The sequence below is a fragment of the Rhinoraja longicauda genome, chromosome 7 (genome assembly GCF_053455715.1).
Source record: "Rhinoraja longicauda isolate Sanriku21f chromosome 7, sRhiLon1.1, whole genome shotgun sequence".
Classification (NCBI taxonomy): Eukaryota; Metazoa; Chordata; class Chondrichthyes; order Rajiformes; family Arhynchobatidae; genus Rhinoraja; species Rhinoraja longicauda.
In genome coordinates this window covers 3232142-3520499 of record NC_135959.1, presented here as the reverse complement: position 1 = coordinate 3520499, position 288358 = coordinate 3232142, and the positions used below count along the sequence as shown (strand labels likewise).

General features: G+C 48.7%; 3 protein-coding genes and 1 non-coding gene across 11 annotated transcripts in view; 1 reads left to right on the top strand and 3 right to left on the bottom strand.

Moving 5' to 3' along the window:
* The window catches only part of uvrag (UV radiation resistance associated gene), a 292355-nt gene extending 250994 nt beyond the window's left edge, over positions 1–41361 (bottom strand). For both annotated transcript variants that reach the window (XM_078401991.1, XM_078401992.1), the window contains exons 1-3: positions 41116–41361; positions 4678–4795; positions 2336–2370 (exon numbers count right to left, since the gene is read on the bottom strand). In XM_078401991.1, coding sequence (XP_078258117.1) covers positions 2336–2370; positions 4678–4795; positions 41116–41175 — 213 coding nt within the window. In that variant the 5' untranslated portion in view covers positions 41176–41361. The remainder of the gene's footprint in view (positions 1–2335; positions 2371–4677; positions 4796–41115) is intronic.
* An 11326-nt stretch (positions 41362–52687) lies between these two features.
* On the bottom strand, positions 52688–52759 carry trnap-agg (transfer RNA proline (anticodon AGG)). Its single transcript has one exon. It is a non-coding gene; the product is annotated as a tRNA-Pro (tRNA).
* A 16151-nt stretch (positions 52760–68910) lies between these two features.
* serpinh1b (serpin peptidase inhibitor, clade H (heat shock protein 47), member 1b) lies at positions 68911–85714 on the bottom strand. Of its 4 annotated transcripts, XM_078401987.1 has the most exons (7): positions 85594–85703; positions 83339–83382; positions 81052–81263; positions 76570–77180; positions 74497–74595; positions 73641–73873; positions 68911–72717 (listed from the first exon to the last, which is right to left on the bottom strand). In XM_078401987.1, the coding sequence occupies exons 4-7, from the start codon at positions 77150–77152 to the stop codon at positions 72415–72417; spliced, it is 1218 nt and encodes a 405-aa protein (XP_078258113.1). In that variant the 5' UTR covers positions 77153–77180; positions 81052–81263; positions 83339–83382; positions 85594–85703; the 3' UTR covers positions 68911–72414. The 4 variants fall into 4 exon arrangements, with proteins under 4 accessions (XP_078258113.1, XP_078258114.1, XP_078258115.1 ...); XM_078401986.1 differs by lacking the exon at positions 81052–81263 and having other exon boundaries at positions 68912–72717; XM_078401988.1 differs by lacking the exons at positions 81052–81263; positions 83339–83382 and having other exon boundaries at positions 85594–85714.
* A 24687-nt stretch (positions 85715–110401) lies between these two features.
* gdpd5b (glycerophosphodiester phosphodiesterase domain containing 5b) lies at positions 110402–268522 on the top strand. Of its 4 annotated transcripts, none has more exons than XM_078401981.1 (17): positions 110406–111178; positions 179905–180082; positions 213464–213567; positions 221138–221231; positions 222677–222736; positions 224014–224112; positions 225479–225572; positions 226960–227105; positions 237138–237220; positions 238651–238801; positions 239721–239942; positions 243332–243489; positions 246098–246245; positions 247856–247938; positions 251989–252003; positions 260619–260731; positions 267449–268521. In XM_078401981.1, exons 2-17 carry the CDS (start codon positions 179966–179968, stop codon positions 267571–267573), a joined length of 1812 nt encoding a protein of 603 aa, XP_078258107.1. In that variant the 5' UTR covers positions 110406–111178; positions 179905–179965; the 3' UTR covers positions 267574–268521. The 4 variants fall into 4 exon arrangements, with proteins under 4 accessions (XP_078258111.1, XP_078258107.1, XP_078258109.1 ...); XM_078401983.1 differs by lacking the exon at positions 110406–111178 and adding an exon at positions 111304–111323 and having other exon boundaries at positions 267449–268522; XM_078401984.1 differs by lacking the exon at positions 110406–111178 and adding an exon at positions 152305–152324 and having other exon boundaries at positions 267449–268522.
* Positions 268523–288358: the final 19836 nt, after the last annotated feature.

The following is a 288358-nucleotide window of genomic DNA, read 5'->3' as shown; positions in this document are numbered from 1 at the left end:
TTTTAACCCATATTATGTTTCAAAACAACACAAAAGATGGGGAAACTTATGTCCATCAGCATCTGCAATGAGAAAACAGTGATGATTCAGTTTGAATCTTCCATCACTGTTCATCCACTTCTCCAATTATTCACAGATAAACAAATCAAGTTTACTTTAAAGAATTAGGTGTTGTAACAGAATGGAACGCATCTCCAAGATATTCATCACTATTCATCATTATCTATTGTTAATTTGACCTAATTATTATTTCATCTAGAATCTAGCAGTGGTTACTTAGCTTTCATATTTCATACCATAGAAACCACTGCAACACATTTGTTTGTCTGCTGAAGATGTGAATGAACTGAGCAGGCACATGGATACGCAGGGAATGGTGAGAGATATAAATTATATGCAGACATACGAGTTGGCCTTGGCATCATGTAAGAGTACAGACATTGCAGGCTGAATGGCCTGTTCCTGTGCTGCACTGTTCTGGTGTGGCAATCTAAAGTTGGGGGAAAAGGGAAAGGAGGGGAGGAAACAATGGAGGAGGTGGTAGTTGAGACAGGTACTATAACAGCATTTAAAAGACACTTGGACAGGTATATGGATAGGAAAGGTTGAGGGATATGAGCCAACCTGGGCAAATGGGACTAGCTCAGATGGAGCATCTTGGTCAACATGGACAAGTTGGGCCCAAAGCCCAGTTTCCATGCTGTATGACTATGACTCAATCACAGGTACTGACCTCCACATCATCAAAGGAATCTACAGGAGATGCTGCCTCCAAAAGACATCCAGCATCATCAAGGAGACACTATCCTGACATGCTTTCATTTCACTCCTACCATCAGGATGGAATACGAGTCTGAAAACCGTGAGCTCCAAATTCAAGAACAGTTTCTTCCCATTAAACTTCAGGCCCCTGAACACTACAAACACAAAACTATGAAATAAGAACATTCTTGATTTCACTTAGGATTTTGGACCTTTTGCATTCATATCAGGGATTTTAATTTATGAATTTTATTAGCTTATCAATGAATACTGTGTTTACAGACCTGCACTGTTGCTGCAAGTAAAAATGTAATTGTTCCATAATTATTACCTGTGACAATGAAATACTCTTGACAAAGGGCAAGAAAGGACGGACACAAAAGAAAAAGAAATAACAAACATGCTGGAACTGTGCAATGGGGCACAATAATTGCTGGAAATGTGAAAGAATGTGCTTGGAAATACCGAGCAAATCAGGCAGCATCATTGCAGAACGCAAACGGAGTTAATAGTACAGATGGATAACCTTACATCAAACCTATCCAATCTGATAGAAGCAGGAAGTTGGAGACTAAAAATTTAATAGGAAATTGAGGGGCAATGTTTCCACACAGAGCGGTTACAATATGGAACAAAGTGCCAGTGAAGGCAGTTGAGACCCTGGGACACGTACATCAAGAGGAAAGGTTTAGAGGTATTTGTGTCAAATGCAGGCAACGGGACTAGCAAAGATGGGGCATCTTGGTCGGCATGGATGAGTTGGGCAGAAGGGTCCAAATGTAAGGGAAAAATCTAAGAACATGCAGGTTAATGCAGAAAGGTGGTGCAGAGGTAATAAAAGAATCAGCCACATTTTTATCAAATAGCAAATTGGGCATGCAGAGTCAAACGGCTACTCTTTATACTTTAGAGATAGCACAGAAACAGACACCTCGACCCACCGAGTCCGCACCGACGAGCGATCACCCTGTACACTAGCACTATCCAACATGCCAGTGACAATTTACAATTTTACTGAAGCCAATTAACCTCCAAACGTGAATGCCTTCGGAATGTGGGAGGAAACCAGAGCACCCGGAGAAAACCGACGCAGTCTCAGGGAGAATGTAGAAACTCTGTTCAGACAGCACCCATAGTCAGGATCAAGCCTGGGTCTCTGGCACCATAAGGCAGCAACTCTACCACTACACCCTCTGCCATATTCCTGCTCCTATTGTGATCATTACTGATAAGAGATAAGAGTGTCATTTATCCTTCTGTGTAAAGGTAGTTTTTCCTGCAAGTTTGGCAGGATCAACAAAACAGCTGGCCTCAAACTCCTGGGCTGACAAAAACAGCAAGAGATCCTAACAACTGCTCAGCTCCCTACAAGTCTTAAAGCTTTGGTGTTTATCTCCTCATTTTGACGACTCCCCCATCCCTCCTTTGCTTGTTTTCTAAAATGGCTGCTGAACTGGATTGTTACAAATGAGGTTGTAAATTTAAGTTAATTCAAAACTGCCAACAAACCAAAGAACACAAAGAATCTCATTTAAAAACACATCCAAACCCAGTTCAACTGAAGATCACTTACCAAAGAATCCTTTATGACTTCACTGGTGTAAAACGCTGAGAGGAAAAAGGAACAAAGTCAGTCATGCATCCATTAAAAATATATACTTTGGAAACCAGCATATTCAAGTTACAAAAGATAGCTAAGCAATAGCTACTCTTCCTGCATCATCTCCAATAGAGCTGTGCCAACAATGCACAGGCTTATGAAGTCAACATCTGGTTTGTGGGACTGCCAGGGTTCCTCAGGACCATCAATAGGTTGGTTTATCGGCAAGCATTGCAATCCAAGTGCAATATTTTGGACGAAAATACTTGCCTGTTAAATTTATTCAAGCACACAATTAACTCATCACTATAACTTCAATTCAACAGCAATCACAAGATACTCTTATTAGATCGAGTCAGAGTCATACAAACAGAAATAGACCCTTTGACCTAATTTGCCCATGCCAGCCATCTCATCTTAAACGCATATCCTCTGGTTCTTCAAAGATCAGTTTATTGTCACGTGTCCCAATTAAGGTACAGTGAAACTCAAATTACCATACAGCCATACTTGATTCCCTTTCCCTGGATAACGGACTGTGCATTCATTATTAATCTATCTATATCAAATTCACCCATCAGTTCCGTTAGATGTGCAAGCACGCCATAATTTCAGGAAGAGTTTGACTAGTTTGCATGTTAGTGCTGTTGGAAAGTGGTTGAACATTTGTTCAAAAATCTTTCTAAAATTATAGCTTATCGTACAATCAGAAAAATGCAAAGCTACTGCAAGACACACTATAGCACCATCTCAAGCTGAACCTTTTGCCCCAAGCTGTGTTGTACATGGGGTTTATCAAGCATAAGATTAATCAAGCATAAAGTTATTCAAGCTTCTTAGTTCAACTGACCAGGTAATATCAACTCATGAAGAGAAGATTCCAAAATTCTTAACTTCGAACCTTTACAGGAAATCTCCTATACTCCTAACATCTCCAATGTTTCTATACTGCATGAGGTTGGAGGAAGAGCAAGTGAACCTCTGCCTCACCTGAAAAGACTGTTGGAAAAGACCTCCCCCCGACTCCATCCAATACCTCCCCCCTCAACTCCATCTAAGGATCCCAACAGTCTTTTCAGGTGAGGCAGAGGTTCACTTGCACCTCCGCTAACCTTATCTACTGTATCTGCTGTTCCAGGTGTCAACTTCTACATATCGGCGAGAACAAGCGCAGGCTCGGCGATCGATTCGCTGAACACCTCCGATCAGTCCGTCTTAACCTACCTGATCTCCCGGTGGCTCAGCACTTTAACTCCCTCTCACATTCCCAATCTGACCATTCTGTCCTGGGCCTCCTCCATTGTCAGAGTGAGGCCCAGCGCAAATTGGAGGAACAGCACCTCATACTTCGCTTGGGTAGCTTACACCCCAGCTGAAAGCCCTTGCTTTCCCTCTCTCTCCATCCCCTCCCCCTTCCCAGTTCTCCCAGCAGTCTTAGTGTCTCCGTCTACATTCTATCTCTGTCCCGCCCACTCCCAACATGAAGGGTCTCGACCCAAAACATCACCCATTCCTTCTCTCTAGAGATGCTGCCTGTCCCGCTGAGTTTCTCAGCATTTTGTGTCTACCAAAGTGAACATTTTGTTCAGTGAAGGGTCTTGATTCGAGTACCTCCATCTCTACAAGGGAAATTTCATTCAGTTTTCTTCACTAGAATTTAGTAACTCCAAAGTCAATTCACTACTATTTAAAGAGTCCCCTGGCCACTGCCAAATTAAGATTAAGTTCAGTCGATACCGCGGAGTGTTTTTCTTCGTCACATTTACTACTTCAAACATAACACAGAACACAATTCAGTATCCTACACATATCAGGGACAATTTACAAAGTTTACCAAGCCAACAAACCTGCACGTCTTTGGAGTGTGTGTCAGAGGTTATGGGGAGAAGGCAGGAGATTGGGGTGAGGAGGGAGAGATAGATCGGCCATGATTGAATGGCAGAGTAGACTTGATGGGCCGAATGACCTAATCCGACTCCTATCACTTATGATCTAAACTGGACCATCTGGAGATAACCCATGCAGGTTGTGAGGAGAGCATACAAACTCGGTACAGGCAGCACCCATAGTCAGGATCGAACCTATGTCTCCGACTCTGTGAGGCAGCAACCCTACTGTTGTGCCACCATGCCGCCTTAACTATATTGCTATATTGTATCTGCATCCACTACCACACACAGCAATGCATTCCAGACATTCAACATACTTTGTGTAAAAATAAACGTACACCGCACATCTCCTTTAAACATTGAATTTCAGCAAAAATGGCATGTTCACACCTTGTATATATAAAGTGCATTTAATGAATGGATTACCTTTAAAGATCTTTTTATCATCGCACAGATGTAGACTAAAGTATGTGTCCAGAAGATGGGAACCATTCTTGTTAACTATATTTCTCGCTGCAATGCTTCGTAGATGCCGAAGTCGCCGCTGAAACAATAAATGTTGAGAGAAACGTGTAATATTTGGTTATATTGGTTGACATAAAATATTTTGCATTTATATCTTTTGTTTTCTTCAGATGGTAAACTGGGTCATTCAACAGATCAGACGATTCTTGTCAAAGAAAATAAAAAGTACTGGAGTAACTCAACGTCAGCATCTCAGTTGGACTTGGATAGGTGACGTTTAAGGTCCGGGCCCTTCTTCAGACCGATGTAGTACCTAAGTACGTCCTCCAGAGATGCTGCCTGACCCACTGAGTTACTCCAGCACTGCGTTTCTTTCGTAAATCAGCGTCTGCAATTCTTTGTGCCTAATTCTTGTCAAAGACTGGCTGAACTCCATCTCCAATTGCATTTCACCAAACAACTTTTTTTTATTGTACTATGCTTCGTCGAAACTGTCTCGAGCAAAGGGGGAACTTAAGAAAACAACTGCGTAAACATTTTAAAAAAATTAGCTGTAAAGCTCTTTGGAATATTCCAAAGTCAAAAAGAATCCTGACTGCTTCTTCTACACCCAGCATAATGGGTCATGTACACTGGGAGATGAGGCTGAACCCAGTGAATGGGCTGAAAAGTTCCAAACTAACTGGTGCTTCTTCAGCAAAAACTATTTCACATTGCAGAAACATGCTTGGCTTTCAACTTTAAATCAATGCAAGGAACTTGGGAGGGGGAAGAAATGGAGCAAAGGGGTATCAAATGATACATCTCCAAGTTTACTATTCTGTTCCTCACAGTCATTTGGAGTTTATCAGGCAGCATCTGTGGAAAGTAAAATAGTTAATGTTTCAAGTCTGACACCTTTCTTTGACAATAGACAACAGGTGCAAGAGGAGGCCATTCGGCCCTTCGAGCCAGCACCACCATTCAATGTGATCATGGCTGATCATTCTCAATCAGTACCCCGTCCTTGCCTTCTCCCCGTACCCCCTGACTCCGCTATCCTTAAGAGCTATATCTAGCTCTCTCTTGAATGCATTCAGAGAATTGGCCTCCACTGCCTTCTGAGGCAGAGAATTCCACAGATTCACAACTCTCTGACTGAAAAAGTTTTTCCTCATCTCAGTTCTAAATGGCCTACCCCTTATTCTTAAACTGTGGCCCCTTGTTCTGGACTCCCCCAACATTGGGAACATGTTTCCTGCCTCTAACGTGTCCAACCCCTTAATAATCTTATACGTTTCGATAAGATCTCCTCTCATCCTTCTAAATTTCAGTGTATGCAAGCCTAGTCGCTCCAGTCTTTCAACATATGACAGTCCCGCCATTCCGGGAATTAACCTAGTAAACCTACGCTGCATGCCCTCAATAGCAAGAATATCCTTCCTCAAATTTGGAGACCAAAACTGCACACAGTACTCCAGGTGCGGTCTCACTAGGGCCCTGTACAACTGCAGAAGGACCTCTTTGCTCCTATACTCAACTCCTCTTGCCTAACGGCAGCGGCTGACTAGCAGTCTGTCCGTCTTTTTTTTGTTGAGTGTCGGTGTTGGGATGATTTTTATATATATTTTTTTGGTTGTGTATGTGTGGGAGGGGGTGGTGGTGTGTGGGGGGTGGGTGTGGGTGGGTGGGTGTGGGGAACTTTTCTCTTCCTCACGGCGCGGGGTGCGGCTCGGCTGCGGGGCCTAACATCCCCCGGTGCGGCTCGGCCGCTGGACTTTACATCCCGGTGCGGCTTGGCCGCTGGACTTACATCGCCCGGTGCAGCTCGGCTGCGGGGCTTAACACCGCCCGGTGCAACTCGGCTGCGGGACTTTACATCGCCCGGTGCAGCTCGGCTGCGGGGCTTAACACCGCCCGGTGCAGCTCGGCTGCGGGGCTTAACACCGCCCGGTGCAACTCGGCTGCGGGACTTAACACCGCCCGGTGCGGCTCGGCTGCGGGACTTTTCACCGCTGGTGCGGCTCGGCTGCGGGACTTTTCACCGCTGGTGCGGCTCGGCTGCGGGACTTAGCTGCGCAAGGCTTGGTCGCGGGCCTTTCATCGCCCGGTTTGGCCGCGAGACGTTTCAGCGCCCGGTGCGGGGACTGTGCGGGTCGGTCGGGGACGAGCTGTCTGTCCGTGGGCGAGGGGAAGAGAGGGGAAGTTTTGTTGCCTCCATCACAGTGAGGGGGTGTTTGGAGTCACTGTGATGGACGTTTGTGTTGGGGTTATGTGTCTTGTGTTCTTTTTTTTCTTTTTTTTTTTCTATGACTGCTATGTAGTTTCGTTCGGTACTTCGGTACCGAACGACAAATAAAGCTCTGTTATACTGTTATACTGTTATGAAGGCCAACATTCCATTGGCTTTCTTCACTGCCTGCTGTACCTGCATGCTTCCTTTCAGTGACTGATGCACTAGTACACCCAGATCTCGTTGTACGTCCCCTGTTCCTAACTTGACACCATTCAGATAATACTCTGCCTTCCTATTCTTCCCACCAAAGTGGACCCTTTGGGTCCAGGACCTCTGATATTAACTGCTTCTTTTTCCGCAAATGCTGCATGACCTACTGGGGTTTTTTATCAGTAGTTTTCTTTATTTTTGTGATCTGCAGCTTAATGTTCTAACATAGCATTTTAAAAGAATGGAAATTGAATATATGGCTGCCATCTTACACTCTCAAATATAGCCACCAAGAAGGAAAATAATTAGGAATAGAGGGGTATGGATGACATGCAGGCAGATGAGATTAGGTTACCTTGGCATTATGTTTGGCACAGGCACTGTGGGCCAAAGACCCTGCTGCTGTGCTGTAATGTTCTATGCTAGATGGAAAGGGGACCTTGATCCCTCTAATTTGTCCTTGACCATTTCCACAACTTGCATGCTCTGTAACAACTGAGCTGTTAACTAATCTTAACATTCAATATTAATTGATTAGTCGCCAGCTCCAAGCATGAACCAGGGAATATATCAGTCATGGATAAACCTTACCAACAAACTCTTTGCTTCGTGAGCATGCTTCACTCGCCATATCTCAAATTATTCCTGCATATTTATCCCAAAATGTTGCTTTCATGAAGGGATTTGCAATTGAACGAATCAATACTGTTTCCCCCAACTTCAGGTGATATCAATACCAATTACTTGTCATTTGTGCACAACAGTGTCTGCAGTTTACAAGGCAGATGAGATTAGTTAACACAAGTTATAGGAGTAGAATTAGGCCATTTGGCCAATCTAATCTACTCCGCCATTCAATCATGGCTGATCTCTGCCTAATCCCTTTTTCCTGCCTTCTCCCCGTAACCCTGAACACCGGTTCTAATCAAGAATTTGTCAATCTCTGCCTTAAAAACATCCAGTTACTTGGCCTCTGCGGCAATGAGTTCCACAGATTAACGACCCTCTGACTAAAGAAGTTCCTCCTCACCTCCTTTCTAAAAGAGCGCCCTTTAATTCCGAGGCTAAGACCTCTAGTCCAAAACTCTCCCACCAGTCCTTTCCTCATCCACTCTATCTATGCCTTTCATTATTCTGTAAATTTCAATGAGGTCCCCCCTCAACCTTCTAAACTCCAGCGAATAGAGCCCACAGTGCTTTCAAACGCTCATCATATGCTAACCCACTCATTCCTGGAATCATTCTTGTAAACCTCCTCTGGACTCCCCGCAGAGCCAGCACATCCTTACTCAGATATGGGGCCCAAATTTGCTCACAGTCCTGCAAATGCAGCCTGGCCAGCACCTTACAGAGCCCGAGCATTACACCTCTGTTTTTGTATTCCAATCCTCTTGATATAAATGCCAGCATTGAATTTGCCTTCCTTAAGGTTTAGTTCTGGAATTATTTATTCAACCCACCAAAAAACCAAGAACATGCCTCAAATGTGCTTTGATCAGGACATAATAATGCACACTGTTATGATCTATTTTGTCTCGCACATTTACAATATGTTGAACAGTTTCTCATTTGCCCTGTGGGCAATTTCTACTCTAGCAAGAAGAATGCAGGCAGTTACTTGCACATTTGCTTCAAGAAAATTTGCAACAAACATCAGAGCAATGATCCAGGCTTACAGGACAATGATCTTCAGAGAATAGCTCTGCTGCGGAGCTAATGCATAGACTTGTTGCCTAAATAGTAGAATTAATTGTCTTTGAGCGATCACTTTTGAGAAAGGTGCTCCATAGTCCCTAGCTATTGAGGGAATCAAAGGCTTTATGGAGGTCGAATAGAAAGCCCATATTGGTGCTTTTGCTCTCGTGTCTCAACAGAAACATAGAAATATAGAAAATAGGTGCAGGAGGAGGCCATTCGGCCCTTTGAGCCAGCACCGCCATTCATTGAGATCATGGCTGATCATCCACAATCAGTAACCTGTGCCCAACTTCACCCCACATCCCTCGATTCCACTAGCCCCCAATGTAAAGGAGAAAGGGGATTTAAGGGTTAAGGTGTATGTGACCAAATGCTACATGAAGATGAACTGTCACTAAATTAGATTGCATACCTCAGACGCCTGCAAGTCTATCTCTGTGTAGATGCCGGCTTGAGATTACAAAAGGGGTGTTGTAAAACTACAAAGGACAGTAAACGGATACAAAGGAAGAGCACAGAGTAGAATGAGCCTCTTTACAATCACCATAAAGTTGAGCACCAGGAAGATGTGTTTATGTTAATAGACTAAATTAATGAAGTGCTTCCAGCGGCTAGTCAAAACTCACATCTGCTCCTCTCTCCCTGACACCTTGGACCCTCTTCAATTTGCATATAGACCAAACAGGGCACTGGACCATCGCCATGGCAATACATACTGCGCTCACCCACCTGGACAAACGAAATACATATGTGAGAATGCTCTTTATTGACTACAGCTCGGCATTCAACACCATTATTCCCTCAAAACCCGTCCCCAAGCTCCTTGATTGGAGACCTCCATCTGCGGATGGATATTCGATTTCCTGACGGGCAGGCCCCAGGTGGTGAGAATTGGCAGCCACACCTCTTCCTCGCTGATCCTCAACATAGGCACACCACAGGGCTGTGTGCTCAGTCCTCCCCTGTACTCCCTGCTCACGCACGACTGTACTGCTAAGCACAGCTAAAACAGCATCCTAAAGTTTGCTGACGACACGACCATCTTGGGCCTCATCACAGACAACAATGAGACTGCCTACAGAGAGGAGGTAAAGGCACTAAACAGCTAGTGCCAGGAAAATAACCTTTCTCTCTCTCTCTCAATGTCAGCAAAACTAAAGAGATGATCGTGGACTACAGGAGACAGCGGGGGAGAGCACACCTCCCCATCCACATCGGTGATGCTGAGGTTGAAAGGGTCAGCAGCTTTAGGTTCCTCGGTGTGCACATCACTGAGGACCTTTCCTGGACACTGCACACGGACATAATAACAAAGAAGGCCCGCCAGCGGTTCTTTTTCTTGAGAAGACTGAGGAAGTTTGGCATGAACGTCAGCATCCTCACAAATGTCTACAGATGCACCATCGAGAGCCTGCTGACGGGCTGCATTACAGTCTGGTATGGGAACTGTTCTGCCCACAGCCACAAATCACTAGAGAGTGGTGAAGGCGGCACAGCACATCACTGGCAACTGTCTCCCATTCAGGACATTTTCTACCGGTGGTGCCTGCGGAAGGCACGCAGCATCATCAAGGACCACAGCCACCCAGCACGCAGGCTGTTCTCCTTGTTACCGTCAGGCAGACGATACAGGAGTATGGCTGCGCATACCACCAGACTTAAGAACAGTTTCTACCATCAGGCCATCAGGCTTCTGAACTCATAAACACATTTCAAATCATAAATGATGATTATTTTTAATAGTCTTTTTACCTATTTTTAATATTGTCTTTTTACCTTCCCAATGTCATTTAAAAAAAAAAATTATCCTTGGAATATTACTGCTGAGGTGACCCGTTGTCTTATCAAATACATTTCATTGTACCGTTGACCCTGTGCCAACCTACATATGACAAATAAAATTTATTATTATTATTAATGACCTCGGACAATGGTCAGTGATAGTGGATGATGATTCATTGAACTATTCTCTTGCAAGACCACCCGTGTGGGGTGTCTGGGTCTGCTATCACTTCTAAAACCTATTGTATTTGGTGTATAAAAATGCTGCTGAAACACTCTGTAGGTGAGTGGGGTCCTGGAGTGACTGCTAGTATGCAAGCATACTAGTTGCAGCTCTCCCACTCCCGCTGGCGTGATAAAGACTTTAATGTTTTACCACTTTTGTTGTCTGTCTATAGAATCGAACTTTAACATCAATGTTCAACAGTTGGCCATTGGTAATGTGTAGAACATAAAGTGCTGGAGTACCTCAGTGGGTCAGACAGTATCTCCGGAGGACATGAATAGGCAATGTTTTGGAACTCCTCCGATTAATTACTCTAGCATTGAGCACTGCACAGATTCCAGCACCCACAGTTCCTTGTGTGGCTATTAGTGATGGTAGAGAAAGATATCTAGAGGACTAGGTTAATGATAGAAATATCCAGGTGATGAGGCCTGGTCAGACCAATGTGGAACATTGAATCCTTTAATAAACTGTCAAGAACTATCAATTCCCCACTCTTCTGTACCAATATTAAAAATGCCACACAACTGGTGAAATGGAAAGTGAAGGGCCTGTCCCACTTAGGCGATTTTAAGGCGAGTGCCGGCGACTAGGCTGTCGCCGACAGTTCGCCGGGGTGTCGCGGGCATGATCGTGAAGAGTCTTCCAAAGATTGTGGTGGTTCGTAGTGGATCTCGGCACGTCGCTGAGAAATCAAATGGGTTGAAATTTCTCAGCGACCGCTGGCTTGTCGCCAGGCATCGTAGCTTATTGCGGTCGTTGTCGCATGCTGTCCCCAGGTTTGATAGGTTCTCTTAAGATGCATTTAGAAGCACATAATATTAAAATAAGTAAAGTCATTTCAAAACACCATCAAAAGCTAGTGTTTAACAAATTTATTTACCATCAAGCCATTTGACAGGTAGATTGGAGGCGACAGTTTGATGGTCAGGTAAGTGTGAGAATTTTCGAGATGTTTTTGGCCTCAGCCATTACATTTAAAGTGGTCTCCAAACCCAGATATTCAACCCAGAAACAGGATATGCATCTTCCTTACATTTTCAAAGAATGCCCACACACTTTTCACAAAAATCCACTGAATCACTTTTTAAAAAAATACAGCTATTAGTAAACTGGAAGTAAATCCGGTTTATTCCTTGTTACAGTGAAGCTTGGTTTTTAAGTAACCCATACAAGGTGTTATAGTTCAAAACTCTCAAATACTTACCGACTTGTTAGTGATTTCAGCGAAAACCAGGACGTCGGAGAAGCATTGACAGTGTGGGAATTTTCGCGATGTTTCAGAAGACGCTGTAATCTCGACCTGACTCGGCATTGTCGTGTTCATTGTCGTCGGGTAAAAGAAAAGTTTGGCGATCTGCTACGACTTTGACAGTCGCCGGCAGTCACCAAAAAAATCGCCCAAGTGGGACAGGCCCTTGAAGGTGATACAGTGGCAACCATTAGTCCAGCTGTAATATAGCCAAAAAGGCTTGGATCAGATGACTGATGTGGTAATGTCTCATTGGAGAGTGGAAGGAAAGGAAAGCAGTTAGATGTTGGAAACAGGATTCAACTTCTTAACATGTTCTGGACCAAGGCAAGAACCCAGCTTCATAGAGGAAACTTTGGACCAACATCCAGGAGAGACCATGGCGAGGACTCAAAGAATAAAAGGACATTACAAGACTGATCTCCTCGTGTCTTGACAGGTTGTATACTGCTCACGGTTTGAGTGCTTTTATGTCATGTTCACAATTAAGAGTTGAAGTAAAGCCAAGTATACCTTTACCAGTTGTCACAAATGCAGCTGCAAATTTGGCACACCAGTGAGAATGTGCAAGTTTCCACAACGGATCAACACGATGCAATTTTTTCCCCTTGCAACACATCTTCATTAACTGGGCATCACCTGTAATTTAGCCATTGTGCCTACAACTCTATACCAGTTTACTTGAGACAAATATATGATTGTACCCCATGCTATATTACAGAACTATAGGCTAGAACTAATCAATCATCAGGCAGCACGAGTTCAAATGCATGACAGCAGTTAGTGAACTTAAATTCAGTTACCTAAAAGAAAGTATAAAGGATGCATATGTGTTACCCGAGTAGTTTTAATAAGGAAATCTACCATCCAGCTTTTACATAAAGCCATGCCACATACAGGCAGATTTGCAGAAAATATTTTGAATGGTGCTTATGTAAAATATTGACAGCTACATGTATCTCAAGAATGATAACGACAATTGACTTTTGATGAGTTGTTTACAGTACAGTATTTGTACTGTACAGTACAAATATCTGCACTTTGCTCTCAGCCTACATGATTTGACAAGTGTGTAAAAGCTCAGTACAGTCTGAGGGCCAGTGTACAGAAAGTCTATCATAACGAGATGGTTGCATTAGAAACCCCGTGTTACAGAAAATCATGTTATAAAAACAATTGTGTCAATGGGGGGGAAAGGGGTTAAAGTGCTAGAAAATTACAGGTTTGGGCCATTTATCCTGAAAGATTTTTAAAAATAAAGATGTTTTGAATAGTTATTTATTTATTTTTGTTATCACGAGCTGAAAATATTTAAGATTGTGTTACATTGTTTACCAGAGAATCATTACTTATGTATCAATAGAAATGATAGTTTGCCAATTTCCAATGGCCTCTGTTAAACTCGTATTCTTGAGTCATGTAGAAATGAACTGCAGATGCTTGTTCATACCAAAGATAGACACAAAGTGCTGGAGTAACTCAGCGGGTCAGTCAGCATCTCTTGTGAAAAACAATGGGCGACGTTTTGGGTCAGGACTCTTCTTGTTGAGATAATGGCAGCAGCAGAGTGGTTACATGGAAAAGGGTTTCTTCCCCTGTCGCTAGGTCAGTACTGTGAAGTTCCCAAATGCACAAGTAGGTTGCCTGACCATTTTATATGATAAAACATAACAATTTATTCACAAAAAGCTGGAGTAACTCAGCAGGTCAGGCAGCATCTCGGGAGAGAAGGAATGGGTGACGTTTCGGGTCGAGACCCTTCTTCAGACTGATGTCGGGGGTGGGACAAAGGAAGGATATAGGTGGAGACAGGAAGATAGAGGGAGATCTGGGAAGGAGGAGGGGAAGGGAGGGACAGAGGAGCTATCTGAAGTTGGAGAAGTCGATGTTCATACCACCGGGCTGCAAACTGCCCAGGCGAAATATGAGGTGCTGCTCCTCCAATTTCCGGCGCGCCTCACTATGGCACTGGAGGAGGCCCATGACAGAGAGGTCAGACTGGGAATGGGAGGGGGAGTTAAAGTGCTGGGCCACCGGGAGATCAGTTTTGTTAATGCGGACCGAGCGCAGGTGTTCAGCGAAGCGATCGCCGAGCCTGCGCTTGGTTTCGCCGATATAAATAAGTTGACATCTAGAGCAGCGGATGCAATAGATGAGGTTGGAGGAGGTGCAGGTGAACCTCTGTCTCACCTGGAAAGACCTTTTGGGTCCTTTGATGGAGTTGAGGGGGGAGGTAAAGGGACAGGTGTTGCATCTCGTGCGGTTGCAAGGGAAACTGCCCAGGGTTGGGGTGGTTTGGGTAGGAAGGGACGAGTGGACCAGGGAGTTACGGAGGGAACGGTCTCTGCGGAACGCAGAGAGGGGAGGGGATGGAAAGATATGGCCAGTGGTGGGGTCCCGTTGTAGGTGACGGAAATGTTGGTGGATAATATGTTGGATCCGCTGGCTGGTGGGGTGGAAGGTGAGAACGAGGGGGATCCTGTCCTTGTTGCGAGTGGGGGGAGGGGGAGCAAAAGCGGAGCTGCGGGATGTAGAAGAGACCCTAGTGAGAGCCTCATCTATAATGGAGGAGGGGAAGCCCCGTTTTCTGAAGAACGAGGACATCTCGGAAGCCCTAGTCTGAAACACCTCATCCCGGGCGCAGATGCGGCGTAGACGGAGGAATTGGGAGTAGGGGATAGACTTTTTGCAGGGGACCGGGTGGGAAGAAGTGTAGTCCAGATAGCTGTGCGAGTCGGTGGGCTTGTAGTAAATGTCCGTCACTAGTCTGTCTCCTGTGATGGAGATGGTGAGGTCCAGAAACGGGAGGGAGATGTCAGAGATAGTCCAGGTATATTTAAGGGCAGGATGGAAATTGGAGGTGAAGTGTATGAAGTCAGTGAGTTCTGCATGGGTGCAAGAGGTAGCACCAATGCAGTCGTCGATGTAGCGGAGGTAGAGTTCGGGGATGGGGCCAGTGTACGTCTGGAACAGGGATTGTTCGACGCACCCGACAAAGTGGCAGGCGTAGCTAGGGCCCATGCGAGTGCCCATAGCTACGCCTCTGGTTTGGAGGAAGTAGGAGGAGTCAAAGGAGAAGTTGTTGAGGGTAAGAACCAGCTCTGCTAGGCGGAGGAGAGTGTTGGTCGATGGGGATTGGCTGGTTCTACGGTCGAGGAAGAAACGGAGGGCTTCGAGACCATCCTTGTGGGGGATGGAAGTGTAGAGTGACTGGGCATCCATGGTGAAAATGAGGGAGTGGGGGCCTGGGAACCGGAAGTTATCCAGGAGATGGAGAGCGTGTGAGGTGTCTTGGACGTAGGTGGGGAGGGATTTAACCAGGGGGGATAGGATGGAGTCGAGGTAGGTAGAGATAAGTTCGGTGGGGCATGAGCAGGCAGAGACAATGGGTCTGCTGGGACAGTTGTGTTTGTGGATTTTGGGTAGGAGGTAGAATCGGGCCGTGCGGGGCTGGTGAACTATGAGATTGGAGGCACTGGGGGGTAGATCGCCGGAGGTGATGAGGTCGGTGATGGTGCTGCTGATAAATTTCAGCACCAGATGGTGCTGCAGATAACAATTTCAGTTGACGATTGCAAAAAGCTGTAGATGCCGTCCAGTCCATCACTGTGACCAGACTCCATTAACTGACACGCCATTATCTGAATTGTGACAGATTAGGAAAAGAGGAGATGCAACGAGACCTGGGCGTCCTCGTACATCAGTCACTGAAAGTAAGCATGCAGGTACAGCAGACAATGAAGAAAGCAAATGGCATGGTGGCCTTCATGGCAAGAGGATTTTAGTATAGGAGCAAGGAGGTCCTACTGCAGTTGTACAGGGCCCTGGCGAGATCACACCAAGAGTATTGTGTGCAGTTTTGGTCTAATTTGAGGAAGGACATTCTTGTTATTGAGGGAGTGCAGCATAGGTTCAGCAGGTTAATTCCTGGGATGGCAGGACTGACATATGATGAATGGATCGACTGGGCTTATATTCACTGGAATTTAGAAGGATGAGAGGGAATCTTCTAGTAGAAACATAAAATTCAAGGGATTGGACAGGTTGGACACAGGAAAATGGCCCCCATGTTGGGGGAGTCCAGGGGTCACAGTTTAAGAATAAGGGTTAGGTCATTTAGGACTGAGATGAGGAAAAACTTTCTCACCCAGAGAGTTGTGAATCTGTATTCCCTGCACACAGGAGGCCAATTCATTGGATGTTTTCAAGAGAAGAGTTAGATTTTGCTTTTGAGGCTAACAGAATCAAGGGATATGGGGAGAAAGCAGGAATGGGGTACTGATTTTGGATGATCAGCCATGATCATATTGAATGGCGGTACTGGCTCAAAGGGCCGAATGGCCTACTCCTGCACCTATTTTCTATGTTTCCATGTTTCTTGACTCCATCTACACTTCACTCTGCTTTGGAAAAGCAGCAAAAAAAGTAGACTTGTTCCACCCTGGTCATTTCTTCTTCTCCCTGCTCCCATCCAGCAGAAGGTAATGTAGCTCGAAAGAGTGCTTCACCAGATTCGGGAACAACTTCTTCCCCTCTGTTATCAGGCTCTGAATGATCATCCCATACGCTAGGTTATTGTTCCATTCACCTCTACCCCATTGCAGACATTGGACACTGTCTATTGAACTGATGTGCTAATATAGGACTATATTTTGCACTCTGTATCTTCCCCCTTGTTATACAAATTGTAATGGAGTCTGATTCGATTGTGTTTACATATAGTATTATATCAAAAATAAACCCAAACCTAAATCACTGAGAATCAACCAAATGATGGTTAAGGAGGTAAAACATTTTTGCATAAAAAAATCCTTTCCTGAAGGACCAACATAATAAATTTAAGTAGACACAAAAAGCTGGAGTAACTCAACAGGATCCTCTCAACCCAAAACATCACCTGTTCCTTTTTTTCCCAGAGATGCTGTCTGACCCCCTTGCTAAACATAATAAATTAGATGGATTAATACAGTCACCTCGCAATTTGCGGAAGGGTTACGTATTTCAAAAGCAGCACGTAAGGCAAACATATGCCAGGCACCTCACGACTGCACTGCCATACGGTGCCAGGTATAGGTTTGAGTGCATTATTCCAAAATTAGCTACACATAAATTAAACTTTGGCAGTAATTAGACAAGCGCATTATTCTAAAAACGTGTCAATCAAGCACGTGTAAAATGCAAGGTGCCTGAACTGTAATCTGGTACTTTCAAGGTCATTATTATCAATATTAACTTTATATTCCAGATTTCATTAACTGAAAATAGACACAAAATGCTGTAGTAACTCAGCGGGACAGGCAGTATCTCTGGAGAGAAGGAATGGGAGACGGTTACATTTCCTATCTGCAGTGGAAAGATTGAATTTGGGTTACCAGTTCCAGTCAAGCCTCTGGCTTCTGATCCCATGTTATAACTGCTGATAATTCCAGGAAGACCAATGACTTAGACAACTCGTTATACCAGCCCATCATGTGAAACACTGGAATAATTCAAACCACATCCATCTCCATTTGAAATAATTGCACCAGTTTCTCTTAAATTTATTCAGAAGAACTCTGGCAAATCATTCTATTCGCCAACAGTCCTCTGTTTAAATAAACCTCCACCGTCTCTCCCCCTGACATTCAGCAAATGATTTTGAAATTGACGACTATCCTGAATGCTTTCAAGATAATTATTAACAAGAAATGCTTTGTTTTATTACCCAGGCTTCCACCTTGAATCGACCGCAAACTGAGGCCATTTTTCTCCAAGGAGGACCCAAATAGTCCACAGCACTACCACACGAGGGGAGAAGACACAGCATCCAAGTTAATACCTCTCTTAACTACCACAACCAAAGGTTCTGATTATTCCCTCATTATAGAGTCATGGAGTGATAGTGTAGAAACAGGCCCTTCGGCCCAACTTGCCCACACCGGCCAACATGTCCCAGCTAAACTAGTCCCATCTGCCTACATTTGGTCCATATACCCTCCAAACCTGTCCGATCAATGTACAGTGCCCTCCATAATGTTTGGGACAAAGACCCATCATTTATTTATTTGCCTCTGTACTCTACAATTTGAGATTTGTGAAAGAAAAAAATCACATGGTTAAAGTGCACATTGTCAGATTTTATTAAGGGTATTTTTATACATTTTGGTTTTTCCATGTGGAAATTACAGCTGTGTTTACACATAGTCCCCCCCTTTCAGGGCACCATAATGTTTGGGACACATGGTTTCACAGGTCTTTGTAATTGCTCAGGTGTGTTTAAATGCCTCCTTAATGCTGGTATAAGAGAGCTCTTCTCTGTACCCTTTCCAGCTTGACATCTTTCCCATAACATGGTGCCCAGAACTGAACACAATACTCTGAAGACTGTCTCACCAACATCTTATACAACTGCAACATGACCTCCCAACTTCCTTGCTCAATACTCTGACTGAAGGCCAATGTATCAAAAGCCTTTTTGACCACCTTATCTAGCTGCGACTCTACCTTCAAGGAACCATGCACCTGCACTCCTTGATCCCACTGCTCTTCCCCACTACAGAAGGGGGAGGGATTAGACAGTTTGATAGCCACAGGGAAGAAGGATGTCCTGTGGCGTTCTGTACTGCATCTTAGATATTGCCTCTTTAGTTTCCCACAATGTCCTCGGATATATCTGATCAGGCCCTGGCTATTTGCCCACCTTCACACACTATAGTATCTTCAGCACCTCTTCGACCGTAACACTGACTGCTCTCAAGACACTTCCAATGACTGCCCCAAGTTCCTCGGTAAATACAGAGGAGAAATACTCGGAGGACCTTGCCCATCTCCTGTGGCTCCACGCAGAGGTGACTGCTTTAATTCAGGGTGTTCAAATCAATTGCAGTATCTGCCCATATTAAAAGTAGTCATTGGCTCTCAAATGTTCCAGCACATGAAATATGCAAAATAATTTGCATTTACAAAGCTCCTATCATAGATATTAGGATCTATTTTTTTTAAATAGCGGATCAGACCCAGTTGAGTTTTTGTTGTCTGAACAACAGTCCTCATGACTGAACATGTGACCTCAATTCCAATACTGTTCCAGAATGCAAAAGCTGTGGTATGGATATTTACCCACTTTCATTTAAAAAAAAATGGAACAACTCTGCATAAAATATAATCTATGCTATTTTAAGTAGGATAAAGTTCCTCCAACAGGTAACGTGATTATTTTGAAGCCTACTGCCCAGATTAACAAATTTGGATTGGAATGTAATATTAAAAATAAAGCTTTAAATTTGTTTGTTTAATTTGAATATTTCAAACCACTATCTACATTTTTCTTAGCAGCTGTGATTATTTCTTTCACTGCCCTTCCTCATGGATTACTTGGGCACTATTCAAGCACAGACCCATGTACTCAAAGTTAATGGATGAGCTCATCAAAACAAAGCCAAACTTAACTGAGAACCAACTTGAGAAGATGCACACGCTTTTCATAAATGCATTTGAACTGTCAGAGCGTTTCTAATGACTCGAGTTAGAATTCCACTCAAACCCACAGTTCGAGATACAATTTAACACAGTTCCTTTAAAACTGAATGAATCAGATGTAGTTCAACAAACACAAAAGCAAGGGTCACAGAGTACAAACATGTTCCAGCAAAACGAACTCAGAAGCAGGAATGATTTTACACCCAGTAACAGCAGCAATGCTTCAGAACTGTCAGAATGATCCAGATATTAAATTACCCTTACTTATCCTTGAATAGAATGTACACATATGTTTTTGGCGACCTAGAACTTCTCAGGGAATCCATATAATAAATTAGTTGCACATCCTGCCTTCACCTTATTTGTACATCATTGTGTATTGCAAGCATGACTGCAGCCACACATTTTTTGAATATATCAAAAAATACTTTATTCCAGTAATAAATATTTGCAAAACATTTTCTTTTCAAAAAATCCATCCGACATTCCCGGAGGTTATACATTCAATACAGATATTCATTGCCAGATTTACAGAATCCCTTCCCTTATTTGGAGGGGCGTCCCCACCACACCCTGCCCCCATGTCCAGCAGCGGAAGGATCCTAGACTGTGGTCCTCCCCCACAGAGCCTTGGCGTTGGCTGCACCAAGCTTCAGTGCGTCCCTCAGCACGTACTCCTGCAGTCTGCAGCGGGCCAGTCGGCAACATTCCGCGACGGACAGCTCGCTCCGCTGGGAGGTCAACAAAGCTCGGGCAGACCAAAGAGCGTCTTTCACCGAGTTGATGACCTTCCAGCAGCACTCGATGTCAGTTTCTGAACGTGTCCCTGGGAACAGTCCGTAGATCAGAGTCCTCTGTGACGGAGCTGCTCGGAATAAATCGTGACAGGGACCCCTGCAAACCTCTCTAGACTCTTGGCAAATCCACACTATGTGAAGAGGTGGCCCTCCATAGCAGCTGTCCCGAGGGCAGCGTGCGCCGGTAGTGAGGCTCCGGCAGTGCAGGAAGGATCTGACTGGGAGGGCTCCCCTCACCGCCAGTCAAGCCAGGCCTTGGTGCTTGTTGGTGAGTTCTGGCGATGGGGCATTTTGCCAGACAAGCTCTTCTGCCTTAAGGTATAACTGCAAATTCTAATCCTATCCCACGAATATCCTAAGTACAGCAAAAGCAAGCACATGGAAGACTCACTTCTGGTTTATAAAGTTTGGAACTTTAGACTTTTGAGATACAACACGAAAGAAGCCCTTCAGCGTGAGCCCTCGTCGACCAGCGATCACCCCGTATATGAACACTATCCCACACACCAGAGATAATTTACAATTTTTAACAAAGCCAATTAACCTTCAAACCTGAACGTCATTGGATTGTGGGAGGAAAGCAGAACACACGGAGAAAATCCACGCAGTCAAAGGGAGAACATAGAAACTCCGTACAGTCAGCACCTGAGGTCAGGATCGAACCCAGGTTTCTGGCATTGTAAGCCAGCAACTCTACCGCTGTGCCACTGAGCTGCACACACGCTACTGAGCCGCCCTCTAGTCCCGAGTTCCCTGCAAGTGACAATAATTCCGTTCTGGTCGCCCCATTACAGGAAAGATGTGGTGCCTTTGGAGAGGGTGCAGAAAGGTTTACCAGGATGCTACAGGATAAGAGCTATAATGTTGAACAAACTTGGATTATTTTCCCTGGAGCATCGGAGGTTGAGGGAAGACCTAATAAAAGTATATGAAGTTATACGAGGCATAGATAGGGAGTCAGAACCTTTTTCTCCAGGGCGAAAATGTCAAAGACGATAGGTCATAAGTTAAGGTGAGAGGGGCAAATTTTGGAGATGCAGGGCAATTTTTGTTTTAATGCAGAGAGCAGTGGATGTCTGGAAATCACTTGCCATGGGCGATGGCAAAGTCAGATAAGATAGTGGCAGTTAAGGGGCTTTTAGATGGGGACGTGGCAATGTAGGGGAATGGAGCGATATGGATCATGTACAGGCAGATAAGATTGATTGTTCAATACGGACATTGCGGGTCGAAGAGCTTGTGCTGTAGTTCTATGTTCTCTGCTCCTCCAGCATGCTCGAGACTCAGGTGATGCTGGATTTGCAGATTGGATCTGCACTATTGGATGTCATTGCTATTAATAGAACACTTAATTTACTTAAGGTATTACACAGAGTAATAACATTTCCAGTGGGCTGGTGCAGGAAAAGGAGCTTGGGAAATGGGTGTGAAAGGGTGTGTAGGAAACAACTACTTAGTCAGAGGGTCGTGAATCTGTGGAATTCATTGCCACAGAATGCTGTAGAGGCCGTTAATGGATATTTTTAAGGCATAGATTCTTGATTAGTACAGGTGTCGCGAGTTATGGGGAGAAGGCAGGAGAATGGGGTTAGGAGGGAGAGATAGATCAGCCATGATTGAATGGTGAACTTGATGGGCTGAATGGCCTAATTCTGCTCCTATCACTTATGAACTCTCAATGAGCCAGATGCCAATCAGAATTTCCGAATAGTAGAATTTTACTGATATTAGAGACAATGTTTCACAGGGTCTCGCATTTACTAGACTGTTCTCATCCTGAAACTTTATTGGTCAAGAACATGCAGTATGACCTACGGGAAAAGTTCTACTGCAGTTGCTTATCATTGCAGCTAGCAGTTTATTACAATCGTTTCCGCACCTTCAATTCCTTTCGCTTACGCAAATCCTTGTGATCCACAATGAGACATGGCGATAATATTTTTAAAAACTAAGCGACTTGAATGGAACAAGTACACCACCTTTTATGCTTCAATTTTGTGATTCAATTGCGAAGGAGTGGCAAGCGTGTAGAAACTTGGATTTTTATGTTATCTTTCTTTGCAGGCAAAGAATCAGTTTTTTTATTAAAAGGAATGTGGGTTTCATAAGGTTGAGCCAGCAATAAACTGTCTATCCCAAATTGCTCTGGAGAAGATGGTGGTGAGCTGAAATTCTGGGAAAATGCGCCCTGCACTTCTCCTTTAAACATTCTTCCTCTCACTTCAAAACCATGCCTTTTAAGATTTGATAGTTCCATCCTGGGAAAAAGACTATTTGCACTGTCAATGCCTCTCAATTTTATAAACTTCTATCAGGTCTCCCCTCTGAATCTGACGCTCGGGAGAAAATAATTTGTTTGTCACAACTCTCCTTCGAGCTAATATTCTCTAATCTAGGCAACATCCTGGTGAACTTTTGCACCCTCTCCAAAGTCTTCACATCCTTCCTATCATGCAGCAACCAGAATTGCACATAATCTTGCTGCATTCGCACATGAACTGCTTTATTATCCGAGGATCGAATGGCATCGCACCCAATGGTGCAACACGCAAGGAAAAGTTATTATTGAATAGCATCTGACCTCACTTCATTGCTCCAGGATATTGTAACCATGAAAGACCTTTGGACACACTTTATCAAAAATTGTGCTTTGGTCACCACTATTCAGTAAATCTAAAGATTTAGCACACTCAGAATATACAGATTCTTCCTCATTAGTTTAGAGATACAGCATGGAAACAGACCATTCAGCCCATCAAATCCATGACAACCATTAATCAACAGCATTCTAGTTCCATGTTATCTCACTTTTCACAATTTAGAGACGAATCAACCAACAACCCCAGGTAGACACAAAATGCTGGAGTAACTCAGCGGGACAGGCAGCAACTCTGGAGAGAAGGAATGGGTGACTCCAGCATTTTGTGTCTACCTTCGATTTAAACCAGCATCTGCAGTTCTTTCCGACACAACCTACAACCCCACGTCTTTGGGATGTGGGAAGAAAGCGGAGCACCCGTTAGAAACCCAAATGGGTTAAATGTGTTAAATTAAACCTCAAGCCTCCATTGGCAATGTAATTCTTCCATTAATGCTCAGTCAGTTATTAGCCTGGAACCAAACCCCATATCATGCCTCCAGATTCTTAACTCCAAAATGCAGAAGTGAAAACAATAACACAGGACGCCTTATCAGCAGAGTTCAGTGCAACGCATAATAAAATCATTAGGACTTTGGTTAGCCCGCACCTGGAGCATTGCATGCAGTTCTGGTCGCTCATTACAGGAAGGATGTGAAGGCTTCGGATAGGGTGCAGAGGAGGTTTATCAGAATAGTGGCTGTCTTGGGGGGGTATTAGCTACAAGCAGAGGTGGGACAGACTTGGATTGTTTACTCTGGAATGTCAGAGGTGGAGGTGAAACCTGATAGAATTATATAAAAGTATAAGAGGCGTAGATAGGATAGATAGTCAGAAATCTCCCCCCCCCCCCCCATTCAGGAAGGAAATATTAAATACTAGAGGGCATAGCTTCAAGGTGAGAGGGGCAAAGTTTAAAGGAAATGTGTGGGGCATTTTTTTTTTACAAAAGGTGGCGAGTGCCTGGAGAGCAATGCCAGGGGTGATGTTTGGAGGCAAATACGATAGTGGCATTTAAGAGACATTTGCATAGGCACGTGGAGATGCAGGGAATGGAGGGATATGGATTATGTGCAGGCATATACTAGTTGGTCTTGGCATCATGTCTGGCACAGAAATTATGGGCCAAAGGGCCTTTTCCTGTGCCGTTCTATATAAAATGAATTTGTAAATGAAGCAGCATCCATGGAAAGAGAAAAAATGTTGATGTCATCTTGAAGAAACTCAAGCAAACTGCAGTTGAGAGGGAAAGATAGATCAGCCATCATTGAATGGCAAAGTAGACTCGATGAGCCAAATTACCTAATTCTGTTCTTATGACTAATGAACTCAAACTGGGAAGGCGAGGAAACTGGTATCAAGCTACAGGAAGGGTAGGCGATGGATATGGTAAATAATGCTTCTGATAAGGTGAGGCAGGGATGCTCTGGGGATAAGCTGTAAACAAAGACATCTGATTGATGAGTTAATGGGGACAGTTGAGGGGGGACTTGATAGAGGTTTTTAAAATTTTAAGAGGGACGGACAGAGTTGACGTGGGTAGGCTTTTCCCTTTGAGAGTGGGGAAGATTCCAACAAGGGGACATAACTTCAGAATTAAGGGACAAAAGTTTAGGGGTAACATGAGGGGTAAATTCTTTACTCAGGGGGTGGTGGCTGTGGGAATGAGCTTCCGGTGGAAGTGGTGGAGGCAGGCTCGATTTTATTATTTAAGAGTAAATTTGATAGGTATATGGATAGGAGCGGATTGGAGGGTTATGGTCTGAGAGCAGGTAGATGAGACCAGGTCAGAGAAAGTGGTCGGCGTGGACTGGTAGGGCCGAACGGGCCTGTTTCCGTGCTGTAATTGTTATATACAGAATACAGAGCAGAATACAGCTTTATTTGTCATTCGGTACCGAGGTACCGAACGAAATTACATTTCCAGCAGTCACACAAAAAAAAAACACAAGACACATAACCCCAACACAAACATCCATCACAGTGACTCCAAACACCCCCTCACTGTGATGGAGGCAACAAAACTTCCTCTATCTTCCCCGCGCCCACACAGCTCGTCCCCGACCGACCCGCACAGTTCCCGCAAGGGGATGGAAGTCCCCGCGGCCGAGCCGCACCGGGCACTGAAACATCCCGCGGCCGAGCCGGGCGATGGAAGGCCCCGCGGCCGTACCGTGCGCAGCTAAGTCCCGCGGCCGAGCCGCGCGATGGAAGGCACCGCGGCCGAGCCGCCCCAGCGATGTAAAGTCCCGTGGCCGAGCCGCACCAGCGATGTAAAGTCCCGCGGCCGAGCCGCGCCGGGCGATGGAAGGCCCCGCGGCCGAGCCGCACCAGCGATGTAAAGTCCCGCGGCCGAGCCGTGCGATGGAAGGCCCCGCGGCCGAGCCGCACCTGGCGCTGAACCGTCCCGCGGCCGTACCGGGCGATGGAAGGCCCCGCGGCCGAGCCGCGAGGAAGAGACCTAAAAAGAAAGGCTTCCCCCACCCCACCCCCCACACATACACAGCCAAAAAACAAAAACAAAAACCATCCCAACACCGACACACAACAACAAAAAAGGGGGAAAAAAGACGAACAGACTGCCAGCGAGCCGTAGCCGTTAGGCACCGCCACATATGGTTATATGTTATATGGTTAGTGAGGGCACGGTCAATGGCATTATTCCAGCGCTGACGCTGCACATGGCAGCCGCGCCAACAGCCTGTCTAGTCGTTTGCTGTTTTGGTCCATGTTGACTGTGTTTACTTGCATGTTTTTAGCATGCCTTTAGTTTTTGTATTATGTGGGGGTGGGAGAAACCTTTATCTCTTTCCTCGATGGAAATGCGACTTTGTCATCGTATCTCCGTCTGCACTGCGGCTTTAACACCGTGGAGCATGTGGTCCCTTGGCAGGGAATCGATTGCGGGAGCCCCGACCGCCCCGATGGCGGGAGCCCCGACGGCGGGAGGAGGAAAGAAAGAAAAAGTTATTTGCCTTCCATCACAGTGGGGAACGTGAGGTCGCCAAAAAAACAGGATGGACGTGCTGCCTGCACTGGTGAGGACTTGGAGGGAGTGCCACGAGTGCAGTGATCTCGGTGTTTTGTGGGGACATGGCTCCGTGAGGACATCCCAGAGTCTACTCCGAGTGTGGACGGCTTTCTGACTGTTCGGGTGGACAGGGACTGCAGAGAGTGGCAGCGGTCGGTACAACTCTGGTCACATCACAGTGAAAGAGCATGTGTGTGGCCCGACATTGAACTGATGGCCGTGTGTGCCCTGGGGATTCTCACAGGCCATTGTGTGACTGTTTAAGTCTATGTTTAATTTTTATGTGGGTTACAATTACAATTAACAATGGAAAGAAAGCCACAGAGCAGAAGAATACATTTCAGATGCACCCATGAAGATAGTTTCATCATCAGAACTGAGTGCAAGAGACAGGACGGTGACATGGGTGAAAATGGGAAGGAACTGGACAAGGGAGAAACAACAAAATAAAGGAGGGGAGAAAAAAATCTTAACGGCTTCAAGTACCAATACAACATGGCCTCTTCAACATCAGAGAATAGTTTAGTTAGTTTAGTTTACAAAGGGTATATTGAGTGACCACTTTGGAGAACATCTGCACTCAGTATACAGGAGTTGGCAATCTGAGATTGAAGTATCTAAGAGTTAGAAATGGATTGTAGATGGAGAGAATACAGGGTATTACGCTGCTCTTGAGCAAATGCAAAGTTGTGTGAGGTGCATCCAGTCTAGCTTCAGCTTGTAGAAGTAGGAGGGATGCTTTCAATACGCCAGGGAATGAGTTGTTGATAGGGACCAAAGATTATAGTTTTGATTTGCGCAATTTTTTAGTGGATTTTGTTCACAAGACGAGCATTGTGACAAACTGGATGCCGTGGAGAGATTGAGAGACTCCAAGGTAGGTTACCACAACACATGGATAAGGTTCAGCAGCTTGGACTTTCGCTTAAAAAGTGGTAATCTAAGATTTAAGCAAAGACATCATACTTTATTGAACGAGTCAATATCACATTTAAGTCAATGAGCCAACAATTAAAGGCTTGTAACATAATTACGTTTTGCTGGTAAAAAGGAGTACTTGGTAAATTTATGCCATTTCATTACTCAATTTCTACGCGTGCCAAGGATATGTTGGTGTTAATTTTCATAACTGAATCTCATCCCATTAAAATCAACAGTGGGCATGCACTAAAGCTGCTGGAAGCACAACTATTAACTCTGCCGCTAAAATATGACACCGATCGGCCTTAAACATTTATCATTACTTCAGCTCCACTATTTTCACTAGACTGCACAGATCAGTTCTTTGGAAACGAAGGCAAATGATAAACAAATAAGAAGGGTCCCAATCCAAAAAGTCACCACCCATTTCCTCTGGTGATGCTGTGTGAGTTCCTCCAGCACTTGTGTTTTGCTACCAAGATTCTCCAGCACTTTAGCTCAATCTGTTCATGTATTTACTTCCTTTCATCAAAAGGAATTACTTCATGAGAATAATTTTAAAATAGGCAAGCTTGCCTATGTGCAATAGTTGAGATAGACTTCTAGGACATGGGCTCTATAAGACAAAGAAAAGCTTGGAAGTCAATCCAGGGCAAGACTTGTCCAGGGCAAAAATAATGCCTTGATGAAAACATGGTGCAGTGCAGTACCACTTGCCGAGAAAATACACCGTGAATGGATGCCCCTCATAAGTATGAGCCACAATACAAAGTCGTCAAAAGTTCTGAGAACTGCAGTAGTAACTATTATTCCTCCCACCCAGTAAAAATGTTGATGTTTCTATCCACGCTACATTTGCCAACAAAATAAATGGCTTAAATCGCTGGGCATACACTGTGTCCTGCAACGTTGCAGCAGCAGTTGAATAAACAACTGCAAGCCTTTTCAACACCTGATTTGAAAGCAGCTATTCACTCTGCAGTGTCTGGAGGAAACATTAACTTTCATCTTTCAAGAACGGGATGGCAGGTTTAGTTAAAAAGTTATTTCTACTTTCTCCAAAGACGTACAGGTATGTAGGTTAATTGGCTGGGTAAATGTAAAAATTGTCCCTAGTGGGTGTAGGATAGTGTTAATGTACGGGGATCGCTGGGCGGCACGGACTTGGTGGGCCGAAAAGGCCTGTTTCCGGCTGTATATATATGATATGATATGATATGATTTAGCTGTCCAGACTTAAATTAGGGTCAAGGGAAAATCAGTTAATGTAATATGCTCCTAGAAAAAAGACAAAGTGCTGGAGTAACTCAGCGGCTCAAGTAGTATCCATGGAGAACATGGATAGGCTACATTTTTGGGTCCCGAACCAGAAGATTACATTGATTACATAGAAAATAGGTGCAGGAGGAGGCCATTCGGCCCTTCGAGCCAGCACCGCTATTCATTGTGATCATGGCTGATCGTCCACAATCACTAAACCATGCCTGCTTTCTCCCCATATCCCTTGATTCCACTTGCCCCTAGAGCTCTATCTAACTCTCTCTTAAATCCATCCAGTGATTTGGTTTCCACTGCACTCTCTGGCAGAGAATTCCACAAATTCATAACTCTCTTGGTGAAAAAGTTCCTTCTCACCTCAGTTTTAAATGGCCTCCCCTTTATTCTAAGATAATGGCCCCTGGTTCTGGACTCCCACAACATTGGGAACATTTTTCCTGCATCTAGCTTGTCCAGTCCTTTTATAATTTTATATGTTTCTCTAAGATCCACTCTCATCCTTCTAAACTCTAGTGAATACAAGCCTAGTCTTTTCAATCTTTCCTCATATGACAGTCCCGCCAACCCAGGGATCAATCTCGTCAACCTACGCTGCACTGCCTCAATTACAAGGATGGCCTTTCTCAAATTAGGAGACCAAAACTGTACACAATACTCCAGATGTGGTCTTACCAGGGCCCTATACAACTCCTATACTGAAATCCTCTCGTTATTAAGATCACCTATTCATGTTCTCCAAAGATGAGTTACTCCAGCACTTTTTCTGTGCCACAGTTCCTTGTGTACAACGTGCACCTAACACGTGTTTGTGTTAACTTTTAAAACATCTAAAACCTTTTTTTCTTCATGTTATTTTTAGCATGTGTACCAAGGAACAGTGAAAAGCTATGTTTTGCACACTATCCAAAGACATCACATACCATCCATAGATACAATTACGCCAAACTCAAGAACAATAGATAGACCAATGGGGAAGATATAGAGTGCAGAATAGAGTTCAATGTCCGCAATAAGGTAGGTTAGAGAATCTGGTCTGTACCCTAGCTTATTGAAGGACCGTTCAGAAGCCTGATAACAGAAAATTGGAGGCCTGCAACATGATAATTACGTTTTGTTATTCAAAAGGAGCACTTGGTTAATTTATGCCATCTCATTACTCCACTTCTGCATTTGCCAAGGAAATGTGGCTGTTAATTTTCATAGCTGAATCACATCTCATTAAAATTAAAAGTGGCCATGCACTAAAGCTGCTGGAAGAACAACGACTAACTCTGCCGCTAAAATATGGCACTGATGGGCCTTAAACATTTATCATTACTTCATCTCCACTATTTTCATTTGACTGCATAGATCAGTTGCTTGGAAACAAAGGCAAATGATAAACAAAGAAGAAGGGCCCCAACCCAAAAAGTCACCACCCATTTCGTCTGGTGATGCTGCACGAGTTCCTCCCACACTTGTGTTTAGCTACCAAGATTATCCAGCACTCGTGTTGGAAGGAGCCATTCCTGAATCTGGTGGTGCGCACTTTCAAGCTTCCGTGCCTTTGCTGACGGGAGCAGGGAGAAGGGGGAATGACCGGGGTGGAATGTCCTATTATGTTGGCAGCTTTTCCGTGATAGCGTATAGTGTAGATGGAGTCAACAGTGGTAAACTTGGCTACATCTACAACTCTGCAGTTTCCTGAGGTCTTGGGCAGTGCTGTTCACAAACGAAGCTGTAATGCCACCTGACAGTATGCTTTTTATGCTGCCTTTGTAGAAGTTTATAAGACTCACTGGAGACATGCCAAATTTCCTCCGTCTCACTCAACCATTTCCACTCCCTCACCATTGATGCTGAATGGGGAATGTACACCATCGTGCTTCCTGAAGTCAGTAATTGTCTCCTTTGTATTGCTACCATAGAGCAAGAGGTTCTTGTCCTGGCACAATGTCACTAAATGCTATGCTGCAGTGACTACTTAAGAAAATTTTAAGTTACTGAGTATATAGTGTAACCAACTGGGCAGGAGTACAAGAGATTCAACCCTATTAAGCCAGTTCCTCTACTGACTCTATTGTCTGAAGGGTCTCGACCCGAAACATCACCCATTCCTTCTCCCCAGAGATGCTGCCTGTCCCACTGAGTTACTCCAGCATTTTGTCTCCACATCCTCAATTGACATGATCTATACTTGCTGGTTAAAAACAGGAAATCACACAAGTTGCATTTATGTGCAAAACATAAAGGCACTTTGGAGCAGAGACGCAGATGCTGGTATCAGGGCAAATAATTAAATGATTTGTAAACAGAGTTTTTAAAGTGCTTCACATGAGAAAAGTTTATGGTTCCTCTCTGTAAGATCAACCTTTTAGCTTCCTGCTCTCAATGAGAACAATCCCAGCCCAATCAATCACTCCTCCTAACAAGAGCCCTCCATTCCAGGCAACATCCAGGTGAATCTCTTCTGCGCTCTTTCTACTGCTACCATATCATTTCTAAAAGCGTGCTAAAAGTATGATGGCCAAAACAGGGCACAATATTTCACATATGGCCTAATCAAAGTCATGTGCAGCAGCCACATGTCCAAACCTTGTACTCAATACCCCTGGCTATGAAGCCAAACATCCTAAATGCTGCCTTCACCACACTGTCCACCTGTGTCACCATTTTCAAGAAGCTATGAACTTGTACCCCATCGGTCCCTCTGTGCATTAATATTTTTCAGATCCTTACCATTTGCTGTATAGGTCCGGCCAGTCTTAGCTGATCCAAAGTACATTTGCTCCCACGTGTCTGGATTAAATTCCATGTGCCACCACTCCACCCGACATTCCAGCTGAACTGCGTCCATTTATGTCTAAGGCAATGATCCTCACTATTTATAACCCTGTCAATCTTTGCATCATGAGAAATATACTTATCAGACCACAGATGAGCTATGGAACTAGCAATCAGAGACAGTGGTCATTGCAGATTCAATTCCATTTAAAAGGCTTTGGATAAGTACATGTATCGAAAAGGTTTAGGGGGATAATTGTCAAACGCAAATGGGATTACCACAAATGAGCATCTTGGTCAGAATGGACAAGTGGGGCTGAAGGGCCTGTTTCTATACTGTGTGACTATGACAAAGTCATTTATGTTTTGCTGATATCAATGCTCGTGATGTTCGTTTGGAATAAAAATAGCATTCGTCAATTAAATTGAGCAATTGGTCATTGCTAAAATCAATGCCAATATGGGACAGATGTAGCAACAGAACTTAATATAAGGGAGAAGCAATCTTAATATAAATGCATAGATTTATCCAAGGAATAACACGCAGCAAAATGATTGATAACATCCCCCAAAAAAATTTAAATTAGATGTCTACCCAAAAATAAATAAGACAAAACTTTACTGCAAAAATACATCCACTTTTTCGCTTTGAGTTCAAAACTGTTTTCTCGCTCATTGATGTTGCTGCTCCATTTACAAAAAAGCAAAGGTATATGACACAATTCTGGGTATCTATTTTAAGTCATCTTTCAAAATAACTGACCAAGAAACCCCAAAGGCAAGATTCACCATTAACAATTTATAACCAATTGGAATATTTTTTGGGAAAAGCAGTTAATAAGTAATGGAAATGAATGAAGCAAGATACAAAATGCAGCAATACTTATTTTTTAGAATAAACAAGAGGCCAAAGTTATATTGATGAAAAGCTATTTGAAGCAGAAATTACTTCGCATTTACAACATAGAGTAAACGAAAGCCAAGACTGAAAGAAAATTGTAATGCTGCAAAAGATTGAAAAGTCTAAGTGAAGGAAAGTTAAGATAAGAAAATTAGGGGAATAGAGCAACGGCAGGAGGAGTGAATGAAATTCTTTAAACAAAACAAAACATAAATGTTCACTTTGTGAAATCAGCACAGTTGCTTTTCACTTTATGGTTTCTTTGGCCTTCCATGTACAGTCTTTGGTTACACTGAGTACAGATATTTTTTACACTGGTATTGTGGTTAATAATTTATTCATTGCTTTTTGTTTATTATATGTTGTCTATGAGTATTCTGTTTACACCGATCTAATTTGTTCCATGTGGCCATTAACTGCCCCCAAATTTGACAACAAGCATAGAGTGAAGGTTATCCAAGATTACAAGAAGATCTCGATGAGACAAGGCAAATGGATCATGGAATAGCAGATCGAATTTCCTCAATTGCCGAGGCAGTCAGGAATCAACCATGTGTCACAGTTCTCAAAATATGAAGGCTGGTTTGGTAATAGGTTGCCAATTATAGTTTAAAAAAATTAAGAGCAAGATTTTCTGCAACGTTTCATGCCAATTATGATACTATTCAGTTTGCTGAATCCGTTTATAATGCAGAGGGGATTGATAATTGTCTGCACTCACCAAATTCTAAGGCAACAAACATGCTGGAGGCAATGTGGCCATACAGACGCAAATCATGCACATATCTTCTGGTGTTGCCCAAAAATAGAACCATTTTGTGACAGAGTGACTTCAGTATTAAAGGAGGTATTAGGACATATAGTCTCTAAGAAGTGTTCCATTTTATACCTGGGTAATATAACTACAGTGGTGTCGAAGGAAGATCATTACTTGGTTAAAATCCTACTTACAGCTGGCAGAAAGGCCATTACAAGAAACTGGCTTGTAGCGGACACACCCGGACTTAGGGAATGGTTAGACATAGTACAGGAAATATTTGTGATGGAGAAAATGACATATTCTCTAAGAGTGAAAGAAGACGAGTTTAACAGAAAGTGGGAAAAATTGATTAGGTATAGAAATAAAGACATAAACACTATAATTTATTTGACAATAATGTAAGTTATTGGAAAATCTTTTAATAAGAAAATAGTTCTGTATACTGCATCGTTGTTATATGTGTTTTATTTGTGTATGTATAAAAGCAATAAAGATTAAAGTGTGTAAAAAAAAAAGAACTGAACACAATATTCAAAATGTGAATGTTTAGCTACATCACCATTGTTTTGTTTGTTTTGATGCACATTTGCTATTTTCTTTTTTCTGTTCTAACAGTCTACTGAAGATTACACAAATGTTTGTCAACGCACGAGGTTTGTAAAAAATAATTAAATATTCCTCAGTTAAATAACCAGTTATACCTTCACATCGTCAAGTTCAAAGTTCACCCAAATATTCACTTGAAAAATCAACTTTCTATCAAAATAAGTAATTCACATCAGGGTGCTGATATGAATGTTGCAAGCTGAAAAGGACCAAAGAAAGTGCCTGGCCTCTAGCTGGAAACAGCCCTCAACTTACCAGTGCTCCTCTACTGTAATTTTCTTGCTCTGTATTACTAGAGAGAATATTAGCAACAAGACATACAATCTGACCGTGCATTTAACATCGGTAAAGCTCTTCCTTTCCATGCTGTGCTTGTCACTTCGAGGTAGGATCCAACTTCCTTCAACAGCATAATGGAACAAACAAGCAAACACAAAGGGTAACTCCTGCCAATATTAGATTGATCTGGCTCCTTTTGAAAGATGCCAACTGATCACAAATCCTTGAGTTTCCCTTTCTCCCATATTGATAAAATACTCTGGCGAACCTCTACATAACACTGTCTTCCATTCACATTCCATTAAATAGTTTAGAAAAAACTGCAGATGCTGGTTTATACCAAAGATAGACACAAAATGCTGGAGTAACTCAGCGGGTTAGGCAGTACCTCTGGAGGAAAAGGATAGATGATGTTTCGGTTCAGGACACTACTTCAGAAGAAGGGTCCCAAACCAAAACCACATCTATCCTTTTTCTCCACATTTGCTGCCTGAACCACCGAGTTACTCCAACACTTTGTGTCTGTACATTAAATAGCTTATTTATTTTGAGGAGGGAGAGAGCGTGCTAGTGCGCAACTACGCGAGAGGGAAGAAATGGGTACCAGGACGCATCGCAAAGAAGCTAGGTCCTGTCTCGTACCAGGTCGAGGTTCACGTCAACGGTGTAGAAATCTGGAAACGTCACGCAGACCAGATTCTGAAACGCGAAATCGACTCTCCCACAACCAACGAAACGGGAGATTCGATAGATTTCGACATGGGTATGCCCACAGTGCGCGATGAAGACGTCAACGAAAGAAGCGTTGCACATGAAAACTTCGACGAAAGCAACCACGATGACACCGTCGAGGACGTGACATCAGAGCGCAATGAAGAAAGCAATTCAGGTCGTAAGCAGTACCCAAAGCGAAATAGAAAGCGACCGGATTACTACGGATGCTGAAAACGGACGATTTTGACAATGGACTTGAATATACGGACTCGGTTATATGGACAATGTAAACGCAATGAAAAATTGGTTATCATTAGTGGAAAGGATTGTAGCATGAATACTCTTATTCGGCATTTTAGGTTGGTTAGGTTATTTGGTTGATAGAATTACATTGAAGATGATACATTCAAAATAAGAATTGGATATGTAAACTTTGATTTGGATTTACTTGGATACAAAATGATGCATATTTTTGGACTTAATTAAATTGGGTTTTGTTAGAAAAATGCTTTGGAAACATAATGGATATAAAGATCATTATGATATTGGATTGTTTTATACGTATTAGTATGCTTTAGATGGAAAAAAAGTATCACAATTCTAAGGGGGGAGATATGTGATGTATTGCATTGGATGGATACATGCAACAATATGGTAAAGCTGCGCCTGCGCATTGCGAAAATATACAGAGTGTTAAAATGGCGATCTTGTGTCCAGACGTGTCATGTTCTGGTCTCCAACTTAATGCGTGCTTTTGAGAATGATACTGAGTAGAACGTATCAAACTCCACACTCAACTCATGACCATAAAGAAACATGGCAAGGAAAACCCATACACCAATAATCCATCAGAAAAGTACACAGTAATGTACCTATTCCAGTTATCAAGCTAAGAATTAACCTATAAATGCATGCATAAATAAAAATTGAGAAAAACTATTTTTGCAGTGAAAATCATCGTTTTTTTTAAAAGTCAGCAAGACCTTAGGGCCCAGAGGTCAATAAACACTAAAAAAAAGTTTGCAGTGAAATACAACTATACAAGTGGAAAACCTACATGTTCCAAGCAATATCACCTGCCCTTTCAGATAACCAACTCATTCACACCAGCAATCAGTGCCTTGTGTAACATGACATCCATGTCAAACCACTGGTAACGATGATAGCAAATGAACAGTAATCTGTAATACATAGATATCATTATCTATCAACAGATTTGTAGTCATTTTTTTTTTAGAATCCTGCATAAGCAGCTGCACATTTTGGAATCCGTTATGTATTATCCAGATAAAGGCTGAAGTAGCAATTCTTGACAATATCGTGCAGTTTTCACACATGCCACGGGTAATATTAACCCGTTAAAAGATAATGCAATAACCTGTTTTGGGGGAATACCTGTAGAAAGCTAAAAAGATAATTTAATCAAAGTATATGAGGGCGGCACGGTGGCGGAGCGGTAGAGTTGCTGCCTTACAGCGAATGCAGCGCCGCAGACTCAGGTTCGATCCTGACTACAGGCGCCGTCTGTACGGAGTTTGTACGCTCTCCCCGTGACCTGCGTGGGTTTTCTCCGAGATCTTCGGTTTCCTCCCACACTCCAAAGACGTACAGGTATGTAGGTTAATTGACTGGGTAAATGTAAAAATTGTCCCTAGTGTGTGTAGGATAGTGTTAATGTGCGGGGACCGCTGGGCGGCGCGGACTCGGTGGGCCTGTTTCCGCGCTGTATCTCTAAAATCTCTCTAAATCTAAAATAAAATATATACAAATTCTGAAGGAATTAGATTGGGTGAACAGGACATACCAATTTTTCTAAATGGAAAGATCAATAATCAGGTGACAGATTTCAGATGAACAAGTAGGATTAGTTGGGGGGATTTTGCAATGAAGGGGTGAAGGGTCTGGAACTTGTAACCAAAAAAGTTATCCGATTGAGAAGTGTAGCTTCGTAACTCAAGACAGAATGAGTGAGACCCAGGAAGTGGGAATAAACTGAAGAGTTCTCCTTGGTAATTGCTGACATTGACAAATGGTACAATTAGCAGGCAATTAGAAAAATTAATTTCAGATGATTAAAGATGTAGAGGCAAAGAAGTAACAACTTCCTCTGTCTGGGAGCCCACTAAGGCAAAAGCAGAAATAGTCTGGATCTCTCTCTCGGTTCAAGCAAAGCAGAGAAGTTACTGGTCCACTTAAGGGGACATTAGGTAAACGACAGATAAGTCTTAAAGGTTATGCTGACAGAGATAGATAAGGCCTGCATAGAATTTAAACATGTTTCTACCATTGCGCTGCTGGAGACTGCAACCAGTGAACAAAGACTTTAGTTGAGTGGTGCATAAAAAGTCAGGACTGTCGTACACAAAGAGTGGGCTCCACACTCTACTGTTTGGAAGAGTGAGAGGTGACTGCATTAAGACATACAAAATACTTAAATGGCTGGTCAAGGTAAATGAAACGACATTTGCTCTGACCAAGAAATCTGGAACTGGGAGTCACAGTGTCAAGGCATTTAGGATCCAGTTGACAAGAAATTTCTTCACTTAGAATGGCAAATGTGGAATTTTCGGTAAAGGCTAGGCTAATTAAGGCACAGAAATGTGCTGGTCTGTTTTAGAGAAATCAAGGTGATATGGAGCAAGAGTAGGAAAATGCAGAGGCGTTAAATAATAAACAGAGATTATTGAATGGCAGAAGAGGTTTGAGGATCTGAATTACCTCCTATTTGCTCCTATTTCCCCAGGTTCTTATGCACAGTAGAGACAGCACTAAGAATACAACCTGCACAGCCAGTCATTAAGATCTGGAATACACCATTTGAAAGATTAGTGGAAGTAGGTTCATAATTAATTCTTCACAATTTATTTACAACGGGAAAGAAAATGGAAACATGGCAGAGCCCTCCAACCATCTTTAAATAGAATGTGGGAGGTACAGTGGAAGAGTCGTGACCTGCAGAGCTACAGATTAACTATAGTAAAGTGGGATTAGGCAGACAATAGGTGCAGGAGTAGGCCATTCGGCCCTTCGAGCCAGCACCACCATTCAATGTGATCATGGCTGATAATTCTCAATCAGTACCCCGTTCCTGCCTTCTCCCCATACCCCCTGACTCCACTATCCTTAAGAGCTCTATCTAGCTCTCTCTTGAAAGCATTCAGCGAATTGGCCTCCACTGCCTTCTTAATTCCACCGATAAGAGTACTGCCTTTACTAGCACAGATAAACAAGCTGAAGTCTTTCTATGTTGTACATTTGCAATGTTTCTAAATTCAGTGTATAAGGGCATCATGGTTTGCAAGATATCTTTGAGAGTTTTAATACAGTACAAGTATATGAAATTATATTGTAGCAGCACTGGATTTGCTCATGTGGGTTTGAAACAGAAATCTCGGCTCATACTAATGTGGCACGATGCAGAAATTCTGATGACATCTTGGTACAATTATATATGGAAGAATGTGTTTTTTTGGGGCAATTGTATGTGGGAGAATGAGAATATATGGCACTTTTGGTCTCCTTACCCACAAAAGGATGAACTTGCCAGGAACGGGAGATAAATGAAGGTTTACCAGACTTGATTTCCTGAGCTGGCAGAATTACTGCAAGACATTAAAATGACGAAGATTGTATTTTCTGGAGCTCTGAAGAGAGAATCCAATTGTAACTTACAAATCTCTGACAGGACTAGATAGAGTGATTGTGGGGACCATATTTCCCCAGGTCTAGTATCCAAACCCCTGCATTCCATCTCTCTCCATCCCTCCCCCACCCAAGTCGCACCAGGTTCTCATTCTCACCGAGCAAACAGCTAACAATAGCCTGTTTCCTTTATCATTGTTACTTGTTTCGATATCTTTCATTCATTTGTTCTACATCTTTCTACATCACCGTCTATATCTCTTGTTTCCCTTTCCCCTGACTAGTCTGAAGAAGATCCTCGACCCGAAACATCACCCATTCCTTCTCGCCAGAGATGCTGTCTGTCCCGCTGAGTTACTCCAGGCATTTTGTGTCTGACTTCGGTTTAAACCAGCATCAGCAGTTCCGTCCTACACATCTCAGATATAAGGGCAAGAACTGAAATGAGGAAAAATGCATTTTCACAGGATGGTAAATGTGTGAAGTTCACTGCCAGTACCATCCAGGTCAATATGATTAATACTTTTGAGATAATACTTTCCTTGATACAAAAGGTTTCAAGGGGAGAGAATATTACAATACACGATCAGCCATTATCACACTGACTAACATGCAGGCTCAATGGCCACATGGCCCACTTCTGTTTTCTATGTTTACAGTTTCTTACAAAATATTAAACCAAAAGTTATTGGATCTTTTTCAGGTGGATGCAAATAATCTCATGACTACTATTTCAAAGAGCATGGGCTGTCTTTGGTAATATTTATCCCCCAACATGCATTATATCTCATTTGAGCAAGTTTGCTGCCACAAACAAACAACAATGTCAGTGGAAGACACAAAATGCTGGAGTACTTTAGCAGGTCAGTCGGCATCTCTGGAGAAAATGGATAGGTGACGTTTCGGGTCGGGATCCTTCTTCAGTATGTTTCTACATTGTCAATTGCCTTGCTTCATAAAAGTACAGCAGTTGTAAAACACTTTGAGACATTGCAACAACAGCCGTAGTTCCTAAATTCTTCACTTCTTCCAATAAAAAGTTAATGCTGCAGCGGTTTGTGAATAATAGACAGAAGGTAGGGTCATTGCAACAGATAATCCAAAAACAGAAGCAAAGCATAGGTTGAGTTTTTAAACTCTAAGTGACTATATCTCTCAGTCATACAGAACAGAAATAGAACTTTCAGCAAATCAAGAAGCAAATCTCAATTTGTCTTATTCTCCTGTCTTTGACCCATATCCCTCTAATCCTCTCCATGGACTTGTCCAAGTGTCTTTTAAACGTTGTTATTGTACCTGCCTCAATCACTTCCTCGGGCAACTCATTCCATATACCCAGCACCTATTAAAAAAAGATGCCCCAATCATTAAGTGCTGGAGCCTGGAGACAAAGTCTGGCAAGTGATAGGTTGATACTGGTGAAGGGATTGAGTGGCAGATAGGTGGAGTGAGTGACAAAGGCTAGAGATGAAATGGAGGCAAAAGAGAGTCATACAGGAGAGAAAGGGAGGAGCAAAAAGAGAGACATAGATGAAAAGGGAGGGGAATCAAATACTTACTCTGGCAGCTTGTTGTATACACACACCACGCAGTGATAAAAATGCCCCTCAGGTTCCTATTAATTCTTTCCCCTCTCACAAACCTATGACCCCCAGTTCTTGAAAAAGACTGGATTCATCCTATCCATTCCCCTTGTGTTATACGATACCATAGAACTTTAATGATCCCAGGAGGGAAGTTGATCATGCACCTCAGTAAGATCACGCCTTAGCATGCTGCACTCCAAGGTTCTTGGTCCTCCAAAATATTCCAAATGGAATTTAAACTGGAGGTTTAGGAAAAATTGGAGGTTTAAGGAAAAAAAGTCCAAGCCTATTTAAACCTCTCCCAAAACTCAGACTCTCAAGTCAAGGCAACAATGTGGAAATTTTCTCTGCACTCTTTCCTCTGGGAACTTTCCTACAACAGAATGACCAAAACAGAGGTCCCTGGCCATATGTAGAAACAAAGAACCACAGATGCTGGCTTATACCAAAGATAGACATGAAGTGCTGGAGTAATTCAGCAGGGCAGGGAGCCCTGGAGAAAAAGGACCCTTCAGATCAGGACCCTTCTGAAGAACATCAGTCTGAAGAAGGGCCCCAACCTCAAACATCACCAGTCCTTTTTTCTCCAAAGACGCTGTCTGACCTACTAGGTTACTCCAACACTTTGTGTTTGCCCCTGACCATATGTTCTGTGTGAAATATATAATACACCTCAGTAAGATCACTCCTTCGCATACTGTGTTCCAGGGAATAAAGTCCCAGCCTTCCCAAGCTTGCCCCATAACTCAGACCCTCAAGTCCTGGCAACATTCTGGTAAAATTTCTTTGTACTGTTTCTAGTTTAATGGTGTCTTTCCGACGGCAGGGTGACAAAAACAGAGGTCCCTATCCACACACACTCCCCTCAATGCCCTCACAACACACTTCACACCCCTCCAACATAAAGCCCGCACACCTCCCCTCATTGCCCTCATAATTCATACCCACACTCGCCTCAATGCCCCCACAATCCACTCAATGCCCCCACTTCCCCCTCTCATACTCCCATCAATAATCTTGCTTTTCCTGCCCTCAAACCCCTCACACTCAATACCCTCACTCCCCTCCATGCCCTCACACCACCTCCTCTGATGCTCCCATCAATGCCCTAACACTTAATGCCCTCACATCTCCTCCCCTCAATACCCTCACCCCTCAAAACCCTCACCCCTCTCCCTCACACTCAACACCCTCACTCCTCAATACCCTCACCCCTCTTCCCTCACACTCAATACCCTCACACCTCCCCTCAATACACTCACCCCTCACACTCAATACCCTCACCCCCCTCCCTCACACTCAATACCCTCACCCCCCTCCCTCACACTCAATACCCTCACACTCAAGACCCTCACCCCTCCTCCCTCACTCCTCAATACCCTCACCCCTCTTCCCTCACACTCAATACCCTCACACCTCCCCTCAATACACTCACCCCTCACACTCAATACCCTCACCCCCTCCCTCACACTCAATACCCTCACACTCAAGACCCTCACCCCTCCTCCCTCACACTCAATACCCTCACACCTCCTCTCAATCTCTCAATACCCTCACCCCTCCTCCCTCACATTCATGCAGCCTGGTCAGGGTGCTGGGAAGTTGGTGAATAACGTATTGCACAAGCTGCCAGGTAACTCACCTGCTGCGAGGTTAACTCGACGTGCATCGCCCGGGATGAGCCGACATTCCTGGGGTTCATGGCCGTGCAGCCCGGACTCCGCCTGGCATGGGGCACAAGATAAACCGCCTGCCCCCTCTCTCACACACACTCAGGCCTGATGTGTGGGGCTGGCTGCCCGCTCGCCCACCCTGAGCCGACGACGACAACAACAACGCACGGGAGCCTCCCCCCTCCTCGAGCGCCGGCCAACGGCTCCGGCCCCTGGCGCCTGCGCACTGCTCGCGCCCGGGGCCCGCCCTCGCCCGCTGATTGGCTGCGGCGCCCGGGGAGGCGGGCAGCGGGGTCACGTGAGCGGCGCCTCAGGGAGGCGGGCAGCGGGATCACGTGGGCGGCACCCGGGTGACGGGCAGTGAGATCACGTGGGCTGAGCCCGTGGAGGCGGGCAGCGGGATCACGTGGGCGGCGCCTCAGGGAGGCGGGCAGCGGAGTCACGTGGGCGGCGCCGACGACGGGCGGCGGAGGAGGAGCAGGTCAGTGGGGGGAGGGATGGAGGCGTGAGGGAGGTCATGTGAGGAGTGTCAGGGTATTGCGTGCGAGGATATCGAGGGAAGGAGGTGTGAGAGCATTGAGGGGAAATTGAGTGTGAGGGCATTGAGTGTGAGGGCATTAAGTGTGAGGGCATTAAGCGTGAGGGCATTGGGGGGAGTGTGAGGGCATTGAGTGTGAGGGCATTGAGGGGAGTGTGAGGGCATTAAGTGTGAGGGCATTGAGGGAAGAGTGAGGGCATTACGTGTGGGGGCATTGTAAGGGCATTGGGGGGAGTGCGAGGGCATTGGGGGGAGTGTGAGGGCATTGAGGGGAGTGTGAGGGCATTAAGGGTGAGGGGAGTGTGAGGGCATTAAGTGTGAGGGCATTGAGGGGAGTGTGAGGGCATTAAGTGTGAGGGCATTGTGAAGGCATTGAGGGGAGTGAGGGCATTAAGTGTGAGGGGAGTGTGAGGGCATTTATGGGAGTGTGAGGGCATTAAGTGTGAGGGCATTAAGTGTGAGGGCATTGAGGGGAGTGTGAGGGCATTGTGTGAGGGCATTGAGGGGAGTGTGAGGGCATTGAGGGGAGTGTGAGGGCATTGAGGGGAGTGTGAGGGCATAAAGTATGAGGGTATTGAGTGGGAGGAGGTGTGGGGGGAGTGTGAGGGCATTGTGTCCGGCCTTTGAATGGAGGAGATGTGAGAGCAGTGAGTGTGGAAGCATTGAGGGGAGTGTGAGTATATTGAATATGAGGGTATCAAGTGTGAGGGTATTAAGGAGAGTGAGAGGGTATTGTGAAGGTATTAAGTTTGAGGGTATTGAGGGGGAGGAGGTGGGGGGAGTGTGAGGGCATTGCGGGGAGAAGGTGTGAGAGCAGTGTGGAGACATTGAATGGAATGTGAAGGTGTTGAGTGTGAGGGCATTGAGGGGAGTGTAAGGGCATTCAGTGTGAGGGTATTGAGAGGGAGGAGGTGTGGGGGGGGGGGGGGGGAGTGTGAGGGCGTTGTGTCCGGCCTTTGAGGGGAGATGTGAGAGTAGTGTGAGTATAATGAGTGTGAGGATATCAAGTGTGAGAGCATTGGGATGAGGAAGTGTGAGAGCAGTGTGGAGGCATTGAGGGGAGTGTGAGTATATTGAGTGTGAGTATATTGAGTGTGAGGGTATTAAGTATGAGGGTATTAAGGGGAGTTAGAGGGTATTGTGAAGGTATTGAGTTTGAGGGTATTGAGAGGAAGGAGGTGGGGGGAATGTGAGGGCATTGTGTGAGTGCATTGAGGGGAGAAGGTGTGAGAGCAGTGTGGAGACATTGAGGAGAGTGTGAAGGTATTGAGTATGAGGGTATTGTGGGGAGTGAGAGGGTATTGTGAAGGTATTAAGAATGAGGGCATTGAGTGGAGTGTGAGGGCCTTAAGTGTTAGGATATTGAGGGGAGGAGCTATGAGGGTATTGAGGGAAGGAGGTGTGAGAACAGTGTGAGTGTATTGAGCGAGTGAGGGTATTGAGGGAAGTGTGAGGGCCTTAAGTGTTAGGATATTGAGGGGAGGAGCGGTGAGAACATTGAGTGGAGTGCATTGAGGGGAATGTGAGGGTATTGAGGGAAGTGTGCGGGTATTGTTAACGTATTGAGTGAGGGTATAGAGTGTGAGGGCATTAAGTGGAGGAGGTGTGAGTATTGAGGGGAGTGAGGGCATTCAGGGGAGGAGGTGTAAGGGGAATGTGAGGGCATTGAGAGGAGGTGTGGGGGCATTGGGAAGAGGTATGAGCATTGAAGGGAGTGTGTGAATATTGAGGGGAGGTGTGAGGGCAGTATGGAGGCATTGAGGGCAGGAGGTGTGAGGGCAATGGGTGGGTATTGATAGCAGGAGCTGTGAGGATATTGAGGGGAGGAGGTGTGAGGTATTGTGGGGAGAGTGAGGGCATTGAAGGGAGGAGGTGTGAGGGTATTGAAGAGAGAAGGTGGGAGGGCATTGAGGGGAGGGTGTGCCCTCTGGACTGAGTGAGGCCTCAATGAGGGGGACGCAGGAGGAGAGGATTGCCATAATCCTTTGTGTGAGGCTTTGGGATACCATGGAGGTCCGAGCGCAGGTGGGATCCATGTGGGGTTGAGGGAGCATGAGGGGTGGATGCCGAGTGTGAGAGAGCATGGGGATAGCAGGGCAAGTGGGTCGAAGGAGGGTGAGCGTGCACAGCGCGAAGGAGGGGGGCATTTGTAGTGAGGGAGCACATGGTGAAGGGGGGGTTCAGGCTGAGGGAGCGAGTGGGAGTTTAATCGTGAGGGACTCCATAGTGGCTGTAAAGATGTGGCTGTGGATTTGTGGATGGCGTGGCTGTAATCCGCCAAAATTCCCTGGATAGACCAGCATCTGCAGTTTTTCCTGCACAATATTTTGCCTGGATTCTGGAGAAGTCCAGAACGTTGGAAAAATTACAATGTTATATCACTATTCAAGAAAAGGAGATAAAAAACAGGAAACTTTCAGCCAGTCTATTGGCAAAATGCCAAATCTGTTATCAAGGTAGTAATAGGGCATTTAGAAAATCTTAAACAATCAGACAGAGCCAACATTTTATTGTCTGAAAAGGAGATTGTGTTCAACGACTTTGCAAGGTAAGTAAGGAAGAACAAGTTCAAGCAGTGAAAATTTGCTCTAAAACTTCCCCTTAATACCCTCATCACTAATCACCACCTAAAGGTTTGGCATGCTGAATAAAATTCTCTCTTACAGAATTTATGTGAAAAACAAACAGACAAAAAATATAAATACATTTTCCACTTGCATTTCTTGAAATGTATACAGAGGATATAGGTTTGCATTGCAACACAGACTGTTTTCTGAGCATGCAAGGGTCATCCATATATAGAAACAGGAACTGTTAGTGCTGGTTGACACAAAAGGACACAAAGTGCTGGTGTAACTCAGCGTCTCTGGAGAGAATATGGCTAGGTGGCATTTTGGGTCAGAACACTTATTCAGATTGACTAGGGAGGAAATAAATCGAGGGAGAGGAGAGGCAGGATAAAGTGTTGCAGATAATCGTGTGAAAATGCATACCTCAAGATTCAGGGACAGTTTTTTCCTAGTTGCTATCAGTCAACTGAATCATCCTATCACTAACTCGAGAGTGGTCCTGGTCTACCTCATCGAAGACCCTTGGACTATCTTTAAATGGACTTTACCGAACTTTATCGTGCACTGCACATTATTCCTTTTATGCTGTATCTGTACACTGGATAACTTGATTGTAATCATGTATCGTCTTTTCACCAACTGGATAGCACGCAATAAAATAGCTTTTCACTGTCCCTCAGTAGACGTGACAATAATAAACTAAACTAAAACACAGGCGAGGCGTATTTTTAGTCGGCAAATGTTTGCAAAAAGGGTGCAGAAAATGTTTCTAAAAGATATTACTGGGACTGGCGGGTTTGTGTTACAAGGAAAGACTACGTTTTTTTTCCTGGAGTGTAGGAAATTATGGGAGTGATCTTATATATAGAAATGTATAAAATCATGAAGGGAATAGATAGCGTCAATGCACCATAGGTTTGTGAGAGGACTGGTTTAATAGGAGTCAGAGGGTCAACGTTTTCCACAAAGAGAGTGGTGAGCATATGGAACAAGCTGCCAGAGAACATTGTAGAAGCATGTACAATTATAATGTTTCAGACATTTGACAGATACATGAATAGAAAGAGCTAAAAGGGATATGAGTCAAATGCATAGGAAGGAACTGCAGATGCTGGTTTATACCGAAGATAGACACAAAATGCTGGAGTAACTCAGCGGGACGGGCAGCATCTCTGGGAGAGAAGGAATGGGCGACATTTAGGGTCGAGACACTTCTTATGACTGATGATCAGCCTGAAGAAAGGTCTCGACCCGAAACGTCACCCATTCGTTCTCTCCAGAGATGCTGCCTGTACCGTTGAGTTACTCCAGCATTTTGTGTCTTTCATGAGTCAAATGCAGGCAGATGTGACTAGCTCATTTTGGTCAGCATGGAGAAGTAGACCCAAAGGTCCTGTTTCTATGTTTCATAATAATTCTGACTCAAAAAAGACTTACTTTGTTAGATGGGATTCTCTGAAACGAATGGTGCACAGAACTAATGCCAAGTTAGTGGGTCCATTGTCACTCCAAGTACAATTTGAAATGCTAAAAGACGTAATTTTTAAATAAAACTACGAAATAATTTTTAAATAAAACTACCAGTGAATGTTTGTAAATGATTTAGATTGTCATTCATTCATACAGAGCAAACCCCCTGTACCCAGAAGATTGATAACTCACTATCACTAATCTCATGAGGTTTTAAACGGCTTCTTTATGCAAGCTCAAGTGATGCATCCATTAAACTAAATTTGCGTGTCTCAGTAAAAATTATCACAAAGACTTTGAGGGAAGTGAAGGAGATTTTCTTGACGGTGCCCTATTGTGATCAGGAAACCAAATTCAGTACTAACTTTCAAAGAGGAATTGGATGAATACTTGAAAAGGAAGTGGTTCCTGATCTGTGGGGAGAAAGCAGTGGTGTGGGAGTGGTTAGATTGTTTGTAAAACTGGTGTAGGTCAAACGCAGTAGTGGACATGGGCCATTCAGCCCTTCAAGCCTGCACCAGCATTCACTCAGATCAAGGAAGCAAAATTAGCATTTGATCGCCAGCATAAAGTATTCGGTGTAAATATGCTGAAATTTATGATTCGTAGCTGATAATCAAGTTCATTGTGCAAACAAACTCAACCTGCATATTCTTTTTTGCATACCTTTCATTCATTTGCCTATATCTTTCTACGTCACCGTCTACATCTCTTGTTTCCCTATTACCTGAATGGTGACCGATTGGGAGAAGGGGAGATGCAACGTGACCTGGGTGTCATGGTGCACCAGTCATTGAAAGCAAGCATGCAGGTGCAGCAGGCAGTGAAGAAAGCGAATGGTATGTTGGCATTCATAGCAAGAGGATTTGAGTTTAGGAGCAGGGAGGTTCTGCTGCAGTTGTACAGGGCCTTGGTGAGACCGCACCTGGAGTACTGTGTGCCGTTTTGGTCTCCTAACCTGAGGAAAGACGTTCTTGCCTTAGAGGGAGTACAGAGAAGGTTCACCAGATTGATCCCTGGGATGGCGGGACTTACATATGAGGAAAGACTAGATAGACTGGGCTTGTACTCGCTGGAATTTAGAAGACTGAGGGGGGATCTTATAGAAACATATAAAATTCTTAAGGGGTTGGAGAGGCTAGATGCGGGAAGATTGTTCCCGATGTTGGGGGAGTCCAGAACCAGGGGTCACAGCTTAAGGATAAGGGGGAAGTCTTTTAGGACCGAGATGAGAAAACATTTCTTCACACAGAGAGTGGTGAGTCTGTGGAATTCTCTGCCACAGAAGGTAGTTGAGGCCAGTTCATTGGCTATATTTAAGAGGGAGTTAGATGTGGCCCTTTTTGCTAAAGGGATCAGGGGGTATGGAGAGAAGGCAGGTACAGGCTACTGAGCTGAATGATCAGCCATGATCATATTGAATGGCGGTGCAGGCTCGAAGGGCCGAATGGCCTACTCCTGCACCTATTTCTATGTTTCTATGTTTCCCCTACTCTCAGTTTAAAGAACGGTCTCGATGCAAAACGTCACCTATTCCTTTTCTCCAGAGATGCTGTCTGACCTGCTGAGTTTACTCCAGTTTTTTGTGTCTATCTTGCATGTGTTCTTTTGTCCTATCTATTCCTCTGCAACTTAAAGCTAACATTTTCTCTCACTTCTTTTCGAGGGTCTTCAATATGAAACATCATTTGTTCCAAGCAAAAACACAAAGTGCTGGAGTAACTCAGCAGGTCAGGCAGTATTCCTGGAGAACATGGATATGTGATGTTTTGGGTTGGTTCCCTTCTTCAGACATTGTAGCAGTGGAGGTGAAAATCTGGCAAGTGATAAGTTAATAAAGGTGAGGGGGGTTGACTGGCAGAAGGATGGACAAAGGCCAGAGATGAAGAGACAAAAGGCTGTGAAATTGAAATAATGAAGGGTCCCTACCCAAAACGTCACCTATCCATGTTCTCCAGAGATGCTGCTTGACCCGCTGAGTTACACCAGCTCTGTCTTTTTTTTTTAGATGATGCTGTCCAATCTGCTAAGTTGTATTTTTATTTCAAATTCTCAGCTCTGCAAGCTTATGATTTTTTTATTTATATGCAAAATGTGGATATCAGTGACATACCAGCAGTTATTGTCCCATACTACCCATGAGAGGTTCGAGATGGGAAATGAATGCTGCTTTCTTTCACAAATCTTATTCCACTGGAATTCGATTGATAATTATACAACATGATAAAAGATCCTTTTGCCCAACTTGTCCATGTTGACAAAGATGCCTATCTAACGCAATCCCATTTGGCCGTGTTGGTGATTATCACTGCCCTCAGGCCATCCGCATGCTATTACTCTTCATACTTCCATATTGTTGCTCAGCAAAATCTTTTGATTGTAATTAAAGTTATTAATTGACATGGTATCTGTCACATTTTGATAGTAATCTGCGCAAATTTTAAAAAGTTTAAAAAAAAGACAATTTCACAAAGCTGACGATCCGCAAGTTCTTTGCAGCCAATGAAGAAGCTTTAAAATGCTCTGACATAAAAAAATGTGGCAGCAAATCAGTTCACAGCCAGCTCCTACGTATAGCAATGTGATAATAACAAACTCACTTGTTTTAGTGAGATTGCGCAATGCATAAATATTACTTGAGACACTGGGAATAACTCTCATGCTCTTTCTTGAAATAGCATTGTCAGAATTTTCCATCCATCTAAGAAGGCTGATAGTAGCTTAGTCAGGTTGGTTTTGATCCCATACTTACAATTGACTGCAATAATAATATGGCAGTCCTCCACTGGCTTGCATCAAGATAGTCAATTCCGTGTTGAATGGGGTAAGGGATGCTGTCTGACCTGCTGATTTACTCCAACCAAAACCACCGATAAAACTAGAGACCATGATGCAATTAACTACCGAAGAAGGGCCCGACTAATCTCATATTAGGCTACTTCCACTTGCCTGCATTTAGCTCACATTCCTCTAATCCCTATCCATACTGTCCAACTGTCTTTTAAAAGATGTAATTGGGTCTGTTTCTATAGCTTCCTTTGGCAGACACAGTCCTTGCGGGGACTGTGCGGGTCGGTCGGGGTCGAGCTGCCTGTCCGTGGGCGTGGGGAAGAGAGTGGAAGTTTTGTTGCCTCCATCACAGTGAGGGGGTGTTTGGAGTCACTGTGATGGATGTTTGTGTTGGGGTCATGTGTCTTGTGTTCTTTCTTTTTTTGTGTGTGACTGCAATGTAATTTTGTTCGGTACCTCGGTACCGAATGACAAATATAGCTCTGTATTCTGTATTCTGTATTCAGATCTTTCCAGATACCAATTATCCTCAGAATGAAACATTTCCTCTGAAGATTCCTCTTAAATGTCTCCTCTCTCACCTTATGCTCTCTAGTTTTAGAATCCTCTACCCTGGGGAAAATTATTGTGAGTGTTCATTTTATCTATGCCCCTCATGATCTTGAACACCTCAATAAGGCCTCTCTTTAGCCTCCTGCACTCCAAAGAAAAAAGTCCTAGCCTATCCAACCTCTCTATAACTCAAGCCAGCAAGCCCCCATAACATCCTGGTAAATCTCTTTTGCACTGTTTGGGACATAGGGACAAGTAAGAGTTAGGAGGGGAGAGAGAGAAAATGAAAAAAAACCTAACAAATGAAGGCAGTTAGGAGATGAGAATACTATTGAAATAATGTAAAATAAAATGCAAAGTGCAGAACTACTGGAAATTCCTGTCAGGCCAGGATGTGCATCCGGAAAGAATGAAAATAGACAGTACTCATGCGGGCAAAGAGTGAGTCAGGATTTAATACTGATTCTGGAAGATTGCAACGTGCTAAGCTGGATATGTTGTCCCTCAAGTTTATATTGGGCTTCATAATTACAGTCGCGGAGGTCACAGGCAGAAAAGTAGGAGCAGGAGGTGAGAAGCACTCCAGCACCGCCGAAGAATTATCTCCCAGGCATTACCATGCCCTTCTGCAGAAGTTGGAAAGACAGCCAGGCTCATATGCATTGCAGCAAAAGGCCATGAAGCAACTGTCATATTGATGTTGACCAATAAATTGTTGAATGTAGTCAAAGTTTAAATCCTCCTCTGTGATGATATCTCTTTCACGAAAGAGAAACTCCTTATGGTGGAGTAACTCAGCGGGTCGGGCAGCATCTCTGCAGGTCATGGATAGGTAACTTTTTGGGTCATATTCAGACCACAATGGCCCTAGGCAGTGCCATTAATCACAATATCGATAGATGGTGATTTGCAAGATGCAAATAGCACATTGGAGGTATGCTAAAGATCAGCCTGTGACTCAGAAAAGCAATGTGCAAATTGTGGGCCATTTGCCACTCAATCCAAAAGAAGACTCGAGACTCCTGTTAATAGGGGAAAGATATCAAGCTCTTGTCTGGTGAAGAGTGAGTTTCATGTGAGTGGGTGTAGCCGGCCAGTTGTCTCTACTGTCTTTGGGTGATAGCAGCCCTTGCTTATCAATGTCAATTTGTCTCACTTTTTACACACCCCACCCTGAACCCCAGCTTGGAGAAACTTGATAGGAGACCCCATTCAACTGGCTACCAAGATGCCTCTCTGCTTAATGATAGAATGTTCTACCATTTTTGAGGCCACAAGAATGTCCACATGAAACTATGACTGATACACATGCAGATTCTGGGAGATATAGTTACAGGGAGTAACACACTCCAAAGCTGCAGTTTTGTAGTTAGAAGTAGTTGCAAGTACTGACAAACTGTGTGAACAAAATAAACAAACTGACAGCAGTGAATATGGTATGGTCAAAAAGCTAAATCAAACATTGTTTTAACATGAATATTAAACTATTTGAAGATGGACTTTGGAATCAATTGATGGACTTTTAAAATCTCTCGACGAAGAAACACTTTTGATGTGATGTAGGGGATGTAACCAGTTTTGAGGATGTAAAATGGATAAAAAGAGCCAATGGATGTAGTATATCTGGACTTTGATAAGCCTTTTGATAAGGTCCCACACAGGAGATTAGTGGGCAAAATTAGAGCACATGGTATTGTGAGTAGGGTATTGACATGGATAGAAAATTGGTTGGCAGTCAGGAAACAAAGAGTAGAAATTAACAGGTCCCTTTCAGAATGGCAGGCAGTGACTAGTGGGGTGCCGCAAGGCTCGGTGCTGAGACCACAGCTATTTACAATATATATTAATGATTAGATGAAGGAATTAAAAGTAACATTGGCAAATTTGCAGATGACACAAAGCTGGGTGGCAGTGTGAACTGTGAAGAGGATGCTATGAGGATGCTATGAGGATGCAGGGTGACTTGGATAGGTTGGGTGAGTGGGGGGAGGCATGGCATAATGTGGATAAATGTGAGGTTATCCACTTTGGTGGCAAGAACAAAAAGACAGATTATTATCTGAATGGTGTCAGATTAGGAAAAGGGGAAGTGCAACGAGATCTGGGTGGCCTTGTACATCAGTCACTGAAAGTAAGCTTGCAGGTACAGCAGGCAGTGAAGAAAGCTAATGGCATGCTGGCCTTCATAATGAGAGGATTTCAGTATAGGAGCAAAGAGGTCCTTCTGCACTTGCACAGGGCCATGGTGAGACCACACCTGAAGTATTGTGTGCAGTTTTGGTCTCCTAATTTGAGGAAGGACATTCTTCCTCGAGGGAGTGCAGCGAGGTTCACGAGGTTAATTCCCGGGATGGCGGGACTGTCATATGATGAAAGAATGGAACGACTGGGCTTGTATTACCAGGAATTTAGAAGGATGAGAGGGGATCTTATAGAAACATATAAAATTATTAAGTGATTGGACAAGCTAGATGCAGGAAACATGTTCCCGATGTTGGTGGAGTCCAGAACCAGGGGCCACAGTTTAAGAATAAGGGGTGGGCCATTTAGAACTGAGATGAGGAAAAACTTTTTCACCCAGAGAGTTGTGAATTTGTGGAATTCTCTGCCTCAGAAGGCAGTGGAGGTCGATTCACTGGATGAATTAAAAAGAGAGTTAGATAGAGCTCTAGGGGCTAGCGGAATCAAGGGATATGGGGAGAAGGCAGGAACGGGATACTGATTGTGGATGATCATCCATGATCAGATTGAATGGCGGTGTTGGCTCAAAGGGCTGAATGGCGTACTCCTGCACTATTTTCTATGTTTCTAGATAAGACCGCACACCATTTGACCCAGCTGGCCTGAACTAAAATGAAGACACAGAGTGGACATAGAACATATAAGAGTGCGGCACATGAGACCATGAGATGGGACCTTCAGCACACAATGTTTGTGCAGAACATGATGCCTAGCGGAACTGATCTCATCTGCATGCAAGTGATCCATATCCTTCCATTCCCTGCCAATTTATGTGCCGATCAAAAAGCTTCATAAACGCCACTATCATATCTGCCTCCACAACCACCACTGGCAATGCGATCCCTCTGGTAATACGATCCATCACCCATTGTGTAAAAAGTTTGATCCGCACATTATATTTCCCCCCTCTCACCTTATAGCTATGCCCCCTGGTGTTGGGACATTTTCATTCTGGTAAAAGGCCCTGACAGACTATCATATCTAGGCCTCTCATAATTTTGTATACAATGCTGGAGTAACTCAGCAGGCCAGGCAGCACTCTTGGATGGACAACATGGACAAATGATGTTTCAGGTTGGGACCTTTCTTCATAAAATGGTTCTACATTGATTGCAAAAGGCCATTCAATCCACAGAGTTCATCTGTTCACACTAGTTCTATGTTATCCCACTTTCTAATCCACTCCTTACACACTAGGGGCAATTTACAGAGATAATTAACCTACAAACTCACACGGCTTTGGGATGTGGGAAATATCCGGAACACCCGGAAGAAACCAAGGCAATCAATGGGATAATGAATGTGCAAGCTTCATACAGACCGTATCCGAGGTCAGATCTCTGGCGCTGTCGGCTGTGCCACTGTGCTTTCCTAAAATGAGGGCTCGTCCGGGATTTGAACCCGGGACCTCTCGCACCCTAAGCGAGAATCATACCCCTAGACCAACGAGCCAGCTTTTAATTCAGTCAAAAACTGTCAAGCCTTAAAAGTTTTGTTTGAGCTAACTGCAAGTGAAAAATGTGAAACCATGCACCATTAATGACATGCAGATGTACAGTAAGAGTGGGACACACAAGGAAATCATTACCGCTGTCTGTACGTGCTATAGAAAATGAGAGTGCACTTACTAAGGAGCAGAACCTCAGGTCCTTGGTGCACACGTTCAAAATATATTAATGACATTTTTTTTCAAAGGATCTCCTAATTTGGCAAATAAATAAGAGGTCAATTTAGTGACAGCATGCAAAACTGGAAATTAATGAAGATTATATAGACGACATAGACTAGTATTGTTATTATTGCAGTATTATTGGTTGTTTTTTGTGTGTACGTATGTGTGCGTATAAAATATGTGTATTTGTGAGTATGTGTAATATACACATTGAACTTTTTTCTTTCTCGTTTATTATATTGTTTACAGTGTACTATGTTTACATATTCTGTTGTGGTGCTGCAAGTAAGAATTTCATTGTTCTATCTGGGACACATGACAATAAAACACTCTTGACTCTCTTGACTCTTGATTATGAAGTGAGTAAGCAGTCTAAAAGACAAAAAAGAGCAGAGTGCATGGATATTTGTGGAAAAGGAGAATGGGATTTGGAGGGAAGCAAATGAATCAGTTGTTAGCACCAAAAATGCAAACAATCACTGTAGAAGTTATGGACGTAAGGAACTGCAGATGCTGGAATCTTGCACAAAACACAAAGTGCTGCAGAAACTCAGCGGGTCAGGCAGCATCTGTGGAGGACATGGCTAGGTGACTTCAGGAACCTTCTTCAAAATGATGGAGTAGGGGGGAGAAAGCAAGGAAACAGTGGGACAGAGCCTGGCAAGTGACAGGTGGATACAGCTGAGAGGGGTGATTAGCAGATGGATGGAGTAAGTGACAAAAGCTAGAGATGAAACAAGACAAAATGGTGTCAGATAAGGATGGAGGAGGAGTAAAATGTAAAGCCAGAGGGAGGGAAAAAAGTAAAAGAAAGGGGTGGGGGAATTGGGATGATGGAAGAGGGCAGGATAATAGAATAAATGAATGTGTAAGTTGGGTATGAATGGGGGTGGGGGGACAGGAAAGGTTGGGGGGGGGGGGGGGGGGGGGGGAGTTGGGGTGGACGATATCCTGAATGTAAAGTTAGAGTCCATGTCACTGAAAATTGGTACATCATCCCTGAACCACTGACTCCCTTATTTAGCGAAATGAGTCAAATGACGACCTGCCAATAAGAATAAAGCTATAGCTAATGAATTTCCAGGTATGGGCGGATCAACAAACTGGTGGAACATTAACTATGGAATTTACTCCCTGGAATAGAATAATTCACACACTTTAATTATAACACAGATTGTAGTGCTAATATGCTTTTTGTTCTACACCTGCTACTCGAGGGAACTGATGTGCAAATGAGATCACGATTAAATCTGATTACAGCACTAACGTTCTGGGAGACGGGTGAATGGGGAAAGATAAAGTTTCATCAAGATGTAGTTTAAAGATTCTGCAGAAAATTGTCTTGCCCTGAAGGAGAAGTCTATAATCCCACTTCATGAATAGCGGCACGGTGGAACAGCGGTAAAGTTGCTGTCTTACAGCGCCAGTAGACACGGGTTCAATCCTGTCTGTGGGTGCTGTCTATACCGAGTTTGTTCGTTCTCCCTGTGACCGCGTGGGTTTCTCCAAGATCTTCTGTTTCCTCCTATATTCCAAAGACGTACAGGTTTGTAGGTTCATTGGCTTGGTATCAGTGTAAATTGTCCCTAGTGTGTGTGGGATAGTGTTAATGTGCGGGGATCGCTTGTCGGTGCGGACTTGTGGGCCAAAGGGCCTGTTTCCGTGCTGTATCTCTAAACTAAACTAAACTACTGTTTTAAATGCATAAACAAATAAAATATATAACTTAAAACATTACAGCCCAGGATCGGGCCCTTTAGCCCACAAGGTTGACACAAAAGGCTGGAGTAACTCAACGGGTCAGGCAGCATCTCTGGAGAGAAGGAATGGGTGACGTTTCGGGTCGAGATCCTTCTTCAGTCTGAAGAAGAATCTCTACCCGAAACGTCACCCATTCCTTCTCTCCAGAGATGCTGCCTGACCCGCTGAGTTACTCCAGCATTTTGTGTCTACCTTCGATTTAAACCAGCATGTGCAGTTTTCTTTCCTACATACCTTTAGCCCACAATATCTGTGCCGACCATTATGCCAAATTAAACGAGCCCTATCTGCTGCATATGGTCCATAATGCCGCCTGACTAAATTCCTCTTAAACATTGCTATCGGATTTTTAAATTCTTGATTGGTCCATTGCTATTGGATTTTTTACTCTTGTTTAGTACGGGTGTTAAGGGATATGGGGAGAAGGTAGGAGAATGGGGTTCAAAGGGAGAGTGAGATCAGCCATGATTGAATGGAGGAGTAGACTTGATGGGCTGAATGCCCTAATTCTGCTCCTATCACTTCTGATCTTTTGACCTTATTTGCTTCCACACTTGCCCTGGCAACACATTCTAGGCACCTGTCACTGTTGAAGAAAATACACATCTCCATGAAACTTTCAATCTGAAGAAGGGTCTCGACCCGAAACGTCACCCATTCCTTCTCTCCCGAGATGCTGCCTGACCTGCTGAGTTACTCCAGCATTTTGTGAATAAATCGCTTTGTACCAACATCTGCAGTTATTTTCTTATATATCTCCATGAAACTTTCACCTTCCCACCTTAAAACGATGTTCTCTGGTAGATGAGAATTTACACCCTGGGGAAAATAAAACTATCTACCTATCTAACTCAATCACAATCTTACAAACCTCTATCAGGTCAATAGACAATAGGTGCAGGAGTAGGCCATTCGGCCCTATGAGCCAGCACCACCATTCAATGTGATCATGGCTGATCATTCTCAATCAGTACCCCGTTCCTGCCTTCTCCCCATACCCCCTGACTCCGCTATCCTTAAGAGCTCTATCTAGCTCTTTCTTGAATGCATTCAGAGAATTGGCCTCCACTGCCTTCTGAGGCAGAGAATTCCACAGATTTACAAGTCTCTGACTGAAAAAGTTTTTCCTCATCTCCGTTCTAAATGGCCTACCCCTTATTCTTAAACTGTGGCCCCTGGTTCTGGACTCCCCCAACATCTGGAACATGTTTCCTGCCTCTAACGTGTCCAAACCCTTAATAATCTTATATGTTTCTCCACTCATGCTTACTGCCCTGCTGAATGTTTCCGTATTTTCTATTTTTAATTTAAGATTTTTAGCATCTGCAACTCTTTAATTTTCAATGATAGAAAAGTGTTAATTGCAAGCATCGAGATGCCTGGTGTGGTATACTGCCACAGAGAATCGCCACCAAGGAAAAGAAGCTGCAGTCAACAAGACACAGCAAGAAGCAAAAGGATCATCGATGGTGGGGAAGATGCTGGAGTCAATTATTAAACAGGTAATAACAGTGTATTTGGATAGCAGTAAAAGGATGTCCAAGTCAGTATGGATTTATGAAAGCGAAATCATGCTTGACTAATCTTCTGGAATTTTTTGAGGATGTGACAAGTAAAATGGATGAAGGGGAGCCAGTGGATGTAGTGTATCTAGACTTTCAGAAAGACTTTGATAAGGTCCCACACGGGAGATTGAAGAGCAAAATTAGAGCACATGGTATTGGGGGTAGAGTGTTGACATGGATAGAGAATTGGTTGGCAGACAGGAAGCAAAGAGTAGGAGTAAATGGGTTCTTTTCACAATGGCAGGCAGTGGCGAGTGGAATGCCGCAAGGCTCAGTGTTGGGGCCGCAACTATTTACCATATATATTAATGATTTGGATGAAGGAATTAGAAGTAACACTAGCAAGTTTGCAGATGACACAAAGCTGGGTGGCAGTGTGAACTGCAAAGAGGATGTTGGGAGGTTGCAGGGTGACCTGGACACGTTGAGTGAGTGGGCAGATGCAGTATAATGTGGATAAATGTGAGTTTATCAACTTTGGCAGCAAAAACAAGGAGGCAGATTATTATCTCAATGGTGTCAGGTTAGATAAGGGGGAAGTGCAGTGAGACCTGGGTGTCCTTGTACACCAGTCACTGAAAGTTGGCGTGCAGGTACAGCAGGCAGTGAAGAAAGCTAATGGCATGTTGGCCTTCATAACGAGAGGATTTCAGTATAGGAGTAAAGAGGTTCTTCTGGTAAGACCACATCTGGAGTATTGTGAACAGTTTTGGTCTCCTAATTTGAGGAAGGATATCCTTGTAATTGAGGCAGTACAGCGTAGGTTCACGAGATTGATCCCTGGGATGGCGGGACTGTCATATGAGGAAAGATTGAAAAGATTAGGCTTGTATTCACTGGAGTTTAGAAGGATGAGAGGGGATCTTGTAGAGACATATAAAATTATAAAAGGACTGGACAAGCCAGATGCAGGAAAAATGTTCCCAATGTTGGGGGAGTCCAGATCCAGGGACCACAGTCTTAGAATAAAGGGGAGGCCATTTAAAACTGAGGTGAGAAGGAACTTTTTCACCCAGAGAGTTGTGAATTTGTGAAATTCTCTGCCACAGAGGGCATTGGAGGCCAAATCACTGAATGAATTGAAGAGAAAGTTAGATTGAGCTCTGGGGGCTAGTGGAATCAAGGGATATGGGGAGAAGGCAGGCACGGGTTACTGATTGTGGATGATCCGCCATGATCACAATGAATGGCAGTGCTGGCTCAAAGGGCCAAATGACCTCCTCCGGCACCTGTTTTCTATGTTTCTACGTCTCTATGATCAATGCTGCATTCACTCAGAGGGCTATCAAAGCTTCCAAGAACTGCCTGTGACTATTATCTTTGTTGTAAGAAACTGAATAAATCTGTCGTGCTTGTAAGCAATGTCGCTGCAGTGGTTTGTGAGTTGTGAAGCTGTCCCTGTGTCTGATGGTGCTATACCTTTTGCCCCAACAGGAGTGAGGAGAAGAAGGAATGACCGAGGTGGGACAAGTTTTTGATTACGTAGAAACAAGCAACTGCAGATGCTGGTTTACAAAAAAAAGACCCAAAGTGGTGGAGTAACTAAGCGTTTCATGCTGCTTCCCTGGAGAACATGGATAGATGACTTTGCAGGTCGGGATCCTTTTTCACTCAGACTTCTTTAGTCTGAAGAAGGGTCCTGACCCTAAACATCACCTATCCGCGTTCTCCAGGAATGCTGCCTGACCCACTAAGATACTCCAGCACTTTATGTCTTTAATTGTGTGGGCTGCTTTTCCAAGGCAGTGTGAGGTGTAGATGGAGTTCAGAACCAGGGGCGATTCCAGAACCAGGGGCCACAGTCTTGGAATAAAGGGGAGGCCATTTAAAACTGAGGTGAGAAAAAACTTTTTCACCCAGAGAGTTCTGAATTTGTGGAATTCTCTGCCACAGAAGGCAGCGGAGGCCTAATCACTGGGTGGATTTAAGAGAGAGTTAGATAGTGCTCTAGGGGCTAGTGGAATCAAGGGAAGGGGGCGCTAGTGTGCATGTGATGTAATAGACGTGTTTTGCTAGAGCTCCCCTCCGATAAATCGAGATTAAGGAATAAAAGACTATTTATAGTACAACTCCCACTTTAAGTTGTGTCTACTGCTGTAATAACAGACCGACATAAAATGACAACGCAGAAGTCGTCCAGAAAGCAGCCAGCCGTCAGGAAATTTAATGAAAACCCAGCATCGTCACTGGATGAGGAGCGGCCTAGTGGTGGAGAGCCGGAGCTAATCACACTATCGGCAGAAGGAACTCCTGAAACAGCCATCATTCTTACAGCTATAAATGAAATGAGCAAGAAGATGGATGACCGATTTAATACCCTGGAGGTGTCCCTCCAAGTTACCCAAGCCACTCTGACTGAACATGGAGCACGGATATCTATGGTAGAAGATGCGAGCAGTGACCATGACACTCGACTAATTCAGTTGGAGCAGCAGTGGCTACGGCTAGAATATGCTAACAAGGCCCTCCAGGATAAAGTTATTGATCTGGAGGCGCGCTCCAGACGCCAGAACATAAAAGTGGTCGGACTACCAGAAAAGATTGAAGGCGGCCGCCCCATGGAGTTCATTGGTAACTTTATTCGGGACTTGTTGGGGGCAGAACATTTCTCGATGCCCATAGAAGTTGATAGGGCGTATAGGCTGGGAGGACAACCGGCTAACGATCTCGCACGCCCCAGAGTCATGATAGTTAAGATCCACAGCGGCCATCAGAAAGAGCGGATAATGCGACTGTCACAACAACAATACCCGCTGAACTACAATGGGAAGCAAATTCACATTTTTCCTGATCTCCCGGCAGAGATAATGAAACAACGTCGTCTTTTCGAGGTCACGAGGAAGAAGCTCAAAGAGGCAGGCCTGCGAACCGGATATATCTACCCTGCTCGCCTCCGGGTTACCCAGGGTATCGACACGTCGATATTTAGCACCCCGGAGGAAGCCAAACTATTCGTGGATAACCTGCCGCCCAGCCCGGTGACAACGGTGGGCTAAGGTCGGCTAACAGACTAACACTGACTAGCTGGTCTCCAGACCAGCTGTTTCAGCCAATCTCAACGTGGGGGCATGGTCACCCTCTTGTCGAGTAAGCTTAAATCCTGAGGATACAAGCTTTTGTCCAAGTGCACTGACTCTCCCATGTCTATCCATGTTTAAGCCGCTGGCCCGGAGTGGACGGCGGGCGTCGGCTAACATGCGTCGAGTTAACTCTGAGCCATGGACATGGTCATTCACACGAAAGGTAGACATTGGACTCAATAGATTTAACTTTAACTTTGTTTAATGTGCTTAATTCATTTCAGGAATAGGATGATTTTACAGGATGGGTTCCTGCTAATTTTTCAAAGGGAAACGTTTTTTTTGTTGAACAGATCCGTAATTTTGTTTGTTCATCGGAGGGGATGCCGACTGAATTTGTAGTTAACTAGCTAGCGGTTTCACAATTTAGCCTTTAGCTAGCCTTTGGGCTTAACAGGCTAGATAGTTGAAGTAACCCCCGTTTACAGTATGTTAGGATATTTTCTCTCACTTTGTTTGGGAGAGTGGGGATGGGGGGAGGGAAAGTCCGAGTTTTGTGTGTGTTTTTGTGTTGGTGGTCTTCCTGTTTTTTTGTTTGAGGCAAATTATTATGTCGCTGCTTATGTAATACAATTTACACCTTCTGATGGTACCTGGGGATGATGATGTGCGTGGGAGGGTTACCATGGTGAGCTGGAATGTCCGCGGCATGGGCCACCCAATTAAACGAGCTAAGGTGTTTTCACATCTTAGGTCTTTATCTGCCGACCTTGTGTTCCTCCAAGAAACTCACATTAGAACATTGGGGCAGAGACAGTTGCGCTGCAGATGGGCAGATCAGATATTTCAATCCACATTTTCTAGCAAAGCCCGCGGGGTGGCAATTATGGTTAAGAAAAACATAGATTTCAGACATATTTCTACAGTAAGTGACCCGAATGGTCGATTTCTCATAGTAACTGGGTACCTTTACTCTGTTTATGTAACACTGCTTAACATTTATGGTCCGAATATTGATGATGCAGCTTTCTTTCGCAAAATCTTTGATAAGCTACCTGACCTTTCTAATACGAATGTGATTGTTGCAGGGGACCATAACACAATCCTTGACTGGCACCTGGATAGGTCATCAAATAAAATGTGTAGCCCTTCGAATGCATCCACGGTTTTGAAAAATCTCATCTCCTCCACCAATTTAGTTGACATTTGGAGGATACAGCATCCCACAGACAGAGAATACTCTTTTTTTTCTAAAATGCACAATTCATACTCTCGTATCGATTATTTTTTATTAGACTCGAAACTCATACCTAACGTAATAAATACCAAATATCATAACATTTTGATCTCAGATCACGCTCCAACCTCAATTATCTTTGACTTTAAGCTGTCTAAACGATGTGCTAAATGGCGACTACGCCTTTCCTTGCTTAATGATGGAACTTTCTGTAAATACATGTCTGAAAAAATTACAGAATATTTGGAGACCAATGACACTTCTGATGTCTCGGACTCCACCTTGTGGGAAGCTTTCAAGGCAGTTATGAGGGGTCATATTATTTCGTATGAAGCGTCTTTAAAGAAATCCAGAGAGAGACGTCTACAAGAAATTGATTCGGAGCTTTCTCCAATGGAGACGTTGTATAGGAGCACAAACAACCCCCAAACGCTGCAAAATATGCTCAGTCTTAAATATGAGTATAACACGATTCTAACAAATCAAGTCAGTGACCAGCTACTGCGACTGAAACAGCGATATTTTGAATTAGGGGACAAACTGCATACATTGTTAGCCCGTCAAGCAAGTAGGGCCATACATATAATAAAATCAGGCAAGGGTGTTGCTTTAACCGATCCAAAATTAATAAATGAACGCTTTGAGGAGTATTATCAAGAGCTGTATAAATCCAAAGCTAACGGTGATATCAATGCATGGTTAAAAAAGTTGGACATACCAAAATTAGATAGTGCCTCTTGTGAGGCCTTAAACTCAGAACCCTCCTCTGTAGAAATCAAGGATGCAATTAGGTCGTTGCAAAACGGCAAGAGCCCTGGGCCAGACGGTTTTGGAGTCGAATTTTATAAGAAGTTTGCTGACCAGGTAACTCCGATTCTGCACAGGATGCTCTCCCACTCAATCGAGTTGAAAAAGCTCCCACCGTCATTGTACAATACTAATATTTCTCTCTTATTGAAACAAGACCGGGATGAAACCAATCCCTCCTCATACCGACCAATTTCTATGCTTAATTTGGATTTCAAGATTTTTACTAAAATAATGGCGACTAGACTAAATAAGTGTATAGAATCCATTATCCATACGGATCAGACCGGGTTCATCCCCAATAGGTTCTCTTTCTTTAATGTTAGAAGAGTAATGAACATTATGTATCACAAATTCGATAGTTCTTCCAAACAAGCCATTCTGTGTTTAGACCCAGAAAAAGTTTTCGATCAGGTTGAGTGGGGATATTTACTCAGAGTGCTGGAAGAGTTTGGTCTTGGGGCCTCTTTTATTTCCTGGGTACGTCTTATATATGCTCATCCCACCGCTTCCATACTCACAAACCAGGATAGGTCACCCCCTTTTGCCCTTCAGAGGGGTACGCGACAGGGCTGCCCCCTCTCGCCGCTCCTCTTTGCGTTAGCCATTGAGCCGCTGGCAATCGGCATAAGAGGGCATGCGCTTATAAAACCGATAATACTGGGTGGGGTGGAACATAAGATTTCGCTTTATGCGGATGATATTGCCATCTTTGTATCTGACCCTGAACATTCTGTTCCTTACCTATTCCAGCTTATTAATTCCTTTGGCGAGGTCTCAGGTTACACTATAAACTGGCAGAAGAGTGAACTTATATCGATGACAGCAGAATTAGACCCTGTATTCTTAGCCAACATGCAGTTTAAAACAAATCCGGATAGTATAAAATATCTGGGCATTAAAATATCTAAAAACCCCAAGACCCTTTTTAAAATTAACTTTACCGAAAGGTTGAACAAGCTAAAGGAGAACATAGAGAAATGGAGAACGTTGCCTATTTCCTTGATTGGCCGCGTGAACGCAGTAAAGATGGTCTCCCTGCCGAGATTTCTGTATTTATTTCAGAATGTCCCTGTTTTTATCCCCAAATCCTACTTTAAGTTAATCGATTCTATCATTATGCCATTTATTTGGGGATATAAAGCACACAGGATCTCAAAAGCTTATCTTCAAAAAACGAGGGAACATGGGGGACTGGGGTTACCGTGCTTTTTATATTACTATTGGGCGGCCAATGTTAGAGTCATGGTATACTGGCAGTATGCATATGAACGGGGAGTTGGATATGACCTGCCACCTTGGCTGGCGATTGAAAAAAGCTTAACCCCAAAAACTTCTCTCCCTGCTCTCCTTTTTTCATTACCCAGATCTCTCACCTCTCTTAGAGAGGATCACTTCACTCTGTCCAATGCTCAGAGAATATGGCACCAAATTAGGAAAGCTTGTGAGCTTCCGAATACGTCAATGCATGCCCCAATCTGGCATAACCACGCTTTCCCCCCATCATTTACAGACACAGCATTCAAAGAATGGAGCTGTAAAGGGATAGTTACAATAAAAGATCTTTACATAAATAGACACTTTGCATCATTTGATCAGCTACAATCCAAGTTCTCATTGCCCAAAACTCAATTCTTCAGGTACTTACAGCTGAGAAATTATGTTCGACAAAACAATTCGCTTTTTGAGTCCCTGCCCGAAGACGACTTGTTGTCCAAAATTTTGCTGGGTCCCCCGGAAGCAAAGAACCTAATCTCATCGTTTGTAGGTATCTTTTTAAACAAACTAGATAAATCTACTTTAAAAATAAAACAAACCTGGGAAGAAGACCTTAACATTGAAATTGATGACGATGTCTGGAAGGAAGTACTGAAAAGTATAAAATCCTGTTCTATTAATTCTAGGCTACAACTGATTCAATTCAAGGTTATACACAGATTACACTACTCTAAGGTTAAGCTGCATAAAATCTTTCCTGATCTCTCACCTTTGTGTAATAGATGCAAGACCGCTGAGGGTACACTCGCTCACCACTTTTGGACTTGTCCAAAACTTCACAACTTTTATTTCAATGGTACTCCACTGTTTTAAACGTCACTTTAACTCCGGACCCTGAAACTGCTCTATTCGGGTATTCCACAACGCTTGAGAAGCTAGACCATAATGCTCGCACAATCTTGGTTTATGGTATGGTAATTGCCAACAGATGTATTTTGAAACTATGGAAATCAGACTCTGCTCCTCAGTTTGAGACTTGGTTAAGAGAATTAATGGGCATATTACACGTAGAGAGGTTGAGATATGAATTGTCTGGCAACCCTCAAAAGTTCTTCAACATATGGAACCCAGTGCTGCAGCATATTAAGGACAAGTAAAACTATCCCCTCAATGCCACAGGCTTTTGTACCTTCTTTGAATCCAGCAGTGAAAATACTGAAATATTTGACTTGTGAAAATTACCTTGCCTCATGTTTTTGTGCTTTTGTCTTTTTTTGTTACATTGTAGTTATGTTTTTTTTTAATGTATTTTTATTTATTTATTTGTTTGTTTTTGTTTGTTTGTTTTCATGATTATGTAGGGAAGGGGAGGGATGGGGTTTACTGTTGTTGTTATATGCATTGTAATCAATTATAAAATAAAAAAATTAAGAAAGGAATCAAGGGATATGGGGAGAAGGCAGGCACGGGTTATTAATAGGGGACGATGAGCCATGATCACAATGAATGGCGGTGCTGGCTTGAAGGGCCGAATGGCCTTCTCCTGCACCTATTTTCTATGTCTATGTCTATGTCTATCTACGAGTCAATGGTGGGGAGTCCAGTCTTGTGTGATGGACTGGGCTACATATACAACAACATTGCTGTTGAGGGCTGCAGATAATATTGGCACAGCCTCTCTTGGTCATGCACACTGCCGGTTTGACTAACTCTGTCAAGACTGTAGCATTTCTGGGCTTCTTGCTTCAGGTTTGCAGAGTCACCACCATGTGGAGCTCCTGAGCTGCATAAACCCCAGATACGATCATCCAGATTAGAAGGGCACCTTGAAAGACAAGCTTCACAAAGCCTGAGAGAGCAGAAGCGGATTTACTGAATCTTCAGAAGGTCGGTTTTGGCTGGGATTTTGCGGAAAAGTAGATTCTGAGAAAACAGTCATACAGTTGAAAACTGGCCCTTCGGTCCAACTCATCCATGCAAACCAAGTTGCCTGACTGAGCTAGCCCAATTTGCTAGCACTTGAATGAATGAATGAATGAATGAATGAATGAATGAATGAATGAATGAATGAATGAATGAATGATATCCCTTGACGCATTTCATTGAGCCATATGCTGCTAAACCTTTTCTATCCAGGCACCTGTCCAAACGTCCTTTAAATAGTTACTGTATCTGGCTCAGTTTCCTCTGGCAGCTCGGTCCATATACCCATCACCATCATCCGCATTTGCCCCTCAGATTCCAGCTAAATCTTTCTCCTCTCACCTTAAACCTATGCCCTTTAGTTTTGATTCCCCTTCTTGACGCATTCAGACTGTACAGACGACTGGATGTTTATGACGAAGGTAGACACAAAATGCTGGAGTAACTCAGCGGGTTTGGCAGCATCTCAGGAGAGAAGGAATGAGTGATGTTTCGGGTCGAGACCCTTTCTCGGTCTGAAGAAGGGTCTCGACCCGAAACGTCACCCATTCCTTCTCGCCAGAGATGCTTCCTGACCCGCTGAGTTACTCCAGCATTTTGTGTCTACCTTCGGTTTAAACCAGCATCTGCAGTTTTCTTTCCTATACATGTATGTTTATGACATTGGTTGGGGAAGAAATATTGGCAGGATGCGTTTCGAGTCTTTCAAACTCTTTCTCAAATGGCGGAGATCTTTAAGGCATTTAAAAGGCATTTAAAAGGCATTTAAAAGAGAATTTTGATAAATGGGAGAGTCACAAACAAGTTAACACAACTACAAATTAAGGGGCCAGTCATTTAAAACTATGCATGGAATCTTCTTGTCCTCGAGGGCAGATTTACATAGATTGATCTCAGCCCCTGTGGCGTGGTGAAGGTTGTATCATCAGATATATTTAAGGTGGAGATAGGTAAATATTTGAAACAGCATGTAATTGAGGGTTCAGGAGAACTGGCACATGAGAAGTTGAGGCCAGCATAGATGAGCATGATCATATTGAATTTCTGGGACAGGCGAGAAGGTCTGAGTGGCCTACTCCTCCTATTTTCTAGTCATAGAGTATGTATGAAACAGTACTGAAACAAACCCTTCCGTCTAACTTGTCCATGCCGACAAAGATGCCCCATCTACGCTTGCCCCACTTGCCTGTGCCTGCCCATATTCCTTGAGACCTTTCCTGTCTATGTACTGGTCCAAATGTTTTTTTTAATGTTGTCATAGTACTTACTTCAACTACTTTCTCTCGCAGTTCATTCCATGTACCCATCACCCTCTGTGCGGAAAAATTGTCCTCTGGTTCCTATTAAATCTTTCCCCTCTGAACTTAAACCTCTCTTTCTTGACTCCCCTCATCAGGGTAAAGGACCCTGTCCATTCACTCTATCTATTATACTGATTGAGTACTGATTGAGAATGATCAGCCATGATCACATAGAATGGTGGTGCTGGCTCGAAGGGCCGAATGTCCGACTCTTGCATCTATTGTCTATTGTCTATTCCCCTCTTGATTTTCTACACCTCTTTCAGATCACCTCTCATGGCTTCAAGGAATAAAGTCCTAGCCTGCTAAACCTCTCCCTATAGCTCAGGCCGTCCAGTCCTGGCAACATCCTCAAAAGTCTTCTCTGCACCCTTTTCATCTTACTGACATCCTTCCCATAGCAGGGTGACCAGAACTGAATACAATGGGCTGAATGGCCTACTCCTGCTCCTAATTTATGAGCTGACCAACACAATCTTTCAATAATTGATTGCTGTGTTTCCCTACAACAGTGAGGACACTGCAAAGGTTCTTCAGCAGCTGTGGTTCAGAACATACTGTGAATTGCCATTTCAGCATGAGATTACAAAAAGTGCTCGACACCACTTGGTCCATCAGAGATACTGACCATTGAAGGGATCTGTACCATTCTTTCAGGCAACTGAACCATCCTATCACCAACTAGAGAGCGGTCACCTAGCATCTACCTCATTGGAGCCCCTCTGACTATCTTTTATCGAATGTTATCTTGCACTAAACGTTATTTCATTTATCCTGTATCTGTGCACTGTAAATGGTTTGATTATAATCATGTAAAGTCAATTCGCTGACTGGATAGCGTGCAACAAAGTTTTTCATTGTACCTCAGTACGCGTGACATAAAAACTCAATGATCAACAATAGGAGGTGCCAGCCCAAAAAGGCAGCCAGTGTCATCGAGGACCCTCACCACCCTCGTCACGCTCTCATTTCATTCCCACTATCGGCACGGTGGCGCAGCGGTAGAGTTGCTGCCTTACAGCGAGTGCAGCGCCGGAGACTCAGGTTCAATCCTGACTACGGGCGCCGTCTGTATGGAGTTTGCACGTTCTCTTCGTGACCTGCGTGGGTTTTCTCCGAGATCTTCGGTTTCCTCCCACACTCCAAAGACGTACAGGTATGTAGGTTAATGTGCTGGGCAAATGTTAAAAAAAAAAAAAAAATTGTCCCTAGGGTGTGTAGGATAGTGTTAATGTGCGGGGATCGCTGGGCGGCGCGGACCCGGTGGGCCGAAGGGCCTGTTTCAGCGCTGTATCTCTAAATCTAAAAAATCTAAATCTAAAACTTCAAACTACGAACTGCCTTTGTTCACTTGGGACTTTGGGCTTTTAGTTTGTTCTACGCTAACATTGTTTTTCCTTATTTATTGAACATTTTTTGTTTGTTTTTATTATATCTTTGTGTAATATGTTTACAGACCTGTTTATGCTGCCGCAAGTAAGAATTTCATTGTTCCATTTCGGTGGATATGACAAATGTTTGACTCTTGAGATCTGTCTCCTCTTGTTCCTGAAGACCATGAAAACAAGGAGCCGAACATGTTTTCAAGCCCCACCCTCCAAACCCGGCTCCTTAATCCCAGCAAAAATGCCAGAAGCAGTCCAAACCTCATCCTTATCTAGCTCCTCGATATCATCATGTCGACAAGAGTTCCACTGCAGAATTAAACGCTCTCTTGCTTGATCAAGTCCCCTGTGATTTCCTCGGCCTCTCCCAAGCCCCACAGTTCCCTTTTGTTGTTTTGCCAGCCTCACATCTGAGCCTGTTTGCAAGGAACGATTGTTTGTCTAATTTACAGAGTGTTGAAATTATTGCTCCTTTAATTGGGCAAGGACATCCTTGCTGCATTATTTCCCTTTTTGTAGAGATATCATCCACTTATTCAGTCTGAAGAAATTGGATGAAATTAGAGACGAGGAACTTTAGATGGCTGTTAGCTTTAACACATAAATAGAAATTTTATTTTGCTGCCCTACAGAACAAGTCAGGAGTAATGAGAGATGCAAAATGATATTTATAAAGCCAGTGTTTTTTTTGTAAAGAAAAAGGTGCCGGTGTGTACCTTTAATACATATATGTGTTACGTGACGAGAAAACAAAATAATTGTTTAAATTGTCAAAGGTGCTGGTGAGCAGTACAGGTGCATACCATCACAAAAAAATACATTGGACATTGGTGTTGGTTTATTATTGTCATGTCTACCAAGATTTCATGAAAAAGCTTTGTTTTGGCTGCTGTTCACATAAACAGCATGATGAAAGGACACAGAGTGCTGGAGTAACTCAGCGGGATAGGCAGCATCTCTGGAGAAGATGGAGAGTTGACATTTCAGGTCGAGACCCTTCTTCAGACCAATAGACAATAGGTGCAGGAGTAGGCCATTCGGCCCTTCGAGCCAGCACCGCCATTCAATGTGATCATGGCTGATCACTCTCAATCAGTACCCCGTTCTGAGTTTCAAAGATACTAGAGGAACAAGATGGACCACTCCGTTGAAATCGCCTATACTGAAGTGTAGTACGCAAAGGAGCGTAACGTCTGCCATTTTAGTAGGCAAAACCCGCCGTTCGTTATGCCTCTCGCAGTGTAACCAGTGTTTTGGGGGAACAGTATGTGTGATGATCCCATTAAAATGCAGAATATATCTCATCTATCAATTGACAGATGTTTGCTATTTTTCTTTTTAAATGTTTCTGCAAGTTTCTGCCTACTAAAATGGCGCCATGACGTACTACGGTTTTTAGGGTCGAGTGGTCTATCTTGTTCCTCTAGTATCTTTGCTTCAGACTGACTAGAATTTGTTGTCCAAAGTGATCTTTATACACCAATCAGCCAAAACATTTTGACCACTGACAGGTGAAGTGAATAACATTGATTATCTCGTTACAATGGCACCTGTCAAGGGGTGGAATATATTAGGCAGCAAGTGAACACTCAGTTCTTGAAGTTGATTTGTTGGATGCAGGAGAAATGGGCAGGAGTAAAGACCTGAACGACTTTGACAAGGGCCAAATTGTTATGGCCAGACGACTGGGTCAAAGCATCTCTGAAACGGCAAGGCTTGTGGGGTGCTCCCGGTCAGCAGCGGTGAGTACCTACCGACTGTGGTCCGAGGAGGGACAAACCACAAACCGGCGCTTGGGCGGTTCTTGAGCGCCCAAGGCTCATCGATGCGCGAGGGCAACAAAGGCTATCCCGTTTGGTCCGAACCGACAGAAGGTCAACTGTGGCACAAGTCACAGAAAATGTTAATGGGGGGAATGTGTCACAATACACAGTGCATCGCACCCTGCTGCGTATGGGGCTGCACATGGAGGACCAACAGCATATTAGGCAGGTGGTCATAATGTTTTGGCTGATCGGTGTATAAACAAAAGAAAAAAGGGCCTCAAAGGCTTCCTTTGTCTTCATCCAGCCCACCTCACAACTATCAATATTGAGCTGTATGCAATCTTTTCGATTCGGGATCCTCCTTCAGACTGATAACTTGGTATCATGTTCGGCACGGGCATTATGGGCAGTGCTGCTCAGTGCTGTTCTCTGACTCACTGCTGAATAATAAGACCAAATGCATCCACGTCTTTTCACTTTTTTTTAATTGGAGAACAAAAACCAAATGCGGTTTTCAGATACTGCAACAATGCATCTGCACAGATGACACGGTGTGGGCCAAGAAGGAGCACAATGTGAGAACATCTACTGTCGTTGAACAGAAACCCCAACAAAGGAACTGTCACAATGTCCCACCCAACACTCCACGCTAATATCAGCTACTCCCAGTACAAACACGTCCCTACTTTTGATTGTCCAAAAAAATGGAGGGGATGGCATTAAAAGCAGCTAATATACAACAGAATGCTTTTATTTTCCTGCCAAATGAAGGACAATTTGGAACCGAATCTTTAAATTTATCCAGCACAGACATGGGCCTTGATGTTCGAGAGATTACCAGGCTTTACAAAAACTTGAAACACCAGTCCAGGCCGTATCTGAAGAAGGAGACATGGTTAACATTTGGAGTTTGGGATCCTTCTTCCCGTACCCAAAACATCAACCGTTTCTCCTTCCGCTGATGCTGCCCGACCTGCTGAGTTACTTCCAGCATTCTCCGATTTAGTTCCAAATCTCCAGGAATTTCTCCAAGGATATTGCAGACAGTCAAGGATTAATGACCTAATCTAATAAGTAGACCTTTCCACCTTCATCCAAATAGAGAACATTTCCAGCGTTTTTGAACAAGGATTATTGAAGTACATCAATCAGTCATTTGTGGGCAGAAGCTGCCAGTAAAGGCAATAAAAATAATTCATTAGAAATCTCTTCAGTGAAGAGTAGAATGAACCACCAATTCGGAATAGCTGAGGTATCAATGAGAAGCCAGATATAAAAGGGAGATCACATGAAGCAGGACTGCAAACAAGCTCATTGTTTAGTTTAGTTTAGACATACAGCACGGAAACAGGCCCTGCGGCCCACCGAGTCCATGCCGACCATTGGTCAACCCATTCACACCAGTTCTATGTTATCCCACTTTCTCATCCACTCCCTACACACTAGGGGGTAATTTTATGGAAGCCAATTAATCTACAAACCCCATGTCTTTGGGATTGGGGAGGAAAACAGAGCAACTGGAGGAAACCCATGCAAAAAAAACAACCAGGGGGATCATGCAAAATCCACACTGTCGGCACCCGTGGTCTGGATCGAACCCGGGTCTCCGGTGCAGTGAGGCAGCACGTTCCACCAGCAGCCACAAGTGGTAAAGCTGATTCCCAAGTGATATGGATATGTCGATTTTGTGTGACTTTGCCACATCAGTTCAATCCCACCGAGCTGTAGACTGGTTGCTCATAATTCACCCAGTAGTTATACACTGGAATTTAGAAGGATGAGAGGATGCACTGGAATTTAGAAGGATGAGAGGAGATCTTATCGAAACGTATAAGATTATTAAGGGGTTGGACACATTAGAGGCAGGAAACATGTTCACAATGTTGGGGGAGTCCAGAACAAGGGGCCACAGTTTAAGAATAAGGGGTAGGCCATTTCGAACTGAGATGAGGAAAAACTTTTTCAGTCAGAGAGTTGTGAATCTGTGGAATTCTGCCTCAGAAGGCAGTGGAGGCCAATTCTCTGAATGCATTCAAGAGAGAGCTAGATAAAGCTCTTAAGGATAGCAGTCAGGGGGTATGGGGAGAAGGCAGGAACGGGGTACTGATTGAGAATGATCAGCCATGATCACATTGAATGGCAGTGCTGGCTCGAAGGGCCGAATGGCCTCCTCTTGCGTCTATTGTCTAGTTGTGAATTAAATGCTCCCTTCAGAGACACCAGTAGATGGCAATCCTCTCCTTTTTGAGCAATCCTCGCCATTCAAGCATGAAAATATTTCAAGGCTTTCCCCAAACCTTAGATGACTACTGCACTTGGAGCTCCCAACACTCCAGAAGAACTTCAAACTGTGTAGGATAGTGTGAGTGTACAGGGTGATCGTTGGTCAGCGAGGACACAGTGGGCCAAAGGACATGTTTCCGTGCTATATCTCTAAAGTCTAAACTCTTAAGTTCTGCCTTCCAGAAAAAAAGGTTGAGGTTTGGAATCAAACCTTACAAAAGATCATCCCAGGAACATTTTTTTTCAATGTAAAGAAAGTGGTAATTTGTGCACCCGTCAGGTGAATCTTGACCTTGCCAGACCAGGCAGTGGAGGCCAATTCTCTGAATGCAGTCAAGAGAGAGCTTGATAGAGCTCTTAAGGATAGCGGAGTCAGGGCGTATGGGGAGAAGGCGGGAACGGGGTACTGATTGAGAATAATCAGCCATGATCACATTGAATGGTGGTGCTGGCTCGAGGGGCCGAATGGCCGACTCCTGCACCTATTGTCTATTGTCAGGCGTGACTGAGATTTCAGGGAGAAAGGACGATGTGGTTGCGTTGATTGGGTGGGATGAAGGGGGATAGGGAGGAGGGGGAGTTTGAAGCATCAGCAACATTTGGTAGAGATAAATGCTTCAGTGCGATGCTCTGTAAGTGTCAGCCCCTGGTGTTGATGTTGTGTACAGGAACATGGAGGGGGCAGACCTTCCTAATCAGTCCATAGATTCCGCGGATTTGACCAGCATGGCACAAAGGAACAGAGCTGGAAGCACCTCGTTGAAATCCCACCCAATATTTTGAGGAGACTGATGTGGAGGCAGGAAAATAGGACGTTTTAATGGACTGGAGAGCTGGAGTCTTGCTCGTTGCCCAAAATGGTGGATGGATGGGACAAAGGAAATACTTCTGACAGGGCAAAACCAGGATTAGCAGGTCAGAGAATCGTGTCGCACGGAAACAGGCCCTTCAGCCCAACATGCCCATACCGAGCACGATGCCCCCATCTAAGCTAGTCCCAGTTGCCCACATCTGGCCCACGTTCTTAGATCAAACAGCATGTGGTGATCTTACATGTTTACTCCCAAGGCATGTTTACTTTCAAACCGCCCATTTAGAAGAACTGACATTTTTTTTCTCTTTTTAAAAAGAAAAGAAGGGCGTTGGGTTTTTGACCAAATCCGTAGAGACTACAGCTCATCGTGCATTTTCTGACCATCAGGTCTCACTACCCTGCCGATGAAGAGGATCGACCCGGTCTTCTTGTCCTTCACCAGGAAGATGAAGGGATGGTCGACGTAGAACACCTCCGGGCTCTTCAGCTCCTCCCGATTGTAGATGAAAGCATCGAACGGATCACCCTCTGGGCCCCATTCCAAGGCAGTGCCGTGGATGAGATTGGCCAGGTAGAGATCCTTCTTCCCTGAGATTTTGGACAAGTCGGCCTTGCTCTTGTCGACAGCCGTGGCCAAACCAACGCTACCCAGATGTTTCTGCAGTGAAGAAAAAAATGTCAACAGGTCATAACGTACCCAAGAACGATACCCTGAAAGGAAGCATGTAGGTACCAGTCACTGAAAGGAAGCATGCAGATACAGCAGTCAGTGAAGAAAGCCAATGGAATGTTGGCCTTCATACCAAGAGGAGTTGAGTATCGAAGCAAAGAGGTCCTTCTGCAGTTGTACAGGGCCCTAGTGAGACGGCACCTGGAGTACTGTGTGCTGTTTTGGTCTCCAAATTTGAGGAAGGATATTCTTGCTATTGAGGGCGTGCAGCGTAGGTTTACTAGGTTAATTCCCGGAATGGCGGGACTGTCATATGTTGAAAGACTGGAGCGACTAGGCTTGTATACACTGGAATTTAGAAGGATGAGAGGAGATCTTATCGAAACGTATAAGATTATTAAGGGGTTGGACACGTTAGAGGCAGGAAACATGTTCCCAATGTTGGGGGAGTCCAGAACAAGGGGCCACAGTTTAAGAATATGGGGTAGGCCATTTAGAACTGAGATGAGGAAAAACTTTTTCAGTCAGAGAGTTGTAAATCTGTGGAATTCTCTTCCTCAGAATGCAGTGGAGGCCAATTCTCTGAATGCATTCAAGAGAGAGCTAGATAGAGCTCTTAAGGTTAGCGGAGTCAGGGGGTATGGGGAGAAGGCAGGAACAGGGTGCTGATTGAGAATGATCAACCATGATCACATTGAATGGCGGTGCTGGCTCGAAGGGCCGAATGGCCTCCTCCTGCACCTATTGTCTATTGTCAAACACTCAGCTGGTTGGGCAGCATCTGTGGAGAGAGAAACAGGGTAAACGTTTCAGGTCAAAGACACCTGGACTAGAGTCTGCAACTCTACCATAATTCATTGACTGCAATGAGCATGGCAATGTCCAATTCAGATTTCTCCTTCAAGATTTACCTGGAGCTGATGGCTGACCCCAAATATACCCATTGGCAAGGAGACGGCCAGCGCTCGCATCTGCAGTTTGCTGACCCATGCGTCGATCTGCTCCTTGTTCAGCACCTTCTCGATCTTCCCTAGGGCCTGCAGTTCGAAGGGCATGATGAAGATCACACTGGAGAGCTCTCGAGACAGCTGCATCTCCACCACGTAAACCTGGTTGGAGTCGTCCTTGTAGAAGTTGTACAAGCCTAAAGTGCAGAGACCAAAAGAGACAAGTCTCAGTGGAAGCTTTCAATTGCCAGCGAGGATTTATTCCTTGGAGCGCAGGGGGCTGAGGGGTGATCTTATAGGGGTGTATAAAATCAATAGGGGGGATGGAGAAGGTGAATGCACTGAGTATAGAAGCTGGAATATTAAGTTACAGTTGGACTGTGGGTGACGAAATCTCATCCAAAAGACTTGTTTTTTGGATGACAAATAAAGGTAATTCTGATTCTGATTCTGAATTCTGATTCTGACAACACATTGGCTACCCTATTATAAGAAGGATGGAAGCTATAGAGGTGGTTACATTTATGTTTCCATACAATCATAAAGTCATAACAGCATGGAGCAGCAAGATGCCCCATCTGCACTGGACCCTCATGCATACATTCGGTCCACATCATGTCCATGTTCCTGTCCAAATTTCAAACGCTATTTGGGCAGATATATGGAAAAGAAGGGCGACGGGCCAAATGCGGGCAAATGCGACCAGTCAAGGATGCCAATTTGGCCGGCATGGAAGAGTTGGGCCGAAGGGCCTGTTTCCGCGATTGGTAACTCCACGGTAAGTGAATAGACTGTTGTAGAAATGAAAAGCGGAACCTACCGGTGCGGTGCATCATGTTGATGGCAATGGATTCAGAGCGGGAGACCGTGAAGCTCCGCTGGTCCACCATCTTGTGGTGGAACCTCTCATTCCAGTGAGCTGCAACCAAGAAGAGAATTCCATCAATCCTTCCCCACACACAGGACGTGGATGTGAATCAGCGGCAGACGAGGACGATCAGACAGAACGGTTCCCGGGAAGATTGGCTCAGGGAGACCAAACAAACCAGAATTGAAGACGGCAGCAAAGTTTTAGATTGGACACAAAGTGCTGGAGTAATTCAGCGGGTCAGGCAGCATCTCCGGAGGGAATGAACTGACGACGTTTCAGCATTCCCCCAATGGAAAGTTGAATAGACAATAGGTGCAGGAGGAGGCCATTCGGCCCTTCGAGCCAGCACTGCCATTCAATGTAATCATGGCTGATCATTCTCAATCAGTACCCCGTTCCTGCTTCTCCCCATACCCCCTGATTCCACTATCCTTAAGAGCTCTATCTAGCTCTCTCTTGAATGCATTCATAGAATTGGCCTCCACTGCCTTCTGAGGCAGAGAATTCCACAGATTCACAACTCTGACTGAAAAAGTTTTTCCTCATCTCAGTTCTAAATGGCCTACCCCTTATTCTTAAACTGTGGCCCCTTGTTCTGGACTCCCCCAACATTGGGAACATGTTTCCTGCCTCTAACGTGTCCAACCCCTTAATAATCTTATACATTTCAATAAGATCCCCTCTCATCTTTCTAAACTCCAGTGTATACGAGCCTAGTCGCTCCAGTCTTTCAACATTTGACAGTCACGCCATTCCGGGAATTAACCTAATAAACCTACGCTGCACGTCAGGGCATTGAAGGAACGTCAGGGCACTGAAGTCACACCACGTGAGAAAGAGAGAAGAACTAATAGGTTGAAGAGGATACAAGCGACTGAAGATTCTGGATTACAATTAGAGTAACTCAGCAGGTCAGGCAGCATTTCTGAAGGGAACGAACAGACGACATTTCGGGTCGGGACTCTTCTTCAGTCGGATCGTAGCAGTGGGGAGAAAGCTGGTAAAGAGATGTGGAGGCGGGACAAAGTCTGGCAAGTGATAGGTAGATGCAAGTGAGGGGTGTTTTCATTAGCAGATGGGTAGAGAAAGTGAAGGGCTGGAGGTGAAAAGGAGATGAAAGAAGACAAATTGGAGGCAAGGAGACAAAAACAAGGGAAGGTTAACAGGTGCCCAATATTACAAAGGGTTCTTTGGGTGAATAAAAGAAATGGCTAGCAGGAGCAGGGGGGCCAGTTTAGCCTTAGCTTTATATTATCACATGCACTGAGGTACACTGAAAAGCTTTGTTTGTATACTGCCAATACATGTTTATATACAAATTGTTTGGATACTGCCATAATATCTAGAACCAGGGGCCACAGTTTAAGAATAAGGTGTAGGCCATTTAGAACGGAGATGAGGAAAAACGTTTTCACTCAGATAGTTGTGAATCTGTGGAATTCGCTGCCTCAGAAGGCAGTGGACGCCAATTCTCTGGATGCTTTCAAGAGAGAGTTAGGTAGAGCTCTTAAAGATAGCGGAGTCAAGGAATATGGGGAGAAGGCAGGAACGGGGTACTGATTGTGGATGATCAGCCATGATCACATTGAATGGCAGTGCTGGCTTGTAGGGCCGAATGGCCTCCTCCTGCTCCTATTGTCTATTGTCTAATACTATACACAAATACGATTAAATGAAACTCATGTACAGTAGATTGAGCTGTACCTGAGACCTGAGTGTGATCCTGACTATGGTTGCTGTCAGTGTGGAGTTTGCATGTTCTCCCTGTGACCGTGTGGGTTTCCTCCGGGTGCTCTGGTTTCCTCCCACATGGCAAAGTCGTGCGGGTTTGTAGGTTAATTGGCCCTCTGTAAATTCCACCCAAGTATGTCGGGAATGGAGGTGAGAGTGAATGGATGAAGATTATGTCGGACTAGTGTGAAAGAGTGATTGATGGTTGGCGTGGACTTGGTGGGCGGGAGGGCCTGTTTGCATGGTGTGTCTGTAACACTAAAGAAGCCACATACCGCTGCAAGGACTTACGCTTGAAATAGATGGCGTTGATGATGATGGTCCCATCGGTTTTCTCCAGGTCCTTGGTGATCTCGGGAAGCTTGTTCTCTGTGGTCTTCGCTGCCCACTCATTAATGACCTTCAGCGCTCCCTTCTTGTCCCTGAAGTTGATCTTGGAGTGCTCAAGGCTGTAGTGCTTCTTGCTCTTCTGCACAAAGTCCTTGGCGAATTTCACCGAGGTGGGGCCGTAGATCTGGCTGCCGGTCTTCCAGGTCCCGTTGCGCACCGTGGCGTTGCCGACCTCCGCCAGGAGCTGGGACACCGAGAGGTGGAACGTGCCGTCTTCCACCGTGCCCATGCCAAGCAGAGACTTTGCCTCGGAGGCGGTGGGGCCCTGGGCTCCGAGCGCCACCGTCCCCAGCGAGGAGGCCAGCATCACAGGGGAGAGCAGGATGTTGCCGGTGCCTTTGTCCTTGGCCATGGTGTGGTAGAGCTTCAATCCCAACTCGAGGCTCCCGTCCGCCAACTTGGCCGCGTGCTCGCTCCGCTCCTCTGCGGCGGCCGAAACTATGGCGATCGCGATGCTAAGAGCCAAGGCCTTCATCAGCCACATGGTTCCAACGTGCAAGGATGGAGTAAGCCTGAAAAACAAACCGACCAGCCGCTCAAGAGACGGGGTTTGTTAATTGACACAATCCTCCGAGTAGGTTCAGGTGCTCCTCAACTTACAATGGGGTTACGTTCCGATAAGCCCATCGCAAACTGAAAATATCATACGTCGAAATGCATTTAGTACATAAAGAAGTGTGAAAAGGTGTGATGACAAGTACATGGACAGGACAGATTTGGCAGGATATGGACCAAGCGCGGGCAGGTGGGGCCAGTGCAGTTGGGATATGTTGGTCAGTGTGGGCACACTGTTTCCACACTGTATCACTCTATGACCTCCAGATTCAGGAACAGTTCCTTCCCAACTGTTATCAGGCAACTGAATGATCCTATCACAACCAGAGAGCGGTACTGAACTACTGTCTACCTCTTTGGTGATCCTCGGACTATTCTTGAATGGATTTTGCTGGCTTTACCTTGCACTAAACATTATTCCCCTGTCATCTATCTATACACTGTAAATGGCTCGATTGTAATTGTATTGTCTTTCTGAAGACTGGATAACGCGCAACGAAAGCTTTTCACTGTACCTCAGTACGCGTGACAACAAACTAAACTGTAGTGGTCTAATATAAGAAAATAACTGCAGATGTTGGTACAAATCGAAGGTATTTATTCACAAAATGCTGGAGTAACTCAGCAGGTCAGGCAGCATCTCGGGAGAGAAGGAATGGGCGACGTTTCGGGTCGAGACCCTTCTTCAGACTGTAGTGGTCTCTCACTCCAAGGTGGCAATTCCATCTCTGAGCTAACACTGAAACCCAACTTTCTACAAACAGTCTGAAGAAGGGCCGCGTTCCGAGGCAGCACCTATCCATGGTCTTCAGAGATGCTGCCTAACCCGCTGAGTACTTTGTGTCTTTTTTTAGTAAACTAGCATCTGCAGTTTCTTGTGAGTACACTGAAACCCAGAGTTTGGTTTGGTTTGTTAATGTTATCATGTGTACCAAGATACTTTGATATACTTTGAAGGGTTCTGACGTGAAACATCGCCCATAAATTCATGTTCACATGTTGTAGGAGCAGAATTAGGCCCTTTGGCCCATCAAGTCAACTTCGCCATTCAATCACGGCTGATCTATCTTTCCCTCTCAACCCCATTCTCCTGCCTTCTCCCCATAACCCCTAACACCCGTACTAATCAAGAATCTATCAATCTCCACCCTAAGAATATCCATTGACTGCCTTTGTGGCAATGAATTCCACAGATTCAACACCCTCTGACTAAAGAAATTCCTCCTCATCTCCTTTCTAAAGGTACGTCCTTTAATTCTCAGGCTATGGACTCTGGTCCTAGACTCTCCCACTTGTGGAAACATCCTCTCCCCATCCACTCTCTCCAAGTCTATCACTATTCGGAAAGTTTCAATGATGACCCCCATTCATTCAAGCGGGTATAGGCCCATATGTTAGCCCAATCATCCCTGGGATCATTCTCGTAAAGCTCCTGTGGAACCTCTCTAACGCCAGCACATCCTTCCTCAGGTTTGGGTCCCAAATACTGCTCACAATACTCCAAATGTGGTCTGACCAGTGCCTTATAACATCTCGGCATCCACATTTTCCAGGGATGCTGCCTGACCCACTGAGTTACTCCAGCACTTTGTGTCTATCTTTAGTATGAACCAGAATCAACAGTTCAAAAATGATTGGAAATGATCCAATCAAGTCGGATTTTTCACTTTGCTTGTCCATGTATTGTACTGATTGTACTGATGTCAAGTCAAGTCAAGTCAATTTATTTGTATAGCACATTTAAAAACAACCCACGTTGACCAAAGTGCTGCACATCTGACTAGGAAAAAAAAGAAACATACAGTGGCAGGCAGCCAAACACAACGGCGCGGCCATCTTGAACAAAATGTTAATTCAATCACCCACAGTCCAACAATAAAAGCACTAAACAGGCACCCAAATTACCCAACCCCAAAAACCCCCCAAAACACAGTCCAACAATAGAAGCATTAAATAGGCATTCAAATCACACACCCTAAAACCCCCCAAAAACACAGTCCAACAATAAAAACATCAAACAGGCACTCAAACCACCCAACCCCAAGATGTACCGTCTGATCTAACTGGAAAGCACGCAGACAAAAGCTTTTCACTGTATCTTGGTACACGTGACAATAATAAACCAATACTAATCCCGATGTCGTCAACTGCTGCAAGAGTTGGCAGGTGGGACTGAAAAGAACCAAATGCGGTCAGATTACTCTGTCCAAAGGTTCATAAGTTCATAAGAGCAGAATTAGGCCATTTGGCCCATTGAGTCTACTCCACCATTCAATCATGGCCGATCTATCTATCCTACCCAACCCCATTCTCCCCATAACCCCTGACACTTTTGTAACTTTGTCAGCGCCCTTCCAGGTGCCCTTTTATGCCCTTTGGTATGCAAGTAAAGAGTTTCACTGTGACTTGCCACATGTGACAATAAAACATTCATTCATTCATTCATTCATTCACGCACGTGGTGTAAGCCCTTAGCTCCGTGAATGTGGCCACACAAGTGAATAGGGTGGTGAAGGTGGCGTACAGTTGGTGAGTTTGCCTTAATCGCTCGGGATGTTGAGTATAAAAGTTGGGAAGTCATGTTACAGCTTTATAAAACTATGATTAGATGACATTTCGAGTGTTGCGCGCAGTTCTGGACAACTCATTACAGGAGGGAATTGGAGGCTTTGGAGAGGGTGCAGAAGAGGTTTACCAGGGCACTGCTTGGATTAGAGGACATGTTGGGCGGCACAGTGGCGCAGCAGTTGAGTTGCTGCCTCAGAGCTTGCAGCGCTAGAGACCCGGGTTCAACTTTTCTCAATCTCTTACCTTGCCGGAGATGCGATTGTTTTCTGGATCGTATCTCCGGTCGTCTACTTCCTTAGAAGGCTTAGGAAGTTTGGCATGCCCCCAACAACTCTCACCAACTTCTACAGATGCATCGTAGAAAGCACTTCACAGCCTGGATGAGAACATCCAAGACCGCAAGAAATTGCAGAGAGTTGTGGATGCAGACAAGACCATCGCACAAACCAACCTCCCTTCCATTGACTCCATCTACACACTTCACGCTGCCTCATCAAGGCGACCAGCATAATCAAGGACCAGTCTCACCCTAGTCACTCCCTCTTCTCCCCTCTCCCATCAGGCAGGAGGTAGAGCAATTAGAAAAACACATCCAGATTTTTGGCTAGTTTCTTCCCAGCTGTTATCATGCAATTGAAGTCCTCTCACCATCTAGAGAGCAGCCTGACATCCCACCTACCTCGATGGAGACCTTTGAACTATCAATAATCAGACTTTATTGGTATTTATCTTGCACTAAACGTTACTCCCCCTCATCCTGTATCTGTACACTTTGGACGGCTTGATTGTGATCATGTATAGTCTTTTTGCTGACTGGATAACACACAACAAAAAGCTTTTCGCTGTACCCCGGTACACATGACAATAACAATAATAATAATAATAAAAAATTAAACGGTAATCGAATAAATTAAACTCTCCAGTCTGTTCTGCCATTCATTTAGACCACGGCAGTTTAACTTGTAAAAACAGGGAGTGAGGAGGGCCGTCGAGAGCTGAGGGGGGGGGTCGTGAATGAAGGGGGGACCCAGGGGGGAGGGGTGCCTGCTACCACGTGAAATACAGCGGGGAAATAGACCCTTCGGCCCACCGAGGTCACACCTACCTGCAATCCCCGCACACTAGCACTATCCTACACACACTAGCGACAATATACAATTTTACCAAAGCCAATTAACCTACAAATCTGCACGTCTTTGGAGTGTGGGAGGAAACCGGAGCGCCCGGAGAAAGCCCACGCGGGTCACAGGGAGAACGTACAAAACACCGGACAGATGGACAGCACCCGCTGTCAGGATTGAACCCGAGTCTCTGGCGCTGTTCAGGCAGCAACTCTACCGCTGCACCACCGTGCCGCCCTTTTTGTAACTTTATCGGCACCAGGAACGTGGTGACTCTTTGTGTCCTAGCCTAGGTGTGGTCTGCTGTTGGATTTTACCGCGTTGTATGCAGAAACAAACCATTCACTGTACCTAGGTGTAAAGTGACAATAAAGTATAATTGAATCATTGATTCATTGAACTCCACATTGCCCCCCCCCCCCCCCCCCTCCCCCCTCAGCCAGTAACTTTACACTGCTGAGGCATAATGTAGAGACTGTTCCCAAACAGTTAAACCTCTGTCTCAGATTTGTGGCTTCATTGTCACAAGATGGGAGCTACTAACAAGTAGCAGATCTGCACTGTATAATTTCCTGTGCCAAACTTTGGCCTTTTGAATTTGACTCCAGACAGCTTTTACGTGGCCCCTTGCAGTCAGAATTCCTTTCCACGCAGCTGAGGGCTGGGAGAACATCCAATTGCCCCGAAACCTGCTTCCCGTTGCAAGTTTGCAGGTTCAGCATCTCGGCTGAGCTAAACTCATATCATTCCGCAGCCAGTCTGTCAGATCTCAGGCCAATGCACAGGCATTCGGGGAATTTAGCACATAGAACAGCACAGGGCAGCACGATGGCGCAGCGGTAGACTTGCTGCCTTACGACGCCAGAGACCCGGGTTCGATCCTGACGACGGGTGCTTGTCCGTACGGAGTCCGTACGTTCTCCCTGTCACCTGCCACATCCCCCCACACGCCACCAAAGACGTACAGGTTCGCAGGTCAATTGGCTTGGTATAAAATGTAAATTGTCCCGAGTGTGTGTGTACGAGGGGTGTTATTAGTGATATTATAGAGGTGTACAAAATCATGAGAGGAATGGATTGGATAAACGCACAGTCTTTTGCCCAGAGTAGGGGAATCGAGAACTAGAGGACATAGGTTTCAGGTGAGGGAGGAAAGATTTAATGGGAATCTCCGGGATTTTATTTACACAAAAGGCGGTGGGTGTGTGGAACAAGCAGCCGGAGGAGGTAGCTTTGGGATGTGGGAGGAAACCGAAGCACCAGGAGAAAATCCATGCCGTTGCAGGGAGAAGATACAAACTCCACACAGACAGGATCGAACCTGGGTCTCTGGCGCTGTAAGGCAGTGGCTCTACGCTACGGAAATGGTGGAACAAAGGAAGTGTGGAAAGAACTAGAGAGGCCACAGAAATCAATGAGTGTGTTTGAAGCTTGAAGTGTAGTTTATCGTCACGTGTACCGAAGTACAGTGAAACAGTCTGAAGAAGGGTCTCGACCCGAAACGTCACCCATTCCTTCTCTCCAGAGATGCTGCCTGACCTGCTGAGTTACTCCAGCATCTTGTGTCTACCTTCGATATTAAACCAGCATCGGCAGTTTTCTTTCCTACAGTGAAAAGCTTTTGTTGTGTGCTAATCAGTCAGCAGAAAGACTATGCATGATTACAATATGTATAAGAAAATAACTGCAGATGCTGGTACAAATCGAAGGTATTTATTCACAAAATGCTGGAGTAACTCAGCAGTTTTTTAAATGCTGGTTACAATGTGTCTGTGATTTTTATCTCCTCCTTATCTTTCTGGGAATGATAATCTGCAAAGTGCTTTATCAAAAATGTCTCCCTCCCCCCCCCCCCCCCCCACAACTGAATGTGTCCAGTCTGTGTAATGTCATAGATTGAAGTTACATTCAGTCTCTTACACAGGAGCAAGAACAGGTCCCAAATACAGAGAAACAGAAAGAAAAAATAGTGTTTGGAGTATCCAAGAATATTGGATTGAGTGGATGATGGGGAGAACGTCCTGGATAGAGTGGATGTGGAGAGGATGTTTCCACGAGTGAGAAAGTCTAGGACCAGAGGGCACAGCCTCAGTACAAAAGGACGTACCTTTAGAAAGGAGATGAGGAGGAATTTATTTCGTCAGAGGGTGGGGAATCTGTGGAATTCATTGGCACAGATGGCTGTGGAGGCCAAGTCAACGGATATGTACGGGTGTCAGGGGTTATGGGGAGAAGGCAGGAGAATGGGGTTAAGAGGGAAGAAAGATCAGCCATGATTGAATGGCGGAGTAGACTTGATGAGCCAAATTCTGCTCTTATAACTTCTGAACTTATTTCAGTCCCTGCAAGGAATGGGAAGAGATAAATTAACATTCTTCAAAAAAAAGAAAGAAGGTACACACATCATAAGAAATAGAAGGTCTAACCTTGAAACTGTTTCAAAGTGATGTCAACTTTTGTCTTTGTCATTCTGAAAGAAAATAAAGATATCAAGGATAGGATCACTTACCCGAGAGAAAAGGAGTGTGCAGTCAGAGAAATGGAAAAGTTGACAGGGCTGTGTTTTTTTTTTGTCTCTACCTAGTGCCTTTAACACACGTCATGTTTGAAAGCATTCAGAGAAGCCTTTCCCAATCAGTGCTGGAGTAGGAAGAGAAGGGGAGGGGGGCAAGGTATCAGCCAATGAAAGCTTCCAGAGTAGACATTCTTCCATACATCTGGAAGATTCCTTAACTATTTCCTCTCCCCATCCCAGCCTCCTGCCACGTAATCTGGAACTACCATTGTTTCCTGGGGCAAACTATTGAATAAAGAAAAGCAAGTCAAAAGATTTTTTTTTAAACTTCCAGGATTAAACAGGCCCAGAAGTTTAACTGGGAAAACTTTGTAGAAGTTTCACCAAACTTCTGCCAAGTTAAAGTTGCACAGACTGGATTCTTCCCGACATATCTTTCCTTCATTTGATCTATAATCTCTCTTATATCACCATCTATATGGTGATATAACCATCTATATCACCATCACCATTTATATCACCAGATGCTGCCTGACCTGCTGAGTTACTCCAGCATTTTGTGAATAATCACCATCTATGTCTCTCGTTTCTCTTTCCCCTGACTCTCAGTTTGAAGAAGGGCCTCGCTCGACCCAAAAAGTCACCTATTCCTTCTCTCCAGAGAAGCTGCCTGACCCGCTTAGTTACTCCAGCTTTTTGCGTCTATCTTTGGTTTCAACCAGCATCTGCAGTTTTTTTTCCTGCACTTTCTTCCTGACCCAGTTCCTTCTCTTCACTAACGGAGCATTTCTTTAATTGAACGTGTACTTATTCCCAGCTAGGCGGGGAAAGCTGGGAGTGGTGGTTTGGCCTGAGTATCTCGACAGACATAGAGGCTGAAGATAAGACACACAGTGCTGGAGTAACTCAGCAGGTCAGGCAGCATCTCTGGAGATAAATGATAGGCGACTGTATGTCTTCTGAAGAAAGGTCCTGACCCGAAAGGTCACCTAATCTTTTATCTCTAGAGATGCTGCCTGACCCGCTGAATTACTCCAGCAATTTGTGTCTATCTTTGGTATAAATCTGCATCTTTAGTCCTTTGTTTCCACAGACAAGGAGATTGAAACTGCTTTCCCTGAAATTCCCAGCTCACAGGCATGGGGGAGGGGGAGTGGTGAGAATTCCCTCAGATCTGCTGGGAACATGGCTCCTGTCTGCTGGGATGAGACTCTATAGCAGCTGGGGTTGAGATCGGGGCTCTGGCCAGCTTAATGGAGGGAGGGAGGGGGGGGGGGGAATGGGGAAATTATATGGTGCTGCAATCAGGAATTCTCAGTTGCTGGAATCATGAATTCCCAGTTGCTGATCAAGAATTCCTGGCTGCTGGGATCAGGAATTGCCAACTGCTGGAACCAGGAATTCCCAGTTGCTGGAATTGGGAATTGCTACCCTTTAGGCTGCTGGAATCAGGAGATTCTGACTTTTTGGAGTTAAGAAATCCTAGCTGCTGGGATCAGGAATTTGCGGCTATTGGGATCAGTAAATTCCTGGGTGCAAGGATCAGAAGATCCTGACTGCTAGGAATCACGAATTCCCGACATCTGGAATCAAGAATTCAAGGAGTTTCTGGTTGCTGGGATCAGGAATTTCTCACTGGTTGGAGTGAAGAATTCCAGGCTCAGGGATTCAGAATTCCCTGGCTGCTGGGATCAGGAATTCCCGGCTGCTGGGATCAGGAATTCCCGGCTGCTGGGTTCAGAAGTTCCTGGCTGCTGGAATCAGGAGAATCCTGACTGTTTGGAGTCAAGAACTCCCTGCTTCTGGTCAGAAATTCCTGGCTTCTGGAATCAGGAATTCCCAGCTGCCGGAGTCAGGAGTTTCTGACTGTTTGGAGTTAAGAATTTTTCCAGCTGTTGGGATCAGGAATTCCAGGAGTTTCTAGCTGCTGGGATCAGGAATTCCTGACTGTTTGGAGTCCAGAATTCCCAGTTTCTGCTGTCAAACATTCCAGGAGTTTCTGGCTGCTGGGTCAAGAATTCCCAGCTGCTGGGATCAGGAGGATTTCTGGCCACCGATCCAAAAACTCATGGCTACCGGGATCAGGAATTCCCAGCTGCTGGGATCAGAAGGAATGAGATCAAGGATTCCCGGTGCTGGGAATTGCTGCTGGGATAAGGGACTCACCTGCTGGTTGGTGTCCGTGCCCCTCGGCTCCAGGGTTGTGCTCTCCTGCTGCTCTGACGGGAGTTTTCCGGAGAATGGACCACGTCTTCTCAGTCCACAACCTCTCCCAGACTGCAGGCGGCCAGTCTCAGAGTGCAGGCTCCGTTTACACCCACTGCAACTCGTCCTGGCGCCCACAGGGTCCTAAAGCCCTCGCTTTTCCCATTCCAGGGATGCAGACCGATTCCAAACTGCACTGTGGATTCCAGCAGCCGGGAATTATTGTCATGGAAATAAGAACGGTTTCTGTCCCAAACGTCACTTATTCCTTTTCTTCAGAGATGTTGTCTAATCCGCGGAATTACTCCAGCTTTTTGTGCCTACTTCAGGCCCAACTTGCCCAAGATACCCCATCTACACCAGTTCCACCTGCCCGCATTTGGCCCATATCCCTCTGAACATTACCAATAGACAATAGGTGCAGGAGGAGGCCATTCGGCCCTTCGAGCCAGCACCACCATTCAATGTGATCATGGCTGATCATTCTCAATCAGTACCCCGTTCCTGCCTTCCCCCATACCCCCTGACTCCGCTATCCTTAAGAGCTCTATCAAGCTCTCTCTTGAATGCATTCAGAGAATTGGCCTCCATTGCCTTCAGAGGCGGAGAATTCCACAGATTTACAACTCTCTTCCTCATCTCCATTCTAAATGGCCTACCCCTTATTCTTAAACTGTGGCCCCTGGTTCTGGACTCCCCCAACATTGGGAACATTTTTCCTGCATCCAGCTTGTCTAGTCCTTTTATCATTTTAAATGTCTCTATAAGATCCCTTATATGTTTCGATAAGATTCCCTCTCATCCGTCTAAATTCCAGTGTATACAAGTCAAGCCGCTCCAGTCTTTCAAAATAGGACAGTCCTGCCATTCCGGGAATTAACCTTGTAAACCTATGCTGCACGCCCTCAATAGCAAGAATATCCTTCCTCAAATTTGGAGACCAAAACTGCACACAGTACTCCAGGTGCGGTCTCACCAGGGCCCTGTACAACTGCAGAAGGACCTCTTTGCTCCTGTACTCAACTCCTCTTGTTATGAAGGCCAACAATCCATTGGCTTTCTTCACTGCCTGCTGTACCTGCATGCTTCCTTTCAGTGACTGATGCACGAGGACACCCAGATAGGATTACCCATCCATGTATCTGTCCAAATGTCTTTAAAATTATTTTATTGTATCTTCCAAATGGAATGCTGCCTTTGCTGCCCAACATACCCCATCTACACTAGTTCTACCTGCCCGCATTTGGCCCATATCCCTCTAAACGTTACCTATCCATGTATCTGTCTAAATGTCTTTAAAATGATTTTATTGTATCTGCCTCAACAGCACGGAAACATGCCCTTCGGCCCAACTTGCCCATGCCTCCCAACATGCCCCATCTACACTAGTCTCACCTGCCTGCATTTGGCCCATGTCCCCCTTAACCTTTCCTATCGGTGTATCTGTCCGAATGACTTTTAGATGTTATTGTACCTGCCTCAACGACCTCCTCTGGCAGCTTGTTCCATATACCCACCACCTTCGGCGAGGAAAATGTTAAATCTTTCCCCCCTCACCTTAAACCTCACCATCGAAGGGATCTCATAGAGTCATACAGTGTGGAAACAAACCCTTTGGCCCAATTTGCCCATGCCACCCAACAACAAGCGACTGGGCTTGTATTCACTGGAATTTAGAAGGATGAGAGAGGATCTTATAGAAATATATTAAGGGATTGGACACACTAGATGCAGGAATCATGGTCCCGATGTTGTGGGAGTCCAGAACCAGGGGCCACACAGTTTAATAATAAGGGGGTAGGCCATTTAGAACCGAGATGAGGAAAAACCTTTTTCACCCAGAGAGTTGTGAATTTGTGGAATTTCACTGTGGAGTCTGTGATGACCTCTCCGTTGTTGGTGTTGGCATCTTTCAAGGATCTGCGCCACTCAGTCTCGGGGGTCAAAGTCTTCCAGGGATTTGGCTGAAGACCAGAAGGGTTTGCAGAAGGGACTTCTGGCGCATGTTGGGCAGATTGTTCAAGTCAGCATGGATGGGAAGGTCAGGGTTAGCCTCGATGGTGCACCAATCTTTCAACATCCACTCCCTTCTGCGTATGCTGGGAGAGGCAATGTGAGAGAGGGCAGGGAGCCACTGCAAAGGTGTTGACAAGCATCCCTGTGATGACCCGAGTTAAGGGCAGTGTCAACTCGTTTGGTGTGGCAGCTATTAGGTCAAGCTGTTGAGGAGAAGCTCGGCTGTTGAGTAGACTAGGGCTAAGCTTGCGGTACGGAGGATGTGTGCATTGGATCCCCAGCTGTTTTTTGTTTTTGTTTTTATTTATATCAAAAAATACTTTATTCAAGTAATAAATATTTACAAAACATCTTCTTTTTAACAACTCCATCCGACATTTCCGGAGGTTGCACATTCAATACAGTTATTCCCTTCCAAATTTACAGACATTTACATAGTATCCCTTATTCGGAGGGGAGTCTCCACCACACCCTGCCCCCCATGTCCAGCAGCGGAAGGACCCTAGACTGTGGTCCTCTCCCACAGGGCCTTGGCGTTGGCTGCACTGAGCTTCAGTGCGTCCCTCAGCACGTACTCCTGCAGTCTGCAGCGGGCCAGTCGGCAACATTCCCCCACGGACAGCTCGCTCCGCTGGGAGGTCAACAAGGATCGGGCAGACCAAAGAGCGTCTTTCACCGAGTTGATGACCCACTGCTGTTGCCTGATGATGTTGACCTCGTGCACAGCTAATCTCTCCTGTAACAGAGGGGCAATGTCACACGACAGGCTTTAAGACCCAGAGGGGACAAATACATGAACGATCCAGTAATACGATTTGATACAACTTCGCAAACGTTTATGACCTAACATATTTCTCTCCAATTTTTTTGCACGATAATTGAAGCAAGAGCCTGACAAATCACCCAAACCTAACAAAATTGAACGAGTTTTGAGCCAATTGGTCATTCATTCTATTTTTAACTGTGCTGCAGTTTAGGAATTTGTGCAGATTCGTACCACAAAGTGTGAAACTTTTTAATTGGTCGTAATTAAACAACTTTTTTGATCAGAGGGTCGTATGGTTACAGAGAGAAAGATATGATTTTTGTTTTGGGAGGGAGAGGGGGGTGACTCCCTCATCCAGGATAAATAAACACTATTCCTCCTCCCCCCTTTCCCCCTCCCCACCAGATCTCTCTCTCTCTCCCATCTTCCCCTCCACCCGTCTCCCTCCCCCATCCCCGGCAATGCCACGTAGCAGATTCTGCAGCTGGATGCAGTCAGATGAAACAGCAGACACACAAACAGCACAACTCAGAGCCTGGGCTACTCAACCATTTAAAGTTGTCCTCTCTGTCACAGAATCACAGTGACAGTGAATGAGTGAATGAATGAATGAATGAATGGATGAATGAATAGGTAGTCCATAGAGCTCAGAGGACCATCAGAACACAGCTACCAGCCTTGGAGGGCATCTACAACACACGATGCCTCAGAAAAGCCACCAGCATCCACAAAGACTCTTCACACCCCTGCAACAGTCTGTTCGAACTCCTCCCATCGGGCAGACGATACAAGGCCTTCTACCCCCCACCTCCAGACTCAGGAACAGCTTCATCCCCAGGGCCATAGCTGCCATGAACCGGTCCTGCTGAGCCGGATGGTCACATCGCACAGTGATCCGGCACAGATCTACTTGCACTTTATTCTGTTTTAAAACTGTTACAATTTGTTTCGTTGGGTTGTTTAAATTAATAATGAATACTGACTAGCTAATTAAATTATTGCATTGTATGGGAGGCGCATTCCCAATCTCGTTGTGCCCCTGTACAATGACAATAAAGATATATTGTATTGTATTGTATTGTATTGTATTGTATTGGCCAAGTATGTGCACATGGGTCAAGCATGTACAAATTACGTCTGACAGCCATCTATAAAGAAACACACGGATTTATTCCGAGCAACATCAAGAGACATCTTCAATCTGCTAATTCATCCAGTCAACCAAAGAGCAGGCAATCGGGGGGTTTTCAAACATAACGTCATCCCAACAAGTGAAGACGTTTATAGGTATTCACTGCACCCAAAGACAATTCGCGAATGGAATCATCTCCACCATGATATTCGCACTGCACCCGACGTTAAGACCTTCAAGACCAAGATGGAAACAATCGATATTAAGACGTTGACCTATAAGGCCCACTTGAATATTTAATTGCGACTTGGCACATGACCCTCCTAACGTACGCGACAACCTGCGATGGTGATGATACGCCCAGATACAGATACAGATACACATAAAAGGAATGTGCCCTGGTGCTCCGCTCGCAAGTAACAACATACGGTAAACAATTAAGAGTAAAGCATAAAACATTAAGAATATAACATTACAGTTTAAACGTGTGAGTGAAATAAACCAGAGCAAAAATAGACTACAGACTTTTGGTTGTTGAGTCGAGCTACTACTCGCGGAAAAAAAATATTTTTATGTCCGGCTGTGGCTGCTTTGACAGCCCGGAGTCTCCTTCCAGAGGGAAGTGCCTCAAAGAGTTTGTGGCCAGGGTGAGAGGGGTCAGAGATGATCTTGCCCCTCCTGGCCCTTGCAGTGTACAGTTCGTCAATGGTTGCAGCCAGCAACCTTCTCAGCTGATCGAACGATCCGTTGTAGCCTCCAGATGTCGTGCTTGGTGGCTGAGCCAAACCAGACCATGATGGAGAAGATGAGGACAGACTCAATGATAGCATTATAGAACTGGACCATCATTGCCTGTGGCAGATTGTGTTTTCTCAGTTGCCGCGGGAAGTACATCCTCTGTTTGGCCTTTCCCAGCTGTTATCAGGCAACTGAACCGTCCTATCACCAACTGGAGAGCGGTCTTGAGCTACCATCTACCTCGTTGGAGACCCTCGGACTATCTTTACTCAGACTTTACTGGACGTTATCTTGCACTAAACGTTATTCCCGTATCATGTAAGCGTACACTGTGGATGGCTTGATTGTAGTCATGTTGAATTGAATTGAATTGAATACTTTCTTGTCACAATGAAATTCTTTACAATACAATACAATATATCTTTATTATTGTCATTGTACAGGGGTACAACGAGATTGGGAATGCGCCTCCCATACAATGCAATAATTGAATTAGCTAGTCAGTATTAATTTAAACAACCCAATGAAACAAATTGTAACCGTTTTAAAACAGAATAAAGTGCAAGTAGATCTGTGCCGGTTCACTGTGCGATGTGACCATCCGGCTCAGCAGGACCGGTTCATAGCAGCTATGGCCCTGGGGATGAAGCTGTTCCCGAGTCTGGAGGTACGGGCATCGAAGGCCTTGTATCGTCTGCCCGATGGAAGGAGTTCGAACAGACTGTTGCAGGGGTGTGAAGAGTCTTTGTGGATGCTGGTGGCTTTTCTGAGGCATCGTGTGTTGTAGATGCCCTCCAAGGCTGGTAGCTGTGTTCCGATGGTCCTCTGAGCTCTATGGACTACCCGCTGAAGAGCTTTCCTCTCTGCCTCCGTGCAGCTGAGGTACCACATAGGGATGCCATGTGTTAGGATGCTCTCTATGGTGCAGCGGTAGAATGTCGTCAGCAGCTGTTGGGGTAGACCCAAGGTATGCAAATGGATTCCCATAAAGGGCGCTTACATGTATTGTCTTTCCGCTGAGTGGATAGCACGCAATAAAAGCTTTTCACTGTACCTCGTGACAATGAACTACTGTGCTGCCCAAAATAATTCATCATTTGCAGGAATGAACTCAACAAAACAATACTCTCAGATAATTTTCCCAGGCTTGGGAATTTGTCCCTCAAACAAAGAATTTTACATCGAACCTTTCACAAAGTCAAAGCATCCCAAAATATAGAAACATAGAAAATAGGTGCAGGAGAAGGCCATTCGGCCCTTCGAGCCAGCACCGCCATTCATTGTGATCATGGTTCACAATCATCGTTATACAAGGAACTCAATATTCAAATTGAAGACAGTAATCTCCAGTAAACACTATAAAACATATGATGAATGTTGTCAGCAACGCCATTCATTGTGATCATGCTTTACAATCATCGTTATGCAAGGAACTCAATATTCAAATTGAAGACAGTAATCTCCAGTAAACACTACAAAACATAAGATGAATGTTGTCAGTCTGTAAAAGGGTCTCAACTCGAAACGTCGCCCATTCCTTCTCTCCAGAGATGCTGACTGTCCCGCCCGCTGAGTTACTCCAGCAATTTGTGTCTATCTTCGGTGTAAACGATGGCGCAGCGGTAGAGTTGCTGCCTTACCGCGAATGCAGCGCCGGAGACTCAGGTTCAATCCTGACTACGGGCGCCGTCAGTACGGAGTTTGTACGTTCTCCCTTGACCTGTGTGGGTTTTCTCCGAGATCTTCAGTTTCCTCCCACACTCCAAAGACGTACAGGTATGTGTAGGTTAATTGGCTGGGCAAATGTAAAACTTGTCCCTAGTGTAGGATAGTGTTAATGTACGGGGATCGCTGGGCGGCGCGGACCCGATGGGCCGAAGGGCCTGTTTCCGCGCTGTATCTCTAAAATCTAAAAAAAATCTTTTAAAAAACCAGCATCTGCGGTTCCTTCCTGCAAATGTTGAATTATTTGGGAGGCACAATGGTGCAGCTGTTACAGCCGGAGACCCGGGATCGATCCTGACTTTGGGTGCTGTCTGTGTGGTGGAGTTTGCATGTTCTCCCTTGGCTTTCCTCCTGCTGCTCCAGTTACCTCACACATCCCAATAACGTGCGAGTTATAGGTTAGTTTGTCATGTGTACCGAGGAACAGTGAAATGCTTTTGTTGCTTAATTAACTTGCTTAATTGATTTATTGACCTCTGTAAATTACCCCCAGTGCGTAGGGAGTGGCGCTGAAAGTCGGATAACATAGAACAAATGTGAACGGGCGATCGATGGTTGGTATGAACTCGTTGGGCCGAAGGGTCTGTTTCCATGATGTATCTCCAAACGAGGGGCGCCAACTTTCTAACTCCCAAATACGGGACAAGGAGATGTCACCGCCCGCGCCCCACGTGACCTCACCCAGCCAGCGGTCACGTGCTCCCGCTCCACCAATAACGGCCGCCCGGGCCGGGAGGCGGGTTGCAACCTCCGTCAGGCGAACACACTCGTCCCCACTCCCCGAACGCACTCGTCCCCGCTCCCCGAACACACTCGGCCCCCCCGCTCCCCGAACACACTCGGCCCCCCCGCTCCCCGAAAACACTGAACCCTGCTCCCCGAACTCCGTTAACGTTAACGAGCTCCGTTAGCCAATACTGTCCAGGCCTACATTGTCGGGGCCTACAGCGGTCCGCGGGCCTAATACGGGACTAACGTTCCCAATGTTGGGGGAGTCCAGAACCAGGGGCCACAGTTTAAGAATAAGGGGTAGGCCATTTAGAACGGAGATGAGGAAGAGAGTTGTAAATCTGTGGAATTCTCTGCCTCAGAAGGCAGTGGAGGCCAATTCTCTGAATGCATTCAAGAAAGAGCTAGATAGAGCTCTTAAGGATAGCGGAGTCAGGGGGTATGGGGAGAAGGCAGGAACGGGGTACTGATTGAGAATGATCAGCCATGATCACATTGAATGGCGGTGCTGGCTCGAAGGGCCGAATGGCCTCCTCCTGCACCTATTGTCTATTGTCTACTGTCTATTGGGACAAAGGCGGTCCCGTACAGGACAAAATAAGGGACGTCCCGGCTAATAAGGGACAGTTGGCAAACCTACTCGAAACTAAACTAAAAATTAATCAGTTAATCAGTGATGTTGGTTGAAGGATAAATATTAACCCCTGCACTGCAGGAAAAATTAACACTGAACTGAAAATAGTACAGCACAGAAATAGTCCCTTCAACCCATAGTGTCTGTGGCAAAGATGTGGCCAAGTTAAACTAATCTCTCTGCCTGCATGTGATCTATATCGCTCCATTTCCCTCAAATCCATGTACTTATCCAAAAGTCTCTTAAACATCAGTATTCTCATAGAGTCATAGAGTCCTACAGCGTGGAAAAAGGCCCTTCGGCCCAACTTGCCCACAACGGCCATCATGTCCCAGCTACACTAGTCCAACCTGATTGCGTTTGGCCCATATACCCTCCAAACCTGTCCTATCCATGTACCTGTCTAAATGTTGGGATAGTCCATGCCTCAACGACCTCCTCCAGCAGCTTATTCTGTACACCCACCATCCTTTGTGTGAAAAGGTGACCCCCTCAGATTCCTATTAAATCTTTTCCCCTTCACCTTGAAGCCAAGTCCTGTGGTCCTCGATTCCCCTACTCTGGCATTTTATTTGCTTTCACCACCCACTCCTGATAATGCGTTCCAGGCAGCCACCCCTCTCTGGGTAGAAAACATGCCCACTCATCTCCTTTAAACTTTGCCCCTCTCACCTTAAAGATGTGTCATTGAGCCTTTGATATTTCCACCCTGAGAAAAAGGCCTAATTCTGCTCACGGGGCGGCACGGTGGCGCAGCGGTAGAGTTGCTGCCTTACAGCGACAAAGACCCGGGTTCGATCCTGGCCACGGGCGCTGTCTGTACGGAGTTTGCACGTTCTCCCCGTGAACTACGTCGGGTTTTCCTCAAGAACTTTTCACCCAGAGAGTTGTGAATTTATAGACAATATAGACAATAGGTGCAGGAGGAGGCCATTTGGCCCTTCGAGCCAGCACCGCCATTCACTGTGATCATGGCTGATCATTCTCAATCAGTACCCCGTTCCTGCCTTCTCCCCATACCCCCTGACTCCGCTATCCCTAAGAGCTCTATCTAGCTCTCTCTTGAATTTGTGGAATTCTCTGCCACAGAAGGCAGTGGAGGCCAAATCACTGGATGGATTTAAGAGAGAGTTAGATAGAGCTCTAGGGGCTAGTGGAATCAAGGGATATGGGGAGAAGGCAGGCACGGGTTACTGATTGTGGATGATCAGCCATGATCACAATGAATGGCGGTGCTGGCTCGAAGGGCCAAATGGCCTCCTCCTGCACCTATTTTCTATGTAACTATGGTTTCCTCTCACACTCCAAAGACGTATAGATTTGTAGGTTGTCCCTACTGTGAGTAGGATAGTGTTAGTGTGTGGGGTGATCGCTGGTCGGTGCAGACTCGGTGGGCCGAAGGTCCTGTTTCCGCGCTGTATCTCAAGTTAGGAAAAGGGGACGTACAACGAGATCTGGGTGTCCTAGTGCATCAGTCACTGAAAGGAAGCATGCAGGTACAGCAGACAGTGAAGACAACCAATGGAATGTTGGCCTTCATTACAAGAGGAGTTGAGTATAGGAGCAAAGAGGTCCTTCTGCAGTTGTACAGGGCCCTAGTGAGACCGCACCTGGAGTACTGTGTGCAGTTTTGGTCTCCAAATTTGAGGAAGGATATTCTTGCTATTGAGGGCGTGCAGTGTAGGTTCACGAGGTTAATTCCCGGAATGGCGGGACTGTCATATGTTGAAAGACTGGAGCGACTAGGCTTGTATACACTGGAATTTAGAAGGATGAGAGGGGATCTTATCGAAACGTATAAGATTATTAAGGGGTTGGACACATTCGAAGCAGGAAACATGTTCCCAATGTTGGGGGAGTCCCGAATCATGACTTGACTTGCCTTTTTTCCTTTGAGCCAAGTGACTGCCTTAGCAGCGGCAGGCTTTTAAAATACCTTAGCACGTTGAAACCCAGGGAAATTCCACGTGTGCAAGCTGCAAGCCTCAGCTCATCAGTAAGACAGCTGGAAAGAAATAATTATTTTTGCTGCCCGCTGCCAAGTCCTGAATATTTTATCAGCTGCTTTATCAACAGGAACAGTCAACGATGCGATGCATCGACCCTGGATCTCCCAACACTCCTTGCTGAGTCAGCTGGTCAGCACTCCGAGTCATAGAGTCACAGAAACATAGAAAATAGGTGCAGGAGGAGGCCATTTGGCCCTTCGAGCCAGCACCGCCATTCATTGTGATCATGGCTGATCATCCACAATCAGTAACCCGTGCCTGCCTTCTCCCCGTATCCATTGATTCCACTAGCCCCTAGAGCTCTATCTAACTCTCTTTTAAATTCATCCAGTGACTTGGCCTCCACCGCCCTCTGTGGCAGAGAATGCCACAAATTCACAACTCTCTGGGTGAAAAAGTTTTTTCTCACCTCAGTTTTAAATGGCCTCCCCTTTATTCTTAGACTGTGTGGCCCCTGGTTCTGGACTCCCCCGACATTGGGAACATTTTTCCTGCATCCAGCAGGAATAGAGTAATACAGCGTGGAAATAGGTCCTGCAGCCCAACTTGCCTACGCCGACCAGCATGTTCTATCTACACCAGTCCCATCTGTCTGTGTTTGACCCATATCCCTCTAAATCTATCCAATCTATGTACCTGTCCAAATGTCTCTTAAATGCTATGATAGTCCCTGCCTCAACTACCTCCTAGGGTAGCATGTTCCATACTCCCACCATTCTTTGTGCAAAAAAAGTTGCCCCTCAGGTTCCTATTATATTTTTCAACTTTCACCTCAAACGTATCTCCTCTGGTTCTCCATTTCGCTACTCTGGGCAAACGACACAGTGCACCCGATCTATTTCCTCTCATGATCTTGTACACCTTTGTCAAATCACCCCTTACCTTCCCAGCCTGCTCAACCTCCCCCTTATAGCTCAGGCCCTCGAGTCCTGGCAACATCCTCGTAAATCCTCTCTGCACCCTTTCCAGCTTGACAACACCTTTCCTATAACAGGGCGACCAAACTTGAGATACCTGAGTGCAGCATGGGTTCACTAGGTTAATTCCCAGAATGGCGGATCTGTCGTATGTTGAAAGATTGGAGCGACTAGGCTTGTATACACAGGAAATTAGAAGGATGAGAGGGGATCTTATTGAAGCATATAAGATTATTAAGGGATTGGAAACTTTAGAGGCAGGAAACATGTTCCCAATGTTGGGGGAGTCCAGAACCAGGGGCCACAGTTTAAGAATAAGGGGTAGGCCATTTAGAACGGAGATGAGGAAAAACTTTATCAGTCAGAGAATTGTAAATCTGTGGAATTCTCTGCCTCAGAAGGCAGTGGAGGCCAATTCTCTGGATGCTTTCAAGAGAGAGCTAAATAGAGCTCTTAATGATCAGGGGGTATGGGGGGAAGGCAGGAACGGAGTACTGATTGTGAATGATCAGCCATGATCACATTGAATGGCGGTGCTGGCTCAAAGGGCCGAATGGCCTACTCCTACACCTATTGTCTATTGTCTATAAACAGCATCTCATATTTCACTTGGGCAGCTCACACCCCAGCGGTATGAACATTGATTTCTCTAACTTCAGATAGTTCCTCTGTCCCTTTCTTTCCCCTCCCCATTCCCAGTTCTCCCACCGTCTTCCTGTCTCCTACTGCATCCTGTCTTTGTCCCGCCCCCCCGCCCCTGATATCAGTCTGAAGAAGGGTCTCGACCTGAAACGTCATCCATTCCTTCTCTCCTGAGATGCTGCCTGACCTGCTGAATTACTCCAGCATTTTTGTGATACCTGAGATAACCCTCAGTCCGCACAAAAAGCTCACTGCGTTCTCGGGCTGTTGGGACTGAGCACGAGACAAAGACCAACCTTATTCACGTAGCACCTCTCTCCTGACATTCCATTTGCTCGTCCCACCCCATTCATTCCTTCACCTCCCCGCTCCTGTCTGGCAAAAGGTACTGCAGCTTGAAAGCGCTGACCTCCAGACACAGGAACAGCTTCTACCCCTCTGCTATCAGGCTTCTGAACAGTCCTTCCATAAGCTAGGGCACTGCCCGATTCCCCTCTACCCCATTGTGATCATTGGACTTTGTCCCTGTAACTGGTGCGCTACAGTGCAGCACGGTGGCGCAGCGGTAGAGTTGCAGCCTCACAGCACCAGAGACCCGGGTTTGATCCTAACTGTGGGCGCTGTCTGTGTGGAGTTTGTACGTTCTCCCTTTGACTGTGAGTTTTCTCCGGGATCTCCGGTTTCCTCCCACATTCTCAAGATATTCAGCTTTGTACGTTAATTGGCTTTTGTAAATCGTCCCTAGTTTGTCGGATAGAGTTAGTGTGCGGGTGATCACTGGTCAGCATGGACTTGGTGGGCCGAAGAGCCTGTTTCCACGATGTATCTCTAAACTAAACTAACAATCTGAGAACTGTATTCTGCCGTCTGGCATCTTTCTCTCCTGTAGTATATCAACCTGTTACCTGCTAGGCTTTGTTCTGCCCCATCTCCCTTCCAGCATTCTCCCCCCCCCCCCCCCCCCCGTCCATCCACCACACAATCAGTCTGAAGAAGGGCCCCGACCTCCAACATCACCTGTCCATGTTCTCCAGAGATGCTGCCTGACCCGCTAAATTACTCCGGCACTTTGTGCAATGTCACCTATCCATGTTTTCCAGAGATGCTGCCTGGCCCGCTGAGTTACTCCAGCACTCTGTACTTTTTTGTAAACCAGCATCTGCAATTCCTTGTTTCTACTCTAAGCTTTGTCCTCTCTGCTATCAGGCTTCTGAACGATCCTTCCATAAGCTAGGGTACTGTCGGATTCACCTCTACCCCATTGCGGACATTGGACTTGCAGTGATTGTATTTATGTGTTTATGTGTGGTATTATCTGATCTGATTGGATAGCATGAAGAACAAAGCTTTTCACTGTACCTCCGTACACATAACAAAAATAAGACCAAACCCAAACCTGATTTTTTAACCCAATCTGACCTTTCTGTCCTGGGCCTCCATTGTCAGAGTGAGGCCCAGCGCAAATTGGAGGAACAGCACCTCATATTTCGCTTGGGTAGTTTACACCCCAGCGGTATGAAGATTGACTTCTCTAACTTTCAGATAGTCTCTGCTTTCCCTCTCTCTCCATCCCCTCCCCCTTCCCAGTTCTCCCACTAGTCTTCCTGTCTCCGTCTACATTCTATCTTTGTCCCGCCCCCTCCCCTGACATCAGTCTGAAGAAGGGTCTCGACCCGAAACGTCACCCATTCCTTCTCTCCAGAGATGCTGCCTGTCCCGCTGGGTTACTCTAGCATTTTGTGACTACCTGATTTTTAATCGGATTGTACTGGACTTTATCTTACACCAAATGTTATTCTCTTTATACTTTATCTGTACACTGTGGACCGCTTGATTGTGATCATGTGTTGTCTTTCCGCTGACAGGATAGCACGCTACAAAAATGCATTTTAATGTCCCTCGGTACACATGACAATAAACTAAACTGAACTGAACTGAACTGAGCCAAACTAAACAAATTTAAAATAAACTATACTATACTATATTATAGTTCTGGAATTTGCTCTGGTATATTATTTCATTCTTCACATGTTTAAACTATAATGTTTTATTTTTAATGTTTTAATGTTTTATGTTTTATTCTTAATTGTTTACTGTATGTTCGTGTTCTTACTTGCGAGTGGAGCACCAAGGCACATTCCTTGTATGTGTACATACTTGGCTAATAAAATTTATTCAATTCAATTCAATTCAATTCAATTCAATTCAATTCAATTCAATCCAATCCAATTCAATTCAATTCAATTCAAATCAATTCAAATCAATTCAATTCAATTCAATCCAATTCAATCCAATTCAATTCAATTCAATTCAATTATACTAAACTGAACTAAACTACACTTTACTATACTAAACTAAACTAGCACTATCCCTCGATACCAGGCATATCACACCTTCCTCTCGCCTTTTCCTATTCAACCGTTCCCACTTGGGAATTAAGTCATTTCCTTTCTCAGAAATGTTTTTTCCAAATGGTGATTTTGTTTTGGTACATCATTCACATGTTTAGCATTATTTCTATTCTGAGATCATTACAGCATTGCTGATGTCAGGGCATTGGAGAGAGCAGCCACACTATTTTTTCATTCAGTGCCTTGCCTTGCTGATTCCAGGGAACTCACTCTCCACTGAATAACTTATGATGAGCATTTGTCGGCACTGGGCCTGTACTCACTGGAGTTTAGGAGAATGAGGGGGGGACCTCGTTGAAATGTACCGAATAGTGAAAGGAGTGGATGCGGAGAGGATACTTCCACAAGTGGGAGAATCTAGGACCTCCACTGGAGGACCACAATCTAGGAAACTAGAATCTAGGACCACAACTCTACCACTGTGCCACTCCCCTCCCCAGTGGCACAGTGGTAGAGTTGCTGCCTCACAGCGCCAGAGACCCCGGTTCGATCCCAACTACGGGCGCTGTCTGTACGGAGTTTGTACGTTCTCCCCTTGACCTGCGTGGGTTTTCTCTGGGAGCTCCGGTTTCCTCCCGCAGTCCAAGGACGTGCAGGTTTGTCGGCTAATTGGCTCGGTTATAATTGTAAAAAAAAATTGTCCCTGGAGTGTGTAGGATAGTGTTAGTGTGCGGGGATCGCTGGGCGGCGCGGACTCGGTGGGTCGAAGGGCCTGTTTCCGCCCTGTATCTCTAAACTAAACTAAACTAAAGTAAATCACATTTGCTTGCACTGAATTCTGCTATTTACCATTTGGTGTCTATTAATATCTCTTTGTGATTTTAAGCATCTATTCAAACTGCTCACAATGACACTCTATTCATTCCATCAACAAACAGGCTATTTATCCGTTTGAGTCATGTATAAATGCAATGAGTTGCTAAAGCTCCAGCACAAATTATAGGGGACCTGGTATTCAATGAGGAGCGTAAGCAGATGATTAGCACTTCCCGACAATCAGCAACAAGGTTATGTATATTTGGAGAAACAAGAAACTGCAGATGCTGGTTGACACAAAAAAGTTTCAGTTCAGTGGGTAGTTTATTGTCCGAGCGAGGTACAGTGAAAAGCTTTTGTTGCCTGCTAACCAGTCAGGGGAAAGACAACACATGATTACAATCGAGCCATTCACAGTGTACAGTGTATTTACAGTGTACTACGGAACATTTTCAGTACAAGGGAATAATGTTCAGTTTCAAGGTAAAGCCAGCAAAGTCCGATCAAGGACGTGGGTCTGAAGAAGGGTCTCGACCCAAAACGTCACCCATTCCTTCTCTCCCGAGATGCTGCCTGACCCGCTGAGTTACTCCAGCATTTTGTATCTACCTTCGATTTAAACCAGCATCTGCAGATTTTCTTTCCTACATAGAAACATAGAAAATAGGTGCAGGAGGAGGCCATTTGGCCCTTCGAGCCAGCACCGCCATTCATTGTGATCATGGCTGATCGTCCACAATCAGTAACCCGTGCCTGCCTTCTCCCCATATCCCTTGATTCCACTAGCCCCATGAGCTCTATCTAACTCTCTCTTAAATTCATCCAGTGATTTGGCCTCCACTGCCCTCTGTGGCAGAGAATTCCACAAATTCACATCTCTCTGGGTGAAAAAGGTCTTTCTCACCTCTGTCCTGGGTTGCCCCCTCGACTCAGTGCAGGTGGTGGGAGAGAGGAGGATGAAGGCAAAGTTAATATCGCTGCTGGACAATGACTCCCACCTCATATAGGACACTGTCACTGCTCTGAGTAGCTTCTTCAGTGACAGACTCCTTCACCCCAAGTGCGTGAAGGAGAGATATAGGAGGTCATTCCTTCCCGCCGCTGTGAGACTGCACAACCAGCACTGCTCCCAGCGGAACAGTCAACAATAACAGCTAAGAACACACGGAAAACTGAGGACAACTTATGTATCTTTTATTTATAATGTGTGATCTCTTGCTATCCACTTTGCTGCTGTAACACTGTAAATTTCCCCGGTGTGGGACGAATAAAGGAATATATTATTAGTTTTAAATGGCCTCCCTTTTATTCTGCACAAGGAAAGTTTGAGGGTCACCAAAGAGGTAGATAGTAATTCAGCACTACTCTCTGGTTGTTGTAGGATGGTTCAGTTGCCTGATAACAGCTGGGAAGGTAGACACAAACTGCTGGAGTAACTCAGCGGGTCAGGCAGCATCTCTGGAGAGAAGGAATGGGTGACGTTTCGGGTCGAGACCCTTGTTCAGACGGATCAAGGACGAGTCGCACCCTCTCCCAGACAGGGACTTGGATAGGATAGGTTTAGAGTGATATGGGCCAAACGTCGGCAGGTAGGACTAGTGTAGATGGGGAGGAATTTCTTCAGTCAGAGGGTGGTGAATCTGTGGAATTCGTTGCCACAGAAGGCTGTGGAGGCCAAGCCAATGGATATTTTTAAGGCAGAGATAGATGGATTCTTGATTAGTACGGGTGTCAGAGGTTATGGGGAAAAGGCAGGAGAATGGGGTTAGGAGGGAGAGATAGATCAGCCATGATTGAATGGCGGAGTGGACTTGATGGGCCGAATGGCCTGATTCTGCTCCTATCACTTATGATCTTATGAACTCTACCCACTACAACTCCCCGATAATTCAAAATTATTGCATGTATTTTTTATTTATTACCTGTGTGTATTGTGTTCACAGGGCTGTTAAGTTGCTGCAAGTAAGAAAGTAATTCAGTCTGAAGAAGGGTCTCGACCCGAAACGTCACCCATTCCTTCTCTCCCGAGATGCTGCCTGACCTGCTGAGTAACTCCAGCATTTTGTGAATAAATCGATTTGTACCAGCATCTGCAGTTATTTTCTTATAGTAATGATTCTATTTCTGGAATGTATAACAATTAGTATTTACACTGATTTACACTGGAATTTAGAAGGATGAGAGGGGATCTTATTGAAACATATAAGATTATTAGGGGATTGGACACGCTAGAGTCAGGAAACATGTTCCCGATGTCGGGTCACGTGACCACTGCTTTTTTGACTAATCTCATCACCATGGGAGCAAGCTTTGAAAAGAAATAAAATATACAACGAGTGGTTGTGGTGTGCCACAGGAGAGAGTCTCACAGGGAGCACAGTCCCAGCGAGACACAGTCCCAGAGAGGGACAGTCCCAGAGAGGGACAGTCCCAGAGAGGGACAGTCCCAGAGAGACACAGTCCCAGAGAGGGACAGTCCCAGAGAGACACAGTCCCAGAGAGACACAGTCCCAGAGAGACACAGTCCCAGAGAGGGACAGTCCCAGAGAGACACAGTCCCAGAGAGACACAGTCCCAGAGAGACACAGTCCCAGAGAGGGACAGTCCCAGAGAGACACAGTCCCAGAGAGGGACAGTCCCAGAGAGACACAGTCCCAGAGAGGGACAGTCCCAGAGAGACACAGTCCCAGAGAGACACAGTCCCAGAGAGGGACAGTCCCAGAGAGGGACAGTCCCAGAGAGACACAGTCCCAGAGAGACACAGTCCCAGAGAGACACAGTCCCAGAGAGGGACAGTCCCAGAGAGGGACAGTCCCAGAGAGGGACAGTCCCAGCGAGACACAGTCCCAGAGAGACACAGTCCCAGAGAGGGACAGTCCCAGAGAGACACAGTCCCAGAGAGACACAGTCCCAGAGAGGGACAGTCCCAGAGAGACACAGTCCCAGAGAGGGACAGTCCCAGAGAGACACAGTCCCAGAGAGACACAGTCCCAGAGAGGGACAGTCCCAGAGAGACACAGTCCCAGAGAGACACAGTCCCAGAGAGGGACAGTCCCAGAGAGGGACAGTCCCAGAGAGGGACAGTCCCAGAGAGGGACAGTCCCAGAGAGGGACAGTCCCAGAGAGACACAGTCCCAGAGAGACACAGTCCCAGAGAGACACAGTCCCAGAGAGACACAGTCCCAGAGAGGGACAGTCCCAGAGAGGCACAGTCCCAGAGAGGGACAGTCCCAGAGAGGGACAGTCCCAGAGAGGGACAGTCCCAGAGAGACACAGTCCCAGAGAGACACAGTCCCAGAGAGACACAGTCCCAGAGAGGGACAGTCCCAGAGAGGCACAGTCCCAGAGAGACACAGTCCCAGAGAGACACAGTCCCAGAGAGGGACAGTCCCAGAGAGGGACAGTCCCAGAGAGACACAGTCCCAGAGAGGCACAGTCCCAGAGAGACACAGTCCCAGCGAGGGACAGTCCCAGAGAGGGACATTTTCCTCATCTCCGTTCTAAATGGCCTACCCCTTATTCTTAAACTGTGGCCCCTGGTTCTGGACACAGCTACCAGCCTTGGAGGGCATCTACAACACACGATGCCTCAGAAAAGCCACCAGCATCCACAAAGACTCTTCACACCCCTGCAACAGTCTGTTCGAACTCCTTCCATGGCCTTCTACGCCCGCACCTCCAGACTCAGGAACAGCTTCATCCCCAGGGCCATAGCTGCTATGAACCGGTCCTGCTGAGCCGGATGGTCACATCGCACAGTGAACCGGCACAGATCTACTTGCACTTTATTCTGTCTTAAAACTGTTACAATTTGTTTTGTTGGGTTATTGTTGTTTAAATTAATACTGACTAGCTAATTAAATTATTGCATCGTATGGGAGGCGCATTGTACAGGGGTACAACGACAATAAAGATATATTGTATATTGTATTGTATTGTATTGTACTGTCTATTGTTACACACTCATGACTCCTTGTAGCAACGTTTGAGCAGCTCATTGAGTTGTTTGTGGCAAGTTTGTAGATGAAACAAAGCTGGGTGGCAGTGTGAACTGCAAAGAGGATGTTAGGAGGTTGCAGTGTGACTTGGACAGGTTGAGTGAGTGGGCAGATGCATAGCAGAATCAGTATAATGCAGATAAATGTGAGGTTATCCACTTTAACGACAAAAACAGGGAGGCAGATTATTATCTCAATGGTGTCAGATTAGGTAAAGGGGAAGTGCAACGAGACATTGGTGTCCTTGTACACCAGTCACTGAAAGTAAACATGCAGGTACAGCAGGCAGTGAAGAAAGCTAATGGCATGTTGGCCTTCATAACGAGAGGATTTGAGCAGAGGAGCAAGGATGTCCTTCTGCAGTTGTATAGGGTCCTGGTGAGCCACATCTGGAGTATTGTGTGCAGTTTTGGTCTTCTAATTTGACGAAGGATGTCCTTGCTATTGAGGCAGTGCAGCGTAGGTTCACAAGGTTAATCCCTGGGATGGAGGGACTGTCAAATGAGGAAAGATTGGAAAGACTGAGTTTGTATTCACTGGAGTTTAGAAGGATGAGAGGGGATCTTATAGAGACGTTTAAAATTATAAAAGGACTAGACAAGCTAGATAGAGAAAAAATGTTCCCAATGCACGGTAGCGCAGCGGTAGAGTTGCTGCTTTACAGCGAATGCAGCGCCGGAGACTCAGGTTCGATCCTGACTACGGGTGCTGCACTGTAAGGAGTTTGTACGTTCTCCCCGTGACCTGCGTGGGTTTTCTCCGAGATCTTCGGTTTCCTCCCACACTCCAAAGACGTACAGGTATGTAGGTTAATTGGCTGGGTAAATGTAAAAATTGTCCCTAGTGGGTGTAGGATAGTGTTAATGTACGGGGATCGCTGGGCGGCACGGACTTGGAGGGCCGAAAAGGCCTGTTTCCGGCTGTATGTATATATGATATATATATGATATGATAATGTTGGGGGAGTCCAGAACCAGGGGCCACAGACTAAAAATAAAGGGGAGGCCATTTAAAACTGAGATGAGAAAAACCTTTTCACCCAAAGAGTTGTGAATTTGTGGAATTCTCTGCCACAGAAGGCAGTGGAGGCCAATTCACTGGATGAATTCAAAAGAGAGCTAGATAGAGCTCTAGGGGCTAGCGGAATCAAGGGATATGGGGAGAAGGCAGGCACGGGTTACGGATTGTGGACGATCAGCCATGATCACAATGAATGGCGGTGCTGGCTCGAAGGGCCGAATGGCCTCCTCCTGCACCTATTTTCTATGTTTCTATGTTTCTATGTCAATGTTTCCACGTAGTCTCTTCAGGTCCCCACAAGGTGGCAGCATTGGCTGGTTTCCTCTCCCATTACCAGAAGCATAAATCCAGCCAAATGTCACTACATTTGGATTTATTTCATGTCATTCAATGTTCCAAAGAGCTTTGTGGCCAGATAAGTACTTTTCAAAATGTTATCACAATTAATTACTTGCAGTTTCCTTTGCATTCAGCAAAATGGTTGGACATTGCACAGGCACACAATTAAAACACATATTATGGTCAGCTGAACTACAAGCTCAATGCAAGTGTATTTAATTACTTCCTCTCTCTCTTTTTAAAGGAATTAATCTGCTTTGTTCAATGTGGCATTGAAAAACTGCTGGAGTAACTCAGTGTGTCAGGCAGCATCTCTGGAGAACATGGATGGGTGACGTTTCGGGTCGGGACCCTTCTTCAGACTGAAAGATATGGAAGGGCAGAACAAGGCACAGTGACGCAGCGGTAGAGTTGCTGCATTACAGCGCCAGAGACCCAGGTTCGACCCTGGCCATGGGATGCTGTCTGTACAGAATTTATACGTTCTCCCCATGACCGCGTAGGTTTTCTCCAGGTGCTCTGGTTTCTTCCCACACTCCAAAGACGTGCAGGTTTGTAGGTTAATTTGCTATGGCACAATTGTCCCTGGTGTGTAGGATAGAACTAATGTATGGGTTCATCACTGGTCGGTGCGGACTCAGCGGGCTGAAGGGACTGCTCCCACGCTGTGTCTCTAAAGTCCAAAACAGGGCTGGCAACAGATCACCTCTGGAAGGGGTGGAGCCCATAATGGTTCATTGTTGGCTGGGGAAGATGTGCTAACGAGAGGGATGCAAGGTGGTAGGACCACTAGCAGGAGAGGGGGGTGGGGGTGGAGAGGGGTGAGGAAATGGGGGGGGGGAAGGAATGCAGGAGTTACTTGAAATTAGAGAAATTAATGTTCATACCGCTGGATTATAAACTGCCCGAGCGAAATATGAGGTGCTGTTTCTCCAATTTGCATTGGGCCCAACTTACAGTGGAGGAAGCCCAGGACAGAAAGGTCAGCTTGGGAATGGGAAGGGGAGTTTAAGTGTTTGACAAACAGTTATTGGTGGTTGGATAACTTCTAAGTGGTTTATAGAGTCATAGGGCGGTCACGGTGACGCAGCGGTAGAGTTGCTGCCTTACAGCGAATGCAGCGCCGGAGACCCGGGTTCAATCCCGACTATGGGCGCCGTCTGTACGGAGTTTGTACGTTCTCCCTGTGACCTGCGTGGGTTTTCTTCAAGATCTTCGGTTTCCTCCCACACACCAAAGACGTACAGGTATGTAGGTTAATTGGCTTGGTGAATGGAAAAATTGTCCATAGTGTGTGTAGGATAATGTTAATATGCGGCCCAACTGAATATTCAGTACCTCCATTAATACTCTCTTGACCTTCCCCAGGTGTACAGTCATGAGAATGTCGACTGGCTGCATCACGGCCTTGTTCGGCAACTCAAACAAAGCCCAGGAATGAAGACGATTACAAAAACGTGGTGAACACTGCCCGGTCCATCATCACGGGTACTGACCTCCCCACCATCGAAGGGATCTACAGGAGTCACTGCCTCAAAATGGCAGCCAGCATCATCAGAGACCCACATCACCCTGGCCACGCTCCCATTCTACTCCTGCCATGGGACGTGGGTTCGCTGGTCGACCGAGGGAGGGATGGACGACTAGAGGCCTTTGCAGCAGCCTGGGGCTCGCCTGGATCGGGCACCTCTCCATAAGACCCAGAGCACGGACATCTCTAAGTTTGCGGATGACATCTCTAAGTTTGCGGATGACACGAAGCTGGGTGGCAGTGTTAGCTGCGAGGAGGATGCTAGGAGGCTGCAGAGTGACTTGGATAGATTAGGCGAGTGGGCAAATGCATGGCAGATGCAATATAATGTGGATAAATGTGAGGTTATCCACTTTGGCGGCAAGAACAGGAAAGCAGAGTATTACCTGAATGGTGACCGATTGGGAGAAGGGGAGATGCAACGTGACCTGGGTGTCATGGTGCACCAGTCATTGAAATCAAGCATGCAGGTGCAGCAGGCAGTGAAGAAAGCGAATGGTATGTTGGCATGCATAGCAAGAGGATTTGAGTTTAGGAGCAGGGAGGTTCTGCTGCAGTTGTACAGGGCCTTGGTGAGACCGCACCTGGAGTATTGTGTGCAGTTTTGGTCTCCTAACCTGAGGAAAGACGTTCTTGCCTTAGAGGGAGTACAGAGAAGGTTCACCAGATTAATCCCTGGGATGGCGGGACTTGCATATGAGGAAAGACTGGATAGACTGGGCTTGTACTCGCTGGAATTTAGAAGACTGAGGGGGGATCTTATAGAAACATATAAAATTCTTAAGGGGTTGGAGAGGCTAGATGCGGGAAGATTGTTCCCGATGTTGGGGGAGTCCAGAACCAGGGGTCACAGCTTAAGGATAAGGGGGAAGTCTTTTAGGACCGAGATGAGAAAACATTTCTTCACACAGAGAGTGGTGAGCCTGTGGAATTCTCTGCCACAGAAGGTAGTTGAGGCCAGTTCATTGGTTATATTTAAGAGGGAGTTAGATGTGGCCCTTTTTGCTAAAGGGATCAGGGGGTATGGAGAGAAGGCAGGTACAGGCTACTGAGCTGGATGATCAGCCATGATCATATTGAATGGCGGTGCAGGCTCGAAGGGCCGAATGGCCTACTCCTGCACCTATTTTCTATGTCTATGTTTCTAAAATGGGGCCTCTTGCATGCGGGCTCAGTGGACTATTTCCGTACAATTGCTGATCGGGATGTGCTCAGGTATGGCAATACTAGGGGTGCCAACTTTCCCACTCCCAAATAAGGGACAAAGTGACATCACCGCCCCGCGCCGCACGTGACCTCACCCAGCCAGCGGCCACGTGCTCCCGCTCCACCAATGGTGGCCGCCCGGGCCGGGAGGCGGGTTGCAACGCAACCTCCGTCAGGCGGTGCCTGGGCCTCCGGGCCTACAGCGTCCGGGCCTACAGCGTCCGGGCCTACACCGTCCGGGCCTACACCGTCCGGGCCTACACCGTCCGGGCCTACACCGTCCAGGCCTACAGCGTCCGTGCCTACAGCGTCCGGGCCTACACCGTCCGGGCCTACACCGTCCGGACTTGCACTTTCCAGGCCTACAGCGTCCGGGCCTACAGCGTCCGGGCCTACAGCGTCCGGGCCTACAGCACCCCCCCCCCCCGGGCCTAATACGGGTCAAGGGCGGTCCCGTACGGGACAAACCAATTTAGCCCAAAATGCCGGATGTCCTGGCTAATGCGCGACAGTTGCCAACCCTAACTTTACTGGACTTCATGAGAAAAGAATTTCACTGTGCATTTGCACTCAGCACACGTGACAGTATGCACCAATGAAACCATTGACTGCACACTTTCTCCTGACATTCACCCTCCCTGATTGGTACCATCAATGGATCGGGAACTGGGGGAGGTGAACAAGCACTTCGATATTAAATATTGTCCCAGGCAGAGACCTGACCTAGCAGTCTAATAACTCATTACCCAACAGTAAACAGCTACAGCACACGTGACTTTATTCCATGGAGCGCAGGAGGCTGAGGGGTGATCTTACAGTACAGAGGGGTATAAAATCATGAGGGGAATAGACAGACTTTTACCCAGGGTAGGGCAATCGGGAACCATAGGACATAGGGGATCTATTTAATAGTTTAATTTAATTTATTGGCACATGTACCGAGGTACAGTGAAAAGCTTTTTGGTTGTGTGTTATCTAGTCAGCGAAAATACAATAGATGATTACAATCAATGTGAACACAGGATGAAGAGTTTCACATTAAGTGCAGATAAAGTCCAATTAAAGATAGTTCAATCTAAAGAGCAACTTTTTTCTCACAGAGGGTGGTGGGTGTATGGAATGAACAGCTAGAGGAGATTGTTGAGGCTGGGACTATCACAACATTTAAAAAACACTTGGACAGGTACATGGATAAGATTTATGGGGGGGGGAATTAGGACCTTAGATAGGTTTAGAGGGATATGGGCCAAATGCAGACAGGTGTCGATGGGACATTGTTGGCCAGTGTGGGCGAGTTGGGCCGAAGGGCCTGTTTCCACACTGTATCACTCTATGACTAACACACACACGCATACATGTACAGACGATGACACATTCACAAAACAAATACACGACTAAAACACACAAATTTGTGCACGAACGCACACACCATGTGTGTGTTGTCTGTCCACACAGCCGCATGTGGTGAACGTGTGGGGGAATGGCCAACATGCCCTTGTCACCAGTCCCAGCTCCCTGCTCCCTGCCCCCCCGTCCCAGCCCTCCAGTCCCAGCCCTCCACCTCCCAGCCCCCCAGGTCCCAGCCCCCCAGGTCCCAGCCCCCCAGGTCCCAGCCCCCCAGGTCCCAGCCCCCCAGTCCCAGCCCCCCAGGTCCCAGCCCCAGCGCTCCCAGCCCCCACTCGCCAGGTCCCAGTCTCCAATCCCAGCCCCAGCTCCCTGCCCCAGTCCCAGCCCTCCACCTCCCAGCCCTCCACCTCCCAGCCCCTCAGGTCCCAGCCCCCCAGGTCCCAGCCCCCCAGGTCCCAGCCCCCCAGGTCCCAGCCCCCCAGGTCCCAGCCCCCCAGGTCCCAGCCCCAGCTCCCTGCCCCAGTCCCAGCCCTCCACCTCCCAGCCCCCCAGGTCCCAGTCTCCAATCCCAGCCCCAGCTCCCAGCCCCAGTCCCAGCCCCCCAGGTCCCAGCCCCCCAGGTCCCAGCCCCAGCGCTCCCAGCCCCCCAGGTCCCAGCCCCCCAGGTCCCAGCCCCAGCGCTCCCAGCCCCCCAGGTCCCAGCCCCCCCAGGTCCCAGCCCCCCACTCGCCAGGTCCCAGCCCCAGCTCCCTGCCCTAGAGCGCGCTGTTCCTTTAACTCTGTGTATCGGGGCGGGTCCTCACTGCCTTCTCTCTCTCTCTCTCTCCCTCCCTCCCTTCCCCAATCCCAGCCTCGCATATCGCTCTGGAGAGAGAGAGAAAGAGAGAAAGGAAGGAAGGAAGTGGAGGAGTAAGAGCAAACAATCGAAACCAGGAGGAGAATTGACAGAGGAGAGGGAGGAGAGGATGTAACCAACACGGAGAGAACATCAGCTTAATTTCTTAGGGAGGGGGAAGGAGGTGTGAAAAAGAATCCAAGCGTAGAACCGTTTCATTCATTTAATGTTCGCTCTGAGCACAATAGTTCGCTCTGTTTGTATGTGAGGGGTGTATGTTTTAAGCTCTTTATTGCAATAACAGCTCCAACTAGCACTGGGGCAGCTCAGAGACACACACTCACTCACTCTCTCTCTCACACACACACACACACAATTGTTCTTTAACCTTGCAATTTCATTTTTTGAACATTCGCTTGTACGAGAATTCTCTCTCTCCCTCTCTCTCCCTCTCCCCGACTACCCCCTCTCCCCCACACACAGCATCTCTCTCCCCCTCCCTTTCTCTCCCCCTCTACCTCTCTCCACACACACACTATCTCTCTACCTCTCTCCACACACACACTATCTCTCTTCCTCTCTTCCTCTCTCCACACACACACCATCTCTCTCTCTCCCCTACTCTCTCTCCACACACACACACACACACACCATCTCTCTCTCTCCCTTTCCCCCCCCTCTCCCGACTTCCTCAAAGAGGGAGGGAGGGAAGGAGAGAAGGCGAAAGAACGTTTGGATTTGGAGCCGAGACGTGGGAGTGTTAAAACTAAACCCGCGGGATACGGGGAACAAACGGTGAGTTTGCTCTTCATTTTTACTTGTACTTTCCCCCCATTCGCAGCATGTGTTGTTCGGGGGGGGGGGTGTTTGTGGGGAATTTAACTGGCAAATTGTACTTGGAGATTTGGTGTGTCTATTCTCAACTCAGACCAGTCATGTGGTGAGTTGGTATTTGTGTCATTTTTCTGCATGTTACTGTGTCAGTGTGAGGTTACACCTTTTTTTACTATAAAAGTTTAAGTGTTGGTTGTTTTTCCCAGCATCTGTGACTTCTTGTGCCTCTTGAGATTAGAGCCGGATTTTTCAGTGTCATGGGGTGAATGAATGGTCATTGGTCTGTAGATGTGTTTTGTGGCATGGGTTTCGAGTTCATTCAGTGTGGAAACAGGCCCTTCAGCCCAACTTGCCCACACCGGCCAACATGTCCCATCTACACTCATCCCACCTGCCTGCGCTTGGCCCATACCCCTCCAAACCTGTCCTATCCATGTACCGGTCTCATCGTTTTGTAAACGTTGCGATAGTCCCTGCCTCAACTACCTCCTCTGGCAGTTTGGTCCATACACCCACCACCCTTTGTGTGGAAAAAGTTACCCATCAGATTCCTATAAAACCTTTCCCCCTTCATCTTAAACCTATGGTTCTCAATTCCCCTACTCTGGGCAAGAGACTCTGTGCGTCTACCCGATCTATTCCTCTCATTACTTTATACTCCTCTACAAGATCATCTCTCATCCTCCTGCGCTCCAAGGAATAGTGTCCCAGCCTACTCAACCTCTCCCTATAGCTCACACCCTCGAGACATAGACTTACATAGAAACATAGACAATAGGTGCAGGAGGAGGCCATTTGGCCCTTCGAGCCAGCACCGCCATTCATTGTGATTGTGGCTGATCATCCACAACCAGTAACCCGTGCCTGCCTTCTCCCCGTATCCCTTGATTCCGCTAGCCCCTAGAGCTCAATCTAACTCTCTTTTAAATTCATCCAGAGAATTGGCCTCCACTGCCCTCTGTGGCAGAGAATTCCACAAATTCACAACTCTCTGGGTGAAAACGTTTTTTTCTCACCTCAGTTTTAAATGGCCTCCCCTTTATTCTTAGACTGTGTGGTCCCTGGTTCTGGACTCCCCCAACATTGGGAACATTTTTCCTGCATCCGGCTTGTCCGGTCCTTTTATAATCCTCTGGCAACATCCTCGTAAATCTTCTCTGTACCCTTTTGCAGTTGGACAACTTCAACGTCAGAGGAGATTCACAGGGTCACCACGGTGGAGGAGGGTTGGGGGAGGGGGGAGAGAACTGGGGTAGGAGTGGACTGAATTGTTTCCTTGAAACCGGACGTAGTTCCTGCTGGGATTTGCTAGTGGGAGATGTGGAGCAGTTGCTAATTTTGGGAATGTTTGTGATAGAGATCTGGATTTTGGCAGCAACATTCACCCTCCCACCCGCTCCCCAACCCTGCTTTCCCTACCCCCCGCTCCCCAACCCTGCTTTCCCTACCCCCACCCACCACCACCCTACCCCTCTCTAGGTGGTCAGTCTGAAGAAGGGTCTCGACCCGAAAGTTACAGCAGCACAATAGTTAGATAGATCTCTTAATGATAGCGGAGTCAAGGGATATGGGGAGAAGGCAGGAACGGGGTACTGATTGTGGATGATCAGCCATGATCACTGTGAATGGCGGTGCAGGCTCGTAGGGCTGAATGGCCTATAATAGACAATAGATGCAGGAGGAGGCCATTCGGCCCTTTGAGCCAGCACTGCCATTCAATGTGATCATGGCTGATCATTCTCAATCAGTACCCCGTTCCTGCCTTCTCCCCATACCCCCTGACTCCGCTATCCTTAAGAGCTCTATCTAGCTCTCTCTTGAATGCATTCAGAGATTTGGCCTCCACTGCCTTCTGAGGCAGAGAATTCCACAGATTCACAACTCTCCGACTGAAAAAGTTTTACCTATTGTCTATTGAAACGTCACCCATTCCTTGTCTCTCCCGAGATGCCGCCTGAGCCGCTGGGTTACTCCAGCATTTTGTGTCTACCCTCTCTAGGTGAGGCGGTAGGAGAGCAGGGAGGGGGCTGATGGGCTGGGGAGGGGGGGGCTGATGGGCTGGGGAGGGGTGGCTCGGAGCACTTGATGGTCACCACCTCAACCACCGTCAACAAAGCAGCACCAAGCATTCTCCGGCACGTTACCCTTATCGCTTCCTGTTTAGTTCCGAGAGAGAGAGAGTGGAAATCAGGAACTGCAGATGTGGGGGGTATCAAACAAAAAGGGAGTGTTCTCTGCACTCTGTCCAGCTTATGGGCAACTTTCCGACCACAGAGTTGACCAGGTCAAGTCAAGTCAAGTTTATTTGTCACATACACATACAAGATGTGCAGTGGAATGAAAGTGGCAACGCCTGCAGATTGTGCTAAACTACAAAACACAATAGAAAAATAAATAAATTTTTAACACAAAAAATAAATTAATGCAGTAAATTCAAATAGAGGACCCTGGTCAAATATAGAAATAAAGAACTGCCGATGCTGGGTTATACCAAAGACAGGCACAAAGTGCTAGAGAAACCCAGTGGGTCAGGCAGCATCTCTGGAGAACATGGATAGGTAACGTTTCACAGAGTGCTGGAGTAACCCAGTGGGTCACGCAGCATCTCTGGAGAACATGGATAGGTAACGTTTCACAGAGTGCTGGAGTAACCCAGCGGGTCAGGCAGCATCTCTGGAGAACATAGATAGATGACGTTTCACAGAGTGCTGGAGTAACTCAGCGGGACAGGCAGCATCTCTGGAGAAAAGGAATAGGTGACGTTTCAGGTCGGAACCCATTCTGCAGACTGGAAGTGGATGGGTATGAGGGGGTGGAAATAAACTGTAGGCAAGAACTAATTAGGGCCGGGAACAGATGACCTCAGGAAGGGCGGAGCCCACAATGGGCTCATTGTTGGCTGGGGACGGTATGCTCGCGTGGGATTACCGGTTGCAAAAAAAGACCATTTAGATTTTTATGTGGGCACGTTTGGTGAGACGACCCGTGTCCAAGCTGTCGAGTCGTCGTGACTTGAAGAGTGACGAGGTTGGTGCACATCTGGTGGTGTCGGGAAGGATGTTCCACTCTGGGATAGTCCATTGACATACCATGGCAAACCAGTGTGGCTCAAAGATACTAGAGGAACAAGATGGACCACTCCGTTGAAATCGCCTATCCTGAAGTGTAGTTACGCAAAGGGGCCATTTTAGTAGGCAAAACCCGCCGTTCGCTATGCCTCTCGCATTGTAATCAGTGTTTTGGGGGGAACAGTATATGAGATGATACCGGCACGGTGGCGCAGCGGTAGAGTTGCCGCCTTACAGCGAATGCAGCGCCGGAGACTCGGGTTCAATCCCGACTACGGGCGCCGTCTGTACCGAGTTTGTACGTTCTCCCCGTGACCTGCGTGGGTTTTCTCCGAGATCTTCGGTTTCCTCCCACACTCCAAAGACGTACAGGTATGTAGGTTAATTGACTGGGTAAATGTAAAAAAAAAAAAAATTGTCCCTAGTGTGTGTAGGATAGTGTTAGTGTGCGGGGATCGCTGGGCGGCGCGGACTCGGTGGGCTGAAGGGCCTGTTTCCGCGCTGTATCTCTAAATCTAAAAATCTAAAATGCAGAATATATCTCATCTATCAATTCACAGATTTTTGTTATTTTTCTTTAAAAATGTTTCTGCAAGTTTCTGCCCACTAAAATGGCGGCCGTGACCTACTACGGTTTTTAGGGTCGAGTGGTCTACCTTGTTCCTCCAGTATCTTCGGTCTGGCTGTGGCCGGAGGAGGCAGCTTGTGGAGACGAAATAAGCTGAAGCAAATAGGTGTCAATGCAATTCGTCGGCATCTGGTGGATCAGAGCAAGTGTGAGTGAAGTGTGGCACTGGGGGAGTTAGAATGCAGGAGGAAAATGTGCAATTAAGTGGCTCAGCTGGGAGAGTTGCTCCAGATTCAGGGGCAGTTTCTGCCTGGTTGTTATCAGGCAACTGAACCACCCTACCACAATAGACAATAGGTGCAGGAGGAGGCCATTCGGCCCTTCGAGCCAGCACCGCCATTCAATGTGATCATGGCTGATCATTCTCAATCAGTACCCCGTTCCTGCCTTCTCCCCATACCCCCTGACTCCGCTATCCTTAAGAGCTCTATCTAGCTCTCTCTTGAATGCATTCAGAGAATTGGCCTCCATTGCCTTCTGAGGCAGAGAATTCCACAGATTCACAACTCTCTGACTGAAAAAGCTTTTCCTCATCTCAGTTCTAAATGGCCTACCCCTTATTCTTAAACTGTGGCCCCTTGTTCTGGACTCCCCCAACATTGGGAACATGTTTCCTGCCTCTAACGTGTCCAACCCCTTAATAATCTTATACGTTTCGATAAGATCTCCTCTCATCCTTCTAAATTCCAGTGTATACAAGCCTAGTCGCTCCAGTCTTTCAACATATGATAGTCCCGCCATTCTGGGAATTAACCTAGTAAACCTACGCTGCACGCCCTCAATAGCAAGAATCACAACCAGAGAGCAGTGCTGAACTACTATCTACCTCATCGGGGACCCTCAGACTATCTTTGATTGTGCTTTACTGGCCTTGCCTTGCACTAAACATTATTCCCTTATCATGTTTCTATCTGTACACTGTATACCACTCGATTGTAATCATGTGTTGTCTTTCCACTGACTGGATAGCGCGCAACAAAAGCTTTTCACCAGATGCTGGTTTAAATCGCAGGTAGACACAAAATGCTGGAGTCACTCAGCGGGTCAGGCAGCATCTCGGGAGAGAAGGAGTGGCTGACGTTTCGGGTCGAGACCCTTCTTCAGACTACTCTTCGGAGTCTGAAGAAGGGTCTCGACCCGAAACGTCACCCATTCCTTCTCTCCTGAGATGCTGCCTGACCCGCTGAGTGACTCCAGCATTTTGTGTCTACCTTAGCTTTTCACTGTACCTCGGTACACGTGACAATAAACTAAGCTGAATTGCCTCACAGTGCCAGAGACAAGGGTTTGATCCTGACCTCGGGTGCTGTCTGTGTGGAGTTTTCTCCCTGTGTCCACGTGGGTTTCCTCTGGGTGTTTAATTTTGGTTTGGTTTAGTTTGGAGATACAGTGGGGGAAACAGGCCATTCGGCCCATTGAATCTCAACTGACAAGTGATCATTTGTACAGGAATTCTATCCTGCACACAGGCGACAACTTACCCAAGCCAATTAACCTACAAACCTGCACGTCTTTGCAGTTAGCGAGGAAACCGGAGCACTCTGAGACAATAGGTGCAGGAGGAGGCCCTTTGGCCCTTCGAGCCAGCACCACCATTCAATGTGATCATGGCTGATCATTCTCAATCAGTACCCCGTTCCTGCCTTCTCCCCATACCCCCTGACTCCGCTATCCTTAAGAGCTCTATCTAGCTCTCTCTTGAATGCATTCAGAGAATTGGCCTCCACTGCCTTCTGAGGCAGAGAATTCCACAGATTTACAACTCTCTGACGAAAATGTGTTTCCTCATCTCCGTTCTAAATGTCCTACCCCTTATTCTTAAACTGTGGCCCCTGGTTCTGGACTCCCCCAACATTGGGAACATGTTTCCTGCCTCTAACGTGTCCAACCCCTTAATAATCTTATACGTTTCGATAAGATCCCCTCTCTTCCTTCTAAATTCCAGTGTATACAAGCCTAGTCGCTCCAGTCTTTCAACATATGACAGTCCCGCCATTCCGGGAATTAACCTAGTAAACCTACGCTGCACGCCCTCAATAGCAAGAATATCCTTCTTCAAATTTGGAGACCAAAACTGCACACAGTACTCCAGGTGCGGTCTCTCTAGGGCCCTGTACAACTGCAGAAGGACCTCTTTGCTCCTATACTCAACGCCTCTTGTTATGAAGGCCAACATTCCACTGGCTTTCTTCACTGCCTGCTGTACCTGCATGCTTCCTTTCAGTGACTGATGCCAGATTTCGTTGTACGTCCCCCCTTCCTAACTTGACGTTTTAGACTTGAGAGGTACAACACGGAAACATTCCCTTCGGCCCACTGAGTCTGCGCAGACCAGCGATCGCCCCGTACACAGAGTTGTGAATCTGTGGAATTCTCTGCCTCAGAAGGCAGTGGAGGCCAATTCTCTGAATGCATTCAAGAGAGAGCTAGATAGAGCTCTTAAGGATAGTGGAGTCAGGGGGTATGGGGAGAAGGCAGGAACGGGGTACTGATTGAGAATGATCAGCCATGATCACATTGAATGGCGGTGCTGGCTCGATGGGCCGAATGGCCTACTCCTGCACCTATTGTCTATTGTCTACACTAGCACTACCCCGCTCAGCATAGACAATTTACAAGCTTTTTATGAAAGCCAATTAACCTACAAATTTGTACGTTATTGGAGTGTGGGGGGAAACCGGAGCACCCGGAGAAAGCCCACGCAGGTCACACGGAGAACGCGCAAACCCCTTACGAACAGCGCCCTTGGTCAGGTTTGAACCGGGGTTCTCTGGCACTGTGAGGCAGCGACTCTACCGCTGCGCCACCGTGCGCCGCCCGTGTGGATTCTTAGTCGACACGGGCACGTTGGACTGAAGGGCCTGTTACCGCACTGTATGATTCGATGACTTTGTCATTTACGTATTGGGCTGTGGTTCTCCAGAACGCCCGACCTGAGGATGGTGTATACGGAGACCCTCGCAAAGTTTAACATAGAAACATAGAAACATAGAAAATAGGTGCAGGAGTGGGCCATTCGGCCCTTCGAGCCTGCACCGCCATTCAATGTGATCATGGCTGATCGTCCAACTCAGTATCCCGTACCTGCCTTCTCTCCATACCCCCTGATCCCTTTAGCCACAAGGGCCACATCGAACTCCCTCTTAAATATAGCCAATGAACTGGCCTCAACTACCTTCTGTGGCAGAGAATTCCACAGATTCACCAGTCTCTGTGTGAAAAAAAACGTTCTCATCTCGGTACTAAAAGACTTCCCCCTTATCCTTAAACTGTGACCCCTTGTTCTGGACTTCCCCAACATTGGGAACAATCTTCCTGCATCTAACCTGTCCAACCCCTTAAGAATTTTGTACGTTTCTATAAGATCCCCTCTCAATCTTCTAAATTCCAGTGAGTACAAGCCGAGTCTATCCAGTCTTTCTTCATATGAAAGTCCTGCCATCCCAGGAATCAATCTGGTGAACCTTCTCTGTACTCCCTCTATGGCTAGAATGTCTTTCCTCAGATTAGGAGACCAAAACTGTACGCAATACTCCAGGTGTGGTCTCACCAATGCCCTGTACAACTGCAGCAGAACCTCCTTGCTCCTATACTCGAGGATCCTGCATGCCTACTTTCAATGACTGGTGCACCACGACACCCAGGTTAAGAACCATTTGGGCAAGTATTTGAATCGCAGAGACGTAGAAGACCTGGCATTGGCAGATTGGCCTTGTGCACTTGGTTACTTGAAGGCCAGCATGGACAAGGTGGGCCGAAGGGCCCGCCACTAGGCGGCGACTCTAGAATGGGCACAATTTGCATATGCAATTTTTCTCTGATTAGCATGCATAATATCGCCGAACTTTCCATAATTAATGCAGCATCGCTCGCTAATTGAAGACGGCAATTGTCGTTCGTTGAAGTGTGAGCGAACAGATTATCACCAATTACTGCTGAGCAGAAGACTCTGATCGAATATATATATTTAGAAGTATAATTCATCTGCCATCTGTTCCTTATTCTTTCCTCCTTGCAGGATTTGTGGAAATTGGGACTCTTGTTTTAGTTTAGTTTAGAGATACAGCACGGAAACAGTGCCCTAAAGACCCACCGAGTCTGCACTGACCAGTGATCCCCACAAATTAACACTGTCCTACACCCACTAGGGACAAGCCAATTACCAAGCCAATTAACCTACATACCTGCACGTCTTTGGAGAGTGGGAGGAAACCGAAGATCTCGGAGAAACCCCACGCAGGTCACGGGGAGAACGTACAAACTCCGTACAGACCGTGCCCGTGGTCGGGATTGAACCCTTGTCTCTGGCACTGCATTCGCTGTAAGGCAGCAACTCTACCGCTGCACCCCCCTGTGACCTCCCTATGTTGATGTCTTGCTGTCCTGCAATGGACAATAGGTGCAGGATGAGGCCATTCGGCCCTTCGAGCCAGCACCGCCATTCAATGTGATCATGGCTGATCATTCTCAATCAGTACCCCGTTCCTGCCTTCTCCCCCTACCCCCTGACTCCGCTATCCTTAAGAGCTCTATCTAGCTCTCTCTTGAATGCATTCAGAGAATTGGCCTCCACTGCCTTCTGAGGCAGATAATTCCACAGATTCACAACTCTCTGACTGAAAAAGTTTTTCCTCATCTCCGTTCTAAATGGCCTACCCCTTATTCTTAAACTGTGGCCCCTTGTTCTGGACTCCCCCAACATTGGGAACATGTTTCCTGCCTCTAACGTGTCCAACCCCTTAATAATCTTATACGTTTCGATAAGATCCCCTCTCATCCTTACTAAATTCCAGCGTATACAAGCCTAGTCGCTCCAGTCTTTCAACATAAGTAGATCACAGCCGGCCGCTCCATAAGGAAAAGAGCGTTAGTGGCGTGCAATGTTTATTGTGTTCTGCTGCAAGAAGGTGCAGCTGTGTGCTGGCTCGTGGCACTTCACATGGTCCAGTTGCCTGATAACAGCTGGGATGAAACTGGCCCTGAATCTGGAGGTGTGCGTTTCCACGCTTCTGTACCTCTTGCCCTGTGGGAGAGGGGAGAATTGTCCCGAGTGTGCAGGATAGAACAAGCGCATGGGGATCGCCGGTCGGCGCGGATTCGGTGAGTGGAATGGGCCGGAGGGCCTAATTGTGCTCCCATCGCTGAAGAACCTATGAAGGCCACTGGCAAAATCAAAGACCAGTCTCGCCCCAGTTGCTCCCTCTTCTCCCTGCCCCTCCCCCCCACCCATCACCCATCAGGTGAGAGGTACAGTCATTTAGTGTTGGTTTGAGAGATACGGCTTGGAAACGGGATCTTTGGCCCACCGAGACCGCGCCGACCAGCGATCACCTCGTACACTAACACCATCCTGCACACACACCACGGGGATAATTTACATTTATACCAAGCCGATTAACCTTCAAACCTGTATGTCTTTGGAATGTGGAAGGAAGAAAACCCACGCGGGTCACGGGGAGAACGTACAAACTCCGTACAGGCAGCGCCCGTAGTCGGTATGGAACCCGGGTCTCAGGTGCTGTGGGGCCGCTGCGCCACCGTGCCACCCATGTTCTTCTGCTGCAAACACATGCAGCTTTGTGGGGGCTTGTACCTCACGTTGCCTCAGCAAGGCCGCTGACATAATCACGGACCAGTCTCATCCCGGTCACTCCCTGTTCTCCCCTCTCCCATCAGGCAAGAGGTACAAAGGTTTAGTTTCAGTTTTCGAGATGCTGTCTATCAAGTCTCTTCTGCCGTTCGATCATGGCTGATCTATTTTCGCCTCGCTTCCCCTTCCTCCTGCCTTCTCCCTGTAACCTCTGATGCCATTACTAATTAAGAACCTATTGATCTCTGCCTTCTATCTCTGCCCCCTGTTCTTGACTTTATTCCTTGGAGCTGAGAAGCCCAAGGGACAGGGTTGCCAACTTCCTCACTCCCAAATAAGGGACAAAAGGTGACGTCGCCGCCCGCGCCCCACGTGACCCCACCCAGCCAGAGGACACGCGCTCCCGCTCCACCAATGGCGGCCGCCCGGGCCGGGAGACGGGTTTCTATGCAACCTCCGTTAGGCGAACTAACTCGGTCCTGCTCCCCAAACACACTCTGTTAGCCTATAGCGGCCCCTGGGCCTACAGCGGCCCCTGGGCCTACAGTGGCCCCCGGGCCTAATACGGGACAAGGGCAGTCCCGTACGGGACAAACCAATTTAGCCCAAAATATGGGATGTCCCGGCTAATACGGGACAGTTGGCAAACCCTACTGAGGGGTGATCTTACAGAGGTGTATCAATTCATGAGGGGAATAGACAGGGTGAATGCAAGGGTCTTTTACCCAGAGTAGGGGAATCAAGAACCATAGATGTCGGGTTAAGGTGAGAGGGGGAAATATTTAATAGGAACCTGAGGGGCAACTTTTTCCACGCAGGTGGTGGTGGGTGTATGGAACGAGCTGCCAGAGGAGGTAGTTGAGGCTGGTACTCTAACAATATTTAAAAGACAAAAAGTTTAAGAAACATTTGGACAGGTACATAGGTAGGATGGGTTTAGAGGGATACGGGCCAAATGCAGGCAGGTGGGACGAGGGTAGCTGGGACATGTTGGTTGGTGTGGGCAAGTTGGGCCGAAGGGCCTGTTTCCATGCTGTATCACTCTATGACTCTTAAGACATTTGGAAAGGTACATGGATATGAAAGGTTTAGAAGGATATGGGCCAAAGATGGGCAAATGGGACTATCTTGGATGGGGCATTGGGACGAAGGTCTGTTTCAGTACTCTATGGCTCTATGACTATGACTCTATGATTCTAGTGCCCTAGTGAGACCGCACCTGGAGTACTGTGTGCAGTTTTGGTCTCCAAATTTGAGGAAGGACATTCTTGCTATTGAGGGCGTGCAGCGTAGGTTTACTAGGTTAATTCCCGGAATGGCGGGACTGTCATATGTTGAAAGACTGGAGTGATTAGGCTTGGATACCCAGGAATTTAGAAGGATGAGAGGGGATCTTATCGAAACGTATAAGATTATTAAGGGGTTGGACACGTTAGAGGCAGGAAACATGTTCCCAATGTTGGGGAAGTCCAGAACAAGGGGCCACAGTTTAAGAATAAGGGGTAGGCCATTTAGAACTGAGATGAGGAAAGACCTTTTCAGTCAGAGAGTTGTGAATCTGTGGAATTCTCTGCCTCAGAAGGCAGTGGAGGCCAATTCTCTGAATGCATTCAGGAGAGAGCTAGATAGAGCTCTTAAGGATAGCGGAGTCGGGGGGTATGGGGAGAAGGCTGGAACGGGGTACTGATTGAGAATGATCAGCCATGATCACATTGAATGGCGGTGCTGGCTCGATGGGCCGAATGGCCTCCTCCTGCACCTATTGTCTATTGTCTATTCTCTCTCGGCTGTTTCCCGATCTCAAGCTGTCTCTCTCCCTGGAGCCCATTTAATCCCAGGCAACAGAGCAGAAAGCAGCCGGACTTCTGCATTGGAACAACGAACTACAGGGCTCTTAGAGACTTGTGCCAGACAAACGGCACTAATTACCATGCCAAAACACCAGCTGATTTAAAGGCATATTTTAAATGTTTTTAAAGAAGTATAATAACTGTGGAGAGAAAAAAAAAGACGACACCCAGTACTGGAGTAACTGAGTGGGCCAGGCAGCTTCTTTGGAGAACATGGACAGGTGACGTTTTGGGTCGGGGCCCTTCTTTAGATTCCTGATCTGAAACGTCACCTATCCATGTTCTCCAGAGATGCTGCCTAATCGACTGAGTTTAGTTTAGTTTAGAGATAGAGTGGATACGGGCCCTTCGTCCCACCAGGACGGCGCTGACCAGTGATCCCTGCGCACTAACACTGTCCTGCACACAATAGGGCCAATTTACGCATGCACAGAGCCAATTAACCTACACACCTGTATGTCTTTGGAGTGTGGGAGGAAACCAGAGCTCCCGGAGAAAACCCACACAGGTCACGGGGAGAAGGCACGAACTCTGGACAGACAGCACACGTAGTCAGGATCGAACTCGGGTCTCTGGTGCTGTAAGGCAGCAGCTCTACTGCTGTGCAACCATGCAGAGTTCACCCAGCATTTTGTGTCTTCCCTCTAAGTTCTAACGTATCGTACCGTAAACTTGTACTGGATAGTATCTACGTGGGAAGAATAAAAGGGGATGTGCGTGGGATTGGTTTCAGTGTGTGCTCGAAGGTGGGAGAGGATGATGTTGGTTGATGGGCTGGTTTCAAAGCTGCATGACTCTCATGTGTCTGACGTGGGAACATGCAAGGTCATCTACTTTGGTAGAAGAAAAGGGACGTTTTATGACCGGGAGGTTATTGTGATCAGAAGGACATGGATGCTTTTGTACGTGAGGTTATTGCGCAGCGGTAGAGTTGCTGCCTCTCAGCGCCGGAGACCCTGGTTCCATCCTGACCAAGGGTGCCGTCTGTATAGGAGTTCGTACGTTCTCTCTCCCCGTGACCCGCGTGGGTTTCCTCCCACACGCCAAATATGTGCAGGTTTGTAGGTTAATTGGCTTCGGTGTACTATTGGCGCAGCGGCACGGTGGCGCAGCGGTAGAGTTGCTGCCTTACAGCGAATGCAGCGCCGGAGACTCAGGTTCGATCCTGACTACGGGTGCCGTCTGTACGGAGTTTGTACGTTCTCCCCTTGACCTGCGTGGGTTTTCTCCGAGATCTTCGGTTTCCTCCCACATTCCAAAGACGTGCAGGTATGTAGGTTAATTGGCTGGGCAAATGTAAAAAATTGTCCCATTGTGTGTAGGATAGTGTCAGTGTGCGGGGATCGCTGGGCGGCGCGGACTCGGTGGGCCGAAGGGCCTGTTTCCACACTGCATCTCTAAAAGTAAAACTTATTTTGCAGGTACAGAAAGTCATAAGGAATGATTTGTTAGCTTTTAACGAATGAGGACTTCCGTACAAATGTAGCGACACCTCCATGTTTATTGTGTCTGGCGCTGGAAACCGAAGATCTGGGAGAAAACCCACACAGGTTATAGACAATAGGTGCAGGAGGAGGCCATTCGGCCCTTCGAGCCAGCACCGTCATTCAATGTGATCATGGCTGATCATTCTCAATCAGTACCCCGTTCCTGCCTTCTCCCCATACCCCCTGACTCCGCTATCCTTAAGAGCTCTATCTAGCTCTCTCTTGAATGCATTCAGAGAATTGACCTCCACTGCCTTCTGAGGCAGAGAATTCCACAGATTCACAACTCTCTGACTGAAAAAGTTTTTCCTCATCTCAGTTCTAAATGGCCTACCCCTTATTCTTAAACTGTGGCCGCTTGTTCTGGACTCCCCCAACATTGGGAACATGTTTCCTGCCTCTAACGTGTCCAACCCCTTAATAATCTTATACGTTTCGATAAGATCTCCTCTCATCCTTCTAAATACCAGCGTATACAAGCCTAGTCGCTCCAATCATTCAACATATGATAGTCCCGCCATTCCGGGAATTAACCTAGTAAACCTACGCTGCATGCCCTCAATAGCAAGAATGTCCTTCCTCAAATTTGGAGACCAAAACTGCACAAAGTACTCCAGGTGCGGTCTCACTAGGGCCCTGTACAACTGCAGAAGGACCTCTTTGCTCCTATACTCAACTCCTCTTGTTATGAAGGCCAACATTCCATTGGTTTTCTTCACTGCCTGCTGTACCTGCATGCTTCCTTTCAGTGACTGATGCACTAGGACACCCAGATCTCGTTGTACGTCCCCTGTTCCTAACTTGACACCATTCAGATAATACTCTGCCTTCCTATTCTTACCACCAAAGTGGATAACCTCACGCTTATCCACATTAAACTGCATCTGCCATGCATCCGCCCACTCACACAACCTGTCCAAGTCACCCTGCAACCTCATAGCATCTTCCTCACAGTTCACACTACCACCCAGCTTTGTATCATCTGCAAATTTGCTAATGGCACTTTTAATCCCTTCATCCAAGTTATGTATGGGGAGGACTTGCAAACTCCGTACAGGCAGCACCTGTAGTCTGGATCGAACCTGGGTCTCTGGCGCTGTAAGGCAGCAACTCTACTGCTGCTCCACCGGGTGCAATAAGTGAACATTATTTTGAAATGTGCACGATTTGTATTTTTCTATTGAAGTGCCCTCTATCATTTTTTAATTTGATGTTATATATTCAAATCCCAAGCTCTTGGCTGCAAATTAACTTGGCGGAGCTTTGATTTTCTGTACGCCTCTGTATTTCCTGGGAAATGTTGTGAAGTGTTACTGTGCCAGTGTCGAAATAGTCCTGGGTGCGTGATTTCAAAAGTTCCCTCAGATGGACTGCCGAGAGATGTGAAGAGTTTGTGAAGTAACTCAAAGCAGTTGGAGTCAAAGCAGAATTAGACCATTTGGCCCATCAAATCCACTCCGCCATTCAATCGTGGCTGATCTATCTCTCCCTCTCAACCTCATAGAAATATAGAAAAACATAGAAAATAGGTGCAGGAGGCCATTTGGCCCTTCGAGCCAGCACTGCCATTCATTGTGATCATGGTTGATCGTCCACAATCAGTAACGCGTGCCTGCCTTCTCCCCATATCTCTTGATTCCACCGGGCCCTAGAGTTCTATGTAACTCTCTCTTAAATCCATCCAGTGATTTGGCTTCCACTGCCCTCTGTGGCAGAGAATTCCACAAATTCACAACTCTCTGGGTGAAAAAGGTTTTTCTCACCTCAGTTTTAAATGGACTCCCCTTTATTCTAAGACTGTGGCCCCTGGTTCTGGACTCCCCCAACATTGGGAACATTTTTCCTACATCTAGCTTGTCCCGTCCTTTTATATGTTTCTATACGATCCCCTCTCATCCTTCTAAACTCCAGTGAATACAAGCCTAGTCTTTTCAATAGTTCCTCATATGTCAGTCCCGCCATCCCAGGAATCAATCTCACGAACCTACGCTGCACTGCCTCAATTACAAGGATGTCCTTCCTCAAATTAGGAGACCAAAACTGTACACAATGCTCCAGATGTGGTCTTACCAGGGCCCTATACAACTGCAGAAGAACCTCTTTACTCCTTTACTGAAATCTTCTTGTTATGAAGGCCAACATGCCATTAGCTTTCTTCGCTGCCTGCTCTACCTGCACGCCAACTTTCAGTGACTGGTGTACAAGGACACCCAGGTCTCGCTGCACCTCCCCCTTACCTAACCTAACTCCATTGAGATAATAATCTGCCTCCTTGTTTCTGCCGCCAAAGTGGATAACCTCACATTTATCTATATTATACTGCATCTGCCACGCATCTGCTCGCTCACTCAGGTCACCCTGCAACCTCCTAACACCCTCTTCACAGTTCACACTGCCACCCAGCTTTGTGTCATCCGCAAACTTGCTAGTGTTGCTTCTAATTCCCTCTTCCAAATCATTAATATATATGGTAAACAGTTGTGGCCCCAACACCGATCCTTGCGGCACTCCACTCGCCACTGCCTGCCATTCTGAAAGGGACCCGTTTACTCCTACTCTCTGCTTCCTGTCTGCCAACCAATTTTCTATCCATGTCAACACCCTACCCCCAATACCATGTGCTCTAATTTTAGTCACCAATCTCCCGTGCAGGACCTTATCAAAGGCTTTCTGAAAGTCTAGATACACTACATCCACTGGCTCCCCTTCATCCATTTTACTTGTCACATCCTCAAAATAATTCCAGAAGATTAGTCAAGCATGATTTCCCTTTCATAAATCCATGCTGATTTGGACTTATCCTTTTACTGCTATCCAAATGCACCGTTATTGACTCCAGCATCTTCCCCACCACCGAAGTCAGGCTAACTGGTCTGTAATTCCCCGTTTTCACTCTCGCTCCTTTCTTGAAAAGTGGGATAACATTAGCTATCCTCCAATCCACAGGAACTGATCCCGAATCTATTCAGAGAGTTGTGAATCTGTGGAATTCTCTGCCTCAGAAGGCAGTGGAGGCCAATTCTCTGAATGCATTCAAGAGAGAGCTGGATAGAGCTCTTAAGGATAGTGGAGTCAGAGGGTATGGGGAGAAGGCAGGAACTGGGTACTGATTGAGAATGATCAGCCACGATCACATTGATTGGCGGTGCTGGCTCGACGGGCTGAATGGCCTCCTCCTGCACCTATTGTCTATTGAACATTGGAAAATGATCACCAATGCGTCCACTATTTCAAGAGCCATCTCCCTGAGGACCCTGGGATGCAGACCATCAAGCCCAGGGGATTTATCATCCTTCAGTCCCATTTGTCTACCCAATACTATTTCTCGCCTAATGTTAGTGTCTTCCTTAGTGAAGACAGATCCGAAGTACCTGTTCAACTCTTCTGCCATTTCCTTGTTACCCATTATCCTGCCTTTTATATAAAATTATAAAAGGACTGGACAAGCTAGATGCAGGAAATGTTCCCAACGTTGGGAGAATCCAGAACCAGGGGACACACAGTCTAAGAATAAAGGGGAGAACATTTAAAACTGAGATGAGAAAAAAACTTTTTTGCCCAGAGTTGTGAATTTGTGGAATTCTCTGCCACAGAAGGCAGTGGAGGCCAATTTACTGGATGAATTTAAAAGGGAGTTAGATAGAGCTCTAGGGGCTAGCGGAATCAAGGGGTATGGGGAGAATGAATGGCGGTGCTGGCTCGAAGGGCTAAATGGCCTCCTCCTGCACCTATTTTCTATGTTTCTATGCCTTCTCCCAATAACCCCTGACACCCGTAATGATCACAATGTGTGAATCTCTGCCTTAAAAATACCCAATGAGTTGGCCTCCACAGCCGTCTGTGGCAATAAATTCCACAGATTCACCACCTTCTGTCTGAAGAAATTCCTCCTCATCTCCTTTTTGAAGGTACGTCCTTTAATTCTGAGGCTGTGCCCTCTGATCCTAGACTCTCCCACTAGTGGAAACAATCTCTCCACATCCACTCCCTCTAGGCCTTGTGCGAGACTTGAACCTGTGACTTTATCCATTGATTTGGCCTCCACAGCCGTCTGGCACGATGTGACTAATTTCTCCATCTCGTTCCTGTGTTCCGTTTCGTCATTGTTTGTGATCAGGCCCACCACTGTGGAATCGTCTAGGAATTTGTAGATGACGTTAGAGCTGAATTTTCTCTCTGGTCATGAGTGTATTGGGACTTGGGTTGCCAACTGTCCCGTATTAGCCGGGATATCCCGTATATTGGGCTGAATTGGTTTGTCCCGTATGGGACCGCCCTTGTCCCGTATTAGGCCCGGGGGGCACTGTAGGCCCGGGGCGGGGGCGCTGTAGGCCCGAACATTGTAGGCCTGGACACACTTTGGCCCCGGGGGCCAGTGTAGGCCCGGTGGCCCGGGCGCCCCCTAATGGAGGTTGCATAGCAACCCGCCCCCCCCCCCCCCGGGCACGGGCGTCCGCCATTTGTAGAGCGGGAGCACGTGGCCGCTGGCTGGGTGAGGTCATGAGGGACGCTGGGCGGTGATGTCACCTTTTGTCCCTTATGTGTGAGTGAGAAAGTTGGCAACCCTAATTGAATTGTGTGGCAGGAGACTGAGAACGCATCCTTGAGGGGCATTGTTGTTGAGAATGGGCCAACCGTGGGCATACAGTACCAGCTTAGAAGGGGCATTTTAATTGGCGTGGACAAGTTGGGCTGAATGGCCCGTTTCCATGCTGTTTCATTCAATATGTCGCTGAGAGGAAGCTATTTCTCACTGAGATGTGGTGTGTATTTACTCTTGTGTGACAGAGTGGCGGCAGAATTGCTGCCTTACAGCGCTTGCAGCGTCAGAGACCCGGGTCCGATCCCGACCGCGGGTGCTGTTTGACCGTTCTCCCCGTGACCTGCGTGGGTTTTCTCCGAGATCTGTGGTTTCCTCCCACGCTCCAAAGACGTGCAGGTTTGTAGGTTAATTGGCTTGGGTTTGTATACTTGGGATAATTGTAATTTGCCCCTAGCGTGTGTAGGATGGTGTTTATATGCGGGGATCGCTGGTCGGCACGGTCTCGGTGGGCCGAAGAGCCTGTTTCCCCGCTGTATCTCAACTAAAAAAGGTACAGTGAAAAGCTAAGGTAGACACAAAATGCCGAATGGCCTCCTCCTGCACCTATTGTCTATTGTCTAAAATATTCCTCCGCGCAGCAGGATGACTTTGCCACAAAATGCCAGAGTAACTCAGCGGGACAGGCAGCATCTCTGGAGAGAAGGAATGCGTGACGTTTCGGGTCGATACCCTTCAAACAGAGAGTGTCTACCTTTGATTTAAACCCGCATCTGCAGTTCTTTCCACCGCAGGATGATTTGGCCATTGGTTTTGAATTTAGAGATATAGCAGAGAAACAGGGCCTTTGGCCAATGAAGTCCACACGAACTATGAAAGAACATGTTGATAGAATGGAGCGACTGGGCTTGTATACACTGGAATTTAGAAGGATGAGAGGGAATCTCATTGAAGAATATAAGATTATTAAGGGATTGGACATGCAAGAGGCAGGAAACATGTTCCCGATGTTGGGGGAGTCTAGAACCAGGAACCACAGTTTTAGAATAAGGGGTAGGCCATTTAGAACGGAGATGAGGAAAAACCTTTTCACCCAGAGAGTTGTGAATCTGTGGGAATTTTCTGCCTCAGAAGGCAGTGGAGGCCAATTCCCTGGATGCTTTCAAGAGAGAGTTAGATAGAGCTCTTAAAGATAGCGGAGTCAAGGGATATGGGGAGAAGGCAGGAATGGGGTACTGATTGTGGATGATCAGCCATGATCACAGTGAATGGCGGTGCTGGCTCGAAGGGCTGATTGGCCTCCTCCTGCACCTGTTGTCTATTGACCAGCGATCACCCGTTCACACGAGTTCTCTGTTATCCCACTGCTCTCTGGTTGTGGTAGGATGGTTCAGTTGCCTGATAACAGCTGGGAAGAAACTGTCCCTGAATCTGGAGGTGTGCGTTTTCACACTTCAGTACCTCTTGCCCGATGGGAGAGGGGAGAAGAGGGAGTGACTGGGGGGGGGGGTGAGACTGGTCCTTGATTATGCTGCTGGCCTTGCCAAGGCAGCGTGAGGTGTAGATGGAGTCATTGGATGGGAAGGCTGGCTTGTGTGATGTTCTGGGCCGTGTTCAGAGACCCCCGGGTTTGATCCTGACTCTGGGTGCTGTCTGTGCGATGTTTGCACGTTCTCCCTGTCTCCGGGTGCTCCCATTTCTTCCTGCATCCAAAATACGGGCAGGCTTGCGTATTGATTGGCTTTGGTAAAATTACATTTTGTCCGTCGTGTGTAGGATAGTGTTAGTGCGCGGGGATCGCTGGTCGGCACGGACTCGGTGGGCCAAAGGGCCTGTTTCCACACTGTATCTCTAAAGTCCAAAGCACTCAATGTTTCACAATCCAGCTTAAAACCAGACATAATATAGATGATGGTAATCCATTTCACGAGCCTCTCTGACCAGCCTGCAGCTGGGAGCCTCAGCGGATAAAGCAGACAGAAAGTAATATATCAGCGAAGCTGGAAAATGATATTAAATGCGCATTAGCAGGGTGATTACTGACTAGTAAATTATCCCACTGCACAGGTTGCAATGAGGGAACACTAATACTTGGCATTTTTCCTGTTTTGTTTTCTCCAACACAACCAGCACAGAGAAGCATCGGGTAGAGTTGTTGCCTCGGGTTCGATCCTGACCAAGGGTGCTGTCTGTACGGAGTTTGCACGTTCTCCCTGTGACTGCGTGGTGGGTCTCCTTCCGTTGGTCCGGTTTCCTCCCGCATCCCAGAGACGTGCAGGTTCATTGTAGGTTAGGTGGACACAAAGTGCTGGAGTAACAGGCAGTAAAATCATGAGAGGAATAGATCGGGTAGACGCACAGAGTCTCTTGCCCAGAGTAGGGGAATCGAGGACCAGAGGACATAGAAACATAGAAACATAGAAAATAGGTGCAGGAGTCGGCCCTTCGAGCCTGCACCGCCATTCAATATGATCATGGCTGATCATCCAGCTCAGTAACCCGTACCTGCCTTCTCTCCATACCCCCTGATCCCTTTAGCCACAAGGGCCACATCTAACTCCCTCTTAAATATAGCCAATGAACTGGCCTCAACTACCTTCTGTGGCAGAGAATTCCACAGACTCACCACTCTCTGTGTGAATAAATAGGTTCAAGGTGAAGGGGAAAAGATTTAATAGGAATCCGAGGGGTAACTTTTTCACACACAGGGAGGTGGGTGTATGGAAGGAGCTGCCAGAGGAGGTAGTTGAGGCTGGGACTATCCCACCGTTTAAGAAACAGTTGGACAGGTACATGGATAGGACAGGTTTGGAGGGATATGGACCAAGCGCAGGCAAGTGGGATCAGGTAGCTGGGACATTGTTGGCCGGTGTGGGCGAGTTGGGCTGAAGGGCCTGTTTCCATGAGGGACGTTTTGCGTCTGAGGAAAGGTCCCGACCCAAAACGTCACCCATCCTTTTTCTCCAGAGATACTGTTGGACCCGTTGAATTGCCCCAGCACTTAGTGTTTTTATCTTCAGTATAAACCAGCATCTGAAGTGCCTTCCAACATTAATTGTAGGTCAATTGGCCTCTGTGCGTTGTCCCCTGGTGTGTAGGGAGTGGATGTGAAAGTGGGATAATATGGAACCGGTATGAATGGGTGATTGATGGTCGGCATGGACTCAGTGGGCCTAAAGGCCCCATTTCCGTGCTGTCATCTCGAAGCGCTAATATCGCGTGGGTGTGTCCTCCTGTATCTATCTCTCCATATGTGTTTGTATCTGTGTGTCTGTATGTGTATATCTGTGTGTGTGTGTGTCTATGTCTCTGTCTGAAGAAGGGTCTCAACCCAAAACGTCACCGTTCCTTTTCTCCAGAGCTGCTGCCTGTCCTGCTGAGTAACTCCAGCTGTGTATATCTGTGCGTGTTTATCTCTCTCCACGACTGCGTGTGCGTTTGTGTGTCTTTCTGCACATATGTGTGTATGTGTATATATCTATATAAATAGATGGTATCACAAAATGCTGGTGAAACTCAGCAGGTCACACCATCTATATAAATAGGTGTGTGTATGTATATCTCGCTGCATCAGCCCGCAGTGTGCACGATTATCTCCCTCCCTCCCCATCCCCACCTCTCCTCACCACTGACTGTTTGACCTGACAAGTCTTTTCATGGCTGTTTCTATTTCTGTCTGTTGAGTAGCAGCACCTGCAGAGCTCTGCTCTTCACTTCATTTCCGGTCCCTGGTGCCCGCTGGTGTACGAGGCTCCGAGCCTTTGGGCAGTGGGCACAACCCAGGGCTGGCACCGTGGCTGGGGGCAGCAGACGTAACCACACGTAGGCCTGTACACACTGGAATTTAGAAGGATGAGAGGGGATCTTATCGAAACGTATGAGATTATTAAGGGGTTGGACACGTTAGAGGCAGGAAACATGTTCCCAATGTTGGGGGGAGTCCAGAACAAGGGGCCACAGTTTAAGAATACGGGGTAGGCCATTTAGAACGGAGATGGGGAAAATCCTTTTCAGTCAGAGAGTTGTGAATCTGTGGAATTCCCTGCCTCAGAAGGCAGTGGAGGCCAATTCTCTGAATGCATTCAAGAGAGAGCTAGATAGAGCGGAGTCAGTGGGGTATGGGGAGAAGGCAGGAACGGGGTACTGATTGAGAATGATCAGCCATGATCACGTTGAATGGCGGTGCTGGCTCGAAGGGCCGAATGGCCTCCTCCTGCACCTATTGTCTATTGTCTATTGAAGGGAATGACATACGATGAAAGGATGGATCGATTGGACTTGTATTCACTGGAATTGAGAAGGATGAGAGAGGATCTTATAGAAACATGTGTAAAATGTTTAGTTTAGAGATACGGCACGGAAACAGGCCATTCGGCCCACTGGGTCCGCGCCGACCAGCGATCCCCCATTCTCAATCAGTACCCCGTTTCTGCCTTCTCCCCATACCCCCCTGACTCCACTATCCTTAAGAGCTCTATCTTGCTCTCTCTTGAATGCATTCAGAGAATTACTCCAGCATTTTGTGTCGATCTTCGGTGTAAACCAGTATCTGCAGTTCCTTCCAGCACAAGCCCTAATGCCTGCTCACGGAGTTTGGGATGAACGGTGATTGGGGGGAGGGGTGGGTGGGGGTGGTGTTGAGGGGGTGGTGGGTGCCTGGAATGTGCTGTCAGGCATGATGGTGGAGGCAGATATGTGAGTGATGTTGAAGAACTTTTCAAATCAGCATGTGGACAGGCAGGGAATAGAGGGAGATGGATCTCGTGCAGGCATGGGAGATTAGTATAACTTGGATTCATGTTCAGCACACATTAGTTTAATTTAGAGATTGTGGATGATCAGCCATGATCACAATGTATGGCGGTGCTGGCTCGAAGGGCCAAATGCCCTCCTCCTGCACCTATTTTCTATGTTTACGAGATACAGGCATGGAAATAGGCCCTTCAGCCCACCAAGTCCATGTCGACCAGAGATCCTCGCACATTAACGCTACCCGACACACACGAGGGACGATTTACATTCTTTAGACTTTACTTAAGACTTTGGAGATACAGCGCGGAAACAGGCCCTTCGGCTCGCCGACCAGCGAGCATCCCGTACACGAACACTATCCAACACACTCGGGACAAATTACAATCTGCAGAAGTCAATTAACCTACGAATCCACACGTCTTTGGAGTGTGGGAGGAAATGTGAAATTCTGAAGGCAGTGGAGGACAATTCTCTGGATGTTTTCGAGAGAGAGCTAGATAGAGCTCTTAAGGATAGCGGAGTCAGGGGGTATGGGGAGAAGGCAGGAACGGGGTACTGATTGTGGATGATCAGCCGTGATCACAGTGAATGACGGTGCTAGCTATTGCCCTGCACCTATTGCCTATTGAAACCAGAGCACCCGGTGAAAACCCACGCGGTCACGGGGAGAACGTGCAAACTCCGTACAGACAGCACCCGTAGTCAGGATGGAACCCGGGTCTCTGGCGCTGTGAGGTAGCAACTCTACCGCTGCGATACCGTGGCGCTCCAGATTGTGGGCCGATGTTCTGCGTCATCAAGTGTCGTGGGAGGTTAAGGTTCCTGTATGTGCTGGGACAGTTTGGGCTAAATTACTTTGTCCCGTACGGGACCGCCCTTGTCCCGTATTAGAAGGGTTGCCAACTTCCTCACTCCCGAATAAGGGACGAAGGGTGACGGCAGCCATTGGTGGAGCGGGAGCACGTGGCTGGGTGAGGGTGCGGGGCGGTGACGTCACCTTGTCCCGTATTTTTAGAGTGAGGAAGTTGGCAACCCTTCTAATACGGGACATGGGGAGTGGGACAAAATAATTTAGTCCAAAATATTGGGAGTATGGAAGTTGGCAACCCTCTGGGAGGGATTGCTGGAAGTCTTGTGTACGGGGGTCTAGGCAGCGATGAGATGTATTCTGATGGTTTTGAACCATACACCATTATTAAGGAATTGGACACGTTAGAGGCAGGAAACATGTTCCCAATGTTGGGGAGTTCCAGAACCAGGGGCCACAGTTTAAGAATAAGGGGTTGGCCATTTCGAACGGAGATGAGAAAAAAACTTTATCGGTCAGAGAGTTGTAAATCTGTGGAATTCTCTGCCCCAGAAGGCAGTGGAGGCCAATTCTCTGAATGCATTCAAGAGAGAGCTAGATAGAGCTCTTAAGGATAGCGGAGTCAGTGGGGTATGGGGAGAAGGCAGGAACGGGGTACTGATTGAGAATGATCAGCCATGATCACGTTGAATGGTGGCGCTGGCTCGAAGGGCCGAATGGCCTACTCCTGCACCTATTGTCTACTGAAGGAGCCTGCCAATCAGGTCTTGCTCTGTACCTCTCCATGTTTCACACATTCTCAGACGGTTGGTGAAGCTAATTAAAAGCCACTGGGCGTTTCACATCACTCCTTATTAAATATTTAGAGATGCTGCAAGTGGAAATATGATAACACTCGCTGTTCAACTCGAACATGAGCTGGTCCTGGCAGCAAACAGTGACGGGCGTGAAGAAAGGTCCTGCATTCTTTCTCAAAGTCGCAGGTTCGCGTCTCGTACAAGGCCTGGGATCGAGTGGATAAAGGGATGTTTTCCTTTAGAAAGGAGATGAGGAGGAATTTAGTTAGCCAGAGGGTGGTGAATCTGCGGGAATTCATTGCCACAGAAGGCCCTGGGGGCCAAGTAGGGTCGCCAACTGTCCCGTATTAGCCGGGACATCCCGTAATTTGGGCTAAATTGGTTTGTCCTGTACGGGACCGCCCTTGTCCCGTGTTAGCAGGGTTGCCAACTTCCTCACTCCCAAAGAAGGGACAAAGGGTGACGTCACCGCCCCACGTGACCTCACCCAGCCAGCGGCCACGTGCTCCCGCTCCACCAACGGCGGCCGCCCGGGCCTTGTCCTGTATTTGGGAGTGAGGAAGTTGGCAACTCTCAGGCCAAGTCAGTGGATATTTTTAAGGCCGAGATGGATAGATTCTTGATTAGTACGGGTGTCGGGGGTTATGGGGAGAAGGCAGGAGAATGGGGTTGAGGGGGAGAGATAGATCAGCCATGATTGAATGGCGGAGTAGACTTGATGGGCCGAATGGCCTAATTCTGCTTCTGGAACTTATGAACTCTACCACTCAGCTGCATTGGTCTTGGCATCATGTTTGCGATTACATTTTATCTCTGAGTGCTTCGTTGTCACCTTCCCCTAACTAACAATGATCTATTCTACATTTTCCTTGATTTCGTCCCCTTTGATGTCTCGTTTTCACACCTCGCACTTCCTTTTCTCTGTGTCTCCCTCTCCGCTGACTCTCGGTTCTGAAATAGGGTCTCTGGGGATAGAGCCCTTAATGATAGGGATTTAAGGGATAGCGGAGTCAGGGGGTATGGGGAGAAGGCAGGAACGGGGTACTGATTGTGGATGATCAGCCATGATCGCGGTGAATGGCGGTGCTGGCTCGAAGAGCTGAACGGCCTACTCCTGCACCTGTTGTCTATTGTCTTTATCCAAAATGTCACCCATTCCTTCTCTCCCGAGATGCTGCCTGTCCCGCTGAGTTACTCCATCATTTTATGTCTATCTTCAGTACGCACACACTGTCGGCCGAAGTGTCTGTTTCTTTGCTGCACAGTTCTATGTTTGATATTCCTAGATTGTGCACAGAATTAGGGTCGCCAACTGTCCCGTATTAGCTGGGACATCCCGCATTTTGGGCTAAATTGGTTTGTCCCGTACGGGATCGCCCTTGTCCCATATTAGGCCCGGGGGATGCTGTAGGCCCGGGCACTGTGGGCCCGGGCACTGTAGGCCCGGGGGCCACTGCAGGCCCGGGGGCCACTGCAGGCCCGGGGGCCACTGCAGGCCCGGACACTGTAGGCTAACAGAGTGTGTTCGGGGAGCGGGGCTGAGTGCATTTGCCTTACATAGGTTGCGGCTCGGGCAGCCGCCATTGGTGGAACGGGAGCACTTGGCCGCTGGCTGGGTGAGGTCACGTGGGGCGGTGACGTCACCTTTTGTCCCTTATTTGGGAGTGAGGAAGTTGGCAACCCTACGCAGAATTGATAATTCGGTGTCGCGGCCTGCGTGCGAGGAAACGGACGTCTCATTGTGTTGGGCTTGGAGCCCAAGGCAACAGTCAGCTGGTTATCGCCAAACCACATCTGTAACTGCAGAGATGTTTGCAAGGTGGAGGGAAAAGGTTTCGGAAGGAAATTCCAGAGAGCACTGGACCGTAACAAAAACATCATCATCATCATCATCATCATATATATACAGCGCGGAAACAGGCCTTTTCGGCCCACCAAGTCCGCGCCGCCCAGCGATCCCCGTACATTAACACTATCCTACACCCACTAGGGACAATTATTACATTTACCCAGTCAATTAACCTACATACCTGTACGTCTTTGTTGTCACATTGGCAGGGAAACGGCATTGACTGATGTTGTATCAGCTGGGAAGTGGGAAGGAGATGGGATTTATTGCGGTAGAGTTGCTGCCTTACAGCGAATGCAGCGCCGGAGACCCGGGTTCCATCCCGACTACGGGAGCCGTCTGTACCGAGTTTGTACGTTCTCCCCGTGACCCGCGTGGGTTTTCTCCGAGATCTTCGGTTTCCTCCCACACTCCAAAGACGTGCAGGTTTACAGGTTAAATGTGCAGGAAGGAACTGCAGATGCTGATAAACCGAAGATAGACACAAAATGCTGGAGTAACTCAGCGGGACAGGTAGCGTCTCCGGAGGGAAGGAATGGGTGACGTTTAGGGTCGAGACCCTTCTTCAGACTCGACCTGAAACGTCACTCATTCATTCTCTCCAGAGATGCTGCCTGTCCCCCTGAATCTCTGGAGAGGAATGGGTGTAGGTTAATTGGCTTGGTATAAGGTGTAAATTATCCCCAGTGTGTGTCGGATAGTGTTAGTGTGCGGGGATCGCTGGGCGGCGCGGACTCGGTGGGCCGAAGGGCCTGTTTCCGCCCTGTATCTCTAAGCTAAACTGAATATTTTGAGCGGGTCAGGCAGCATCTCTGGAGAGAAGGAATGGGTGACGTTTCAGGCCGAGACCCTTCCTCGGTCTCGGCCCGAAACGTCACCCATTCCTTCTCTCAAGAGATGCTGCCTGGCCCGCTGAGTTACTCCAGCATTTTGTGCCTACCTTTGGTTTAAACCAGCATCTGCAGTTGTCTTTCCCACAGAAATATTTTGAGCTTTGGGGAGAGGTGGAGCAGGCTGGGACTCTATTCCTTGGAGCGCAGGAAAATACCGGGTGATCTTGGAGATGTGTATACAATTATGAGAGGAATAGATCGGGTAGACGCACAGAGTCTCTTGCCCAGAGTAGGGGAATCAAGAACCGGAGGTCACAGGTTTAAGGTGAGGGGTGAAAGATTTAATAGCAACCTTTGGGGTAACCTTTTCACACAAAGGGTGGTGGGTGTATGGAACGGGCTGCCAGTGGAGGTAGTTGAGGCTGGGACTATTGCAATGTTTAAAAAACAATTAGAAAGGTACATAGATAGGACAGGGTTGGAGGGATATGGACCAAACGTGGGCAGGTGGGACTAGCGTAGATGGGGCATGTTGGTCGGTGTGGACAACTGATGGGCAGATGGTTGGACAAAGGCCAGAGATTTGAAAGGTTGGATTGTCAGATTCTTGATTAGGAAGGGTGTCGGCAGTTAAGAGGAGAAGACAGGAGAATGGGGTTGAGAGAGAAAGTTAGTATAGTTTATTGTCACGTGTACCGAGGTACAGTGAAAAGCTTTTTGTTGCGTGCTGACAGTCAGCAGAAAGACAAAAAACATGATTACAATCGAGTCATTTTCAGCGAATACTCGATCAGGGAACAACATTTAGTTCAAGGTAAAGCCAGCAAAGTCTGATCCGAGGGTCTTCAATGAGGTAGAAACATAGAAACATAGACAATAGGTGCAGGAAGAGGCCATTTGGCCCTTCGAGGCAGCACCGCCATTCATTGTGATCATGGCTGACCATCCACAATCAGTAACCCGTGCCTGCCTTCTCCCCATATCCCTTGATTCTGCTAGTCCCTAGAGCTCTATTTAACTCTTTTTAATTCATCCAGTGAATTGGCCTCCACTGCCCTCTGTGGCAGAGAATTCCACAAATTCATAACTCTCTGGGTGAAAAAGTTTTTTCTCGTCTCAGTTTTAAATGGCCTTCCCTTTATTCTTAGACTGTGTGGCCCCTGGTTCTGGAGTCACCCATCTAGCATCTTCGGTTTCCTGCATCTAGCTTGTCTAGTCCTTTTATAATTTTATATATTTCAATACGATCCCCTCTCATCCTTCTAAATTCCAGTGAACTCAAGCCCAGTCTTTCCAATCTTTCCTCATATGACAGTTTTGCCATCCCGGGGATTAACCTCATCAACCTACGCTGCACTGCCTCAATAGCAAGGACGTCCTTCCTCAAATTAGGAGACCAAAACTGCACACAGTACTCCAGGTGCGGTCTCACTAGGGCCCTGTACAACTGCAGAAGGACCTCTGCCCCTATACTCAACTCCTCTTGTTATGAAGGCCAACATGCCATTGGCTTTCTTCACTGCCTGCTGTACCTGCATGTTTACTTTCAGTGACTGGTGTACAAGGATACCCAGGTCTCGTTGCACTTTCCCTTTACCTAATCTGTCACCATTGAGATAATAATCTGTCTCCTTGTTCGTGCCGCTAAAGTGGATAACCTCACATTTATCTACATTATACTGCATCTGCCATGCATCTACCCACTCACTCAAACTGTCCAAGACACCCTGCAACCTCCTAGCATCCTCTTCGCAGTTCACACTGCCACCCAGCTATGTGTCATCTGCAAATTTGCTGGTGTTACTTTTAATCCCATCATCTAAATCATTAATTTATATTGTAAATGGTTGCAGTCCCAGCACCGAGCCTTGCGCCACTCCACTCTCCAATGCCTGCCATTCTCAAAGGGTCCCATTTACTTCTACTCTTTGCTTCCTGTCTGCCAACCAATTCTCTATCCATGTCAACACCCAACCCCCTATACCATGTGCTCTAATTTTGCCCACTAATCTCCTGTGTGGGATCAAAGGGCTCTCTGAAAGTCCAGATACACTGCATCCACTAGCTCTCCTTCATCCATTTTACTTGTCACATCCTCAAAAGATTGGTCAAGCAGGATTTCCCCTTCATAAATCCATGCTGACTTGGACCAATCCATTTTACTGCTCCCCAAACGAGCCGTTATTACTTCTTTAGTAATTGACTCCAGAGTCTCTTTCATCGAGGCGGCAGATGCGAGTTGTGAAGCTGGAGGAGGGAATGTCGGGGGAGGGGTGTGCGTGCAGGTGGGGAACAGGGCAGGGAGGGAGGGAGGGGTGGGGGGGGGCTTGAGTTGTGGGGTGAGGCAGCGTGTCGTGTTGATGCATGATGAGCAGGCAGTAACTGGAGTGCAGCAGGAGCAGCAGCAACCCAAGCCATCATGCATAATGCAGCGTGCAGGAAACTCACGGGTGAATAATGCATGAAGCAACAACGCGAGAGAGAGAGAGGCCTTGCAATTGCCCTGCGTGCTGTTATCGTTCCAATTCCTATCTAAACAACGGCATCAGAATAGTGCTCATAGAAGCATCTCCGAGCGACTGGGCTTGTATACACTGGAATTTAGACAATAGACAATAGACAATAGACAATAGGTGCAGGAGTAGGCCATTCAGCCCTTCGAGCCAGCACCGCCATTCAATGCGATCATGGCTGATCACTCTCAATCAGTACCCCGTTCCTGCCTTCTCCCCATACCCCCTCACTTAAGAGCTCTATCCAGCTCTCTCTTGAAAGCATCCAACGAACTGGCCTCCACTGCCTTCTGAGGCAGAGAATTCCACACCTTCACCACTCTCTGACTGAAAAAGTTCTTCCTCATCTCCGTTCTAAATGGCCTACCCCTTATTCTTAAACTGTGTTAGAAGGATGAGAGGGGATCTTTAGATTTAGAGATACAGCGCACCGAGTCCGCGCCGCCCAGCGATCCCCACACACTAACACTATCCTGCACACCCTAGGGACAATTTTCACATTTACCCAGTCAATTGACCTACATACCTGCACGTCTTTGGAGTGTGGGAGGAAACCGAAGATCTCGGAGAAAACCCACGCAGGTCACGGGGAGAACGTACAAACTCCGTACAGACGGCGCCCGTAGTCAGGATCGAACCTGAGTCTCCGGCGCTGCATTCGCTGTAAGGCGGCAACTCTACCGCTGCGCCACCGTGCCGCCCATAACATCTTATTGTAACATATAAGAATATTAAGTGATTGGTCACGTTAGAGGCAGGAAACATGTTCCCGATGTTGGGAGAGTCCAGAACCAGGGGCCACAGTTTAAGAATAACGGGTAGGCCATTTTGAACGGAGACGAGGAAAAACTTTTTCAGTCAGAGAGTTGTAAGTTTGTACGTTCTCCCCGTGACCTGCGTGGGTTTTCTCCGAGATCTTCGGTTTCCTCCCACACTCCAAAGACGTACAGGTATGTAGGTTAATTGGCTGGGTAAATGTAAAAATTGTCCCTAGTGGGTGTAGGATAGTGTTAATGTGCGGGGATCGTTGGGCGGCACGGACTTGGTGGGCCGAAAAGGCCTGTTTCCGGCTGTATATATATGATGATATGATGATCTGTGGAATTCTCTGCCTCAGAAGGCAGTGGAGGCCAATTCTCTGGATGCATTCAAGAGAGAGCTAGATAGAGCTCTTAAGGATAGCGGAGTCAGGGGGTATGGGGAGAAGGCAGGAACGGGGTACTGGTTGATAATGATCAGCCATGATCACATTGAATGGCGGTGCTGACTCGAAGGCCGAATGGCCTCCTCCTGCACCTATTGTCTATTGTCTTTTGTCTATTGTCTATCAGAATAGTGCTCAGAGAAGCTTCTCCATTCTGCATTCTACAGATGCACCACAGAAGTCACAGTTTAGTTTAGTTTTATATTTAGATTTAATTTAGGAAGGAACTGCAGATGCTGGTTTACACCACAGATAGACACATCTCCGAGTTTGCAGGAGAAGCTCGGTGGGACAGGCAACATCGCTTATAGAAAGGCATAAAGTTACAAAAGGACTGGACAGGCTAGATGCAGGAAAAATGTTCCCAATGTTGGGGGGGAGTCCAGAACCAGGGGCCACACAGTCTAAGAATAAAGGGGAAACCACATCTGGAGTATTGTGTGCAGTTTTGGTCTCCTAATTTGAGGAAGGACAACCTTGCTATTGAGGCAGTGCAGGGTAGGTTCACCAGGTTAATCCCCGGGGATGTCGGGACTGTCATGTGAGGAAAGATTGGAAAGACCAGGCTTGTATTCACTGGAGTTTAGAAGGATGAGAGGGGATCTAAAAGAAACATATATAATTATAAAAGGACTGGACAAGGTAGATGCAGGAAAAATGTTCCCAATGTTGGAGGAGTCCAGAACCAGGGGCCACACAGTCCAGGAATAAAGGGGAGGCCATTTTAAACTGAGGTGAGAAGAAACGTTTTCATCCAGAGAGTTGTGAATTTGGGGAATTCTCTGCCACAGAAGGAGGCCAATTTGGCTGGATGAATTTAAAAGAGAGTTAGACAGGGCTCTAGAGGCTAGCAAAATCAAGGGGTATGGGGAGAAGGCCGGCACGGGTTACTGATTGTGGATGATCAGCCATGATCACAATGAATGACGGTGCTGGCTCGAAGGGCCAAAAGGCCTCCTGCACCTATTTTCTATGTTTTGTTGTTTTTGGATTGAGGGAATGGGTAACGTTTTGGGTCAAGACTCTTCTTCAGACTAAGAGGTCTTTTATTTTAGTCTTATCGTGATTTTAGTTCTCTCTCCCTCCTTTCTTAAAAAGTGGGATAACATTAGCTACCCTCCAATCCATAGGAACTGATCCTGAATCTATAGAACATTGGAAAATGATCACCAATGCGTCCACAATTTCTAGAGCCACCTCCTTAAGTACCCTGGGATGCAGACCATCAGGCCCTGGGGATTTATCAGCCTTCAGTCCCATCAGTCTACCCAACACCATTTCCTGCCGAATGTGAATTTCCTTCAGTTCCTCCGTCACCCTAGGATCTCTGGCCACTAGAACATCTGGGAGATTGTTTGTATCTTCCTTAGTGAAGACAGATCCAAAGTACCGGCTCAACTCGTCTGCCATTTCCTTGTTCCCCATAATAAATTCCCTCGCTTCTGTCTTCAAAGGACCCACATTTGCCTTGACTATTTTTTTCCTCTTCACATACCTAAGAAAGCTTTTACTATCCTCCTTTATATTATTAGCTAGCTTACCCTCGTACCTCATCTTTTCTCCCCGTATTGCCTTTTTAGTTATCTTCTGCTGCTCTTTATAAGAGTCCCAATCCTCTGGCTTCCCACTCTTCTTTGCTATGTTATACTTCTTCTCTTTTATTTTTATGCTGTCCTTGACTTCCCTTGTCAGCCACGGGTGCCTCTTACTCCCCTTAGAATCTTTCCTCCTCTTTGGGATAAATTGATCCTGTAACTTCTGCAAACTAGGAGCAAAGAGGTCCTTCTACAGTTGTACCGGGCCCTGGTGAGACCGCACCTGGAGTACTGTGTGCAGTTTTGGTCTCCAAATTTGAGGAAGGATATTCTTGCTATGGAGGGCGTGCAGCGTAGGTTCACTAGGTTAATTCCCGGAATGGCGGGACTGTCGTATGTTGAAAGGCTGGAGCGATTGGGCTTGTATACACTGGAATTTAGAAGGATGAGGGGGGATCTTATTGAAACATATAAGATAATTAGGGGATTGGACACATTAGAGGCAGGAAACATGTTCCCAATGTCGGGGGAGTCCAGAACAAGGGGCCACAGTTTAGGAATAAGGGGTAGGCCATTTAGAATGGAGATGAGGAAGAACTTTTTCAGTCAGAGAGTGGTGAAGGTGTGGAATTCTCTGCCTCAGAAGGCAGTGGAGGCCAGTTCATTGGATGCTTTCAAGAGAGAGCTGGATAGAGCTCTTAAGGATAGTGGAGTGAGGGGGTATGGGGAGAAGGCAGGAACGGGGTACTGATTGAGAGTGATCAGCCATGATCGCATTGAATGGCGGTGCTGGCACGAAGGGCTGAATGGCCTACTCCTGCACCTATTGTCTATTGTCTATTATTCCCAGGAATACCTGCCATTGCTGTTCCACCGTCCTGCCTGCTAGGGCCTCCTTCCACTCAAATCTGGCCAGATCCTGCCTCATGCCTCTGTAATCCTCTTTGCTATACTGTAATACTGACACTTCTGATTTTCCATTCTCCCTCTCAATTTGTAGAGTAAAACTCATCATATTGTGATCACTGCCTCCTAATGGCTCTTTTACCTCGAGTCCTTGCCTATTGTCTATTGTGGAATGGTTGGTGGAATTTAATACGGAGAAGTGTGAGGTGTTGCATTTTGGGACGTCGAACAAGGGCAGGACTTACAGTAAATGGTAGGCCTCTGGGTAGTGTTGTAGAGCAGAGGGATCTAGGAGTACAAATGCATGATTCCTTGAAGGTCGAGTCGCAGGTGGATAAGGTGCTCATAAACGCTTTTGGCACTTTGGCCTTCATCAGTCAGAGTATTGAGTATAGAAGTTGGGAGGTCATGTTGCAGTTGTATAAGACGTTGGTGAGGCCGCATTTAGAATATTGTGTTCAGTTCTGGGCACCATGTTATAGGAAATATATTGTCACGCTTGAAAGGGTTCAGAACAGATTTACGAGGATGTTGCAGGACTAGAGGGTGTGAGCTATAAGGAGGGGTTGAGCAGGCTGGGTCTCTATTCCATGGAGCGCAGGAGGATGAGGGGTGATCTTATGGAGGTGTACAAAAGCATGAGAGGAACAGATCGGGTAGATGCACAGAGTCTTTTACCCAGAGTAGGGGAATCGTGGACCAGAGGACATAGGTTTAAGGTGAAGGGGAAAAGATTTAATAGGAATCCGAAGGGTAACTTTTTCACACAGAGGGTGGTGGGTGTATGGAGCAAGCTGCCAGAGGAGGTAGTTGAGGCTGGGACTATCCCATCGTTTAAGAAACAGTTGGACAGGTACATGGATAGGACAGGTTTGGAGGGATATGGACCAAACTCAGGCAAGTGGGATTAGGGTAGCTGGGACATTGTTGGTCGGTGTGGGCGAGTTGGGTCGAAGGGCCTGTTTCCACACTGTATCACTCTATGACTCTATGGCGGTGCTGGCTCGAAGGGCCAAATGGCCTACTGCTGAATGGCACCTATTTTCTATGTTTGTAAGATTATAAACAAGCCGTCCACAGTGTACAGATACAGGATGAAGGGAATAACGTTTAGTGCAAGATAAAATCCAGAAAAATTCTGATTAAAGATAGTCCGAGGGTCTCCAAAGATGTAGATGGGAGGTCAGGGCCACTCTCTAGTTGGTGTAGGGTGGTTCAGTTGCCTGAGAACAGTTGGGAAGAAACTGTTGGGATGCATCGCGGATAGACACAAAAAGCTGTGGAGTAACTCAGCGGGTCAGGCAGCATCTCTGGAGAGAAGGTGCACGTGACGTTTTGGATTGGAACCCTTCCTGAGACTCGACTTGCATCACAGCTTGGTTTGGGAACGGCCCAAGAAATTGCAGATGTGGCCCAGTCCATCACACAGACCAGACGCCCCACCATCGACTCCGTCTACACTTCACGCTGCCTCAGGACCGCCAGGCTCGGTGAGCAAATGTGGGCCCCATAACTGAGGAAGGACGTGCTGGCTCTGGAGAGGGTCCAACGGAAGGTTTACAAGAATGATTCAGGAGTTAAGAGTGTTGAATTGTCGTATGTCCCAGATAGAACAATGAAATTCTTACATGCTGGATTCCAGGGATGAGTGCGTTGGCATACGATGAGCGTTTGTCGACACTGGGCCTGTACTCGCTGGAGTTTAGAAGGTTGAGGAGGGGGGGGACCTGATTGAAACATACAGAATAATGAAAGGCATAGGTAGAGTGGATGTGGAGAGGATGTTTCCACTGGTGACAGAGTCTAGGACCAGAGGCCACATTCTCAGAATTAAAGTGCGTTCTTTTAGAAAGGAGGTGAGGAGGAACTTCTTTAGTCAGGTGGCGGTGAATCTGTGGAACTCATTGGCACAGAGGGCTGTGGAGGCCAGGTCAGTTGATATTTTTAAGGCAGTGATAGTCAAATTCTTGATAAGAACGGGTGTCAAGGGTTATGGGGAGAAGGCAGGAAAATTGAATGGGGAGGCGGAGATCAGCCACGATTGAATGGCGGAGTAGACAAGATGGGCCGAATGGCCTAATTCTGCTCCTATCACATAACCTTCTGGCCTCTGTTATCAGGCTTCTGAACGGTCCTTCCATAAGCTCGGGCACTGTCCGATTCACCTCTACCCCATTGCGGACATTGGACTTTGTCTCTGGAACTGATGCGCTACGATGCTGAGAACATGAAACCCTCCACTCTGTATCTTCCTCTTTGCTCTACCGATTGTACTTGAGTTTCAACTGATTGCAGCTGTGTCTACTATTATCTGGTCTTTTCGAATAGTATGCAGAACAAAGAGTTTCCCTGTACCTCGGTACATGTGACAATAAGCAGCCTAAAGATGTGAGGGACGTGGGAGGAAACCGGAGCACCCGGAGAAAACCCACGCAGGTCACGGGGAGAACGTGCAAACTCCGTACAGACAGCACCCCAAGTCGGGATCGAACCCGGGTCCCTGGCGCTGTGTGGCAGCAGCTCTACCCGCTGTGTCACCGTGTGAGAAGGTTATTGAATCATCCATTGCTTATTCATGGACTTTTCCTGGAGACTGATCTATTATTTAGAGGCTGCGACGTTAATCTTTCCCACGGCAGAAAATGCACAGCTCTGCCCAAGACTGCGAGATGTTGCACAGAGTTGTGGATGTATCCCAGTCCATCACACAGACCACAGTCCCCACCATCGACTCCATCAACACTATACTTCACATCTACATGGGTTAGGGTTGCCAACTTCCGAACTCCCAAATACGGGACAAGGTGACGTCACCGCCCCGCGCCCCACGTGACCTCACCCGGCCAGTGGCCACGTGCTCCCGCTCCACCAATGGCGGCCGCCCGGGCCGGGAGGCGGGTTGCTATGCAACCTCCATTAGGCGGCGCCCTGGCCTACATTGTCCAGTGTAGGGAAAAAAACTGCAGATGCTGGTTAAAATTGAAGGTAGACACACAATGCTGGAGTAACTCAGCGGGTCAGGCAGCATCTTGGGAGAAAAGGAATGGGTGACGATTCGGGTCGAGACCCTTCTTCAGACTGATCCATGCAGCGATTCGGGGGAGAAGGAATGGATGACGTTTCGGGTCGAGACCCTTCTTCAGACTCGACTCTTCAGGGTCTCGATCCGAAACGTCACCCATTCTTTCTCTCCCGAGATGCTGCACGACCCGCTGAGTTACTCCAGCATTGTGTGTCGACCTACACTGCTACCGTGTCCGGGCCTATAGTGTCCCCTGGGCCTAATACGGGGCAAGGGCAGTCCCATACGGGACAAACCAATTTTTGCCCAATATATACGGGATGTCCCGGCTAATACGCGACAGTTGGCAACCCTCGTGGTTCCTGTACCCCATCACAGCAAGCATGTGGAGGCTTTGGAGAGGGTGCAGGAGGAGGTTTACCAGAATGCTGCCTGGGTTCGAGGGTATTAGCTACAGGAAGAGGTTGGACAGACTTGGATGTTTTCTTTGGAGCACCAGATGTTGACGGAAGACCTGATAGAAGTTTATACAATTATGAGAGGCAATTTGCTGAGGCTCTATAAGGCGTAGGTCAGGCTGCATTTGGAATATTGTGAGCAATTTTGGACCCCATATCTGAGGAAGGATGTGCTGGCGTCGGAGAGGGTCCAGAGGAGGTTTACAAGAATGATCCTAGGAATGAGTGGGTTAGCCTATGATCAGGGTCTGTCGGCACTGGGCCTGTACCCGCTGGAGTTTAGAAGAATGAGGGAGGACCTCGTTGAAACATACAGAATAGTGAAAGGCCTGGATAGAGTGGATGTGGAGAGCATTTTTCCACTAGTGGGAGAGTCTGGGACTAGAGGTCACAGTCTCAGAATTAAAGCACGTTCTTTTAGGAAGGAGATGAGGTGAGATTTCTTGATGTAGAGGGTGGTGAATCTGTGGAATTCATTGTCACAGAAGGCTGTGGAGGCCAAGTCAGTGGATATTTTTAAGGCAGATTCTTGATTAGTGCGGGTGTCAGAGGTTATGGGGAGTTGGCAGGAGAATGGGGTCAGGAGGGAGAGATAGATCAGCCATGATTGAATGGCGGAGTAAACTTGATGGGCCGAATGGCCTAATTCTATTCCTGTCACTTATGATCTTTTGACCTTGTCCCAGCTGCTAGTTCTCTGTGCGTATCTGGACTCCAGTTTTTTGTTGTCTATCCTTGAAAGCCAAGTTGGTATATTGTACAAGTCCCATTTGGCCCGCATCCATCTACACACTTTCTATCCATGTATCTGTCCAAATGGCTTCTAAAAGTCTTAATAGTGTCAGCTTCCTTTGCTTCCTCTGGCAGCTCGTTCCAGACATGGACTACCCTCTGAGTGAGAACGTTGCCCCCGAGGTCACTCTTAAACCTCTCCCCTATTAGTTCAGAGATACAGCGGGGAAACAGGCCCTTCGGCCCATCGAGTCCGCAGCGGACCGCAAATATCTGGCGGTCACGGTGGCGCAGCGGTAGAGTTGCCGCCTTACAGCGAATGCGGTGGTGGAGACCCGGGTTCGATCCTGACTACGGGCGCTGCCTGTACGGAGTTTGCACTTTCTCCCCGTGACCTGCGTGCGTTTTCTCCGAGATCTTCGCTTTCCTCCCACGCTCCAAATTCGTACAGGTTTGTAAGTTAATTGGCTTGGTAAATGTAAAAAATGTCCCTAGTGGGTGTAGGATAGTGTTAGTGTGCGGGGATCGCTGGTCGGTGCGGACCCGGTGGGCCGAAGAGCCTGTTTCCGCGCTGTATTTCAAAAAAAAACTTTAAAACTAAAAACCAAAATTAAAATTAACACCACCATACGCTATGGATAATTTTTACATTTATACCCAGCCAATTAACCTACAAACCTGCACGTCTTTGGAGTGTGGGAGGAAACCGAAGATCTCGGAGAAAACCCACATGGTCACGGAGAGAACGTACAAACTCTGTGCAGACAAGTCAAGTCAAGTTTATTTGTCACACACACATACAAGATATGCAGTGAACTGAAAGTGGCAACGCCTGCGGATTGTGCTAAACTACAAAACACAATAGAGACAAAAAGAATTTTAACACAAAAAAATAAATTAATACAGTAAATTAAATTAGTCCCTGGTGATATGAGAATTAACAGTCCTGATGGCCTGTGGGAAGAAACTCCGTCTCATCCTCTCCGTTTTCACAGCGTGACAGCGGAGGCGTTTGCCTGACCGTAGCAGCTGGAACAGTCCGTTGCTGGGGTGGCAGGGGTCCCTCATAATGTTGCTGGCTCTGGATCTGCACCTCCTGATGTATAGGTCCTGCAGGGGGACGACTGTAGTTCCCATAGTGTGTTCAGCCGAACCCTCCGCAGGGCCTTCCTGTCCTGGGCAGAGCTGTTCCCAAACCAGACTGTGATGTTGCCGGACAAGATGCTCTCTACAGCCCCAGAGTAGAAGCACTGAAGGATCCTCGGAGAGACTCTGAATTTCCTCAGCTGTCTAAGGTGGTAAAGGCGCTGCCTTGCCTTACTCACCAGTGCGGCAATGTGTGTTGTCCTTGTCAGATCCTCTGTGATGTGGAGTCCCAGGTATTTAAAACTGCTCACCCTATCCACAGTAGACCCATTTATCTCCAGTGGCGTGTACGTCCTCGGATGTTGAGCCCTTCTGAAGTCTACAATCAGCTCCTTAGTTTTAGTGACATTCAAGAGGAGGCTATTGTCCTGACACCAGAGTGCCAGATCAGCCACCTCCTCCCGGTAGGCCTTCTCATCGTTGTTGGAGATCCGGCCCACCACCACAGTGTCATCAGCAAACTTGATGATGGAGTTGGAGCTGAACCTGGCCACACAGTCATGTGTGTACAGGGAGTACAGTAGGGGGCTAAGGATGCAACTCTGGGGGGATCCTGTGTTCAGGGTGAGGGGGTTAGAAGTATGTCTCCCCTTCTTGACCACTTGGGGGCCTGGCGGTGAGAATGTCCAGGACCCAGGCACACAGGGGAGTGTTAAGCCCCAGTTTCAGCAGCTTCTCAGCCAGTCTGGTGGGGACTATTGTGTTGAAAGCACTCTGCCACTGTGTTCGTTAGAATCTTCCACCCTATCGTTACACCTCCATGCAATTAGACATTCTTGCTTTCACTTCCCTACTGGCAAAACGCCATCTTCTTCTTCACTGGAAGTCTACTAAAGTTCCCTCCAGCTCTCAGTGGCTCAGTGATATCATGTCCTTTCTAAAGTTAGAGAAGATTAGATATTCACTGAGTGGCAATAGACAATAGGTGCAGGAGGAGGCCATTCGGCCCTTCGAGCCAGCACCGCCATTCAATGTGATCATGGCTGATCATTCTCAATCAGTACCCCGTTCCTGCCTTCACCCCATACCCCCTGACTCCGCTATCCTTAAGAGCTCTATCTAGCTCTCTCTTGAATGCATTCAGAGAATTGGCCTCCACTGCCTTCTGAGGCAGAGAATTCCACAGATTCACAATTCTGATAAATTTTATAATAAGTGGCAATTTTTAAAAACGTTTTTCCACTCTCTGCAATCTCTGTCCCCCCCCCTTCCCCTTCTCCCCCTTTTTTATGTCTTTTGTTTTTTGGTTTTTTTTGCCTTTTGTTTTGCTTTGCTTTGTTTTGTTTTTTTATATCTATGACTAGTTTTTATTTCAATCTATTGAGATACACAGTACTTTGATTGTAGTATTGCCATTTTTGTTTCTATCCGTTGACTGTGATTCTCATCATTGAACTGACAATGTTTTTCATTTTCATGTGTCATATTTCTTAATAAAAATATAAATTTTTATTAAGAAATATGACACATGAAAAATCCTCCATCCCAGGATCTGTCCCTCGTGGTCATGTGCACCTCAATAAGGTCACCATCTTAAGGTCTGCAATTTTGGGCCCCATATCTGAGGAACGATGTGCTGGTGCTGGAGAGGAACCAGAGGGGGTGGAGATTGACAGATTAGTACGCGTGCCGCGATGGAATGGCGGCGTAGACTCGATGGGCCAAAGGGCCTAATTCTGCTCCCTATCACTTATGAACTTATGTACCCTTCAGCCTCCAATGCTCCAAAGAAAAAAAGCCCCAGCCTATCCAACCTCTCCCTGTAACGCAAGCCCACAAGCCCAGGTAACACAGAGTGCTGGAGTAACTCAGCGGGTCAGGCAGCATCTCTGGAGAACATGGATAGGTGATGTTTCACAGAGTGCTGGAATAACTCAGCGGGTCAGGCAGCATCTCTGGAGAACGTGGATAGGTGACATTTCACAGAGTGCTGGAGTAACTTAGCGGGTCAGGCAGCATCTCTGGAGAACATGGATAAGTGATGTTCAGCTCAGGACCCTTCTGAAGGCTGAAGAAGGGTCTCGACCTGATACGTCATGAATGGCTTATCGCCAGAGATGCTGCCTGACCTGTTGTGTTACTCCAGCATTTTGTGTCTTGCCTTCCGACACATTTAGACTGCACCCTGAACTTACCCTTTGCTTAAAGACTCTTGAGTGCCTGGAGGCTGTGTGGATGTGTTCATAACTGATAGAAACGGAAATAACCTCTGACACCCGTACAAGGATATATCTCTCTCAGCCTAAAAATACCCATTGACTTGGCCTCCCCAGCCTTTCTGTGGAAGAGAATTCCACAGATTCACCACCCTCTGGCTGAAGAAACTCCTCCTCATCTCTTTCCTAAAGGAACTTCACTGGATAAAGTGAGTTTCCTTTAACAACCTGGTGGGACAAAAGCAATCAGTCAATTCACAATCACAATAATACTTTATTAGCCAAGTTGCTTATGTTGAAAGACTGGAGCGACTAGGCTTGTATACACTAGAATTTAGAAGGATGAGAGGAGATCTTATCGAAACGTATAAGATTATTAAGGGGTTGGGCACGTTAGAGGCAGGAAACATGTTCCCAATGTTGGGGCAGTCCAGAACAAGGGGCCACAGTTTAAGAATAAGGGGTAGGCCATTTAGAACTGAGATGAGGAAAAACTTTTTCAGTCAGAGATTTGTGAATCTGTGGAATTCTCTGCCTCAGAAGGCAGTGGAGGCCAATTTTCTGAATGCATTCGAGAGAGAGCTAGATAGAGCTCTTAAGGATAGCGGAGTCAGGGGGTATGGGGAGAAGGCAGGAACGGGGTACTAATTGAGAATGATCAGCCATGATCACATTGAATGGAGGTACTGGCTCGAAGGGCCGAATGGCCTCCTCCTGCACCTATTGTCTATAAGAAATTCCTCCTCATCTCTTTCCTAAAGGAACTTCACTGGATAAACTGAGTTTCCTTTCATAACCTGGTGGGACAAAAGCAATCAGTCTATTCACAATCACAATAATACTTTATTAGCCAAATATGTTTTGCAACATAGGAGGAATTTCATTGCCCACACAGTCATACCAATAAAAAGCACCAGGACACGCAATACATTTCAACATGAACACCCCCCACAGTGACTCCTCCACATTGCTCACTGCGATGGAAGGTGAAAAAAAGTTCAGTCTCTTCCCTTCTTTGTCCTCCAGCGGTCGTGGGGCTCGAACCTTCCGTTGACGGGACGATCTTCACTCCCATAGCCTGCTCCTCGTCGGCGCGATCCAGCTCCTGCTGTCTCAACAAGGTCATGCTGTCAGTCAGCTCAGAGCCTGTCACTTGCCTCAGCACTGAATCTCTTATTGATTATAATTCTCTCAAATCAACAGCCTGCCCGCATCTTTAATCTGCCTGCATCTGTGAGTGTTTCAACTCCGTCTGTCTTGTGACTCCAGCAAAGGAAGTTCCTCCCTCCTGACTCCCACTGCCACCCCCCACCCCTCCCTCCCCTCTCTCTACCCCCTCCTCTCTCCACTCTACCCCCCTCCTTTCTCCTCTCTACCCCTCACTCCACTCTACCCCTCTCCTTTCTCCTCTTTCTCTCCCTGCCCTCTCACTATACCCTTTCTCTTTTCACCCTCAACCCCCCCCCCCCCCAACCCCCTCAGTCTTCCAATCCCAGGTTCAATCCCACTGTCTGTATGGAGTTTGCACGTTCTCCCCGTGACCGCGTGGGTTTTCTCTGGGTTTCCTCCCACACTCCAAAGACGTGCGGTTTTGTAGGTTAATTGGCTTCTTAAATTGTCCCCAGTGTGTGTAGGACCGTGTTAGTGTAAGGGTTGATCACTGGTCGCCGTGGACTCTGTGGGCGGAAGGGACTGATTCCGCGCTGTATCTCAAAAGTAAATTAAATTAGGCCATGCGGCCTACCTTGCCATTCAATCATGGCCGATCTATCGTTCCCTCTCAAATAGGGTTGCCAATTTTCTCCTCCCAAATAAGTGACGCAAGGCGACGTCGCCGCCCCGTGCCCCATGTGACCTCACCCAGCCAGCGGCCCACATGCTCCCGCTCCACCAATGGTGGGCGCCCAGGCCTGGAGGTGGGTTGCTATGCAACCTCCATCAGGCGGCGCCCGGGCCTCCGGCAACACCCGGGCCTACACTGCACGGGCCAACTCCCCCCACTGGGCCTAATAAGGGACAAGGGCGGTCCCGTACGGGACAAACCAATTTAGCCCAATATATATGGGATGTCCCGGCTAATACGGGACTGTTGGCAACCCTACTCTCAAAGCCCATTCTCCTGCCTTCTCCTGGTAACTTTTGACACCCTCTATAATCAACCTTCGCCGGGTACCTCAACAGATATTGGGGGAGTAATTTACAGATCTCTGTTTCTATCTCCGCCATCACCTCAGGGCGGCACGGTGGCGCAGCGGTAGAGTTACTGCCTTACAACGCCAGAGACACTGACTACGGATGCTTGTCCTTACGTATTTGATACGTTCTCCCCGTGACCTGTGTGGGTTTTCTCCGGGTGCTCAGATTTCCTCCCACACTCCAAAGAAGTGTGGCATTTTAGGTTAATTGGCTTCTGAAAATTGTAAATAGTCCCTCATTTGTAGGATAGTGTTGGTGTACGGGGTGATCACTGGTCAGTGTCAGCTTGATGGGCTGAATGGTCTTATTCCAGGCTGTATCTCTAAACTGAACACAACTAAATTAGGCCATTTGGCCCATCGAGTCTACTCCGCCATTCAATCATGGCCGATCTATCTTTCCCTCTCAGCCTCATTCTCCTGCCTTCTCCTCATAAGCAGGCAGTGAAGAAAGCTAATGAAATGTTGGCCTTCATAACAAGACGATTTCAGTATAGGAGTAAAGAGGTTCTTGTGCAGTTATATATGGCCCTGGTGAGACCACATCAGGAGTATTGTGTGCAGTTTTGGTCTCCTAATTTGAGGAAGGACATCCTTGCTATTGAAGGCAGTGCAGCGTAGGTTCACGGAGTTAATCCTTGGAATGGCGGGACTGTCATATGAGGAAAAATTGGAAAGACTGAGCTTGTATTCACTGGAGTTTGGAAGGATGAGAGGGGATCTTATAGAGACGTTTAAAATTATAAAAGGACTGGACAAGCTAGATGCAGGAAAAATGTTCCCAATGTTGGGGAAATCCAGAACCAGGGGCCACACAGTCTAAGAATGAAGGGGAGGCCATTTAAAACTGAGGTGAGAAGAAACGTTTTCACCCAGAGAGTTGTGAATCTGTGGAATTCTCTGCCAAAGAGGGCAGTGGAGGCCAATTCACTGGATGAATTTAAAAGAGAGTTAGATAGAGCTCTAGGGGCTAGTGGAATCAAGGGATATGGGGAGAAGGCAGGCACGGGTTACTGATTGTGGATGATCAGCCATGATCACAATGAATGACGGTGCTGGCTCGAAGGGCCAAATGGCCTCCTACTGCACCTATTTTCTATGCTTCTATGTTTCTAACCCCCGACACCCTCAATAATCAACCTCACCGACCTCAACAGATGTAGGGGGTTTAATTCACAGATATTAGTTTCTCTTCTCGTCGTCACCCCTGCATATCCTGCGCCTAATTTGACAGACTATCTCAGGAGGAACGTTTGTTTCCATCACTCCCATCAACTTTCTGGATTGTCATCTTGTTTATTTAAAGCAAACATCTTAATATAGATCGCTTTATGGCGAGTCCGAAAACTTGTTGGTTGTAAAGGAAGTTTATTGCAGCCGCAATATTCGAATACAGGGTTAAACAACAAGGTAAAGGACAACCATCAAAAACTTACTGTCTTCTTCGAAGACTTCGCCGAACTGGCTATTTCGGGCGCCAAACGCGCACATGACATCGCTGGCCAATCAGCGATGTCGCTCCCTGGACCAATCCCCATGGTCGCGTTCACACGTGACCTCGCTGGCCAATCCGAGGGTTCGACGACCTGGACCATTCTCTATGGTCGCTACATGACCCCCCCCAGAACCAGAGGTGCGGAACCTAGCAGGGAGCTGGATTTCGCGACCATAACGAGTACGGAGAGGGGCAGCCTGAACCACAGGAGCCGGGGGTTCCGGACTTGGCGGAACAGCCGGAACGGGAGGTCCTGGAGGAACTACCGGAACGGGGGGTCCTGGAGGAACTGCCGGAACGGGGGGTCCTGGAGGAACTGTCGGAACGGGGGGTCCTGGACTGAGCGGAACTAACGGAGGTCGGCCTCTCCTAGGGGTTTGACCGACCAGGACTGGTTGATCCGGATCCAAATGTGCAGGTTTGAGCCGGGACACCGAGACGAGCTCACTCTTGCCGCACATGTCTAAGGTGAAGGTAGCTGTTCCCTTACGCAAAACCCGGAACGGCCCTTGATAGACCCTCTGCAACGGGGCGCGATGGGAATCTTTTCGCAGAAAAACGAACTCACAGTCCTTCAGGGAAGGCGGTTCATGTACCATGGGACACCCATGACGTGAAGTCGGAACTGGAGCCAGGGAGCCCACCCGTTCCCGGAGAGATGCTAACACTGATGGGACTGTAGGCAGCTGGTCTGAAGGGTCCGGAAACAGATCTCCGGGTACTCGAAGTGTCGAGCCATATACTAGCTCTGCGGACGACGCACCGAGATCTAGGTTAGGAGCAGTCCGGATGCCCAAAAGAACCCAAGGGAGCTGGTCTACCCAGTCCGGGCCTTCAAGCCTTGCACTGAGGGACGCCTTAAGTTGGCGGTGGAACCTTTCTACGAGTCCATTTGCCTGGGGGTGATATGCAGTAGTGGGTTGTAACTTGGACCCGTACAGTTCTGCGAGCGCGGCCCAGAGGGACGAAGTGAATTGTGGGCCTCTGTCAATGGTAATAACTGCCGGGACCCCGAAACGAGCTACCCAATGAAGGGCCAAAGTCCTAGCACAAGATGCTGACGAAATATCAGACAATGGGAAAGCCTCTGGCCACCGGGTGAACCGATCCACCACCGTGAGGAGGTGGGTGTAGCCCTGGGAGAAAGGCAAAGGACCGACCAAATCCACGTGGATGTGGAAAAACCGAACAGCCGGGACCTCGAAATCCTGTACGGGGGGCTGGACATGGCGCTGGACTTTAGCGGTCTGACAGGGAACGCAGGAACGTGCCCAACCCGCTACCTGTTTCCGTAGGCCATGCCAGACAAACCGAGCTGCTACCAAGGCAGAGGTGGAGCGGATGGACGGGTGCGCCAGCCCATGAATGGCATCGAAAACCCGGCGCTGAAGGGAGGGCGGTACTACCGGCCTGGGACGGGGAAGAGAAACATCGCACCAGACTTTTGTGCCTTCCGACCCACAAGCTACCTGGGCCAACTTCAAACCCGAAGTGGTGGACCGGTATGCCGAAACGGTATCCGCTAGAAGCTGTGCCTTCGCAAGCTCCTGGGGATCCACTTCGCAGTCCACCGCCGAAATAGGGGGAAAAGCGGGTCTAGACAGGGCGTCAGCAACGGCATTAAGCTTACCCGCGACATGACGGACATCGGTGGTAAATTCGGAGATAGCAGTCAGGTGCCGCTGCTGGCGGGCCGACCATGGGTCAGACAATTTCAAAAAAGCAAATGTTAATGGTTTGTGGTCCGTAAAGGCCACAAATGGGCGGCCCTCGAGGAAGTACCTGAAATGACGAACAGCTAAATAGAGAGCCAGAAGCTCTCGGTCAAATGCGCTATACTTCAGCTCGGCCAAATTTAGTTGCCGGCTGAAAAACGCTAAAGGCTGCCAACGGCCACCGACCTGCTGCTCCAGAACCCCGCCCACCGCCACGTCAGAGGCGTCAACCGTCAGGGCCGTGGGGGCGGAGGGGCTCGGGTGGACCAACATGGTGGCGTCTGCCAAGGCTGCCTTAGCTGCTGTAAAAGCCGCCTCTGCGGTCGGGGACCATATCAACTCTACCGGATTCCCTGCCAGGCATTGGAAAAGCGGGCGCAGGACTCGTGCAGCTGCCGGAACGAACCTATGGTAGAAATTGACCATGCCTACGAACTCCTGTAGCCCTTTTACTGTGGTGGGCCTGGGAAATGCCCGGATAGCCTCCACCTTCTCGGGCAAAGGGGAGGCGCCGGCAGGGGTAATTCTGTGCCCTAGAAAATCAAGAGCAGGAAGGCCGAATTGACATTTGGAGGGTTGGATAATGAGCCCGTGGTCTTGGAGCCGCTGGAACACGGTCCGCAAGTGGGCCTGGTGTTCCTGCACTGAGGGGCTTGCGACCAGGATGTCGTCTAAATAAATAAACAAAAAGGGTAAACCCCGGCCCACGCGGTCCATCAGTCGTTGGAAAGCCTGTGCCGCATTCTTTAAACCGAAAGGCATACGCAACCATTCAAACAACCCGAACGGAGTAATCGTTGCAGTTTTCTGTATGTCCTCCGGTCGCACCGGGATCTGGTGGTATCCTCGCACCAAATCGATTTTGGAAAACACCACCGCTCCTTCCAGCCCAGATGAAAAGTCCTGTAGGTGCGGTATGGGGTAGCGATCAGCCGTGGTGACAGCATTGAGACGCCGATAATCGCCACATGGTCTCCACCCCCCAGATGCCTTGGAGACCATATGTAACGGCGAGGCCCACGGGCTGTCAGACTGACGGACAATTCCCATTTCCTCCATCTTCCTGAACTCCGCCCGTGCCACCACCAGTTTGTCTGGCGGTAGTCTCCTGGCCCGAGCGAAAACGGGAGGGCCTTCGGTGCGGATGTGATGGACCACGCCGTGCTTGGCCGAAGGCGTGTCAAAACGTTGAATGAGCAGCTCTGGAAACTCTGCCAGAATCTCAGCATAGGAGTCGGGGGCCGCGACGACGGCCTGGACAGTAGGGCTGGGCGAGGAGGCGATTGTCGGAGCGACGTGCTCATCTTCGGCGGAGGGTCGGAGGTCGTTACCGCGGACATCAGGAACCAGTGAAAAAGCCCAGAGAAAATCTGCGCCCAGGATCGCTTGTTTGACGTCGGCTATGATGAATGGCAATTCGTACGTGCGGAGGCTTAACACAAGGGACATCTTCCGTATACCGAAAGTGCGAATTGGGCTGCCATTAACCGCGATGAGGGTGGGACCTGTCTTACCCGATCTGGTTTCGAGGTCGGTCGGCGGCACTATGCTGACGATGGCTCCCGTGTCCACCAAAAATGCTGTGTCCGTGAATCGATCATGGACATAGAGGCGCCGGTTCTGGCCAATCGTAACTGCCCCTATGTACGATCGGCCGAGGCATTTCCCGCGAAGGTACAAGGCAAGCGGCAGTTGCGGGATTCGCTACCCCATCGTAGGTGATAATAGCACCAGCCGCGCTTGTGCGGATCTTTTTGGCGGGCTTTTGGAGAATTGGCGGGAGACGTGGCGCCATCTTGCCGTCGCTGTGGCGTGGTCACTGATGTCGAGACCTTGTTGATCGAACCGCTTGCCTTGTTTTTTGCCGCTATGAGCGCGTCCGCTCTCGCTGCATATGCTTCGGGGTCCTTAAAAGAACAATCCGTGAGCAGCAGTCGGACATCCTCAGGAAGTCTCTCGCGGAATGCCTGTTCGAACATAGGGCAATCCGTATGCTCACCGGCTAGCATCATCATTTCGGACATGAGGACGGAAGGCAGTTGGTCTCCAAGATCCGGTAGGTGCAGAAGTCTTGCCGCACCACCATGCTTATTAAACCCGAAGATTCGCAGTAATACTTTCTTCATGGCCTCGTACTTGCTTTCCGCGGGTGGATTCACGATGAACCGCATCGTCCGGCGATAGAGCGCTGATGAGGTAGTAGTACATCGTGGATTCGTTCGATATCTTCTTTATGTGAAATTGAGCTTCGGTGTGGATAAACCAAGCTTGCGGTGCGTGCTTCCAAAACAACGGACGGTGAACGCTTTCCGCGCTTAACTCCAGTGTGCCCGGCGCGGTCATCGTCAACGAGGCGTCGGGTTCCTGCTTAGTCGGTGATCGTCCAGATCACGTCGGGGTCACCAATATGGCGAGTCCGAAAACTTGTTGGTTGTAAAGGAAGTTTATTGCAGCCGCAATATTCGAATACAGAGTTAAACAACAAGGTAAAGGACAACCATCAAAAACTTACTGTCTTCTTCGAAGACTTCGCCGAACTGGCTATTTCGGGCGCCAAACGCGCACATGACATCGCTGGCCAATCAGCGATGTCGCTCCCTGGACCAATCCCCATGGTCGCGTTCACACGTGACCTCGCTGGCCAATCCGAGGGTTCGACGACCTGGACCATTCTCTATGGTCGCTACAGCTTGTTAATTGTTGTTCTGCTCTCACCTTGCCACCTGGTAAAGTTACACTACGTTGAAAGTTTGTTAGAAGAAGTCAGTTCAGTTCTGGGCACCGTGTTATAAAAAAGCTGGAAAGGGTGCGGAGAAGATTTACGAGGATGTTGCCAGGACCAGAGGGTCTGAGCTGTTTGGAGAGGTTGAGTAGGCTGGGCCTCGGTTCCTTGGAGCGCAGGAGGATGAGGGGATAATCTTACAGAGGTGTACAAAATCACGAGAGGAATAGATCGGGTAGATGCACAGAGTCTCTTGCCCAGAGTAGGGGAATCGAGGACCAGAGGACAAAGGTTTAAGGTGAGAGGGGAAAGAATTAATCGGAACATGAGGGATATCTTTTTTTACACAAAGGGTGGTGGGTGTATGGAACGAGCTGCCAGAGGAGGTAGTTGAGGCTGGGACTATTGCAACGTTTAAGAAACATTTAGACAGTTACATGGATAGGACAGGTTGAGAGGGATATGGGCCAAACGCAGGTAGGTGGGATTAGTGTAGATGGGGCATGTTGGTCGGCGCGGACTCGGTGGGCCGAAGGCCAGTTTCCACGCTGTACGACTCTATGACTAAGTCCAAAGTTGTTTCCTTGTGTAATGTTGTCATTTGAATTTGATTAAACTGAATAGATTTTATTGCCCAAGTATGTACACATACAAGGAATGTGCCTTGTAATTCCGCTCCGCTTGCAAGTAACAACACGAACATACAGTAAACAATTACGAATAAAACATTAAAACATTAAGAATAAAACATAAAACATTAAAACATTAAGAATAAAACATAATAGTTTAAACATGTGAAGAACAAAATAAAACACCAGAGCAAAAGGAGGCTACAGACGTTTGGTTGTTGAGTAGAGCTGCTGCTCGTGGGAAAAAGCTGTTTTTATGTCCGGCTGTGGCTGCTTTGACAGTCCGGAGTCGCCTTCCAGAGGGAAGTGCTTCGAAGAGTTTGTGGCCAGGGTGAGAGGGGTCAGAGATGATCTTGCCCGCTCGCTTCCTGGCCCTTGCAGTGTACAGTTCGTCAATGGGGGGAAGGTTGCAGCCAACAACCTTCTCAGCTGTGCGAACGATCTGTTGCAACCTCCGGATGTCGTGCTTGGTGGCTGAGCAACCAAGTGTAAAGCTTGTTAGACTTTAGTTTAGAGATACAGTGCAGAAACAGGCCCTTCGCCCACTGAGGTCCACTGTCCGACATATTAGGGACGATTTTACAGAAGCCAATTAACCTCCAAACCTGTACGTACGTCTTTGGTATTTGCAAGTAAACCGGAGCACCCGGAGAAAATACTCATGGTCACGGGGAGAACATTCAAACTCCGTACAAACAACACCCGAGCTCAGGATGGAACCTGGGTCTCTGGCGCTGTGAGGCAGCAACTCTACCGCTGTGCCACCCACAAGGGTCATCTACACTTAAGTGCTCTGTAGACGAGGAAACATTATGCAGTAGAGACTAAAAATCAGGTTTGGTAAGTCATAGAATATAGATTGGATAGGCATATGGAAATGCAGGTATTGTAATGATCTTAGAAACATAGAAAATAGGTGCAGGAGGAGGCCATTTGGCCAGTCGAGCCAGCACCACCATTCATTGTGATCATGGCTGATCATCCACAATCAGTAACCCGTGCCAGCCTTCTCCCCATATCTCTTGATTCCTCTAACCCCTAGAGCTCTTTTAAATTCATCCAGTGAATTTGCCTCCACTGCCTTATGTCGCAGAGAATTCCACAAATTCACAACTCTCTGGGTGGAAAAGTTTCTTCTCACCTCAGTTTTAAATGGCCTCCCCTTCATTCAGAGATGGTCTGGGGTGCGTCCACATCTCTCTGTAATTCTGGGCCGCCGGGCCTACACTGTCCGGACCTACAGCGACCCCTGGGCCTACAGTGTCCAGGCCTACAGCGACTCCTGGGCCTACAGCGGCCCCCAGGCCTACAGTGTCCCCCAGGCCTACAGTGTCCGGGCTTACAGCAGCCCCCAGGCCTACAGTGTCCGGGCTTACAGCGGCCCCCGGGCCTACAGTGTCCGGGCCTACAGTGGCCCTCGGGCCTACAGTGTCCGGGCCTACAGTGGCGTCCGGGCCTACAGCGGCGTCCGGGCCTACAGCGGCATCCGGGCCTACTGCGGTGTCGGGCCTACAGTGCCCGGGCGTACAGTGGGCCCCGGGCCTACAGTGTCCAGGCGTACAGCGTCAGGGTCTACAGCCCCCTCCCGGCCTAATACGGGACAAGGGCGTTCCCGTATGGGACAAACCAATTTAGCCCAATATACGGGATGTCCCTGCAAATACGGGACAGTTGGCAACCCTCATTCTCCAGGTCATCTCCAGAGCAAGTTGCTGGTGATATTTACTACTGGGAAATTAAAGCTTTCAACCATCTCCACTTCGGTGCTGTTAATGCATTCCGGATTTTGTGTCCCACTCGCTTCCTGAAGTCAATCACTATCTCCTTTGTCTTGCTGACATTGAGAGAAAGGTTGTCGTCTCGACACCAGGTCACGAGGTGCTCTACTCCGTCTCGTTGTCATTGGATATCCGGCCCACAGCGGTGGTGTTGTCTGTGATGTACACATGTCTGTACCATCAGCAGAGGCAGAAAAGGTGCAGGATTCCCCCCAAAAAAGTTAATTTGAAAGTCGAATCGGTAATACGGAAGGCAAATTCAATGCTAGCATTTACACCGATCAGCCAAAACTTTTTGTAGGAAAATAACTGCAGATGCTGGTACAAATCGAAGGTATCACAAAAAGCTGGAGTAACTCAGCGGGTCAGGCAGCATCTCAGGAGAGAAGGAATGGGTGACGTTTCGGGTCGAGACCCTTATGACCACTGACAGGCGAAGTGAATAACATTGATTATCTTGTTACAATGGCACCCATCAAGGGGTGGGATATATTCGGCAGCAAGTGAACAGTCAGTTCTTGAGGTTGACATGTTGGATGCAGGAGAAATGGGCAGGAGTAAAGACCTGAGCGACTTTGACAAGGGCCAAATTGTTATGGCCAGACGACTGGGTCAGAGCATCTCTGAAACGTCAAGGCTTGTGGGGTGCTCCCGGTCAGCAGTGGTGAGTACCTACCGACAGTGGTCTGAGGAGGGATAAACCACAAGCCGGCGACAGGCAGGGTGTTGGGCGCCCAAGGCTCATCGATGCGCGAGAGCAACGAAGGCTATCCCGTCTGGTCCGAACCAACAGAAGGTCGACTGTGGCACAAGTCACGGAAAATGTTAATGGTGGTCACGGGAGGAATGTGTCACAATACACAGTGCATCGCACCCTGCTGCGTATGGGGCTGCACACGGAGGACCAACAGCATGTTAGGCAGGTGGGCATAATGTTTTGGCTGATCGGTGTATATCAAGAGGACTAGAATACAAAAACAGAGATGTAATGCTAAGGCTCTATAAGGCGCTGGTCGGGCTGCATTTGGAGGATTGTGAGCAAATTTGGCCCCATATTTGAGGAAGGATGTGCTGGCTCTGGAGAGGGTCCAGAGAAGGTTTACAAGAACGATCCCAGGAATGAGTGGGTCGGCATATGATGAGCGTTTGACAGCACTGGGCCTGTACTCACTAGAGTTTGGAAGGTTGAGGGGGGGACCACATTGAAACTTACAGAATAATGAACGGCATCGATAGAGTGGATGTGGGAAGGATGTTTCCACTGGTGAGAGAGTCTAGGAGCAGAGGCTGTACTAGTCCCATCTGCCTGCGTATGGCCCATATCTCTCCAAACCTGTCCTATCCATGTACCTGTCTAATAGGGTTGCCAACTATCTCACTCCCAAATAAGGGACAAAGGGTGACGTCACCGCCCCGCACCCCACTTGACTTCACCCAGCCAGCGGCCACGTGCTCCCACTCCAACAATGGTGGCCGTCCGGGCCGGGAGGCGGGTTGCTACACAACCTCCGTCAGGCGACCTCCGGGCCTACACTATCCGGGATTGCTGCGGCCCCCGGGCCTACACTGTCCGGACCTACACTGTCCGGGCCTACACTGTCCGGGCCTACAGCGTCGTCCGGTCCTAATACGGGACAAGGGCGGTCCCGGACGGGACAAACCAATTTAGCCCAAAATACGGGATGTCCCGGCTAATACGGGACAGTTGGCAACCCCACTGTCTAGCTGTGCAGGAAAAACTGTCTACCTGTTTAACTGTTTCTTCGACATTGCAAAAGTCCCTACATCTTCTGGCAGCTTGTTCCGCACACCCACCACCCTTCTGTGTGAAAACGTTACCCCTTAGATTCTTATTAAATCTTTTTCCCCTTCACCTTAAACCTATGTCCTCTGGTCCTCGATTCCCCTACTCCAGGCAAGAGACTCTGTGCATCTATCTGATCTATTCTTCTCATGATTTTATGCACTTCTGTAACATCACCCCTCATTCTCCTGCGCTCCAATGAATACCAGCCTACTCAACCTCTCCCTGTAGCTCAGACCTAATTATAGCTGAGGAACTCAGCGGGTCAGGCAGCATCTCTGGAGAACGTGGATAGTGACGTTTCACAGAGTGCTGGAGTAACTCAGCGGGTCAGGCAGTATCTCTGGAGATTGTGGATAGGTGACGTTTCGGGTTGGGATGGATGCCTTGATCAGAAGAAGTGTAGCTTTGAAAATGTCAGTGAAATGGAACAGTTTTCTGAATTGGCAAACAACAGTGGGAGGGGAAATAAGTGACAAACTCACATTGGCATGACGGCATTTAAACAAAAATACTCCAGCCCAACTGCTGCGATAATCAGATGGCAAACAGTCTGCTTTTCTCTGCTGTCAGTTCGTCCCAGTCACTTTCAGCAGCGTGTTGCTGAGACTTGCCGATGGAACATGGAACAGTACAGTAGTGGGGGGAAAAACTGCAGATGCTGGTTAAAGGTAGACACAACGCTGGAGTAACTCAACGGGTCAGGCAGCATCTCGGGAGAGAAGGAATGGGTGACGTTTCGGGTCTGAAGAAAGGTCTCGACCCGAAAGGTCACCCATTCCTTCTCTCCCGCGATGCTGCCTGGCCCGCTGAGTTACTCCAGCATTTTGTGTCTGCCATGGAACAGTACAGCACAGGAACAGGCCATTCGGTCCGCAATGTCTGTGCCGAACATGATGCCAAGTTAAATGAATCTCCTCTGCCTGCATGTGATCCATATCCTTCTATTCCCTGCACCTTCATGTGCCGAGTTAGAAGCCTCTTAAATGCCGCTATCATCACCGTCTCCGCATGTCTCCTCTACGCTTAGTAATTATTTTCACACTTCTGTACCTTTTGCCCGATGGGAGAGGGGAGAAGAGGGAGTGGCCGGGGTGAGACTAGTCCTTGATTATGCTGCTGGCCTTGCCGAGGCAGCGCGAGGTGTAGATGGAGTCAATGGATGGGAGGTTGGTTTGTGGGATGGTCTGGGCTGCGTCCACAATTCTTGGATGGAGACTCGGAACTCAGCGGGGCTGCAGTTTTTGTTTTAGAGATGCAGCGCGGAAACAGGCCCTTCGGCCCACCGAGTCCCCACCAACCAACGATCCCCGCACATTAACATCAACCCCCACACACACACACACACACACACACTAGGGACAATTTACACTTATACCAAGCCAATTAACCTACAAACCTGTACGTCTTTGGAATGTGGGAGGAAACCGAAGACCTTGGAGAAAACCCACGCAGGTCACGGGGAGAACGTACAAACTCCGTACAGACAGCGCCCGTAGTCGGGATCGAACCTGGGACTCTGGCGCTGTGAGGCAGCAACTCTACCCCCTGGGCCACCTTGCTGCCCTTAACTTTCTTAACTACCTTGTCCTGAACTTCCAATCTCCCTCATGGCGACCTTGGCCTTCATCTCTGTCACTAATACTATCGCACTGTCACACTAGATTCTGCACTCTGGTATTTTTTTCATCCCACTGCCTGTTGTACCATCAGATTCCAGAATAGATTCTTCCCCTCTGTTATCAGATTACTGAACGGACCTCTTCTGAGTTAAAAGTGCCGCCCCGATCTTCCAACCTACCTCACTGCTGACGTTGTACATTTAAAACAAAATCTGAACTTTCTCTGCAGATGTAATATTGTATTCTGGACTGTCTTTATTTTGCTCTTTGAACTGCCTGTCACACTTAAACCCCTGTCCCACTCAGGCGATTGTTTAGGCGACTACAGGTGACTAGGCCATCGCCACACGATCGCCGGGGTGTCGCCTGTACGGTCGTGAGTCGTCTCCAAAGAGTCGTAGCCTTTTCCTGGTGGCTGCTGGATTTTGAAATGTTAAAGAATTTTCGGCGACTGTGGGTTTGACCCCAATGATCGTAGCTTGACGTCTCCTGACGTAGGTTGTCGCCAGGTGACGTAGGTTGTCGCCGGTGCTGACTTCGATGAGTTCCATTGGCGACCACCTACGTCAACCAGCGACAGGTACCGGCGTCAAAACCGGAGGCCAAACTGACGTGAATTGTCTTCAGTTGTCGCCGACGCGGTCGTATCTTGTAGCTGGTCGCGGGTAGACGTAGGTTGGCTTCGGTTGTCGTAGGTTGCCGCCTGTGTGGTCGTAGGTTGTCGTAGGTGCGGTCGTAGGTGGATGTCCTAAGTCGCGACGATTGGGTCGCCGGTTGTCAGTAGCTTGCCGTCGACTAGGTGCTAGGTTGTTGTAGCTTGTCGTAGACATTGTCGTAGGGGGGTCCAGTCGCCGTTTTTTGCGGCGAACTGCTACGATTTTCGCAGTCGCCGGCAGTCGCCTAAAAAAATGCTGAAGTTGGACAGGTCCTTTATGTGTGTATAACACTCTTCAGGGTATAAGCCAGCATCTGCCGTTCCTTCCTAAATGCTTGTGTGTACTTGATTGTGCTTCATTAGAGTATCAAGTCAGTGGATATTTTTAAGGCAGAGATAGATTAGTACGGGTGTCATAGAAAACATAGAAACATAGAAAATAGGTGCAGGAGTAGGCCATTCGGCCCTTCGAGCCTGCACCACCATTCAATATGATCATGGCTGATCATCCAGCTCAGTAACCTATACCTGCCTTCTCTCCATACCCCCTGATCCCTTTAGCCACAAGGGCCACATCTAACTCCCTCGTAAATATAGCCAATGAACTGGCCTCAACTACCTTCTGTGGCAGAGAATTCCACAGATTCACCACTCTCTGTGAAAGAAAAAATTCTAGTTTAGTTTATTGTCACGTGTGCCGAAGTGCAGTGAAAAGCCTCTTTTGTTGCATGCTATTCAGTCAGCGCAAAGACTACACATAATCACACTCGAGTTGTCCACAATGTACAGACACAGGGTAAAGGGATTAATGTATAGTGCAAGATAAGGTCCAATTAAAGATGGTACGATGATGGACACAAAAAGCTGGATAACTCAGCGGGACCAGCAGCATAATCATCATCTCTGGGGAGAAGGAATGGGGAATGTTTCAGGTCGAGATCCATCAGTCTGAAGAAGGGTCTTTACCCAAATCGTCACCCTTTCCTTCTCTCCAGAGACACTGCCTGTCCCGCTGAGTTACTCCTGCTTTTTGTGTCTATCTTCGGTTTAAACCAGCGTCTGCTGTTCCTTTCTGCAGAGATAGTCCGAGGGTTTCCAGTGAGGTAGATGGTTGGTCTAGAGCCCTCTCTACTTGGTGGTAGGATGATTCAGTTGCCTGATAACAGCTGGGATGAAACTGTCCCTGAATCTGGAGGTGTGCGTTTTCACACTTCTGTGCCTCTTGCCTGATGGGAGAGGGGAGAAGAGGGAGTGACCGGGGTGAGACTGGTCCTTGGTTATGCTGCTGGCCTTGCCGAGGCAGCGTGAGGTGTAGATGGAGTCAATGGAAGGGAGGTTGGTTTGAGTGATGGTCCACAACTCTATGCAATTTCTTGCAGTTCTGGATGGGGCTGTTCCCAAACCAGGCTGTAATGCATCCAGATAAAATGCTTTCAACAGCACATCTGTAGACTTTGATATGCTAAGGTATAGTCTGATTTGTCTCGACGGCAGGTAGGGTTGCCAACTGTCCCGTATTAGCCGGGACATCCCGTATTTTGGGCTAAATTGGTTTGTCCCGTACAGGTCCGCCCTTGTCCCTTATCAGGCCCGGACGCTGTAGGCCCGGACGCTGTAGGCCCGGACGCTGTAGGCCCGGACACTGTAGGCCCGGACACTGTAGGCCCGGACCCTGTAGGCCCGGACACTGTAGGCCCGGAGGCCTGGGCGTCGTCTAACTGAGGTTGCGTGGCAACCCGCCTCCCGGCCCGGGCAGCCGCCACTGTTGGAGTGGGAGCACGCGGCCGCTGGCTGGGTGAGGCCGCGTGGAGCGCGGGGCGGTGACATCACCCTTTGTCCCTTACTTGGGAGTGGGAAAGTTGGCAACCCCTCGCGACAATAATCAACCAAATCCAACAGGAGAGCAAACGTCATGGATTATGAATTTGCAATTTAGAGGATTCTACTTTGTAAAGAGTGGTTATCACCTGCAATGAAACCCTGTACTGATGTAACCAGCCTCTCCCTGACATTGTCCTGCTCTGTTGATGTACACGGCTGCAATTACTAAACACTGCATTGTATCACTGAAATGTGGGTGTTTTCAATTGAAGACCGCAGGACTTAAATTGAAGTGTCAAGAGTGGGTGTAAGTATGAGCTCCAGAGGTAAATTAAAGTTCTGGCATCATTAGTGGAAAGGGTGATGAGTTGGTGTATGTTTTGGCTCCAGTGCGTTTGTATCTTGGTGACTTCCTCAAGAGAGTGCAGAGTGTTTAATTGCCATGTGTACTGACAACAGGACAATGTAGATTCCTACTTACAGCAGCAGAACAGGCTGTGAACGCAGTACCTATCAAGTTTTCACTCCGAAGAAGGGTTCCATCCCAAAAGGTCAACTCTTACTTTTCTCCAGAGATGCTGCCCGAACCGTTGAGTTCCTCCAGTATTTTGTGTCTATCTTTGCGTCTAAACCAGCATCTGCAGTTCCTTTTTGCACAGATAGAGCTTAGTTTAGTTTAGAGAAACCGTGTGGAAACAGTAGGGTTACCAACTGTCAATTATTAGCTGGGACATCCCGCATTTTGGGCTAAATTGGTTTGTCCCGTACGGGACTGCCCTTGTCCCGTATTAGGCCCGGGCGGGGTCTGTAGGCCCGGGCACTGTAGGCCCCGGGGGGGCGATGTATAGGCCCGGGGGGCGCTTTATAGGACCGGGGGACGCGATGTAGACCCGGGGGCGCGCTGTAGGCCCGGACGCTGTAGGCCCGGACACTGTGGCCTGTGGACCAGTGTAGGCCCGGACACTGTGGCCCCAGGGCCACTGTAGGCCCAGACAATGTAGGCCATTTAGAAGTGAGATGAAGAAAAACATTTTCACACAGAGAGTTGTGAATTTGTGGAATTTACTGCCACAGAAGGCAGTGGAGGCCGATTCACTGGATGCATTCAAAAGAGAGTTAGATAGAGTTCTAGAGGGCTAGCGGAATCAAGGGAGATGGGGAGAAGGCAGGCACGGGTTACTGATTGTGGATGATCAGCCATGATCACAATGAATGGTGGTGCTGGCTCGAAGGGCCGAATGGCCAACTCCTGCACCTATAGTCTATGTATTGTCTATGTATGTCTCTGAAGATGGGTCTCGACCCAAAACGTCACCTATTCAATAGACAATAGGTGCAGGAGGAGGCCATTCGGCCCTTCGAGCCAGCACCACCATTCACCGTGATCATGGCTGCTCAGGCACAATCCCCTGACTCTGCTATCATTAAGAGCTCTATCTAACTCTCTCTTGAAAGCATCCAGAGAATTGGTCTCCACTGCCTTCTGAGGCAGAGAATTCCACAGCTTCACAACTCTCTGAGTGAAAACGTTTTTCCTCGTGTCCGTTCTAAATGGCCTACCCCTTATTCTTAAACTGTGGCCCCTGGTTCTGGACTCCCCCAACATTGGGAACATGTTTCCTGCCTCTAGCGTGTCCAATCCCTTAATAATCTTATACGTTTCGATAAGATCCCCACTCATCCTTCTAAATTCCAGAGTATACAAGCCCAGTCGCTCCAGTCTTTCAACGTACGACAGTCTCGCCATTCCGGGAATTAACCTCGTGAACCTACGCTGCCACGCCCTCAATAGCAAGAATGTCCTTCCTCAAGTTTGGAGACCAAAACTATGCACAGTACTCCAGGTGTGGTCTCACTAGGGCCCTATACAACTGCAGAATGAATGAATGAATGAATGAATGAATGAATGAATAAGTTTATTGGCCAAGTATGTGCACATACAAGGAATGTGCCTTGGTGCTCCGCTCACAAACGACAACACAAACATACAGTTAACAATTAAGAATAAAGCATAACCACATCAAAACAATAAGGATACAACATTACGGTCTAAACGTGTGAGTGAAAATAAACCAGAGCGAAAAAGAGACTACAGACTTTGGTTGTTGAGCAGAACTATCACTCGTGGAAAAAAAGCTGTTTTTATGTCCGGCTGTGGCTGCTTTGACAGTCCGGAGTCGCCTTTGAGAGGGAAATGCTTCAAAGAGTTTGTGGCCAGGGTGAGAGGGGTCAGAGATGATCTTGCCCGCTCGCTTCCTGGCCCTTGCAGTGTACAGTTCGTCAATGGGGGGGGAAAGGTTGCAGCCAACAACCTTCTCAGCTGTGCGAACGATCCGTTGCAGCCTCCGGATGTCGTGCTTGGTGGCTGAGCCAAACCAGACCATGATGGAGAAGGTGAGGACGGACTCAATGATAGCAGTATAGAACTGGACCATCATTGCCTGTGGGAGATTGTGTTTCCTCAGCTGCCGTGGGAAGTACATCCTCTGTTGGGCCTTTTTGACTGTGGAGTAGATGGTGGCCCCCCATTTAAGGTCCCTGGAGATGATGGTTCCAAGGAACTTAAATGTCTCCTCAGATGTGACTATGGTGTTGTTGATGTAAGAAAATAACTGCAGATGCTGGTACAAATCGAAGGTATTTATATCACAAAAAGCTGGAGTAACTCAGCAGGTCAGGCAGCATCGCAGGAGAGAAGGAATGGGTGACGTTTCGGGTCTGAAGAAGGGTCTCGACCCGAAACGTCACCCATTCCTTCTCTCCTGAGATGCTGCCTGACCCGCTGAGTTACTCCAGCATTTTGTGAAAAAAATGATGTTGTTGATGGTGAGTGGGGGGAGGGGGAGGGGGAACTCTTCGAAAGTCTACAATTAGTTCCACTGTCTTGAGAGCATTGAGCTCCAGGTTGTTGCGATGGCACCAGGACGCCAGCTGTGTCACTTCCCATCTGTAGGCAGATTCCTCCCCATCCTGGATCAGTCCAATCAGGGTAGTGTCATCCGCAAACTTGATGAGCTTGATAGAGGAGTCTGTGGAGGTGCAGTCATTGGTGGGTGTGGAGAGAGTAAAGGAGAGGGGAGAGTACGCAGCCTTGCGGTGCTCTCATGCTGAGGGTCTGCGGGTCCGAGTTGTGCTTTCCCAGCCTCACATGCTGCTTCCTGTCCGACAGGAAGTCGATGATCCACTGACAGAGGGGTTCAGGCACAGTCAGCTGGGAGAGTTTGTAGTCTAGTAGCTCTGGCACGATGGGAGGACCTCTTTGCTCCTATACTCAACTCCCCTTGTTACGAAGGCCACCAACGTGAACGGCACGGCGGTGCAGCGGTAGAGTTGCCACCTTACAGCGAATGCAGCGCCGGAGACTCGGGTTCGATCCCGACTACGGGCGCTGTCTGTACGGAGTTTGTACGTTCTCCCCGTGACCTGCGTGGGTTTTCTCCGAGATCTTCGGTTTTCTCCCACACTCCAAAGACGTACAGGTATGTAGGTTAATTGGCTGGGCAAATGTAAAAATTGTCCCTAGTGTGTGTAGGACAGTGTTAGTGTGCGGAGATCGCTGGGCGGCGCGGACCCGATGGGCCGAAGGACCTGTTTCTCTAAATCTAAAATTACATTTGGCTTTCTTCGCTGCCTGCTGTACCTGTTTTCTCCAGAGACGCTGCCTGACCCGTTGAGTTACTCTAGCTTTTTATGTCTGCCTTTGATTGCAGGAGAGTGTTGGTTTTCAATCAGTTAATGAATTCCTGACTAAATGAAGACTCTGTGTTCAAGCACTTCCTGGTCCAGTTCCAAACATTAAGTGAGAGTTCAGGGAATTCCGGGAATCATCGTGTTTGCTGCTGCCGGGTTTCGGAAGCACCATAGTAACTGGGTGAAAGATCAGAGGAGGCAAGTCATGTGAATCCTGTGCTCGCTGGAGTTTAGAAGGATGAGGGGGGGGGACCTCATTGAAACTTACCGAATAGTGAAAGGCCTGGATGGAGTGGATGTGGAGAGGATGTTTCCACTAGTGGGAGAGTCCAGGGCTGGAGGTCACAGTCTGAGAATTAAAGGACGTTCCTTTAGGAAGGAGATGAGGAGAAATTTATTTAGTCAGAGGCTGGTGAATCTGTGGAATTCTTTGCCACAGACGGCTGTGGAGGCCAAGTCAGTGGGTATTTTTACAGCAGAGATAGATAGATTCTTGATTAGTGCGGGTGTCAGGGGTTACGGGGAGAAGGCAGGAGAATGGGGTTAGGAGGGAGAGATAGATCAGCCATGATTGAATGGCGGAGTAGACTCGATGGGCCAAATAGCCTAATTCTACTCCTATTCCATGTGAAATTATGACCTTAATCCATGTTAGCTTAAGTAACTCAGCAGGTCAGGCAGCATCTCTGGAGAAAAGGAATAGGTGACGTTTCGGCTTGAGACCCTTCTTCAGAAGTCTGAATTAGGGTCTCGACCTAAAACGAGTCTGACAAGAGTCTCGACCCGAAACGTCACCTATTCCTTTTCTCCAGAGATGCTGTGTGACCCGCTGTTACTCCAACTTTTTTTTGTGTCTTATCTTCGGTTTAAACCAGATCTGCAGTTCCTTCCTACACATGAATCCTGTTTAGTTTTAGTTTAGAGATACAGCGCCGAAACAGGCCCTTCGGCCCACCGAGTCCACGCCGACCAGCGATCCCCGCACATTAACACTGTATATGCACATTGGGGACAATTTATATTTATCCCAAGCCAATTAACCTGCAAGCCTGCATGTGTTTGGAGTGTGGGAGGAAACCGAAGATCTCAGAGAAAACCCATGTAGGTCACGGGGAGAACGTACAAACTCCATAGAGACGAGGGTTGCCGTATTAGCCGGGATATCCTGTATTTTGGGCTAAATTGGTTTGTCCCATACGGGACAATGTTGGGGGAGTCCAGAACCACCAGAACCAGGGGCCACCATTTAAGAATAAGGGGTAGGCCATTTAGAACGGAGATGAGGAAAAACCTTTTCAGTCAGAGAGTTGTAAATCTGTGGAATTCTCTGCTTCAGAAGGCAGTGGAGGCCAGTTCTCTGAATGCGTTCAAGAGAGAGCTAGATAGAGCTCTTAAGGATAACGGAGTCAGGGGGTATGGGGAGAAGGCAGGAACGGGGTACTGATTGAGAATGATCAGCCATGATCACATTGAATGGCGGTGCTGGCTCGAAGGGCCAAATGGCCTCCTCCTGCACCTATTGTCTATTGAACCCGGGTCTCTGGCACTGTGAGGTAGCAACTCTACCGCTGTGCCACCGTGCCACCCTGCAACCCTTGTTGGACTGGAGCTGGGGGTTGGTCAAGGGGTTGTCCATCGGGGGCCTGGATTACCACAGCTTCGTGATAGTGATGTTAGTAGTTGATAAATTCATGAAAGGAATAGGTCAGAAAAATTCATGAAAGGAATAGGTCAGGTTGATGCACAGAGTCTCTTGCCCAGAGTCAGGGAATCGAGGACCAGAGGACATTGGTTCAAGGTGAAGGGGAAAAGATTTAATAGGAATCCGAGGGGTAACTTTTTCACACAGAGGGTGGTGGGTGTATGGAACGAGCTGCCAGAGGAGGTAGTTGAGGCTGGGACTATCCCATCGTTTAAGAAACAGTTAGACAGGTACATGGATGGGACAGGTTTGGAGGGATATGGGCCAAACGCAGGCTGGTGGGACCAGTGTAGATGGGGACATGATGGCCGGTATGGGCAAGTTGTGCTGTCGGGCCTGTTTCCACACTGTATCACTCTATGACTCTATGAATAGATTGGATAGATGCGCAGAGTCTCTTGCCCAAAGTAGGGGAATCGATGACCAGAGGACAGAGGATTAAGGTGAGGGGGGAAAGATTCAGTAGGAACTGAGATGAGAAGAATCTATTTCACCCAGAGAGTTGTGAATCTGTGAAATTCTCTGTCACAGAGAATTCACTGGATGTTTTCAAGAGAGTTAGATTTAGCTCTTTGGGCTAACGGAATCAAGGGATGTGGGGAGAAAGCATGAACGGGGTACTGATTTTGGATGATCAGCCAGGTGGGATAGTCCCAGCCTCAACTACCTCCTCTGGCAGCTCCTTCCATACACCCACCTCCCTGTGTGTGAAAAAGTTACCCCTCGGATTACTATTAAATCTTTTCCCCTTCACCTTGAACCTATTTATTCACACAGAGTGGTGAGTCTGTGGAATTCTCTGCCACAGAAGGTAGTTGAGGCCAGTTCATTGGCTATATTTAAGAGGGAGTTAGAGTTGGCCCTTGTGGCTAAAGGGATCAGGGGGTATGGAGAGAAGGCATACTGAGCTGGATGATCAGCCATGATCACATTGAATGGCGGTGCTGGCTCGAAGGGCCGACTCCTGCACCTATTTTTCATGGTTTTTATGTTTCTATGAACCTGAGGGGTAACGTTTTCACACACAGAGTGGCGGGTGTATGGAACAAGCTGCCAGAGGAGGTAGTTGAGGCTGGGACTATCACAGCGTTTAAGAAACATTTGGACAGGTACGTGAGCGGGACAGGTTTGGAGGGATATGGGCCATACGCAGGCTGGTGGGACCAGTGTACATGGGGACCATGTTGGGCGGCATGGGCAAGTTGGGCTGAAGGGCCTGTTTCCACGCTGTGTGACTCTACAACATTGAAGACAGCGATGGTTCGTTCACCTGCCGTTTATTGTCTAACATGACTGGGTTTGTTTGCGCTGAACTCTCAGGAATGTTTGGCTGTGATACAACAGGCCTGGGGGGGGGGGGGGGGGGGGGGGGGGAGAAGGTTTGTGGCCTCCCAGTGACATACTTTGTGGACAATATTGATCGGGACTCTCGGTGGGAGACGGGACCTCCCCTGGAGAGTTCACCCCACGGTGGTGGGCCGCTGCCAAGCACAGTGCTCTGTAATTCCCACTTCCCCCCCCCCCCTCCATTTTCCGCTCCCCCCCCCCAATGCCTTTGTCTGTCTGTCTCTCTCTGTCTCCCTCTCTCTGTGTCCCTCTCTGTCTCCCTCTCTCTGTCTGTCTCTCTCTGTCTGTCTCTCTCCCTCCCTCTCTCTCTCTGTCTCCCTCTCTCAGTCTCTCTCTGTGTCCCTCCCTCTGTCCCTCTCTCTCTGTCTCCCTCCCTCCCTCCCTCTCTCTGTCTCCCTCTCTCTGTCTCCCTCCCTCCCTCTCTCTGTCCCCCTCTCTCTGTCTCTGTCTCTCTCTCCCCGTCCCTGTGTGCCCCAACCCTCCCTCTGTACTTTTGTTTACCGCTTACACCTCCTCTATCCTCCCCTCCCCCCCCCCCCCCCCCCCACATCCTGCTATATGAGGATAGGTCACAGCTTGTCAGAAGCTGCGGGGAGTGGCCAGGAGGCGGATTGTGTGTGACAAACGCTGACAAACGCAAGCTGCTGTGTTATCTCAACCCAGAAACATCCTTGTTGACACAAATCAATGTGCGCGTGCTAGTGCGGTGGGAGAGGTGGTGTTCCACGCTGGCCTGAGTTTGTAGTGGGGATTGTCCTCACTCTCCCCTCCACCGAGCATCTCACCTCTCCCCTAGAGGGTTGCCAACTATCTCGCTCCCAAATAAGGGACAAAAGGTGACGTCGCCGCCCCACGTGACCTCACCCAGCCAGGGTGGCCACGTGCTCCCGCTCCACAGATGGCGGCCGCCCGGGCCGGGAGGCGGGTTGCTACGCAACCTCTGTTAGGCGGTGCCCGGGCCTCCACTGTCCAGGCCTACAGCGTCAGGGCCTACAGTGTCCGGGCCTACATTGTCCAGGCCTACATTGTCCGGGCCTACAGTGTCCAGGCCTACAGCACCCCCCGGGATTAATATAGGACAAGGGCAGTCCCGTACGGGACAAACCAATTTAGCCCAACATACAGGATGCCCCGGCTAATACGGGACAGTTAGCAACCGGAGCCCGTCACACACAAACAAACGGACATCCTTTTAGTTTAGGGAAGCGGGTTGCTACGCAACCTCCGTTAGGCGGTGCCTGGGCCTATGGGCCTCCACTGTCCAGGCCTACAGCGGCCTCCGGGCCTACAGTGTCCGGGCCTACAGTGTCCGGGCCTACGGTGTCCGGGCCTACAGTGTCCGGGCCTACAGTGTCCGGGCCTACATTGTCCGGGCCTACATTGTCCCGGCCTACAGTGTCCGGGCCTACAGTGTCCGGGCCTATAGTGTCCGGCCCTACAGTGTCTGGGCCTACAGTGTCCGGACCTACAGCGCCCAGGCCTACAGCGCCCCCTGGGCCTAATACAGGACAAGGGCGGTCCCGTAAGGGACAAACCAATTTAGTCCAACATACGGGATGCCCCGGCTAATACGGGACAGTTGGCAACCGTAGCCTGTCACACGCAAACAAACGGACATCCTTTTAGTTTAGAGGTACAGCGCGGGAACAGGCCCCTCTGCCCACCACGTCCGCACCGACCAGCGATCCCCGCACACTAACACTATCCCACACACGCAAGGGAGAATTTACACTTGCACCACGCCAATTATCCAACAACCCTGCACGTCTTTGGAGTGTGGGAGGAAACCGGAGCACCCGGAGAACACCCATGCGGTCACGGTGAGAATGTACGAACTCTGTACAGACAGCGCCCACAGTCGGGATCGAACCCAGGTCTCTGGCGCTGCAAGGCAGCAACTCTACCGCTGCGCCATTGTGTCGCCCACCTATATAAATGAGCATGCTCTGTGTCTCCTTCTCGCATCAAGTTACATTGGATGCACACACAAACAGGCCGTTCGGCCCATCAAGCAATTCTGCCCAAGCAGAGCATTTGACGGCACTGGGCCCGTGCTCACTGGAGTTTAGATGGATGAGAGGGGATCTAATCGAATCTTACCAAATAAGGAAAGGCCTGGATAGAGTGGATGCGGAGAAGATATTTCCACTCGTGGGAGAGTCTTGGACTACAGCCCATAGCATACAAACACAGAAAATAGGTGCAGGGGTAGGCCATTTGGCCCTTCGAGCCAGCACTGGCATTCAATATGATCATGGCTGATCAATAGACAATAGGTGCAGGAGTAGGCCATTCGGCCCTTCGAGCCAGCACTGCCATTCAATATGATCATGGCTGATCAATAGACAATAGGTGCAGGAGTAGGCCATTCGGCCCTTCGAGCCAGCACCACTATCATATCCGATATCTTCAGTTTCCTCCCACACTCCAAAGACTTACAGGTTTGTAGGTTAATTGGCTTCGTATAAGTGTAAATTGTCCCTCGTGTGTGTAGGTTAGCGTTGGAATCGCTGGTCGGTGCAGACTCGGTGGGCCGATGGGCCTGTTTTCTCTCAGTACCTCTAAAACTAAAATTTAAAAAAAATAAGTAAACATAGTACTCTGTAAACACCATAATTAACAACAACAAAAAATCAGTATGTACAAAATATAAACAAGGAATAATTACATTGCAAAGGCAGTCCCATGTAATTCAGAGCCTATTTGGAGGGTGTGGTGTTTAACGGTCTGATGGCTATCGGGAAGAAGCTGTTCCTGAACCTGGATGTTACAGTTCACCGGCTCCTGTACCTTCTTCCCCATGGCAGGGGTGAAATGAGAGCGTGGCAAGGATGGTGTGGGTCTCTGATGAGGCAGTGGCCCCTGTAGATCCCTTCGATGGTGTGGAGGTCAGTACCTATAACAGGGTACCCATCAAAACCTTTTGCAGTCTTTTTCAGTCAGAGAGTTGTGAATCTGTGGAATTCTCTGCCTCAGAAGGCAGTGGAGGCCAATTCTCTGAATGCATTCAAGAGAGAGCTGGATAGAGCTCTTAAGGGTAGCGGAGTCAGGGGGTATGGGGAGAAGGCAGGAACGGGGTACTGATTGAGAATGATCAGCCATGATCACATTGAATGGTGGTGCTGGCTCGAAGGGTCGAATGGCCTACTCCTCCACCTATTGTCTATTGTCTATTTTCCGCTCCTGGGCTTTGTTTGAGTTGCTGAACCAGGCCGTGATGTAACCAGTCAATATGCTCTCTACTGTATACCTGGAGAAGTTCAAGAGAATATTTGTTTATGGTACTATCACAAAGTTTAAGAGACCTTTGGACAGGTGCATGGATAGGACAGGTTTAAAAGGGTTATGGGTCAAATTCAGGCAGGTGGGACTAGTGTGGATGGGGCATGTTGTTGTTCATTGTGGGCAAGTATCTCGAAACTAAACTAGAGTGCAGGTGACCGGTGGGCCGAAGTTCCTGTTTCCACGCTGTATCTCTGAACTAAACCAAACTAAGGCTGGTCAGTCTTTCCGGTAAACTGAACTAGATTGTGGGCGATCAATGGTGGGCGTGGACTGGGCGGGTCAAAGGGCCTATTTCCACACTGTCTCTCTGAACTAAACGAAACTCGTGTGTGGGTGATCGATGGTCAGCCGGGTTTACTCCGAGATCTTCAGCTTCCTCCCACACTCCAAAGACTTATCAGTTTGTAGGTTAATTGGCTTGAGGGAAATGTATAAAAATGTAAAATTGTCCCTAGTGTGTGTCGGGTAGTTTTCATGTGCGGGGATTGCCGGTCGGTGCGGTCTCGGTGGGCAGAAGAGCCTGTTTCCTCACTGTACCTCTGAACTAAACTAAACTGGTCAGTCTTTATGGTAAACTAAACCTATGTGTGGGTGGTCGTTGGTCGACACGCACTCGGTGGGCCGAAGGGCCTGTTTCCACCCTTGTGTACATACAGGTGGTCGGCGTGGACTCGGTGGGCCGAAGTGCCTGTTTCCATCCTTGTGAACAGGTGGTCGGCGTGGACTCGGTGGGCTGAAGGGCCTGTTTCCACCCTTGTTTGGGTTGCCAACTGTCCTGTATTAGCTGGCACATCCCGTATTGTCCCATAAGGAACCGCCTGCATTAGGCCCGGGGGACGCTGTAGGCCCGGGGGGACGCTGTAGGCCCGGGGGGACGCTGTAAGCCCGGGGAGACGCTGTAGGCCCGGGGGGGGGGGGGGGCGCTGTAGGCCTGGGGGGCGCTGTAGGCCCGGGGGGGCGCTGTAGGCCCGGACAGTGTAGGTCCGGAGGCCCGGGCGCTGCCTGAAGGAGGTTGCATAGCAACCCGCCTCCCGGCCCGGGCGGCCGCCATTGGTGGAGCGGGAGCACGTGGCCGCTGGCTGGGTGAGGTCACTTGGGGCGCGGGGCGGTGACGTCACCTTGTCCCTTATTTGGGAGTGAGATAGTTGGCAACCCTATCGTTGTGGACTCGGTGGGCTGTAGGGCCTGTTTCCACCCTTGTGTACAGGTGGTCGGTATGTACTCGGTGGGCTGAAGGGCCTGTTTCCACGCTGTATCTCAAAGCTAAACTAAATTTCTAACGTTGCTGTATTGGGATTTGAACCGTCACTGGATCAATGGTTCAACCTTAGACACAATTGATCAAGTAACATGACCGCCACACCACCACGTGATCAGTTCCATTCTACCACAGGTCAACTTGGACTCGGAAGGTTTTTTTGTTTCCACTTGATTTAGATTTAACTGTAAATGGTCGCAAAATACTGGAGTAACTCAGCGGGAGATGCTTCAAATCAGGCAAAGTATTCTCTGCCTCAGAAGGCAGTGGAGGCCAATCCTCTGGATGCTTTCAAGAGAGAGCTAGATAGAGCTCTTAAAGATAGCGGAGTCAGGGGGTATGGGGAGAAGGCAGGAACGGGGTACTATAGACAATAGACAATAGGTGCAGGAGGAGGCCATTCAGCCCTTCGAGCCAGCACCGCCATTCAATGTGATCATGGCTGATCATTCTCAATCAGTACCCTGTTCCTGCCTTCTCCCCATACCCCCTGACTCCGCTATCCTTAAGAGTTCTATCTAGCTCTCTCTTGAATGCATTCAGAGAATTGGCCTCCACTGCCTTCTGAGGCAGAGAATTCCACAGATTCACAACTCTCTGACTGAAAAAGTTTTTCCTCATCTCATTTCTAAATGGCCTACCCCTTATTTTGAAACTGTGGCCCCTTGTTCTGGACTCCCCCCAACATTGGGAACATGTTTCCTGCCTCTAACGTGTCCAACCCCTTAATAATCTTATACGTTTCGATAAGATCTCCTCTCATCCTTCTAAATTCCAATGTATCCTCTCATCCTTCTAAATTCCAGTGTACTGATTGAGAATGATCAGCCATGATCACATTGAATGGTGGTGCTGGCTCTTAAGGGCCGAATGGCCTACTCCTACACCTATTGTCTATTGTCTATTGATATCTCCAGAGATGCTGAAGAAGGGGCTCAACCCGAAACGTCACCCGTTCCTTCTCTCCGGAGATGCTGCCTGACCCGCTGAGTTACTCCAGCATTTTGTGTCTGTCTCCAATTTCAAACCAGCGTCTGCAGTTCTTTCCTGCACAGTTAGATTTGATGGTGTCGGGTTTTTGTCTCCTGTTCCCAGGTGCAGAGTGGTCTGATGGGTTGTTGAGGTCCACACCCCCCCCTACAGGGGTCGAGGGAGCATGGTGAAACACCAACCACTTCAGTACTACGAGCCGCAACTCTGCCTGTCCTTCCTCACGGGGATCTACGGTTGCCGCTGGAAGCGGTACCAGCGTTCCCACGACAGCACCACCAAGGTCAGTGGCTCCGTTCAGCTTCGCCTTTGAGGTACGGTCACAAGCTTTGCTTCGCATGCTCCGTGAGGCGGCGGTCACGGCAGCGCGGCGGTAGAGTCGCCGCCTTCCAGCGAAAGCAGCGCCGCAGACCCGGGTTCGATCCCGACCACGGGCGCTGTCTGTACGGAGTTTCGTACCTTCTCCCCGTGACCGCGTGGGTTTTCTCCAAGATCTGTGAAGAGGACTGTGAAACGCCCATTTAGAACTGAGATGAGGAAAGCTTTTTCAGTCAGGGAGTTGTGAATCTGTGGAATTCTCTGCCTCAAAAGGCAGTGGAGGCCAATTCTCTGAATGCATTCAAGAGAGAGCTAGATAGAGCTCTTAAAGATAGCGGAGTCAGGGGGTATGGTGAGAAGGCAGGAACGGGGTACTGATTGAGAATGATCAGCCATGATCACATTGAATGGCGGTGCTGGCTCGAAGGGCCGAATGGCCTCCTCCTGCACCTATTGTCTATTGTCTAAGAGGATGTTAGGAGGTCGCAGGGTGACCTGGACAGGTTGAGCGCTGTCTGTACGGAGTTTGTACGTTCTCCCGTGACCCTCATGGGATTTCCCCGAGATCTTCGGTTTCCTTCCACACTCCAAAGACGTGCAGGTTTGTAGGTTAATTGGCCTGGTATAAATGTAAAATTGTTCCTAGTTGGTGTAGGATAGCGTTAATGTGCAGGGATCGCTGGTCGGCGCGGTCCCGGTGGGCCGAGTGGACCTGTTTCCGCGCTGTATCTCTAAACTAAACTTATCATTGAGGTACAGTCACAAGCTTTGCTTTGCATGCTCTCCATTAGGGGCGGCACAGTGGTGCAGCGGTAGAGTTGCCACCTCGCAGCGCCAGAGATTCCACTGTCCGCTCTACAATTGTGGATGCAACCCAGACCATCGCACAAACAAACCAACCTTCCTTCCATTGACTCCATCTACACCTCACGCTGCCTCTGCAAGGCCAGCAGCATCATCAAGGACCAGTCTCACCCCGGTCTGAATGGTGTCAAGTTAGGAACAGGGGACGTACAACGAGATCTGGGTGTCATAGTGCATCAGTCACTGAAAGGAAGCATGCAGGTACAGCAGGCAGTGAAGAAAGCCAATGGAATGTTGGCCTTCATAACAAGAGGAGTTGAGTATAGGAGCAAAGAGGTCCTTCTGCAGTTGTACAGGGCCCTAGTGAGACCGCACCTGGAGTACTGTGTGCAGTTTTGGTCTCCAAATTTGAGGAAGGATATTCTTGCTATTGAGGGCGTGCAGCGTAGGTTTACTAGGTTAATTTCCGGAATGGCGGGACTGTCATAGGTTGAAAGACTGGAGCGACTAGGCTTGTATACACTGGAATTTAGAAGGATGAGAGGGGATCTTATCGAAACGTATAAGATTATTAAGGGGTTGGACACGTTAGAGGCAGGAAACATGTTCCCAATGTTGGGGGAGTCCAGAACAAGGGGCCACAGTTTAAGAATAATGGGTAGGCCATTTAGAACGGAGATGAGGAAAAACGTTTTCAGTCAGAGAATTGTGAATCTGCGGAATTCTCTGCCTCAGAAGGCAGTGGAGGCCAATTCTCTGAATGCTTTCAAGAGAGAGCTAGATAAAAACCCTTAAGGATAGCAGAGTCAGGGGGTATGGGGAGAAGGCAGGAACGGGGTACTGATTGAGAATGATCAGCCATGATCACATTGAATGGCGGTGCTGGCTCGAAGGGTCGAATGGCCTACTCCTGCATCTATTGTCTATTGTTTATTGTCTATTGTCGGGTCGTCCCCAGTGTACAGATTCACAGTTTAGTTTAGAGGTGCAGTGTTGAAACAGGCCCTTCAGCCCACTGTGTTCCTGTCTCCCCGCGATTACCCGCATACTAGTTCTTCCTGCACACTCGGGCCAATTTACAGAAGCCAATTAAAACGGTGAGAAAGATCAGCCATGATTGAATGGCAGAGTAGACTTGATGGGCCGAATGGCCTGATTCTTCTCCTATCACTTATGAACTTCTGAACACTGGTGCGTCACGGTGGCGCAGCGGCAGAGTTGCTGCCTTTCAGCACTTGCAGCGCCAGAGACCCGGGATCGATCCCGACTACGGGCGCTGTCTGTACGGAGTTTTTGAACGTTCTCCCCGTGGGTTTTCCCCGAGATCTTAGGCTTCCCTCCCGCGCTCCAAAGACGTGCAGGTTTGCAGGTTAATTGGCTTGGGTTTCTGCCCTTGGTATAAATGTAAATCGCCCCTAGTGTGTGCGGGATAGTGTTAGTGTGCGGGGATCGCTGGTCGGCGCGGACACGGTGGGGCCGCAGGGCCTGTTTCCGCGCTGTAATCTCTAAACCAAACTCTGACCAACGTGTCCCGGCTACACTAGTCCCGTGGGCCTGCGTTTGGCCCATATCCCTCTAAACCCGCCCTATCCTGTTTGTCTTCTTGCGAGCATTAGCAATTGATTAGGTCTCTGCCCTCAGTCAGTGTCGGTTCCCTGCTGTTCCCACAGCTGTGGCCTTCAGTCTCTGGTTTCAGCCAGTTGCTTAAAAATAATTAATCGTTGAACTTCCCTTGTGATGGGGTGAAGGAGAAATGGTGTGATGGAGGAGATAAACATGGAAACGTGGAAAATAGGTGCTGGAGTAGGCCATTCAGCCCCTCGAGCCAGCGCCACCATTCAATATGATCATGACTGATCATCCAAAATCACTATCCCGTTCCTGCTTCTTCCCTTGATTCCGTTCGCCCTAAGAGCTAAATCTAACTCTCTCTTGAAAACATCCGGTGAATTGGCCTCCACTGCCTTCTGTGGCAGAGAATTCGACAGATTCACAACTCTTTGGGTGAATTTTTTTTTCTTCATCTCAGTCCTAAATGGCCTCCCCTTTATTCTTAAACTGTGACACCCCCTTGCTGTAAAGTACTAGAATGGTGTCAGAGTATAGAAGGAGAAGGTCTCCTGGAGGAGGCAGGAACGGGGTAGTGATTGAGAATGATCAGCCATGATCACATTGAATGGCGGTGCTGGCTCGAAGGGCCGAATGGCCTCCTCCTGCACCTATTGTCTATTGTCTATTGTCCGTCCTGAAACGTCACCTATTAGACAATAGACAATAGGTGCAGGAGTAGGCCATTCGGCCCTTCGAGCCAGCACCGCCATTCAATGTGATCATGGCTGATCATTCTCAATCAGTACCCCGTTCCTGCTTTCTCCCCATACCCCCTGACTCCGCTATCCTTAAGAGCTCTATCTAGCTCTCTCTTGAATACATCCAGTGAATTGGCCTCCACTACCTTCTGTGGCAGAAAATTCCACAGATTCACAACTCTCTGGGTGAAAATGTTTTTCCTCATCTCAGTCCTAAATGGCCTACCCCTTATTCATAAACTGTGACCCCTGGTTCTGGATTCCCCCAATATCGGGAACTTTTTTCTGGCATCTATCCTGTCCAATCCCTTAAGAATTTTATATGTTTCTATAAGATCCTCTCTCATCCTTCTAAATTCCGGTGAATATAAGCCCAGTCGACCCATTCTTTCATCTTATGTCAGTCCCTCCATCCCGGGAATTAATCTGGTGAACCTACGCTGCACTCCCTCAATAGCAATAATGTTCTTCCTCAAATTAGGAGACCAAAACTGCACACCTCAGTCCTAAATGGCCTCCCCATTATTCTTAAACTGTGACCCCCCCTTGCTGTAAAGTACTAGAATGGTGTCGGAGTATAGAAGGAGAAGGTCTCCTGGAGAAGGCAGGAACGGGGTACTGATTGAGAATGATCAGCCATGATCACATTGAATGGCGGTGCTGGCTCGAAGGGCCGAATGGCCTCCTCCTGCACCTATTGTCTATTGTCCGTCCCGAAACGTCACCTATGCATTTTCACCAGAGATGCTGCCTGACCCAATGAGTTACTCCACCACTTTGTGTCTTTTTCTTTTGGAGGGATATGGATCACATGCACGCAGATGAGTTCAGTTTAGTTTATTGTCACGTGCAGCGAGGTAGAGTGAGAAGCTTTTGTTGTGTGCTAACCAGCCAGCGGAAAGGCGATCAATACATGATTACAATCGAGCCGTTTACAATAGTCAATAGTCAATTTATTTGTCACAAAGACATAAATGCGCAGTGAAATGAAAAATTACCCACTGTCCAACAATAAGACCAATAAAAGTAAGCAATAAAAAATAAGCAATAACACACACAATCATAATCACAATGTATATCACAATGTATAGATGAGATAATAGACATTAGGAGAGCTCCCCCTCCCCTCCCCCCACTCACCATCAACAACACCTCAGTCACATCTGTGGAGTCATTTAAGTTCCTTGGAACTATCATCTCCAGGGACCTTAAATGGGGGGCCACCATCGACTCCACAGTCCAAAAGGCCCAACAGAGGATGTACTTCCTGCGGCAACTGAAGAAACACAATCTGCCACAGGCAATGACGGTCCAATTCTATACTGCCATCGTAGAGTCCGTCCTCACCTTCTCCATCATGGTCTGGTTTGGCTCAGCCACCAAGCACGACATCCGGAGGCTGCAACGGATCGTTCGCACAGCTGAGAAGGTTGTTGGCTGCAACCTTCCCCCCCCCCCATTGACGAACTGTACACTGCAAGGCCCAGGAAGCGAGCGGGCAAGATCATCTCTGACCCCTCTCACCCTGGCCACAAACTCTTCGAAGCACTTCCCTCTGGAAGGCGACTCCGGACTGTCAAAGCCGCCACCACCGGACATAAAAACAGCTTTTGTTCCACGAGCAGCAGCTCTACTCAACAACTAAAAGTCTGTAGCCTCCTTTTGCTCTGGTATTTTATTTCATTCACATGGTTAAGCTATAATGTTTTATTCTTAATGTTTTATGCTTTAATCTTAATTGTTTACTGTATGTTCGTGTTGTTACTTGCGAGCGGAGCACCAAGTGACATTCCTTGTATGTGTACATGCTTGGCCAATAAAATTTATTCAATCCAATTCAATTCAATTCGGATTACTTTATCTTGGCATCATGTACAGCATGGGCAATGTGGGCCGAAGGGCCCGTTCCTGTACTGCACAGTTTAATGTTTTATGTTCTATTTACGTGTGGTTTTGACTGCACGCAAAACAAGTCAAATTGTATCTCAGTCCATGTTCCCACAGCATTGTATCTCAGTCCATGTTCATTGTATCTCAGTCCATGTTCCCACAGCAGCTGTTGCAATGTCCCAAAGTGTTATTACGACCCATTTGAGCATTTTTATGCAGCACAGTGGCGCAGCGTTAGAGTTGCTGCCTCACAGCGCCAGAGACCCGGGTTCCATCCTGACTACGGGTGCTGTCTGTGCTAAGTTTGTACGTTCTCCCAGTAACCTGCGTGGGTTTTCTCCGGGTGCTCCGGTTTCCTCCCACACTCCAAAGACGTCCAGGTTTGTAGGTCAATTGGATTCGGTAAAACTAGTAAATTGTCCCTAGTGTGCGTAGGATAGCGATAATGTACGAGAGTCACTGGTCGGCGATGACTTGGTGGGCAGAAGGGCCTGTTTCCGCGCTGTATCTCTAAACTATCTGGCGGCACGGTAGAGTTGCTGCCTTACAGTGAATGCAGCGCCGGAGACTCGGACTCAGTGAATGCAGCACCGGTCCCGACTACGGGCGCCGTCTGTACGGAGTTTGTACGTTCTCCCCGTGACCTGCGTGGGTTTTCTCCGAGATCTTCGGTTTCCTCCCACATTCCAAAGACGTACAGGTATGTAGGTTAATTGACTGGGTAAATGTAAAAATTGTCCCTAGTGTGTGTGGGATAGTGTTAATGTGCAGGGATCGCTGGGCGACGCGGACTCGGTGGGCCGAAGGGCCTGTTTCCGCTCTTTATCTCTAAACTGAGCTAACCTAAAGCATGTACAATTTGTACTTGTGTAGGAAGGAACTGCAGATGCTGGTTTAAACCGAAGTTAGCCACAAAGAGCTGGAGTTACTCAGTGGGACAAGCAGCATCTCTAGAGAAAAAGAATGGGCTACGTTTTGAGTCGAGACCCTTCTTCAGACGTCTTCTCTCCAGAGATGCTGCCTGTCCCGCTGAGTTACTCCAGCTTTTTTTTGTCGACAATTTGTACATAGCAAGCTCCCACAAAAAGCACACTGGGTCTTCATATGTACGCGGGAGGAATGTTTGACGGCACTGGGCCTGTACTTGCTGGAGTTTAAAAGGATGAGAGGGGATCTTATAGAGACGTATAAAATCATTAAAGGACTGGACAAGCTAGACGTAGAATAAAGGGGAGACCACATTTAAAACTTAGGTGAGAAGAAACTTTTCCCACCCAGAGAGTTGTGAATTTGTGGAATTCTCTGCCACAGAAGGCAGTGGAGGCCAATTCACTGGATGAATTTAAAAGAGAGTTAGATAGAGCTCTACTGGCTAGCGGAATCAAGGGATATGGGGAGAAGGCAGGCACGGGTTACTGATTGTGGATGATCAGCCATGATCACAATGAATGGCGGTGCTGGCTCGAAAGGCCAAATGGCCTCCTCCTGCACCTATTTTCTATGTTTCTATGATGAGGGGGGACCTCATTGAAACTTAGCGAATAGTGAAAGGCCTGGATAGAGTGGATGTGGAGAGGATGTTTCCAATAGTGGGAGAGTCTAGGACCAGAGGGCACAGCCTCAGAATAAAAGGACGTACCTTTGGAAAGGGGATGAGGAGGAATTTCTTTAGTCAGAGGGTGGTGAATCTGTGAGAATCCATTGCCACAGAAGGCTGTGGAGGCCAGGTCAGTGGATATTTTTAAAGCCGAGTTTGTTGTGTTTTTGTGCACTCCTCATAAGTTCATGTCATAGGAGTAGAATTAGGCCATTCAGCCCGTCGAGTCTACCCTGCCATCCGATCATGGCTGATCCATCTTTCCATCTCCACTCCACTCTCCTGCCTTCTACCTATAACATTTGATTCCATTCTCCTGCACTCTAAGTAATAAAGTCCTAGCCTCCCCGACCTCTCCATCTATCTCAGGCCCTCAAGTCCTAGCATCCTTGGCATCCTTCGGGGATATGGAATAAGTGTGGCCTCACTTCAACAGTTGCAGGTGAAGAAAAGTGCAGAGGTAAAAAAAAAAAAAGTGCAAGGTGTGCAATGAAGTAGGTTGGAAGAGTGGAACTAAACCTTTGTGGCACGGTGGCGCAGCGGTAAAGTTGCTGTCTCACAGCGCCAGAGACCCGGGATCAATAAGTAGTATAAGAAAATAACTGCAGATGCTGGTACAAATCGAAGGTATTTATTCACAAAATGTTGGAGTAACTCAACAGGTCAGGCAGCATCTCAGGAGAGAAGGAATGGGTGACGTTTCGGGTCGAGACCCTTCTTCAGTCTGAAGAAGGGTCTCGACCCGAAACGTCACCCATTCCTTCTCTCCTGAGATGCTGCCTGACCTGCTGAGAAGGGTCTCGACCCGAAACGTCACCCATTCCTTCTCTCCTGAGATGCTGCCTGACCTGCTGAGTTACTCCAGCATTTTGTGAATAAATACCCAGGATCAATAATGTCTACGGGTGCTGTCTGTGTAGAGTTTGCACACTCGTAGGGCTAACGGAATCAAGGGGTACGGGGAGAAAGCAGGAAGGGGTTACTGATTCTGGATGATCAGCCCTGATCATATTGAATGGCGGTGCTGGCTCGAAGGGCCGAATGGCCTACTCCTGCACCTATTTTCTATGTTTCTATGTTCTCCCTGAGTTTTCTCCGGCGTTCCAGTTTCCTCCCACATTCCAAATACATGCAGGTTTGTAGGTTAATTGGCTTCAGTGTAAATTTTGAACGCTGGTCGGCGCGGACTCAGTGGGCCGAAGGGCCTGTTTCCACGCTGTATCTCTAAAGTAAACTAAACTAAACCAAACCTTTGCAGTTCCTCTGAAACATACTTTAAGGTGAGAGGGAAAAGATTTAATAGGAACCTGAGGGGTAACTTTTTCACACAAAGGGTGGTGGGTGTATGGAACGAGCTGCCGGAGGAGGTAGTTGAGGCTGGGACTATCGCAACGTTAGACAGGTACATGGATAGGACAGGTTTAGAGGGATACTACACACCGCTCTCTCTCATCTGGACAGCCAGGGGGGCTATGTGAGGATGCTGTTCATTGACTTTAGTTCAGCATTCAACACAATAGTCCCCAGCAGACTGGTTGAGAAGCTGCTGGAACTGGGGCTTAGCACCCCTCTGTGTGCCTGGGTCCTGGACTTTCTCACTGCCAGGCCCCAAGTGGTCAGGATGGGGGAACACACATCTAGCTCCCTCACCCTGAACATAGGATCCCCCCAGGGCTGCGTCCTTAGCCCCCTACTGTACTCCCTGTACACACATGACTGTAGGGCCAGGTTCAGCTCCAACTCCATCATCAAGTTTGCTGATGACACTGTGGTGGTGGGCCGGATCTCCAACAACGATGAGAAGGCCTACCGGGAGGAGGTGGCTGATCTGGCACTCTGGTGTCAGGACAATAGCCTCCTCTTGAATGTCACTAAAACAAAGGAGCTGATTGTGGACTTCAGAAGGGCTAAACATCCAAGGACGTACACGCCACTGGAGATAAATGGGTCTATTGCGGATAGGGTGAGCAGTTTCAAATACTTGGGAGTCCGCATCGCAGAGGATCTGACGTGGGCAACGCACATTGCCGCACTGGTGGGTAAGGCTAAGCAGCGCCTTTACCACCTTAGACAACTGAGGAAATTCAGAGTGTCGCTGAGGATCCTTCATTGCTTCTACTCTGGGGCTGTAGAGAGCATCCTGTCCGGCAACATTACAGTCTGGTTTGGGAACAGCTCTGCCCAGGACAGGATGGCCCTGCAGAGAGTAGTGCGTTCGGCAGAACGCACCATGGGAACTACACTCGTCCCCCTGCAGGACCTATACATCAGGAGGTGCAGATCCAGAGCAAGCAAGATCATGAGGGACCCCTGCCACCCCAGTAACGGACTGTTCCAGATGCTACGGTCAGGCAAACGCCTCCGCTGTCACGCTGTGAAAACGGAGAGGATGAGACGGAGCTTCTTCCCACAGGCCATCAGGACTGTCAACTTTGATAACCCCAGAGACTAAATTTTTGTCGACACTTTTTGTGCTATGTTTAGTAACTTATTAACTTTATTTATATGCTGTAACTGTAATTCTTTTTGTGCACAACCCGCAGGCATTGCCACTTTCATTTCACTGCACATCGAGTATGTGTATGTGACAAATAAATTTGACTTGACTTGACTTGACTTGAAATGCAGGCAGGTGGGACAATAGACAATAGACAATAGACAATAGGTGCAGGAGTAGGCCATTCAGCCCTTCGAGCCAGCACCGCCATTCAATGCGATCATGGCTGATCACTATCAATCAGTACCCCGTTCCTGCCTTCTCCCCATACCCCCTCACTCCGCTATCCTTAAGAGCTCTATCCAGCTCTCTCTTGAAAGCATCCAACGAACTGGCCTCCACTGCCTTCTGAGGCAGAGAATTCCACACCTTCACCACCCTCTGACTGAAAAAGTTCTTCCTCATCTCCGTTCTAAATGGCCTACCCCTTATTCTCAAACTGTGGCCCCTTGTTCTGGACTCCCCCAACATTGGGAACATGTTATCTGCCTCTAATGTGTCCAATCCCCTAATTATCTTATATGTTTCAATAAGATCCCCCCTCATCCTTCTAAATTCCAGTGTATACAAGCCCAATCGCTCCAGCCTTTCAACATACGACAGTCCCGCCATTCCGGGAATTAATCTAGTGAACCTACGCTGCACGCCCTCCATAGCAAGAATATCCTTCCTCAAATTTGGAGACCAAAACTGCACACAGTACTCCAGGTGCGGTCTCACCAGGGCCCGGTACAACTGTAGAAGGACCTCTTTGCTCCTATACTCAACTCCTCTTGTTACGAAGGCCAACATTCCATTGGCTTTCTTCACTGCCTGCTGAACCTGCATGCTTCCTTTCATTGACTGATGCACTAGGACACCCAGATCTCGTTGAACTCCCCCTCCTCCTAACTTGACACCATTCAGATAATAATCTGCCTTTCTATTCTTACTTCCAAAGTGAATAACCTCACACTTATCTACATTAAACTGCATCTGCCATGTATCCGCCCACTCACACAACCTGTCCAGGTCACCCTGCAGCCTTATTGCATCTTCCTCACAATTCACACTACCCCCCAACTTAGTATCATCTGCAAATTTGCTAATGGTACTTTTAATCCCTCCGTCTAAGTCATTAATGTATATCGTAAATAGCTGGGGTCCCAGCACCGAACCTTGTGGTACCCCGCTGGTCACTGCCTGCCATTCCGAAAGGGACCCATTTATCCCCACTCTTTGCTTTCTGTCTGTTAACCAATTTTCTATCCATGTCAGTACCCTACCCCCAATACCATGTGCCCTAATTTTGCCCACTAATCTCCTATGTGGGACCTTGTCGAAGGCTTTCTGAAAGTCGAGGTACACCACATCCACTGACTCTTCCTTGTCAATTTTCCTAGTTACATCCTCAAAAAATTCCAGTAGATTTGTCAAGCATGATTTCCCCTTCGTAAATCCATGCTGACTCGGAACGATCCCGTTACTGCTATCCAAATGCTCAGCAATTTCGTCTTTTATAATTGACTCCAGCATTTTCCCCACCACTGATGTCAGACTAACTGGTCTATAATTACCCGTTTTCTCTCTCCCTCCTTTCTTAAAAAGTGGGATAACATTTGCTATCCTCCAATCCACAGGAACTGATCCTGAATCTATAGAACATTGAAAAATGATCTCCAATGCTTCCACTATTTCTAGAGCCACCTCCTTAAGTACTCTGGGATGCAGACCATCAGGCCCTGGGGATTTATCAGCCTTCAGTCCCATCAGTCTACCCAAAACCATTTCCTGCCTAATGTGGATTTCCTTCAGTTCCTCCATCACCCTAGGTTCTCCAGCCCCTAGAACATTTGGGAGATTGTGTGTATCTTCCTCAGTGAAGACAGATCCAAAGTAACGGTTTAACTCGTCTGCCATTTCTTTGTTCCCCATAATAAATTCCCCTGCTTCTGTCTTCAAGGGACCCACATTTGCCTTGACTATTTTTTTCCTCTTCACGTACCTAAAAAAACTTTTGCTATCCTCCTTTATATTATTGGCTAGTTTACCCTCGTACCTCATCTTTTCTCCTCGTATTGCCTTTTTAGTTAACTTTTGTTGCTCTTTAAAAGAGTCCCAATCCTCTGTCTTCCCACTCTTCTTTGCTATGTTATACTTCCTCTCCTTAATTTTTATGCTGTCCCTGACTTCCCTTGTCAGCCACAGGTGTCTCTTACTCCCCTTAGAGTCTTTCCACCTCTTTGGAATAAATTGATCCTGCAACCTCTGCATTATTCCCAGGAATACCTGCCATTGCTGTTCTACCGTCTTCCCTGCTAGGGCCTCCTTCCAATCAATTTTGGCCAGCTCCCGCCTCATGCCTCTGTAATCCCCTTTGCTATACTGTAATACCGACACTTCCGATTTTCCCTTCTGCCTTTCCATTTGCAGAGTAAAACTTATCATGTTGTGATCACTGCCTCCTAATGGCTCTTTTACCTCTAGTCCCTTTATCAGATCAGGATCATTACACAACACTAAATCCAGAATTGCCTTCTCCCTGGTAGGCTCCAGTACAAGCTGTTCTAAGAATCCATCTCGAAGGCACTCTACAAACTCTCTTTCCTGGGGTCCATTTCCAACCTGATTTTCCCAGTCTAGATGGGACATGTTGGTCGGTGTGGGCAAGTTGGGCCGAAGGGCCTGTTTCCACGCTGTATCACTCTATGAAGCGCAGTTATAAAAAAAAGTGCAAGGTCCGCAATGGGGTAGGTTGGAAGATCGGGTGTACATTGTCCTCAGTGGGTGTAGGATAGTGTTAATGTGTGGGGATCGCTGGTCGGCGTGGACCCGGTGGGCCGAAAGGGCCTGTTTCCCCACTGTATCGCTAAACTAAACTAAACTAAAGTCACAGTGGCATTCTTGCGATACCCAAGGTATGCAAAGGATCGCCACATAAAGGGCGCTTGCAAAGTATACACAGTATCCGCGCCATGTCCCGCTTCGTTCTCCCCCCTCCACCCACGCGGGCCCCCCCATTGTTCTCCCCCCTCCCTCACGGCGGTCCCCACTCCCCCCCCCCCGCATCGCCCGGCACTCCTTTGTCCCTTCCTCACTTCCACGTCGTCCGTCCGACGCCGACCCAGGCCCCAGCCGTGGGCTCCGCAGGCCGGGGGGCCGATGTCCGGGGGCTCCAGCGACCCACGCCCCCCCCCCCCCCGGCCCCCAGTCGGCCCCTCGGCATGACAGGGAGGGAACAGGGGGAGGGGGGGGGGGGGGGGAGGAACGAGCAGGCGGTGCGGCCCAGCTGGTGTTTATGGCAAACAGCCTGTGTTGTGGCGTCAGTCATTTTTTCCATCTCGGCGGTCTGTCATCAGTGTAGCCCCGATCTTCCCTCTCCTTCCTTCCGGCTGCTCCCCTGAGCCACTCCGACACTCAATCCTTTGGGCTTTTTTAAGTTTCGTTTCGAGTTACAGCGCGGAAACAGGCCCACCGAGTCCGCGCCGACCAGCGATCCCCGCGCACTGACACCACCCGACACCCACCAGGGACAATTTACAATTATGCTGAAGCCTATCAAGCTACAAACCCGTACGTCTTTGGAACGTGGGAGGGAACCGGTGCACCCGGAGAAAACCCACGCAGGTCACGGGGAGTACGTGCAAACTCCGTACAGACAGCACCCGTAGTCAGGATGGAGCCCGGGCGCTATGAGGCAGCAACGCTACTGTTTCGCCACCGTGCCGCCCCAGATCTCTTATCAGCTTGCACATAATCCATAAATTTATAAATCGCAGGAGCAGATTTAGGTCATTCAGCCCATTGTGTCTACTCCGCTTTTCAATCAGGGCTGATCTATCTTTCCCTCTCAACCCCATTCTCCTGCCTTTTCCCCGCAACCTTTGGCGCCCGTACTAATGAGGAATCTGTCAAACTCTGCCTTAAAAATATCCATTGACTTATCCTCTGCTGTCTGGGGCGGCACGGTGGCGCAGCGGTAGAGTTGCTGCCTTACAGCCAATGCAGCGCCGGAGACTCAGGTTCGATCCTGACTACGGGCGCCGTCTGTACGGGGTTTGTACGTTCTCCCCGTGACCTGCGTGGGCAATAAAGAAGTTAGACACGAAATGCTGGAGTAATGTTATCTGGTTCTCGATTCCTCTACTCTGGGCAAGAGTGTGCGTCTGCCTTAGAAGGCAGGAACGGGGTACTGATTGAGAATGATCAGCCATGATCACATTGAATGGCGGTGCTGGCTCGAAGGGCCGAATGGCCTCCTCCTGCACCTATTGTCTATTGTCTATTGTCTACCCTATCTGTTTCTCTCATGATTTTGTGCAAAAGTACAACTGTTGTGCAAAGACTAAAATACCAGAGTGCATGATATTGCACCGTTACAGTCAGAGAAAGTGAAGTAAAGGCATGCGCAAGAGCGGCAATGAGGTAGGTTGGAAGATAGACACAAAATCCTGGAGTAACTCAGCGGGTCAGGCAGCATCTCGGGGGAGAAGGAACGGGCGACGTTTCGGGTCGAGACCCTTCTTCAGACTGAATACCATTGGATTCAAGGTTGTTTTTATTGGGAGATACTAAAGGAATATTACCAAGATTAATTTTAGATAAATATCGGGAAAGATTTCTCAAAATAGCAATAGCAATAGCAAAAAAATGTGTCGTGGTCACTTGGAAAGATCACAATGAAATAAGAATTGCAAGATGGTATGCAGAAATGCGTAGTTGTATCCCATTAGAAAAAGCTACTTATAATCTGAGAAATAAATATGATTTCTTTTTGAAACTTTGGAACCCATACAATTTAAAACTAGGATTAAGAATTGGAAATATTTAATTTCAGGATTGTTTTGATACCCCTTAAAAAGAATTTAATAAGAAATTAGCCGGAAGTGTTTCCTTCTGGTCTCCAGGTTTCCTTCTTTCTACTTTCTTTCTTTCTTTCCTTTTTTAAATTTTTCTTTATCTTTCTTCTTCTCTTTTTTCCTTTTTTTTTCTAACTTGGGGGAGGGGGGTTGTGGGTGGGGAGATAATACAGAACAATACAAGTATAATCGAATTTAAAATGTATAATCAAATTTAGAATGTAGGTACCATCGCGTACTATGAGTTCATACATGTATTTGTTTTGTTAAAATTTAAATAAAATTGATTTAAAAAAAAAGAAGGGTCTCGACCCAAAACATCGCCCATTCCTTCTCTCCCGAGATGCTGCCTGACCTGCTGAGTTACTCCAGCTTTTTGTGAATAAATACCTTTGATTTGTACCAGCATCTGCAGTTATTTGGAGTCTTGGAGTGATACAGTGTGGAAACAGACCCGTCAGCTCAACTACACTAGTCCCATTTGCCTGCGCTTGGTTCATGTCCCTCCAAACCTTGTCCATTCCTACGTTTGGTCGTGCCGATGTATAAGAGACCACATCTTGAGCAATGGATACGATAGATGAGGTTGGAGGAGGTTGGAGGAGGGGAGTGTGCACGTGGGCATTGTTAATTCCAGGAGGCTTTGAGATGTCCCCTCTCTGTTCATTTCAGTTTGTTGGCCTGGAATATCAACCATTAAAGGCTTACAGACTGCTCAAAAATAAAGGAGATTAAAAGAGCTTGGGCACAAAGTGCTTGCAGAGTCGAGAGCATTTGTTGTTTTTACACCAGGGTCGGGGAGAGTGGATGATAAAATAATCTGTGGGGGAGGAGGTGGATTTAAGGGCACTGTAAATCGGGTTGCCACAGATTACTTCCTCGCCAGGTGCAAGCAGCCCTGTTTGTTTGTTAGAGAGCTTAGCAGAGTGAAATGTTTCCAGGACTTTCACGGGAGGTTTATCATCCCAAAATAGACACACAAGCTCCAACAGGAGACGTGAAAGCAGGCAATTGGGACCTTGGCCAAAGAATGAGAGTGAGAGAGAAAGAGAGAGAGAGAGAGAAAGAGAGATACAGAAGCGCAGGGAGGGGGAGAGACCAAAGGAGAGTTGGGGAGAAGGAGAGATGGGGGGACAGAGAGATGGGGGGACAGAGAGATGGGGGGAAGGAGAGGGACAGGGACAGAGAGATGGAGGGAGGAGAAGAAGGGACGGAGGGAGAGAGAGGCAAGGTAGGAGGAGAGAGATACACAGAAGCGGAGGGAGGGGGGGACAGATGGGGGAGACGGAGAACTGGGGAGAAGGGGAGGGAGAGGGGCAGAGAGAGGGAGGGGCAGAGAGATGGGGGAAGGAGAAGGAGGGAGAGAGAGATGGGGGCAGAGAGAGGGAGGGGCAGAGAGAGGGAGGGGCAGAAAGAGGGGGGGGACAGAGAGATGGGGGGGGCAGAGAGATGGGGGGGGCAGAGAGATGGGGGGCAGAGAGATGGGGGGGCAGAGAGATGGGGGGGACAGAGAGATGGGGGGCAGAGAGATGGGGGGACAGAGAGATGGGGGGGGACAGAGAGATGGGGGGCAGAGAGAGGGGGGCAGAGAGAGGGGGGGGCAGAGAGAGAGGGGGGGGCAGAGAGATGGGGGGAAGAAGGAGGGACAGAGAGATGGGGAGGCAGAGAGAGGGGGGGACAGAGAGATGGGGAAGGAGAAGGAGGGAGAGAGAGATGAGGGGCAGAGAGAGGGGGGGGACAGAGAGATGGGGAGGCAGAGAGATGGGGGGCAGAGAGAGGGGGGGACAGAGAGATGGGGGCAGAGAGAGGGGGGGGACAGAGAGATGGGGAGGCAGAGAGAGGGGGGACAGAGAGATGGGGGCAGAGAGATGGGGGGGACAGAGAGATGGGGGGCAGAGAGAGGGGGGGGACAGAGAGATGGGGGCAGAGAGAGGGGGGGCAGAGAGAGGGGGGGCAGAGAGAGGGGGGGACAGAGAGATGGGGGGCAGAGAGAGGGGGGGCAGAGAGATGGGGGGGCAGAGAGATGGGGGGACAGAGAGATGGGGGCAGAGAGAGGGAGGGGACAGAGAGATGGGGGGACAGAGAGATGGGGGGAAGGAGAAGGAGGGGCAGACAGATGGGGGGGGCAGAGAGATGGGGGGCAGAGAGATGGGGGGAAGGAGAAGGAGGGGCAGACAGATGGGGGGGACAGTGAGATGGGGGGCAGAGAGAGGGGGGGAAGGAGAAGGAGGGACAGAGAGATGGGGAAGGAGAAGGAGGGAGAGAGAGATGGGGGCAGAGAGAGGGGGGGGGCAGAGAGAGGGGGGGCAGAGAGATGGGGGGAAGGAGGGACAGAGGGAGGGAGGGAGAGAGAGGGAGGGAGAGAGATAGGGTTGCCAACTTCCTCACTTCCAAATACGGGACAAGGTGACGTCACCGCCCCGCACCCCACGTGACCTCACCCGGCCAGCGGCCACGTGCTCCCGCTCCACCAACGGCGGCCGCCCGCAACCTCCATCAGGCGGCGCCCGGGCCTACATTGTCCAGTGTAGGAAAAAACTGCAGATGCTGGTTAAAATCGAAGGTAGACGTTCCACCAACGGCGGCCGCCGGGGCCGGGAGGCGGGTTGCTAGGCAACCTCTGTTAGGCAGCGCCCGGGCCTCCGGGCCTACACTGTCCGGGCCTACACTGTCCGGGCCTACAGTGCCCCCCAGCCCTAACACGGGACAGGTACGGGACAAACCAATTTAGCCCAATATAGGGGATGTCCCGCCTAATACGGAACAGTGCAGCGTGGGTTCACGAGATTGATCCCTGGGATGGCGGGACTGTCATATGAGGAAAGATTGGAAAGACTGGGCTTGTATTCACTGGAGTTTAGAAGGATGAGAGGGGATCTTACAGAGACGTATAAAATTATAAAAGGACTGGACAAGCTAGATGCAGGAAAAATGTTACCAATGTTGGGGGAGTCCAGAACCAGGGGGCTACAGTCTAAGAATAAAGGGGAGGCCATTTAAAACTGAAGTGAGAAGGAACTTTTTCACCCAGAGAGTTGTGAATTTGTGGAATTCTCAGCCACAGAGGGCAGTGGAGGCCAAATCACTGGATGGATTTAAGGGAGAGTTAGATAGAGCTCTAGGGGCCAGTGGAATCAAGGGATATGGGGAGAAGGCAGGCACGGGTTACTGATTGTGGATGATCAGCCATGATCACAATGAGTGGTGGTGCTGGCTCGGAGGGCCGAATGGCCTCCTCCTGCACCTATTTTCTATGTTTCTAATGTTCAAAGCACTTTGTTGTATTCTCCTTGTTCCGGAAGAAAAACCTCTTTGCTTGTTCATTCAAAGAGTATCTTATTCTGAGCAAGACCATCCCTGGGGCTTTCGAAAGAGCATTAAGGAGGCAGAAATCTATCTGAGAAGCATCCATGATGACAGTAAAGTGCCTGGCCCTTCACCCAATCGATTTTCTGAACTCTTTCTCCATATCGTTCATAATTGAACTCCAAAATAGGATGGCACGTTGGCGCAGCGGTAGAGTTGCTGCCTCACAGCGCCGGAGATCAGGGTTCCATCCCGACTACGGGCGCAGTCTGTACGTTCTCCCCGTTTTCTCCGAGATCTTCGGTTTCCTCCCACACTCAAAAGACGTGCAGATGCGTAGGTTAATTGGCTTGGTATAAGTGTAAATTGTCCCTAGTGTGTGTGGGATGGTGTCAGTGTGCGGGGATCGCTGGTCGGCGCGGACCCGGTGGGCCGAAGGGCCTGTTTCCGCGCTGTATCTCTAAACTAAACTTTAACAAAAAATTAATTGTTCAGTTTATTTTAGAGCTGGAGCGTGGAAACAAGCCCTGTACAAGCTGGAGTAACTCAGCGGGTCAGGCAGCATCTGTGGTGAACATGGATAGGTGGCGTTTCACAGAGTGCTGGAGTAACTCAGCGGGTCAGGCAGCATCTGTGGTGAACATGGATAGGTGGCGTTTCACAGAGTGCTGGAGTAACTCAGCGGGTCAGGCAGCATCTCTGGAGAACATGGATAGGTGACGTTTCGGGTCGAGACCCTTCTTCAGAGTCTGAAGTTGGGCCAAAGAGCCTGTTTCCACGCAGTATCACACTATGACACTTCTTCAGTCACCTATCCATGTTCTCCAGAGCTGCTGCCTGACCCGCTGAGTTACTCCAGCACTCTGTGAAACGTCACCTATCCATGTTCTCCAGAGATGCTGCCTGACCCGCTGAGTTACTCCAGCACTCTGTGAAACGTCACCTATCCATGTTCTCCAGAGATGCTGCCTGACCCGCTGAGTTACTCCAGCACTCTGTGAAACGTCACCTATCCATGTTCTCCAGAGCTGCTGCCTGACCCGCTGAGTTACTCCAGCACTCTGTGAAACTTCACCTATCCATGTTCTCCAGAGATGCTGCCTGACCCGCTGAGTTACTCCAGCACTTTGTGTCCATTGGGTCGGACGGAACTGCAGATGCTGGTTTATGCTGATCATGTTCTCCCCGTGACCTGCGTGGGTTTTCTCCGAGATCTTCGGTTTCCTCCCACACTCCAAAGACGTACAGGTATGTAGGTTAATTGGCTGGGTAAATGTAAAAATTGTCCCTAGTGGGTGTAGGATAGTGTTAATGTACGGGGATCACTGGGCGGCACGGACTTGGAGGGCCGAAAAGGCCTGTTTCCGGCTGTATATATATGATATGATATGATATGATGATATAGTTACTGTTTATTGTCACGTGTACCGAGGTACAGTGAAAAGCTTTTGTTGCGTGCTAAGCAGTCAGCGGAAGGCAATAGATGGTTACAATAGAGCCATTTACAGTGTATAGATAATGATGTGTACATGATGATAGGCACAAAATGCTGGAGTAACTCAGCGGGTCAGGCAGCATCACTAGAGAAAAGGAATGGGTGACTTTTCGGGTCGGGTCCGTACTTCAGAATAGACGGGAACATCACGTATTCTTTTTCTCTAGAGATGCTGCCTGACCCGCTGAGTTACTCCAGCATTTTCTGTCCATCACTTTGTGCCCTGTGTGTTAACCGATGATGAGCGTTTGACAGCAATGGGCCTGTGCTCGCTGGAGTTTAGAAGAATGAGGGGGGACCTCATTGAAACTTACCAAATAGATAAGAGTGGATGTGGAGAGGGTGTTTCAACTGGTGGGGGAGTCAATAGACAATAGGTGCAGGAGGAGGCCATTCGGCCCTTCGAGCCAGCACCACCATTCAATGTGATTATTCTCAATCAGTACCCCATTCCTGCCTTCTCCCCATACCCCCTGACTCCACTATCCTTAAGAGCTCAATCTAGCTCTCTCTTGAATGCATTCAGAGAATTGGCCTCCACTGCCCTCTGAGGCAGAGAATTCCACAGATTCACAACTCTCTGACTGAAAAAGTTTTTCCTCATCTCCGTTCTAAATGGCCTACCACTTATTCTTAAACTGTGGCCTCTTGTTCTGGACTCCCCCAATATTGGGAACATGTTTCCTGCCTCTAACGTGTCCAATCTTATATGTTTCGATAAGATCCCCTCTCATCCTTCTAAATTCCAGTGTATACAAGCCTAGTCACTCCAGTCTTTCAACATATGACAGTCCCGCCATTCCGGGAATTAACCTAGAACTAGAGGTCACAGCCCGATAGAATTAAAGGACGTTCCTTTAGGAAGGAGATGAGGAGGAAATTCTTCAGTCAGAGGGTGGTGAATCTGTGGAATTCTTTGCCACAGACGGCTGTGGAGGCCAAGTCAGTGGAGATAGATAGATTCTTGATTAGTACGGGTGTCAGGGGTTATGGGGAGAAGGCAGGAGAATGGGGTTGGGAGGAAGAGATAGATCAACCACAATTGGATGGCGGAGTAGACTTGATGGGCCGAATGGCCTAATTCTGCTCCTATCACTTATGACCTTATGGTAGACACACAATGCTGGAGTAACTCAGCGAAGGTATTTATTCACAAAATGCTGGAGTAACTCAGCGGGCCAGGCAGCATCTCTGGAGATAAGGAATGGGTGACGTTTCAGGTCGAGACCCTTCTTCAGACTGATGTCAGGGGAGGGGAAAGAGAGGGGCCGACCTTCGATTTAAACCAGCATCTGCAGTTTTCTTTCCTATGCTTCTGACCTTAACTGGCGCCTGCAGTTCCTTGATTTTAGCAACCCACGTCTTTGGGATGTGGGAGGAAACCGGGGCACCAGAGGAAGCCCACGCAGTCACAGGGAGAACGTGCAAACTCCACACGGACAGCAGCTGAGGTCGGGATCGAACCGGCGTACAATGTCCGGGCGTACAGTGCCCGGGCCTACAGTGTCTGGGCCCTACAGTGTCCGGGCCTACAGTGTCCAGGCCAACAGTGTCAGGGCCAACAATGTCTGGGCCAACAGTGTCCGGGCCCACAGAGTCCGGGCCCACAGTGGCCCCCTGTACTACAGTGTCCGGGCCTACAGTATCCGGGCCTACAGTGTCCGGGCCTACAGTGCCCCCAGGGCCTAATACAGGACAAGAGCGGTCCCGTACTAACCAATTTAGCCCAAAATATGAGGATGTCTCCCAGCTAATACAGACAGTTGGCAGCCCGAAACTATCATCGATGTTGTGTCTGGTTTTAAGCTGGATTGCCAAATATTTAGTGCTTTAGACTTTAGAGATACAGCGTGGAAACGGCAGAGTTGCTGCCTTACAGCGTCAGAGATCCGAGTTTGATCCCGACCACGGGTGCTGTCTGTACGCAGTTTGTACGTTCTCCCGTGACCTGCGTGTGGTTTCTCCGGGATCTCCGATTTCCTCTCACAGAGAGTTGTGAATTTGTGGAATTCTCTGCCACAGAGGGCAGTGGAGGCCAATTCACTGGATGAATTTAAAAGAGAGTTAGACTAGAGCTCTAGGAGCTAGCGGAATCAAGGGGTATGGGAGAAGGCAGGCACAGGTTACTGAGTTGTGGACGATCTGCCGCGATCGCAATGAATGGCGGTGCTGGCTCGAAGGGCCCAATGGCCTCCTCCTGCACCTATTTTCTATGCTTCTATGTTTTGGCATACACTGGGGACAATTTTTCCATTTTTACACCAAGCCAATTAACCGACAAACGTGCACGCCTTTGGAGTGTGGGAGGAAAGTGAGATCTCGGAGAAAACCCACGCAGGGTCACGGGGGAGAACGTACAAGAACTCCGTGCAGACAGCGCCCGCAGTCGGGATCGTAACCCGGGTCTCTGGCGCTGTGAGGCAGCAACTCTACCGCTGCGCCACCGTGCCGCCTCGGAGAGTGGTTGAGAAGGAGTTAGTTTTTATACCAGGGCAGGGATTTGGCTCGATGCCTGCAAACAGAGCTGCCAGAAGTTCCACATTTTAATCCCATTTTAATTACAATTTGTTCCTGTTCTCGTTTTGGTCCAAGTCATGTTTAATAACTACTGCACACAGTACTAGCCCACACGATCAGACTGCTTGGATTTTTAAAAACATCTTTGTTTTCATGTTGAAAGTATTTAAAACATTTACACTTTCAGGTGATTTTTTATCCTGAATCACCCCCCACCCCCCTCTCTTTCTTTCCCACTCTCTCCCCCCTTTCTCCCCCCTTTCTCTCCCCCCCTTTCCTCTCCCCCCCCTTTCTCTCACCCCCCCTTTCTCTCACCCCCTTTCTCTCTCCCCCCTTTCTCTCCCCCCCTTTCTCTCCCCCCCCTTTCTCTCCCCCCTTTCTCTTCACCCCCCCCTTTTCTCTCACTCCCTTTCTCTCTCCCCCCTTTCTTTCTCCCCCCTTTCTCTCCCCCCCTTTCTCTCCCCCCCCTTTCTCTCTCTCCCCCTTTCTCTCCTCCCTTTCTCTCTCCCCCCTTTCTCTCACCCCTTTCTCTCTCCCCCTTTCTTTCTCCCCCTTTCTCTCCCCCCTCTTTCCTCTCCCCCCTTTCTCTCCCCCCCCCCTTTCTCTCTCCCCCCTTTTCTCTCTCCCCCCTTTCTCTCTCCCCCCCCTTTCTCTCCCCCCCTTTCTCTCTCCCCCCCTTTCTCCCCCCTTCTCTCTCCCCCCTTCTCTCTCCCCCCTTCTCTCTCCCCCTTCTCTCTCCCCTCTTCTCTCTCCCCCTTTCTCGCCCTTTCTCTCTCCCCCTTTCTCTCTCCCTCTCTCTCTCTCTCCCCTCTCTCACTCTCTCCCCCTCTCTCCCTCTCCCTCTCACTATCTCCCTCTCTCACTCTCTCCCCCTCTCTCCCTCTCCCTCTCACTATCTCCCCCTCTCTCACTCTCTCCCCCTCTTTCTCACTCTTCCTCTCTCCCCTCTCTCTCTCCCCTCTCTCTCTTCCCCCTCCCCCACTCTCTCCCCCCTCCCCCACTCTCTCCCCGCCCCCCCCACTTTATCTTGCTGCCCCCCCCCACTCCCCCTCTCTCTCTCCCCCCAGTCCCTCCCATTCCCTGCACACCACCCATCCCCTGTGTTGCCCTCTCCCTTGCCCGCTCCCGCTCCCTCTCCCTCTCTCACCCTCCCCCTGTGACTGTCTGCCTGACACTAACCCACTGGCTGTGACTTCGAGCAGCCGGCACCAGTGATTACAATGCCTTCCCCACCCCCAGGCCTTGCCAGCGTCTCACTGCCACCCTGCCACACACGGCACCCTCACCCTGACACCTCACTTTCCTCTCCATTTCAGGCAGACTGTCGTTGTTCTCGGGAGACTGAGTGATTACAGTGTTTAGCTCGCGCTACAATTGCAGGCTTGTGGCTTACCGACCGTACCTTGTGTAGCTGAGAGACTCCAAACATTAATGTGTGGGAAGGAACTGCAGATGCTGGTCTAAACACATAGAAACACAGAAACATAGACAATAGGTGCAGGAGGAGGCCATTTGACCCTTCGAGCCAGCACCGCCATTCATTGTGATCACGGCTGATCGTCCACAATCAGTAACCCGTGCCTGCCTTCTCCCCATATCCCTTGATTCCACTAGCCCCAGAGCTCTATCTAACTCTCTTTTAAATCCATCCAGTGAATCGGCCTCCACTGCCCTTGTACACCAGTCACTGAAAGTAAACATGCACGTATAGCAGGCAGTGAAGAAAGCCAATGGCATGTTGGCCTTCATAACGAGAGGATTTGAGTATAGGAGCAAAGAGGTCCTTCTGCAGTTGTATCGGGCCCTGGTGAGACCGCACCTGGAGAATTGTGTGCAGTTTTGGTCTCCTAATTTGAGGATGGACAACCTTGCTATTGAGGCAGTGCAGCGTAGGTTCACCAGGTTAATCCCCGGGATGGCGGACTGTCATATGAGGAAAGATTGGAAAGACTGGGCTTGTATTCACTGGAGTTTAGAAGGATGACAGGGATCTTATAGAAACGTATAAAATTATAAATGGACTGGACAATCTCGATGCAGGAAAAATGTTCCCAATGTTGGGGGAGTCCAGAACCAGGGGCCACACAGTCTAAAAATAAAGGGGAGGCCATTTAAAACTGAGGTGAGAGAGAAACTTTTTCACCCAGAGAGTTGCGAATTTGTGGAATTCTCTGCCACAGAGGGCAGTGGAGGCCAATTCACTGGATGTTTTCAAGAGAGAGTTAGATATAGCTGCATATATTCAATCTTGGCTCCCTCTCAACCCCATTCTCCTGCCTTTGCCCCATAACCACTGACACATCCCGGGCGCTGTCTGTCCGGATTTTGTACGTTCTCCCCGTGACCTGCGTGGGTTTTCTCCGGGTGCTCTGGTTTCCTCCCACACTCCAAAGACAGTTTTGCCGGTTAATTGGCTCCGGTATAAATTGTAAATTGTCCCGTGTGTGTGCGTGCGTGCATGTGTGCTCGGTGGGCCGACCAGCCAGTTTCTGCGCTGTATCTCTAAACAAAACTAAACTGACCTCTAAACCAAACCGTTGCAGGTTAAGTATGTTTTTTGAGAGGATATCGGTTTAAGATGAAGAGGGGGAAAAGATTCAGTAGGAATCTGAGGGGTAACTTTTTCACGCAGAGGGTGGTGGGTGTATGGGACGAGCTGCCAGAGGAGGTAGTTGAGACTGGGACTGTCGCAACGCTTAGGAAGAGAGAGCAGATGGCAGATGAGAGACTGTGAATCAAGAGCCGTGCCAAGTAGTTGCCAAGGTATTGGCCATCACAGAAGCCGATGCCAACGTACTCCTCCAGAGCAGCTGAATGTGATGAGGGGAGGGGAGGGATGGGAAGGGTGGTACAAGGGGGGTTCACCTAGAGGGTGCCCCGACCCGTTGGGGTGGACGGCTTAGGGTTGCCAACTGTCTCGTATTAGCCGGGGCATCCCATATTTTGGGCAAAATTGGTTTGTCCCGTACGGGACCGCCCTTGTCCCGTATTAGGCCCGGACACTGTAGGCCCGGACACTGTAGGCCCGGACACTGTAGGCCCTGGACGCTGTAGCATGGACACTGTAGGTCCGGACACTGTAGGCCCGGACGCCACTGTAGGCCCGGACGCCGCTGTAGGCCCGGAGGCCGCTGTAGGCCCGGACACTGTAGCCCCGGACACTGTAGCCCCGGACACTGTAGGCCCGGAGGATGCATAGCAACCCGCCTCCCGGCCCGGGCGGCCGCCATTGGTGGAGCGGGAGCACGTGGCCGCTGGCTGGGTGGGGTGTGGGGCGGTGACGTCACCTTTTGTCCCTTATTTGGGAGTGAGATAGTTGTCAACCTTAACTTGGCTAGAGAAGGGAGCCAGCATTCTGTTCACCTGATGGCTTCTCAGCAAGACCCCACTAAACCTGCGGAACACATGACACAGGGAAGTCATGGTACGATGCACCAGGCAAGGCTGCCATCTGGTCAAAGATAGACACAAAATGCTGGAGTAACTCAGCCGACCGGGCAGCATCTCTGGAGAGAATGGGTGACGTTTCGGGTCGAGACCCTACTTCAGGCTACAGATGCTCCTCGACTTAAGATATTTCGACTTTACGATGGTGCAAAAGTGATATACATTCAGTAGAAACCCTACCTCGAATTTTGAATTTGATTTTTTCCCGGGCTAGGCTATGATGTTAAGTAGGTTAGGCTAGGCTACGATGTTTGGTAGGTTAGGTGGCTATGATGTTGGTAGGTTAGGTGGCTATGATGTTCGGTAGGTTATAGTATAGGAGCAAAGAGGTCCTTCTGCAGTTGTACAGGGCTCTAGTGAGACCGCACCTGGAGTACTGTGTGCAGTTTTGGTCTCCAAATTTGAGGAAGGACATTCTAGCTATTGAGGGCATGCAGCCTAGGTTCACTAGGTTAATTCCCGGAATTGCGGGACTGTCGTATGTTGAAAGACTGGAGCGATTAGGCTTGTATACACTGGAATTTCGGAGGATAAGAGGAGATCTTATCGAAACGTATAAGATTATTAAGGGGTTGGACACGTTAGAGGCAGGAAACATGTTCCCAATGTTGGGGGAGTCCAGAACCAGGGGCCACAGTTTAAGATTAAGGGGTAGGCCATTTAGAACGGAGATGAGGAAAAACTTTTTCTGTCAGAGAGTTGTAAATCTGTGGAATTCTGTGCCTCAGAAGGCAGTGGAGGCCAATTCTCTGGATGCTTTCAAGAGAGAGCTAGATAGAGCTCTTAAAGATAGTGGAGTCAGGGGGTATGGGGAGAAGGTAGGAACGGGATACTGATTATAGACAATAGGTGCAGGAGGAAGCCATTCGGCCCTTCGAGCCAGCACTGCCATTCAATCTGATCATGGCTGATCATTCTCAATCAGTACCCCGTTCCTGCCTTCTCCCCATACCCCCTGACTCCGCTATCCTTAAGAGCTCTATCTAGCTCTCTCTTGAATGCATTCAGAAAATTGGCCTCCACTGCCTTCTGAGGCAGAGAATTCCACAGATACACAACTCTCTGACTGAAAAAGTTTTTCCTCATCTCCGTTCTAAATGGCCTACCCCTTATTCTTAAACTGTGGCCCCTTGTTCTGGACTTCCCCAACATTGGGAACATGTTTCCTGCCTCTAACGTGTCCAACCCCTTAATAATCTTATACGTTTCGATAAGATCTCCTCTTATCCTTCTAAATTCCAGTGTATACAAGCCTAGTCGCTCCAGTCTTTCAACATACGACAATTAACCTAGTAAACCTACGCTGCACGCCATCAATAGCAAGAATATCCCTCCTTGATACCAAGCCAATTAACATAAATACCTGCACGTCTTTGGAGTGTGGGAGGGAACCGAAGATCTCAGAGAAAACCCATGCGGGTCACGGGGAGAACGTACAAACTCCGTACAGACAGCGCCCGTAGTCGGGATCGAACCCGGGTCTCCGGCGCTGTGACGCAGCAACTCTGCCGCTGCGCCCATTGATTTCATGCTAGCCCTTTGGCTATTTAAAAACTTCTCGATCCGAGGAATCGCTATCACCAACAACCGAGCCCTTGGGTTTCCTCCCACCTCAGTTTTAAATGGCTTCCCCACAGTCTAAGAATAAAGGGGAGGCCATTTAAAACTGAGGTGAGAAAAAACTTTTTCACCCAGAGAGTTGTGAATTTGTGGAATTCTCTGCCACAGAGGGCAGTGGAGGCCGATTCCCTGGATGAATTTAAAACAGAGTTAGATAGAGCTCCAGGGACTAGCGGAGTCAAGGGATATGGGGAGAAGGCAGGCACGGGTTACTGATTGTGGATGATCAGCCGCGATCACAATGAACGGCGGTGCTGGCTCGAAGGGCCGAATGGCCTCCTCCTGCACCTATTTTCTATGTTTCTACATTTCTCTGTTTCTCCCACACTCCAAAGATGTACAGGTTTGTAGGTTAATTGGCTTGGTGTTAAAATGTTAAATTGTCCCTAGTGTGTGTGGGATAGTGTTAGTGTGCGGGGATCGCTGGTCGGCGCGGACTCGGTGGGCCGAAGGGCCTGTTTCCGCGCTGTATCTCTGAACTAAGCTAAACATGGGAACCTCTGAATGAGACCACGATAAGGGAAACAGCATTATCGCCAGAGACTGTGAGAGTGGGAGAGAGTTGTTCTCAGACAGATGGGGACTCAGCAGTTCAGCTGCTATTTAACCAGCTGATCTTAACATCAAAGGGCAAATGATTTATTCATGAACACATTGGATCAGTAAAGCTGTACAGGTGCTCTTTAGTCAGAGGGTGGTGAACCTGTGGAATTGTGTGCCACACAAGGCTGTGGAGGCCAAGTCAGTGGATATTTTTTAAGACAGAGACAGATAGATTCTTGATTAGTGTGGGTGCCTGGGGTTACGGGGAGAAGGCAGGAGAATGGGGTTAGGAAGGAGAGATAAATCAGCCGTGATTGAATGGCGGAGTAGACTTGATGGGCCGAATGGCCTAATCCTACTCCTATTCCTTATGGTCTTACGACCCTTCAGCCCAGCATTCCTACACTCTGAGCTGCGATCACCCCGAACACTATCCTACATGCACTGGGGACAATTTACATTTTTTGCAGAAGCCAATTAACCTACAAACCTGCACGTCTTTGGAGTGTGGGAGGAAACCAGAGCACCTGGAGAAAACCCAAGCAGGTCACGGGGAGAACGGAGTCTAAACTCCGTACAGACAGCACCCGTGGTCAGGATCGAACCTGGGTCGCTGGCGCTGTAAGGCAGCGAATCTCGCCGCGCCACCGTGTAGCCCAGAGTTTTTCACCCTAGTGCATGTGACAATAACAAAAATCGCCACCTACTGACCAACTTACGTCGAGATAATTTAGTCAAGTCAAGTCTATTTGTCACACACACATACAAGATGTGCAGTGAAATGAAAGGTCAACCACAGTCCAGCAATGGAGCAATAAAAATAAGCAATTTCACAACCACAAACCAACACGAAATTTAAAAAAAAGAAACATCCATCACAGTGAGTCTCCTCCAGTCACCTCCTCACTGTGATGGAAGGTCTTTTCTCTTCCCCTGCCGTCTTCTCCCGCGGTCAGGCTGTTGAAGTTGCCACGTTCCAGGACGGTGAATTGTCTTATGTACCAGTGTGGGAACACTAACATTCTCGTGTGCTGTAGCTTTACAATTTAATTAACTCAATAACAAGGGAGGCATGGTGGCGCAGCGCCGGAGACCCGGGTTCCATCCCGACCACGGGCGCTGTCTGTGCGGAGTTTGTACGTTCTCCCCGTGACCTGCGTGGGTTTTCTCCGAGATCTTTGGTTTCCTCCCACACTCCAAAGACGTGCAGGTTTGCAGGTTGATTGGCTTGGTATAATTGTTAATTGTCCCTAGTGTGCGTAGGATAAAATAATAATAATAATAATAATAATAGTAATAATAATAATAATAATAATAATAATAATAATAATAATAATAATAATAGTAATAATAATAATAATAATAATAATAATAATAATAATAATAATAATAATAATAATAATAATAATAATAATAATAATAATATTATTATTATTATTTATATAGCACTTTTCATACAATTGAACGCAGCCCAAAGTGCTATCCACAAAAACAAACACATGTCTAAACAAAAATGGTATTTCAATCAGTAAGGATTTAGGCTGTTGTATCGGGCCCTGGTGAGACCACATCTGGAGTACTGTGTGCAGTTTTGGTGTCCTAACTTGAGGATGGACAACCTTGCTATTGAGGCAGTGCAGCGTCGGTTCACCAGGTTAATCCCCAGGATGGCGGGACTGTCATATGAGGGAAGATTGGAAAGACTGGGCTTGTTTTCACTGGAGTTTAGAAGGATGAGAGGGGATCTTATAGAGACGTATAAAATTATAAAAGGACTGGACAAGCTTGATGCAGGAAAAATGTTCCCAATGTTGGGGGAGTCCAGAACCAGGGGCCGCACAGTATATGTAGATTTATATAAAAATATAAAATGTAAAATGTAAAATTGAGAGTGCAAAAAGACAAACGAAGTAAAAATCAGTTAAAAGCTTAATTAAAAAGATATGTTTTTAACTGCAGTTTAAAAACGTCAACTGACTGAGTGTCTCTCATCGCCCAGGATAACGTTAGTGTGCGGGGATCGCTGGTCGGCGCAGACTCGGTGGGCCGAAGGGCCTGTTTCCGCGCTGTATCTCCAAGCTAAACTAAACGTTAGTTAGTCCATGTGGGATAATGATTTCCCACTATCCATGCTCAAAATGGAGTGGGTGAGCTGAAGGGCCCAATTCCATGCTGTGTCTTTCAATCAATTCAATCAGTAAGCTAGGGTGCTGTCCAATTCACCTCTACCCCATTGCTGACATTGGACTTTGCTCCATTGGAGGTTTACTAGGTTAATTCCCGGAATGGCGGGACTGTCATATGTTGAAAGACTGGAGCGGCTAGGCTTGTATACACTGGAATTTAGAAGGATGAGAGGGGATCTTATCGAAACATATAAGATTATTAAGGGATTATTCACAAAATGCTGGAGTAACTCAGCAGGTCAGGCAGCATCTCGGGAGAGAAGGAATGGGTGACGTTTCGGGTCGAGACCCTTCTTCAGACTATTAAGGGGTTGGACACGTTAGAGGCAGGAAACACGTTCCCAATGTTGGGGGAGTCCAGAACCAGGGGCCACAGTTTAAGAATAAGGGGTAGGCCATTTAGAACGGAGATGATGAAAAACTTTTTCAGTCAGAGAGTTGTAAATCTGTGGAATTCACGGCAGTGGAGGCCAATTCTCTGAATGCATTCAAGAGAGAGCTAGATAGAACTCTTAAGGAGGGTATGGGGAGAAGACAGGAACGGGGTACTGATTGAGAATGATCAGCCATGATCACATTAAATGGTGGTGCTGGCTCGAAGGGCCGAATGGCCTCCTCCTGCACCTATTGTCTATTGTCTATTGGACTTTGTCTTTGGAACTGATGCGCTACAATGCGGATAACTATATTCTCCACTATGTCCCTTCCATTTGCTCTTGTACCTATTGTACTTGAATTTGTATTTATGTGTAGTATTATCTGATCTGTTTGGATCGCATGCAAAACAAAGTTTAGTTTAGAGATACAGCGCGGAAACACGCCCACCGAAGCCGCGCCGACCAGCGATCCCCGCACACTAACACTATCCCACACACCAGTGACGATGTACAATTTTTACCGAAGCCAAATTAACCTCCGAACCTGTACATCTTTGAAGCTTTGGAGGAAACCGGAGCACCCAGAGAAAACCCACTTGGTCACAGGGAGAGCGTACAAACTCCGTACGGACAGCACCCGTAGTCAGGATCGAACCCGGGTCTCTGGCGCTGTGAGGCAGAGACTCTACCGCTGTACCACCGTGCCGCCTAAAGCTTTTCAATGTAGCCCAGTACGTGTGACAATAATAACTGCGTTCTCGATACTCAGTATCGCCACCTACTGACCAATCTACGTCAAGATAGTTTAATTGTCTTATGTACCAGTGTGGGGAAACTAAAATTCTCTTGTGCTGCAGCTTTACAATTTAATTAACTTAATAACAAGGTGGCGCAGCGGTAGAGTTGCTGCCTCACAGCGCCAGAGACCCGGGTTTGATCCCGACTACGGGCGCTGTTTATACGTTCTCCCCGTGACCTGCGTGGGTTTTCTCCAAGATCCTCGGTTTCCTCCCACACTCCAAAGACGTGCAGGTTAATTGGCTTGGTGTAAGTGTAAATTGTCCCCATAACTTTTTCAGTCAGAGGGTTGTAAATCTGTGGAATTCTCTGCCTCAGAAGGCAGTGGAGGCCAATTCCCTGGATGCTTTCAAGAGAGAGCTAGATAGAGCTCTTAAGGATAGCGGAGTCAGGGGTTATGGGGAGAAGGCAGGAACGGGGAACTGATTGAGAATGATCAGCCATGATCGCATTGAATGGCGGTGCTGGCTCAAAGGGCCGAATAGCCTACTCCTGCACCTATTGTCTATTGTCTATTGTCCCTAGTGTGTGTAAGTGTGTGTAGGATAGTGTTAATGTGCGGGGATCGCTGGCTGGGTGCGGACTGAAGGCCCTGTTTCCGCGCTGTATCTCTAAATTAAACTAAACGCACAAATAAGTGTACAAGAATCAATAGTACAATGAATTAATCATCTATTCCTTCCATAGATGCTGCCTGACCCGCTGAGTTGATCCAGAGCGTTGTGTTTTACACAATATTCCAGCATTTGTAGTTCCTTGTGCCTCCAATAAACAGTAACACGAGGCTGGCGGAACAAATTTCAGTTAGTGGTCAGCTGGTAGAGTCGCTGCCTCGCAGAGCCAGACACCCGGGTTCGATCCTGACCACGGGTGCTTTCAGTGAGGAGTTTGCATGTTGTCTCTGTGAACCGTGTGGGTCTCCTCCGGGCCCAATACTGGACACGCTACTACAAACGCGTAGTTTTGGAGGTTTGGAGGGATATGGACCAAACGCGGGCAGGTGGGACAAGTATACGTGGGGCATGTTGGGCTGAAGGGCCTGTTTCTGTGATGCATGACCAATGACAATAGACAATAGGTGCAGGAGGAGGCCATTCAGCCCTTCGAGCCAGCACCGCCATTCAATGTGATCATGGCTGATCATTCTCAATCTGTACCCCGTTCTTGCCTTCTCCCCATACCCCCTGACTCCGCTATTCTTAAGAGCTCTATCTAGCTCTCTCTTGAATGCATTTAGAGAATTGGCCTCCACTGCCTTCTGAGGCAGAGAATTCCACAGATTCACAACTCTCTGACTGAAAAAGTTTTTCCTCATCTCCGTTCTAAATGGCCTACCCCTTATTCTTAAACTGTGGCCCCTTGTTATGGACTCGCCCAACATTGGGAACATGTTTCCTACCTCTAACGTGTCCAACCCCTTAATAATCTTATACGTTTCGATAAGATCCCCTCTCATCCTACTAAATTCCAGTGTATACAAGCCTAGTCGCTCCAGTCTTTCAACATACGACAGTCCCGCCATTCCGGGAATTAACCTAGTAAACCTACGCTGCACGCCCTCAATAGCAAGAATATCCTTCCTCAAATTTGGAGACCAAAACTGCACACTGTACTCCAGGTGCGGTCTCACTAGGGCCCTGTACAACTGCAGAAGGACCTCTTTGCTCCTATATTCAACTCCTCTTGTTATCAAGGCCAACATTCCATTGGTTTTAGAGTCACACAGCTTGGAAACAGGCCCTTCGGCCCAACTTGCCCATGCCGACCAACATGCCCCATCTACACTAGTCCCACCTGCCTGCGTTTGGTCCACATCCCTCCAAACCTGTCCTATCCATGTGCCTGTCCAAATGTTTCTTAAACGTTGGGATAGTCCCAGCCACAACTACCTCCTGTGGCAGCTCGTTCCACACACCCACCACCCTTTGTGTGAAAAAGCTACCCCTCAAGATTCCTATTAAATCTTTTCCCCTTCACTTTGAACCTATGTCCTCTGGTCCTCGATAACCCTACTCTGGGCAGGAGACTCTGTGCATCTACCCGATCTATTCCTCTCATAATTTTACAGACCTCAATAAGATCACCCGTTATCCTCCTGCGCTCCAAGGAATAAGAGTCCCAGCCTACTCAACCTCTCCCTGTACTGGGCAAGAGACGCTGTGCATCAACACGATCTATTCCTCTCATGACTTTATACACCTTGCACACCAGTATTTTGACTGGGAAGAAGCCAGTCTTAAACCTGTTGATAAAGGTTATCGGGCTCCTGTACCCTCTGTAACCCTCAATGGTGTCAGATTGGGTAAAAGGGGAAGTGCAATGAGACCTGGGTGTCCTTGTACACCAGTCACTGAAAGTAAACATGCAGGTACAGCAGGCAGTGAAGAAAGCTAGTGGCATTCATAACGAGAGGATTAGAGGCCATAATGAGGAGCAAAGAGGTCCTTCTGCAGTTGTATCGGGCCCTGATGACCACACATCTGGAGTATTGTGTGCAGTTTTGGTCTCCTAATTTGAGGAAGGACATCCTTGCTATTGAGGCAGTGCAGCGTAGGTTCACGAGGTTAATCCCCGGGATGACGAGACTGTCCTTGAAGGAAAGATTGTAAAGACTGGGCTTGTATTCACTGGAGTTTAGAAGGATGAGAAGGGGATCTTATAGAAATGTCTAGAATTATAAAAGGACTGGACAAACTTAGATGCAGGAAAAATGTTCCCCATGTTGGGGGAGTCCAGAACCAGGGGCCACACAGTCTAAGAATAAAAGGGAGGCCATTTAAAACCGAGGCGAGAAGAAACCTTTTCACCCAGAGAGTTGTGAATTTGTGGAATTCTCTGCCACAGAGGGCAGTGGAGGCCAAATTACTGGATGGATTTGAGAGAGTTAGATAGAGCTCTAGGGGCTAGCGGAATCAAGGGATACGGGGAGAAGGCAGGCACGGGTTACTGATTGTGGATGATCAGCCATGATCACAATGATCACTGGCTCGAAGGGCCGAAAGGCCTCCTCCTGCACCTGTTTTCTATGTTTCTATGTCCTTGTAACCCATGGAGTGTGCTAATGTATTCTCTCTCTCTCTCCCTCCCTCTCTCTCTCTCTCTCTCTCTCTCTGTGCTGGCAGTGGGAACAGTTTTGGTTCGCCATCCTCTCCATCACGTTCTTCCTCTCACTGATCTGGTTTTACTTCTGGTGGGAAGTGCACAATGATTACAATGAGTTCAACTGGTAAGTCGAGTGGGCTTGTTCAATGGCGGCACGCTGACTGGTGTGGCACGGTGGCGCAGCGGGTAGAGCTGCTGCCCCTCGGCGCCGGAGACCCGGGTTCCATCCCGACCACGGGCGCTGCCTGCGCGGAGTTTGTACGTTCTCCCCCGTGACCTGCGTGGGTTTTCTCCGGGCGCTCAGGTTTCCTTCCCACACTCTCCAAAGACGTACAAGCTCGTAGGATAATTGGCTTCGGCTAAACAAAAACTGCAAATTGTTCCCGAGTGTGTTAGGTTTTTCCCTCTTCCCTGACTCTCAGTCTGAAGAAGGATCTCGACCCGAAACGTCACCTATCCATGTCCTCCAGAGATGCTGCCTGACCCGCTGAGTTACTCCAGCACTCTGTGAAACGTCACCTTTCCATGTTCTCCAGAGATGCTGCCTGACCCGCTGAGTTACTCCACAGAATTCTCTGCCACAGAAGGTAGTTGAGGCCAGTTCATTAGCTATATTTAAGAGGGAGTTAGATGAGGCCCTTGTGGCTAAAGGGATCAGCGGGTATGGAGAGAAGGCAGGTACAGGTTACTGAGCTGGATGATCAGCCATGATCATATTGAATGGCGGTGCAGGCTCGAAGGGCCGAATGGCCTACTCCTGCACCTATTTTCTATGTTTCTATGTTTCCAGCACACTGTGAAACGTCACCTATCCATGTTCTCCAGTGATGCTGCCTGACCCGCTGAGTTACTCCAGCACTCTGTGAAACGTCACCTATCCATGTTCTCCACAGATGCTGCCTGATCTGCTGAGTTACTCCAGCACTTTGTGTCTCTCTTCGTCTATTTTGTGGTGGAGCAGACAAAATGTGCAGGAAGGAACTGCAGATGCTGGTTTACACCGAAGATAGACGCAAAATTCTGGAGCGACTCAGCGGGTCAGGACAGCATCTCTGGAGGACGGGAATGGGTGACGTTTCGGGTCGAGACCCTTCCTCAGACTGAGAGTCAGGGGAGTGGGGAAATTAGTGATATGGAACACGAATGAACAAAGCAGGATTCTGTGTTCATCTCTCCAGTTTCTCTCTAAAAGCAGGAGTTCATTTTGCGGGCGATTTTCTGATTGTGGGCTCGGTGAAGGCAGAGGGAGGTGCAGATGCAGTAATAATTAGGTGTACAATGGAGTGATGGGACAATTGTCGTGGAGAGCAAATCTTCCCTTCGCTTGGGTTGATAATTACGTGGTGCCGCAAAGAGGCATGTGTCCGCCTCTGAATGTCCCCGTGAACCTTTTGCCATTTAGTCAAGGGTGTTTAATTGGCATTTGTACCAAAATGGAACCATGAAATTCTAACTTGCAGCAGCACAACATGCATGTAAACACAGCCTTTAGTTCAGTTTTAGAGATACACCGCGCAAACAGGCCCTTCGGCCCACCGGGTCCGCGCCGACCAGCGATCTCCGCGCATATTAACACTATCCTACACACACACACACACACTCAGGCTGGATAGAGCTCTTAAGGATAGCGGAGTCAGGGGGTATGGGGAGAAGGCAGGAACGGGGTACTGATTGAGAATGATCAGCCATGATCACATTGAATGGCGGTGCTGGCTCGAAGGACCGAACGGCCTCCTCCTGCACCTATTGTCTATTGTGGGACAATTTTACATTTATACCAAGCCAATTAACCAACAAACCTGCACGTCTTTGGAGTGTGGGAGGAAACCGAAGATCTCGGAGGAAACCCACGCAGGTCACGGGGAGAACGTGCAAACTCCTGACAGGCAAGGATCGGACCCGGAATACTTTTCTTATGAACAGGCCAGTAGGGCGGTCACGGTGGCGCAGCGGTAGAGTTGCTGCCTCACAGCGCCGGAGACCCGGGTTCGATCCCGACTACGGGCACTGTCTGTACGGAGTTTGTACGTTCTCCCCGTGACCTGCGTGGGTTTTCTCCAAGATCTTCGGTTTCCCCCCGCACTCCAAAGACACAGAAACATAGAAAATAGGTGCAGGAGGAGGCCATTTGGCCTTTCGAGCCAGCACTGCCATTCATTGTGATCATGGCCGATCATCCACAATCGACACGACGTACAGGTTTGCAGGTTAATTGGGTTGGTATGAATGTAAATTGTCCCGAGTGTGTGTAGGATAGTGTTAGTGTGCGGGGATCGATGGTCGGCGCGGACTCAGTGGGCCGAAGGGCTGTTTCTGCACTGTATCTCTAAACTAAACTAAATGGGAAAAAAACAATATTCAATGGTTCAACGGTGTTTTATTGAGACATGTACGAAGTGCATGTGCCCAGTGAAATTCTTTCCTTATAAACAACCCAGTAGAGTGTTGCTATACCCAAGCACATGTTCAGAAATAGTCCACTGGCCCCGCATGCAAGAGGCGTCAGGTTTTGTCGCCATTTTCCAGGTCCAGTCCATGTAGGGGTTGCCAACTATCTCACTCCTAAATACGGGACAAGGTGACGTCACCGCCCCGCGCCCCACATGACCTCACCCAGCCTGTGGCCACGTACTCCCGCTCCACCAATGGCGGCCGCCCGGGCCGGGAGGCGGGATGCTACGCAACCTCCATTAGGCGGTGCCCGGGCCTCCGGACCTAAACTGTCGGGGCCTAAACTGTCGGGGCCTAAACTGTCGGGGCCTAAACTGTCGGGACCTAATCTGTCGGGGCCTAAACTGTCGGGGCCTAAACTGTCGGGGCCTAAACTGTCGGGGGCTAAACTGCCGAGGCCTAAACTGCCGAGGCCTAAACTGTCGGGGCCTAAACTGTCGGGGCCTAAACTTTCGGGGGCTAAACTGCCGAGGCCTAAACTGCCGAGGCCTAAACTGTCGGGGCCTAAACTGTTGGGGCCTAAACTGTCGGGGCCTACAGGGTCGGGGCCTTCAGCATCAGGGCCTACAGTGCCCCCCGGGCCTAATATGGGACAAGGGTGGTCCCATGTGGCACAAACCAATTTAGGCCAAAATATGGGATGTCCCGGCTAATGCGGGACAGTTGGCAACCCTAAGTCCATGCTCTGGGTCTCATGGAATGGTGCCCGATCCAGGCGAGCCCCAGGCTGCTGCAGGGCCTCCAGCCGTCACCTTCCTTGGAATGATGAAAGAATGGATCGACTCGGCTTGTGGCAAATGGTATGTTGGCCTTCATAGTGAGAGGATTTGAGTACAGGAGCAAGGAGGTACTACTGCAGTTGTACAGGGCCCTGCGGAGACCGCACCTGGAGTATTGTGTGCAGTTTTGGTCTCCTAGTTTGAGGAAGGACATTATTGCTATTGAGGGAGTGCAGCGTAGGTTCACCAGGTTAATTCCCGGATTGGCGGGACTGACATATGATGAAAGAATGGAGCGACTGGGCTTATATTCACTGGAATTTAGAAGGATGAGAGGGGATTTTATAGAAACATATAAAATTCTTCAGGGATTGGACTGGCTAGATGCAGGAAAAATGATCCTGATGTTGGGGGGGAGTCCAGAACCAGGGGTCACAGTTTAAGAATAAGGGGGTAGGCCATTTAGGACTGAGATGAGGACAAACTTTTTCACCCAGAGAGTTGTGAATCTGTGGAATTCTCTGCCACAGAAGGCAGTGGAGGCCTTAATTCGGTGGATGTTTTCATGAGAGAGTTAGATTTAGCTCTTAGGGCTAAGGGAATCAAGGGACATGGGGTGAAAGCAGGAACGGGGTACTGATTGTGGATCATCAGGCATGACCACATTGAATGGCGGTGCTGGCTCGATGGGCTGAATGGCCTCCTCCAGCACCTATTTTCTGTGTTTCTATGTGTGGGTGGAACAGCGGACCCACGTCCCTCTCCTCACCAGTCCACACTTGTTCCCCGATGAGGGTGGGAGCCTCCCGCGGCCTCGATCCTCGCGTCCCCTGGTCACCGGCTCGCCCTCCTCTCCAGTCTCTGGTCTTCGGGGGACGGGCAAGGGGCCGGATCGGGGGGCTCCCCCTTTGCAGGCCGCGGGGTTCTCCGAGCGCAGGCCGGATCCACGCCGGGTCTTCCTTTCGGCCGTGGTCCAGCTGTCTATGATCCACATCGGGTCTTCCTTTCAGCCGCGGTCCAGCGATCCATGACCCACATCGGGTCTTCCTTTCAGCCGCGGTCCAGCAGTCCATGATCCGTGTCGGGTCTTCCTTTCAGCCACGGTCCAGCGGTCCATGATCCATACCGGGTCTTCCTTTCAGCCACGGTCCAGCGGTCCATGATCCACGCCGGGTCTTCCTTTCAGCCGCGACACCCTGTGGGGACCTCCAGCAACACATGGCGCCCTCTCCTGGGGATTGAGGACGAGTGCAAGACCAAACAAGAGCCTGAAGTCCCTGGATTGCAGGAAGGAAATGCAGATGCTGGTTTAATCTGCATTTTGTGCCCAAGAAAGGACGTTCCTTTAGCAAGGAGATGAGGAGGAATTTCTTTAGTCAGAGAGTTGTGAATCTGTGGAATTCTCTGCCTCAGAAGGCAGTGGAGGCCAATTCTCTGAATGCATTCAAGAGAGAGCTAGATAGAGCTCTTAAGGATAGCGGAGTCAGGGGGCACGGGGAGAAGGCAGGAACGGGGTAATGATTGAGAATGATCAGCCATGAGCACATTGAATGGCGGTGCTGGCTTAAAGGGCCGAATGGCCTCCTCCTGCACCTATTGTCTATTGTCAGGGCTTATGGGGAGAGGGCAGGAGAATGGGGTTGAGAGGAAAAGATAGACCAGCCATGATTGAATGGCGGAGTGGACTTAATGGGCCAAACGATCTAATTCTGCTCCTATCACTTATGATCATGGAAAAGGCAGCCAGCATCATCGGAGAACCACACCGCCCTGGCCAAGCTCTTAGGGCTAGCGGAATCAAGGGATACGGGGAGAAAGCAGGAAGGGGGTACTGATTTTGGATGATCAGCCATGATCATATTGAATGGTGGTGCTGGCTCGAAGGGCCGAATGGCCTGCTCCACCTATTTTCGATGTTTCTGCTCTATCCAGGCCTTTCATTATTCTTGCTTTTTGTCACAACTTGTGGCAAAGTCACAACCTCACTTTGTGAGGCAGCGCCTCCTGCAGGTCCCTTCGATGGTGGGGAGGTCAGGCCCAGTGATGGACCAGGCAGTGCCCACCACTCTTTGTAATCGCCTTGGCAACCTCGAGTCGGCCTTCTCTTGCATCAGTAACCTCTCCCCTGGGTTGATGTTTTGTGGTCCAGGAGTCAAACTGTCAATAGACAATAGACAATAGGTGCAGGAGTAGGCTATTCGGCCCTTCGAGCCAGCACCACCATCACATTGAATGGCGGTGCTGGCTCGAAGGGCCGAATGGCCTCCTCCTTTGTCTATTGTCTACTGTCAATGTGATCATGGCTGATCATTCTCAATCAGTACCCCGTTCCTGCCTTCTCCCCATACCCCCTGACTCCGCTATCAAGAGCTCTATCTAGAATTGGCCTCCACCGCCTTCTGAGACAGAGAATTCCACAGATTTACAACTCTCTGACTGAAAAAGTTTTTCCTCATCTCAGTTCTAAATGGCCTAGCCCTTATTCTTAAACTGTGGCCCCTGGTTCTGGACTCCCCCAACATTGGGAACATGTTTCCTGCCTCTAACGTGTCCAACCCCTTAATAATCTTATATATTTCGATAAGATCCCCTCTCATCCTTCTAAATTCCAGTGTATACAAGCCCAGCCGCTCCAGTCTTTCAACATATGACAGTCCCGCCATTCCGGGAATTAACCTGGTGAACCTACGCTGCACGCCCTCAATAGCAAGAATATCCTTCCTCAAATTTGGAGACCAAAACTGCACACAGTACTCCAGGTGTGGTCTCACTGGGGCCCTATGTAGGTATGTAGGTTAATTGGCTGGGCAAATGTAAAAAAATAATAAATAAATTGTCCCAGGTGGGTGTAGGATAGTGTTAGTGTGCGGGGATCGCTGGGCGGCGCGGACCCGGTGGGCCAAAGGGCCTCCCTTCCATTGACTACGTCTACACTTCAATAGTGTGTGTGGGATAGTGTACGTGTGCGCGGGGATCGCTGGCCACCGCGGACTTGGTGGGCCTGCACCTCATCACTAAACAAATCTCAACTCAACCAACCTCCCATCCACTGACTCCATCTACACCTCACGCTGCCTCGTCAAGGACAGCAGCATCATCACGGACCAGTCTCACCCCCGGTCACTCCCTCTACTCCCCTCTCCCATCGGGGCAAGAGGTACAGAAGTGTGAAAACGCACACCTCCAGATTCAGGGACAGTTCCTTCCCGGCTGTTATCAACTGTCCTCTCACCAACTAGAGAGCTGTCCTGACCTCCCATCTACCTAATTGGAGACCCTCGGACTATCATTAATTGGACTTTATCTTGCACCGAATGTTATTTCCTTTATCCTGTATCTGCACACTGTGGACGGCTTGCTTTTAACTGCGTATTGTCTTTTTTCTGACTGGATAGCGTACAACAAAAAAAAGCTTGTCACTGTACCCAGGTACACGTGGCAATAAACTAAACTTAAGCTACACTTAAGCGTGCACTTAATCTCACACTTAACCTCACACTTACAATAGACAACAGACAATAGGTGCAGGAGTAGGCCATTCGGCCCTTCGAGCCAGCACCACCATTCAATGTGATCATGGCTGATCATTCTCAATCAGTACCCCGTTCCTGCCTTCTCCCCATACCCCCTGACTCCGCTATCCTTAAGAGCTCTATCCAACTCTCTCTTGAACGCATCCAGTGAATTGGCCTCCACTGCCTTCTGAGGCTGAGAATTCCACAGATTTACAACTCTCTGACTGAAAATGTTTTTCCTCATTTCAGTTCTAAATGGCCTACCCCTTATTCTTAAACTGTGGCCCCTTGTTCTGGACTCCCCCAACATTGGGAACATGTTTCCTGCCTCTAACGTGTCCAACCCCTTAATAATCTTATACGTTTCCATAAGATCTCTTCTCATCCTTCTAAATTCCAGTGTATACAAGCCTAGTCGCTCCAGTCGTTCAACATATGACAGTTCCCTCCATTCCGGGAATTAACCTAGTAAACCTACGCTGCACGCCCTCAATAGCAAGAATATCCTTCCTCAAATTTGGAGACCAAAACTGCACACAGTACTCCAGGTGCGGTATCACTAGGGCCCTGTACAACTGCAGAAGGACCTCTTTGCTCCTATACTCAACTCCTCTTGTTATGAAGACCAACATTCCATTGGCTTTCTTCACTGCCTGCTGTACCTGCATGCTTCCTTTCAGTGACTGATGCACTAAGACACCCAGATCTCGTTGTACGTCCCCTGTTCCTAACTTGACACCATTCAGATAATACTCTGCCTTCCTATTCTTACCACCAAAGTGGACCTAAGCTTACACCTACGCACACACCTCAGCGCGCACCTACGCGGGCACTTATGCAGTCCTAGCCTGCCCAACCTCTCCCTGTCGCTCAGGCCTTCGAGTCTTGGCAACGTCCTGGTAAAATCTTCTCTCGGCACTTTGAAATGTGGTGGAAATGTTGAACAAATGAACATCTGGACCACGTCTGGGTTAACGTGGCAGCGGTCGGTCTCCCTCGTCTTTTTCAGGTACATGTACAAGAGGAAAGGATACTGGAATGACTGGTCGGTTCCAGTTTTGGCGTTGGCTGGAGCAGGGTTCACATACGTCACCTTTTTACAGGTATGTCACAGGTAGCGTTGCCAACTGTCCCGTATTAGCCGGGACATACCGTACATTGGGCTAAATTGGTTTGTCCCGTGCGGGACCGCCCTTGTCCAGTATTAGGCCCGGGGGCGCTGTAGGCCCGGACATTGTAGGCCCGTACACTGTAGGCCGGGGGGCCACTGTAAGCCTGGACAGTGTAGGCCCGGACACTGTAGGCCCGGACACTGTAGGCCCGGACACTGTAGGCCCGGGGGTGTAGGCCCGGACAGTGTAGGCCCGGACACTGTAGGCCCGGACACTGTAGGCCCGGGGGTGTAGGCCCGGACAGTGTAGGCCTGGACACTGTAGACCCGGACACTGTAGGCCCGGGGGCCACTGTAAGCCTGGACAGTGTAGGCCCGGACACTGTAGGGCCGGACACTGTAGGCCCGGACACTGTAGGCCCGGGGGTGTAGGCCCGGACAGTGTAGGCCCGGACACTGTTGGCCCGGACACTGTAGGCCCGGGGGTGTAGGCCCGGACAGTGTAGGCCTGGACACTGTAGACCCGGACACTGTAGGCCCGGGGGCCACTGTAAGCCTGGACACTGTAGACCCGGACACTGTAAGCCCGGACACTGTAGGCCCGGGGGCCACTATAAGCCTGGACAGTGGAGGCAGAAAGAAGACAGGAACGGGGTACTGATTGAGAATGATCAGCCATGATCACATTGAATGGCGGTGCTGGCTCGAAGGGCCGAATGGCCTCCTCCTGCACCTATTGTCTATTGTCTCTGGTGCTGTGAGGCAGCTGCTCCACCCGCTGCGCCACCGTGTGGGAGTTGAAGTGTTTCAGCAACCGGGAGATTCACTTTATAGACAATAGACAATAGGTGCAGGAGGAGGCCATTCGGCCCTTCGAGCCAGCACCGCCATTCAATGTGATCACGGCTGATCATTCTCAATCAGTACCCCGTTCCTGCCTTCTCCCCATACCCCCTGACTCCGCTATCCTTAAGAGCTCTATCCAGCTCTCTCTTGAATGCATTCAGAGAATTGGCCTCCACTGCCTTCCGAGGCAGAGAATTCCGCAGATTCACAACTCTCTGACTGAAAAGGTTCTTCCTCATCTCCGTTCTAAATGGCCTACCCCTTATTCTTAAACTGTGGCCCCTTGTTCTGGACTCCCCCCCAACATTGGGAACGTGTTTCCTGCCTCTAATATCATATCATATCATATATATACAGCCGGAAACAGGCCTTTTCGGCCCTCCAAGTCCGTGCCGCCCAGCGATCCCCATACATTAACACTATCATACACCCACTAGGGACAATTTTTACATTTACCCAGCCAATTAACCTACATACCTGTACGTCTTTGGAGTGTGTCTGAAAAAGTTTTTTCCTCATCAGGCTTTCCTCAGCCTTTCCTTTCGATAGGCCGAGACCCTCGCCTCGTGTAATAATGGCTGTTCTTTTCAGTTTTTAGCACTATGTCACATCACTGTGGGACAACAGATGAACCTGTACTGGATGCACAAAGTAAGTCTGAAAGGCACCGAGACGGATGCTGAACTCTGCAGGACTTTGGTCGGGCCACTCCCGGAGTGTTGCGCGCAGTTCTGGCCTTGGGGAGGATGTGGAGGCTTTGGAGAGGGTGCAGAGGGCAATGAAGGTCCCGGAGTGGGGAGAACGCTGTTGGCGAGGGGGGAGGGGGGGGGGAGGGGGAGAAGGACAAGGAGGGTAGGGGGGGATTTGTAACTTTGTCAGCGGCCTTGCTGGTCGCAACCCTTCCTCGGACTGAAAGCGGAGGTGGAAATGGGTTGGGGTGGGGTGGGGGGGTGGAAGGAGTAAACTGGAGGGGAGAAACGGTCAGCAACAAAGCAGGGCCGGCAACTGATGACCTCAGGAAGAGTGGAGCCCCTTCCCACCTAAACCACCCCCTCCCCAGGTACTTTCCCCTGCAACCGCAGGAGATGCAACACCTGTCCCTTTACCTCCCTCCCCCCTCGACTCCATCCAAGGACCAAAACAGTCTTTCCAGGTGAGTTAGAGGTTCACCTGCACCTCCTCCAACCTCATCTACTGCATCCGCTGCTCCAGGTGTCAACTTCTCTACATCGGCGAGACCAAGCGCAGGCTCGGCGATCGTTTCGCTCAACACCTCCGCTCAGTCTGCCTTAACCAACCTGATCTCCCGGTGGTTCGGCACTTCAACTCCCCCTCCCACCCCCAGTCTGACCTTTCTGTCATGGGCCTCCTCCGTTGTCAGAGTGAGGCCCAGCGCAAAGTGGAGGAACAGCACCTCATATTTCGCTTGGGTAGTTTACACCCCAGCGGTATGAACATCGACTTCTCTGACTTCAAATAGTCCTTGCTTTCCCTCTCTCTCCATCCCCTCCCCCTTCCCAGTTCTCCCACTGGTCTTCCTGTCTCCGACTACATCCTATCTTTGTCCCGCCCCCCCTCCCCTGACATCGGTCTGAAGAAGGGTCTCGACCCGAAACGTCACCCATTCCTTCTCCCCCTGGGAACCCTTCTCTCCCAGGGTTTCTCCGGAGAGAAGGAATGGGAGACGTTTTGGGTCAAGACCATTCTTCAGACAGATAGGTTCTCGATTAGTACGGGTGACCGGGCTTCTGGGGAGAAGGCAGGAGATTGGGTTTTTTGAGAGGGAGAGATAGATCAGCCCATGATTGAATGGCAGATAGACTTGATGGGCCGAATGGCCTAATTCTGCTCCTATCACTTATGAACGGCCTGTTTTTGCTTCTATGTTGCGTGTTCCACACAGCCTCTCTCCCTCTCTGCTCATGCAGGTTGCACTGATGATGGTCTTGGCGAGCCTACTCGTTGCCATGGCCTCTGTCAACCAGATGTGGAAGGAGGAATGGGACATCATCCTCATCTCGTTTCAAGTTAGTGTTAACCCCCCCCCCCCCGGTAACCATGCTTCAGGGGGGCGATCTCGGGGCAGGGTTCGGCCATTCGGCCCGTCAAGTCCTCCCCGCCATTCGACCGCACTGGGCCTCTACTCGCTGGAGTTCACCTAGAATGGCCGAGTAGACTTGACGGGCCGAATAGACAATAGACAATAGGTGCAGGAAGAGGCCATTCGGCCCTTCGAGCCAGCACCGCCATTCAATGTGATCATGGCTGATCATTCTCAATCAGTACCCATTCCTGCCTTCTCCCCATACCCCCTGACTCCGCTATCCTTAAGAGCTCTATCTAGCTCTCTCTTGAATGCATTCAGAGAACTGGCCTCCACTGCCTTCTGAGGCAGAGAATTCCACAGATTCACAACTCTCTGACTGAATCTTTTTTGCCTCATCTCAGTTCTAAATGGCCTACCCCTTATTCTTAAACTGTGGCCCCTGGTTCTGGACTCCCCCAACATTGTGAACATGTTTCCTGCCTCTAACGTGTCCAACCCCTTAATAATCTTATACGTTTCGATAAGATCCCCTCTCATCCTTCCAAATTCCAGTGTATACAAACCTAGTCGCTCCAGTCTTTCAATATACGACAGTCCCGCCATTCCAGGAATTAACCTAGTAAACCTACGCTGCACGCCCTCAATAGCAAGAATATCCTTCCTCAAATTTGGAGACCAAAACTGCACACAGTACTCCAGGTGCGGTCTCACTAGGGCCCTGTACAACTGCAGAAGGACCTCTTTGCTCCTATACTCAACTCCCCATAACCCCTGACACCGGTACTAATCAAGAATCTATCTGACTCCACTGTAAAAATATCCACTGACTTGGCCTCCACAGCCTTCTGTGGCAAAGAGTTCCACAGATTCACCACCCTCTGACTAAGGAAATCCCTCCTCGTCACCATTCTGAAGGAACGTCATTATAAATGAGGCTGTGCCCTCTGGTCCTAGACTCTCCCACTAGTGGAAACATCCTCTCCACATCCACTCGATAGAGCTGTTAAGGATAGCGGAGTCAGAGGGTATGGGGAGAAGGCAAGAACGGGTTACTGATTGAGAATGGTCAGCCATGATCACATTGAATGGTGGTGCTGGCTCGAAGGGCCGAATGGCCTACTCCTGCACCTATTGTCTATTGTCTATTGAAAGATTGGAAAGACTGGGTTGTATTCACTGGGATTGAGAAGGATGAGAGGGGATCTCATAGAAACATATAAAATTATAAAAGGACTGGACAAGCTAGATGCAGGAAAAATGTTCTCAATGTTGGGAGAGTCCAGAACCAGGAGTGACTAACTAACTAACTAACTAACATCTGTGTGATTTTCTCTCCCTTAAACCAGGCCACCGCGCCGTTTTTGCACATTGGCACCGTTGCTGTGGTTACGCTGCTGGCGTGGCTGGTCGCCGGGCACTTTGCTCGGACGGAGAGAATCGGTACGTACCATCCCCACCGCTCCAAGCCCGTGGGCGCAATGAGTCAAGTGTGGGTCAGGGTCCCGACCCGATTCGAAACGTCACCCATCCTCGTTCTCCAGAGATGCTGCCTGACCCGCTGAGTTACCCCAGCACTCTGTGAAACGTCATCTATCCATGTTCTCCAGAGATGCTGCCTGACCCGCTGAGTTACTCCAGCACTCTGTGTTCTTTCTTCTGTTTAATTGTCATGTGCATCATCTGAGTCTGGCACAGTTGGTAGAGCCGATGCCTCAGAGCGCCAGAGACCCCGGTTCAATCCCGACCACGGGCTGTGTGGATGTGTGGAGCTTGCACGTTCTCGTGGGTTTTCTCCGAGTGCCCCGGTTTCCCCTAATGTCCCAAACATGTCACACTCTAAAGACGTACAGGTTTGCATGTTAAATGTGTAAGAAGGAACTTCAGATGCTGGTTTAAACCGAAGATAGACACAAAAAGATGGAGTGACTCAGTGGGACAGGCAGCATCTCTGGAGCGAAGGAATGGGTGACGTTTCGGGGTCGAGACCCTTCCTCAGTCTGAGCAAGGGTCTCGAGCCGAAACGTCACCCATTCCTTCTCTCCAGAGATGCTGCCTGTAACGCTGAGTTACTCCATCTTTTGTGTCTATTTTCAGTTTTGTAGGTTAATTGGCTTCAGTAGAAATTGTAAAATCGTCCCTCGTGAGTGTGTGTGTGTGTAAGTGTGTAAGTGTGTGCGTGAGTGTGTGTGTACGTGTGTGTGTGTGTCCCTAGTGTGTGCAGGATAGTGCTAGTATGCGGGGTGATCGCTGGTTGGCGTGGAATCGGTGGGCCGAAGGTCCTGTTTCCGCGCTGTGTGTGTGTTTTGTGGCTTGTGTGTGTGTGTATGTGTGTGCGTGCATGCTTGCGTGCCTGCGTGTGTGCTTGCGTGTGTGCGTGCGTATGTGCGTGTGTCCTTGTGTGTGCGTGTGTGCCTGCGTGTGTGTGTGCGTGTGCGCGTGTGTGTGTGTGTGCGTGTGTGCGTGTGTGTGTGTGTGTGTGTGTGTGTGTGTGTGCGTGTGTGTGTGTGTGTGTGTGCGTGTGTGTGTGTGTGTGTGTGTGTGTGTGTGCGTGTGTGTGTGTGCGTGCGTGTGTGTATGTGTGTGTGTGTGTGCGTGTGTGTGTGGCGTCTGTGCGTGTGTGTGTGTGCGTGTGTGTGTGTGTGTGTGTGTGTGTGTGTGTGCGTGCATGTGTGTGCGTGTGCGTGTGTGTGTGTGGCGATCGCTGGTGGGCGCGGGCTCGGTGGGCCGAAGGTCCCGTTTCGGCGCTGTGTGGGTGCGCGTGCCTCCGCTGTAATCTCCTCTGTGTGCCCCCGGGAGGTACTGACGGCCGGTATCTGTTTGCTCCCAGTTTTCCAGGCACTGCTCCTCATCCTGTACGTGGGAGTGCTGCTGGCTTTCTACCTCCTCCCGCTCGTCATCTACTCTCCCTGCATCATGAACAGGGAGGATCTCGGCCCGAGGCCGGACATCATCGGGAACAGGGGCGCGCCCATGGTATGTCGGCTCAGCAGTCGTGGCTGGGACAGGAACGGTCCGGTCCGCTCCACTCCACTCCCCCTCAGTGACCGGTCGGCAGCACAGTGGGGGATTGTCACACTAGACCAAGTGGACCCGTTGGGCCCAAACCTCTCCTGCATTGGTGCAGCACCCTCTCCTCCCCACTCACCCGCCCCTTCCCCTCCCCCTCCCTTCCCCTCCCTCCCCCCTCCCCTCTCCCTCCCCTCTCCCCACCCACCCCCTCCCTCCCTCCCCCCTCCCTTCTCCCCACCCACTATCTCCCCCTCCCCTCTCCTCCTCCCCACTCCCCCCTTCCCCTCCCCCACTCCATCCCCCTCAACCCCCCCTTATCCTCCCTCCCCCTCCCCTCCACCCCTCCCTCCCCATTCCTCCCCCTCCCTTCCCCTCCCCCATCCCTCCCCCCTCCCTTCCCCTCCCTCCCCATTCCTCCCCCCTTCCCTCCCCTCCCCTCTCCTCCTTCCCACTCCCCCCTTCCCCTCCCCCCACTCCATCCCCCTCCACCCCCCTCCCTCCGTCCCCCCCTCCCTCCCTAGGAGATAGATTTAAACTTTAAAATGTGAATAACTTTAAAAATATAACACCAATTTCAATGAAACTTCTTCCATTGGCACCAAAGGGACGACGGTGAGTACGGTGGGCCTGACACTGTCGCACTATCGTGTACAGTTTTGTCTGTAGTTCAGGAACAAACAAACAAACAAACGAGAGTCTTAGTATATAGATGTCCCAGGTAGAACAATGAAATTCTTACTTGCTGCAGCACAGCAGAATATGTAAACATAGTACACCATAAATAATAATAATAATAATAATAATAATAATAATAATAATAATAATAATAATAATAATAATAATAATAATAATAATAATAATAATAATAGTCTATTGTTCAGAGCTTATTTGAGGTTGCAGTGTTTAACATAGATACTAGAGGAGCAAGATGGACCACATTAAACTGCATCTGCCCACTCACTTCCACCATTCATGGGTCTACCTCTCATTCTTGGGTCTACCTCCTAACCCCATTCTCCTGCCTTCTCCCCATAACCCCTGACACCCGTACTAATCAAGAATCTGTCTATCTGCCTTAAAAATATCCACTGACTTGTGGCCTCCACAGCCGTCTGTGGCAATGAATTCCACAGATTCACCGCCCTCTGACTAAAGAAGTTCCTCCTTTCTAAAGGCACGTCCTTTAATTCCGAGGCTGTGCCCTCTGGGCCTAGATTCTCCCACTAGTGGAAACATCCTCTCCACATCCACTCTATCCAGGCCTTTCACTATCCGGTAATTTTACCACCACCCCCCCCCCCCCTCGTCCTTCTAAACTCCAGCGATTGCAGGCGGCACGGTGGCGCAGCGGGTAGAGCTGCTGCTTCACTGCGCCAGAGACCCCGGTTCCATCCTGACTGCGGGTGCCCTCTGTGCGGAGTTTGCACGTTCTCCCCGTGACCCGGCTGGGTTTTCTCCGGGTGCTCCGGTTTCCTCCCGCACTCCAAAGACGTGCAGGTTTGTAGGTTAATTCCCTTGGGGTAAAAATAGTCTCTGGTGTGCGTAGGGCAGCGTTAATGCGCGGGGATCGCTGGTCGGCGCGGACCCGGTGGGCCGAAGGGCCTGTTTCCGTGCTGTGTCTCTGAACTGAACTAGACACTCGCCCATTCCCACTGAGATTCAGGGCAACGCTTTAAACGCTTCCTGCAAAAACAGCGTGGAGTCTCCGCTGCCTCTCAGCTGCTCCTCCTGGGATCGAGAGAGGCTGTGTGCTATTTTTAATACCTGGTACCCATAAGCAAGAAGCCAGCAGCTGGAATGTCTCCGTAACAAGAGAGAAGCCATTATCCTGATGCAGTCAACGACATGAGCAAGGTTGCCAATGGAGGCTCGGACATGTTCTGCTTCATTCTCTGCAAGGGTCAGACACACACAGAGTGAAGCTCCCTCCGCCCCGCCCCGTCACACACACACACCCCACACACACACATACATACACACACACACACACACACACACACACACACACACACACACCCCACACACACACACACACACACACACACCCCACACACACACCCCACACACACACACACACCCCACACACACACACACACACACACACACACACACACACACACACACACACACACACACACACACACACACACACCCCACACACACACACACACACACACACACACACACACACACACACACACACACACACACACCCCACACACACACACACACACCCCACACACACACACACATACACACACACACACACACACACACACACACACACACACACACACACACACACACCCCACACACACACACACCCCACACACACACACACACACATACACACACACACACACACACACGCACACACGCACACACACACACACCCCACACACACACACACACACACACACACCCCACACACACACCCCACACACACACACACACACCCCACACACACACTCTCACACACACACACACACACACACACACACACACACACACACACACACACACACACACACACACACACACACACACACACACACACACACACACACACACAACAGGTGCGGGAGAGGCCATTTGAGCCTTCGAGCCAGCACCGCCATTCATTGTGATCATGGCTGATCATCCACACTCAGTAACCCGTGCCTGCCTTCTCCCCATATCCCTTGATTCCACTAGTCCCCAGAGCTCTATCTAACTCTCTTTTAAATTCATCCAGTGAATTGGCCTCCACTGCCCTCTGTGGCAGAGAATTCCACAAATTCACAACTCTCTGGGTGAAAATGTTTCCTTTCACCTCAGTTTAAAATGGCCTCCCCTTTATTCTTAGACTGTATGGCCCCTGGTTCTGGACTCTTCCCAACATTGGGAACATTTTTCCTGCATCTTGCTTGCCTAGTCCTTTTATAATTTTATATGTCTCTAGAAGATCTCCTCTCATCCTTCTAAACTCCAGTGAATACAAGCCCAGACTTTCCAACCTTTCCTCATATGACAGTCCCGCCATCCCAGGGATTAACCTGGTGAACCTACGCTGCACTGCCTCAATAGCAAGGACGTCCTTTCTCAAATTAGGAGACCAAAACTGCACACAATGCTCCAGATGTGGTCTCACCAGGGCCCTGTACAACTGCAGAACGACACCCACAGAGTGAAGCAACCTCCACACCGTCTCATCACACGCACACAATCCCAGGATCAGACACACACAGTGTCTGAAGAAGGGTCTCGACCCGAAACGTCACCCATTCCTTCTCTCCCGAGATGCTGCCTGTCCCGCTGAGTTAGAAACATAGAAGATCATTGCAGGAGTAGGCCATTCGGCCCTTCGAGCCAGCACCGCCATTCCATATGATCATGGCTGATCATCCAGAATCAGTAGCCCGTTCCTGCTTTCTCCCCTGATCCCTTGATTCCGTTAGCCCGAAGAGCTAAATCTAACTCGTGTTACTCCAGCATTTTGTGCCTTACCTCTGTGTAAACTAGCATCTGCAGTTCTTTTCTACGCAGAGTGAAGCTCCCTCTTCACTGTCCCAACACATCCCTGTCCCGCCATCCCAGGGATTAACCTGGTGAACCTACGCTGCACTGCCTCAATTACAAGGATGTCCATCCTCAAATTAGGAGACCAAAACTGTATACAATACTCCAGATGTGGTCTCACCAGGGCCCTATACAACTGCAGAAGAACCTCTTTACTCCTATACTGAAATCCTCTTGTTATGAAGGCCAACATGCCATTAGCTTTCTTCACTGCCTGCTGTAACTGCACGCCAACTTTCAGTGACTGGTGTACAAGGACACCCAGGTCTCGCTACACCTTCCTCTTACCTAACCCGACACCCTTGAGATAATAATCTGCCTCCTTGTTTTTGCCGCCAAAATGGATAACCTCACATTTATCTACGTTAGACTGCATCTGCCACGCATCTGCCCACTCACTCAACCTGTCCAGGTCACCCTGCAACCTCCTAACATCCTCTTCGCAGTTCACACTGCCACCCAGCTTTGTGTCATCTGCAAACTTGCTAGTGTTACTTCTAATTCCTTCATCCAGATCATTAATATATATGGAAAGGTTTAGAGGGATATGGGCCAAACGCAGGCAGGTAGGACTTGTGCAAGATGGGGCACGTTGGCCGGTGTGGGCAAGTTGGGTTGAAGGGCCTGTTTCCACGCTGTATCACTCTGGGACTTTTAAGTACAGATTAGATACCGCCAAGCTCCCACCTCAAGAAAAGGACAGGTTTGGATGATGCAAAGATTCATTTCTTCGCAGCACGGTGGCGCAGCGGTAGAGTTGCTGCCCAATGCAGCGCCTGAGATTCAGGTTCGATCCCGACTACGGGCGCCGTCTGTACGGAGTCTGTACGTTCTCCCCGTGACCTGCGTGGGTTTTCTCCGAGATCTTCGGTTTCCTCCCACACTCCAAAGAGACGTGCAGGTTTGTAGGTTAATTGGCTTGGTGTAAATGTAAAAATTGTCCCTAGTGTGTGCAGGATAGTGTTAGTGTGCGGGGATCGCTGGGCGGCGCGGACCCGGTGGGCCGAAGGGCCTGTTTCCACGCTGTATCTCTAAACCTCCTGTGAAATATGTAATCTATATACTAAAACTCTCGTTTGTTATCTTGTTTGTGACTGAACTTCAGCCAAAACGACACACGATAGCGCAACAATTTTAGGCCCACCTTACTCGCCATTGTCACTTTAGTGATAATGCAAGCAGTTTTATTGAAATCGGTGTTATGTTTTTAAAGTTATTCACATTTTTAAGTTTAAAAGGAGGGGGAGGGGGGGGAGGGGGGAGTGGGGGAGAAGGGAGAGGGGAGGGGGGGGGAGAAGGGAGAGGGGAGGGGGGGTTGAGGAGAGAGGGGAGGACGGGAGGACAGGGTGCTGCACCAATGCAGGAGAGGTTTGGGCCCAACGGGGCTACTTGGTCTAGTAATAATAATAATAATACATTTCATGTGTATTGCGCTTTTCTGGAAACTCAAAGACGCTTTACAGAGTAAGTAAAACATAAAAATAAATAAATAAACGAACAAAAAAAAAGGATGAATAAGGTGGGGCGACGGTCAGTGATTGAAGGCAGTGTTGAACAGGTGAGACTTCAGTGATGTTTTGAATGTGGTGAGTGAGGAGGAGTCTCTGATGGTCTGAGGTAGTGAGTTCCAGAGGGTGGGAGCAGCGATGGAGAAAGCCCTGTCCCCCCCAGGATCTGAGTTTGGTCCGGATGGGGGGGGACAGGAGGTTAGCAGCAGCAGAGCGGAGGGTGCGGGTGGGAGTGTGTCTGTGGAGGAGGTCAGTCAGGTAGGATGGGGCCAGGTTATGGAGGGCTTTGTAGGTCATGAGGAGGATTTTGTACTGGATTCTCTGGGGGATGGGGAGCCAGTGGAGCTTGTAAAGGACGGGGGTGATATGGTCACGGATCGGGGTGTGGGTGAGCAGACGGGCAGCGGAGTTCTGGATGTATTGGAGTTTATTGATGATTTTTGAGGGTGAACCATAGAGGAGGCTGTTGCAGTAGTCCAGACGGGAGGTGATGAAGGCGTGGATGAGGGTTTCTGCAGCTGTGGAGGAGAGGGATGGACGGAAACGGGCGATGTTTTTGAGGTGGAAGAAGGCTGTCTTTGTGATGTGTTTAGTGTGTTTGTCGAAGGAGAGGGTTTGATCAAAGATGATGCCAAGATTCCAGTAAATAATTAAATTCAGTGGGAGGGTAAACAGAGCGGGTAATTGTGGCATGAGCAGAGATTCCAGCGTGGAAATATTTTATCATCATCATATCATATATATACAGCCGATTTGCATGTTTGAGGAAGGATATTCTTGCTATTGAGGGCGTGCAGCGTAGGTTTACTAGGTTAATTCCCGGAATGGCGGGACTGTCAAATGTTGAAAAACTGGAGCGACTAGGTTTGTATACACTGGAATTTAGAAGGATGAGAGGGGATTTTATCGAAACGTATAAAACTATTAAGGGGTTGGACACATTAGAGGCAGGAAACATGTTCCCAATGTTGGGGGAGAACCAGGGGCCACAGTTTAAGAATAAGGGGTAGGCCATTTAGAACAGAGATGAGGAAAAACTTTTTGAGTCAGAGAGTTGTGAATCTGTGGAATTCTCTGCCTCAGAAGGCAGTGGAGGCCAATTCTCTGAATACATTCAAGAGAGAGCTAGATAGAGCTCTTAAGGATAGCGGAGTCAGGGGGTATGGGGAGAAGGCAGGAACGGGGTACTGATTGAAAATGATCAGCCATGATCACATTGAATGGCAGTGCTGGCTCGAAGGGCCGAATGGCCTTCTCCTGCACCTATTTTCTATTGTCTATTGTCTATTGTAAGTGAGCATCCTCTGCCACCAGGTGGACATGGTGAGTATTGCAGGTGATTTCAAACCTTGTCTTTTCTTCACAAAATGCTGGAGTTAACTCAGCGGGTCAGGCAGCATCTCAGGAGAGAAGGAACGGGTGACGTTTCGGGTCGAGACCCTTCTTCAGAAAACATGCTCAAACCTCGTCTTTGAGGCACTGAGGTGCGGGGTTGATGTTTGGACACTGGGTGGCAGCAGCGAGGCGGTGAGATCCCTCCCAAATCCAAAGACAGACTCAAAATGTGGGCAGGGGGGCCACTCCTAACTACAAACACGGTGGTTGCATCGGCCATCTTCTATGGAGTGTTCTGCCAGAGCAGCAGCGTCTCAGCGGCTGGAGGGGAAGAGACTCGACAAGCTGGATGGAAAGGCCAGCTCTGTCCTGGGTTGCCCCCCTCGACCCAGTGCAGGCGGTGGGAGAGAGGAGGATGATGGCAAAGTTAACATCGCTGCTGGACAACGACTCCCACCCCATGCAGGGCACTGTCACTGCACCGAGTAGCTCCTTCAGTGACAGACTCCTTCACCCCAAGTGCGTGAAGGAGAGATATAGGAGGTCCTTCCTTGCTTCCCGCCGCTGTGAGACTGCACAACCAGCACTGCTCCCAGCAGACGAGTCAACAGACCAGTTAACAGTAACAGTAAAGAAAAACGCAGTAAATGATGACAATTATCCTTATCTTTATTTTTATTTATAATGTGTGATCTCTTGCTATCCACTTTGCTGCTGTAAAACACTGCAAATTTCCCCGGTGTGGGACGAATAAAGAAATATATTATATTATTAATATTATTATTAAATGCTGGAGAAACTCAGCGGGACAGGCAGCATTTCTGGAGAGAAGGAATGGGTGACGTTCAGAGTCTGAAGAAAGGTCTCGACCCGAAACGTCAAACATTCCTTCTACCTATCCCTTTCATTTGCAGAACCAGGGGCCACACAGTCTAAGAATAAAGGGGAGGCCATTTAAAACTGAGGTGAGAAAATACTTTTTCACCCAGAGAGTTGTGAATGTGTGGAATTCTCTGCCACAGAGGGCAGTGGAGGCCAATTCACTGGGTGAATTTAAAAGAGAGTTAGATAGAGCTCCAGGGGCTAGTAGAATCAAGGGATATGGGGAGAAGGCAGGCACGGGTTACTGATTGTGGAGGATCAGCCATGATCACAATGAATGGCGGTGCTGGCTCGAAGGGCCAAATAGCCTCCTCCTGCACCTGTTTTCTATGTTTTCTATGTCTATGTTTTCTAAATGCTGCCCATCCCACTGAGTTACTCCCAACGTTTTTGCGTCTATCTTCGGTTTAAACCAGCATCTGCAGTTCCTTCCTCCACCCGACCTCCGAAATCCCTTTGGCATCTTCTATACTCTGAAGAAAGGTCCCGACCTGACACGTCACCTAACTATGTCCTCCTGACCCACTGAGTTATAGAGACTTTGGTCTACCAATTGTGCTTGAGTTTGACTGGAATGTATTGACTTTAGACTTAGAAACATAGAAACATAGAAAAATAGGTGCAGGAGGAGGCCATTTGGCCCTTCGAGCCAGCACTGCCATTCAATATGATCATGGCTGACCATCCAAAATCAGTACCCCGTTCCTGCCTTCTCCCTGTATCCCTTGATTCCACTGGCCCCATGAGCTCTATCTAACTCTCTTTTAAATTCAGTACCCCGTTCCTGCTTTTTCCCCGTATCCCTTGATTCCTTTAGCCCCAAGAGCTGACCAGATACAGCGTAGAAACAGGCCCTTCAGCCCACCGAGTCTGTGCCGACCAGCGATCACCCCTTGCACTAACACTATCCTACACACACTGGGGACAATTTGCAATTGGCAGAATTTGACCTACAAACCCGCACATCCTTGGAATGTGGGAGGAAACCGGAGCACCTGGACAAAACCCACGCAGGTCACAGGGAGAACGTACAAACTCCGTACGGACAGCCCCCGTAGTCAGGATCGAACCTGGGTCTCTGCCCTTCGCTTCTAAAGCAGCAACTCTACAGAATTCGGCGCAAAGGTGGTCTCATGTGCCCAGGTTTAGCCCGTGTTCCACGAAACCTTTCTCATCCAGGTACCTGTCTAAATATTGTTTAAATGCTGTTAAAGTACCTGCCTCCGGCAGCTCATTTAAGCCAAAATTAAAGATTGTTTAGTTTATGTTTGCCACATGCATCGAGGTACGATGAAAAGCTGTGTATTGCATGCTATCCAAACAGGTCAGATAACACTGCACATAAATACCATCAAGACAAACTCAAGTCCAATAGGTAGAGCAAAAGGGGGAGATACAGAATGTATTTCCCAGCATTGTAGCGCATCAGTTCCACAGACAAAGTCCACTGTCCGCAATGGGGTAGAGGTGAATCGGACAGTGCCCTAGCTTATGGAAGGGCCGTTCAGAAGCCCGATAACAGAGGGGGAAGATGCTGTTCCCGAGTCTGGTGGTGCGCGCTTTCAAACTTCTGTATTTTCTGCCAACGGGGAAATACTAGACGTAAATACAGTCAAGTCAAACACGTCAAAGCGGCAGGATGGCCCAGTGGTAGAGTTGCTGCCTTACAGCACCGGAGACCCAGGTTCGATCCTGACTACGGATCAATGGAATGTTGGCCTTCATGACAAGAGGAGTTGAGTATAGGAGCAAAGAGGTCCTTCTGCAGTTGTACAGGGCCCTAGTGAGACCGCACCTGGAGTACTGTGTGCAGTTTTGGACTCCAAATTTGAGGCAGGATATTCTTGCTATTGAGGGCGTGCAGCGTAGGTTTACTAGGTTAATTCCCGGAATGGCGGGACTGTCAAATGTTGAAAAACTGGAGCGACTAGGCTTGTATACACTGGAATTTAGCAGGATGAGAGGGGATCTTATCGAAACATATAGGATTATTAAGGGGTTGGACACGTTAGAGGCAGGAAACATGTTCCCAATGTTGGGGGAGTCCAGAACCAGGGGCCACAGTTTAAGAATAAGGGGTAGGCCATTTAGAACGGAGATGAGGAAAAACTTTTTCACAGAGAGTTGTGAATCTGTGGAATTCTCTGCCTCAGAAGGCAGTGGAGGCCAATTCTCTGAATGTATTCAAGAGAGAGCTAGATAGAGCTCTTAAGGATAGCGGAGTCAGGGGGTATGGGGAGAAGGCAGGAATGGGGCGCTAATTGAGAATGATCAGCCATGATCACATTGAATGGCGGTCGGTGCTGGCTCGAAGGGCCGAATGACCTACTCCTGCACCTAATGTCTATTGTCTATTGCTGTCTGTACGGAGTTTGTACGTTCTCCCCGTGACCTGCGTGGGTTTTCTCCGAGATCTCCGGTTTCCTCCCACATTCTGAAGACGTGTAGGTTTGTAGGTTAATTGACTGGGTAAATGTAAAAATTGTCCCTAGTGTGTGTAGGATAGTGTTAATGTGCGGGGATCGCTGGGCGGCGCGGACCCGGTGGGCCGAAGGGCCTGTTTCCGCGCTGTATCTCTAAATCTAAATCTTATATGTTTCAATAAGATGGTGTCGTAACTCCAGCGCATTGGGCCTATCTTTGGTGCAATCCAGCATCTGCAGTTGCTTCTCCTCTGCCTCATGGATGACATGTCCTGTGCCTTCCTCCCCAGCTTGCCCCGGAGAACACGCTGATGTCCTTCCGGAGGGCGGTGGAGCAGCGCGCAGACGGCCTCTTTGTCAACGTGACCATCAGGTGGGTTGTGCAGCCCCCGGTTGTCGGTGAGATCAGGGACCCTGTGCACCCACACAGGCCTGAGCCCCCGGGGTGAGGTGGGTGGGTCAAGCTAGGGCCTTACTCCCTGAATACATCGGACTGCGGACGGTTCAACAGCCCCGACCGCGGGTGAACAAAGAGGAAGATGGTGGAACTTTATTACAATAGACAATAGGTGCATGGATAGGACAGGTTTGGAGGGATATGGACCAAACGCAGGCAAGTGGGACTAGTGTAGACAATAGACAATAGACAACAGGTGCAGGAGGAGGCCATTCGGCCCTTCGAGCCAGCACCACCATTCAATGTGATCATGGCTGATCATCCACAATCAGTACCCCGTTCCTGCCTTCTCCCCATACCCCCTGACTCCGCTATCCTTAAGAGCTCTATCCAGCTCTCTCTTGAAAGCATCCAGAGTATTGGCCTCCACTGCCTTCTGAGGCAGAGAATTCCACAGATTCACAACTCTCTGAGTGAAAAAGATTTTCCTCATCTCAGTTCTAAATGGCCTTCCCCTTTATTCTTAAACTGTGGCTCCTGGTTCTCAGCCATGACTGTGTTGAATGGCGGTGCTGGCTTGAAGGGCCGAATGGCCTACTCCTGCACCTATTTTCTATGTTTCTATGATTCTGAATGCGGCCTCACCAATGGCCTGTCCAACTGTAGGTCCTCATAGAGTCAGAGAGTGATACAGTGCGGAAACAGGCCCTTCGGCCCAACTCGCCCACACCGGCCAGCATTGACCTAGCTACACTTATTGAAACGTATAATATTATTAAGGGGTTGAACACGTTACAGGCAGGAAACATGTTCCCAAATGTTGGGGGAGTCCAGAACCAGGGGCCACAGTTTAAGAATAAGGGGTAGGCCATTTAGAACTGAGATGAGGAAAAACCCTTTTCAGTCAGAGAGTTGTGAATCTGTGGAATTCTCTGCTTCAGAAGGCAGTGGAGGCCAATTCTCTGAATGCATTCAAGAGAGAGCTAGATAGAGCTCTTAAGGATAGCAGAGTCAGGGGGTATGGGGAGTAGGCAGGAACGGGGTACTGATCGAGAATGATCAGCCATGATCACATCGAATGGCGATGCTGGCTCGAAGGGCCGAATGGCCTCCTCCTGCACCTATTGTCTATTGTCTACCCTAGTCCCACTTGCCTGCGTTTGGTCCATATCCTTCCAAACCTGTCCGATGAATGCACCTGTCCAACTGTTTCTTCAACGATGGGATAGTCCCAGCCTCAACTACCTCTTCTGGCGGCTCGTTCCACACACCCACCACCCTCTGAGGGAAAAGGTTACCCCTGGGGTTCCTGTTAAATCCTTTCCCCCTTCGCACTTGAACCTCCTGCGATGTAATTGTTCTGCTGTTGGTGCGTGTGACAGTCTGGACTCTGTGCCCCGTTGCAGTCACGACGGAGTCCCGTTCATCATGCACGACACCACCCTGCGCAGGACCACCAACGTGGAGGAGGTCTTCCGTAACCGCGCCTTGGACAACGCCGCCACGTTCAACTGGACCGACCTGAAGGAGCTCAACGCTGGCCGCTGGTTTTCTCAGGTGGGTGGAGGTCCCGGGACCGGGTTGGAGGTGGGGGTGGGTCACCCTGACCGCCAGAGGTCTGACCATGAAAGCCACGGGACAGCGTGAACGTGAACGTGCTTCCACTACCGCGCGGAGGTGCAGACGGACTTGGGACTTGGGATTCCCAAAAGGTTAACGTGCAAGTCAGGTTACTTCAAGAGGGCCAGAATTACACAAAAACAGGGATCAAGTCAAGTCAAGTCTATTTGTCACACACACATAAATGTGCAGTGAAATGAAAGATTACCCACAGTCCAACAACAAGAGCAATAAAAATAAGCAACAACACACACACAATCAAACAGAAAGAAACATCCATCACAGTGAGTCTCCTCCAGTCACCTCCTCACTGCGATGGAAGGCCACAATGTCTTTTCTCTTCCCCTGCAGTATGGGGGAGTCCAGAACAAAGGGCCACAGTTTAAGAATAAGGGGTAGGCCATTTAGAACTAGTCGCTCCAGTCTTTCAACGTATGACAGTCCCGCCATTCCGGGAATTAACCTAGTAAACCTACGCTGCACGCCCTCAATAGCAAGAATATCCTTCCTCAAATTTGGAGACCAAAACTGCACACAGTACTCCAGGTGCGGTCTCACTAGGGCCCGGTACAACTGCAGGAGGACCTCTTTGCTCCTATACTCAACTCCTCTTGTTATGAAGGCAAACATTCCATTGGCTTTCTTCACTGCCTGCTGTACCTGCATGCTTCCTTTCAGTGACTGATGCACTAGGACACCCAGATCTCGTTGTACGTCCCCTTTTCCTAACTTGACACCATTCAGATAATACTCTGCCTTCCTATTCTTACCCTGTATGATGGACCGCACTGTCTCTTTCCCGTGTTACGAGTTGAGCCGCTCACGATGTGAATCTTTCCCTTGTCGCGAGGGGCAGGAGGACCCGTTTGGGACGTCGAGCGGGTTGTCGGGCGAGGAGAGGGAGGAGGCCTTGAACCAGTCGCTGTGCCGGCTGGCGGACGTGCTGCAGTTGGCGGCGCGACGGAACCTGTCGGTGCTGGTGGACGTGTGGCGCCCGCCGGCCGGCCACCCCTTCCGCTCCACCTGGATCAACGTCACCCTGGACGCCATCCTCCACTCTGGCATCCCCCAGCAGCTGGTGAGCCCGGGTCGGGCGCCAATCCTTCGCCCCTCGATGCGCGGCTTAGCTTGGTTTAGATTCACAACTCGCGGAAACAGGTCCCCCCCGAGTCCGCGCCGACTAACGATCGCACTAACGCGCACGCTAGAGGACAGTTTACAATTTTTACAGAAGCCAATTGACCTACAAGAGTGGCGCAGCGGTAGAGTTGCCGCCTCACAGCGCTTGCTGCGCCGGAGACCCGGGTTCGATCCCGACTACGGGCGCTGTCTGTACGGAGTTTGTACGTTCTCCTCGTGACCTGCGTGGGTTTTCTCCGAGATCTTCGGTTTCCTCCCGCGCTCCAAAGACGTGCAGGTTTGTAGGTTAATTGCCTTGGGTAAATGTAAAAAAAATTGTCCCTAGTGGGCGTAGGACAGTGTTAGTGTGCGGGGATTGCTAGTCGGCTCGGACCCGGTGGGCAGAAAAGGGCCTGTTTCCGCGCTGTATCTCTAAACCAACACTAACACTATCCTACACAAACTAAGGGACAATTTACAATTTTTACAGAAGCCAGTTAACCTACAAACCTGTACGTCTTTGGGATGTGCAAATAAACCGGAGCACCTGGAGAAAAGTCGGAGATCCCGGAGAATGTACAAACACTATACGCCGACCAGCGATACCGCACATTAACGCTACCCTACATACACCAGGGTCAGGCAAGAGGATCAGAAGTGGCAGGGTGGCGCAGCGGTAGAGTTGCTGCCTTACAGCGAATGCAGCGCCTGAGACTCAGGTTTGATCCTGACTACGGGCGCCGTCTGTACGGAGTTTGTACGTTCTCCCCGTGACCTGCGTGGGGTTTTTCCGAGGTCTTCGGTTTCCTCCCACACTCCAAAGACGTGCAGATTTGTAGGTTAATTGACTGGGTAAAATGTTTTTAAAAACTGGGTAAATTTTTTTTTGTCTCTAGTGTGTGTAGGATAGTGTTAGTGTGCGGGGATCGCTGGGCGGCGCGGACTCGGTGGGCCGAAGGGCCTGTTTCCGCGCTAAAAGAAAAGTGTGAAAACGCACACCTCCAGATTCAGGGACAGTTTCTTCCCAGCTGTTATCAGGCAACTGAACCGTCCTACCACAACCAGAGAGCGGTGCTGAACTACTATCCACCTCACCTCATCGAACTAATCCTACACACGCCAGGGGCAATTTACATTGATACCAAGCCAATTAACCTACAAACCTGCACATTGTTAGAGAGTGGGAAGGAACCGAAGATCTCGGAGAAAACCCACACAGGTCACGGGGAGAACGTACAAACTCCGTACAGACAGCACCCGTAGTCGGGATCGAACCCACAGCGTCTCTGGCGCTGAAAGCGCTGTAAGACAGCAACTCTACCACCGCACCATTATGCACAAGGCCAGCAGCATCATCAAGGACCAGTCTCGCCTCCGGTCACTCCGTCTTCTCCCCTCTCTCATCGGGCAAGAGGTACAGAAGTGTGAAAACGCACACCTCCAGATTCAGGGGCTGTTTCTTCCCGGCTGTTATCAGGCAACTGAACCATCCTACCACAACCAGAGAGCAGTGCTGAACTACTATCCACCTCATTGGTGACCCTCGGACAATCCTTGATCGGACTTTGCTGGCTTTACCTTGCACTAAACGTTATTCCCTTAACATGTATCTGCACTGTAAATAGCTCGATTGTAATCACGTATTGTCCTTCTGCTGACTGGTTAGCGCGCAACAAAAGCTTTTCACTGTACCTCGGTACACGTCACAATAAACTAGACTGAACTCACAGGTTCATCAGTCAGAGGAGCAGAATTTGCCCATTTGGCCCATCTTATAGAGGTGATCTTACAGAGGCAAACAAAATCATTTGGCCCATATCCCTCCAAATTCTTCCTATCCATGTGCCTGTCCAAATGCCTCTTAAACATTATGGTAGTACTTGCCACAACTACACCTCTGGCAGCTCATTCCACACACCCACCACCCTCTGTGTGGAAAAAGTTACCCCTCAGATTCCCATTAAATCTTTCCCCCCCTCACCTTAAACCTGTATCCTCTGGTTCTCGATTCCCCTGCTCTGGGCAAGACACTCTGTGCGTCTACACGATCTATTCCTCTCATGATTTTGTACACCACTTTTAGATCACCCCTCATCCTCCTGCGCTCCATGGAATAAAGTCCCAGCCTGCTCAACCTCTCCCTGTAGCTCAGGCCCTCTAGTCCTGGCAACATCTTCGCAAATCTTCTCCGCACCCTTTCCAGCTCGACAACATCTTCCCTGTGACATGGTGACCACGACTGAACACAATACTCCGGCGATACTAGAATTGTTCTTTTCATTGTGAATTTCCATTTCTACCTTATTATGGCTGAAGAACATGGTCTGGGTGGTTAGCGGGTTCAGTGTAGTTTTTTAATTCAGAGATACAGCGCGGAAACAGGCCCTTCGGCCCACCGAGTCCGGACTGAGCGGCGATCCCCGCACACTAAATGCTATCCTACACACACGCACGCGCACGCGCACACACACACACACACACACACACACACACACACACACACACACACACACACACACACACACACACACACACACACACACACACACACACACACACACACACACACTCTGGGGCCAGTGTTTCTGGTGTTTCCCAACAGGACCCCACCATTGGCCATATCTTCCCATCCCCTCCCCTTTCTGCGTTCCACAGAGACCGTTCTCTCCGTAACTCCCTGGTCCACTCGTCCCTTCCCACCCAAACCACCCCCATCCCCGGGCACTTTCCCCTGCAACCGCATGAGATGCAACACCTGTCCCTTTACCTCCCCCCTCTTGTTCCATCCAAGGACCCAAACAGTCTTCCCAGGTGAGACAGAGGTTCACCTGCACCTCCTCCAACCTCATCTACTGTATCCGCTGCTCCAGATGTCAACTTCTCTACATCGGCGAGACCAAACGCAGGCTCGGCGATCGCTTCGCTCAACACCTTCGCTCAGTCCGCCTAAACCAACCTGATCTCCTGGTGGCTGAGCACTTCAACTCCCCCTCCCACTCCCAGTCTGACCTTCCTGTCATGGGCCTCCTCCAGTGCCATAGTGAGGCCCACCGCAAATTGGAGGAACAGCACCTCATATTTCGCTTGGGCAGCTTGCAGCCCAGCGGTATGAACATTGACTTCTCCAACTTTAGGTAGTTCCTATGTCCCTCTCTTCCTCCCCCTTCCCAATTCTCCCACTGTCTTCCTGTCTCCACCTATATCCTTCCTTTGTCCCGCCCCCCTGACATCGGTCTGAAGAAGGGTCTCGACCCGAAACGTCGCCCATTCCTTCTCTCCTGAGATGCTGCCTGACCCGCTGAGTTACCCCAGCATTTTGTGATGTCTTGTCGTGACGGTGTGTTCCAGGTGAGGTGGCTGCCGCAAGAGGGGAGGTGGCTGGTCCGGCGGATTGCCCCGGTGTTCCAGTATGTCTCCTCGTTGAAGCTCAATGCCACGGATCTGCGCAGCCAAGGGTTTGCCAGCCTGAACCTACGCTACAACAAGATCAACGCCGACGAGATGCGGTATGCCACCAGGCGTGGACAGAGTGGATGTGGAGGCGGGGGGTCGACTGGGCTTCTGCTCACTGGAATTTAGAGATACAGCGCAGAAACAGGCCCTTCGGCCCACCGGGTCCGCGCCGCCCAGCGATCCCCGCACACACTAACACTATCCTACACCCACTAGGGACATTTTTTACATTTACACCAAGCCAATTAACCTACATACCTGTACGTCTCTGGAGTGTGGGAGGAAACCGAAGATCTCGGAGAAAACCCACAGGGAGAACGTACCAACTCCATACAGACGGCGCCTGTAGTCAGGATCGAACCTGAGTCTCCGGCGCTGCATTCGCTGTAAGGCGGCAACTCTAACGCTGCGCCACCGTGCCGCCCTTAGAAGGATGAGACAGAGAAACATAGACAATAGGTGCAGCAGGAGGCCATTCGGCCCTTCGAGCCAGCACCGCCATTCAATATGATCATGGCTGATCATCCACAATCAGTACCCCATGCCTGCCTTCTCCCCATATCCCTTGATTCCACTAGCCCCCAGAGCTCTATCTAACTCTCTCTTAAATTCATCCAGTGATTTGGCCTCCACCGCCCTCTGTGGCAGAGAATTCCACAAATACACAACTTTCTGGGTGAAAAAGTTTTTTCTCACCTCACTTTTAAATGGCCTCCCCTTTATTCTTAGACTGTGTGGCCCCTGGTTCTGGACTCCCCCAACATGGGGAACATTTTTCCTGCATCTAGCTTGTCCTTTTATAATTGTATACGTCTCTCTAAGATCCCCACTCATCCTTCTAAACTCCAGTGAATACAAGCCCAGTCTTTCCAATCTTTCCTCATATGACAGTCCCGCCATCCCGGGGATTAACCTGGTGAACCTACGCTGCACTGCCTCAATAGCAAAGACATTCTTCTTCAAATTAGGAGACCAAAACTGCATACAATACTCCAGATGCGATCTCACCAGGGCCCTTTCCAATTGCAGAAGGACCTCATTACTCCTACACTCTGAGATGAGAGGGGATCTAATAGGAACATATAACATTCTTAAGGGATCATTCAGGCTGGATGCAGGAAAAATGTTCCCGATGTTGGGGGAGTCAAGAACCAGGGGTCGCAGTATAGGAATAAGGGGTAGGCCATTTAGGACTGAGATGAGGAAAACCTTTTTCACCCAGAGAGTTGTGAATCTGGCGCTGTGAGGCAGCAACTCTACCACTGCGCCACCGTGCATTGAGAGGGGAAGGATTAAATGGAAACACGAGGGGCAACTTTTTCACACAGAGGTGGGTGTACGGAACAGGTAAATCAAAACCTATATGATTGAAGCAGGAACTATAACAGCATTTAAAAGACACAAAGTGCTGGAGTAACTCAGCGGGTCAGGCAGACCACGGACGGGTGACGTTTCGGGTCGGGACCTTCCGGACCAGGGGCCACACTTTTAAGAATAAGGGGTCGGCCATTTGGAACGGAGATGAGGAAAAACTTCTTCCCTCAGAAGCTGTGGAATTCTCTGCCTCAGAAGGCAGTGGAGGCCAATTCTCTGGAAGAGAGTTAGATAGAGCTCTTAAGGATAGCGGAGTCAGGGGGTATGGGGAGAAGGCAGGAACGGGGTACTGATTGTGGATGATCAGCCATGATCACGGTGAATGGCGGTGCTGGCTCGAAGGGCCGAATGGCCTCCTTTTGCACCTATTGTAAAAGTAAAAAAAGAAAAGAAAAGAAAAAAGAAAAAGAAAATGTCACCTGTGCATTTTCTCCAGAGATGCTGCCTGACCCGCTGAGTTGCTCCAGCACTTTGAGCCTATCTTTGGTAAACATAGAAACATAGAAACATAGAAAGAAGGTGCAGGAGTAGGCCATTCAGCCCTTCGAGCCTGCACCACCATTCAATATGATCATGGCTGATCATCCAACTCAGTAACCTGTACCTGCCTTCTCTCCATACCCCCTGATCCCTTTAGCCACAAGGGCCACATCGAACTCCCTCTTAAATATAGCCAATGAACTGGCCTCAACTACCTTCTGTGGCAGAGAATTCTACAGATTCACCACTCTCTGTGTGAAAAAAAACGTTCTCATCTCGGTCCTAAAAGACTTCCCCCTTATCCTTAAACTGTGACCCCTTGTTCTGGACTTCCCCAACATCGGGAACAATCTTCCTGCATCTAGCCTGTCCAACCCCTTAAGAATTTTGTAAGTTTCTATAAGATCCCCCCTCAATCTTCTAAATTCCAGCGAGTACAAGCCGAGTCTATCCAGTCTCGACCCGAAACGTCACCCATTCCTACTCTCCCGAGATGCTGCCTGACCTGCTGAGTTACTCCAGCATTTTGTGAATAAACCGAGTCTATCCAGTCTCTCTTCATATGAAAATCCAGTCTTTCTTCATATGAAACCTACCAAAGCAGTCCTTTAGTCCAAAGTAGTCTGTAGTCCTTTTTTAATGACGTAAAAGACACCGGAGCACCCGGGGTCAGGATCGAACCGCAGATCCCTGGCGCCGTGAGGCAGCGACTCTACCCGCTGCGCCACCGTGCCGCCACTTGGCTACCATTTTATCTCCTTCGTTCCGCCAGGCGGGACCCACTCATGATCGCGCTTTTGCCTGCAGGGATTACGCTTCGAGGAACATCAGCACCAATCTGTACCTGGTGAACGAGCCCTGGCTACTGTCTGTGTTGTGGTGTGCTGGAGTACAGTCGGTTACCTCTGACGCCTGTCAGCTCCTCACCAAAGTACAGACGCCTAACTGGATGATGGTGAGTCTAGGTTTAGTTTTAATTTAAGAAAGACTGCACAGTATATAATTACATTCAAGGCATCCACAGTTTACAGATACAGGATAAAGGGATTAATGTTTAGTGCGAGATAAACTCCAGTAATGTGGGGGGCACGGTGGCGCAGCGGTAGAGTTGCCGCCTCACAGCGCCAGAGACCCGGGTTCGATCACGACTATGGGCGCCGTCTGTACGGAGTTTGTACCTTCTCCCCGTGACCCGTGTGGGTTTACTCTGAGATCTTCGGTTTCCTCCCACACTCCAAGGACGTACGGGTTTGTCAGTTAATTGGCTTGGTGTAAATGTATATTGTCCTTAGTGTGCGCAGGATAGTGTTAGCGTGCGGGGATCGCTGGTCGGCGCGGACCCGGTGGGCCGAAGGGCCTGTTTTTTTCCTCGCTGTATCTCTAAACTAAACTAAACTGTCTGAAGGAGGGTCACGGACCTGAAACGTCGCCCATTCCTTCTCTCCGGAGATGCTGCCTGTCCCGCTTTACTTTAGAGATACAGCGCGGAAACAGGCCCTTCGGCCCGCCCTGTCCGCGCCGGCCAGCGATCCCCGCACACTAACACTATCCTACACACACTGGGGACAATTTTTACATTCACCAAGCCAATTAACCTACAAACCTGCACGTCTTTGGAGTGTGGGAGGAAACCGAAGATCTCGGAAAAAACCCACGCAGGTCACGGGGAGAACGTACAAACTCCGTACAGACAGCGCCCGCAGTCGGGATGGAACCCGGGTCTCCGGCGCTGCATTTCGCTGTAAGGCGGCAACTCTACCGCCGCGCCACCGTGACCGCCTAGATCAAGGGTTCCCAAAATTGGGGTAAATTTTGCCTGCCCAGGGGGTAAATTTGTTGATTCTGGATTTGTACATATTGGCTGACTGCGTTTGGTTCTGGTATACACAGTATCTGTTCATCATTAGCTGTCCATAAATAAGTGAAATAACACAGTTAGGTGCTTTTATTATTGTTATTTGAACTTAAAATAATAATGGTTAAAAACAGTATTTTAAAATTTCCCCAGTGTCGGTTGCTTTATTGTTGGAGAAGTGTGAAAACTCGAATTGCTGAACAAAGCAGGGTGGGGGTAAATTTACTTTCGAAAAGTTGCAAAGGGGTAAACGGGACGAAAAGATTTGGGAACCCCGGGCCTAGGTATTCCAGCGTTTAGCGCCTATCATCTCAAACGGAACTATGCGGCACGGTAGCGCAGCGGTAGAGTTGCTGCTTTACAGCGAATGCAGCGCCGGAGACTCAGGTTCGATCCTGACTACGGGTGCTGCACTGTAAGGAGTTTGTACGTTCTCCCCGTGACCTGCGTGGGTTTTCTCCGAGATCTTCGGTTTCCTCCCACACTCCAAAGACGTGCAGGTATGTAGGTTAATTGGCTGGGTAAATGTAAAAATTGTCCCTAGTGGGTGTAGGATAGTGTTAATGTACGGGGATCGCTGGGCGGCGCGGACTTGGAGGGCCGAAAAGGCCTGTTTCCGGCTGTATATATATGATATGATATGATATGATATCCCCACCAGCAGTGTTGGAGACCGGAGATGTAACGCCACCCATTTTCTTCCCCCTCAGCAACCAGATGAGTACGTCACCCTGTGGATCACCTCGGACATCATCTCCGCCACCATCGTGATCGGCATCTTCATCCTGCAAAAGTGAGCGGAGGTCCCCACGATCATTGTGCCGTGTTCGTTGTGTCACCATGTTGCTGCTCATCGCCCTGTCCTCCATCTCATTCCCAGCTCCGAGAGTAGTTCACCTGCCCCCTCGGTGAAGAAAGCCAATGGAATGTTGGCCTTCATAACAAGAGGAGTTGAGTATAGGAGCAAAGAGCTCCTTCTGCAGTTGTACAGGGCCCTAGTGAGACCGCACCTGGAGTACTGTGTCCAGTTTTGGTCTCCAAATTTGAGGAAAGATATTCTTGCTATTGAGGGCGTGCAGCGTAGGTTCACTAGGTTAATTCCCGAATGGCGGGACTGTCGTATGTTGAAAGACTGGAGCGACTAGGCTTGTATACACTGGAATTTAGAAGGATGAGAGGAGATCTTATCGAAACGTATAAGATTATTAAGGGGTTGGACACGTTAGAGGCAGGAAACATGTTCCCAATGTTGGGGGAGTCCAGAACAAGGGGCCACAGTTTAAGAATAAGGGGTAGGCCATTTAGAACTGAGATGAGGAAAAGCTTTTTCAGTCAGAGAGTTGTGAATCTGTGGAATTCTCTGCCTCAGAAGGCAGTGGAGGCCAATTCTCTGAATGCATTCAAGAGAGAGCTAGATAGGGCTCCTAAGGATAGCGGAGTCAGGGGGTATGGGGAGAAGGTAGGAATGGGGTACTGATTGAGAATGATCAGCCATGATCACATTGAATGGCGGTGCTGGCTCGAAGGGCCGAATGGCCTCCTCCTGCACCTATTAAATAATAATAATAATAAATCAAGTCTACTCTGCCGTTCAATGGTGGCTGGTCTATCTCTCTGAGCGGAGGTGTTGAGCGAAATGAACGCCGAGTCTGCGCTTGGTCTCGCTGATGTAGAGAAGTTGACATCTAGAGCAGCGGATACAATAGATGTGGTTGGAGGATGTGCAGGTGAACCTCTGTCTCACCTGGGAAGACTGTTTGGGTCCTTGGATGGAACAAGAGGAGGGTTGGTGAGGCCGAGAAATTGGGACTAAGGGTGCGTGGGAGTGGGGCTCGAGTTGGCAGTTTGCCAACTGCGTCTGCAGTTGCTTGTTATCAGACATTGATTACTACTCTCCAAGGTTGAGCTTCCAATTCATTGTCCTCCAGAGAATCCAGTCCCTGTTCATTCCCGTTGTGTACAACCCCTGTGGACCAAACCCCCTTCCCTTGGCCCCCCTTGTCTCAGAAGTGGTGGTGTGTGTCCACCGCCTCTCCCACTGGGTGTGCTGGTCGGTCTGTCTGTTTTGCGTGTGTGTGTGTGTGTGAGTCTGTGTGTGTGTGTGTGTGTGTGTGTGTGTCTGTGTGTGTGTGTGTGTGTGTCTGTGTCTGTGTGTGTGTGTGTGTGTGTGTGTGTGTGTGTGTGTGTGTGTGTGTGTGTGTGTGTGTGTGTGTGTGTATGTCTGTGTGTGTGCGTGTCTGTCTGAGTGTGTGTCTGTGTGTGTCTGTGTGTGTGTGTGTCTGTGTGTGTGTGTGTGTGTGTGTGTGTGTGTCTGTGTGTGTGTGTGTGTGTGTGTGTGTGTGTGTGTATGTCTGTGTGTGTGTGTGTTTGCGTGTGTGTGTCTGTGTGTGAGTTGTATGTGTGTGTGTCTGTGTGTGTGTGTGTTGTGTGTGTGTGTGTGTCTGTGTGTGTGTGTCTGTGTGTGTGTTGTGTGTGTGTGTGTGTCTGTGTTTGTGTGTCTGTGTGTGTGTGTGTGTGTGTGTGTGTATGTCTGTGTGTGTGTGTGTGTGTGTGTGTGTGTTTGCGTGTGTCTGTCTGTGTGTGTGTCTATGTGTGCGTGCGTGTGTGCGTGTGTGAGTTGTATGCGTGTGTGTGTGTGTTGTGTGTGTGTGTGTGTGTGTGTGTGTGTGTGTCTGTGTGTGTGTTGTGTGTGTGTGTGTCTGTGTGTGCGTGCGTGCGTGCGTGTGTGTGTGTGTGAAAGTCGGTCTTCCTCGTGCTATCCATGGGCTAACGTTTTGTATCTCCCTCCGTGTCGATGTGCACCAACCTGCTTTGTCCATTCAACTTGGTACCTGTAATCCAACAGCAATCCGTTGTGGAAGATGTCGATAAGTCTCAGCGGGTCAGGCAGCATCTGTGGTGAGAGAAATGGAGCTGAACCGAGATGGTTTCTGCTGGGGAACACTTTCATCGGTTCTGTTGCAAGGTCTTCCATCTGAAACGATGTCTGTGTTTTTCTCTCCCCACATTTGCTGCCTGACCCGCTGAATATCTCCAGTGTTTTCTGTTTTGATATTTGTCCTCGCCGTTGGGCTGTTGAATAATTGTCCCAGGTTTTACGCTGGGGAGGGGCCGTTACCCGAGCCCGGTTTTATATCGTAGGTCAGAGTTACGTCCATTGTGGTCTCAGGGTTGCAATGGGAAGATGGTGTGGTGGGGCTGGGCTTCTGTTGGAGTCTGAGCCTGCGAACTAGGCTGGGCCTTTGGCCTATAAACTAGGCTTGACCCTTGGGCCTAAAAACTAGGCCTAGGCCTGGGCCTACAGATTGACCTTGACCCATTAGGCCTACAAACTGGGTCTGACCTTTGGGCTTACAGACTGGGCTTCACAAACTAGGCCTGACCCTTGGGTCTGTGAACTGTGCCTAACCTTTGGGCCTATAGTTGGGCCTGAGTAGGGTTGCCAGCTATCTCACTCCCAAATAAGGGACAAAAGGTGACGTCACCGCCCCGCGCCCCACGTGACCTCACCCAGCCAGCGGCCACGTGCTCCCGCTCCACCAACGGTGGCCGCTCCACCAATGGGTTCCTCCTGCTGCAGGGCTGGCCTCTGAGCCAGCAGTGGCATTAGGGTTGCCAACTGTCCCGTATTGGCCAGGACATCCCGCATATTGGGCTAAATTGGTTTGTCCCGACCATACGGGATCGACCTTGTCCTCTATTAGGCCCAGGGGGCGCTGTCGGCCCGGACGCTCTAGGCCCGGACTCTGTAGGCCCGGACTCTGTAGGCCCGGACTCTGTAGGCCCGGACGCTGTAGGCCCGGGGGCCGCTGTAGGCCTGGGCAGTGTAGGCCCGGAGGCCCGGGTGCTGCCTAACGGAGGTTGTGTAGCAACCCGCCTCCCGGCCCGGGCGACTGCTGTTGGTGGAGCGGGAGCACGTGACCGCTGGCTGGGTGAGGTCACGTGGGGCGCGGGGGCGGTGACGTCACCTTTTGTCCCTTATTTGGGAGTGAGAAAGTTGGCAACCCTAAGTGGCGTACACTCTCTGCAACTCGTGTGGTCCCAAAATGTGGAGGTTGCTTGCTTCGGCCTGCAGTCAATGACCAGGCCTGACCCGGTCTCCCCCACCCCCCGAACCATCTCCCATCGAACCACTGCACTGTGTGGAGTGAAGCAGAGGGAGGTGGTAGTTGGGAGGTCCTGACTCAGCGACGCTGGGTGGAGTGGGGCCTAGGAACGCTCATGAAGCCATGTCATGTGTAGCCCCTGGGTTTAGGGATTGACCATTTACTTTACATCAAGTGATAAAAGAATGTTCCTGGGTAACGTTCAACAAATTTCCACCTCGAGGGTAGATAACTCAAGATAATTCTTCGTTTGAGAAGGAATGAAAGTAAAATAGATTCTTGTTTTTTTCGGAAGAAAGACACAAAATGCTGGAGCGACTCAGCGGGTCAGGCGGCATCTCCGGACAGAAGGGATAGGTGACGTTTCGGGTCGAGACCCTTCTCCAGGTTCTTCGTCTGTAGAAGGGTCTCGATCCAAAACGTCACCCGTTCCTTCTCTCCAGAGATGCCGCCTGTCCCGCTGGGTTACTCCAGCATTTAGTGTCTTGTCTCCGGTGCAAACCTGCATCTGCAGTTCCTTCCGACACATAGATCTAAATTTTGTTCGATTGGAAATGTCTCCCAGTGAGTTTGGAGATGTTGAACGTTACTCCATTTGCTCCGTGAGTTCATCTCTACAGTGTTCCCTTCCTTCCCTCTCACTGATGACATCTTCCTGTTCTTTTTCCTCTCCTTTTCTCTCCTCCTCGCCTTCACTCTCTCTCTCTCTCTGTGTGCTGCACTCTGGCTTCTCACAGTTATCACTTGATCAGGTAAAATGGAGACTTCAGGTTGACCCCTTTACGTAGCGGGCAAGACCGCTTCCCCCGACCTCTCCCTTCCCTTCCTCCATTTCCTCTTCATCCCCACATCCCTCCTTTCTTGGTCGGCCTTCTTACCTCCATTTCCCCCCCCCCCCCCCCCCATCCATCCTTTCTGCCTTCCATTCTCCCTCCTGCCTCCTTGCACCATCTATCTTCTCCTCAGACAATAGACAATAGATGCAGGAGGAGGCCATTCGGCCCTTCGAGCCATTACCACCATTCAATGTGATCATGGCTGATCATTCTCAATCAGTACCCCGTTCCTGCCTTCTCCCCATACCTCCTGACTCCGCCATCCTTAAGAGCTCTATCTAGCTCTCTCTTGAATGCATTCAGAGAATTGGCCTCCACTGCCCTCTGAGGCAGAGAATTCCACAGATTTACAACTCTCTGTCTGAAAAAGTTTTTCCTCATCTCCGTTTCTAAATGGCCTACCCCTTATTCTTAAACTGTGGCCCCTGGTTCTGGACTCCCCCAACATTGGGAACATGTTTCCTGCCTCTAACGTGTCCAACCCCTTAATAATCTTATATGTTTCGATAAGATCCCTTCTCATCCTTCTAAATTCCAGTGTATACAAGCCTAGCCCCTCCAGCCTTTCAACATATGACAGTCATTCATATGTCTTCCGCCTTCCTGCCTCAACCTACCATCTAACCTGTAAAGGGTTCGGAAAAGATTTCCGAGGATGTTGCCAGGACTAGAGGGTGTGAGCTACAGGGAGAGGTTGAGCAGGCCGGGTCTCTATTCCATGGAGCGCAGGAGGATGAGGGGAAATCTTATAGAGGTGTACAAAATCATGAGAGGAATAGATGCACAGAGTCTTTTAGTTTCTTCTCACCTCAGTTTTAAATTTCCTCCCCTTTATTCTTAGTCTGTGTGGCCCCTGGTTCTGGACTCCCCCAACATTGGGAACATTTTTCCTGCATCTAGCTTGTCCAGTCCTTTTATAATGTTATACGTCTCTATAAGATGCCCTCTCATCCTTCTAAACTCCAGTGAATACAAAGCCCAGTCTTTCCAATCTTCCCTCATCTGACAGTCCCGCCATCCCGGGGATTAACCTGGTGAACCTACGCTGCACTGCCTCAATAGCAAGGACGTCCTTCCTCGAATCTCTCTCCCTCCACAACCCACCCTTCCTCCCCCTCGCCTCACCCTTCTCTGAACCGGCTTCCTTTCTCAACCTTGCATTCCCCTCCCTCATCGCCATCTCCCCCTCTTCATTCCTTCCTCCTCCACCCCCCCCCCCCTTGCCCTCCAAATTTCAATAAAAACTCCCCTCCCCTCCCCACACCATTACCTCATTGGTAAAATTGGCTGCTTTCATGAACACCGCACCCACACATCACAGGACACCAACAGATCCGAACCGTATTTTGACATCTGGCCAATGGTATGAAAGATAAAAGTTATAAATGCTACCTTCCCCTTTTGAGCTCCGTAGTACAGCAGTTCTGAGTAAACATCCGAGTGCAGAAGTTGGGAGGTCATGTTGCAGTTGTATAAGACGTTGGTGAGTCAGCATTTAGTATTGTGTTCAGTTCTGGGCACCATGTTACAGCCAATGGAATGTTGGCCTTCATAACACGGGGAGTTGAGTATAGGAGCAAAGAGGTCCTTCTGCAGTTGTACAGGGCCCTAGTGAGACCGCACCTGGAGTACTGTGTGCAGTTTTGGTCTCCAAATTTGAGGAAGGACATTCTTGCTATTGAGGGCATGCAGCGTAGGTTTACTAGGAAACAGTCCCGCCATTCCGTGAATTAACCTAGTAAACCTACACTGCACGCCCTCAATAGCAAGAATATCCTTCCTCAAATTTGGAGACCAAAACTGCATACAGTACTCCAGGTGCGGTCTCACTAGGGCCCTGTACAACTGCAGAAGGACCTCTTTGCTCCTATACTCAACTCCTCTTGTTGTGAAGGCCAACATTCCATTGGCTTTCTTCACTGCCTGCTGTACCTGCATGCTTCCTTTCAGTGACTGATGCACTAGGACACCCAGATCTCGTTGTACGTCCCCTTTTCCTAACTTGACACCATTTCAGATAATACTCTGCCTTCTTATTCTTACCACCAAAGTGGATAACCTCACACTTATCCACATTAAACTGCATCTGCCATGCATCCGCCCACTCACACAACCTGTCCAAGTCACCCTGCAACCTCATAGCATCTTCCTCACAGCTCACGCTACGCTACCACCCAAGAGGTCACACCCAGAGGGTGGTGGGTGTATGGAACACGTTGCCAGAGGAGGTAGTTGAGGCTGGAACTATCCCAACGGTTAAGAAACAATTAGACAGGTATATGAATTTGTCAGGTTTTGGAGGGATACGGGCCAAATGCCGGCAGATGGGACAAGTGCAGCTAGGACATTGTTGGCCAGTGTGGGCAAGTTGGGCCGAAGGGCCTGTTTCCACACTGTATCACTCTATGACTCTGTGTCCTTACGATGCTGTGGGGAGCAGTTTCCATCGAGTTCCTGATCGCTTCATAGTAAATGTTCCCAAACAATAAATACATTGAACATTATCACAGACAGCTTAATTGTTTTACAGCCAAAGTTAAGATTCTCCTAAAGCAATTAAGGGAAAAGTTTAGAAAGTAATAAGTGTCCAGTTAATGGCAAACCCTTAACATTTGATGAGCATTTGTGGGCACTGGGCCTGTACTCGCTGGAGTTTAGAAGGATGAGGGGAGAACCTCATTGAAACTTACAGAATAGTGAAAGGCCTGGATAGAGTGGATGCGGAGAGGAAGTTTCCACCAGTGGGAGAGTCTAGGACCAGAGGGCACAGCCTCAGAATTGAAGGACGTTCCTTTCGGAAGGAGATGAGGAAGAATTTCTTTAGTCAGAGGGTGGTAAATCTGTGGAATTCTTTGCCACAGAAGACTGTGGAGGCCAAGTCAATAGATATTTTTAAGGCAGAGATGGATATATCGTTGATATGTACAGGTGTCAGGGATTATGGGGAGAAGGCAGGAGAATGGGGTTTGGAGGGAGAGATAGATCAGCCATGATCGAATGGCAGAGTAGACTTGATGGGCCGAATGGCCTGATTCTTCTCCTGTCACTGATGAGCGTATGAACTCAACAGCAGTGACATACATGGGGATATTGGTGTTCAAGTCCAGAGCGCCCTGAGAGTGGCAGCACACGTTAATGCGCACACGCACACGCACACGCACACGACTAGGCTTGTAGACACTGGAATTTAGAAGGATGAGAGGAGATCTTATCGAAACGTATAAGATTATTAAGGGGTTGGACACGTTAGAGGCAGGAAAGATGTTCCCAATGTTGGGGGAGTCCAGAACCAGGGGCCACAGTTTAAGAATAAGGGGTAGGACATTTAGAACTGAGATGACGAAAAACTTTTTCAGTCAGAGAGTTGTGAATCTGTGGAATTCTCTGCCTCAGAGGGCAGTGGAGGCCAATTCACTGAATGCATTTCTAGAGAGAGCTAGATAGAGCTCTTAAGGATAGCGGAGTCAGGGGGTATGGGGAGAGGGCAGGAACGGGGTACTGATTGAGAATGATCAGCCATGATCACATTGAATGGCGGTGCTGGCTCGAAGGGCCGAATGGCCTCCTCCTGCACCTATTATCTATTGTCTATTGTCTTAATGGAGTGGTAAAAAAGGCATATGTTATGCTTGCCTTTGTTGGTCAGGGCACTGAGTACGAGTCAGGAAGCCTCGTGGGGCTAGTATAGATGGGGCACCTTGGTCGGCATGGGCAAGGCGGGCCGAAGGGCCTCTTTCCATGCCGAGGGACTCACACGTCATGATGTGGCTTTGTCGGACTCTGGCTTGGCTGAGTTTGGAGTATCATGCGCAGTTCTGGTCGCCCCGTTGAGGGAAGGGAGTGGAGGCTTTGGAGAGTGTGCAGCAGTGGCTTGCTTGGAGGCTAAAGATCGACACAAAGTGCTGGAGTAACTCGACGGGTCAGGCAGCATTACTGGAGGACATGGACAGGCGACGTTTCGGGTCAGGACCCTTCTCCAGACCACGATGCTCTCTGGATTAGCAGGTATCAGTGTGGTGAGTTGACGGAATTTCTACCACTCAGAGCTGTGGGGGCCAAGTGCCTGGAGATATATCAGGTGATAGATTTGAGTGTTGGGTTGTGTTGACATGCTTGAGTTATCTGGAGGTGTTGGATAGACTGGGACTTTTTTTCTTCGGAGTGCAAGAGGTTGAGGGGTAAACTCATTCAATAGACAATAGACAATAGACAATAGGTGCAGGAGTAGGCTATTCGGCCCTTCGAGCCAGCACCGCCATTCAATGTGATCATGGCTGATCATTCTCAATCAGTACCCCGTTCCTGCCTTCTCCCCATACCCCCTGACTCCGCTATCCTTAAGAGCTCTATCCAGCTCTCTCTTGAATGCATTCAGAGAATTGGCCTCCACTGCCCTCTGAGGCAGAGAATTCCACAGATTCACAACTCTCTGACTGAAAAAGCTTTTCCTCATCTCTGTTCTAAATGGCCGACCCCTCAGGGCTACAATATCACGAGGGGCACGGGTAAAGTGAAGGCTCACAGTTTTATTTCCCAGGGTAGAGGATTCTAAAACTAGAGGGCGCAGCAATAAGGTGAGATGGGAGAGGTTTGAGAGGGATCTGGGGGGCAAGTTTTCACTGAGAGGATCGTCTATATCTGCAACAAGCTGCCAGATGCAGCGATAGAGGCGGATCTCATGAGGACTTTGAAAAGCATTTGGGCAGATATCTGGCTAGGCAGGGTTTAGAGGGCTACGGGCCAAATGCAGGCAAATTGGTCTAGCCCAGTAGTCCAATGTGGGCCGAAAGGCCTGTTTCTGTGCTATCTGGCTCATTGACTCAATTTCTTGACACAAAAGGCATTAATGGATATGGGGAGGGAAGGGGAATATGGTCTTGAGGCAATAGGCAATAGACAATAGACAATAGGTGCAGGAGGAGGCGGCCATTCGGCCCTTCGAGCCAGCACCGCCATTCACTGTGATCATGGCTGATCATCCACAATCAGTACCCCGTTCCTGCCTTCTCCCCATACCCCCTGACTCCGCTACCTTTAAGAGCTCTATCTAGCTCTCTCTTGAAAGCATCAAGAGAATTGGCTTCCACTGCCTTCTGAGGCAGAGAATTCCACAGATTTACAACTCTCTGACTGAAAACATTTTTCCTCATCTCCGTTCTAAATGGACTACCTCTTCTTCTTAAACTGTGGCCCCTGGTTCTGGACTCCCCCAACATTGGGAACATGTTTCCTGCCTCTAACGTGTCCAATCCCTTAATAATCTTATATGTTTCAATAAGATCCCCTCTCATCCTTCTAAATTCCAGTGTTTACAAGCCCAGTCGCTCCAGTCTTTCAACATACGACAGTCCCGCCATTCCGGGAATTAACCTCGTGAACCTACGCTGCACGCCCTCAATAGCAAGAATATCCCTCCTCAGTTTTAGATTGGTGATCAGCCATGATCATGTTAAAATGGTGCAGCAGTGAAGGGCCGAATGGCCTACTCCTGCTCCTATTGCAAGGCTGGGTGTGTGCCTAGCGAATGTGCACGTGCGTGTTGTGTACGGACCGTGCGTGTGAGTGTGCGCGGAGTGTGTGATCACACGCATGTTGCGTGTGTGTGTGTGTGTGCGTGTGTTCCAGAACACGCAGAGTGCTGGCGACAATCACTCCGTCGATCCGTCCCTTTAGTACGTCGCTGGATGAGACCACGTTCCCTCCGCCATCTCTCCCAACCCCCCCTCGCTCCCCGGTTTCCCTACTCCCCCAAGAAGATTTACGAGTAAGTTGCCAGGACTCGAGGGCCTGAGCTACAGTTGTACACAAAATCACGGGAGGAATAGATTGGGTGGATGCACAGAGTCTCTTGCCCAGAGAAGGGGAATCGAGGACCAGAGGACATAGGTTCAAGGTGAAGGGGGAAAAGATTCAATAGGAACCCAAGGGGTAACCTTTTCACACAAAGGGCGGTGGGTGTATGGAACGAGCTGCCAGAGGAGGTAGTTGAGGCTGGTACTATCCCATCGTTTAAGAAACAGTTGGACAGGTACATGGATAGGACAGGTTTGGAGGGTTATGGACCAAGCGCAGGCAGGTGGGACTAGAGTAGCTGGGACATTGTTGGTCGGTGTGGGCGAGTTGGGCCGAAGGGCCTGTTTCCACACTGTATCATTCTATGACTCGATGACTCCAAGAAAGGTTTGGCAGGCTCGGGCTTTATTCCTTGGAGCACAGGAGGATGAGCAGAGATCTTATAGAGAGATCTTATACACTGGAATTGTCTACTGTCTATTGTCTACCGCTGCGCCCACTTGCCGCCCTAGGTTTAGATTTATTGTTATTGTCACGTGGGCTGAGGTACAGTGAAAGGCTTTGTTTTGCATCCTGTCCAAAAGTATTCGATAATAATACCTTCCATAGACACTGTCAGTTCAAACTCAAATGCAATGGGGAAGATACAGAGTGCAGAATATAGTTCTCAGCATCGTAGCGCACCAGTTCCAGAGACAAAGTCCAATGTCCGCAATGGGGTAGAGGTGAATCGGACAGTTTGTTTATTGAATTGCTTGAAAGACACAGCAAGGAAACGTTGCCCTTCAGCCCACCAAGTCCACACTGACCATCGGTCACCCGTTCACACTAGTTCAATGTTATCCCACTTTCCCATCCACTCCCAACTCCCAAGAAGCAATTTACAGAGGCCAATTAACCCACAAACCCACACGTCTCCTCCTCTCCCCCCCACCTCTCCCCTCCACCTCTCCCCTCCACCTCTCCCCCCCACCTCTCCCCTCCACCTCTCCCCTCCACCTCTCCCCCCCACCTCTCCCCTCCACCTCTCCCCCCCACCTCTCCCCTCCACCTCTCCTCCCTCCTCTCCCCCTCTCCTCCCCTCCTCCGATCCTCCTCTCGCCTCCTCTCCTCCCCATCTCTCCCCTCCTCCTCTCGCCTCCTCTCCCCCCCTCCTCTCCCCTCCACCTCTCCCCCCCTCCTCTCCCCTCCACCTCTCCCCTCCACCTCTCCCCCCCACCTCTCCCCTCCACCTCTCCCCTCCTCCTCTCCCCCCTTCCTCTCCTCCCTCCTCTCCCCCTCTCCTCCCCTCCTCCGATCCTCCTCTCGCCTCCTCTCCTCCCCATCTCTCCCCTCCTCCTCTCGCCTCCTCTCCTCCCCACCTCTCCCCTCCACCTCTCCCCTCCACCTCTCCCCTCCACCTCCCCTCTCCACCTCTCCCCTCCTCCTCTCCCCCCCCTCTCCCCCCTCCTTTCCCCTCCACCTCTCCCCTCCACCTCTCCCCCCTCCTCCGCTCCCCCCCTCCGCTCCCCCCCTCCGCTCCCCCCTTCTCTCCCCTCCTCCGATCCTCTCCCCTCCCTTCCTCTCCTCCCCTCTCCTCTCCCCCCTCTCCTCTCCCCCTCTCCTCTCCCCCCCTCCCTCCTCTCCCCCCTCTCCTCTCCCCTCCACCTCTCCCCTCCACCTCTCCCCTCCACCTCTGCCCTCCACCTCTCCCCTCCACCTCTCCCATCCACGTCGCCATTCTCCGATCCTTCCCTCCCTCCCTCCCTTCCTCCTCACTCCCCCTTTTGCTCCTTTCCCTCTCTCCCTCCCTCCTTCTCTTCTCCCCCTCACCCTCCCCGGTTCTCTCCTTCAGTGGAGGTCCCATGGGGCGGAGGGAGGTGGAGGTCCCGGAGGTGGGGGGGGGGGGGGGGGAGGAGGTCCCATGGGGTGGAGGAGATTGGGGGGGGAAGAGGAGGAGGTCCCATGGGGTGGAGGAGGTCCCATGGGGGGGAAGAGGAGGAGGTCCCATGGGGTGGAGGAGGTCCCATGGGGGGAGGAGGTTGGGGGAGGGGGAGGAGGTTGAGGGGGGAGAGGAGATCCCATGGGGTGGAGGAGGTGGGTGTGGGGGGCAGAGGAGGTTCGGGGAGGGGGGGGGGTGGGGGGGGGAGGAGGTGGGGGGGGAGGAGGTTGGTGGGGGAGGAGGTTGGAGGGGAGGGGGAGGTTAGTAGGTCCCATGGGGTGGAGGAGATTGGGGGGGAGGGGAGGAGGAGGAGGTCCCATGGGGTGGAGGAGGTTGGGGAGGGGGGGAGGTTGGGGGGGGGAGGAGGTTGGTGGGGGAGGAGGTTGGAGGGGAGGAGGAGGTTGGGGAGGGTAGTAGGTCCCATGGGGTGGAGGAGATTGGGGGGAGGGGAGGAGGAGGAGGAGGAGGTCCCATGGGGTGGAGGAGATTGGGGGGAGGGGAGGAGGAGGAGGAGGTCCCATGGGGTGGAGGAGATTGGAGGGGGCAGAGGAGGTTTGAGGGTGGGGAAAGGAGGTGCCATGGGGTGGAGGACGTTGGGTGGGGGGGAGGAGGTTGGGGGAGAGAGGAGGTGAGGGGGAGGAGGTTGGGGGGAAGAGGAGTTGGGGGAGGAGGTTGGGGGAGGGGGTTGGGGGGAGGAGATTTGGGGGGGGGTGGAGGAGGTTGGGGAGGGGGGGAGGTTGGGGGGTGGAGGAGGTTGGGGAGGGGGGGGGGGGGAAGGCCCATGGAGTAACGCTGGCTCTGTGTCTGTCCCCATCAGGTGGCGCCTGGGCAGCATGCGGTCCTACAACCCAGAGCAGATCATGCTGAGTGTGGCCGTCCGCAGGTCCAGCAGGGACGTCAACATCATGAAGGAGAAGTTGATCTTCTCAGGTACGTCAGCCATCGCCCTCGCCCCCGTTACATGTACGAGCAGAATCAGGCCACTTGGTTCATTGAGTGTACTCCACCACTCAATCTTAGAGTGATACAGCGTTGAAACGGGCCCTTCATGCCTCCACTTGCCCACACCGGCCAACTAGAGTCCCAGCTACACTCGGCCCACCTGCCTGCGTTTGGCCCACATCCCTCCGAACCAAAGATACTAGAGGAGCAAGATAGACCACTCGACCCTAAAAACTGTAGTAGGTCACGGCCGCCATTTTAGTAGGCAGAAACTTGCAGAAACATTTAAAAAGAAAAATAACAAAAATCTGTGAATTGATAGATGAGATATATTCTGCATTTTAATGGTATCATCACACATACTGTTCCCCCCAAAACACTGATTACACTGCGAGAGGCAGAGCGAACGGTGGGTTTTGCTTACTAAAATGGCGGACGTTACGCTCCTTTGCGTACTGCACTTCAGTGTAGGCGATTTCAACGGAGTGGTCCATCGTGTTCCTCTAGTATCTTTGCTGTAAACCTATTCTATCTGTGTAACTTATCCACACCGACCAACATGCCCCTTCTACACAAGTCCCACCTGCCCTCGTTTGGCCCAATCATGTTCATGGGTTCTTGGGGCAGAATTAGGCCATTCGGCCCATCAAGTCTACTCCACCATTCCATCACGGCTGATCTATCTCTCCCGCTAACCCCATTCTCCTGCCTTCTCCCCATAACCCCTGACCCCCTAATATATCTCTAAACGTATCCTATTCCATGTAAATGCTTCTTTAACGTTGCGATAGATTTTTTTTTGATTTAGATTTAGAGATACAGCGCGGAAACAGGCCCTTCGGCCCACCGGGTCCGCGCCGCCCAGCGATCCCCGCACACTAACACTATCCTACACCCACTAGGGACAATTTTTACATTTGCCCAGCCAATTAACCTACGTATGTCTTTGGAGTGTGGGAGGAAACCGAAGATCTCGGAGAAAACCCACGCAGGTCATGGGAAGAACGTACAAACTCCGTACAGACGGCGCCTGTAGTCAGGATCGAACCTGAGCCTCCGGCGCTGCATTCGCTGTAAGGCAGCAACTCTACCGCTGCGCCACCGTGCCGCCACAGTCCCTGCCTCAACTACCTCCTCCGGCAGCTCGTTCCATACACCCACCACACCCTTTGTGTAAAGACAGTTACCTCTCAGGTTCCTATTAAGTCTTTCCCCCGTCACCTTGAACCTGTGATCCCATTTTCCAAGTCTCGACCGAGAACAAGCCCTTCCCCTACAGCATGGAACATGATAGTTTATTGTCACGTGTACCGAGGTACAGTGAAAAGGTTTTTAGTTGCGTGCTAACCAGTCAGCGACAAGGCAACATATGATTACAATCGAGCAGTGTACAGATATGGCGGTCACGGTGGCGCGGCGGCAGAGTTGCCGCCTTACAGCGAATGCAGCGCCGGAGACCAGGGTTCGATCCTGACTACGGGTGCCGTCTGTACGGAGTTTGTACGTTCTCCCCGTGACCTGCGTTTGGTTTTACTCCGAGATCTTCGGTTTCCTCCCACACTCCAAAGATGTGCAGGTTTGTAGGTTAATTGGCTTGGTAAAAATTGTCCCCAGTGGGTGTAGGGTAGTGTTAGTGTGCGGGGATCGCTGGTCGTCGCGGACCCGGTGGGCCGAAGGGCCTGTTTCCGCGCTGTATCTCTAAACTAAAAAAAGATACGTGAAAAAAGGGAATAATGTACAAATCGTACGGTCGTGATCGAGCCCTGGTGGCTGTTCACGGCTCGATTGTAACCGTGTATTGCCTTTCCGCTGACTGGACGGCACGCAACGAAAGCTTTTCACTGTACCTCGGTACACGTGGCAATGAACTAAACTGAAAACTGTGATGCTGGGGCAGCAACTCTACCACCATGCCACCCTTACTCTTTGAATCTCCCTCCCAGACCAGTTCAGTTCAGTGTATTGTCACATGTACCGAGGTGCAGTGATAAGCTTGTGTTGCGCACTATCCAGTCAGCGGAAAGACAATACATGATTACAATGGAGCCGTCCACAGTGTACAGATGTATCTCAGTGAATCTCACCCTGAACACAGGATCCCCCCAGGGTTGCGTCCTTATCCTCCTACTGTACTCCCTGTACACACATGACTGTGTGGCCAGGTTCAGCTCCAACTCCATCCTGGGATGGCAGGACTTTCATATGAAGAAAGACTGGATAGACTCGGCTTGTACTCGCTGGAATTTAGAAGATTGAGGGGGGATCTTATAGAAACTTACAAAATTCTTAAGGGGTTGGACAGGCTAGATGCAGGAAGATTGTTCCCGATGTTGGGGAAGTCCAGAACAAGGGGGTCACAGTTTAAGGATAAGGGGGAAGTCTTTTAGGACCGAGATGAGAAAGGTTTTTTTCACACAGAGAGTGGTGAATCTGTGGAATTCTCTGCCACAGAAGGTAGTTGAGGCCAGTTCATTGGCTATATTTAAGAGGGAGTTAGATGTGGCCCCTGTGGCTAAAGGGATCAGGGGGTATGGAGAGAAGGCAGTTACAGGATACTGAGTTGGATGATCAACCATGATCATATTGAATGGCGGTGCAGGCTCGAAGGGCCGAATGGCCTACTCCTGCACCTATTTTCTATGTTTCTAAACATAGCACAAAAAGTAAGGAAATTTGTGTTTGGTAGATTATTTCTTTGTTGTAACAATGCTTCTTGGCAATAAATCTTATACCGTTGGAAAGCCTGTTTATTTCCCTTTTAAATGGTGCCACATTTGTAAGGAACATGCATTTGTGGGATGAGCAGCAGAGCTGAGTATGTGGGTTGCGCCCATGAAAAATCTGCCAAATCTTCTGCCAATGCCAAACAGCTTATTCTGCCATTGACTCTTGTTCGGTGTTGTTTGGTGGATTGGATGATTGAAGTCTGAAGAAACAAGACATATTGGCAATTTAACAATTTATTCATTTAATAAACAGGAGCCTCAGTAGCGTGTGGAAGAACCATACACAGCCACAACAGCCTGGCACCTCCTCCTCCTCATGCTGGTCACCAGCCTGGTCACACACTGTTGTGGGATGGCATCCCATTCTTCAACCAGCATTTGTCGCAAGTCAGCCAACGTGGTTGTGTTGGTCACTCTGGCACGAACAGCACGCCCAAGCTGATCCCACAAGTGTTCAATGGGGTTGAGGTCAGGACTGCTGGCAGGCCATTCCATCCTCTCCACTCCCAAATTCTGGAGGTAGTCTCTGAGAAACCCTGCTCTGTGGGGGCGAGCATTGTCATCTTGGAGGATAGAGTTCGGTCCCAGACTGTGGAGATATGGGATTGCCACTGGTTGCAGAATCTCATCTCGATATCTCTCTGCATTGAGATTGCCTCCAATGATGACAAGCCTCGTTTTTCCAGTGAGGGAGATGCCGCCCCACACCATCACACTGCCTCCACCAAAAGATGTTACTCTATCGGTGCAGCAATCAGCATAGCGTTCTCCGCGTCTTCTCGACACTTTGACCCTATGATCCATCTGCCGTAGGCAGAATCTGGACTCATCGCTGAACATAACGTTCCTCCACATGTTCAGGTTCCAGTGCACGTGTTGCCGACACCAGCGCAAACAGGCCTGACGGTGAAGGGCAGTCATGGCAGGCCTCCTGGCAGCCCTATGAGACCGGAGATCGGCTGCGTGCAGTCTGTTCTGAATTGTCTGGGCAGAGAGCCGTCGGCCATATCGTCCTGCAAACCTTGACTGCAAATCTGTAGAAGACAGCCTACGGTTCCTAAGTGCTGACAGGGTGAGGAAACGGTCTTCTTCGGGTGTCGTCTTCTTGGGACGCCCACTTCGCGGCCTGTCCCTGACATCCCCTGTTATATGGAACTTGGCCTTCACTTTGGACATGGTACTAGGGCTCACTCCAAATAATGCCGCAACTTGGTTTTGCGGAACACCAGCTTGAAGTTGCCCTATCGCACGGGCCCTATCCAGATCAGTCAAACGTGGCATGCCGATTCTTGGAGCAGACACCTACTGATCACTGTAGCAGGGTCCATGCTCACAGATGCTGCCAATCAGGTGCCAATCAGGCACCTGATTGTCAGCACCTGGGGGTACCAGAAGCTCAAAACAAGAGTCAATAGCAACAGCAGAATAAGCTGTTTGGCATTGGCAGAGAAGATTTGGCAAATTTTTCATGGGCGCAACCCATATACTCAGCTCTGCTGCTCATCCCACAAATGCATGTTCCTTACAAATGTGGCACCATTTAAAAGGGAAATAAACAGGCTTTCCAACGGTATAAGATTTATTGCCAAGAAGCATTGTTACAACAAATAAATAATCTGCCAAACACAAATTTCCTTACTTTTTGTGCTATGTTTATGTTTCTATCAAGTTTGCTGATGACACTGTGGTGGTGGGCCGGATCTCCAACAACGACAAGAAGGCCTACTGGGAGGAGGTGGCTGATCTGGCACTCTGGTGTCAGGACAATAGCCTCCTCTTGAATGTCACTAAAACTAAGGAGCTGATTGTGGACTTTAGAAGGGCTAAACATCCAAGGACGTAAGGCAAGGCAGCGCCTTTACCACCTTAGACAGCTGAGGAAACTCAGAGTGTCTCTGAGGATCCTTCATTGCTTCTACTCTGGGGCTGTAGAGAGCATCTTGTCCGGCAACATTACAGTCTGGTTTGGGAACAGCTCTGCCCAGGACAGGATGGCCCTGCAGAGAGTAGTGCGTTCGGCAAAACGCACCATGGGAACTATACTCGCCCCCCTGCAGGACCTATACATCAGGAGGTGCAGATCCAGAGCCAGCAACATTATGGGGGACCCCTGCCACCCCAGTAACGGACTGTTCCAGATGCTACGGTCAGGCAAACGCCTCCGCTGTCACGCTGTGAAAACGGAGAGGATGAGACGGAGTTTCTTCCCACAGCCCATCAGGACTGTTAACTATTAGATCTCCAGGGACTAATTTACTGTATTCATTTATTTTTTGTGTTGTGTCTTTTAAAATTTAATTCTTTTCTGTTTTGTAGTTTTAGCACAATCCGCAGGCGTTACCACTTTCATTTCACTGCACATCGTGTATGTGTACGTGACTTTTTAGATTTAGAGATACAGCGTGGAAACAGGCCCTTCGGCCCACCGGGTCCGTGCCGCCCAGCGATCCCCGCACACTAACGCTATCCTACACACACTAGGGACAATTTTTTTACATTTGCCCAGCCAATTAACCTACAAACCTGTACGTCTTTGGAGGTGACAAATAAAGTAGACTTGACTTGACTTGACTAGATACAGGATAAATGGAATAATCCATTTAGTGCAAGGTAAAGCCAGCAAAGTGCAATCAAGGATAGTCCGAGGGTCTCCAATGAGGTAGATGGGAGGTCAGGACCACTCTCTGGTTGTGGTAGGATGGTTCAGTTGCCTGATAACAGCTGGGGAGAAACTGCCCCTGAATCTGGAGGTGTGCGTTTTCACACTTCTGTACCTCTTGCCCGATGGGAGAGCGGGGGGGGGGGGGTGGAGAAGAGGGGGTGAGACTGGTCCTTGATTATGCTGCTGGCCTTGCCGATGCAGCGCGAGGTGTGGATGCATTCAAGAGAGAGCTAGATAGAGCTCTTAAGGATAGCGGAGTCAGGGGGTATGGGGAGAAGGCAGGAACGGGGCACTGATTGTGGATGATCAGCTATGATCACATTGAATGGCGGTGCTGGCTCGAAGGGCCGAATGGCCTCCTCCGGCACCTATTGTCTATTGTCTATAATGGGATTGAGAGGGGAAGATAGACCCATGAGTGGCCGAATGGCCTCCTCCTGCACTTATTGTCTATCGTAGGTTTACTAGGTTAATTCCCGGAATGGCGGGACTATCGTATGTTGAAAGACTGGAGCGACTAGGCTTGTATACACTGGAATTTAGAAGGATGAGAGGATATCTTATCGAAACGTATAAGATTATTAAGGGGTTGGACACGTTAGAGGCAGGAAACATGTTCGCAATGTTGGGGGAGTCCAGAACCAGGGGCCACAGTTTAAGAATAAGGGGTAGGCCATTTAGAACTGAGATGAGGAAAAACGTTTTCAGTCAGAAAGTTGTGAATCTGTGGAATTCTCTGCCTCAGAAGGCAGTGGAGGCCAATTCTCTGAATGCATTCAAGAGAGAGCTAGATAGAGCTCTTAAGGATAGCGGAGTCAGGGGGTATGGGGAGAAGGCAGGAACGGGGTACTGATTGAGAATGATCAGCCATGATCACATGGTCATGATCACTCCAAAGACGTACAGGTATGTAGGTTAATTGGCTGGGTAAATGTAAAAAAATTGTAAAAATTGTCCCTAGTGGGTGTAGGATAGTGTTAATGTACGGGGATTACTGGGCGGCACGGACTTGGAGGGCCGAAAAGGCCTGTTTCCGGCTGTATATATATGATATGATTGAATGGTGGTGCTGGCTCGAAGGGCCGAATGGCCTCCTCCTGCACCTATTGTCTATTGAGTCAATGGGAGGGAGGTTGGTTTTCTTTGTGCGTTGGTCCAGGCTTCGTCCACAACTCACTGGGATTTCTTGCGGGAGGAGTCGATGGGGAGGGAAGGGGTGTGGATGGACTCAAGGGGAGGGAGGTTGTCCTGGAGGGGACAGGATGGGGGGGGGGGTGAGGTGCGATTATTGACTGGCTGCCCCTTCCTGTTTTGCAGAGATCAACAATGGCCTGGGCAGTTCGGATGACGGCTCCCTTTACTCCGAGAGCGGTTTCGACGGCTACATGAACGAGAGTGTCAGTGGCCTGAGCTCCCGAGGGCAGAAGAATCGCATGGACTGACCGCCCGTCCCCCACCTACCCCCCCCCTTCCCCCCTCCGCAACGCCCAGCGTAGGAAGCTGGATCGTCCATCTCATCCTCCGCTCCCCCTCACTCCCTCCTGCCCTCTCTCCGTTCCACTCCCTCCCTCATAAGGTCATAAGGAACAGGAGCAGAATTGGGCCTCATCGGGCCTACTCCGCCATTCAATCACGGCTGATCTATCTCTCCCTCCTAACCCCTGTTCCCCCCTGCCTTTCATTCCCCCTCTCCATTCCCTCCTTCCTCCCCTGCGCTCCGACCTTGTGCCCGGGACCATGGCAACACGTCGGCGGGATTTCGGGAGTCGGGGGGGAGAACTGACGAAGGAAAAGACCTCCCCTCTCTCCTCTCCCCCCCCCCCCCACCCCCCTCCCACACACACACACACACAAAGACCCCAATCCTTGCACCTCAGATGTACCATGTATCGCAGACCGGAATCGAGCACAGACTTTGGGCAAAGCCGTTTGGATGGGGAGGGTGTGAGGTGGGGGGTGGGGGGGGTGGGGAGGGAGGGAGTGGGGGTGGGGGGGTGGGAGTGTGACAACGAACAACGACGCAAGAACATTGGAACGTCAACCCACCTTCCGCCCGACCTTTCCTTTCACCTGTTGAAAGATCTTTGGTTGTTCCTCGTTTTTCCTCCCTTGTTCAGTTTTATGATCTGTTTACATTCAGTGGATGTGTTAAAGTTATATATAAATATATATGGAAAAAAATCACCTCCAACATTTCTAATTGTAGGTGCTACGTTGTCTCACAAAAGCCTCTTTTCTTCGCCGTCTCAACTTATAAGGTCGTAAGGAATAGGAGGAGAATTAGGATTAGGCCATTCGGCCCATCAAGCCTCCTCCACCATTCAATCACGGCTGATCTATCTCTCACTCCTAGCCCCAATTCTCCTGCCTTCTCCCCATAACCTCTGACACCCCGTACCAATCAAGAATCTATCTGAGGTATTTATTCACAAAATGCTGGAGTAACTCAGCAGGTCAGGCAGCATTTCAGGAGAGAAGGAATGGGTGACGTTTTTCAGAAGGGTCTCGACCCGAAACGTCACCCATTCCTTCTCTCCTGAGATGCTGCCTGACCCGCTGAGTTACTCCAGCATTTTGTGAATAAATACCTTCGATTTGTACCAGCATCTGCAGTTATTTTCTTACACAAGAATCTATCTATCTCTGCCTTAAAAATATCCACTGACTTGGCCTCCACAGCCTTCTGTGGCAAAGAATTCCACACATTTACCATCGGACCAACAGATTCAGCATCGTTGGTGCCACGATTTTATCTTACAATACGATATATCTTTATTGTCGTTGTACAGGGTACCGCGAGATTGGGAATGCGCCTCCCATACGATGCAATAAATTAATTAGCTAATCAGTATAAATTTATACAACCCAATGAAACAAAGTAGAAACAGTTTTAAAACAGAATAAAGTGCAAGTAGGTCTGTGCCGGTTCACTGTGCGATGTGACCATCCGACTCAGCAGGACCAGTTCATGGCAGCTATGGCCCTGGGGATGAAGCTGTTCATGAATGACAGGCAGTGACCAGTGGGGTACCGCAAGGCTCGGTGCTGGGACCACAGCTATTTACAATATACATCAATGACTTGGATGAAGGGATTAAAAGTACCATTAGCAAATTTGCAGATGATAAAAAGCTGGGTGGCAGTGTGAACTGTGAGGAAGATGCTATGAGGTTGCAGGGTGACTTGGACAGGTTGTGTGAATGGGCGGATGCATGGCAGATGCAGTTTAATGTGGATAAGTGTGAGGTTATCCACTTTGGTGGTAAGAATAGGAAGGCAGAGTATTATCTGAATGGTGTCAAGTTAGGAACAGGGGTCGTACAACGAAATCTGGGTGTCCTAGTGCATCAGTCACTGAAAGGAAGCATGCAGGTACAGCAGGCAGTGAAGAAAGCCAATGGAATGTTGGCCTTCATAACAAGAGGTGTTGAGTATAGGAGCAAAGAGGTCCTTCTGCAGTTGTACAGGGCCCTAGTGAGACCGCACCTGGAGTACTGTGTCCATTTTTGGTCTCCAAATTTGAGGAAGGATATTCTTGCTATTGAGGGCGTGCAGCGTAGGTTCACTAGGTTAATTCCCGGAATGGCGGGACTATCATATGTTGAAAGACTGGAACGACTAGGCTTGTATACACTGGAATTTAGAAGGATGAGAGGAGATCTTATCGAAACGTACAAGATTATTTAGGGGTTGGACACGTTAGAGGTAGGAAACATGTTCCCAATGTTGGGGGAGTCCAGAACCAGGGGCCACAGTTTAAGAATAAGGGGTAGGCCATTTAGAACGGAGACGAGGAAAAACTTTTTCAGTCAGAGAGTTGTAAATCTGTGGAATTCTCAGCCTCAGAAGGCAGTGGAGGCTAATTCTCTGAATGCATTCAAGAGAGAGCTAGATAGAGCTCTTAAGGATAGCGGAGTCAGGGGGTATGGGGAGAAGGCAGGAACGGGGTACTGATTGAGAATGATCAGCCATGATCACATTGAATGGTGGTGCTAGCTCGAAGGGCCGAATGGCCTCCTCCTGCACCTATTGTCCATTGTTTGCCGTGATACAGCCCGACAGTTAGGCAGCACGGTGGCGCAGCGGTAGAGTCGCTGCCTCGCGGCGCCAGAGACCCGGGTTCGATCCTGACTACGGGCGCTGTCTGTGCTGATTTTTGTACGTTCTCCCCGTGACCTGCGTGGGTTTTCTCTGAGATCTTCAGTTTCTTCCCACGCTCCAAAGACGTCCAAGCACAAGTTTTGTAGGTTAATTGGCTGGGTGTAAGTGTAAAATTGTCCCTAGTGTACGTTAGGAAATGTTAGTGTACGAGGATCGCTAGTAGATGTGGACTCGGTGGGCCGAAGGGCCTGTTTCCGCGCTGTATATCTAAACAACACCCATCAGCCAAAACATTAGGACCACTGACAGGCGAAGTGAATAACCTCGCTTGTCACAATGGCACCTGTCAAGGGGTGGGATATATTAGGCAGCAAGTGAACAGTCAGTTCTTGAAGTCGATGTGTGTTGGATGCAGGAGAAATGGGCAGGAGTAAAAACCTGAGCGACTTTGACAAGGGCCAAGTTGTTATGGCCAGACGACTGGGTCAGAGCATCTCTGAAACGGCAAGGCTTGTGGGGTGCTCCCGGTCAGCAGTGGTGAGTACCGACCGACAGTGGTCCGAGGAGGGACAAACCACAAACCGGCGACAGGCAGGGTGTTGGGCGCCCAAGGCTCATCGATGCGCGAGGGCAACGAAGGCTATCCCGTCTGGTCCGAACCGACGGAAGGTCGACTGTGGCACAAGTCACGGAAAATGTTAATGGTGGTCACGGGAGGAATGTGTCACAATACACAGTGCATCGCACCCTGCTGCGTATGGGGCTGCACACGGAGGACCAACAGCATATTAGGCAGGTGGTCATAATGTTTTGGCTGATCGGTGATTTGGCTGATATGCTTTTGAGGGTGCATCTGTAGACATTTGCATGAGTCATCAGAGACTTGCCAAAACTCCTGAGAAAGTAGAGGCGTTGGTGTGCCTTCTTGTGTGTTCTTACAGTGTGCTTGATCCACGACAGATTATTGGTTTCACAAAATGCTGGAGTAACTCAGCAGGTCAGGCAGCATCTCAGGAGAGAAGGAATGGGTGACGTTTCGAGTCGAGACCCTTCTTCAGACTAATGTCAGGGGGGTGGGACAAAGGAAGGATATAGGTGGAGACAGGGAGACAGTGGGAGATCTGGGAAGAGAGGGACAGAGGAACCGTCTAAAGTTGGAGAAGTCAATGTTCATACCGCTGGGCTGCAAGCTGCCCAAGCGAAATATGAGGTGCTGTTCCTCCAATTTGCGGTGGGCCTCACTCTGACACTGGAGGAGGCCCAGGACAGAAAGGTCAGACTGGGAGTGGGAGATGGGAGTTGAACTGCACAGCCACCGGGAGATCAGGTTGGTTAAGGCGGACTGAGCGAAGGTTTTGAGCGAAACGATCGCCGAGCCTGCGCTTGGTCTCGCCGATGTAGAGAAGTTGACATCTGGAACAGCGGATACAATAGATGAGGTTGGAGGAGGTGCAGGTGAACCTCTGCCTCACCTGGAAAGACTGTTTGGGTCCTTGGATGGAGTCGAGGGGGGAGGTAAAGGGACAGGTGTTGCATCTCGTGCGGTTGCAGGGGAAAGTGCCCGGGGATGGGGTGGTTTGGGTGGGAAGGGACGAGTGGACCAGGGAGTTACGGAGGGAACGGTCTCTACGGAACGCAGAAAGGTGAGGAGATGGGAAGATGAGGCCAGTAGTGGGGTCCCGTTAGTTCCCACAAAACTGCTGATGCAATGTGCTGGAAAATCATTTAGTTGAAGGGGGAAAAGATTTAATAGGAATCTGAGGAGTTACCTTTTCACACAAGGGGTGGTGGGTGTATGGAACGAGCAGCCGGAGGAGATAGTTGAGGCAGGGACTATCGCAACCTTTAAGAAACAGTTAGACAGATGCATGGATAGGACAGATTCAGAGGGCTATGGACCAAACGCGGGCAATAGACAATAGACAATAGGTGCAGGAGGAGGCCATTCGGCCCTTTGAGCCAGCACCGCCATTCAATGTGATCATGGCTGATTATTCTCAATCAGTACCCCGTTCCTGCCTTCTCCCCGGGCAGGTGGGACAGGTGTAGTTGAGACAGTTTTGGTCTCCTAATCTGAGGAAAGATATTCTTGCCATAGAGGGAGTACAGAGAAGGTTCACCAGATTGATTCCTGGGATGGCAGGACTTTCATATGAGGAAAGATTGGATAGACTCGACTTGTATTCGCTGGAATTTAGAAGATTGAGGGGGGATCTTATAGAAACTTACCAAATTCTTAAGGGGTTGGACAGGCTAGATGCAGGAAGATTTTTTCCCGATGTTGGGGAAGTCCAGAACAAGGGGTCACAGTTTAAGGATAAGGGGGAAGTCTTTTAGGACCGAGATGAGAACGTTTTTTTTCACACAGAGAGTGGTGAATCTGTGGAATTCTCTGCCACAGAAGGTAGTTGAGGCCAGTTCATTGGCTATATTTAAGAGGGAGTTAGATGTGGCCCTTGTGGCTAAAAGGGATCAGGGGGTATGGAGAGAAGGCAGGTACGGGATACTGAGTTGGATGATCAGCCATGATCATATTGAATGGCGGTGCAGGCTCGAAGGGCCGAATGGCCTACTCCTGCACCTATTTTCTATGTTCCTATTCACTGCCTGTTCACTCAGACCCTTGTGTAATTCCCCTTTTCCTGGCACCCTCATTTACTGGTGCCCCCTCCCAACTCCCTAGACAGTGACAAGGTAGCAGGTTCATAAGTTATAGCAGCAGAATGAGGCCATTCGACCGATCAAGGGAGGCACGGTGGCGCAGCGGTAGAGTTGCTGCCTTACAGCGCCGGAGACTCAGGTTCCATCCCGACTACGGGTGCTGTCTGTTTCTATGACATGTTGGGCCGAAGGGCCTGTTTCCACGCTGTATCACTCTATTTGAGACGTCCAGTCGCCTGATAACAGCCGGGAAGAAACTGCTCCTGAATCTGGAGGTGTGCGTTTTCACACTTCTGTACCTCTTGCCCGATGGGGGGAGGAGAGGAAGTGAGACCGGGGTGAGACTCGTCCTCGGGCAAAGTTCATGGGAGATGTGCCGGGCAAGAGGGTGGTGGGTCCCTGGACCGAGCTGCCAGGTGTGGTGCTGTTGGAGGTAGATGCGATAGTGGCGTTTAAGAGGCTTTCAGACCGGCGCCTGGATCTGGAGGCACTTGGATCACGTACGTGCGGGCAGATGAATGTTGGACTTTGATTTTCAATTTAAGTGGAAAAATGATGCAATGCTATTTAAATTCTGGCATCACAAACCGGTTGAGGGCGGTGGATCAAAAGAGATCCATAAAATGCTGTAAAACAATTTGTTGGCGGCACGGTGGTGCAGCGGTAGAGTTGCTGCCTCACAGCGCTTACAGCGCCGGAGACCTGGGTTCCATCCCGACTACGAGCGATCGTCTGTACTTCTTCTTGTGTTTGAGGCGGCAGAAGTTATGAAGCTGCTTCTGCTTCTGGTGCCTCTGTTTGTTGCCGTTGGCCTGACTGAGGTCAGTTGACAAGAGCTCACCACGGGGAGGCCGACAACGTGAGCCCCTGTCTGTACGGTGTTTGTACGTTTGTACGGAGTTTGCAGGTGCAGCAGGCAGTGAAGAAAGCGAATGGTATGTTGGCATTCATAGCGAGGGGATTTGAGTATAGGAGCAGGGAGGTTCTGCTGCAGTTGTACAGGGCCTTGGTGGGACCACACCTGGAGTATTGCATACAGTTTTGGTCTCCTAATCTGAGGAAAGACATTCTTGCCATAGAGGGAGTACAGAGAAGGTTCACCAGATTGATTCCTGGGATGGCAGGACTTTCATATGAAGAAAGACTGGATAGACTCGGCTTGTACTCGCTGGAATTTAGAAGATTGAGGGGGGATCTTATAGAAACGTACAAAATTCTTAAGGGGTTGGACAGGCTGGATGCAGGAAAATTGTTCCCGATGTTGGGGAAGTCCAGAACAAGGGGTCACAGTTTAAGGATAAGGGGGAAGTCTTTTAGGACCGAGATGAGAACGTTTTTTTTCACACAGAGAGTGGTGAATCTGTGGAATTCTCTGCCACAGAAGGTAGTTGAGGCCAGTTCATTGGCTATATTTAAGAGGGAGTTAGATGTGGCCCTTGTGGCTAAAGGGATCAGGGGGTATGGAGAGAAGGCAGGTACAGGATACTGAGTTGGATGATCAGCCATGATCATATTGAATGGCGGTGCAGGCTCGAAGGGCCGAATGGCCTACTCCTGCACCTATTTTCTACGTTTCTTTGTAAACTAAAGAAAGTGCTGGAGGAACTCGGTGTGTCAGGCAGCATCTGTGGAAGGAATGGACAGGTAGTGTTTTGGGTCGGGACCCTTCTTCAACCTGGTTCTATCTGAACCAGGGGCCACAGTTTAAGAATAAGGGGTCGGCCAGAGAGTTGTGAATCTGTGGAATTCTCTGCCTCAGAAGGCAGTGGAGGCCAATTCTCTGAATGCATTCAAGAGAGAGCTAGATAGAGCTCTTAAGGATAGCGGAGTCAGGGGGTATGGGGAGAGGGCAGGAACGGGGTACTGATTGAGAATGATCAGCCATGATCACATTGAATGGCGGTGCTGGCTCGAAAGGCCGAATGGCCTCCTCCTGCACCTATTGTCTATTTTCTATTTGAGAGGCAGGAGTGGGTTTAAACAATAACTAGACCAAGTGGACCTGTTGGGGCCCAAACCTCTCCTGCATTGGTCCAGCACCCTCTCCTCCCCCACTCCACCCCTCTCCTCCCCCCCCTCCACCCCACTCCCCACTCCCCCACTCCACCCCTCTCCCCCCCACTCCACCCGTCTCCCCACTCCACCCCTCTCCCCCCCACTCCACCCCTCTCCCCCCCACTCCACCCCTCTCCCCCCCACTCCACCCGTCTCCCCACTCCATCCCTCTCCCCCCCACTCCACCCCTCTCCCCCCCACTCCACCCCTCTCCCCCCCACTCCACCCGTCTCCCCACTCCACCCCTCTCCCCCCCACTCCACCCGTCTCCCCACTCCATCCCTCTCCCCCCCACTCCACCCCTCTCCTCCCCCCCCTCCACCCCTCTCCCCACTCCATCCCTCCCCCCCACTCCACCCCTCTCCCCACTCCATCCCTCCCCCCCACTCCACCCCTCCCCCCACTCCATCCCTCTCCCCCCCACTCCACCCCTCTCCCCCCCACTCCACCCCTCTCCCCACTCCATCCCTCCCCCCCACTCCACCCCTCTCCCCACTCCATCCCTCTCCCCCCCACTCCATCCCTCTCCCCACTCCCCCACTCCACCCCTCTCCCCCCCACTCCACCCCTCTCCCCACTCCATCCCTCCCCCCCACTCCGTCCCCCCCTCTTCCCCTCCCACCCCGCTCACCCAAACCACCCCCCCTCAACACCCCCCTTATCTCCCCCCCCCACTACTCACCACTCAATGACCCCCCTCACCCCCCTTATCCCTCTCTTCCCCCCACTCACCCACTCCATCCCCCCTCAACCCCCCTCCTCCCCTCACCCACACCACCCCCCCCTCAACCCCCTTATCCCCCACTCACCACTCGATCTCCCCTGCACTCCTCTTATCCTCCCCTCCTCCCACCACTCACCCAATCCACCCCCCCCTCACCCACTCACCCATTCCATCCCTCCTCAACCCCCCCCCTTATCCCACCTCCTCCCCTCCCACCCCACTCACCAATTCCATCCCTCCTCAACCCCCCTTATCCCCCCTATGCCCCCCCCCCCCCCGCACTCACCCACCCACCCACTCCATCCCCCCTCAACCCTCCCAAACCTCTCCTGCATTGGTCTAGCACCCTGTCCTGCTGCTGCTGGGTAACCCAGTATTGGTGCTGGGTTGTAATCGTGAGTGGAGAAGTGAAACTGGTTTTTCTCCGGCTGTTTTTTTATGATTGCTTCTTAATCTACGGAACTGATACCAGTGGTTTATTACAAGACCGTCACCCAGTTTCAATTCCTTAACTTCCAAAGCAACGTTTAAACTTATCTCTCGGGGTCAGTAGTCCAGGGAATTGGATAACCAGATCATTAAATTAAACGTCTGAATAAGGGTCTCGACCCGAAACGTCACCCATTCCTTCTCTCCAGAGATGCTGCCTGTCCCGCTGAGTTACTCCAGCGTTTTGTGTCTACATTTTTTCTACATATAAGCACTTAGATACATATTAGATAAGCATCTCAGATACAGTTAGGGTTGCCAACTGTCCCGTATTAACCGGGACATCCCGTGTTTTGGGCTAAATTGGTTTGTCCCGTACAAGGGGACTGCCCTTGTCCCGTATTAGGTCCGGGGGAGCGCTGTAGGCCCGGACGCTGTAGGCCCGCACACTGTAGGCCCGCACACTGTAGGCCCGCACACTGTAGGCCCCGACACTGTAGGTCAGGAGGCCCGGGCGCCGCCTAATGGAGGTTGCGTAGCAACCCGTCTCCCGGCCCGGGCGGCCACCATTGGTGGAGCGGGAGCACGTAGCCACTGGCTGGGCGGGGGCGGTGGTGTCACCTTTTGTCCCTTATTTGGGAGTGAGAAAGTTGGCAACCCTCGATGCAGTGCAAGTGTGTAGCAGTAGTACACTGAGACCGTATACTGAGTTGCCAGTTTTGGCGCCATTTTCAAGTTCCAGTTGTTGTAAGTGCAGGGATCTCGACCTGACCATGAAGGCCCGTTGTCATGGTGACGTTGCAGGGTCGGCCTGGCCAAGTGTGGCCCTGGTATCCTCTGCCGCTGTAGGCCGCGTGCGGTCCACGTACTCATACTGAGTGTAAATAGGGCGCTCGGTCCAAGGTGCCCGTGCTGCCCAACATGCCCCGTCTACACTAGTCCCAGAACAACAGCCGAGCGTAGGTTTAAGGTGAGGGAGGAGAGATTTAGCAGGAACCTGAGGGGTAAATTGTTTACACAAAAGATGCTGGGTGTATGGAACCAGCAGCCTGAAGTGCTAGTTAGAGGCAGAGACTATTGCAATGTTTAAGAAACGTTTGGACAGGTACATGGATAGGACAGGTTTCGAGGGATATGGGCCAAGCGCGGGCAGGTGGGACTAGTGTAGATGGGACCCGTTGGCCCACGTGGGCAAGTTGGGCTGAAGGGCCTGTTTCCACACTGTGACTGAGTTAGTAAATTGAATTGGTGTAGTTGGTGAATTGGTTACTCCCTGGCTAGTGTGGACATGATGGGCCGAAGGGCCTGCTTTACAACTCTCTGACCCTATGTTAGCAGCAAATCAGAAGCATATTTGGAAGGCACGGTTGCATTGCGATCTAGTTGCTGCCTTACGGAGACCCGGGTTCGATCCCGACTACGGGCGCTGTCTGTATGGAGTTTGTACGTTCTCCCCGTGACCTGCGTGGGTTTTCTCCGAACTCTTCGGTTTCCCCCCACATTCCAAAGACGTGCAGGTTTGAAGGTTGATGGCCTTGGTATAACAGTAATCTTGTCCATCGTGTGTGCAGGGTAGTGTTGAAGAGGGAGTGACCGGGGGTGAGACTGGTCCTTGATTGTGCTGCTGGCCTTGCCGAGGCAGCGCGAGGTGTAGATGGAGTCAATGGAAGGGAGGTTGGTTGGTTTGTGTGATGGTCTGGGCTGCGGCCACAATTTCTTGCGGTCTTGGATCGGGCGATTCTGCTGGAATGGGAGCAGGGGATGTAGATTAAACACAATTCCAGGAAGCATTTGATAAGCTTGCTGGGAGGAGAGTGTTTCCTATTATGACGCTTTTGGAAGAACTATCTTGAATATCTTCGGTTTCCTCCCACACTCCAAAGACGTGCAGGTTTGTCGGTCAATTGGCTTGGTGTAAATGTAATCTGTCCCCAGTGTGTGTGTAGGATAGTGTTAGTGTGTGGGGATTGCTGGTCGGTGCGGACTTGGTGGGCCGAAGGGCCTGTTTCAGTTCAGTGTAGTTTATTATCACGTGTACCGAGGTACAGTGAAAAGCTTTAGTTGCGTGCTAACCGGTCAGCGGAAAGACAACAAATGATTACAATCAAGCCCTTCCGTGCTGTATCTCTGAGCTAATCTAAATTGAACATAGTCACACACCGATCAGTCAAAAGATTATGACCACTGACAGGCGAAGTGAATAACATTGATTATCTCGTTACAATGGCACCTGTCAAGGGGTGGGATATATTAGACAGCAAGTGAACAGTCAGTTCTTGAAGTTGACGTGTTGGATGCAGGAGAAATGGGCAGGAGTAAAGACCTGAGCGACTTTGACAAGGGCCAAATTGTTATGGCCAGACGACTGGGTCAGAGCATCTCTGAAACGGCAAGGCTTGTGGGGTGCTCCCGGTCAGCAGTGGTGAGTACCGACCGACAGTGGTCCGAGGAGGGACAAACCACAAACCGGCGACAGGCAGGGTGTTGGGCGCCCAAGGCTCATCGATGCGCGAGGGCAACGAAGGCTATCCCGTCTGGTCCGAACCGACAGAAGGTCGACTGTGGCACAAGTCACAGAAAATGTTAATGGTGGTCACGGGAGGAATGTGTCACAATACACAGTACATCGCACCCTGCTGCGTATGGGGCTGCACACGGAGGACCAACAGCATATTAGGCAGGTGGTCATAATGTTTTGGCTCATCAGGTCATAGTGATGTATCTTTATCGGTGTGTCCCTCTCCAACCCCATTCTCCTGCCTTCCTCCCTCCATGTGCTACGCCCCCTAGTGTTAGTCACCCTGGAGTAAAAGGCTCTGATTGTCCACCCTATCTATGCCGCTCTTAACTTTACATACTTCTATCAAGTCTCCTGTCAACCGCTGGCGTTCCAGACAAAACAATCCAAGTCTATCCATCTTCTTCCTTGTGGCTGAAACCCTCTGATCCAGGCAGCATTCTGTGCAACCTCTCCAGCTGCCTCACCAAAGCCTCCAGATCTTTGCTGTAATTGGGTGACTCGTGCGGCACGGTGGCGCAGCGGTAGAGTTGCCGCCTTACAGCGCTTGTAGCACCAGAGACCCGGGTTCGATCCCGACTACGGGCGCTGTCTGTGCGGAGTTTGTTCGTTCTCCCCACGTGGCCTGCGTGGGTTTTCTCTGAGATCTTCGGTTTCCTCCCACACTCCAAAGACGTAGATTAATTGGCTTGGTATAAGTGTAAATTGTCCCGAGTATCAAGTCAAGTCAAGCCAATTTTATTTGTACAGCACATTTAAAAACAACCCATGTTGTCCAAAGTGCTGTACATCAGTTCAGGTACTAAGAAACGAACATACAATGGCACACAAACATAACAGCACATACATAAACAGTTCACAGCGCCCCCTCAGAGGGCCTCAAACGCTAGGGAGTAGAAATAGGTTTTGAGCCTGGACTTAAAGGAGTGGATGGAGGGGGCAGTTCTGATGGGGAGAGGGATGCTGTTCCACAGTCTAGGAGCTGCAACCGCAAAAGCGCGGTCACCCCTGAGCTTAAGCCTAGACCGCGGGATAGCATGTGTAGGATAGTGTTAGTGTGTGGGGATCGCTGGTCGGCGTGGACTCGGCGGGGGAATAAAGGGCCTGTTTCTGTGCTGTATCTCTAAACTAAACTGAATTCTCTGCCTCAGAAGGCAGTGGAGGCCGATTCTCTGGATGCTTTCGAGAGAGAGTTAGATAGAGCTCTTAATGATAGCAGAGTCAAAGGATATGGGGAGAGGATAGGAACGGGGTACTGATTGTGGATGATCAGCCATGATCACAGTGAATGGCGGTGCTGGCTCGAAGGGCCGAAGGGCCTCCTCCTGCACCTATTACCCGTCGTCTATTGAGCTGAATTAAACTGCACGCAATACTCCAAGTGCAGCCTGAATCCAAAGTCCTACGGAGCTGAATCAAATCTGGAATATGTGCCAAAAACTGATTTTTTATTGCTGCAGCTTAATAGGCCTCTTCATGGGAAATACAGATCAATGTATAATAATCAAGAATACAATAAATAAATCATGATAACACTGGTAACTATAAGAGTGCAAATCAAAGTCCACGGGTGCATATTCTGGTGGTGCAGCCGGTAGAACTGCTGCCTCCGATTCGACCCTGACCTCGCATGCTGTCCATGTGGAGTTTGCACGCTCTCTCCCTGCGACCACGTGGGCTCCCTCCGTGTGTTCCGGTTTCCCTCCACGCCCTAAAGACGGTCGCGGTGGCGCAGCGGCAGAGTTGTTGCCTCACAGCGCCGGAGACCCGGGTTCCATCCCGACTAAGGGCGCTGTCCGTACAGAGTTTGTACGTTCTCCCCGTGACCCGCGTGGGTTTTCTCCAAGATCTTCGGTTTCCTCCCACACTCCAAAGACGCGCGGGTTTGTAGGTTAATTGGCTTGGTGTAAATGAAAAATTGTTCCCTGTGTGTGTAGGATAGTGTTAGTGTAGGAGAAAAACTGCAGATGCTGGTACAAATCGAAGATATTTATTCACAAAATGCTGGAGTAACTCAGCGGGTCAGGCAGCATCTCCTGAGAGAAGGAATGGGCGACGTTTCGGGTCGAGACCATTCCCAGTGGGCCAAAGGGCTTGTTTCCGCACTGAATCTGTAAACTAAACTAAACTAAATATAATATTAGGCCGGTTTCAGTGGAAAGAAGTTGCAAACTCCCCCTATTTTCTCTATTTCAAAGCATTTCCTAACTTCCTTTCTGAAACCCTGACCAGTCTGTCTAGTTCTTGATTCCTGATCTATTTTCTCCTGTGTTATTCGAGCCTGTGATCAGATTAGCTTGTCAGATTCCAAGAAGTCAAATCCAGTTTGCTCACATTCCCCTCTTTAATTATATGTATAAGGAAATAACTGCAGATGCTGGTACAAATCGATTTATTCACAAAATGCTGGAGTAACTCAGCAGGTCAGGCAGCATCTCGGGAGAGAAGGAATGGGTGACGTTTCGGGTCGAGACCCTTCTTCAGACTGATGTCGGGGGTGGGACAAAGGAAGGATATAGGTGGAGACAGGAAGATAGAGGGAGATCTGGGAAGGAGGAGGGGAAGGGAGGGACAGAGGAACTATCTGAAGTTGGAGAAGTCGATGTTCATACCGCTGGGCTGCAAGCTGCCCAGGCGAAATATGAGGTGCTGTTCCTCCAATTTCCGGTGGGCCTCACTATGGCACTGGAGGTTTGTAGGTTAATTGGCTTTGGCAACAAATGATCTTTGATCAAACCCTCTCCTTCGACAAACACATCAAACACATCACAAAGACAGCCTTCTTCCACCTCAAAAACATTGCCCGTCTCCGTCCATCCCTCTCCTCCACAGCTGCAGAAACCCTTATCCACGCCTTCATCACCTCCCGTCTGGACTACTGCAACAGCCTCACTATGGCACTGGAGGAGGCCCATGACAGAGAGGTCAGACTGGGAATGGGAGGGGGAGTTAAAGTGCTGGGCCACCGGGAGATCAGTTTTGTTAATGCGGACCGAGCGCAGGTGTTCAGCAAAGCGATCGCCGAGCCTGGGCTTGGTTTCGCCGATATAAATAAGTTGACATCTAGAGCAGCGGATGCAATAGATGAGGTTGGAGGAGGTGCAGGTGAACCTCTGTCTCACCTGGAAAGACTGTTTGGGTCCTTTGATGGAGTTGAGGGGGGAGGTAAAGGGACAGGTGTTGCATCTCGTGCGGTTGCAAGGGAAAGTGCCCGGGGTTGGGGTGGTTTGGGTAGGAAGGGACGAGTGGACCAGGGAGTTACGGAGGGAACGGTCTCTGCGGAACGCAGAGAGGGGAGAGGATGGGAAGATATGGCCAGTGGTGGGGTCCCGTTGTAGGTGACGGAAATGTTGGTGGATGATATGTTGGATCCGCTGGCTGGTGGGGTGGAAGGTGAGAACGAGGGGGATCCTGTCCTTGTTGCGAGTGGGGGGAGGGGGAGCAAGAGCGGAGCTGCGGAATGTAGAAGAGACCCTAGTGAGAGCCTCATCTATAATGGAGGAGGGGAAGCCCCGTTTTCTGAAGAACGAGGACATCTCGGAAGCCCTAGTCTGAAACACCTCATCCCGGGCGCAGATGCGGCGTAGACGGAGGAATTGGGAGTAGGGGATAGACTTTTTGCAGGGGACCGGGTGGGAAGAAGTGTAGTCCAGATAGCTGTGCGAGTCGGTGGGCTTGTAGTAAATGTCCGTCACTAGTCTGTCTCCTGTGATGGAGATGGTGAGGTCCAGAAACGGGAGGGAGATGTCAGAGATAGTCCAGGTATATTTAAGGGCAGGATGGAAATTGGAGGTGAAGTGTATGAAGTCGGTGAGTTCTGCATGGGTGCAAGAGGTAGCACCAATGCAGTCGTCGATGTAGCGGAGGTAGAGTTCGGGGATGGGGCCAGTGTACGTCTGGAACAGGGATTGTTCGACGTACCCGACAAAGAGGCAGGCGTAGCTAGGGCCCATGCGAGTGCCCATAGCTACGCCTCTGGTTTGGAGGAAGTGGGAGGAGTCAAAGGAGAAGTTGTTGAGGGTAAGAACCAGCTCTGCTAAGCGGAGGAGAGTGTTGGTCGGTGGGGATTGGCTGTTTCTACGGTCGAGGAAGAAACGGAGGGCTTCGAGACCATCCTTGTGGGGGATGGAGGTGTAGAGTGACTGGGCATCCATGGTGAAAATGAGGGAGTGGGGGCCTGGGAACCGGAAGTTATCCAGGAGATGGAGAGCGTGTGAGGTGTCTTGGACGTAGGTGGGGAGGGATTTAACCAGGGGGGATAGGATGGAGTCGAGGATATATCGTACCCGACAAAGAGGCAGGTATATCGTACCCGACAAAGAGGCAGGTATATCATACCCGACAAAGAGGCAGCCGTGCAGACAGGCACAGACAGCGCCAGTGACCCAGGTTCGATCCTGACTATGGGTGTGTCTGAACGGACTTTCAACGCTCTCTGTGTGACAGCTAGGGGTTGCCAACTATCTCACTCCCAAATACAGGATAAAAGGTGACATCACCGCCCCGTGCCCCACTTGACCTCACACAGCCAGCAGCCACATGCTCCCGCTCCAACAATGGCGGCCGCCCGGGCCGGGAGGCAGGTTGCTATGCAACCTCTGTTAGACGGCACCCGGGCCTCCGGGCCTAGACTGTCCGGACCGACACTGTCTGGGCCTGCTGTGTCCGGACCTACAGCGTCTGGTCCTACAACGTCCGGGCCAACAGCATCCGGACCTATAGCGTCCGGGCCTACCGCGTCCGAGCCTACAGCACCCCCCGGGCCTAATACAGTACAAGGCAAATTAGCCCACTGTACAGGATGTCCGGGCTAATACGAGACAGTTGGCAACCCTAGTGGCAGCGTGGGTTTTCTCCGGGTGCTCCGGTTTCGTACGAGACTTCAGACGTGCAGGTTTGTAGTTTAGTTCATTGTTACGTGTGCCAGGGTACAGAGAAAAGCCTTTTGTTGCTCGCTGCCCAGTCAGCGGAAGGATGACACATGATTACAGTCGAGCCGCCCACAGTGTACAGATACACATTAAAGGGAATAATGTTCCCTTTAGAAAAAGTCTAGTAAATTACCATTAAAGATACAGCAAACGTCTCCAATGAGGTAGATGGGAGGTCAGGACCGCACCCTAGTTGGTGATAGGATGGTTCAGTTGCCTGATAACAGCTGGGAAGAAACTGTCCCTGAATCTGGAGGTGTGCGTTTTCACACTTCTGTACCTCTTGCCCTGATGGGAGATCATGTTGTCCAATAAACCAGATTTAATAAGGGGAGTACTGTGTGCAGTTTGGGTCTCCTAATTTGAGGAAGGACGTCCTTGTTCTTGAGGGAGTGCAGCATAGGTTCACCAGGAGGGATGGCGGGACTGTCATATGAGGAACGATTGGGCTTGTATTCACTGGAGTTTAGAAGGATGAGAGGGGATCTTATAAGGACGTATAAAATTATGACAGGACTGGACAAGCTAGATGCAGGAAAAATGTTCCCAATGTTGGGGGAGTCCGGAACCGGGGGCCCACACAGTCTAAGAATAAAGGGGAGGCCATTTTAAAACTGAGGTGAAAAAAATATTTTTCACCCAGAGAGTTGTGAATTTGTGGAATTCTCTGCCACAGAGGGCAGTGGAGGCCAATTCACTGGATAAATTTAAAAGAGAGTTAGATAGAGCTCTGGGGGCTAGCGGAATCAAGGGATATGGGGAGAAGGTAGGCACGGGTTACTGATTGTGGATGATCAGCCATGATCACAATGAATGGCGGTGCTGGCTCAAAGGGCCAAATGGCCTCCTCCTGCACCTATTTTCTATGTTTCTATGTAAGAGGCAGTGAGACTGGTCCTTGATTATGCTGCTGGCCTTGGCTTCTCTAAATCCAGTACAAAATCCTCCTCATAACCTACAAAGCCCTCCATAACCTGGCCCCATCCTACCTGACCGACCCCCTCCACATCACACTCCCACCTGCACCCTCCGCTCTGCCGCTGCCAATCTCCTATCCCCCCACATCCGGACCAAACTCAGATCCTGGGGGGACAGGGCTTTCTCCATCGCTGCTCCCACCCTATGGAACTCACTACCCCAAACCGTTAGAGACTCCTCCACACTCACCACATTCAAAACATCGCTGAAGTCTCACCTGTTCAGTACTGCCTTCAACCACTGAAGGTCACCTCACCTTCTGTCTCCTTTCTCTGTTCATTTATTTATTTACTTATTTATCTATTTATTCATTTCCCTATGTTCTCAAAATCTCTGTAAAGCGTCTTTGAGTATATGAAAAGCGCTATATAAATAAAATGCATTATTATTATTATTATTATTAAATTGTTCCTAGTTTGTAGGATAGAACTAGTGTATGGATGATCATTGGTCAACGCGGACTCGATGGGCCAAAGGGCCTTTTTCCATGATGTGTTTCTAAACTAAACTAAAGACACACATTGCAATCACCCCAATGCACCCATCCGCTGCTCTGCAGATTAGTTCCAATGATGGATGTAACCCAATCTCTGACCAATGTGGTCTTGTTACTACACTGGAAGCCGCACTCGATGAAAGAGAGATGCTTCCTGGTAAGCACGCCAGCACGTCACCAGTGGATCGTTTAATTAACCCCAACAATATGTCCCTGGAAACATCAACAAATGAACCGGAACATGGCCTCAAAACATACATGGGAAGAGGAACACAGAGTGCTGGAGCACTCAACGGGTTAGGCAGCATCTCTGGAGAACGTGGACAGATGACGTTTCGTACGTTCGTAAGGCATGGGAGCAGAATCAGAGTCCACACTGCCCGGGGAGGCCACACTGCCTTTCAATCACGGCTGATCAACCTTTCCGTCTCCCCCTCCCATTCCCAGTCTGACCTTTCTGTCATGGGCCTCCTCCAGTGCCATAGTGAGGCCCACCGCAAATTGGAGGAACAGCACCTCATATTTCGCCTGGGCAGCTTGCAGCCCAGTGGTATGAACATCGACTTCTCCAACTTTAGATAGTTCCTCTGTCCCTCTCTTCCCACCTATATCCTTCCTTTGCCCCGCCCTCCCCTGACATCAGTCTGAAGAAGGGTCTCAACCCGAAACGTCACCCATTCCTTCTCTCCTGAGATGCTGCCTGACCCGCTGAGTTACTCCAGCATTTTGTGAATAAATACCTTCGATTTGTACCAGCATCTGCAGGTATTTTCTTATACTACCTTTCCGTCTCAGCCCCCCTCTCCCCTGAGAACTATATTCTGCATTCTGTAACACCCCCCTTAGCTCTGCCTATTGTATTTGAGGTGGATGATTGTATTTGCAGAAACAGTTTTGACTGACTTCCCCCATCTGTGCCTCTTGTAATTTTATATGCAGTTTAATTCAGTTCAGTTTAGAGATACAGAATAGAAACAGGCCCCTTAGCCCCCTGACTCTACGCCTGCCACCAATCACAATAGACAATAGACAATAGACAATAGGTGCAGGAGGAGGCCATTCGGCCCTTCGAGCCAGCACCGCCATTCAATGTGATCATGGCTGATCATTCTCAATCAGTACCCCGTTCCTGCCTTCTCCCCATACCCCCTGACTCCACTATCCTTAAGAGCTCTATCCAGCTCTCTCTTGAATGCATTCAGAGAATTGGCCTCCACTGCCTTCTGAGGCAGAGAATTCCACAGATTCACAACTCTCTGACTGAAAAAGTTTTTCCTCGTCTCAGTTCTAAATGGCCTACCCCTTATTCTTAAACTGTGGCCCCTTGTTCTGGACTCCCCCAACATTGGGAACATGTTTCCTGCCTCTAACGTGTCCAACCCCTTAATAATCTTATACGTTTCGATAAGATCTCCTCTCATCCTTCTAAATTCCAGTGTATACAAGCCTAGTCGCTCCAGTCTTTCAACATATGACAGTCCCGCCATTCCTGATATTAACCTAGTTTAATTGTGTAGGATAGTGTTAGTGTGCGGGGATCGCTGGGCGGCGCGGACCCGGTGGGCCGAAGGGCCTGTTTCCACGCTGTATCTCTAAATCTAAATCTAAAAAAAATCACCCGCAGTGTTCACACTCGAAAGGCAGAGCAGGGCTTGAGGGAACGGATTAAACCCATTCCCAGAACTTCCCTGCGACGGGTAATTCTCAGACAGCTGCTTACGGCAGCAGCCTCATTACGAAGGGAAAATCTGGCGTGACTGATGTTGACACCACGAAATGAAATGGTCTCTCGTTCCCTGAGTCAACGCAAGCTGGAGGGCAGATGGAGATCCCTTAATACCTCTCGGGGGACTTCGAACAATACTGGGCTTTCAGCATCACAGCTTGGCTTGGGAACAGCTTCGTCCAAATTGCAGCAAATTGAAGACACAGCCCAGACCATCGCACAAACCGGCCTCCCTTCCGTTGACTCCATTTATACACCTCACGCTGCCTCGGCAAGGCCAGCAGCACAATCAAGGACCAGTCTCACCCCCGGTCACTCCCTCTTCTCCCCTCTCCCATCGGGGCACGGTAGCGCAGCGGTAGAGTTGCTGCTTTACAGCGAATGCAGCGCCGGAGACTCAGGTTCGATCCTGACTACGGGTGCTGCACTGTAAGGAGTTTGTACGTTCTCCCCGTGACCTGCGTGGGTTTACTCCGAGATCTTCGGTTTCCTCCCACACTCCAAAGACGTACAGGTATGTAGGTTAATTGGCTGGGTAAATGTAAAAATTGTCCCTAGTGGGTGTAGGATAGTGTTAATGTGCGGGGATCACTGGGCGGCACGGACTTGGAGGGCCGAAAAGGCCTGTTTCCGGCTGTATGTATATGATATATATGATATGATACAGAAGTGTGAAAACGCACACCTCCAGATTCAGGGACAGTTTCTTCCCGGCTGTTATCAGGCAACTGAACCGTCCTATCGACAACTAGAGAGTGGTCCTGACTTCCCATCTAGCCCGATGGAGACCATCGGACTATCTTTAATCAGAACTTTACAGGCCTTTATCTTGCACTGAACGTTATTCCCTTAATCCTGTGTCTGTTCACTGTATTCACATGAGGAAGGATATTCTTGCAATTGAGGGCGTGCAGCGTAGGTTTACCAGGTTAATTCCCGGAATGGCGGGACTGTCATATGTTGAAAGACTGGAGCGACTAGGCTTGTATACACTGGAATTTAGAAGGATGAGAGGGGATCTTATCGAAACGTTTCAGATTATTAAGGGGTTGGACACGTTAGAGGCAGGAAACATGTTCCCAATGTTGGGGGAGTCCAGAACAAGGGGCCACAGTTTAAGAATAAGGGATAGGCCATTTAGAATGGAGATGAGGAAAAGCTTTTTCTGTGGAATTCACTACCAATTCTCTGAATGCATTCAAGAGAGAGCTAGACACAGCTCTTAAGGATAGCGGAGTCAGGGGGTATGGGGAGAAGGCAGGAACGGGGTACTGATTGAGAATGATCAGCCATGATCACATTGAATGGTGGTGCTGGCTCGAAGGGCCGAATGGCCTCCTCCTGCACCTATTGTCTATTGTAGGCAGCTTGATTGCAATCATGTATCGTCTTTCCACTGACTGGATAGCTAGCACGCGACAATAAAAGCTTTTCACAGTTTAGTTTAGTTTAGAGATACAGCGCGGAAACAGGCCCTTCGGCCCACCGGGTCCGCGCCGACCAGCGATCCCCGCACATTAGCACTATCTTACACCCACTAGGGACAATTTTTACATTTACCAACCCAATTAACCTACAAACCTGCACGTCTTTGGAGTGTGGGAGGAA

Coding starts and splice junctions, on each gene's coding strand:
- gdpd5b (XM_078401983.1), top strand. CDS start 179,966: ATGGTGAAACACCAACCACTTCAGTACTACGAGCCGCAACTCTGCCTG. Junction 224,113..225,478: donor TCATCCTCATCTCGTTTCAA/GTTAGTGTTAAC, acceptor CCCTTAAACCAG/GCCACCGCGCCGTTTTTGCA. Junction 237,221..238,650: donor TTTGTCAACGTGACCATCAG/GTGGGTTGTGCA, acceptor GCCCCGTTGCAG/TCACGACGGAGTCCCGTTCA.
- serpinh1b (XM_078401988.1), bottom strand. CDS start 77,152: ATGTGGCTGATGAAGGCCTTGGCTCTTAGCATCGCGATCGCCATAGTT. Junction 73,874..74,496: donor CAACATGATGCACCGCACCG/GTAGGTTCCGCT, acceptor TCTGCACTTTAG/GCTTGTACAACTTCTACAAG. Junction 72,718..73,640: donor GGGTCAGCCATCAGCTCCAG/GTAAATCTTGAA, acceptor TCTTCACTGCAG/AAACATCTGGGTAGCGTTGG.